At 42.1% G+C, this 260276-nt stretch overlaps 2 protein-coding genes and 1 long non-coding RNA gene across 3 annotated transcripts; all 3 read left to right on the top strand.

The window, feature by feature from the left end:
- The first annotated feature begins 30100 nt into the window (after nucleotides 1-30100).
- Nucleotides 30101-195361, top strand: ITGAV (integrin subunit alpha V). Its single transcript, XM_033945921.1, has 30 exons — nucleotides 30101-30462; nucleotides 63431-63558; nucleotides 86317-86408; nucleotides 91615-91732; nucleotides 96274-96335; nucleotides 97938-97983; nucleotides 101558-101683; nucleotides 111581-111625; nucleotides 112280-112323; nucleotides 118293-118349; nucleotides 127634-127686; nucleotides 130293-130498; nucleotides 133317-133508; nucleotides 135170-135215; nucleotides 139931-140038; nucleotides 143063-143121; nucleotides 145848-146002; nucleotides 148394-148531; nucleotides 152038-152105; nucleotides 155759-155906; nucleotides 159785-159877; nucleotides 160949-161028; nucleotides 161550-161630; nucleotides 166299-166404; nucleotides 167677-167835; nucleotides 173061-173174; nucleotides 178367-178480; nucleotides 178599-178706; nucleotides 188868-188990; nucleotides 194446-195361. Exons 1-30 carry the CDS (start codon nucleotides 30314-30316, stop codon nucleotides 194539-194541), a joined length of 3114 nt encoding a protein of 1037 aa, XP_033801812.1. The 5' UTR covers nucleotides 30101-30313; the 3' UTR covers nucleotides 194542-195361.
- Nucleotides 195362-200723: 5362 nt separating this feature from the next.
- On the top strand, nucleotides 200724-203529 carry LOC117361569. Its single transcript, XR_004539690.1, has 2 exons — nucleotides 200724-202307; nucleotides 202956-203529. It is a non-coding gene; the product is annotated as an uncharacterized LOC117361569 (long non-coding RNA).
- A 14145-nt stretch (nucleotides 203530-217674) lies between these two features.
- On the top strand, nucleotides 217675-253011 carry FAM171B (family with sequence similarity 171 member B). Its single transcript, XM_033947196.1, has 8 exons — nucleotides 217675-218124; nucleotides 232175-232408; nucleotides 234739-234831; nucleotides 238456-238614; nucleotides 241260-241430; nucleotides 243723-243839; nucleotides 247098-247221; nucleotides 249644-253011. Exons 1-8 carry the CDS (start codon nucleotides 217800-217802, stop codon nucleotides 250953-250955), a joined length of 2535 nt encoding a protein of 844 aa, XP_033803087.1. The 5' UTR covers nucleotides 217675-217799; the 3' UTR covers nucleotides 250956-253011.
- The last annotated feature ends 7265 nt before the right edge of the window (nucleotides 253012-260276 follow it).

Below are 260276 nucleotides of genomic sequence, written 5' to 3'. Positions count from 1 at the left end.
GGCTTCTTTTTTTTTTTTAATGGCACAAATGTTGTGCGTGTTACACACGCACAATCTGCCCCATTAAAACGACCCCCCACAAATCGGCACCGTTCCCTCCCCACGGAAGCAAAAATGGCAGGAGGGATGCCTACTCCCTTCTTCCTGGCTGAATACTCCCGTGCCATGCCCCCACCCGGTCCTGGACCCCTGTGCCACCAACACCCCCAAACCATCCCCTACTCTTCCCCCCTTTTTTCTGGAAAAAAAAGGCAGGAGGAATGTGCCACTGGATGCTTCCACTATCCCCCCCTCTCCACACACACATATACACTCCCTTAACCCCTCCTTACCTTGGTAAACATTAGGAGCTGGAAGGAAAACGGCGGGTCTTCCCCTATCTGGTGCACCATTTGATGCACGGGGAGGAGCCTAAGGCCCTGATTGGCTGAGATGCCTAAGGCCCCTCCCATTGAAAAAAAAAAACAGGCAGACCTGTCATTTTTTTATAATCGCTAAAACCCCATTTAAAAAATTTTTTTTACTGCATCAATCACTTGACTGTTTTTTTGCGTGGGATTTTAGCTAATTTGCATGGCTGAATTGGGAAAATAGTCAATCGAGGGGAAAAACACGTGGTGGGCCATTTTGTGAGTCGGGTCTTTAATAGCAATCATCGCTAAAGCTGTGAAAACAGGTTTAGCAGCAATCACTGACTTAAGTGAATCTAGCCCTTACCTTTTCCTGGCATATATGTGGTTCCTGAAGTTGCTTTAGGAACGGAGTTCTTTAGTTAATACTTTATTTGTGCTGGACACTAGCAGTATTTCAGTGGGTCCAATTTTTTGTGTTTTTTTGGATGTCTGTCTATCTACAATACTAGTAGCTAATCTAGTAATGAATTTGCCTACCTAGGTGGAATGAATGAATTAAGGATTATTGTAGAAATCATCTCTAGTTTCCATTTTTAGTGTGAACACAAATTGCATTGTATCTAGATTAAATGTGCCTTCTCTATTGAATAGAAGCAAGTGCAAAAACAGTTAAAAGGCTTGATAACACTAAGGCCTTCTTTATTAACATATCCATGTTAACAGCAGCATTTACAAGTGTAGATTGCATATGTAAATGATGACTTTAGAAAAACGCTTTTTACACATGGAGATCACATCACATAGAAATTTCAAGGGGGTGGTGGGAGGTGAGGTTTTGACATGCCTTAGAATAAAAATCTACACGTGTATTCCTCATTTTTACAAAGGGCATGCACATTCATGGGAGCATATCCCTGTAAGGTTTTACTAGCTCAGAGCCACACACAGAGTTTAGTAATGTGCTAGTTTTGGCTAGGGCTTCACCTGAGGAACTAAAGTAATTTTCATTAATTAATTATTCATTTCCTTTAAAAATAAAAATTACAACCGCCCTACTTAATTGGCAGTATTTACATCTAGACTGAAGCAAATACATGGGAAAAGTGGCTCAATTTAATACATGGAAGTTGCAAAATTGCTGCTTCCATTTATAAGTGCCAGCACTTCCATGTGGAAGCTACTGAGCTAGAGCTGATAATTTTTTTCAGCATTTATTTGTAAAATGGCTATTCTCACTGTGTGTGCAGCCAAATCTATGCACTTCTTTAGGTGTTTTAGAAAAGTATCCGTGCTGGCAGGATTCCAAAAAGTAGATTCCATGCTGCTTGCCTTTAGGGATAAGAAGTGAATTTCCCTAAATCTGCATTGATAATGGTTTATGGTCATTTCCTGTAGGATCCTGTCCAAACTTTTTTCTTTTTGTTTTTTTTAAATCCAGCTTGATAGCTGCCCCACCAACAATAAATTTTCAGAGTTTAATTATACATTGAGTGAACTTGTAGACTTCTTTTATAAAATTAGCTTCTTAGCATTTAGTGTGTGCTAATACTGTTAGTATGTGCTAAGCTAAATTTGAATACCTTAGGCAATGGAGGTAACTTGTCCATGGTCACAAGGGGCAGCAGTGAGGTAAGAAAGATTTAGACCCTGGCTGCTTCGATTCCTAGCCTGCTGTCCTAGCTAAACTTGCGCTTGAAAACACCGGCATATAATATTTATAAACCATTTTAGTTGTACCCTAGAAAGGCAATGTATCCAAATCCCTTGCCCATTACCTAAGGGTTATGGGTAAGGGATTTGGATACACTGCCTTTTGGAGGTTCAACCAAAGTGGTTTACTTATTTGCTTCAAGCGCAAGTTTAGCTAGAGCAGCAGTCTAGGAATCGGGGCATATAAAGGGTTCCTCATATAGCACTTGTTTCATTCCTAGAAAGAGATTACAGCCTAGGAGCAAAATGATTTTAACACTCGTATTGTGTCTTTAAGGCGGTTATGAAAATGAGTTAGTATTATTTTGGTTCATATCAATGATTACTGGCTTCCTCACCTATTGTACTGGACATATATTAACTTGTAAGTGATTGAAGCTACACTTCTCCCTCTGTATTCGCGGCATTAGGGGAATATCAAGAGCGCGAATACCGAAAAACCGTGAATAACTTTTCATGTGTTATTTACATTTTTTTAATTAAAAACCATAGCGAATAAGGAGAAATCACGAATAACAAAAAATTGCTGGGAATCGGCGATTTTCTCTGTGCATTACTGGGAATCAACTGTGCATGTTGGGAATCAGTGATTTCTCTGTGCAGTGCTGGGAAACAGAGGTTGCCCTGTGCAGTGCTTGGAGTCAGCGATTTTATCTTTAAATGCTGGGAATCGTTGATAATCAGTGATATTCTCTGTGCAATTTGGGATCAGTGATTTTCTTTGTAAAAGTTGTAAATCGGCGATTTCAGTGATGTAATTGGGGGGGGGAGCCAGCATACTGAAAACTGCGAATAATCGAAACCGCGAATGACGAAACAGTGAATACGGAGGGAGAAGTGTAGAATGATAACTCTTGGTAAATTGTATGTGTTTGTGTTGTCTTTGGTCTTGATTCATTCTGCTTTCCCTCTATGAGCAGGATTTAGTGTACAGTGTTGCTTTACTGCAGTATATTTCAGCACTCTATTTAGGTGCAATGTTCTGTAGACATGGGCATCTCAGAAATTAATTTGTATCAAGAGGACAATAGACACCAATAGCCAGCTGTACTGAAGGGGTTTTTTTTCCCCCCATTTAGAATCTGATTCACTTCTCGCTCATTCTGGGCCGTTGGGGAAAATGCATAATACTGAGGATCTGAATGAGTTCATTCTATCCACCACACAGATTTTTAGAATCTCAAGTCAGTGACAAATTTGTCTGTGAAGCTGACTATATGACTATTTCTGAACAAATGTTTTGGCTAGTGCTTAGTAACTTACCTATTATTGAACAGGAACAAACTAGTTTCCTCAGTGTGTATTCCTGGTTTCTTGCTGGCCAGTGCACTCCTAGATGAAATAGTTGGAGAAACTAAGGCAATAACACCAGCGTTGGTGCAAAGGTACTAGATGCCCTGGGCAAACTTTCAACCCTGAGCCCCCTGTTAATTTCCTGTTTCCTAGCACCTCCAGGATATTGTTACTCTCAATGCTCCTAGTCTTACTAACATCAGCCCTTCCAAAATAATCCAAAAAGAATGTGATTAGACATCAATCAGGCAATATTTAATCTCATCTCTATGCAGTTTTAAAACCTCTCCTGCCCACTTAAACCCCCATCTTTTTAAAGATTAAACTTTGTCCTCACTATGTACAGTTATGTAATAAACAAGCTATTAGACAGCTTCTCACACTCCTGCAGGTGAAAGTGTACACAGGTGATTTTCTGAGTTTGTATAGCTGGTAGATTATATTCTTTGCTTTGACTGTACCTCTCTGTTGTCCCCAAAATATCTGCCACCCTAGGCAACCATCTAGCCTGCCTGTTGGTTAAGTCAGCCCTGAATAAAATATTCTAAAGTGCTTTCTCTCTCAAATCCCATTGATTTCTTGTGTACCTTCATTCACACCTGACATTACTTTTTAACTGTCTGTGATGCAGCAGAAATTGTAACATCTGGATATGTTACAGTCCTAGCTTTTCCTATCATTTTAGCACTCAACATAATTCCTACAAAATGGTGCAAATGTGATGTTTACACCAGTTATTTTGCAGTTTTCTCTATGATAAAGCAACAGAAAGGGGCAGTGTTTGGAAAAGATGAATAAGATGAGGAGGGAAAATAACAAAAAAATTATTAAAATACCTCATGGGGATGACTAACACAAGTAACAAGCATCTCTCTCTCTTGTAAAGAAGTCCTAGCTCATAAGATGAGGTACATAGACCAAGGGCTCTTTTTACGAAGTTGCACTAGCAGTATTAGCAAACGCTACAATGCCACACGCGCTAGACGCTAACACCTCAGAGCTGGCGTTAGTATTTTCCGTGTAGCGCGGGGTTAGCGCACGCAGCATTGTAGCGTGCGCTAAAAACGTGCACTTTCGTAAAAGGAGCCCCAAGTCACTCTTTGCCATAGCTCCAATTGCAGCAAACTACTTTCCTGATGGTATATAGTGCCATTCTTCACAGTGATTTGCACTGGGACAGATCAGCTGCTTTTGCTGTGGTGTTCGGACTCCCTGTGGCATGTGGTGTCATTTCTAATTGTAGCATTATCTTTTTTTTTTTTTTTTTCATTACTTTATTTATCATTATTCGTTACAATTAAATAACAAATATTCATGAATGTCAACAGCATTTCATTCAGCATATAAAATGCATTAAATAAGTACTGTATAAAGAAATTGGTCATCACTGATCTAGTTCCCAATCTAGGAAATAAATTCATTTATATATTACCATCATTGACAGACATAATTTGTGGCTTACTTTACTATGTCACACAACATCCTCCTAAACTAAAAAAAAAAAAAAACCTTAAACTTTCAACAAAGGTTTATCCTTAATAAAGTCCTCCAACTGGGCTGGGTCAAAAAACACATATTTGTCACTTCCATACGAGATAAGGCACTTACATGAAAATTTTAAAAAGAAGGTGGCTCCAATCGCCAAAACCTTCGGCTTTAGCAGTAGGAACTGACTCCTTTTAAATTGAGTCTGTCTAGAGACATCAGGAAAAATTGTTACCCGTTGGCCACAAAACAGGGCATGCTTTTTCACAAAGTATAGCTTTAGAATAGCCTCTTTCTCTAACTGTCTTGAAGGCCACCAGGAGTGTTGCCCGTTTATCTATCATGTCTTTAGAAGATTCAAGAAACTGTGATACATTCAAACTATCAGGTGAAACTATTTTATCCATTTCACCTTCTACTAGGCATTATCTCTTAAGCAAAATACAACAAAAATAGTAAAGGAACCAGCACTATAAAGAGATAGATACAAAACCCATGCATGCACATAACTCAGTGGTCCTTGACAGCCTGGACCTCCAACTAAAGAGAGAGAGGCAATAGTGATTGGAGGTTCAGACTCTAGGAATGCTCCACAAAGGAAACACACACATGCAGTCTTAGAGTCGGGAGGAGGCGCTAGCAAGGGCTAGCTCCGAGTCCCTATTTATTATGCTTCTAAACATCATAGTAACTCCCTCGTTTACACATCTCATGATTGGTGGGTACAAAGGTACATGGTTTTACATTGGTGGATACAAAGATAGGTACATGCTTTTACCTCGTGATTACCCTCCCTTTACCTCGTGCTTTTACCTCATGATCATTCTCCAACTCAGCACTTAGACAAGGGCCTGATTAACACGTGGACAGGGCCTAAGTCTTTGCACATCCTCAAGGCCTGTCAGCTGATGTCCTTTCCTAATAAGGACTGCTCAAATAAGATAAGCATGTGACAGTCCAAAGATTATAATGCATAATCCTTAAGCTATCTTAAATAGTCTTAAGCTCAGGGCCTGCACGTAGGCAGAGTCTGATTGCTGCCCATTTAAGGGTAAACTTGTGTCAGGTTAATATGTGACAAGAGTCATGTGACAAGATGCTAGTATTTTCCTTTACTTAGAAGTGCTACATGGCAAGAAGGGAATGGGGATAATTCATAATTCTTTCCCAGGGGCTCATAATTCTTTCCCAGGGGCGGTAAAATTAGTGTGCCGATTTTGCCCTGTTTCAGAATGGTAGAATGGCGTCCTTACATCAGACTCTGTGGCACTGCTGTATGTCATGTGCCTGAGCACTGTTTTTGCATTTCCCCTTGAACATGCACATGGCCTCAGGAAATCTAGAGAGCAGTCAGGCTCTACCATGGCACTCCACTCAAAGTGGAAAGCCAAAGAGCAATATTGATATCTCACATTCATTCTGCAGTCGTATTCACCTGTACCGGTATGGGTTTCATTCGGGGTATCGTAGGGAATTTGTTTTAGCATCAGTACTTACTAATTTTTGTAGGATTCTGGATGTGGATGACCTGGTTCTTGAAGTGCCTTTAGATTTAACATCTGCTTCTGATTTGCAATTTATGGGGCTTTGTTTCACTCATTTATGTCTGATTGCAGTTTTTCGGTTGTGTCTAAATAATGCTTTGCACTACAGGGATCTTTTCTCTCCCTAGTATTGTTTAATGTTTTTATTAGCCCTTTGCTTTCTGTTGTTCAGAATTTCAGTATTGGAGTGTATTGCTATGCTGATTTATATTCTTGTGACTAGGGTTTCTTGTATGACTTTGGATGTATCAGCATTGCAGCATTTTATGGTCACTGTTTGGTTGTGTGTGAATCGATGGATGCTGAATGTAGATAAAACTGTTTGTTGGATATATGGCGCCAGACTTCATCCATCATTAATACCAGTTTTGTTGGGTATGGCTAGGATACTGGTCGATAGATTTTTACTGACACACAGTTACAATTTGGTGTACAAATTGCTAATCTGATGAAGAAAGGCTTTTTTGTTTTGCATACTTTTGTTTAGCATATTTTGACTGTTTCTAACTACACACCTTGATACATGCATTTTTATGGGAGCATGAATTGCACGGGGTTGCCTTCATAGTTTGTTACAAACTATGCAAAATATAGCAATTATGTTTTTGGCTAATTCATGTAAATATGATCATGTTTATTCTGTTGTATGTAAGATTTCATTGCTGCTCAAGAACCACATTCAGTCTAATATGTTGGTACTGATCTATAAATTGATGCATGGGATTGACCCTTTTTATCTTACTTCATCGCTAAGGTCATACCTACCAAATAGAGCTTTGCGTTCTGCCTCTCAATGAAGGTTGGTAATTCCAGTGTTGTCTGATGCTCATAAGGCTGTTACCTGGACTAGAGCAGGGGTTTTTTTTTTTGTTGTTTTTTTAGGGGGGTTGCTCCTATTCTTTGGAACAACCTTCAAGTGACCTAAAGGATGTTTAATCATTGCATAGTTTTACAAAGTAGCTAAAACCTCAGTTTTTGTCTGTTTGGGTTTTTTTTTGGGGGGGGGAGAGAGGGTTTAATGGCATTTGTATATTAGTTTGTATTACAATGGGGGGGGTTTGTGTGTAGGTCTATGCTATTATTTTATGGCATTCCTTTCTTGTTGTATTTATATTTTATCTTTGTAAATCGCTGTGATATTTTTTGAAATGCTATAGAAAAATCTTAAAGATCAATAATAATATGGGAACATGAGAGCTATAATGCTACAAGGAACTCATCTCAAAGGAAAGAGAGCCATGGCAAGTAAGTGTAGCCTAGGAGTCATGGAGAAGAGAAGGATAAGAGCAGAGGGAGCCTTTTACTAAGCTGCATTAAGCAGCTAGCACAGGGTTTTATCATATGTTAAATGTTAGCATGAATCCACACTAACTGCTATTGCAAGTTAAAAAGCAGCCACCATGGAAAAACCATTTGCTAGCTGCTTAACATAGGTAGAGGTGGTTCATGGTGTGAGAGGGGCAGAGCAGAAGAGTAACAGCTAGTATACAGGTTAGTACCACACAACAGCTGCCATGACTGCTGATAACATAAGTGCACTTAATGCCACTTCAAGAGGTATCATTAAGTGCAGCTTTCTTACCAACAGTTCAGTGGTTAACTGTCCAGTTCTGTTAGGTTGCTGTGACAGCTATTCCACTCTTCCATTCCTCCATGATCTAATCCCCCCTTTTGCAAACCCCTTTCTGATCCAGTCCTCCCTTTGAAACTCCCCCCTGCAGCCCTTCCTGCCCAAACTCTTAAGTTAATATGTAGCCCCATCTTCTTAAGAAAGTCCTTCTTTCTCGTACAAACTGATCCTCTCCCCAATCCCTTGAGCAAGCCCAGGACTTACCTGGTAGTAATCCATAGTGGTTTAGGAATACAAACTGGAAGCAATCCACTTCCACTCCTGCCTGTCTAGCTCTGGCTGCAAAATGTGCCAGTGACCACTACCAGTAGATTCACAGTACTACCACTAGGGATCAGCATTCCATACAGGGCACATTGCCATTATAGGGCAAGCTGACCCCTAGCAGTAGTATTATTAGACTACCGCTAGGAGTAATCTCTGCTATTTTGCAGCTGGAACCAGACAGGGTGATGGCAAAAGGGGGCTACTCATGCTCTGTACCCCTATATCACCATGGATTACCCAGATTAGTCCTCAGGTGGGTGGAGAATAGGGTTTGTGTGGAGTGGATGGGCTTTCATGAGGGGGCAGACCTACAGGTTAACTTAGAGTTTGAGTGGGAGGGTCTCAGGGGAATTGGATGAAGTACAGGGATTTCAAAGTGAATATCAGATTGGGTAGAGAATTTGGAGCAACTGATAGGGATATTTCATGGGGAAGAGGGCGATCAGCTCAGGTGAGGACTGGATCAAAAAGGTGTACCAATATAGCAGTATTTTGATGTATTTATGGAGCTAGCACCATGTTATATGCAAATGGTGTGAGTACACCTGTATTATCTAGCATTGCATGTAATATAATGCTCATGTACTTCCTGCAGTAAATAAATTCAGGGCAGAGGCTGGGTACGTCACCTGCATTTACAGCTGGCTAAGTCATTGTAATAACTGCATGCTTTTGTTTTCAACGAATCTACCTTGGAGGAGTGGAAGGAAGGGAAGAGAGACATGTATCCCTGGGGAGGAGGGGTGGGTAAAAGAAAAGTGCCTTGGTTGAGTTCAGAGGTGTGGTGAATGCTAAAGCTACCACAAATGTTTGATGGTATCTGCAGGTATCATTATGTTGCTGAATTTAAGGCTGACTTTGGCAGAAAAGTGTTTTTTTTGTAGAGAAGAACTTAGCTTGAGGTTTCTTTACATACTAGAAGCTTTTTCACATCCTTTTATTGCTTTCTAATAAAGTAAAACGCTTGGTTAATTTAAAAAGTGGTGCAAGAATTTTGGAATTAGAGAAAGCTTTGTTTGTTGGCTGAACTTTATCTTTCTGAATATGATCATTGAAGACTTTAAAATGCCTTAAAGGTAACTTCCAAGAGTACTTCCATCAAAACAACAATGCTTTACCAGCAGAAAACTCTGACAAAAGAAATAATACCGCAAGTCTCAAACTCCACCTCTCACTAAAGCCAACTACCCCAAACAAATAACCTTACCCATTTCTCACTCTTTTTGAAAATGACCAATTTTTTTTTGGTTTGTTTTTTTGTAAGCTCTTGTAATACATCTTGGATAATTCTTTTGTAATCCGCCTTAAACTGCAAGGTAATGGCGGAATAGAAATCCCTAATGTAATATAATGTAAATAAGGCCCAGATGCAATAAAGCTGGCGCTAAACCTGTTTTGACAGCTTTAGTAACGATCGCATTTGCCGGCCTGATGCACAAAAAGGCTCACCGTGTGTTTTTCCTCTCAATCACCCATTTTCTGATCCGGCCATGCAAATTAGCTAAAACCCCATGCAAAACTAGCCAAGTGATTGATGCACTAACATTTCTTGGCTATGCACACACACAAAAAAAAACAAAACAAAGGTTGATGCTGTTTTTAGAAAGCCAGAGCATTCTTCATCAACAATGCTTGTCTGGCCACATTTAAACTCAGCAGACCATACTTTCACCATTGAAAATGCGTCTAACTCAGATTTAATTTTGGTAGGTGATTTTTCCCTTCAAATGAAGGAATTTTATCATTGTATAATACTCAATTTGTCCTTTTTTTTTTTTAAAATAAAATGGAGCAGTTCACTTTAAAAGGCTGACACAATAAAACTAGATGTCAGACTGACTTAATAATCTAGACATAGACATTTGTCAACACCATCTGTCGGACAGCTATAAAATTTTGATGCTAATCTTGATTTTTCTTGATCAGGCAGCAAACTGAAGATTGACCCTCTTACTTTAATCACTAGGTTACTCTTTCCCTTCATATCATGCTATGAATTCTACGATGCTATTTAAGCTGTACAGTATTTACCGTAGACGTCAGCTAAAACTATCTGAAAACTTTCAACTGAAACTGCATCTGAAATCAAAATGAAAACGGAAAACTTACAATCACAGTATTAAAAAAAAAAGGACAACCCAAAAAACAAAGAATATAAAGAGTAGCCCCCTCCCTCCCTCCTCCCCCAAACACCAGGACTAATTAACAATCTCTGGTGGTCTATTTATGTAGTTAGGGCAGGACTGATGCCTCAGTCGCAGCTACCATTTTGAGTAGAGCCAGAATAGACAGGAGTGGGGCTATCTCCCACCCCAACTGTACCCTAGACCAGTGTTTCTCAACTTCTTCAAGCCAAGTACCCCCTAAGCCTAATAAATACCAACTGAGTGCCCACCCCAAGCTCCGCCTCTGACTCCACCCCCATAATCATAGTACTAATTGTAATGCAAGTTCTTCGATCCATTTTTCAAATGCACACAATATAATCTTCTTAATACATAATGGTAACCACAAAATTTTTAAAAAACCCACAAAGCACACTGTATGCAGAGAAAATGTTAATTATCATTTACTAGTGTTTGAGCCCGTTACATTAACAGGTGCTATAATATATGTCTTGTCTTTCTTTCTCCCTGCCCCTGTCTCTTTCTTCCTTTCTTTTTTTGTCTTGCTTCCTCCCGCTGTCTGTCTCTCTTCCTGGCCCGCTGTCTGTCGCTGTCTTTCTGTCTGTCTGTCTCTCTCCCTGGCCCGCTGTCTGTCTGTCTTTCTCTCTGTCTCTCTCCCTGGCCCGCTGTCTGTCTGTCTTTCTCTCTGTCTCTCTCCCTGGCCCGCTGTCTGTCTTTCTATCTGTCTCTCTCCCTGGCTCACTGTCTCTCTCCCTGCCCGCTGTCAGTCTTTCGGTCTGTCTCTCTCCCTGGCCCCCTCTCTGTCTTTCTCTCTCCATGGCCCCCTGTCTTTCTGTGTGTCTGTCTTTCGTTCTCATGCGCTGAGACACTTCAGCTCCAGCCCCCGTCTCCCAACTACCCTTAAATCACTCCTTTTGCCTCCTCCCCAGCCTGAACAACCAACCACAGTCCGGATGCTGAACATCGGTATGCCTGATTCCATTAATTTTGTGCTCTCCTTGGTCCTGTTAGACGGAGTGAGGGCGGGATGGGGGAGTCGCCGCCGTGGTCACCGCCTCTGTGCGTCTATGCTTAAGGTTCCTTTCGCATGCGCAGTAGAAGGAGCCAGCGTTGCCGAGGGAGGGCAATGGGGAAACCACCGCTGGCTCCTACTGCGCATATGTGACACGGAAGCAAGGATCACGGAGGCACAGGGATCACAGAGTTTGAAGTGCGCATGCGCGCTAAGGGTTTTATTATGATAGATATTTGGGGGGAGGGGTGTTCCAAAGAGATCAAGGCAGATGACTTTAAAATATGCAATCAGTAACAACTATAGAAAAATAGACAAATATAGAGCAAAATATAGTCAGCAGATATAAATTCATAAAACTGACACATTTTGATCACTAAATTGAAAATAAAATTATTTTTCCTACCTTTGTTGTCTGGTGATTTCATGACTCTCTGCTTGCTTTTCCTTCTGACTGTGCATCCAATATTTATTTCTGCCTTCTGTACGCTTCCTCTCCTCAGAACCCTCTTCCCTTCCCCAACCAACATCTCTCTCTCCCTCTCTCCGTGTCCATCTGTCTTGAGAGATCCAGGCATCTCTCCCATCTATTCCCCATGTATCTCTATCTCGCACCTCTCTCTCTATGCCCAATTTTCCTTTCCTCCTTTCCCCATGTGCACTATTTTCCTTTCCTCCTTTCCCCATGTGCACTATCTCTCTCACACTCATGCCTATCGATTCTCCCTTTCTATTCCCTCCCTTCTGTGTCCAAAGTTCATGCCCCTTCCCTTCTTTCTGTGTCGAGTTTGTGACCCCTCCCTCTCCCTGCCTTCCATCTTTGTCCCAAAATTAAGTGTCTCAATGGTGGCATGAGGAATTGCGCACTCCTGCCATGGACATTGGAAAAGGGGGGCTTTGGGGGTTCCAGCAGGATGGAATGGGCATCTTTCCTGCTGAGGGATGTCTCAGAAGGTGGCAGCAGGAGAGAGTGGGCACTGCTCCTGCTGTGGACATTGGGAGGGGGGGGGCTTCGGAGGTTCCGGCAGGAGGGAGTGGGCATCCCTCCTGTCAGCCAGCTTTGCGAGGGGAGACGGGTTCCCTGCCACAGCAACTAAACTGATCACCACATGGTGATTCCCTTAAGGCAATCAGCTCAGCGACAACACGATTTTCTAACCGGTGCTGTGACATGAACGCTGGTTAGGTGAGGTTTAGACGCCTGTGTGCGATTCTCAAAAGCCACTTAGGTGGCTGCTGAGACTGGGCGTCCTATACAGAATCCGGCCCTTTCAGCCTATTTTATAAAGAAATGAAGGCACTTTGTTTTCATTGTAGAATATTAGTATAAGGGGTTGAAAATTTGCCCTTGGTTTAGGTGTGTGTGATCACTTACACCAACCTTAGAGCTGATGTACATATGCATACCTAGTTTGTTCACTCCTTCCAAAAATACTAGGACTATGAAACTACTAAGTAGTAGATTTCAAACAAACTGGAGAAAATATTTTTTCACACAACATGTAATTAAATTCTGGAATTTGTTGCCGGAGAATGTGGTGAAATAGCTTAGCGGGGTTTAAAAAAAGCATGGATAATTTCCTAAAAGAAAAGTCCATAGACCATTATTGAAATGGCTTGGGGAAATCCACTGCTTAGTCCTAGGATAAGCAGCATAAAATCCATATAACTGCTTGGGATCTAGCTAGGTACTTGGGACCTGGGTTGGCCACTGTTGGAAACAGGATATGGGCTTGATGGACCTTCAATCTGTCCCAGTACGGCAATTCTTATATTCTTATGTTAAAAAAAAAACATGGCTAGATTATAATATTTTATAATATACATGTTTAATTATGTGCCTGCCCACACTCTGGCTAAACTCTCCAACTAAAGTCAACCCTTGTGAATGCCAGTCAGTGCTAACTTGCAAAGTATATGCCATCACATCTTGGTGCATACCAATACAGTAGAATACCACTTAGCTGGAAAAGTTATATGCACATGTAAGGGTACACACACACATGTAAATGACTAGAATACTGAGCTTTAACACATTCTTGCGTTCTAAATTTAGGTGGCTATTTTTGTTTGTTTTATTGTAAACTGCCTAGATCAGTGATTCCTAACATGTGGTATGTATAATCCAGGGGGCACATGAACCCACTATCAAGGTGTAAAAGGAGCCAAGCAGCCCTCCTGACTTATGCCTCCAAGCCAGCACCATCTCTCCCATTCAGTTCTCTCACCGTCCTGAATCGCTGCTGATAGTGGCAGCCCACTGATTCCTACAAGCACACTTGTGGCCTTTGGTTAGGCGAGCCTGCCTGTAGGTTTTGGGCTGCCGGTAGTGACTGCGATCCAGGATGGTGCGAGGACTGGATTGGAGAGAGGGTGCTGCCTTGAGGGCAAAGTCAGGAGGACTGCTCGGCAGTGATCGGTTGGGGGATAGAAAGGGGTGTTGCTGGACCAGAGAGAGTGGCTACTAGACCAAGGGGGCGATGAGAGAAAAATGTGCTGCTAGATTGGGAGTGGGAAAGCAGGAAGTACTGTGCTGCTGGCCCTGGGGATAGAAGAAGGAGGGATACTGCTGACCCTGAGGGCAGTATGAGAGGGAAAGGTGCTTCTAGAATTAGAGAAGAGAGAGAGAGGTGCTGATGGATTTGTTTGGGGAGGTGAGAGGGAAAGGTGCTATTGGGTCTGGGGATAGGAGAGAGGAATGGTGCTGCTGGACTTGGAAGGAGAGGTGCTTCTGGATCTGGGAGGGGTGATAGGGGGATTGCTGCTGGACCTGGGAAGGAGAGTGAGAGGTGCTTTTGGACCAAAGGGGACGAGAAGGAGAGGGGCTGCTGGACCTGGGGGATGGAGAAGGAAAGATGCTGCTGAACTGGAAAAGGGGGGGGGGGAGACATACTAGATCATGAGGCAGTGGAGAAGGAGAGAGACTGGATACGGGGACGGGGAGGGAGAGACACTGGATTACAGAAGAAAGCAAGGAATAGAGAGGAAAGATATTAGCTCCAGTGTGGGGGCCGAAGAGAGAGGAAGGGGCATGGAGGGAGCACAGGGACAATACTGATCACAGGGAGAGAGATAGAGACTGAGGGCAGATTCAGGATATGTGGAGGAAAGGAATGAGGACACAGTGGGGAGATGCTGGACAGGATAGATAGACACAGAAAAAAGATGGATGGTGGGCATGGAGAAAGAAGAAATATCAAATGGACAGGAGACCTTGCAAGGAGAGGGGATAATAGAGAAAAGCTGAAGAGACACTGGAATGAAAGATAAATACGCATACAACAAAGGTAGAAAAATAATTTTATTCTAAATTTATTAAATGGAATATTTCAACCTTTATGATACTTGTATTTATCCTACGTAAGAAGTACCCGCCTACTTTACAGCTATGTACGGTAGGTAGGCAGTCTGAAAATCCCCCGGCTGATCTGTAAATTTCTGAAAAAAGAATTGGAGCTTCTCTGTGATTCAGAAACCAAGAGTGAAAATAACTTGACATTTAGCATACCCCCTGCAGATAAAAATATTATTTTGGCTAACAGCTTAGTAATCAAGCAGGTTTCAGCTTGCAGTTTATTCCTTTCTCTTTCTGATGGAAAGACATCTAGTTTAATATCACCAACTTCTTCCAACCTGACAGCATGAACTTTAAAGCATTTCTGAACAGACATTTAGAAATCCTGGTTTGACAAAGCAGACTATTGAATTGTCTGACAAATAACTGCTAGGCAGCAGTGATGCAGAAAATCACAGCCTTTTGCTTTTATGGAACAGGCATTGCTGTCTCTTCCATCAGTCGTTTAATTTATTCATTAGGTCATGCAGGCACTTTTTGTAGTACATAATAATTAACAGCCAAGCTTGACTCTAAAGCCCTTCACTCCCTCTGCCCCTCCCATGCAAAGGAAATCATACCATTTATGGGCACATAATCGCATTCCCTGGAACAGACTAGACGATTAGGGCTGACTTGTGGTACATTTAAATCTCAGACAAGACAGACTGACTGTACCATTTCCGGTACTCAGAATGACTAAACTCGGGAGATTTGAGACAAGCAGTGAGCAGTGACATAACCAACATCGTCACTTTGTACAAACAAAACTTGTGTGGTTAAAAAGAGGTACTTAAAGTGGAAAACAGCTATAATCTGCCATATCATAGGACTAGAATCCAAACAGGAAGAAGAAGTGTCTAGTGGTTAGAGAAAATGCTTTGGGAGTTCAAGTCAAGCTTTATTATTTATTTTATTTTTAATCACACTTATACCCTACTGTATGTATGCTTATATCTTGGCTGCTTACAATGAAAACAACCACAGTATCCATACAGAAAACAGACACCAAGGGTCTAATTCTATATATGTCAGCTAAATATTTGGGCCCATATTCTCAAAACGGCATAGGAATCATCTGGTGCCTGAAAAAAATGACGCTGGTGGCATGTCACTCAAGCTATGGCGCTGATCTGAGAATTGTGGTCTGTGTCAAAGATGGGTACTGGAAATGTAGGCCTGTAAAACCTACATTTTCAGTGCCTATTTTCAATGTAGAATCACGCTTAGTGGTGCCGAACATCAACCCCACCCATAACCATGGCTCTCTTGATGTTCGGCACCGGTAAGTATCTGCAGAAGTGATTCAGGCGCCTTTTTTTGTTTTGTAGGCACCTCCTGGCGCCTACATTTTTTTTTTTTCCTTAATTGGTGTTTAGTGCCGTGGTCAGTTACCACACCGTTAATGGCCAAATAAAACACAGGTGCCATTTGGGTGCCTTCCAGGTCTTGGTGCCTAGTTCAGTGCTAAGTACGATTCTATAAAAGTTATGCACACTTTATTGCATCATGCTTAGTGACATCTAAGCGCCACCATGCATCGTAACTTTTAGATGCACCCATTTAGGCCAGGTTTTTCCTTGGCCAGTACCTAAGTTGTGTGCACATTGACACATAAGTGAAAAACTTGCACTTAACTTAAAAAAAAAAAACACTCACGATCCACCCCCTAAGGATGCCCACTTTTAGATACAACCATGAGATAGGACACACAACACTTTGTGCTATGCACCTACTAAATTGCATAAATTGAAAGTTAACTACAATTAGTGTCAATTATGAGTTAAATTGTTAATTATTGGCATTGATTAGGCCTATTAATTAAGTTGTGCACGTGCATTGGCTACATGCACTAATGTACGCTCAAACCTTTGGCACCATATACAGAATTTGAAGGCGAGTTCCCTCGTCTTGGATTAGTAGAAGTATGTCTTTATAAATTAAATCATTATACAGACAGTGCTGACTCCCATAAATATTTAGCACTAAACCACAATAAATGAGACTTCAGTAAACACCTACGATGGATATGCACATAGATAGTTACTTCAATAACGGGCATCGCCACAGGTGGACCTGGTCTGGCCTAGGCCCTCCACTTTTGATTCAGGACCAGGCAGCAGACCAGACCCATCATTCTGTAGCTGACAGAGATCCCCAAGCCCCACCAGCTGAAGAAATCTGGAAGCATGGCAATCGGCTAAGGTACAATTGTCAGTAGTTATAGTGCTGCCACTGATAGTCATAGCTGATCAGGGTATTTCTGGATTTCTTCATCTGATGGGGCTTGGATTTCCACAGAGTGTTTTTGGTTTTCTCTGGATTTTCTTCTTTGTGGATATTTTGGGGTCAATTCCTTTTGTTTTTTGCTTGGATTTCCACACCAACTACGGTAATTCTAATTTTAATTTAGGGGATGGTGGGAGCTGGATAAGAGAGGGAAAAGGAAATAGGAGGCAGAGGAGTTGGTTTACTGGTGCCCACCATTTTTACCATTGGCTCTTACCCCTCCCCCACCAAAAAAAAAAAGGTTCTAGCTACAGTACTATCTAGGATAAAGTACTATCTAGGGCAGTGTTTTTCAGCCTTTTCAAACCAAGTAACCCCTAAGCCTAACAAATACCAACCAAGTACCCCGCCCAAACTCCGCCCCAGACCTGCCCAAACTCCACCCCTGACTCCATTTGTGGGCCGGCAGCATGCAATCGCTGCACATGCCTGGCCCTTCCTTGCCCGGAGTAGAAGTCTGCACGGGAACGGGGATTGCGGGGGTCCCATGGGAATCCCCCAAACCCACGGGACTCCCACGGGGACCCTCCTCTGGCCCACGGGGACCCCCCTCTAGCCAAAGGGACTCCCACGGGGATGGAAGGCTTTGGAAGCAGGGTTCGTCCATATAATATAATGGACACGTCAGCCTTAGTAAAAGAGGGGGTTTATAAGTTAATTACCTGAACAGAAAACAAAAAAAGGGTTCCACCAAAGAGATTCCACAAGGAAAACAGCAGCGCAAACACAAAAGAAACTGGAATTGATGATTCTGTCAGAAGTAATTGCTGCTTTTTATGGGGATGGAGGTAATTCCTTGTGGGGACGGAGAGGATCCTGACGGGGACGGAGAAGATCCTGGCGGGAATGGGTGGGGACGGAGAGGATCCTTGTAGGGATGGGTGGGATTTCTGTCCCCACGCAACTCTCTAGCCTGGAGTTATGGCAGGGGATAATTGAATGGAGCTGACGGGGGACGAGTGTCAGGGAGGAATCGGTGGGGCAGGCAGGGAGAGAGTCCGGGCAGCACTCACCCCACATCCCCCCTAGGGTACACATACCGCAGGTTGAGATACACTGATCTAGGGTATGACATAGAAAAGCTGTCACTCTGTCAGAATTTCATTTATGTTTTAGGTGATTATTTTAGCTAATTGGCTTAGTAATCACACAGGCTAGCTTTCAGTAATCTATCATCTTTAGGCACTTTTTGGGTCAGTACTTAGACTTGGCAGTCAGAGGGAGATACTGAAGAGCTTGCTGTGCAAGTAAATCTTACTTGCAAGGTAGCTTGGCCACTGATGCACAGAAGGGTTCTCTGGGGCTTATATCAATTGAGATAGCAACCACTGAGAGCTATATGCAAATGCATTGCAAGGAGCTAATTAGTATTAAAACAATCACTCCTTGCAATGCACATGCAATCATGCATACAATGTCATCGAGTTGCATCTGCACATGCTCAGAGGCCCTCCTGATGTGGTCCTGAGCTTGGGGAAGAAAGATGAGGTTTGTGTGGGCAGGGCTGGGGCAGAACTGAATGATGCCACATGAATCTGAATTGACTACCCAGTCATTAGTAGTGGTATAGAAGCTTCCAATAAACAAGTCCTTTTTTAATTTTGTATGAAGAAATCTGGTAACCCTGATTCTTCAACATAACATTTCTGAAACTGATTTGATAATGCTTTTTGGATGACATGTGACAGGGTGTTTTTAAAAGAATATCGAAGTCACAATAGGGGATATCCAAGTAAGAAAGTGTCAGATGGACAGCCATGTACTGGAAACATGTTCAGCATAAACACCTATTTTACAAATGGAAATGTCCAAATTTTGAATAGAGGGGGAAACAAGAGAAATGGATATCTGTATAGCAGACTTCTTTGAAAATGGCTACAATAACATCTGTGCAGATCAGGTGATTAGCCTGCTGGTTAGTGAAGGAGCCCAGGAATTGAGAGCCCTCCAGGAACAGAAAAATACCTACTGTACTTGATAGCCTTCAGGCTTGCAGGCATATTATATATTTAGATAAAGTCTGTATTTTTCTCTTTTGGGAGGGATCATAATAATAATAAAAAGAAGTTAAATAGGGATTGGACCCTTGATTAGAGAATGACAAGGTGGTTGTTACCCGCGGCTAGCCGCGGGTAACTCACCGAAATGGGAAGAGAAAATTAGTGGTCGCTGCGGGGACGGGGACAAGGCCATTCACCGTCCCGTGGAGCGGTGAATGGTCTCGTCTTCGCAGTGAAGCCAGCACGGATCCAGCATCCCCACCTGATCGCCGCATCCCACATCCTGCCATCTCCCTCCCTCCACCTCACCTTAGGTGCTTGCCGAATCCGAGTTTAATTCTTCTCCCAGCCAGCACGCTTTCAATAAGTCGCGCGTGCGCAGCTGTTTGAATTGTTGAATCTCCTCTGACGCAACCGGAAACAGGAAATTTGGTCAGAGGAGAAGATTCAACAGCTCAAGCAGCCGTGCATGTGGCTTATCGAAAAAGTGTGGCTGGGAGAAGAATTAAAGTCAGACTCGGCAGGCACCTAAGGTGAGGTGGTGGGAGGGAGATGGCAGGACACGGCGATCAGGCAGGAGGGTGCTTCTGGACCACGCAATCCGTGATCGTGCATGTTTCCTCACATTAGAAAGGAGGGAGTGGACAGTAGTCATGGAGACGGGGCGGGCACAGTGAATGCGGGGACGGGGTGGGGACAGTGGTTGCGGTTACGGTGATGGGGCGGGGACAGTGGTCGCGGGGATGGGGCGGGGACAGGGATGGTGGTTGCAGGGACGGGGCGGTGACGGGGACAAATTTTTTCCCCATGTCATTCTCTACCCTTGATCCCTTGCCTTACTAAAAGCTAAAAAAAACTAAAACTTAGTTTTATAGTCCGAGTCATCAACCAAGAGGAGCTCGACTCAGTTTACAATAATGTAAAACATAATACATAAATTTGACAAGAAAAAGTAGACAGAAATAATTAATTTCCAAAATGTTTAGCAAACAAAAAAGTTTTCAAAACTTTCTAGAATAAAGCAAAAGCACCTAACCTTCTTAATGTAAGCGGTAAAGCATTCCAGAATTTGGTTAATTTAAAAGCAAAAGAATGACTAAATCTCTTAAAGGTTCTGTTTTTAAAACTGAGAGAGGAAAATGTAAGTTTTAATTTTTGAGAACTTCTGGCAAGATGAGATCTATGAACATTCCAGTCTAAAGGAATCAAAGGAGCGAAAAAACCAAATAGGATCTTAAATGCAATACAAATGCACTTAAATTGAATTCTGAGATACACTAGAAGCCAGTCCACTAGGCTACTCCTCAGTCTTATTGTTCTGTTAAGAATACTCAAAATACCTGAAGCTATTATCGACCCTACTGTCCCCTTCCCATTTAATTTTGAAGGGACAAGGAGGGGAGCACTGGGGGGGCTAAGGAACTGTTTATGCATTAATCCTTCCAGTGGACAGCTGCTCCATCAGTGCACCTTTCTATATCCTGCATGTTCCTAAAACAAATCCAAATAAGGCTATTCTTTTTATTTTATTTATTTCAGTTTTATATCCCGTCCTACCCAGAAGCTCAGAACGGGTCACAGTAGTACATTCACAGTGTTTTGAGTACATTCTATATTTTTGGGTAGAAATGATATGATCATAATGTTTTAGAGGTACGTGGTTAATCATGCGTATACAGTATACTGTTGGGAGGGGAGAAGACAGGGCATTTATAGTATAAGGGAAAAGCATTGGGTATATACATCAACTGTTGAAGGGGAGGGTGGAATGAGCACACACTCGTGTCTGGGAGCATTAGGTTTGAAGCAAGGATACTCAGTCAGTAGCAGTGGTAGCCATGGTATTTAATCCTGATTGGATTTACGCCATATATTATTAGAAGAAAAAGGGTCTACGGATAGTCCACATTTGCCTTACAATTTCAAATGCAATGTAATGCCCAAAAGATTTTCTTTAACCAATTACAACCCCATTTTTGGATGTATATCCTTTTAAAACACTAAGGGCCTGTTTTAGAAAACCACGCGAGTGGTTGCTGTGCGGTAACGAAGCCCCGAAGCCCATAGAGATTTAAAGGGCTTTGGGGCTGTTGCGGCTTTGTAAAACAGGCCCTAAGAACATATACATTCATTTATTGTTTCCCAAGTGATTTACGTCATGTCATGTACTCGGTCAATAGCATTGAGGCCAGGTCTATGAGAGGGAATGTCTGTAATTGGACTATTGACATGAGGAGGATAGAAGGCATTTGTAGCGATCAGCACCTTGTTACTGGTTGTGTGCTGTTAGAGTGTCGTTATGGTTTATTCCCTAAGATTTCAGTGCAGGAGTGCCGTGGTTTGGGAACAAGATGGTTTTTACTGCTTTTCGGAAAGGTAGTAGTATACATGATGTTTCTTCCTCTTCGGTATTCACTATTAGACAGCCAGAGTTCAGGCCCTCCCTGAATTCATTCTGGAATGTTAGCCCAAGTCTAGGTGCAAAATCAGAATTTGGATGTTTCAAGCATATGGAAGGAAGGTATGGCTCACTGGCAAAGCTGCTGCCTCTGCGCTAAGAGGTTGTCAGATCAAATCACAGTGCTGCTCCTTGTGACCCTGGACAAGTCACTTAATCCTCCAGTGCCCACCACTTTCAATGTCAGCTTTGAAATGCCAAAAGCCACAAAAAGGCGTTATACAAGTCCTCTTGAAATGTCCATATGTTTGGACCTTAACCTTTGTTGTCTTGTAACTTTTCTGAACAAGACAACTGGAACAAACCAATCTGTCCACTAAAACAGTTCTACACGATTTAAGAAGTAAATTTAATAAACTGAGATTATGACTAACTCTGGCATGGCATGCTTAGAATAAACTTATTTGGAAGTAGAGAATGACACAGGAACTCAATTTCTCCATCCTGTCCCTGCAAGTTTTGTTGCTACCCCTGCCCTATTCCTGTAAGCTCAGCTTTAACTGTACAAACCTCAAACACTTATGATTTTAAAGTGTTTGAGGCTTGTGCAGATGAGGACAGAGCTTGCAGAATGGGGCAGGGACAGGAAAAGAATTGGAGCAGGAGCAGAAAATGAGTTCTCACAGGGACGGGGAAAAATTTGTCCCCTTGTCATTCTCTATTTAGAAGCATTAACCAGGAGAGAAGATATACTACACTGTAACCAAGAAAGACAATGACAAGCAATATAACATGGAAGGTGTACAGAAAAAGCTCATGCTTTTCCTTGCATGTAACAATATTTGTGAGTTAAAACATAGAACCGAAACAATGCTACAGCACATACACACAGAAGCACAGAAGAAAGGAATTAAACCATAGCACATATAAGCACAAGAGGTGAATACAGCAACATGCCATATGATCACCATAAGAAGAAACACTTGCAGACATAGTAGGTACCATGAGAGATAGCAGACATATAGAGAAGAGTACTTAATGGTGGGATCTGTTCTACGGTAATCTACCCCTGCATGTTCCAGAATCCGCCCTTACCTTACTCCAACCACTGGACTCAAAGGAACTGTCTTATTTGATTTGAGTTTTGTATGGTCGTACAAAAATAATATGGTGCTAGCTTTGGGTCAACTGTTGCCATTGTGAAATATGACAAGTTAGGGTAGGGCTTACTTTGGATCACTCCTGCTTTTGGGGGTGGGGGTTGAGAATCAGAGAGAGTCTAGGTTGGTATGAGAAAGGGGGAAAGAGCATGGATATTTTTTATTTTAGTGTTGGAGAGGGCAGGTTTTTTTTTTTCTTACAATATTTTATAGTACACTATTTTAAAATACCACATAATGAACAACAACAACAAAAAAAAAAACACTTCACCACCAAGGGCTCCTTTTATCAAGGCGCGGTACGGGGGTTAACGCGGTACGGGGGTTAGCGCGTCGGACATTTCATCACGCGGCAGCCTAAAATCCTAATGCCTCGTCAGTGGAGGTGTTGGGTACTAGCGCGGCAGGCGGTTTAACGCATGGTATTCTACGCGTTAAACTGCTACTGCGCCTTTGTAAAAGGACCCCCAAGGATAGAAAATGTAAATGAAACAAAAAATCTTCCCCCCTCTTATTTCAGTAAGTCAGGGTTGTGGTTGCAACTCTATTAATTTGGCATGACAAAATATTCAAATCAAAATATATTTTGTGGCATTATGAGTCTCCTCATGTAGCAATAAATATCCGAGATTTCAAAATACTCCATGTGCTAGAGGAAAATCCCACCTAGTAAAATCAGCACTGATAAAAATATATATACTGTATATATATATATATATATATATATATACTAGTCGTTAAGCCCGTTACATTAACGGGTGCTAGAATATATGTCTGTCTATCTTTTTCTTTCTGTCTCTCTCCTCCTCCATTTCCCTGTGTAGCGCTGTCTGTGCTTTCTTCCTCACTGCACTCTCCAGCTGTAACATTACTGCCTCGGTTTTTCTCCCTGCTCCTGATCCTGTGTTTCCTTGTAGGTGTCTTCCCTTTTTTTTTTTTTTTTATTCCTTCTTCAGTCTCAGTTCTTTATGTGAACATTCCCTTCCTCAGTCTCTCCAACTGCAGCTCTCTTGCCCTCTAAGCCCCTGCTGTGCATGTCGCTCCTGATCCCCTTTCACTGACCCTTGTGACTGCATAATTTTTGTTATGCTCACTAATGCCCCGAACTCTTGCTCACAGTGATCGTGGTCTCTTTGCCACCTTGGGGTCTGTGAGTGTGGGGCCGTTTTCTTATTTCCTAATGGGCAGCTGTTTTGCAGGCTAGTGGGTGTGAGTGGCCGGAATCGCAAGCAATGTTCAATGTTCTTTTTCCGACCATTACAATTGGGGCTTTGACTCCCTTAGTTCTGTCCGAAGTTATTTTTAAGTTCTAAGTCGCGGCAGCGGCTTCTCTCACGATCCCTGCCTGCATCGGAAGCCTTCTCCGATGCAGGTGGGGCTCGTGAGAGGAGCCGCCACCGCAGCTTAGAACTTAAAAATGACTTCGGTCAGCACAGTGTGGTGGTCTCTGATCAGATCCTGTTTGGTCTGCCACTGCCTGGAGGAGCTGAAGAGCAGGGAGGCCCGCGTACAGATTCTCTGCCGGCCACTGTCACAGCTAGGTGCGCAAGCGCACTCCTGCGGCCACAGACCATGGAAGCATGCAGTTCAGAGTGCGCATGCGCGGCTAGGGTTTTATTATATAGATATATAATTATAAGTCACCAGTGCCTAGACTGTTGATGTTCTTGTGTTTCTCCAGTGTAAAGACATAACCATAGTTTGGAAATGCAGTTGTCCTGACATGTTTGGAAAGCACACTGTACGGTTTTATTAACCTACAATATTAAGTATTTAAATTGTGGAAGCACTTATGTAATACTGATTGTGAAAGAGTTCCAGACCAGAATTTTCTCCAAAAGATATCATTATGTTTAAGATCTTTCCTTTACATTGTAAGTGAAATGACTTCATTCCAAGAAATCCAGCTGTGGTTCAAAAAACTAAATAAAAAAAAACAGCAATGTGGCAGAGAAAAACAGTACATGCAAAGCCAGTGAAACCACAGTATAGAGATCACAACGCAAGCAAATGACCTGTTAAGCAAATTTCACAGCCAGCACTTACAGTGACTGAAATTCAACCTACAATTTTCAGATCTAAAAAGAGTGTGCTGGTCTGCCAAATCAACAGTTTTCTGCCCTAAGAATGAGCTAGCTATATTCTCTAATTCCTATATTTCTTATCACATTCCTCCCTCTTTACTTTCAGAAAATAATCTCTACTGCCAACCCCTTTTTTTTTTTCTTTTGAAGATTAAAGCTTTATTAAACTCATCTGCTTGATAACTAAATCAGAGGTCAAAATAACAAAAAGCCGTTACAGATAATAATAAACAAATCTTCAGCTCTCCCTCCAGATTAGTGGTTTTACTACTCGCAAATTCGATTATTTGCAATTTTTTTCAGGCTGTCCGAACCTCCCCGGACTACTTTTGGCAGGCTGCTAGACCTTACGTGGTGGTCTAGCAGTGATGCGTGGCAGGAGCGATCTTCCTATGCTCTTGCCCCGTGCAGAGCTGTCATCAAAATGGCTGCTGCGAGTTCCCGTTGTAGTCTCGTTGCAGCATATCTATAATAATAAAACCCTAAGCGCACATGCACACTCTTACCAGCATGTTCCCTGATCTGTAGGTCTGTGGCTGGCAACAGTGCATATGCGCGCTTGCAAAGTTCCCTCTGTCGCAAACCCCATACTCCACGGCCGAAGTCGATGCAGGCAGCATACTTCACAGCCGAAGTTGACATACTCCACGGCCGAAGTTTACGAAGGCGGGGATCGAGATAGGAGCCGCGGTGGCAAATTTAAACAACCGAAGTTGACAGCTCTCACTCAGGTCAGGAGCGAGCAGCTTTTCAAACCCCCCCCAGCACCGCCGCCGCTGCACCTTTTCAAACCCTCCCTCCCCAGCACTGCCGCCATCGTTGGTACCTTTTTTTAACAGCCTGGTGGTCCAGCGGTATCCCTTCCTCGCTAGACCGCTCTCGCTCAGGTCAAGAGCGAGAATGTGAGCTAGCTTATGTGCTCCTGCTTCGGCCCGCTGCTTGCTCCTCACATCCATACTCCTAATCTGAGTAAGAGAGCCGTCTAGCGAGGACAAGAGAGATTTTAAAAGGTACGGGGTATTTTTTTTTTTAATTCCCTTGACGGTTGTTGGTTGGTTTTTGTTATTTTTCTGTGCCAGACCGCGTGAAGGGAAGGGGGAGGGGGGTTGAGGGAAATGCTGCTGCTGCACAGGGACCTGGAGGGGAAGGGAAATACTGCTGCTGTTGCTGCACAGGGAAGTGGGGTGGGAGGAGGGAAATGCTGCTGCACAGGGAAATGGAGGGGGAAGGAATGCTACATAGGAGGCAGGGAGAGAGACAGATAGAAAGAAAGACAGACAGACAATGGGATGGAGGGAGACAGAAAGAAAGGAAGAAAGACACAGGGGCAGGAAGAGGGACAGAAAGACAGACAGAGAAAGGGGGCCAGGGAGAGAGAAATACAGCAGGAGGTAGACAGACAGAAAGAAAGACATATAATCTAGCACCCGTTAATGTAACGGGCTTAAAGACTAGTTCATCAATAAAGTGGTTATTTTGAACATTCTGCACTCACGAGTCCCTCATTGTGTACTTTGACTTCCCCCTCATACAGGGCTGGTGTTAGACATTAAGGAGGAGAGCCTTTCTTCTCCCTGCCCCTCCCCCAGTTTTCCCATTCACCATTACTACCACACATAAAACAACTTTAAATGACTTCTTTATGCACAAAACTTCATCAAATACAGAACAATGGATCACAAATTAGAAATGTGAATACCAAAAGTAAGCTGGGAACCCCAAAAGTTAAACTGGGAAGTACTCCATTTTGTACTGAACACAATCAGTGGTATAACTATGAGATAGATGTGGGCATCCCACTTTGAGCTTAGCCCCCCTCAAAATGAACATCTCCCTTGCTGTAGCTGGTAGGGATTCCCAAACCTCACCAGCTGACCATCTCCTCCCCTTCTTCAGGTCCAGCAATCAGAACTTTCTAATTTCTGCAGCTGTTGCTGCTTCCCCCTCCCCCCTCCACTCTACAGCATCTGCATGGCTTTCATGCATGCATGAAAACCAAACATGCGTGGTTGGGGGGGGGGGCAACAGTGGCAGCTCAGGTTTATATTTTGAATTCAGGTGGGGAGAAAATTTGGTGTCTGTCCCCCCCTCCAAATCAGCTGTCTTGCTACGCTACTGAATTTAATACAAAAACACTTGTGATGCACATATCCCAAAGCTAACATATTTCAGTTAATACATGCAGAATAAAACACTTTTTTCTACCTTGTTGTCTGGAAATTTTGGGCCAGATTCTGTATAGGATGCCCAGCCTCAGAAGCCGCCTAAGCGGCTTTTGAGAATCACACATCTAGCATTCTCCCTCTATTAAACAAGCCCAACAACAATAAAGCAAAAATAAACTAACATACTCGTGTATTTCCTCAAGATAGATCAAAAACACAGTGATTTACATAGGAGATGCAGCACTTATGCACACCACTGTACAGTATGTCCTACCCCAGTCATTCTCATTACCCTCAGTCTCAATCAGCTTCTAATTCCATGTTCCCAATTGAGCCAGGCCAGCCTGGGCCAGTACCACAAAAGCAACTCCCCCACTTCAATTTTCCTGCTCCTGAAAGGCTGGACCCAAATGCTGCAGCTCCACCAGCCCGCTCTAAGATAGCAGAATGAAGAGAGGTGGAATGTCTTCCCATGGGACTCCAGAAGAAGTCGTGGGCTGGGAGCTGGAGGCAAACGGAGGCTCTGGGCTGAAAGCTGGGTGTAAGAGGCATTGTCCATACCATTAGGGCAGCACTGGCCATAAATGCTGGATTGTAGAGCACACATCTGAGTCCTCCATGCTATTATGTTGAACCAGCTGATAGAATCCCCAAAAAGAGCAGCAATTAGGAGAGATGAAAGAAAACACAGTTCCTTCAGAACCTGGCATGCTTTTTCTCCTTGTCACAAGTGACTGCACCAGTGGGTGGGTCTTAAAGCTGTCTGTGCTGCTGTGCTGAACCAGCTGATAGAATGATAAATTTCACCAGTTGTTGGAAACATTGATTTCCAAAGATTTGCTAATACTGTATAATATAAATTTTATTATTTTGTGGTGCACTGGTTGTTACCTGGTTGATTTTTTTTTTTTTTTGTGATCTGCATTGAGCTTGTGAGATAATTGTGGAATATAAATTCCAGGATTAGATTAGATCAGGGGTAGGGAACTCCGGTCCTCGAGAGCCGTATTCCAGTCAGGTTTTCAGGATTTCCCCAATGAATATGCATTGAAAGCAATGCATGCAAAGAGATCGCATGCATATTCATTGAGGAAATCCTGAAAACCCAACTGGAATACGGCTCTCGAGTTCCGGAGTTCCCTACCCCTGGATTAGATTATGGGAAAGATTCCTTTGTTAAGAGTCTTTGTATGGAATAAGATCCCTGAATGGAGAAGAAACTGTGAATTATTGTGCAGGAGGGAAAAGGTTTATGCAACAACCAGGAAATTGCTTTTGAAGAGACTATCCAGTCGATATTCTGTCCACTGAACATTGTGGGCAGAATTAGCCCAAGATATTCAAAGCTGGACCATGTTCAGGCACCAGCCTTGCATATCAAGGGGTAATTCACTATATGCTATGTGAGCCATAAGCTCTTATGTTGGTTCCAGTTGAATATTGGCTGGGACTTGCATAAGGTTATCTGGCCAGATCTTGACTTGCTCCCCCATGATTCCAGTTCTGCCTTCTAACCTCCTGGAACATCCAGCCAAGCCAAGATTCCCTTCCACCCCCTGGAGGAACATGAACTCTCCCTTCTGATTGCCCTCCCTCCCACTGGAAGAACTTTGAGCACTCCCACTGGATCACCTCTTCCTCCCTCCCCCCCCAGGACATCTTGACACCACCCAGGGTTACTGTGGGCCTATCTGTCCGATTCCTGGTGGTCTAGCTGAAAAAAGGAGAACCCAGTATTCAGTGTTCGCTCACATAGCTACACAACCAAATTTAGGACTGCTATTATGCATACACTCCTATTTGGTCACTTAGCTATGGAGCAGCAGCACCAAATTTGCTGACACCTGCTTGATTGCCAGCTCTTCCCCTAGAATGCCCCTCTCTTGCCCACTTTAAAATGGCTAGTCACAGCTGATATTCAATGACTGTTTGGTTAAATGCCACTGAATATTGGCGGCTGGCCTGCAGAGTGCAATTTGGTCCATAGCCTTTCCTGCCTATTTAAATCATCTTCAATTTCAATTAGTTTGAATTTATTATGCAGCATGGAATAGGTTTGCCCAGAAACCAGGAAACCCTCCCCTTCCAATATTTATTAAAAGGGATCCAAGGCATATAAATGATATAAGATGCCTGCTCTACATTCTGTATAACCTCAGGACAGAATGACAACCCTATAGCAGTAGATATGTTGAATGATTTTTTTTTTTCCAGCACAGTAAGTCTCAGAGAATCTGTGGTTAAAAAAATAAAAGAAGGGTGTGCATGAGTGCAGAGCAAGAGAACAGGAATAAAAAAGATGCAAAAGCAGGATCCTCCAGATCCTGTACATTCCACCTTAAATCAGGTCCTTGCATTGGCTGATCTGGAGGATCTGGCTTTCGAGACGCTGCAAGAGATATCCCTGATTCTCCCAGTGGAAAGTATAAGATCTGGAGTATCTGGCTTTTAATCAGTCCAACCATCTTTCCATGACTTTATCTATGCTGCATGTCAAGAGGTTCTTGACATACATTGATATAGGCAATATGAAAATTCAATTAAAAAAGTACAATAATAAAAAATACAGTGATAAAAGTCCAAACGGACCCTACACGGTCCGTGTTTCGGCGAACACACCTTCCTCAGGGGTCCAATGGTTTGCAAACTCACATATAAAGAATTGGACTGAAAACAGTCTATTGTCTTTAAACCTGCCTCAGGTGCCCCTCAGATGAGGAAGGCGTGTTCGCCGAAACACGGACTGTGTAGGGTCCAGTTGGACTTTTATCACTGTATTTTTTATCATTGTACTTTTTAAATTTAATTTTCATGCTTTTATATGTTAGTGTATAATAAATTATCTTCAGAACATCTGTAGCCACAGCTTTTTGTTTTCATCGGTGGACTGTTTACTTTTCACTGTAGATCATTGGGCTTCCCCATTTTTCTTTGATATGGCAATAAAATTACAATTAAAATGAACCTATATTGTTATTAAGGAAGATTAATAACGTTTAGGTAGCTAATAAATAAAAGAATCCCATTAGAATACTATGTATTTGATTGCAAATCCATACAAAGGGTCACACATCTTTTCTTCAAGGGCGTCAACTTATGCTTCTGGGTCATTAGGAACCTGGTCTATGAAATCCAAGGCAATAGATGCCCTAGAAGTATTTTTAGGGTTGGTTTTTTTGGGGGGTGGGGGGGTCTAGGTATATATTAGATCTCCCTCTCTTCCCTCCCCCGATCCGGCACACACGAGTGGGAAGCTTAAATGCTTTTGGACACGGGGGAAGCGTAAAGGCCCCTATCCAGTTCTGCTGCTTGCGCTCGCCCGCCTACGCTCCTTCTCTTTCCACGCCCCGTGCCGGGGAGGATTTGCGGAAGTTTGCCGCTGCCCGCCTGTCTCTGGGATGCTTCGGCTCCCTCTCACTTCCTGCTGCCACCAGGCTGTTCTGAGCCCCGGCACCGGGGGGACATGGCTACGGCTCGGCCTCTCGGGCTGCTTTTGCTCCTCGCCGGCTGCGGCGCCTTCAATCTGGACGCGGAGAGCCCGGCGGTGCACTCGGGCTCCCCGGGCAGCTACTTCGGCTTCGCCGTGGACTTCTTCGTTCCCGATCACTCCTCGTAAGTGTCTTCCCCGCTGCCCGATTGAGTCATAGGGGCAGCCGAAATCTTTGTGACCCCCCCCTCCCCCTTTAATGCAATCGCTTCTTCCTGAACGTATACCTTTCGGATTGCTGCAAGCTGGTGGCTCCAGCGAGTTCTATGGGGGAAAAAAAGTTTTAACTTTGTGGACTGAAACCCTGGACACCCTCTACCCACTTCTCTAATCTGCCTGTAAAGTAGCTGATCACTTTTTTTTATAGTTCAATCAGTTTTATAGGAAAATAAAGTCCAACAACAGAGTGCTCCCGAAAAAAAGAGCACAAAGAACAAGGAAAACACTTGCTGTATATCAATCGGGCGTCCTTGGTTAATCCCCCTCTTCCTACTTCACTTTCACTCTTCCGTGGCAATGTTTATGGCAAGCCGGTTTAGAGTTGGTTGTGCCTGTTGCGAAGATTCTTTTTTTTTTAAATTTTTCTTTTTCTTGCAAAATGATTCTCATTTATGAGTTTTAGAGACATGTGGTGAATGTGTTTCTTGTTTTGTGGGTTTGTCAGTGGCATGTGAGGAGTATGTGGTTTTGTTTATATAGTAGAGCATTCTAGTGGCCATATTGGTTTTGGGTGAAAACTGAAGTTTTTTTTGTAGGTTCTGATCCCTTTTTCTTAGGACCGTATATAAATTAGCCATAAAAGTACTAGATGAGTATTCAGGGGATGTGTTCTTGCAAACTCACATTTGTCTTCTCTGAATAAGAACTGGCCACAGCCCAGTACTCTCCTTGTTCAGATCTGTAGCAAACTCTTTTGAGTGTGTCCAGGGAAGGGTAATTATTGATGGGTTTAACATCCCCAATAATTTTGAAAAGTTAGCTCCTGTGAGTAGCAAGAATTATGATGTATTAGAAATAGCATATATTTGCGTAGAACGATTAGTTCATAAATCATATTTATTAGAAGTAGAAGTATGAGTTTCATAGTATGCCAAAGCCATAGGTTCATTTATCCTCATGTCCTGTTTCCAATAGTGGTCAGAGTCCTTGGTAGAATCCCCAAAAGTAGCAAGATTCCATGTTACTTAACCCCAGTGATAAGCAGTGACTTTCTCCGGGTCTACTTTAATAATGGTTTATGGAGTTTTTCCTCCAGGAATATGACTAAACTTTTTTTTTTTTTTAAATTCCAGCTGCACTAACTTCTTTTAACACATTTCTGATAACGAGCTCCAGAGTTTAACTATTTATTGAGTGAAAAAGTATTTTTGACTGTTTGTTTTAAATGTGTTACTATGTAACTTTTACTATGTAACTTAATGGAGTGTTTCCTAGTCTTTGTCCTTTTGCAAAGAATAAGCAGTCAACCTGGTCTACTCCACCTAGAATTTTATAGACCAATATCATATCCCTCAACCCCCTCCTCCCCCCCCCAAAAAAAACACACTTTTTAGCCTTTCCTCATATGATAGTCATCCCAAAAGAAAAAAGGATGTCTACCATTTGTTAATATGAATATATATATTTTTTCTTTCCATGTAGTTTACTGTCTTTGTTTTACTTGTCATTCTATATGACTCTTGTTTAGTATGAGCAGGAGTGTTACTTCAGATGTTGATGAGAGGGAGGTGGAGAAGCAGTGATATCCGTCTGGAATGTGCCTGAAGGGAGAGATACAGGGACAAATAAATTTGTAGCCCTAGAAAGGAAGGAGGCACATGGGAATAAATAAAAGAGGCAGCAAGAACAAGATAGTGGACCAGAACAGTTGGGAGCACCTGTCTCAAGAAATGACATTACATCATCCAGGGTGATCTTTAAGATCAGAGAGTACAATATCTTTGTCTGTAGATGATATAAAGCAAGTAAAAAAATGCTAGGACAAGAGCCACCAGGGATAAAATTATGGAACAATTCAGTTGGTCAATACAGGGTATTAAAATATTTTTGAAGACATCTCTTTTTTTCTGAAGCATTTTAAGAAGGGGAGGAGTATTTTAATAGTGAATTATGAATATATGACTGTATTTTGGTTTTGTTTTTTTAAAAAACAACAACTGCAGTCTTTTAAAGAGGTTTTGCAGCAATATTAAAAAAATGGAATAAAGTATGAATATACAATTAAATTTTGTTTTTAAATGTGTTTTGAATTGTTGTAATATTTGTTTGTACAGTAAAACTTTAGTTTACAAGCATAATTCGTTCTGAAAAAACGCTCAGTTAGAACAGTCACTACACTCTTGCAGTGTCAGAGAGAAGAACCATCGGCTCAGTTGTGACGCGTGTATACTGTATGTGCTTGTATTGCAAGACATTGCTTGAATATCAAGTTAAAATTTAATAAAATGTTTTGCTTGTCTTGCAAAAAACTTGTAAACTAAGTTACTTGCAATCCAAGGTTTTACTGTATTTTGTAAACTGCTCAGGTATAAGCAGGTTAAAAGTTTTTAAATAAATATGAGGGATGTTCAATAATATATCTACATGAGAATGAAAGAAAGTAACAAGTCTGTGCATGTTGTGGCATGTCACAAGGTTGCTCATACATACTGTGTTTCCCTGAAAATAAGACAGTGTCTTATATTAATTTTGGGCCCAAAAAACGTACTAGGTCTTATTTTTTTCCATGTACAATGATCATCTCTCCCTTCCTCTTCTCCACCCCAATTCTTCCTCTTTCCTTTCTCTCCCCCACATGTGCAGCATCTTTTCTCCCCTCTCACCCATCCCCTTGTGCCTTCCCTCTGCAGTATCTTTCAATCCTTCCCTCCCTCCCATTCCCCTGTGCAGCAGAACCATTGTACTGTGCACAGCATATTTCTATATATCCCTTCCATCTCTTGTACAGCAGAACCCTTGCCCTGCTTCTATCCCTCCCTTTCGTGCAGCTGCAGCAGAACCCTTGAGCAGCCCACCTCCGCTGCACAATTGTACCCCCGCTGACCATCCCATCCTTCCATCTCTCCCTCCCATCCGAACTCCACCGACCACGAGACCTACATACCTCCCTCCACAAAGCAGCATTGGCAGCACTCTAAACAGGCTGCTTCGCGGCCTTCTCCCGCCGGGGTCTTCAGTGTACCGCGTTGCTGATGACATAATCAGTGATGTGGCAGAGGGAATGCCCTGGCGGGAGAAGGCCATGAAGCAGCTTACTTAGAGTGCTGCTGCTCTGTGGAGAGAGGTAGTAGGTCTCGCAGTTGGAGGGTCAGTGGGGTTGGATGGGAGGGAGAGATGGAAGAGTCAGCAGGGGTTCAGCTGCGTGGTGGAGGCAGGAAGAGGGAGGCGGGGGAAAGTGCTGCTGCCAGCGAATCCAGAGACTAGGGCTAATTTTTGGGATAGGGCTTATATTAAGACCTACCCCGAAAATCACGTTTGGGCTTATTTTTGGGGAAACACGGTAGTTGCAGCTCACTGCGAGTCTATCTGTCCAAGAGACAGGATGTCAGAAGAGTCCTCATGCGAATCGAATAAGAAACTGCTAGATTTGGAGCACCATTCAGTGATAAAATTTCTCACAAAAGAAAGGAAAAAGCCAAAGGCTATCCATGAACACATCACGGCAATTTATGGTGAGTCTGCCCATCTTCCTACAAAGTAAAATTTTGAAGCAGGCAGTTTAAGTGGAGTAGAGACTTCATTGAATATGATCTCAAACTGGATGGCCTGTGGAAGCAACTTCCACAGAAATGTACAAGAAAGTCGTGGATTTAATTTTGTCTGACAGATGAATTAAAGTTTCCCAAATAACTGAAGAAATGGACATCTTGGAAAATAATTCATGAAAAGTTGGGCATGTCCAAGGTTAGTGCAAGATGGGTTCCAAGAATGCTGCCACCATGTCAGAAAGCCCCCAGGATCCAGTGCTGTCAGGAGATGTTCCTTGAAGACCAAGTGATTCTTTTCATCGTTTAGTGGCAGGAGATGACATTTGGGTCTATCACAGAGATCCTGAGTTCAAAATGGAGTCAATGCAATGGAAACACAGTCATCTACCACCCCAAAAAAAGTTCAAGATGGAAAAATGTGCAGGCAAAGTCAAAACAACTGTTTTCCGGGATGATGAAGGACTTTTGCCTCTGGAATTCATGCCACCACAAGATAACCATAACCGAGGAGAGTTACGCCAACACAATAATTGCTTTGTAGTAGTCAATCAAGGGGACAAGACAAGGAAAACTCACAGCAGGCATGCTGCTTCTTCATGACAATGTCACAACAATCATAGGCTGGCATCCGAGAATGTGGGTTTCAGCAGCTGAACCATCCACCTGGCTCCCAAGGATTATTTCCTGTTCTGAGTTTTGAAGAAATTTCTCTGTGGACAGCAGTTTTGAAGTGATGAAGATGTCAAGGAAGCTGTGACCAGTGGTGTAATAAGGGGGGAGGGGAGTTCTGCCCCGGGCGCCATTTTGGTGGCGGCACCAGTACCTCTTCTCTTCTCTGACCCATGTGCGTGCCCCCGCCTTCCAATCTCCCCAACCCTTCCCTCAAAATCCTGGTCTAGTGGGCTTGGGGGGGGGGGGGGTCGGATCAGACTTCACTCCCAGCTCAATAACCCTCAACACCCCTCCCCCGTACCTTTCATCAAAAATCAGGCAGGAGGGATACCCACTCCCTCCTGCCTTGAAGTGCCGCATTTTCATAATGTAAGCCCTCCCCCCTTCCGTTGCATCCTAGATGCACTGGAAAGGGCCTAAGGTCCTGATTGTATCAGGCACCTAAGGCCCCTTCCTTATGCAGTGTTCTCCCCAGGGCCTTTCAGCCGGGCGCTCCGCCCAGCTAATTTAGATGAGCGCCCGGCTGTAATCTCGATGGCAATCCTGCTGCTGCTGCTGCCTTCTGCTCAACATTAAAAAAAAAAAAAAAACCTTCTCACCGGTTTGGAGATTTACCGGGCTGACTCGGCATAGCTTGAATCGCAGGAGCCTGACTTTTTTTTTTTTTTTTTAGTTTTTAACGCCAGCAAGCGACTTGAACCCATGCTCCGGGGAATGTGAATGTGAATGTGAATGCCGCTTCTCTCCAAAACCGGAAGTCACGTCCCGAGGGGGGAAGAGAAGGGAAGTCGGCATACACACGCCCCGGAGCATGGGTTCGCTATAGGAGACAGGTCAGCTTACAACTTGCTCTTGATTGCTTCGGGCTTTCCTCACTGCCGGGTCCTGCGGCAGTGTTCCCTCTAAGGTGAGCGCATGAGCGATCGCTCACTATTTTCAGTGGCGTCGCTCATGCTTCTTCTGGTGTCGCTCACTCGAGCGGAGGTGAGAGGAAGCGGCGGCGGTGGCGGTCTGCCTTGCTCGCCTAAGATGCAGCAGTGGCGACTCCTTTCATGATCCCCGCAATCAGTGGCGTATTAAGTGGGGGGCGGTCCGCCCCTTGGTCTCATTGGTGTAACGCCGGCCCTGCAGCTCCGGACTTCCCCACACCTGCCCCCCCCTTCGGATCGCTATTATTTTAAATGTTATAGCGGCGGCGCTGTATCCATCAGTGGAGACGTCTAACCTCGGCCTGCCCCGGAACTCTTACTGCAACAGTGACTTCCTGTTCCTGCCTAGACGGGCGGCTGCTGTAGTGCTGTAGTAAGAGTTCCGGGGCAGGCCGAGGTTAGACGTCTCCACTGATGGATACAGCTCCGTGGCTATAACATTTTAAATAATAGCGATCCGAAGGGGGGGGGGGGGGAGAAGGTGCGGGGAAGTCCGGAGCTGCAGGGCCGACGTTAGAGGGAGTAAGAGTTGATGGTGCCGCAGGGTCCCGCGGGGGGGGGGGGGAGGGGGGGAAGGAAGGAAGAAGAGGAACCGAAGCATGGCAATTGTGGGGAAGTCCAGAGCTGCAGGGAAGAGTGTTGCGGTACCCAGCTGGAGGGAGAAGGAAGATGAGGGAGGGAATGAAAGGAGATGCCAGGGCTTGGAGGGTAGGAGGAGGTATGCCAGACTAAGGGAAAAGGAAGGGGGAGATGTGAGAGCATGGAGGGGGAGCGAAAGATGGAAGAAAAGGAAAGGAGAGAGATGCCAGAGAATCAGGGAAGGGGAGATACCAGACTATGGGGTGCAAAAGAAAGAAAGGAGAAGAGAGAGATGCCAGAGCATAGGGGATGCGGTGGTGACAGAGAGAAAAAAATGGAGAGGTGGCAGAGTTGACTGGCTTTGGGGGTGGGCAAAATCTGGAAGGCAGTGGGGGGACATAAGAAGGAGGCACTGGGGGCACAAAGGACATGGGAAGGAGGCACTGGGGGCACTATGGACACGGGAAGGAGGCACTGGGGGCACTAAGGACATGGGAAGGAAGGAGGGAGGGAATAGAAAGGGACAATTGTTGGGCCTGAGTGCAGAAAGAAAGAAAGGATACACAGTCAATTAATAGATGTCCCCTTTTGATGAAAAAAATAAATGGTCACGTTACCACTGACTTAATTTCTCTTCAGCAGAGTCAGCATCCGCGCTAAGGTGCAGGAAGGTCCCGCGATGACTCGTCTGCTGGCTCTGCTCTGGAAGAAGTAAGTTACGTCGGAGGGGGTGGACCCGGCAGACGCAGTCATTGCGGGACTTTGCCGCAACTCCCTGCATCTGCCGGGTCCACCCCCTCCAACGTAACTTACTTCTTCCAGAGCAGAGCCAGTAGATGAGTCATCGCGGGCCCTTCCAGCATGCGGCTGCTGAGTCCGCTCTAGAGCAAGTACATCAGAGTGGGGTGGATTGGCAGCAGGCAGCTACAATCATCGCGGGACCTTGCTGCATGAAGGGAGCGAAAGGAGCAGGACTGCTGGAATGGAAAAGTGGTGGAGGGAAAGAAAGGGGGCAGGGTGGTATGGAAGGGTGGTGCTGGTGGAATTGATCTACAGAGAAAGGGGAGAGACATAAGGGGGAAGATGCTGATTGAAGGGTGGATGGAGGGAGAAAGGGCAGACATTGGATGGTAGTGGGGAGCCTATGCTGGATGGAAGTGCAGATGGGAGAGATAAGGGAGCAAATGCCAGAAGGAAATGGGAGGAGAGAAAGAGGGGAGCAGATGCTGGATGATAAGTGGACAGAGAGAGGAGAAGGTACTAGATGGAAGGGTTGGAGAAAGAGGGTACATGATGGAAGGAGGGGATAAATAAAAGGAGGATTGTGGATAAATAAAAGGATTGTGGATAAATAAAAGGATCTGATTGTGGATATCCAAAAGTTTGGAAGGAAAGAGGAGGTTCTGCTGTTGGGAGATTTCAACCTGCCGGATGCGGACTGGAATGTTCCGTCTGCGGAATCGGAAAGAAGTAGGGAGATTGTGGATGCCTTTCAAGAGGCTCTGCTCAGACAAATGGTGACGGAACCCACAAGGGAAAAAGCGATATTGGATCTGGTCCTCACAAATGGAGAGAGTATCTCTAATGTTCGAGTGGGTGCTCACCTGGGTAGTAGCGATCATCAAACGGCTTGGTTTGATATAACGGCTAAAGTGGAGAGCGGCCGCACGATACTTAAAGTCCTAGATTTCAAACGTACGGACTTTAATGCAATGGGAAAGTACCTGAAGAAAGAGCTGTTAGGATGGGAAGACATAAGAGAAGTGGAAAGACAGTGGTCTAAGCTGAAAGGAGCGATAAAAATGGCTACGGACCTTTATGTGAAGAAAATCAATAAAAACAAGAGAAAAAAGGAAGCCGATATGGTTCTCCAACCTAGTGGCTGAGAAAATAAAGGCGAAAGAGTTGGCGTTCATGAAATATAAAAAAACCCAAGAAGAGGAGAGCAGAAAGGACTACAGGGTGAAACTGAAAGAAGCCAAGAGAGAGATACGTTTGGCGAAGGCACAGGCGGAAGAACAAATGGCTAAAAATGTAAAAAAGGGAGATAAAAATTTTTTCAGATATATTAGTGAAAGGAGGAAGATAAAAAATGGAATTGCTAGGCTGAAAGATGCTGGGAACAAATATGTGGAGAGTGATGAGGAGAAAGCAAATGTGCTAAACAAATACTTCTGTTCTGTGTTCACAGAAGAAAATCCTAGAGAAGGACCGAGATTGTCTGGCAAAGTTACACGAGAAAATGGAGTAGATTCTGCGCCGTTCACGGAGGAGGGTGTTTATGAGCAACTTGAAAAACTGAAGGTGGACAAAGCGATGGGACCAGACGGGATCCATCCCAGGATACTAAGGGAGCTCAGAGAGGTTCTGGCGAGTCCTATTAAAGACTTGTTCAACAAATCTCTGGAGACGGGAGTGATTCCTGGGGATTGGAGGAGAGCGGATGTGGTCCCTATTCATAAAAGTGGTCACAAGGATGAAGCAGGAAACTACAGGCCGGTGAGCCTCACTTCAGTTGTTGGAAAAATAATGGAAGTGTTGCTGAAAGAAAGGATAGTGTATTTCCTTGAATCTAATGGGTTACAGGATCCGAGGCAACATGGCTTTACAAAAGGTAAATCGTGCCAAACGAACCTGATTGAATTTTTTGATTGGGTGACCAGAGAGCTGGATCGAGGACATATGCTAGATGTAATTTACTTGGATTTCAGCAAAGTCTTTGATACAGTTCCTCATAGGAGGCTGTTAAACAAACTTGAAGGGCTGAAGTTAGGACCCAAAGTGGTGAACTGGGTCAGAAACTGGCTGTCGGACAGATGCCAGAGGGTGGTGGTTAATGGAAGTCGCTCGAAGGAAGGAAAGGTGACTAGTGGAGTCCCTCAGGGTTCGGTGCTGGGGCCAATCCTGTTCAATATGTGTGTAAGTGACATTGCTGAAGGGTTAGAAGGAAAAGTGTGCCTTTTTGCAGATGATACCAAGATTTGTAACAGAGTAGACACCGAAGAGGGAGTGGAAAATATGAAAAAGGATTTGCAAAAGTTAGAGGAATGGTCTAATGCCTGGCAACTAAAATTCAATGCAAAGAAATGCAGAGTAATGCATTTGGGGATTAATAATAGGATGAACTGTATATGCTGGGAGGAGAGAAGCTGATATGCATGGACGGGGAGAGGGACCTTGGGGTGATAGTGTCCGAAGATCTAAAGGCGAAAAAACAGTATGACAAGGCAGTGGCTGCTGCCAGAAGGATTCTGGGCTGTATAAAGAGAGGCGTAGTCAGTAGAAGGAAGAAGGTGTTGATGCCCCTGTACAGGTCATTGGTGAGGCCCCACTTGGAGTATTGTGTTCAGTTTTGGAGACCGTATCTGGCGAAAGATGTAAGAAGACTTGAGGCGGTCCAGAGGAGGGCGACGGAAATGATAGGAGGCTTGCGCCAGAAGACGTATGAGGAGAGACTGGAAGCCCTGAATATGTATACCCTAGAGGAAAGGAGAGACAGAGGAGATATGATTCAGACGTTCAAATACTTAAAGGGTATTAACGTAGAACAAAATCTTTTCCAGAGAAAGGAAAATGGTAAAACCAGAGGACATAATTTGAGGTTGAGGGGTGGTAGATTCAGGGGCAGTGTTAGGAAGTTTACTTTACGGAGAGGGTGGTGGATGCCTGGAATGCGCTCCCGAGAGAGGTGGTGGAGAGTAAAACTGTGACTGAGTTCAAAGAAGCGTGGGATGAACACAGAAGATTTAGAATCAGAAAATAATATTAAATATTAAACTAGGCCAGTTACTGGGCAGACTTGTACGGTCTGTGTCTGTGTATGGCCGTTTGGTGGAGGATGGGCAGGGGAGGGCTTCAATGGCTGGGAGGGTGTAGATGGGCTGGAGTAAGTCTTAACAGAGATTTCAGCAGTTGGAACCCAAGCATAGTACCGGGTAAAGCTTTGGATTCTCGCCCAGAAATAGCTAAGAAGAAAAAAAAAAAAAATTTTTAAATTAAATCAGGTTGGGCAGACTGGATGGACCATTCGGGTCTTTATCTGCCGTCATCTACTATGTTACTATGTTACATGATGGGGAGAAAAGGATTGAGTTAGGGAAACACTGGAGGGGTGAGGGAAAGAGGTTGCAAGCTTTAGGTAGACAGTAAAAAAGGACATTGATGAGAGGGTAGTAAGAACATAATCTAGACAGATGCAGAAAATAAATTGAAAAGGGAAATGAGGGAAAAAAGGGAAAGGGATTGCAGAGGAGAGGTGTGGGAGAGGGAAGGCGAGGAGAGAGATGCCAGACCAATGGGGGTGAAAGGAGAGATGGAAGGGGGAGGCATACAGTTTCTGGAAGGGGCATAGAAGGAGAGAAGATGCCATATAGGGGAAGAGAGACGGCAGACAGTGGATGGAAGGAAGAGAGTTACAAGAAGATGAGGAAAGCAGAAACCACAGAAGACAAAGGTAGAAAAAAATTTATATTTATTTATTGCTTTAGGAGACATGTGTCACTGTTTCTGTGAAGCATTGTATGCAGAGTCCAGCTTCTTGCTGGTTCAATTTAACCTTTGTCTATGTATTTTTATTTTATCCCCCCTTTTACAAAACTGTGAAGCGTTTTTTAGCACCAGCCGTGGTGGTAGCAGCTCTGATGCTCAGAATTTTATGAGCATCAGAGCTGTTACCTCCGTAGCTAAAATCCACACTACAGTTTTGTAAAAGAGGGAGGGGTTAGTTTGTGATTACATATTCCATACTAGGCGAAGGTGTGTTCTGTGTGTTCGAAAGACATAGTTTTCTGTTAGGATTGACGGTGTAGGATTGATCTGTGCTGGTCTGGCTTGTTTAGTTTTACAATGGGTGTATTGATGTACTGTTCACTGCAATATGTAAGATGCTGCCTTTTCCTAGGTACTCATGTGTGACGTGTGACTTGTTACTAAAAATCATGTTTTTCGTACAGATGGGGGGGAGGGGTGTGCCAAAAAATGATGGGCCCCGGGTGTTACATATGCTAGGTACACCACTGCATTATGTAAAGATACCAGAAAGCTGGTGAAGCAAAAACTTTAAGTAAATTGTTATTCTTCTAAGTTTTGAGTATTTAACCCTCCCACAATCTCATGGGCACTCGTTTCAAGTTTATTGAGATTTTGATTTAAACGCAATATCAAATATTTTCAATGTGTATAACAAAAATAAATTTTGGGAAATAAATAAAACCATAGGAGGAGCGTGTGGCGCAGAGGTTGGAGCTACAGCCTCAGCACCCTGGGGTTGTGGGTTCAAACCCCGCGCTGCTCCTTGTGACCCTGGGCAAGTCACTTAGTCCTCCGTAGCCCCAGGTACGTTAGATAGATTGTGAGCCCACCGGGACAGATAGGGCAAATGCTTGAGTACCTGATTGTAAAAACCGCTTAGATAATCTTGATAGGCGGTGTATAAAAACCTAATAAACTTGAAACTTGAAACTTGATTTGAACAATAAACATACAAACATATCCATAGATGATTAAAAATACATAAGGAGTACAAGGATAAACTACATTTGTTTAAAAATGCGTCCTCCGTGCCTGCTCATAAATTTGTGGAATATGTAACTTGTCGCTCATGCATATTTTTTTTTGCACACACCTCATCAATCCTTAGAGGGAACATTGGTCCTGCCTACTTTCTGTTTCCGTGAAGGCAGGACCCGGCAATGAGGAAGGCTCGAAGCAAGCGAGAGCAGCGAGTTGTAAGCTTCCCTCCGTTGCTGACTTATGGAAGTTAGGTCTGCGATAGAAGGAAGCTTACAACTTGCCTTAGTCCAGCCCTGCACAACATGCTGCCCAAAACGGATCTCACTGCCGATATGGCTCTCACTCCGCTCTCCTTTGAAGATCAGCTCAGGAGGCAAGATTTAGCCCGAGATCAGATGAACATTAAAGGGCATCTGAGCAGATTGAGGAGAACATGTCCTGTTTTTCCATGCCTAAAAATACTACCTTGTCTAATGTAATCTCTGATCAGATCCTTAAGAGCGATGCAACTATGTATGCTGGACAGTCTCCTCCAGTAAACAGAGCTTTAAAGCCTGCAGCCATACAGAACCAGATGGTCAAAGGGCTCCAAAGTGTAGTATTGCCAAGGGATCTGTCTCACAAGTTTCTGCTGCTGGCAGATGTAAACACAGCACAAGAAATAGAGACTTGTGGCATTCTGTGTGGAAAGCTGATGCATAATGAATTTACTATTACCCATGTAATAGTGCCAAAGCAGTCTGCTGGACCAGACTACAGTACAGTGATATGGAGAATGTGGAAGAATTATTCAGTGTTCAAGATCAATATGATCTCCTCACAGAAGAAAGACGGAGAGAAAGAGAGAAGCCTGGGCCAAAGGGGAAAGACAGGAGGCAGATACTGGAGAGGGGGGAGAGAAGGGAAGGAGATAGAGATAGAGATGTCAGACCATGGGGTGGAGTGGGAAGGAAGGAAGGAAGGAAAGGAGAAGAGAGAGATACCAGAGCATAGGGGAAGGGTGGAGACAAAAAAATGGAGAGGGGTTGAAGCTGAAATAAATCATGTACAAAGGAGAGAAAGGGCACAGGATATAGAGTTTATTGAAGGGACATAGAAAGAGGGAAGATACCATATGGAACAGAGAGAGGGCAGACACTGGATGGAAAATGCAGAAAGGGTGGACAGTGGATGCAAGGGGCAGAGATAGGGTGGACAGTAGATGGAAGGGGTGTAGAGAGAGAGGGCAGAGGCAGGGTGGAAGAGGCAAAAAGAGAGGACAGATGTTGCATGGAAGGGAGCGAGGACAAATGCTAAATAGAAAGAAGAGAGTGAAGAGAAGATGACTAAAGCAGAAACGACAAAAGGTAGAAAAAAAATATTTTTGTTGCTTTACGTAGAATCAAGTAGTATTGTAACTGTATTGATTAAAATTTATCAATAGGAAATGGAAATAAGGCAATTTGGGGGGGGGGGGGGAATAAACCCCTTTCCTCAGGTCAGGACAGGATACCATAACAGCTGTATACTGTACTGTCTTGAAGAAAGATTTGGCCTCTGAAAGCTAATTGAAAAATGGATTAGTCCAATAAAATGGTATTTTCATATTTCTCATTATTTTATTTCTATTTGTTAATTTGTAAAGTGGTAACTGTTATGTAGAAGTTTTTTTCAAATTTACATCTACTGTCTTTATATTTTGCACAGTATTAGGGGACATGTGTCACTGTTTCTATGGTGTTGCATTGTATGCAGAGTCTGGTTTCTTTGTTCAGTTTAACTTTTGTCTACATATTTCTATTTTTAGTTTGTGATTATTCCATATTGGGCGAGGTTGTATCTGTGTTCTGTGTGTATGAAAAGGACATGGTTTTCTGTTAGCATCGACTACGGGATCAATTGACTGTGTAGGATATGGTTTGTTTAGTTTTACAATGCGTGTGTTGGTGCTATCGTGCTCACTGCAGTGTTTAAGATGCTGCCTTTTCCTAGATGCACCCTTATTGTGTGACTCATGGATTATTACTAAAAAATATCTTTTTTTATATAGAGGAGGGTTTGTTAAAAAAATGATTAGCACTGGCTGTCATATATACTAGGTACACCACTGGATTTAATGACCCTATTCTAACTTTACTGTTGACATAGGTGTTGTCCCCCCAACACACAGACACACCCATTATAAAGAATTAAATTAAAGTTGTATTATCATCAAGCAGCTTTCAAATGACATTATAAGCAAATAAAAATAAAATATTTTTTATACATTGCTAATTATTACCTGCATCTTTACCTATACTGTTTTGCCCTAGCTCTTACTTTGCAGTATAGCAAAATAAAAAAGAAGCAGATAAAGATCAATCACACAAGTGCCCTTCAAGGCTCAGTAACACCTCTGCATAAATTATGTGGAAGAGGTCTGGAAGTGGGGATAGCATCTATTTCATATCCTCAGTGAGACCTCAGGAAGGAACCTAGTGATCAAAACATTATTAGAGGTGTTGTACAGCCATTTCTTGTATGACTGGATGAGCTATATTTATCTTTTTTTTTTTAGTTGTTTAAATTCATGCAGAAATAAATGGTTAGATTGAACCTAATGACTTCATTAACGCATTTCCCTTTTTTAAACCTCTATACTATTTGAAAGAGGGTGAATATCTAATTATTCACTTCTAGAATTGGATACTTCTTAAATTTAGTAAAGTGTCAAACCTTAAAAAAGGAAGTCATATCGAGCATTGGAAAATAATAATAATTAACTAATAAAAATAGTATACATTTAATTTTCCCCACTACTAAATTTCCCCACCCCGCCCACCCGGCTACTTTTTCATGCCACCCGGCTGGAAAAAATTTCTGGGGAGAACACTGCTTATGGGAGAGGTCTTAAGGCTTCTCCTAGTCACTAGGACCTAGTGCATCACTGGCATACCCTTGCTATGCCACTGGCTGTGAAGTCCTGGTCTTAAGGGCAAACAGAAGAATTCTTTTAAAATTGGTTAAAGTCACTACATTAAAAGTGGATGAAAGGTATGGATCTATCAGGGGACTCTTTTGAAGAATTAAAAAAAAAAAAAAATTAAACTCGCAAATACTGAGGTAGGTATTGGGACTTAGTGGAGGTGGTCAGACATGGTGGCAACAGCATAGAACAGTAAATGATGAGAGGAAGGCAGTTGCCCAGAGGGATGGTGGGAGAAGGAAGAAAGAACAGGGATAGTGAGCAACAGCAGAAGGGAAGCAGTTGTGGGTGATGGTGGTTTTACCATTAGGTAGTTTGTACTATTTGCCACAGAACTTTGTCCATGGTTGTGTTTGCTTTGACTATAGATTCACAGGGTCCTTTGCCCCTCACCCATCTTATATTCAAGCCTGCTCCCATCTCCTATTCAAATCCAGGCTAAAAGCCCACTTAACTCTCCATTGCAACTGCTTTGATTGTAGCCAAGGAAAGGAAGTATATCAAGTTTTCAAGTTTATTTAAATTATTTGATTTACTCGCATACTCCAAATCTAATGCGATTTATATAAGTTAAGAGTTAGGTTAAAATAAAAAACAAACAAACATAACAATTAATACTAATTACAATAATACATCCCCTTTTAAGAACATAAGAATAGTCTTACTGGGTCAGACCAAAGGTTCATCAAGTCCAGTAGCTCGTTCTTATAGCGGCCAATCCAGATCACTAGTACCTGGCCAAAACCCAAAGAGTAGTAACATTCCATGCTGCCGATCCAGGGCAAGAAGTGGCTTCCCCATGTCTTTCTCAATAGCAGACTGTGGATTCCAGGAAATTGTCCAAATCTTTCTTAAAACCAGCAACACTATCCACTATTACCACAACCTCTGGTAACATGTTCCAGAGCTTAATTATTCTCTGAGTGAAAAAATATTTCCTCCTATTGGTTTTAAAATTATTTCCCTGTAACTTCGAGTGTCCCCTAGTCCAGTGATTCCCAACCCTGTCCTGGTGGAACACCAGGCCAATCGGGTTTTCAGGCTAGCCCTAATGAATATGCATGAGATAGATTTGCATATGATGGAAGTGATAGGCATGCAAATTTGCTTCATGCATATTCATTAGGGCTAGCCTGAAAACCCAATTGGCCTGGTGTTCCTCCAGGACAGGGTTGGGAATCACTGCCCTAGTCTTTGTAATATTTGATGGAGTGAAAAATTGATCCACTTGTACTCATTCTACTCAACTCAGGATTTTGTAGACTTCAATCATGTCTCCCCTCAGCCATCTCTTTTCCAAACTGAAGAGCCTAACCTTTTTAGTCTTTCCTCATATCCTTTACCCTTCACATTTGAGGCTGCTTTTAGCGCTTAACCCCACTCACCTGTTCAGTACCTATGGTTTTTTTTTTTATCATTCTGATAATCAATGAGACCCTCCTCATACTCTTGTTTGTCCTTTTTCTCTGCCTTGAATAGATTGCAAGCTCTGTCAAGCAGGGAATGTCTCTTCTGTGTTAGTAGTACTGTGGAAATAAGTAGTAGTAATATTTAATAATAATAATAATTGCAGTTTATATACCACAGGACCGTGAAGTTCTATGCGGTTTACAATAATTAAAAATGCTACAAATTGTTACAAAAACTAGTATCTAACAGCTTCAGAGATCGGTTATTGTGGGAAAGATAGTGCAAATCAGCTACCTAAGTACTTCAGGAACAGATATGTTTTTAGGTGTCTCCTGAATTCCCCATAAGTATTAGCAAGCATAAGTAATTGTTCCAGATCTTTACCCCATAATGCTGTCCGATATGAGAAAAAATGTTGATGATGTCTTTTAAATTCACATCCTCTAACTGGTGGAGAAACAAAATTCAAGTGTGAGCTTCTCTTATGTCTATTGGTTGGGAAAGAGAAAAGATCAGTTATATATTTAGGGGCTAAACCGAATAATACCTTAAAGCAAAAACATCCAAACTTAAACACGTGCCTCCATCGGCAACCAATGCAGGAGTCGGTAGGAAGGAGTTACATGATCGAACTTCTTCAACCCAAAAATCAGCCTGGCTCAGTGTAAGGGATTGTACTAAAATTCTAAATGATGAAGCATCAAAATATGCTCTAATGGACCAAATTAAGCTTCGGTCTAAATTCAGTCATCCATTGTTCCATCAAATTTAGTACTTCTGTTGCCATAGGAGTAACTTCAGAGAGAGAGGTTACGAATGGGTTAATGATCGTAAAGTCATCTGCGTAACTAAATAATTTTATCCCCTGTTGGGTCAATTGCGCATCTAATGATGACATGTAAACATTGAAAAGCAATAGGGATAATGGTGACCCCTGCGCCAGATGGATTACTCCAGGTATCAGAGAGATTTTAATTAAAATGTACCTGATAGGTACGGGACATAAGGAAACCTCGGAACCAGTCTAACACCTCTCATCTGATACCAATTGCATCTAAGCATTGTAACAATTTCCCATAGTCCACTAAGTCAAAGGCAGAACTCATATCAAATTGCATAATCAGGGCATTAAGGCCCTTACTAAACAAGAAATGTAAATTATCCAAAATGGCCGCAATTACTGTCTCGGTGCTAAACAGAGGTCTGAAACCAGATTTAGTTTCATGTAAAAGAGAGAACTGATCAAGATATTCTATCAGTTGGGTATGTACCAATCCTTCCATGATTTTTACAAAAAAATGGAATGGATGCTACTGGTCTTTAGTTGGTTACTAATGCTAACGATTCTTTATAATTTTGGGGGGTTATTATAATGCGACCATTATTAGTGAGGAATTTTCCATTTTATCTGTCGAATAATTCAACAAAGTTAGTTTAAAATCTAATGGAGCTGTTTTCATAATTTCTGGGGGACAGGAGTCCAAAACGCAGTATGATTTAGTGTACTTGTTATATAATTTGATATAATTATTCTAGTCTAAATCTTGAAAGGAATTCCAAATCATATCCTATGGTATTTCATTTCCTTGTATGCTAACTATTTGATGTTCCTATATGTCATTTGTCGAGCAGTTATTTCTTAAGTTTTTAATTTTTGAATCAAAATGCTGTGCTAGATCATTTGCTGAAGGTAGCTTAATATTTTGCACAAATTGAGTGTAGCGTGTGGTGTCGAATAAATTCGTAAACAAGTTGAACGGTTCTTTTGTATTGATTCCTTTTGAGTTAGTATTGGATGAGTAAAATGATTTACGTTTTTCTTTTGTCAATTGTTTGTAAGCGTAATTTGCTATTTGGGCTAAGTATTGCTGCATTGTGCTCAGTGGGAGGAATGACCTTTTTAAGGGCAGAGCCATTTTTTCACAGAAATTCCAGGTTTGGGATCTGCTGAAAGAGCATTTACTCTTTCCTGGCAATATTCCCTGTTCACAAATGTTTTTTGGGTGCTTCATGCTTCCCTTGCCATTTCCTGGTAGGGCAGATGTTTTAGCATCCCACATGAAGCCTCCCTGTGTTGCATGAACTTTTTCATTGTGTACTTAGCCTAACTATCACAGACTGTCTGCATAGGAATTTATAATATAAATTCTCCCGTTCTATAGTCTTATGCTCAGTGTGCGCAGGTTACAGAATAGTACCAGCTAATTGCCTAACTAGGTGTGAATTAACACTAACAACCTATAATTGACGATTATTGGCCCTAATTTGCTGTAACCTGCGTATCTATCCTGCCATGTTAACATTGAAATTCAATAGCATGTACTTGCAAGGAGAGGGAGGGGGTATGGGTGGGGCAGGGACATGCCCGACACTTATGTACCAAGCTTTAAGAATACTTTCAATTATTCACGTAAATACTACATTTGGGTTCCAGGATTTACATCTTCCTTAGAGCTAGCATAAGTGTTTGGGCCTAAAGTTACACGCATAACCGAGAACTTGTGCTGGCATCTGTAATGGCAATTAAGCGCTCAATTACTGTTATAGAAGTCTTACTTAGCGCACACATGTTAACAGGAGAATTCTATATATGGTGCTGGACATTAAGTTCTAGATCCATGAAAATTCTCAGTGCAGAAGAGCGTTCCAACAGAGGCAAGGTACCGAAACAGGGCAGAAATGTCATTTATACAGTAGGGCCTAAGTGTTTCTATGTTGATCTGCAAAGGGAGCATGGCTGTGTGAGGGACATAGATAGGTCAGGGGCATTTCTTTAAAATGCATGCAGTGTTACAGAATAGTAAAGATCTGCATCCAACTTGTGTGCTGGCATTTACACCTAATACCAGTTGGTGTAACGCCTTGGCGCAAAGTCGAGTCCCCAATCCCGGAAAGTCCCTTACGGAATACTTTGCAGTGCTGATTTCTGTGTGTGTGTGTGAAATTTTAAGCACCATTTAATTAATCCAGCCCTAAGTGCTTAACTTTAGGCAACCTATGCAGAGTTACTCCCAAAAAGTATTTTGCATGATTATTATATGGTAAGTGATACCCCTGTGTGTAATATTTCAGTAGAAGCAAGTTTTAGAGTTGGCATGCTTGATGAACTTCTGACCTAAAATATCAGAAACTATTAGAAAAGGTTGGAAGGGTCTTGTTAGTGGCATAGGGCGTTGGTTTCCAAGCCTGTTCTCTGAGACTCATAGCTGGCTCAGGTTTCAGGATACTCACAATTTGCTTCTCCTGTCTTCATGATATACAAACATGTATCATTAGGACATGTCCTGCTACCAGAGTGGCAGAATTTAGGGGATTACGGCACAACTCTGGCACCTCATTAGGCTTGCTACTGCCACCCACCCACTTCTGCTTGTGCCGGTCATAAACTCAAAGAAGAGTGAGTGCTGCATGGTCCTTGTAAGCACTGCCCTGACATTATAGGAACTGCACAGTTTTTAGTCTTCTTTAAACTTGAGGTGACCTGGAAGAAGATATGGGGGAGTGATATGGAAGGAAAGATGGCCAATATTGCACATGGGATGGGAGTAGTGAAAGGGAGATGAGATGCTGGTCAACTAGAGGAGAGGTAGAAAGAATGAAGTGATACTGGCCACTGAGGGGTGTGGTGGTGGGTGGAGAAGGGAAGAAAATGTATTCTAATCAGACATTTCTAACCTTCTTAATCCTAAAAAGATTCAAAGTGGTAAACAATATGTCTTATATCTACACAGTAAAACAGTAGCTTAACAGATCTAATACAAAATGCACTAGTTTATCCTAGCTGATTTATAGTCAAATATTTACTAACTGGGTAAGTTTTCAGTCTTGGTGGCCCTTCCTCCTCCCAGTGTATCTTGGGATGCACTGGGAAGGGCCTAAGGCCCTGATTAGCTCTGGTGCCTAAGGCCCCTTTCAGTGCATCCCAAGATACACCAGAAGAGATGACCCTATCGGCAGGAGGAAGTGGGCATTCCTCCTGCCAACTTTTTCATGCAAATGTACAGGGGTATGGGGGATATTGGGGTGTGTGTGTGTGGGGGGGGGGGGAAGGTGAGGTGTCAAGCTCAGCAGGAAGAGTGCTATCTTTGGAGAGGGGTAGGGGTTGTTGGTTTTTTTTAAATGGCTAATTATTCCAAAACAAGAGCACTTGATAAAAGAAGGAACTTTCTAATGTTCATTTGAAGAGAATCTTGTTTAAATGATGGATATCCTAGTTCCAATTGATGCAGTTTTCAATGGAATTTTAATCCAGATAAAGTATGAATTAGTTGAGTTTTTCAACTTCTTCAAGCCAAGTACCCCCTAAGTCTAACAAATATCAACTGAGTACCCCCACCCAAGCTCCGCCCCAGACCTTCCCAAGCTCTGCCCCTGACCCCACCCCCATAATAGTACTAATTGCACTAAATAGTACTAAAAACACGCAGTACGCAGAGAAAATGTTAATTATCATTTGTATTTGGGGCTTTTTTTTTTTCAAAGAGGTCAGGTAAATGACTTTAAAATATGCAATGTCACCTCAGTAACAACTATAGAAAAATAGGTAAATATAGTTCAAAATATAGGCAGCAGATATCAATTCTCAAAACTGACACATTTTGATTTTATTTGAAAATAAAATCTGATGATTTCATTAGTCTCTGGTTGCACTTCCTTCTGACTGTGCATCCAAATTTTTTTTCTTTCTGCCTCCTGCACACTTCATCTCTCCTGACCTCATTCCCTTCCCCAACCAATATCTCTTTCTGTCCCTCCATGAGTCCAACTTTTCTTCCTCTCTCCTCCACCCCCATTGACAACATCTCTCTCTTTCTCTTTCTCTCCTTCCTTCTCTCTCTCTCCTTCTCTCCCTTGCTGCCAAAGGAGTGGAGAAAAAGAGAGAGATCTAGGGTGCATCTCTCCCTCTTCTTCTACTGCTACATCCAACATTTTTCCCTCCTTTCCACCAGTCCAACATTTCTCTCTGCCTCCTGCATGCTTCCTCTCCTCCATTCATCATTCCCTCCCCTAACCAACATCTCTCTCTCTCCCTCTCTCCATGAGTCCAACTCTTTACTCTCTGCTCTCTCCCCTTCCCCTGAGTGTGACATTTTGCCTTCCCTCCTTCTGCCCTCCCCATCCATCTCTCCCTCCCTCTCTCCATGAATCCAACACTTTCTACCTCCTACACGCTTTCTCTTTCTCCTTGTCCCTTCCCTCAAGTGTGACATCCCTCCTTCCCATCCCCAGTCCATCTCTCCCCAACGCCACTCACAACATGTTCTCTCTCCAAGCTCAATTTCTCCCTCTCCTCCAAACCATGTCCATGTCTCCTTCTCTCATCACTCTCACTCATCCTGCAATAATTTTCCTTATTTCCTTTCTCCCAACCCCATAAGAATGTAAGATGTGCCGCTGCTGGGTCAGACCAGTGGCCCATCGTGCCCAGCAGTATGCTCACACGGTGGCCCTTAGGTCAAAGACCAGTGCCCTATTTGAGTCTAGCCTTACTTGTGTATGTTCCAGTAGGAACTTATCCAACCTTGTCTTGAATCCCCTATAACAGCTTCCGGAAGAGTTTTCCAGATTTCTCCCACTCTCTGGGTGAAGAAGAACTTCCTTACTTTTGTACGTTAGATAGGTTGTGAGCCCACCGGGACAGATAGGGAAAATGCTTGAGTACCTGATTGTAAAACCGCTTAGATAACCTTGATAGGCGGTATATAAAATCCTAATAAAACTTAAACTTAAAACTTTCTCTTCTAACTTCCGTGAGTGCCCTCTCGTTCTCTTCACATTGGAGAGGGTGAAAAATCTCTCTTTACTAAGTCAATTTCCTTCAATATCTTGAATGTTTCGATCATGTCCTCTCTGTCTTCTCTTTTCAAGGGAGAAGAGGCCCAGTTTCTCCAGCCTCTTATTGTACGGCAACTCCCCCAGTCCCTTAACCATTTTTGTTGCTCTTCTCTGGATCCTATCGAGTAGTACTATGTCCTTTTTCATGCATTGGGACCAGTGTTGGATGCAGTATTCCAGGTGGGGGCGTACCATGGCCCAGTATAACGGCATGATAACCTTTTCAGATCTGTTTGTGATCCCCTTCTTAATCATTCCTAGCATTCTGTTTACCCTTTTCGCCGCCGCCGCACATTGTGCGGATGGTTTTATTGATTTGTCTACAAGTACTCCCAAGTCTCTTTCCTGGGGGCTCTTTCTGAGTATAGCACCGGACATCCTGTATTCGTGCATATGATTTTTATTTACCAACATGCATCACCTTGCACTTATCCACGTTGAACCTCATTTGCCATTTCGCGGCCCATTCCTCAAGCGTATTTATATCTCTTTGTGAGTCTTAGCAATCCTTCTGTGTCCTCACTACTCGCAACTAATATGCTTTCTCCCCATGCACCATCTCACCCTCCCCTCCAGCACCTTTCTTTTCCCTCCCCTTCTTCTTCAAGTCTAGCAACACCTTTTCCCTTCCCCTCCCCTTCCGCCATGTCCAGCAGCACTACTCCCCATGTCCAGCAGTGCCCCTTCTCCCAGCCCTTTCCCATGTCCAGCAGTACCTCTTCTCCCTGTCCAGCAGTACCTCTCCTCTCCCTGGCAGCAGCTCACTGTGTGTTTTTAACTTCCCCACACAGCTACTGCTAATATTAGTTTGCTAGACCGGCCTGTCTTCGATGATGCAAATTTTGCTGCTGCTAGCGAGAGGAGAGGTTCTGCTGAGCCGGCGAATCTATCAGGCAGCGTCAGGGCCTTTGCTGGGCCAGCCCGCCTCCGATGTTGCATTAATACAAGATTTATGTTCATTTAGGTGTATTTTTATCGATCTGGTAATTTGACCAATATAGATTAACTGGCAGGGATATAAAATTGCATAATAACAAAAGATGAGTTACAGTTGGTATTCCCTTGAGCCTTTAAAGAATAATGAGAGGAAGGTAACTTCCATTCCTATCCTTCAATAGTCAGGCCATTGCCATTAGCAAAAGCCACATTTCTGATGCCATAATACTTTCAAAATATGCCTGTGCTGTTCAAAAATTATTATTTTTTTTTTTTTTAAATGTATTTTTATTGAATGAACCAATCACGAGAGGTACAATCAGCAACCAAGCCAAAAAAGAATAACACCATAGATACAGTAATCAGGTAAACTATACAGCTCAAAAATTATTTTAATATCTACACTTCGTTCTGATATTAAAATAATTTTTGAACAGCACTAGCATATTTTGAAAGTATAATGTGTTATAGGGAATTCTAAATATCACATAATACTACAAAAATGATTAATTTTGAACACCAGTAAAAGCAAAGATACAAGACTGATATGCGATTTGATGCTGCTTTTTTAGACGGCCACCACCAATGGCACTGTTTTGAGAATCTGGCCCTTATTAAGTGCAACTATTTCCCTGACTTATAAACTATGGGATTGATATTTAAAATGATTTATCTGGCCAGAAATGGCTCTTGGCCAATTAAACGCCTGTTTGGGGATAACCTCCAATTTTTAGCAGCATTTAACCAATTAGTACCGCTAAAAATAACTGATTAGCACCATGCTGAAAACCAGCTATTTTGAGGGCATTTCGGGGTTGTCTGGTTAAGTGCCAATATTCAGTATTTAATTAATTCAATTTTCTATACTGTTCTCCCAGGGAACTCAGAATGGTTTACATGAATTTATTCAGGTACTTGAGGATTTATCCTCTCTGTCCCAGCGGACTCTAATGTACCTGGGGTAGTGAGGGGATTAGGTGATTTGCCCAGGGACACAAGGAGCAATTTGGGTTTGAACCCAACAACCTCAAGGTACTGAGGCTGTAGTTTTAACCACTGCACCACACATGCCCCACAAGCGGCCAGATTAACCACATAAATAGGACTGTATGAAAGTCAGTTCTATCTTTATGCAATTCCCCATAGCCAGCTAAGTGCTGAATGTTGCATTTACCCAGCACTGCATTAGCCAGCTCCGGATACCTGGAAATTCAAAGCTGGTGCCTAGATATGGCCTGACACTGAATTTCTGGGTTTAATACTGACGGTGGCCAGCAAAACCCTGGCCGAGTATGAGGTCCTATAAGTGCAATTCTATCAATAGATACCTCCAATAGGATGGCCGGAGGCTGCAAAGTAGGAGTCCATGCTCTAGAGAAACTTAGCTGCTTAGGTTCTGTTAGACATTGGTTCCTAATCTTTTGAATCAGAGCCCACTTTTTCAGTGAATGATTCGATGGCACCCCCCTCGGGTAAACTATATTGTACATATTATATATTGAAAAACAAGGACAAATTTTTAAAATTATTTTATTAGAAGATAACAATATTGATGTGTTGCTCACAGTATGATTAAAAAAATGAATATACAGTGGTGCCTCGCATAACGGACGCCTCGCACAGCGAACGCTGCGCACAACGAACTTTATGTCTTGATTCGTACAACGAACTTCGTTTCACACAACGAAGTCGCCCGAGCTGCATCCTTCCGCGCAGGCACTGCGCTTAACTGCCCTCTCTCCGCCTGGCTCCCTCTTGCCCCCCCCCCCGACTCCCCGACACGATCGGGGCAAGAGGGAGCCCAAGCCCTCTTGCCCCCCCCCCGACTCCCCGACACGATCGGGGCAAGAGGGAGCCCAAGCCCTCTTGCCCCCCCGACTCCCCGACACGATCGGGGCAAGAGGGAGCTCAAGCCCTCTTGCCCCCCCGACTCCCCGACACGATCGGGGCAAGAGGGAGCCCAAGCCCTCTTGCCCCCCCGACTCCCCGACACGATCGGGGCAAGAGGGAGCTCAAGCCCTCTTGCCCCCCCCGACTCCCCGACACGATCGGGGCAAGAGGGAGCCCAAGCCCTCTTGCCCCCCCGACTCCCCGACACGATCGGGCCAGGAGGGAGCCCAAGTCCTCCTGGCCACGGCGACCCCCTAACCCACCCTGCACTACATTACGGGCAGGAGGGATCCCAGGCCCTCCTGCCCTCGACGCAAACCCCCCTCCCCCCAACGACCGCCCCCCCCAAGAACCTCCGACCGCCCCCCAGCCGACCCGCGACCCCCCTGGCCGACCCCCACGACACCCCCAACCCCCTTCCCCGTACCTTTCTGTAGTTGGCCGGACAGACGGGAGCCAAACCCGCCTGTCCGGCAGGCAGCCAACGACGGAATGAGGCCGGATTGGCCCATCCGTCCCAAAGCTCCGCCTACTGGTGGGGCCTAAGGCGCCTGGGCCAATCAGAATAGGCCCGGGAGCCTTAGGTCCCTCCTGGGGGCGGGGCCTGAGGCACATGGGCCCAACCCGACCATGTGCCTCAGGCCCTGCCCCCAGGAGGGACCTAAGGCTCCCGGGCCTATTCTGATTGGCCCAGGCGCCTTAGGCCCCACCAGTAGGCGGAGCTTTGGGACGGATGGGCCAATCCGGCCTCATTCCGTCGTTGGCTGCCTGCCGGACAGGCGGGTTTGGCTCCCGTCTGTCCGGCCAACTACAGAAAGGTACGGGGAAGGGGGTTGGGGGTGTCGTGGGGGTCGGCCAGGGGGGTCGCGGGTCGGCTGGGGGGGCGGTCGGAGGTTCTTGGGGGGGGCGGTCGTTGGGGGGAGGGGGGGTTTGCGTCGAGGGCAGGAGGGCCTGGGATCCCTCCTGCCCGTAATGTAGTGCAGGGTGGGGTTAGGGGGTCGCCGTGGCCAGGAGGACTTGGGCTCCCTCCTGGCCCGATATTGTCGGGGAGTTGGGGAATCGGCGGGGCAAGAGGGCTTGGGCTCCCTCTTGCCCCGATCGTGTCGGGGAGTCGGGGGGGCAAGAGGGCTTGGGCTCCCTCTTGCCCCGATCGTGTCGGGGAGTCGGGGGGCAAGAGGGCTTGGGCTCCCTCTTGCCCCGATCGTGTCGGGGAGTCGGGGGGGGGGGCAAGAGGGCTTGGGCTCCCTCTTGCCCCGATCGTGTCGGGGAGTCGGGGGGGCAAGAGGGCTTGGGCTCCCTCTTGCCCCGATCGTGTCGGGGAGTCGGGGGGGCAAGAGGGCTTGGGCTCCCTCTTGCCCCGATCGTGTCGGGGAGTCGGGGGGGCAAGAGGGCTTGGGCTCCCTCTTGCCCCGATCGTGTCGGGGAGTCGGGGGGGCAAGAGGGCTTGCGCTCCCTCTTGCCCCGATCGTGTCGGGGGTGCCAAGGACCACACGGAGTCACCCACCGTACCACCCGATTCGGGTAAGCGCAGGTATCGGTGGGTGGCTTATTTGCGGGGGGGTGCCTTATTTTACATTTTTTTCTAAAAAGGGGGGGCTGTCTTATTTGATGGCCCTGCCTTATCATCGGGGAAACACGGTAGAAAAAAAAAAAATGAACAGTTAAGTCCCAGTTTTTGCCGCTGAGACTCTGCCCTCTCTCACTGTAAAATTAGACTCTACTTAGTCTGTCTTTAAATTTAAAAAATGTGTGTTGTTTTAAAAAACAATTATGTTTTTAGATGTATCTAAATAAAAATAATAACCAAAAATTCATCTTTTTTTATGTCATCTTAGCATATTTTATGCTGCAGAACGAATTATTTTTTTTTACATGTATTCCTATGGGAAAACGCGTTTCACATAACGAACGTTTCACATAACAAACTTGCTCCTGGAACCAATTAAGTTCGTTGTGTGAGGCACCACTGTAATATTATTAGTGAGAGAGCTGAGCTTGATGTGATGAAACTGCCATCCAGCATCTGCTACTTCCTCTCTCTCCACTTCCCTTCAACATCTGTTACCCTTCCCCCTTTTCCCTCCACTTTCCTTCAGCACCACTCAATCTCTTCCCCTCATCAGACCACCTTCCTCCCTTCCCCTCACCTTCGCGGGTGCTCTTCATAGTTTTCTCTTTCTGAGGTGTCCAGACACGGCAACGTTCTCACCAAGTCCTGCGCGACTGCCCCAAAGCTTCTCCTCTGACACACTTCTTGTTTCCGCCTGGGTGGCCTCCGTCAGAGGAGAAGTTTTGGGGCAGTCGCGCGGGACTTGGTGAGAATGTTGCCGTGGAGGCAAAAAGTTGAAGTGTCAAAAGTTGAAGAATCAAAACAAAGACAGCAGTGCTGCCATCAGTGGCCATTGGATTTGCCAATTGCTCAAGGGGGTGGTGGTTGGTTCTCAACGCCCCTTCAATATGACTTGGACACAAAATGTCCCCCTTAGACTTCTCAGCGCCCAACGGTGGGCGGTCGCGCCCCTGTTGGTAACCACTGTGTTAGAGCATACTAGTGTAACTGGCTATCAATGACCCAATTTTGATGCTTGCACTTAAGCCATCCACAGAGCTGCTGTAAGTGTGTGTGCCTAAGTACGGCAGGGTTGTGCATTACTTGAATATTCTGTAAGATATGTTCATAAGTGGGAGCCCAGCTTATGTCTTGCACATAATCTGCCCCTGTGTACACCCCCTGTGCAAATGCATGCTGTGTAAGTTAAGCGGGTAAGCCCAGCATAGCATTAAAGCACCATAATAGCATTTACTCATTTAAGTTCACATCTATGTGGTTAAATACAATGGGCCCGATCTTCTACCGCTGGCGATAAACCCAGAAATTTAGTGCCTGGTCACGTCCAGATACAGGTTTTGAATTTCCAGGTTTCCAGAGCCAGCTGTGAATTAATGCATATCCATAGGGCTGACATTTATGCGATCCCATTTATGTGTTAACCTGGCCAGTTGAGCTGTGAATAGCAGCACTTAACCAGCCAAGTGCTGATTCTGCTCCCACAATGTCTTCAAAATAGCCAATTCTGTGCTAACCGATCATTTTCAGCAGTACTAATCAATTAATTGAAAATGAGAAGTTAGCCCCGAACAGGCAATTTAGCTGGCCAGTTAAGTTGCATTGGAAATCAACCCTCTATTATTCTAAACATCTATATATCTCTATCTATCTATCCACACACCCTAATTGTATAAAAAGCGCTGAAAATTTGGGCTCATGCAATTTAATTGAATAAAAAACTAATTAGCACCAATAATTGGCATTTTACCAAGCAATTATTGACACTAATTAGCAGGGCTGTGGAGTTGAGGAGTCTGAGTTGGAGGAAATTTTGGGTACCTGGAGTCGGAGTCAGAAGTACAAAAAACTGAGGAGTCGGAACATTTATCTACCGACTCCATTTTTGAACTTGGCATACCAATCACGAGCGATTCTTTCAGCTATAGCACCCACTATATACACAGCACAAATGTTGCGAGCAGCTTCTGCGGCCTTAGAACCTTGATTAAAAGCAAAAAGAAGGTGGTGTCGAAAATGCTCATTTCTCTCAACTTGACATTCCATTTTAACGATCTGAAAATTAACCAGTGCTGTGGAGTCGGAATCGGAGTCGAGGAGTCGGAGGAAATTTCGTGTACTTGGAGTTGGAGTCGGAGTCTGAAGTACAAAAAACTGAGGAGTCGGAACATTTATCTACCGACTCCACAGCCCTGCTAATTAGAGTTAATTACAAGTTATGCATGTAAATTTAGGTGCTACTCAAAAAAGGAGGCATGGAAATGGCAGGGTTATGGGAGGATTGGAGGCATTCCTTTAAGTCAGGGGTCTCAAAGTCCCTCCTTGAGGGCCGCAATCCAGTCGGGTTTCAAGATTTCCCCAATGAATATGCATTTCTATGTGCATGCAGTGCTTTCAATGCATGTTAATTGGGGAAATCCTAAAAACCCGACTGGATTGCGGCCCTCAAGGAGAGACTTTGAGATCCCTGCTTTAAGTTGCATGGGCATCTGTGTCTAAATTTAGTCATGAGTATTTGCACCGTGGGTTTTTTCTTTGATTCAAATAGCTGTGCCTAATATTAGGTGTGGTTCCTGGACATAAGCGCCAGCCTGGGCTAAGCCACGCCTAGCTTTAAGCATGGCTTATAGAATAGTGTTTTTTTGGGGGGAGCTATATATAGAATTTCCCCCATAATGCTTGGTAAATTTGACCACCTAGGTCAGGGATCTCAAAGTCCCTCCTTGAGGGCCGCAATCCAGTCGGGTTTTCAGGATTTCCCCAATGAATATGCATTGAAAGCAGTGCATGCACATAGATATCATGCATATTCATTGGGGAAATCCTGAAAACCCTACTGGATTGCGGCCCTCAAAGAGGGACTTTGAGAACCCAGACCTAAGTTATATAGTTGCCCTTCATAATTCTTTCTTTAACTTTGTTTTATTTGTAAGCACTCATTGCGTGTTTACCTGTGTAACTGAGTCTGTCTGGTGTCATGTCCTCCTCCCCCCCCCCTTAGCTTTGCTCTCCATAAATTACTCCCACCTCTGTGGCCTCATTAAGTTTACATTTAAGGAATGTATTTGTACAGTCCTCGTTGAGGAATGTGCATCCAGCTCACAGTTCCTTGCTCTTTCTGAGTGAGGATTTCCCAGTTCTTGGCAGGGAGTGTTTTTGGTTTGGTTTTACACATGGAAATGCAATTTAAGGGCCTCTGGTTTTGAGGGAGAACCTTTGGCTTACATTCTTGTGTTCTTTGTCCATTGTGATGGCTTTTAAATGACCAGTTTAAGAAGTGTGCAAAGAATCTGCAATGTGAATGAGATTTCTAGATGAAACTGACCATTGCACTGCCCCCTTCTAGAAACAATTAAATACTTACAGACTTGTTTTAAATTTATTTTAAAACAAAGGAATTGGGTAGTGAATGTTATTTCATACTGTCTGCTGTAAAGCCATTGCATACAGGGCTAGGGTTAGAAATGCAGGTGTCTAGGACAGAAACTAGGAAGGGGGGGGCCCAAAAAAACTCATCTGCAGGCTATACCTCCTTCCACATGAGGTAGGATTGGGGCTCTTATGGCCACTCCCCCCCCCTCTAACATCTCGAGCCCAGATTACATAAAAGGGGCTTTGCAGCAGATAATTCTATTGTCATATGCTAAGCATTAAAATATGCTCTCTGTAACACTTTAAAGACTCAAGGATTCTCCTCATGAAATAGGTTCTAATTGTAAGTATTTGAATTTGGATGTATACCTAAACATTTTGAAGTCGCTTTTCAAAGGGTTTTGACATCTGACATTGAAAATGAACTTTGGTTGACCTCTAAATGGTTAATCTAGCCCAGTATCCTGTTTCCAACAGCAATTCGAGTCACAAGTATCTGTCAGAAACCCAAATAGTAGCAATGTTCAAGACTACCAATCCCAGAGCAAGCAGTGGCTTCCCCATGTCTGTCTCAATAGCAAACTATGGACTTTTCCTCCAGGAACTTGTCCAATTGTTTTTTTAAACCCAGCTACACTAAACATTGTTACTACATCTTCTGGCAATGAGCTCCAGTGGTGAGACCTTAGCTAGAACTTCAACAGAACGAGATTTGGGAGTGATCATCAGCGCAGACATGAAAACTGCTGATCATGTGGAGAAGGCTTCATCTAAGGCAAGACAGTTGTTAGGTTGCATCCGCAGGAGTTTCGTCAGCCGGAAGCCGGAAGTCATAATGCCATTATACAGAACCATGGTGAGGCCTCATTTGGAATACTGTGTGCAATTCTGGAGGCCACACTACCGAAAAGATGTGCTGAGAGTAGAGTCGGTGCAACGGATGGCCACCAGGATGGTCTCGGGGCTCAAGGATCTATCGTACGAGGAAAGGCTGAAAAATTTGCGGCTGTACTCACTCAAGGAACGTAGGGAGAGAGGAGACATGATTGAGACGATTAAGTATATTACCGGCCATATCGAGATGGAAGAAGAGATTCTCTTTCTCAAAGGACCCTCAGCCACAAGAGGGCATCCGCTCAAACTCAGGAGTGGGAAATTTCATGGCGACACCAGGAAATATTTCTTCACCGAGAGAGTGGTTGATCGAGGCAAACAGCGTGCAAGAATTTAAGAGCAAATGGGATGCCCATGTGGGATCCCTTAGAGGGTTAAGCCAAGGTAACCTGTCACCAGGATAGTAGACTTGGGGGTGGGTCAGTAGAGTGGGCAGACCTGATGGGCTATGGTCCTTATCTGCCGTCATCTTCTATGTTTCTAAGTGAAAAAAATATTTTCTCCTATTTGCATATTGAAAAAATTATGTGACCTCTGATGAAGGCTTGAGCTGAAACACAATCATGTAAGGTTGTGTTGTTTGATATATTGTTTGGTGTAATGGTTTGATATACAGGTGGTTGCTAGGCCTTTGGGTCTTGCTATTGTAATTCTCTGGTCTGCAGTCAGAAATGCATCAAACTTCCTGAAATAGTGATACTTCAAGATTGGTAAAAAGCATCCTAGTAAGAGGCCTGAAATCTGCTTCTCAGTAGCAAGTGACTGCAGTGGTGTGGGTGTGCTTAGATTAAGGATTATGGAGCTGGGGCAAAATTATTGCCATACAATGTAAATTGATCACATAAAGATTGAGTTTCTGTAAACTACTTAATGCTGAAATAGCACATCAGTAAAGGCAACCCCAAGTATGGTTTAAAAATAAAAAAATTTTTATATTCCGCATATCCTACAATTCTAAGTGGACTCCAAATTATTCGGGTACTCAAGCATTTTCCCTAACTGTCCTGGTGGGCTACCACTCTATCTAAAGGATTCTGGGCTGTATAAAGAGAGGCGTAGTCAGTAGAAGGAAGAAGGTGTTGATGCCCCTGTACAGGTCATTGGTGAGGCCCCACTTGGAGTATTGTGTTCAGTTTTGGAGACCGTATCTGGCGAAAGACGTAAGAAGACTTGAGGCGGTCCAGAGGAGGCGACGAAAATGATAGGAGGCTTGCGCCAGAAGACGTATGAGGAGAGACTGGAAGCCCTGAATATGTATACCCTAGAGGAAAGGAGAGACAGGGGAGATATGATTCAGACGTTCAAATACTTAAAGGGTATTAACGTAGAACAAAATCTTTTCCAGAGAAAGGAAAATGGTAAAACCAGAGGACATAATTTGAGGTTGAGGGGTGGTAGATTCAGGGGCAATGTTAGGAAATTCTACTTTACGGAGAGGGTGGTGGATGCCTGGAATGCGCTCCCGAGAGAGGTGGTGGAGAGTAAAACTGTGACTGAGTTCAAAGAAGCGTGGGATGAACACAGAAGATTTAGAATCAGAAAATAATATTAAAGATTGAACTAGGCCAGTTACTGTGCAGACTTGTACGGTCTGTGTCTGTGCATGGCCGTTTGGAGGAGGATGGGCAGGGGAGGACTTCAATGGCTGGGAGGGTGTAGATGGGCTGGAGTAAGTCTTAACAGAGATTTCGGCAGTTGGAACCCAAGCACAGTACCGGGTAAAGCTTTGGATTCTCGCCCAGAAATAGCTAAGAAGAAAAAAAAATAAAATAATAATTTAAATTGAATCAGGTTGGGCAGACTGGATGGACCATTCGGGTCTTTATCTGCCGTCATCTACTATGTTACTATGTTACTAAAGTACCTGGGACAATGAGGATTAAGGGCTCCTTTTACTAAGCTGCGCTAGCAGTTTTAGCGCGCTTAAAGCTAACGCCTCCATTGAGCTGGCATTAGGTTTTCCACATAGCGTGGGGGTTAGCAAGCGCTAATCTGCAGCATGCGCTAAAAACGCTACCACAGCTTAGTAAAAGGAGCCCTAAGTGACTTGCCCAGGGTCACAACCTCAGGATGCCAAGACTGTAGCTCTAACCACTCCACCACACACATGTATGTATTTATTTAAAACACTTCTAACCCGCCTAAAACTACGCGGGTTTCAAAAAAACATACCAGATTACATAAAGACATAACAGACAAGTTCATAATCCTTTTTACAATCATTCATTCTTCAATTACTGCTGCTCAACCACTAACACTAAAAACTTCCATAAAAAGAGCAGCTTTTAATAATATCTTTAGTCAGCCTCAGTTGTCCAATCGGATTGTTCCACAAGTTTGCCACTGCTCTAGTATTAGCATATCTCACTTCTTGTATCCCCACCAGTAGATTGACTCATTAGCATTTCTGACTCTAAAAGATACAAAACATTTGACAAATACTATGGAACCTTGTCTTGTGATGGGCATGAAAAACCAAAACTAACACCTTGTATACAATCCGAAATTATCAGATAACCAATGTAATATTCGTAGCAATGGGGTGGTATGTTCAAATCTACTACAGCCACAAATCAAGCATGCTGCTGCATTTTGTACACAGCTATGGGCTTATGACTCAGTTCTTACTAGAAGTCAAAACAACCTTTTAAATATATTTCTATCTTTTTTCCATGCTTCTGATTGGCCACTTAAATTATGAGCATCATATCAATGTTTCAACAAGATCCATTCTTGAGAACCAGCGCTCGTTATCTTCTAGAAATTAAACTGTGTCTTGCCATGGTCTGTGTGAGGTCAAAAAAAGTCACTGTCCTCTTCATCTATAATTTTTTTTTCATTTAATAGGATATTTTTGCTGGTAGGAGCCCCCAAAGCAAACACTTCCCAGGTGGGCATTGTGGAAGGAGGCCAAGTGCTCAAGTGCGGCTGGAGGCAAAATGAAAATTGTCAGCCAATTATTTTTGACTCAAAAGGTAAGGTACCTGATATGTTTTAATGGTGGATGCTATCCATGTACTCCGAATGGAATTGAAATATGTGCACTTTCATATTTTCACGGGAAATGGTTGGAGCAAGAGAAGTGGTAAGAGGGTGTGTTGTAGAATGTCATGTGACTAATGAGGTAAGCTGGCTCACCTTGCAGGTAGTGATGTAATTTGCTTTTGAGATATTTAATAAATAGTGTTTTAAAAAATAAAAATACAGAGACTTTTTGAATATCCTTCGTATAATACTCTAGTTGTTTAATTTGGAATTTGGAAAACAAGAAAATTCACCCCAAAAATTCCACAGAAAACAGGAGAATCCAAGCACAAAGGATGGAAACTGTGGGATCGATGATCTTGATACTGAAATCAGTTTATTTAAAAGTCAATACACTAAAAATCTTCTCAATAAATGGTGTAGTTCAATAAAATAATCCAATAACAGTGTTGTGGTATGGACCTGACATGGTCCGTGTTTCAGTCACGAAGACCTTCCTCTGGGGTCCTTTTGGAAGTAACCACAAAATATGGTATGCTGAAAATCATTCAAAATACTGTGTATGCGAGAGCATAGTGCTGCCTATCCTAGCAGTACAGGCGGTTGATCACAAACAACAACTTAGCTTGAACACCGTGCTGTCCTGAAGCATACGAGGTCATCCATCAAAATGAACATCAATTCAGGGCACTCAGAGCCATAAACCCAGCAGGGCAGACTCTGTTTCACTAGGGTTTTGTTCTTCTCTAAATCCACCATCAGTACACGATCACAAAGCATATCCTTCAGTGTAAAAACACTGTAGAACAATGGCATTGGGACTGTACATACCCCTGAAATGGGCAGAACCTCAACATGCAATTTATATACAGTACAAGATGCATTGAAAGTTTGACTAACAATTCATCTTAAATTTTCAGGAGCATTCAGTTCCAGCTTTTTAGAAACCTTTCCTGAAATGTACATTAAAAAAAAAAATATAGATATAGATATATAGCTATAGATATATATATATAAGTGAAATCAAGATGGCATCCTCTGGAAAGGATATGACTGAAGTAGCTCCATGAATTTCCTTGTTATGGGAAAAAATGAAAGGGTAGGATCAGGGATTTTCCCTCCAAGTCCCAATAAGCCTTATCTTATCACCAAATAACACTGCAAGAGCTTTTAGCCTTAGGAGCCATTTCTTTGTGGGGTACTTCTATTGGATCACTAGAAATGGTGCTCCCAGGAGAGCTAGAAACAATCCTTAGCACTGCTCTGGATTCTCTTCCCCCTGCAATGGCGTTGCTGGACTGGGAGCAGCAGTCGGAGGCATTACAAGTAAGCACTGGCAGCCCGAATGCAGGAGGGGACTCTTGGATGCCTAGGAAAATGCCAGTTCTTTCATCGGTAGAAGGAGAGAAAGCTTTGTCACCCACACCAGCTAATGAAGTTGGAGTATTGCTATACCTGAAAACTTAGAGATAGCACGGAAGCCTAACTGCATTGGATTATCTTCAATGTGGTTAATACACAGTAAGGGCCAGATTCTGTAAGTCTGTGGCCACCTTAAAAGTGGCCACTAATTCCTGTCAGTCATTTGAGGGCACCGGTTACAGAATCGTGCCTATTCAATCAAGATAGGCGGCTGAAATGTAGGCCTGGAAAACCCTGGCCTACATTGCAGCTGCTTATCTTTACCGCTAGATCACAGCAGCTGATCGCGGCAGGGGAATTCCTCCCTTCATGCTAAACAACCCTAACACAGCTAGAATTCTTATAAACTGTCCAAACAGAAAAGCTGTGAACTTATTAGGGAAAACAAATTTGCAGCATATAACACATAAGAACATAAGACTTGCCTCTGTCGGGTCAGACCGGAGGTCCATCGTGCCCGGCAGTCCGCTCACGCGGCGGCCCCTCAGGTCCAGGACCTGATAGTGCTCCTACCCTAAAACTCACATACACTTTTCGATTTTGTCCTGTAGAGTAACCTATCTATACCCTGCAATCCCCTTCGCTTCCAGGAAGTCATCCAGTCCCTTTTTAAAACCCAGTATTGTACTCTGTCCTATTAACTCCTTTGGAAGCGTGTTCCAGGTGTCCACCACCCTCTGAGTGAAGAAAAACTTCCTTGCATTCGTTTTGAATCCATCCCCTCTCAGTTTTTCCGAGTGACCTCTTGTTTTTGTTGTCCCTGCTAGTCTGAAGAATCTGTCCCTCTCCACCCTCTCTATGCCTCTCATGATTTTATATGTCTGTATCATGTCTCCTCTCAGTCTCCGCTTTTCCAGGGTAAAGAGACCCAGTTTGTTTAACCTTTCGGCATATGAAAGGTTCTCCATTCCTTTTATCATCCTAGTTGCTCTCCTCTGGACCCTCTCAAGTATCACCATGTCTTTCTTAAGGTACGGTGACCAGTATTGGACACAGTATTCCAGATGTGGTCGCACCATTGCTCGATACAATGGCAGGATAACCTCCTTCGTTCTGGTAGTGATACCTTTTTTGATAATGCCCAGCATTCTGTTCGCTTTCTTTGAGGCCGCTGCACATTGCGCCGCTGGCTTCATAGTAAAAGGAGGAAAAGCCTCAGAACCCTGTTAGGGAAGAACCCTCCTCTAACTAGAGAGGGTAAAGTGATGTACCATAATCGGCATAAAAACCTCCTAATGCCAATGCTAGGACTAGCACTGTCGATAATCTGTGCAGAATGTTCAGAGGGCTGCAGCATAGGAAACAACGTGAATGCCAAAGATTGTACTGAAATGTAGTCAAATTGTATTGAAATGTAGTCAAACGGATGTAAATGAGGACATTTGCTATTCCCTCCAATGCTCAAAAGAACAGTTCACAAACAAACCCTGCCCTTACCGTCAGAAAAACTAATGCCAGCTCAGAACTGTTATTGGGGAATTTGAAGAGAGGATTTCTAATATTTTTGAGCTTAAAATCTGCCAGTCTTGATTTATTTCAGAATCAGAAAGAAGCCTGCACAAGCCTCTAATGCTAGGAGTGAAAAAACAAATATTTGAGGATCCAAGCAAACCTGAAAGTGAAAACCCACATTAGCACCTGTTTTCTGTACTTAAATGTAAGCATTTCAAATGAAAAACAAATGAAAAGCTTCTATTTAAAGGCGCAAAAGTGCAGCGCCGATGTGTGCTTCACTTCCTGGTTTGCCTGGGCATGCACACAGGTGTTCTGCTTACTACACACCACTTCTGCGAATGAAGCAGACATGCTTCTCCCCCTTACTTTAGGTCTCGCAGTGCGCATACCATTTGCATACAATTAACATTGAAGAGCTAAGTTTTGGCACGGTTCCTGCGTTATAGGTTGGGCATTATTTCCTATATTGTGGGAGTTCTGTGCATTGACCCATCAAAGGTTTTGAAACTACGAAGCCTTGCCCCATTTAGTACGTAGAACCCTGAATTGTTAAGGTACTCCTGAGATACTCTTTCCAGACAATTACTGCTCTTTCAATGTCAATTGTTCAATATTTAGATGGCTGTGGCATGGTAGTATGTAGAATGTCCTGTGTGCCTGGAAGGACCCCTCCTTCTTAAATAGTACTTTCTGGTAGAACTCTGTATGTCTTGTCTTATTGCCAAATGTGAGGCTGTAGCAGCCAAAAGACTGTGTCATGTATTAGACAGTAAAGAAATGTGGTCTTTGCTTGACTCTTGTGTCAACTCCTGTGATTCCTGGCTGTTGTTGGGTATGTGGTTTTTGTTTGTTTTGGGTTTTTTTGTCGAATGTAAAAAAAAACCTACCTTGAATTAAAAAAATAAAAAGATACTGCTGAGAGGAAAGTCACACACATTTTAATGTAGTGATTTTATAAATTGACGATATAAATAAAGCACTACAGAAAAGTTGCACTTAACGTAGCACTAATTGTTTTGTTTGAATGATGTTATTTGACTGTGTCTTAGTTTGAACATTTTAATACTAAAATGTTGGTAACATCAACATAGCTTATGATAATTAAATGTTGCTTAAGTAAGTATACACTGAAATTTAAAGTGGCTTTTGAGAAAATGGCAAAAATACTTGAGTTGAGGGGTTACATTTTTTTGCCTCACCCTGTAGATAATAATAATAATAATAATAACTTTATTTTTTCTATACCGCCATAATCTTGCGACTTCTAGGCGGTTCACAATGAAAAATAGCTGCACAGTCAGCGAATTACAGTGTACAAATAGAGAAGAGGTCAGATGTGCTTATTTGTTTTTAATATGATTTTACGGTATATATATATATATAAATACGGTATAAATACGGTATATATATATAAATACGGTATAATATATAAAATTTTATTTTATATATTATACACAGCCTTGATACTACCAACGAATGGCAATATAAAAAATAATGCTAAATAAATAAATATTATTTTATAAATGCATGCACATTATTTACTTATAACTTTAGGTGCACCTGAAAGAATTGTCCTTTCAGTTTCTGTTGCATTTGAAATTCATATACCAGGAGCTATGGCTATATAGATACTAGGTTCTTGGCAGGGACTGTCCAAGCAAGCTGCGAAAATATCTCTAAAAATAAATGCAGTAAGATATGTTTTTCTTAGATGTATGATGTTAATGTTCCAAAGAGACCACCCTTTTCTTTTTAATCAGTGGTGTCATTGTTTCCCATCTGTATCCACCCACTGCAGCTGCAGGATTTTACTTTCCATTTTTACCCTTTTTGCTTTCTTTGAAGTGTAAATATGTGGTAGGTGCACAGATGTGGAAAAAAGATACATGAAAGAGATGGTGCAAGTTCTCCTTGAATACAAAAGTGGTTGCATGGCACCGATTCAGGGTTTGGAGACTGCCTGGCTGGCATTCTCTTGGTTTCCCTGAAATGCTGTGCACAGGTTGTTCTGTTCCTGCTTCTTTGCTTCCCTGTCTTTGAAGGAATTCCATTGCTTTTCCTCTTCTGAGATTGTGCATTTCTCTGTTTGTTGAAGGGCAGTAAAGCAAATTCAAATAAATATAAACTAGAGGCTTCAAGCTGTTAACCATGTCTTCAGAAACAAAGGGATATAGCAATAACCGCGTACCTCCCCCCTTCCCGCCCCCCAGATGTCAGGAGCAGAATAATAAAGGGGCACCAGCTGAAGTCATATTTACAAGAAGCCTGAGTTGTTTTTATTGCTGCCTTTCTAGAAATCAGCTTGTCTATGGGAAGTGTTATGAAAGGCTTAATCTGAGCCCATTGCATAGCATGTTGTTTTAAACATCTGATATTACTACTGTGACCAGGAATGGGGTGCAGCCCAGTGAAGTTAGGAGTGTACAAATAGACTCTCCTTCTAAAGGAAAAGCATTGGTTACCTGTAAATCATAGAATTACATATAAAATAGCACTACTTACACGCAAAATTTTAACGAATAAAGCTCCTGAATTCTTATTAAGGCTTCTAATCCCTTATATTACTACAAAATCCTTAAGATCGGAAGAGAAATCTCTCCTCTTAGTCCCTTCACTGAGACTCATTTATTCAAGGAGAGACACGATCTTTTCCGTCCCGGCCCTTCAAATCTGGAATTCTCTCCCAATCAATATAAGGGAAGAAAAATTACTTGTAAGTTTAAAAGTCTCCTGAAAAGCTGGCTTTTTAAGGACGCTTTTAACCGAGTTCTGCAAATTTTATATATTCAGGATTTATGTTAGAATGCTGATAGGTGAAAATTGAGCAGGTATCCTATTCCCCTATTGTTTCATCACCTTGCCCTTTTTATTTGTTTATACATTGTATTTAAACCTTTATTTATTATTTTTTACCTTATGTGGTTGGTTGGTTGGTATAGTTGTTTTAACCGTCTGGTTTGATTAATATGTTTTTCGTTTTTTACTCCAATTTTATTATTTGTAAATCGCATTGAATTACGATTTTGCAATCAAATCAAATTTTTATTAAACTTGAAACTTGAAATTATGAGAGATAAGAAGTGAGGCAGGACACACATGTTATAGGGACAATACAGTCTTTGCCTTTAGAGCCTAGTAAAAGGAGCAGAGGTTCCTGCTGAACAACAGAAGAATCCCTGTTGTAAACTAAAGGAGGCAGACTGGAGTACTACATGTAACCCAGCCCTGTCTGAAGATTTGCTTAGGTGACAGTCTAGTCAGGGCACTAGAGCAAGAGAGTGACCTGGTACACATCAACAGGATTTAACATACCTCCAGGAGTCCAGAAATGCAGCACCACACATGTCAGTTCTCCACATTCTCTAGCAATGAAGCAGTCCATACCACTGTATATGTTCTGAATCACTGTGTTTAACGTGCAGGTTTCTAGAGTCAAAGCAACTGGGACTATGTCAGCAGAGGCAGCATTACTGTAACCCCTGGATTCTATATACATTAGGTCACCCAAAGCTGGGTGCTAGAATTTAGATTCACATGTAGCTTGGTTGATTAGTGGGCGATAACAAGCACTGATTAGGCACTGAATTAGTGTTAACAAGCACGTAATTGGAGTTGCACATGGATCTTCTCTGTGCACTAGTCTTTAATATGGCGCCTGACTTTTCCCATGCACAACCCAAAAGAGGGTGTGGGCAGCAACCATATGAGAATAAGCTTCCCAAATCCTAGAGGAATCAAATACAGAACTATTCACTCTACAACCTTTCCTTACCTGGCAGCAAAATGATAGAATCTTTTACCAACATGATTAAGAAACACCCCCCTCCTACCACAACTTTCATAAAGGCCTAAAAACCTAAAGGGCTCATAATCGAAAGAGAAAAACCTCCAAAAACCGGTCTAAGTCGGCACTTGGCCGAACATTTCCCAAATACGTCCAAGTGCCGATAATAAAAACGGGTTTTGGACGTATTTCTAAATGACCTAGGCCTACACTGAATGACCAAAGCTAAACGGGGCGCTTTGGGAGGAGTGTTGAGGATGGGAGTTGGGCAGGACGTGGGCTGGCATAGACTTAGTCATACAGCATGTATAACCGAAAGTTATACAGCCCACGATCGACGGAACTTGGACGTTGTGACTTAGACCATGTAAAGCATGGTCTAAGTCACAAAAATCCACCTAAAGTTACCAGATAAGCACTGCAAACACATAAAACAGACCCCTCACACACTACCCCAGTGATCACCGACCGCCCCCCCATAAAAATATTAATCACACCTTTAAAATTCAGCCTCCAGACCATCATCATCTGGCCGCCAAGCATAGGAAAGTCGTTCAGCACAGAGACGGCTTAAGCCCTCTTGGGGGTGGGTTAGGGACCCATAGAGAGGAGGACCCATGCCCATAAGCCCCTGTAATCACTTCATTGAAATTGAAACATGTACACTCCCCTATACACCCCCAAAACCCTTTTTTACTGGCATATAAGTTGTTCCTGCAGCCATAAGGGCTATTAGGGTGGTAAATAAGTGGGTCTGGGGGATTCTGGAGGTGGTTTGGGGGGCTCATCATGACCTATAAGGGAGCTGTAGTGAGGAGAAGACATGGCACCCTTTTTGTGAAGTTCACAGCAGTGCCCTGTAAGGTGCCATGTCTGGGTGTTCAGTCCATCACTTTGCAGACCCCTGCCACGTCCAACAGGGCTTGTTCTAGCTGTTTTTGACTTGGACAAAAAGTTGAACGGAAATGTGGTATAAAGATGGACGATTTAGCGGCTTGGACGATCAGATCGGCATGATCTGATTTTCGAAACAAAAAAAATTTTGGATGTATTTTTCAAAAATGTGTCTTAGGCTGTTTTTTACTTTGGACGATTTGCGACTTAAACTCAAACGGACTTAGACGTCCCTTTTGATTATGCCCCTCTAAATTGTTTGGAAAATATCTTTCTCCCCTTCACAAACGGGCTACAACCAACAGAAACCAAACAAGGCGCAAACCACCTCTCCCATCTCGAAAGATATCCATATCTACATCTATATATCCACATCCACCATCCCATAGGAAAGTGATACTCATACCAGAACCTATAATGTCAAAATTACAACAATTTTCTCTCCAAACCATTTACCATAATTGTATGCCAACATGAACATAAATCAAGATATCTATGTCATGAACTCTAATGAAATAACGTAAATCCTGGACACAGCCAGGCTCTTCTAAATTGTAAATCATATTGAACTCCTTCTGGGGCATATTAGCGATCCATAAATACTAATGCAATGTAATATTGAACCCAGGACTGATCTGTGAGACACTTTGCTGTGTTTGCCTTTCTTTCTTTAGCATGAACTTTGTATACTACCACCATCTGGCATCTATCCCCCAACCAATTCTGAATCTGGTTCACCACTTTGGAACTTCCCCTCAGGCTTCTCAGTAGTGATGTGGTGAGGAAAGCTGGTGCCTGGGATGGAGGCACCATTTGCCCCCTCCCCCCTTCCCTTCAACTTGTTATTCCATGTTACCCAGGCATTGCTGTGCCCCTCCCCCACACCAGACCTCTTCAAATCTCACCATCAGCAAGCTGGCTCTCCTACCTGCTGCTTGTGCTGGCTGAGCCTTCTTTCTGAGGCCATTTTGTGGTCCCACGAACAGGAAATGAGATCAGAAAGAAGGATAACATAACATAAACATAAAATTTCTATACCACAATACCATTAAATTCTATTCAGTTTACAAAATAGAATAAAAAAAACCTGTACATATACAGCTGAATGTGATACATTAATTTCTTAATAATCTTGTAAACAAATACGTTTCAAATTGTCTCCTAAAAAAAGCGAGAGGTCGCTATTAGAGAATTCAAATCTTTATGCCATATTGCAGCTTGAAACGACGGAAGATGTTGATATTTTTTATATTGCCAACCTTTGAGTGAAGGAAAGGTAAATACAGCATGTGTGAGTCGAGAGTGCTTTGAATTTACAAATGTGAACGAATCCACAAGATACCTTTATAACAAATACAACACTGACGCAACCAGTGGTTAGGAAACCCTGCTCGCTTCTGGCAAAGATTTGACGAGGTAGAGAGCAGTGTATTTAAGAGACCCCTCCCATCACCTGGGGGGAGGGGAGAGATGCAGGCATTCCGACCAAGTCGGCCCCCCTTATCATGCTACTGCTTCTCAGTTTATTTAGGAGACTCCTATGCAGGACAATTATCAAAGGCTTTGCTGAAATTTTAGGCATAACAAAGACAAGAAGATACAACAGATCTGCAGTAAAAAAAAAAAAACAAATGATAAATCACGGACAAAAAAAAGGACTGCAGACAAGTGTACAAGGTGCAGGCAAAATTTATTATAAACTAATAAACAAATTGTTGCATATAAATAAACCACTTATAGCAATTTGGGACCCGACACGGTCCGTGTTTCAATCAACACTGTCTTCCTCAGGGGGTCCCATATAAAGGTGGTAACAAATGAATGCAAAAAATATGCCTGATCTGTATATGGTGTAATATACAAACCTCTTTCAGTGGATCCCTGTCTAGGCTGTATCCTCATGTCTGTGGAACTAGCAAATCTGAAAGCAAACATACACACCCTCTCTTCTGCAAATGCTATGTTATCTATTCTTTCCAGGTCATCAGTGGTCTTTCTCAAATTCTTTTCTGTTCAGAAAACATTGCGTAGTATTTTTGCTAAACTTCCAAACCTCCAAACTTTTATTAGTGTTGGCTACCATTAAGACATGTTATTGTACTGTTAAGTCCAGTTATCTTAAAAAGTTGATACTTTTCCTTGGAGAAATCAATTTGGAATTTGATTGTGGGATTGGATGTAGATATGCATAAAGTTCTGTTCGCTTTCATTCCAAATGATGAGGCTATCTGCTCAGGCATGAAACATGGTAAGTGAATAAATGCATGGCAGATGCAGGCATGCCTTCATCAGTTACCACACAGGTTTTCCACTTGCTGCTTAAGTTTTGCATTTAAGGTGTGGTAAGTGCAAATTATTGCCCTACTTTAGTAAACATTCCTCCAAAGCATGTATAAATATTCATGGAGGTTAACTTGAAAACTCAACTGGCTGGCTGTGTCTCTAGGATCAGGCTGAGTAACAAGCCTAAACCAGGGGTAGGCAATTCCGGTTCTCGAGAGCCACAGGCAGGTCTGGTTTTCAGCATATCCACAATAAATATGCATGAGATAGATATGCATCTCAAGGAGGCAGTGCATGCAAATCTATATCATACATATTCATTGTGGATATCCTGAAAACCTGACCTGCCTGGGGCTCTCGAGGACCAGAATTGCCTATCCCTGGCCTAGTCTATGAACATTTATGCTTACAGTCTTCCAGCTATTTCTCTTTACCTTGTCTAATATTAGTTTAAGCTGTGCTTGGTTGTTACTTTTATTTCTTTTTAATGCCATTTTACCTTATTTTAATGAATTGATTAAAGTCCTTTTTACTTTTTTTATGTTTGGACCAATCACATTTAGGAGAACAAATGGGACAGGAGTTCTAAAATCTCAAAAATGAAAATGTTTAACATTTTTACAGTTCACAGTATTCTATTACGGTAACTTATTTTTAAATGCCTCAGGGTATCATTACGTTATCTCTGATCGCTAAACAGTTATTGAATCATCTTATGCTCTGAGTGGTTGTCAAAGAAATGAGTAAATTAACTATTTATCTATACCACATGTCCAGATATATGGAGATATGCATGCTCATAGGTTTCCTGTTTCAAGTATTGTCATTGTCTGCAGACTTCATCTTCTGCACAGTTTTGGACTTTGAGAGCATTACTGTATGTGGATTCCTCCTCTAGTGGCAATTGCAGTGAAATATCAGACAGCTGAGTTATCTTGTGCTAAATAATCACATCTTTCATGGGTGGAAAACTCTTGAAAACTCTGATGCTGGCCAAAACTTAGGAGCCAGAGCAAAATTTTTTCTTTGTAAATTTTTGCTGCTGTTTTGCTCACGTTTTATGTTACAGCATCTGTGTTTTGGCCCCTTTCCCATCTTTTTCTACTTTTTCCCCCCTTATTTATTATCGTTGCTTTTTTTTATGCTTGTGTTTTTGGAAATTTTTTGTCTGTTTTTCTTTTGTCATGTTTCTTTGTCACACACATTCATCCCCTTCCCCCAGCTTCTCTTCATTGTTCTACACAAAAATCAAAAGAGGTAATTCTATAATTTGATGCTAAGATGTAGGTGTCGCAGTAGGGAAATCTTAGCACCAATTCTATAATAGCACTTAGGCACACCTAGGCCATGAAAAAATACTAGCTCAAAGATGCATTGGCCTGCCAAAATATAGGTCTGCCTACTTATGACAAGTCAATGGCTGATGTAAGTTAGCATGCCTAAATGCACCATGCGATGTGTGCAACTGATTATATTCCTTAATTTGCACCTATCACTTGGTGACATGATCATGGCACACCCATACTCTATTTATGTTAAGCTCCTTTTTTCAGATACCATATATCAGGGGTGTCCACACTTTCTTGGCTTGCGAGCTATGTTTAAAATGACCAAGTTAAAATGATCTACCAACAATAAAATAAAAAAAAAAAAACACAAAGCACACTGTACGCAGAGAAAATGTCAATTATCATTTATATTCAGGTTTTTTTTTTCAAAGAGGTCAAGGCAGATGACTTTAAAATATGCAATGTCTCCTTTGCTATTTGCTATTGTTCTGGAACCCTTGCTATTGGCTATTCAACAGGCAGAGGAGATACAGGGTATTCCATTTGCAGGTCAGGAATATAAGATCTCTGCTTATGCAGATGATATTTTGCTTCATTTGAGGAATCCCGAATCTACCATCCCACATTTACTAGATTTAGAAAATTTTCAGTAAATCTGAAGTTCTTCCATTAAACATACACTGTCCAAAAGGATTATTTGACACATTCCCTTTTCTTTGGAAGGAAGAGGGTATAAAATATTTAGGTATTTGGATTCAGAAAACGTTGGAAGAGACTATGAAAGTAAATGAAAAATCCTTATTGATAAAGGTCTCAGAATTGTGTGAGTAATGGAACCCACTTCATTTGTCTTGGTGGGGGAGAATCCAAACAGTTAAGATTTTGCCTGTGGTTTGCTACCAAATGGGTATGTTGCCAGTTTATTTTCAGGGGTCTTTTTACAAGAAGCTGAAAACCATTCTTACCAAATTTATTTGGCTAGGTAATTACAGCGGGTGGGGTAAATTTCCCAAACTTTTATAGATATCATCAGGCCTATATACTGTGTCAGGGTATGTATTGGGTCCTTCCTGAGCTCATGGAACATCTTTCTGATTGGCTGCACTTAGAGTGGCAAATTATGTCCCCATTATGGCTGTCTCATGTGTTGAGTATCAAGTTACCTAGTTATGTTAAGGACAATCCACTGACGATCGGGCCAGCTCCTACACGGAGCTCTGCTGTGGCCCTCGCTCCACATCCACCGGAGATCGGGCCGGCTCCTGCATGGAGCTCTGCTGCGGCCCCCCTCCACATCCACCGACGATCGGGCCGGCTCCTGCACAGAGCTTTACTGCGGCTTCCTTCCCCCTTCAGGGTGTGCGAGCTTGCTCTTCCCCTCCCGTCTAGCCGGGAGCATTCAAATTTGGAGGAGGGAACGGCGCTTAGCCGTTCAGCATACCGGCTAAGGCGCACGGCAAAGGCATGTGCCTTAGCGTGCGCCTTTGCAAAGCGACTGAGTGGAGCATAACCAAACTTCCTTGCTCTACAGCTCCTCACCTCCTGTGGCCTGGCACATCCAAACAACAGGCGAAAGATACTACTCCGCTGCCACCTCCTCCCCTCAGCTACTCAGGTACTGCTACGGAGAACTTCTACACACCTCCACAAGTTCTTCTCAACAACCTGTGCCTGCTTGAGAGATCTCTACTTCTGCCCTGAAAGACCCCCGCAGGCCCACGGACTGGAATAAATCTGATAAGTATTTGCATGACTACTCCAGCAAAACCATTAGCATGACTTTTCCACATAATGTATCTGCATGATTACTCCGGACAATTCCTAACCTATTCTTTGCATGATTCAATCTACTAGCTTTACTTCTCTTAAGCCTTTCAGTCTCTTTGACCACTTTATATTAGATGACTCTCTTAACTAATTATCTGATTTGGGTCCTTATGGTCTATTGCAGGGGTGCCCAATAGGTCGATTGTGATCGACCGGTAGATCGCCAAGGCAAAGTGAGTCGATCGCGGAGCCCATCTCTCAAGAGAACGTGAACTCTCAGGCCTTGAGCATGTGCACATGCTCAAAGCCCAGCACAGGAGGCAGATCTTCGGGCACCGGCAGGACATGCTGGTGCCGGTGCCGGTGCGGAGGCTACACTGAAGTAACAAGAGGGTTCGGGTGGGTTGGGGGACCTCAGGTCGCGGAGGGGGGGTGCCTGATGGCAGCGGGGGGGGGGGGGGCCGGGTCGCGGGGGGGAGGGTGCCGGTTAGCTGGGGGGGGAGCGCTCGCAAATCGAGGCATGCTCGGTTTCTGAGGTGCCGATTTTGCGAATGTTTTGCTTGTCTTGCAAAACACTCGCAAACCGGTGCACTCGTAAACCGAGGTACCACTGTACTTGTATCCTGACCTCTTATGTATGGTCTTCTATTTAATTCCTGTTAACCGCATCGAACTTCACAGTGTATTGTGGTATACAAATACAATTTTATGTTATGTTCCATTTATGTGGGATTAAGCAAAGGAAATGAGAAACGCCTGCAATTGATTAAAAATGCTGCAGCCAAACTAATTTTTGGAAAGAAAAAGTTTGATCACATGCCACCTCTGTTGAGGAAAAGGACAAGAGTCCCACCCTATAGGGGGCAGTGACGACAAAAGGGCCTAGACTGTTGCCTAGGGAGGGTGAATGGAAAGGGAGATAGGGAGGGGGGAGGGGAAACCCAGGGTAGAGAGAAATAGGATCGGGGGGGAGCAATGAGGATCAGGGACGTAGGCACGAGGGGTGGGGGAACGAGGGGAGGCAACCTGAACTGAAGCAGGAGCTGCAGTTCGGCCCTCGCCATGGGAGCATTGCGGCGTTTTCCCCTGCGCTCTGCCAACCACGGCCTAGTTACTCTGCCAGCTCACCTAATGTTTTGTTCCCGAGGCGGGATGGTGGTTTCCTGGGGGCAAAGGACCTCGGTTGCGGTATACTGGACGCGGCATTAATTAGCTTTCTGCGCTCTCCCACTGGTGGCCTGGTTGTCCTGCCTGCCCTACCCTCCCCCCCCCCATATGCTCACCATGCAGTGTGGCGGTTCTTCCCTCCGAGAGGAAGAGAAATGTGCTTGTATAGCCTTTAAAATTTTACATACTGTTCCTTTGATGTCTTTATCTCTAAACACCATGAGATCTTCGAGCATGAGAGCAACTCGTATGTATAAACTCTCTTTTCCATCATTTAAGGGGAATCGAGTCCATTAGTAAAATTTCACACTGCTTTCCATACTTACTAACTGCGATATGGAGTGGACTACCTCCTCAAATTAAATTGTGTTTGTTTCCTTCAGATCTTTCGTAAAACCTTAAAAAACACTATGTTTCATTGCTTTTTAGGTTATAGCTCCAATGAATGTTAGTGGATCTTTCAGTTTACATAATTAGATCACCAAGAATCGAGCTCCTATTTTTAGGCGATGATTTGATATATAAGACTAAGAATTAGATTAGATTATGTTACGTTACAGTGCATTCTGTTAGCACAGCATATTCTCACCAAAGCTTTGTACTGTGCTTCTGCCTTGAAAACACATGTAGGAACATGTTATGTCTGAGAACGAGTCACGGATTGCATACCTCCAGGCACACATACCTTTAGTTTTACTGGCACAGCAGACGGTTTACTCTATAAATCCACAGGATTCCAGAGTAGAGACAGTGCTTCTCAGGACTCTTAGGGCTCCTTTTACGAAGGCGCGGTAGCGGTTTAATGCACGTAATACTGCGCACTAAACCGCCGGCCGCATTAGCAGCTACCGCATCCTCATGAGCAGGCAATAGTTTTTAGGCCAGCGCGGGGGTTTAGTGTGTGATGAAAAGTCACAAGCGTTAAACCCGCTAGCTCGGCTTTGTAAAAGGAGCCCTTAATGTAGTGATTTACTAAAGTCCAACGATCGCTGCTAACCAGTCCGATTCACTAAACGGCCCAGTGCGTGTTTTTCTCCTTGTAGCGCCCATTTTCCGATCCGGCCATGCAAATTAGTAAAACCCCATGCAAAATAGCCAAGCGATTGATTCACTTACATTGCTTGGCTATTTAGTATCAGGTTTTACCGATCCTAAAACCCGATTGCTGTAGACCTGTCGGTGACTGTGTTACCGTGATATGGAAGAGGTCAGACCTAGAATTCCATCTTACCCGCTATCAGCTATATAGAAAGAATGTGGGTAACACGATGTTTATGAAGGACTTTATGTGCCATAACTTTAAGAATTTCTTGGAAGTGCTAAAAAATAGGTACTGCTTTAATTCTATTTCACACAATTTCTAGCAGAGCTTATCAAAAAGATCATTTTATATCAATTAAATAGAGTTTTCATCTAAAAAATCTATATAAATATCTATATAAATTTCTCACTTGGGATTGGAGATGAGCATATCATAACATGTTGGATGATCAGATCATAGGACCTCCTATGATCTATATATCATTCCAGGTCCGCATCCTGAATTTGATATTGTAATCATTATGCTCTAACCCTATTTTGTGTGTTGTGTATACAGAACCCCCTTTTTTGTTTCATTCAATGAAATATATCAAACAACCATGATGTTGTTTAAAAATTCCTTTTGGAAAGAAGGCAACACTTATCCAGGTCTGCCTGGTTTTTGGGTGGGGTTTTTTTCCCATTTTTTTCAATGGCACAGATATTTTGCTTGTATTACACATGCAAAATATCTGCCCCATAAAAAAAAAAGTCCCCCATCATTTCCAACGGCCTTGCCCTGATGGTCCTCGACAATCGTGCACCCCCCCCACGACAAATGCAGCGAACGGTGTTGGTGGAGGGGGGTATTAATGTGGGGGGGGGTCCAGAGGGGGCGTCCTCTGGCAGGAGGGGTTGGTCACCCTCCTACCAGCAATCAGGGATGTTGGGTGGTTGGCCTTCCGGCAGAAGGGGTTGGGCAGTCTCCTCCTGGCGATAGGGGGTGTTGGGTGGGCGGCCTTTCGGCAGAAGGGGTTGGACACTCTCCTGACGGCGATCAGAGGGGGGGACAGGCAGCTGCAGCCGCTATACTTATCACGGCAGGGAGATTCCTTGCCGCGATAAATATAGTAGTCGCGTCTTCTTACAATGTAGGCCAGCATTTTCCTGGCTTACATTGTAAGCTTCTCTCCCTCTACTAGGGAGATACGTAGGGCCGCTTAGGTTTGCCTAAGACCCTTAGGCAAGCTTAGGCGGTCTTGGGAGCCTCCCTAGGCTCCCGGAGGCGCCTTCAATATAGGCAGCCTGCCTGGGGAGCATTTTTTTTTTTTTTTTAAACATGCGTCCCGATTGGCTGATTAGACAGCTGTAGGATGCCTACAGCTGCCTAAAATCGGGACGCACTTTGCAGAATCCGGGCCTTCCTGCCCAGTATAGGAGATATCTTTGGACATCCCATTAGCCTGGACTGTTTTGGCAAGATCAGAGATCATTGAGTCCTGTCAAAACAGTCCAGGATCTCACCCTAGGTAGTACACCCCCCTCCCCCCAAAATATAAAGTAAAATGAAAAAGCATACATGCTAGGAATTATCATAAAAGGGATGGTAAATAAGACTAAGAATGCTATAATGCTTCTGTATCGCTATTTGGTGTGACATCAGCTTGAGTATCATGTTCAATTCTTGTTGCCTTATCTCAAAAAAGATATAGCAGAAATAGAAAAGGTTCAAAAAAGAGTGACCAGGGTGATAAAGGGGAGAGAACTCCTCTCTTTTGAGGAAAGACTAAAGAGGTGAAAGTTCTTTAGCTTGGAAAAGAGACGGCTGAAGGGGAATATAATTGAAATCTGCAAAATCTTGAGTGGTGTAGAATGGGTACAAGTGGATCAAATTTATTTATTTATTTATTTTACTCCATCAAAAATGATAAAGACTAGGGGACACTCAATGAAGTTACAGAGGAATACTTATAAAACCAATAGGAGGAAATATTTTTTCACTCAGAGAATAGTTAGCTGGAACGCATTGCCAGAGGATGTGGTAACAGTGGTTAACGTAGCTGGTTTTAAAAAAAAAGGTTTGAATAAGTTCCTGGAGGAAAAGTCCATAGTCTGCTATTGAAACAGACATGGGGGAAGCCACTGCTTGTCCTGGGATCAGTAGCATAGAATATTGCTACTATTTGGGTTTCTGCCAGGATTGGTCTGACCCAGTATGGCTATTCGTATGTTCTTATGTATGCATCATTTACAGTACAGGCAGAAACATTGATCCTGCAGAGGAGAAGGTTTGTAGTACACTTAGGCCATTAAAAAATGAAATAATAAAGAGAAGAATTATATTATTTTGCTACAGAAAGAGGAAACTGCCTCAGCATATGTAGGGAGCAAGAATAGTTTTATAATGTCTCCGCTTGATGAAGATAGAGCGTAACTCATTGGTCTGGTCTGATTTGATAGGGCTTACAGAGAGAGAAATTTCAGGTAAGCACGATAATGTATAATGACTTGGAATACCCCTCCCCTCCCCCTTTCCTTTTCCACCTGGATTTGTGAGCCCCTCCTGGCAGTAAACTTGACTTGCAGAAATTCCCTTCCTCTTTTGTGTAACTATTCACGTCTCTATAAATAATGATCAGTTGCTGCTGCAGCTGAAATAGGAGATTTTCATAGGGTTTGGAATGTAACTGTGTAATTGTTAAGTCTCTTTAGAGGGGAACATATGCTAGCTGCTTTATTGCTGTTCTTACAGTGTGACCAAGAAGTAGCAAACCAAGCAAAAAAGTCCGGACTGCTAGAATAATAGTTTCACAGAGTAGCACTGACTCACTGTAGACCTTTCTGGTTTTTCTGGCAAAGATCCTTTTGGATGTGTCTGTTATCAGGAGCTGGGAAAATTACTTTTGGATTACAGGATCAGTTTCGGCTTTTAGTGTTTTAGCTTCTTTCTAGTGTCCTGATTTGCTCAGAAGCCAAAGAATTTTATTGTGTGGGTGGAGATGGCTGGAAACAGAGGTTTCATCATTGTTTTCTTTGTTAATCAGCAGACAGAGCCGTACAATATTAAGATTTTCAGTGGAACAGGGACTATAATAAATGCTGACAATTTGTAGTTGATACTGGTTTTGGGGTTTTTAATTATTGATTTAACTGTATACTAGCTAAAAAAAAAAAACCAGAAACCAGTATCAACTACAAATTGTCAGCATTTATTTCTAGAAAAAAAAATGCAACGTAATGGATGTAGCAGGGTCTCCTAAAATTTCCTTTTCAAATTGGGTAGGGTAAATTACCAATCCCCTGCACAAAGTCGATCAAAGTCTGTTGCCCGAGGTAATGGAGGGAGGAGGCTTTGTGACTTGGTCAATAAAAAAAAGGTGTTAATTTAGTGATGTAAGTGCAAAGTATACAACCATACGTGAGTCCAAAAACAAGGAGGTGTTGCTCAAGCTTGCCCTCTATTCAGAGAGTTTAAGACAGGAAAAGGGGAGGAGGAGGAGGACTCCAAGAGAAGGGCTTACATTAGAGCTGGCTAGTTTTCTGCCAGAAGAAGTGGTCCCCTCTGCTGGTGAGACCTATGGTTGAGAAAGAGCAGAAGGATTTGCTGCCTTCCACAGCAGTTTTACTATGTGTGGCATGGGGGTCAAGGAAAGATGACAAGTCCAGAAGTGAGGGGGTTTTCATTATTTTGGAGCTGGAGTTGGAGTTAACCCTTTCAGGACCATAAGGATCGTAGGCCAATTTTTGTGGTTTTGACGACATTTTTATGGTAAAAAGGGCTTGCAGATGCCAAAAAATTGATTTGTTTTGTGAAATATCATTATTTTTTTTAAAAAAAATCACACTTCTGGCTTATGGACAGTGTGGCAAGTGAATCTTCTCGTCAATCTGGCAACGACGCTAATGAATGAATGTCGGAACCAGTTTGTTTACATAAAGGCAGTATCATATGGAATCCGTACATATCAAATTTAGAACTGTAGACTATCCCAATCAAAATTTATAGGATTTTAAAGTTATGGGACAAATATGTCCCTTGGTCCTGAAAGGGCTACGAGATCTAGAAGCCTGTTTGACTAGAAACCCACTAGTTAGCCAAGAAGAGGGCCAGAAATGTTCTGCTCATTAGTGAAGTACAGTCCAGTGTCAAGGAGATGGAAATGGTCTACTTGTACAGCAGCAAAAAGAAACCAACAAGAACTGCAGTGAGAGTACAACGCAAAACAAAATTGCAGGAAATGTACAAGGTGCAGGAGTTTTATTCAATTAAAAAATGTCATAAAATCAACAATAGAAACAATGAATAAAAAATAAAATTATTCAAAAAATTGGTTCTTGCTATACAGCATGTCGGACCTGACACGGGTCGTGTTTCGAAAAACACTTCTTCTTCAGGGGTCCAGAACATTCATAGCATGGATATACAAGAACCATATGGATGAAAATGCATAAACAGGGGCACAGGCGGATAAGCTCTCCTGTGAATAATGCTGTTCAAGAAAACGCCCAAAACACAGACTGTGTCGGCGCCGACATGCTATATAACAAGAACCAATTTTTTGATTAATTTTATTTTTTATTCATTGTTTTTATTGTTGATTTTATGACATATATTTTTTATTGAATAAAACTCCTGCACCGTGTACATTTTCTGTTTCTACAACAGTTCATGCTGGAGTCTGAAATCGGTTTGCAAACTCATTGGAATGCACAGGTTGTATGTATCCTTTACTATACTTATTGTAGTTCTCCCTATTTCCCTTATGTATTGGTACGTAAATTCCGTTTGTGTTGGTTTTAGTTAATAATTAAGTCCCCGTTTTTAATTGTAAATCGCTTTGAATTAATGATATTGCGATACATCAAAATTTTAATAAAACTTGAAACCATGCTATAGCTGCATTTTCAACACAGCAGAGCCTTTCATGCATAGAACAATAAAACAAAGCTGCTTTTGTTTCAGAAAAAGAAAATCATTTGTTTTCCAGACCAATTGCTTCCATACCACTCTTTGTAAAGATCATGGAGGGGATGGTACACTCCCAATTAATGGAATATCTAGACCAGTTCTCACTCCTTCATGAGACTCAATCCGGCTTTAGACCGCTTTTCAGCACAGAAACGGTAATTGCGGCCATCTTAGATTACTTGCACCTATTTTTAAGCAAAGGCCTCAGTGCCCTGATCATGCAATTCGACATGAGCTCTGCCTTTGACCTTGTAGACCATGCGAAATTGCTACAGTGTCTAGATGCTATTGGCATCAGAGGCAAAGTGCTAAACTGGTTTCATGGTTTCCTTTCGTCCCGAACCTATCAGGTTCGCTTCAACAATGATCTCTCCAACACCTGGAGCAACCCATCCAGCGTTCCGCAAGGGTCCCCACTATCCCCTCTGCTTTTCAATATCTACATGACCTCACTGAGCGTTCAATTAACCCAGCTGGGGATAAAATTATTCAGTTACGCTGATGACTTCACAATTATTATCCCATTTGCCAACTCCATCTCGGAAACAATTCCAAAAGCATCAGAAGCCATAAACTTGATGGAACATTGGATGACAGACTTCAAACTCAAGCTCAGTACTGAGAAGACAAAATTCTTTGTCGCTTCACCGCGCCCTCTTGACACCAAAACCCCACTAGACATCAACAAACATAACTACCCCATACAGCCCACCATTAAAATACTGGGTGTAACTCTGGACCAATGCCTCACTATGAAAGATCAGGTGGACTCCCTAATCAAAAAGAGTTTTTTCACCCTCTGGAAACTTAAATCCATTAAAGCATACTTTGATAACTCTGCCTTCAGAATCTTGGTACAATCCCTCGTATTAAGTCAACTCGACTACTGTAACATCGCCTACTTAGCAATCCCCCAAAAGAATATGCGACGATTACAACTAATGCAAAACACTGCGGTCAGACTAATCTTCGGTCTAAAGAAGTTCGATCACGTGACGCCATACTTCAAACAGCTACACTGGCTGCCGATGGAAGCTCGTGTAAAGTTTAAGTTCGCCTGCCTCTGTTTTAAAGTTTTCTACGGTCTAACCCCTAAATACATCACTGACCTATTCTCCTCAGCCAACAAACACAAGAGAAGCTCCCACTCACACTTCGTTTCTCCCCCGGTTAGAGGATGCAAACTAAATAAACACCATGAGCATCTTCTCTCACATCAGGCTGCTCTATGGGGTAAAGACCTAGAACAACTCCTATTGCCCACCACTTATGAGGTATTCAGGAAACGCCTCAAAACTCACCTATTCCTGCAATACCTAGACAGCTGACCCACTTCCCTCCTTCCCCTCTCTTGCCCTTTCTCCCCATTGTTCCCACATCCCTTAAGTTAACTCAACTTGTACGTCACTAATCTTCTGTAAACCGCATAGAACTTAACGGTATTGCGGTATATAAACTGTTATTATTATTATTATATTACTATTTCCAAATAGCAAGCAGTCAGGCAGAAATGCACCTCTGCTGTGTTTGTACTGGGTGATGCCTATTTACTTTACTGGGCGCATTTGCTGGAGTTTGGACGGCTTTCTTTTCCCTTTTAGGAAACTATCGTGAGATTTAAACTTCCTGCTTTTGTATTAGATGTGCCATGAACTGGAAGTCATTGTATGTACAGTGTATTTAGTGTGGAAGAGGTACTTCCTAATATCAGTGTATTTGCTGTAGTTAATAACACTGAGGGTTGATAATTCAGAATGATTTAACTGAACAGAAGCCTCTCCTTCCTGGTTAAATCACAGTGAGGGCCGTCCACAGATTTTCAATGGCACTTGACTGAACAGTCTCGCTGAAAATCTGGTGTCACTTCTGTGGCACTCACTGGATAGTTCCAGGGTGGTCCAGGGACAGAATTGAAGAAGAGTTGGGAGTTACATGGGCAAGGGTAATATTTGGTACTGGTAACCGTGTAGATAACAGGGCATATGCGACTGCACAAAGGCAATGCTGCGTGGGCACAGTAGTGTGGCTGCCATGTTAGTCTCCTTTAAAGGTAATAAATAGTTACGACATATGGTGTCCCCAGTGGGGTCAGGCAGAAACACCTTTGATCTCATCTCCACTATTATGTAGGTTCTTAACCTCAATCTGAAGGTTAGAAAGTGGCCAACCTTGGCTCTTAAATCAGATCCTTCTCTTACATCTTAACCATGAGCAGGCCAATTAGCGATTCTGCAGTTTATTCAGCCTTTATCTGAAGGGAAACCCAAGATGTTTGTGTTTCTGCTCTGTATGAGTGCGCCAGAAATGGGTGTGTGTGCTCACACCCACTCCCTGTAACTTCCCTTTTAACCTTAGCCTGAGCAAAATTTGGACATTCTCAGATGTGGTGTTAAAGCAATTCTATCATTAAAAAAAAAAAAAGAAAGAAACAAAGAGGTTGAATAACAGGAAACAGGAATGATTCCTAATGCACTTGTATGACAAAGTAATAGTACTGTAAATGAAATATAAAAAACAACCCTCCCCCCATCAACACCACAAAAGAGAGGCAGATGCCAGGAAGACTAAAATCAGGGTACATCCCCCTCCCCCCGCAAAAATATTCTATAATACCTGCCTTGTAAGAGAAACTGTTTATAGTTTTGTAAATCGGTGTGCCTTGCTTTCTAATTGAGTTTTCTTTTTTGCTTTCTTTCAGGTGACAGATACTTTGAACCAAACGATCCAATAGAGTTTAAGTCTCATCAGTGGTTTGGAGCTTCGGTGAGGTCCCAAAATGACAAGATTCTGGTATGTCATGTGTACCACACTGCTTTAGAGAAGTCTGCAGCAGTTTTTCACAGCACTGTAGTAACAAGTCAATATTCAAAAGGATTTAAGGGTAGATTCATGAAAGGATGCCAAAATTGTGCAAAGCATAAGAACATAAGAATTACCGCTGCCGGGTCAGACCAGAGGTCCATCGTGCCCAGCAGTCTGCTCCTGCAGTGGCTCTTAGGTCAAAGACCAGTGCCCTAACTGAGTCTAGCCTTACCTGCGTACGTTCTGGTTCAGCAGGAACTTGTCTAACTTTGTCTTGAATCCCTGGAGGGTGTTTTCCCCTATAACAGCCCCCGGAAGAGCATTCCAGTTTTCCACCACTCTGGGTGAAGAAGAACTTCCTTACGTTTGTACGGAATCTATCCCCTTTTAACTTTAGAGAGTGCCCTCTCGTGAGTGCTAAGCAGGTATTCTATAATGGCAAAAATAGACACCAAAGTTATTACAAAATACTAGTGAAAATTAGTATGTTAACGCCAGACACAAGTCCCATGTCAAAAGGCAGGTGTAAATGTTTGCACCTAAATACTGTCCATTGCGAGCATAATTGCCAGTATTCTATAAACTTACCCCCAAATTCTGCATATAGCGCCTAAAGTTTTGCACAAACATTAGTGCACACAGCCAGTGTACGCACACAACTTAATTGATCAATTAGCCTAATCAGCACCAATAATTAGCAAGTCACACCTCATAATTGATGCCAACTGGGCCTAACTAAAAGTTAAGCACACAACTCGGAAAGCGCACTTCTATAAAAAGTATCCACCAGTTGCAGTGCACAAATTTGAAAAGAGGGCGGACTGGGGTGTTCTGAAAAGTTAGGTGCATTGATATAGAATACAACTGATTTGTGCATAACTTAGGCACAGGCATTTAGGCCTGGTTTTAGCTGGCCTCAATGCCTGTGCCTTATGTGTCACACGCTGACGGTAAGCACAATTCTATACAAGGTACATGGCACCTTGTGGAACTGCATTAAACACAGTTCTAGTTGCCATTGAGTTTTTTTAGGTGCCATATATAAACTATGGCCCTTAGTGCATAAGTGTCTGATATGCCCCTGACCTAACCACACTCCTGTGTTACTGCTTTCCTTTGCAGTTATGTGCCATAGATTTTAGGTGCTGTTTATAGAAAAGGCCTAACTGAGGTTAAGTGCATAACTGCAAATTGGTTCTAATTAACACCACTTAAGGGTCATTATTGAAAATGTATAAATATTTATCAAACTTTACCACACATTTACATGGATACTTAAGTTGAAATTTGGCACTCAAATCTAATAATTGTTGACAAAACCCCCAGAAATTTCCTTCTTCTATCACATTTAACCAGCTACTGGCATGGGATATCCAAATCTTGAATGGCTGCTGGAAGTACCAGAAGCACAGCCAGATTTTGATATCGGAGGGAGCAAACCTTTTGTAAAATAAGCACCGGTGAAAGACTGAAAGATCAATTTGCATAGGCACCATTTCATTTAAAATCCATTTGGAGGAGTGACTACTCCCCTTGTGCCCCTCTCCCCCCCCCCCAGTTACACCTCTGTCCAATACTGGATAGCTGTTTGGGGAGGTTAGGACTGCCAGGGGAGATATGTTAGAGACGTTTAAATACCTACGTAATGTAAATGTGCATGAGTCGAGTCTCTTTCATTTGAAAGGAAACTCTGCAATGAGAGGGCATAGGATGAAGTTAAGAGGTGATAGGTTCCGGAGTAATCTGAATAAATATTTTTTTACAGAAAGGGTGGTAGATGCATGGAACAGTCTCCCAGAAGAGGTGGTGGAGACAGAGACTGTACTGAATTTGAAAGGGCCTGGGATAGGCACGTGGGATCTCTTGGAACGAGAAAGAGATAATGGTTACTGCGGATGAGCAGACTAGATGGGCCATTTGACCTTTACCTGCCATCATGTTTCTATGTTTCTATTTATTTGGCCCTATTTCTCGGGTAGTTATCTAGTCACTGGCATAGGATACCAATGGTATCGGGTAACTACTGGCACCACCTTTTTTTCTGCTCAGCATTAAATTGATATTACTGAGGCAGTTGGACATGATTTTCAGCAACACTTTATGGATAAGTGCCACTGAATATCATGTCAAAACCAGGCAGGTGATACTTCTGCCCGGTTAACTTCCTGCTGAAGGCCTCTGTATATCTTGCTTCATAACTTTAGTGAAAAATGCTGCACATGATCTGGGGGATGAGAGAGAGAGAAATGTTGCCAATAAAGGTGGAGGAGAGAGGAAGAAAAGTTGGACTTATGGAGGGACAGAGAGAGAGAGAGAGAGATGTTGGTTGGGGGAGGGAATGGGGTCCGAAAGCATGCAGGAGGCAGACAGGAAGAAATATTGGAAATGCAACCAGAGACTCATGAAATCACCAGACAACAAAGGTAGGAAATATAACTTTATTTTCAATTTAGTGATCAAAATGTGCCAGTTTTGTGAATTTGTCTGCTGTCTATATGTTGCTCTATATTTGTCTATTTTTCTATAGTTGTTACCGTTTGCATATTTTAAAGTCATCTGCCTTGACCTCTTTGGAAGAAAACCCCAGAATATAAATGATAATTAACATTTTTTGTGTGTATATTGTGCTTTGTGGGTTGTTGTTTTATTAATCTTTAATAAATTTTCAATGCTTATACAAAGTGCATAAAATTATACATTCATTAATAATCAGAATCAGCACTTACAAACAATCAATAACAGTACAAAATGAATTCCCCCCCTCCCTTCCAGTACATCCAATCAAAGAATAAAACAAAAGAGATATCCCCCCTCCCATACACCCCCTTCCCTGGATATGCATGCAAATCAACAGGAAATTAGAGGTAAAAAACAATTATACTGAAGTAACAAAAGTTGTTAATGGACTAATCTGAATAAATTATTATGTCCTAACATGTCAGAGTTTATTTTCTCATACTTATAACATAAACATAAATTCACCCACCAAAAGGTAAAACTAAGCCGATCCCAATTTTTCCAATTTTGAGTAACCATTTGCATGGCAATCCCGGTCATAATGATGAAAAGCCAGCTTTTATACCAGTCCAATGGGGGTTTAGTATGCAACAAAGTCCCACAAATAACTATATCATAGGTTAATGAAATCGATGATTCTAGTATGTTATTAATATCTCCAAAAATTGAGTATCAAAGAACAATAAAACAACAAATGATCCAGTGTTGCTTTGTGTTTTTTTACTTTTGTGGTTACCATTATGTATTAATAAGATTATGTATATGAAAAATGGATGGAAGAAATTGCATTATAATTAGTGCTATTGTGGGGGTAGAGTCTGGGGTGGAGCTTGGGCAGGGGTACTCAGTTGGTATATGTTAGGGGGTACTTGGCTTGAAAAGGTTGAGAAACACTGGCCTAGGGCATATAAGGAGCATTAGGAGGGGTCAGGAACATTGTGTGATCATACCAAACGGTCAATGCCAATCACTCCTCTATCCCCCAGGTGCTTCTAGTTTTCCTTTTCTATCTATTAAAGCACAACACTCACCCTATGTTATACATACATTTCTAAAACATATGACCAGATCCCTCCAACTTTTCCTAGTCATCTCTGGGTCCTTCCTGGTCATCCCTTGTTCCTCCCTCACACTCATTGGCCCTCTGAGTTTTCAGGCAGCTTGTGGGACTATGGCTGGTCCCTTACTCCCCAGCCTCTTGGGTCCCCACAGGACCTAGACACTCTTCACTGGTCCTTCCGCCGGTTTTCAAGCCTAAGCCCCTCCTGGATTCCACTGCTCTACCGGGCCCTCTGGCTACTCCTCCTTCCAGACCCATTTCCAGTCACTCTTTTCCCCCAACTCATCCACTGAGGACTCTCCGAGTTCCTCAATCATCTTTTCCCGATCTCATACCCTGGGGACTCCTTCCAGTCGCTCAGTCTTCAATTGCCCTGAGGACTCTCCCAGTCTCTCAGGCACTCTCTGTGAGGACTTTCCCAGTTGTTCCCTCTCTTGGTCATACACACAACTCCACCAGACCCCCTACTAGTTGTCAAGCTTGAACCTCCCTTGGACTCCAAACTCTACCAGGCAGGCTGGTTTATCAGGCTTACCAAGGGTTAGGCTGAAGCCAGCATTCCTCCCCTTAAGGGTTACATGGCTCCTGAAGGAGCTTCTGTTCTTCCTAGCTCTCTCTGCTGGAGCTGGTCTTTTCAGCACCTTACTGCACTCAGAGTGAGTGGACAGCTCCCAGGTGTCTTTGCAAACTCTCCATGCAAATTAGAACCTTCTTTCTGCTGCTCAGACTCCCTCTGATGCTCAGTGACTGAGGCAATCAGATGATCCCCCTTTGCTCCTGCGCTATTACTGTAGGCTGGCCTTGAGCAAGCGTAAAGATGCAACATTAAGTGAAAAGTATTGAATTCTACTAGGAATGACTTATTTAAGCACTTTACATGAGTTTTGCATGCTCATTGTTTTATCATATAATCACAGTTTTCCAATGCTCAAAAGCTTTCGGCATCAGAGACTAAGACCCGCACAGAAAAACTTTGAGTAGACTACTGCGCTAAAGTATAATGCCAGTATCAGCGTCCCCCCCCCAAAAAAAAAAAAAAAAAAAAGACTGCTGTTGGCTGAATACGTGCCCCATACCATAACATGGTAAATGACAACACAGATCTGCAAGGTGTGTCCAGGCTATCCAACAATTTGACAGCAGCATAACCTAATCATACAATGTTATGATTGGTCAATATATAAAGCAATGTGCCATTATATCTACCATGCTTAATTAGAGCTACACAGAATACTTGAAATCCGCTAATGTTTGGATTCTTTTCCAGGATTATTATAAATAAATAAATAATCCTGGCCTATAAAAATCTCAGTTCAATGCTGTATTTTCACTTATTTGAAACTGCCATTAAAGCACTAGTCTCGCAAATAAACTACTTTATCCAAGCCTCCACTGACTCGCCCATTTTAGAGTTGGCTTCTGCAAGATACTACAATGTGCAGGGAATATCCTCAGGCAATGAACAGACCCCAGAGGTTTATTGCATGCTTTGTCCTTCATCATAATTGTAGGTGTCAACCTTGCCAATCAAAAATGGCAACTTAATTGACTTTGAATAACTCTAAGGAATCCCTTCTTCAATTTCCCAGCATGACACAATGTTGCATTTTTTTTCAGGCCTGTGCCCCATTGTATCACTGGAGGACAGAAGTTAGACAGGAGAGGGAACCTGTTGGAACATGCTTCCTGCAAAATGGAAACACGGTGGTTGAGTACGCCCCCTGCAGGTCAAGTAGTATGTATCTGGCTTTCTGTTTTATTACTAGAGGAGTGCATCCCAAACTTTATCCTATCGATCCCACAGCTAGCTGCATTGCATATTTGGTCCTTCAATTTATGAAAACATATTTCATGCGTATTAATTGTGAATATCTTGAACACCTGACTGATGTGGGTCAATAGATAGGTTTGGGTACCACTTTGAGAGAAAATAACATTTTTCTTTTCTTTACTCAAAATGAAATCTTGCAATGAGTGAATAACTTTTTAAAAGCCGATCACAACATGGCCAAACAAAACAAAAAAAAACCTTTCTTGCTCAAATGCTAAACAGTAAATACTGTATCACTGTGCTACTGGGCTAGCTACCTTAGGAAGCTTATCTCCCTGTAGCATTTATTTAACCTCTGCTGTGCCCATAAAATATTTTTCAGACTCTGACATCAGCATTTTGTTAGCATCAATGCAGTTTAAAGGTATTTGGAAACCGACCTATAGAATATTAGAAACCTAGCTTTCAGGAGGGCCAAACTTTGGTCTTTCTCATTTACTCAATTTGTACTTTTTAACTTATTCTGTTTTGAGGATGGATGGCACTGACAATGACTAATGTTACTGACCGAAGCAGATGTATTTGTTATTTACCTGATGATCTTGTAACTCATTGCATCCACACCTAGTGCTCTTATTTTCCTTTAAGGACCTCTATGGCCTTGTAAAAGAAATTAGCCTGTCATCTGGTGAGAGCACACCTTGTGCAGTGACAGAGGGATGTGCCAGACATCCTTTGCTTGAGCGTGTCACAGAGCACCTTTTTCCGTTTTGACCTCCCAAGCATATCCGGTGAGAACAAATGAGCTCTTTTAGAGCCCTGGGAACTGAAGAATGGACAGATTCTGGCAGCTGCACAGCCTCTGAATGTGTTGATCCTGTTGGAAAGAAAGAGGGCAATTTTAAAAGTAGTCCAGTGAAGATAACGCAACATTCTCACAGGAGGTAGCTAGATACCTGTATTCTGGTACTTTTGCAGACTGTATGTGACATGTACCATCATTTTAGTGAGCCTAATGAATATATAGTCAATCTGTGTTAGAACAAACAGCTCAAAATAGAATTCTACACAGAATCGGAACAAACCCTGCCCAAACTAAACCCGATTCTGTAATCGACGTCCATGTTGCAGATGCCAGTTACAGAATTGGGTTTGTTTAGACGCGGCCGCTATACTTAATCGCGGCAAGGGATCTCCCTGCCGTGATTAGTATAGCGGCTGCAGCTACGATCGCGGCAGGAGGGTGCCCAACCCCTCCTGCCCACAGAACCCACGATCACCGACAGGAAGGTGCTCAACCCTTCCTGCCAGTAGGCCCCGGCCCCCCAAAGATTGCCAGCAGGAGGGTACCCAACCCCTTCTGCCGGACCCCCAATGACCCCCCCATCAAAATGCCCCAGCCCCCCTCCCTGCCCCCCCAACAAACCCCCCCGGAACCCCCTCCCTTGGGCTTACCCGCAAGTTTGCCTCGTACCGTCTGACCATCAGGCTCGCCTATGTCCAAATGAGATGGGCCCGCCCCTCCCCTGCCCAACCCACAGGATCCTAGAGCTAGATTGGCCCAGGCGCCTAAGGCTCCTCCTATGGCGGGCACCCTCTTGCCGCGATCATCGGGGGGGGGGAGAGGGGAGACTGGTGGCTGCTATACTTATCAAAGCAGGGAGATCCCTTGCCGCGATTAAGTATAGCGGCCGCGTCTACTTACCATTGTAAGCATCTCCCGCTCTACTAGGGAGACGTGTAGGGCCACCTATGTTTGCTTAAGGCTACCGCCTAGCCTTAGGCGGGCTTGCGGGTCTCCCTAGGCTCCTGGAGGAGCTTTCAATATAGGCGACCTGCATGGGGAGCATTTTTTTTAGAGAACGTGCCTCACGATTGGCTGATTAGACAGCTGTAGGACACCTACAGCTGCCTACAATCGGGACGCACTTTGCAGAATCGGGGCCTAAGATTTCAGGTGTGCCATGACACACTGGGAAGGAGGAGAGGTGCTTGATCTGGCTGATTGCCTACAGGATGTGCCTCTTGCAGTGAGAAGCACATCCTGTAGGCAATTAGCCAGTGCCTCTCCTTCTCTTCACACCTCTTCCCAGGGTCTCTCTGCCCCCTACTGGTGGCTCAGGGCCCATCTGTAGGGCCTTCAGGTATGCAAGGATGTCGACGTGATGTCACGCATGCGTGTGATGTCATCATGGTGATGTTCACACACTTCTGGATGCTTCGAACCGCGGCCACTATGTTTAGTACACTGCAGCTCGACAAAGTTTGTGGGACACTGCTCTAAGTCATTAAATCATTTAGTCTCACCTAGGACACACCCAGCCTGGCAGATTTTCAGGATATCCAAAATAAAGAACATAAGATAAATCTGCATGCAGAACCTCCACTGTATTCAAATCTGTCTCATGCATATTTATGGTGGGTATCCTGAAAATCTGACTGGCTGGGTGTGTCTCAAGGACTGGGTTGAGAACGCCTGCTCTAAGCCAATGCAGCAGTGGGCCATCATGAAAGAAAAATTTTGGGATGCAGCATTGACTTTAAAAAAACCCTTTGGCCAGTATTTAGCTGGCATAGTCACTAGCTTAAGTTTAAATGTAACTCATACGTTCAGCTATGCTAGTCATTTACATTAAGTAATTGCAAGGAATATACTGTACATACTGGATACTGGTATGCATTTCATGGCTGAATATCACCAATAAACAACTAGTGGACAACCCAAAATATTATCAATGCTCTATTATGGATTGATAAGTGATTATGTTATGGACAAAGAGATCACCTTGACTTATAAAGATAAGTACCCAAGTTTGATTTTCTTAAAGTCACGAGTATGGAGATGTTTTGTTGGGATCTGTGCTTAAATTAAGAATAGTGCTTGTATTTATGCTGAAAGTTATTGAATGAGCCAATATGCACTATGATAGTCCTATCATTAAATAAATATTCTAATGACTAAAATATTAATAATTATAAACACGAGTTTATTGGATCTTAGTAAATGTGACAGAAGTAGTCTAACGGATCCACCCAGTCTGCCCAGTTATTCATGTCCACATTGCCAAAAATATATCCCAGCTGCCAACCATAGAGCATGATATGATAAGGTATGAAAGAGGTCTGTAAAATCCCGAGAGGACTTGAATAAATAAACATGAATTGATTGTTTGCTCTTTCAAAAGTACAAAGACTTGGGGGCACACCTTGAAGTAATACTCAGTACACAAGCACTGGAACTCATGGATCTAACTGGGTTTAGAAAAAGTTAGACTTGGGGAAAACCACTGCTTATCCTTGTTGGTAAGTAGCATGAAATCATACCACTTGTTGGATCCTGCTAGGTACTTGTGATCTGACTTGACTAACGGATGCTGAGGGCTCCTTTTACAAAGATGCGTTAGGGCCTTAACATGCGGAATAGCGCGCGCTAGCCGCTGTCACCTCCTCTTGGGCAGGCGGTAGTTTTTCGGGTAGCGCACACTAAAAACACTAGCGCTCCTTTGTAAAAGGAGCCCTAAGCTTGGTCTGACCCAGTGTAGCAATTCTATTGTACATATATAAGTGCCCGTAGGATATCATTCCTTATTCAAGAAAGCTTTATACCTTTTAGGCAACTGAGTCTACAAGATTCCTCTTCATTTATTGTTTTTATTTCTTCTTTATTATGTATATTTTAATCTAAAATGTTTGTATTCCACATATCTAAAAATCTATGTACCTAGCATTCTTTCTTCCTATTTTCAACCACAGTGTGTGTGTGAATAATCCAAACAACCACCACCCTATCATCTTTGATTGTTCCAGTCTGTATCCTGTCAACACCAACCTACCACACCAAACCAGTGAACACAAGGAAGTGTGCACCCTTGCTCTAGGGCCTTAAGCTATTACTAAACTTTTAGCCTGGCAGACAGAAGAACACCTCGCCTTGGGATGTAAGCAGACAGACAAAAAGGCAAGGGCAGTGTCTTTTCAACCAATGATTGAGTCTTTATTCAGAAACAAATAGTCCCAACAAGGATCCCTGTTTCAGTGTGTGGATAACGCCTTCTTCAGGGGACACTATCGAAAATATCTTGGCTAATGGCAGAGTACAAAACACACGTAATCAGAGAACGGCACTGCTGAAAAGTGTTGCCGTTCTCTGATTAAGTGTGTTTTGTACTCTGCCATTAGCCAAGATATTTTCGATAGTGTCCCCTGAAGAAGGCGTTATCCACACACTGAAACAGGGATCCTTGTTGGGACTATTTGTTTCTGAATAAAGATTCAATCATTGGTTGAAAAGACACCGCCCTTGCCTTTTTGTCTGTAAACTTTTAGCCTGCCAGGCAATCCCAGCTTCTCATGAATCTATTTAATTTTGTACAGTTGTATACCATTTAGGTTTTATGGATCGGTGTATATGAAAATAAAATAAAGCAGGAACCATTAATTCTGCTGTTACAGTTTGCTGTGTTATTTATTTTATTTTATTATATTTGTTTATTTTTCTGTTTAAGCAAGTCTTGATGCGGATGGACAAGGATTTTGCCAGGGAGGATTCAGCATTGACTTTACAAAGGTATACTATTTTCCTCAGTCTGGAAGAGACTTACACCAAAGTTACTATTTATTTATTTTATTTTTAAAATTTCTATACCGTTTTATTCCAAAATTGTTTACAATAAAATTACATGCATAAAATATTGAAACAGATCAGAACAAACAAAAGCAAAAGCAGAAAGATTCAATCCTTGCAATAGGTCAAATGCTCAAAGAAATGCATCAACAAATAATTGTGTTTTCAGCAGTTTCCTGAATGAACTCCTATCACCACATTTCCGAATTTGACCAAGGCCATTCCACAGTTTTACTCCTGCACATGAAAAGGTCATGGCATTAGTTTCCACATACTTGGGATTGGCCTTTGTTTTCAACAGTGCTGAGTTTTTAGAGTGCAATGATCTTGATGGTTAGTAACCAGATATGAGTCTTAAAAAATTCAGGAATCGTGCCATATAGAAATTGATACAATTATATATAGGGCTATACAATGACCGGAATCAAATATATTAATTTTAGCATCAGAATTTCCAGTACCTTACATATTTAATGATCAGAAATGACCATACTAAATATCACTTTAAGATGATAATGATCATCAGAGGGCTAGACCACCCCAATGGTTTCGTGTGAAACGGATCACAGAATCCGATCTTCATTGGATCAGTAGTGACTTAATTATATTTAAACTTTTTTTGGTAGAGGCGCTCCTTTAATAGTAGCTACTACATTAAAGCTAAGTATTATTAAGTTCAATATCAAATGGAGTATTAGCTTATGAAGTTATGAGAGAAAAAAAATAAGTAGAAAACGGAATGAAAAAAATATAAAAAGTTTAAATATAATTACAAAAAAAAGTTTAAATATAATTAAGTCACTATTGATCCAATGAAGATCGGATTTTGTGATCTGTTTCACACGAACCATTGGGGTGGTCTAGTCCTCAGGATCATTATCATCTTAAAGTGATATTTAGTATGGTCGTTTCTGATCATTAAATGTGTAAGGTACTGGAAGTTCTGATGCTGAAATTAATATATAGAAATTGATGACATAACATAATTGCTTTATATTGGATTCTAAGTACAACTGGTAGCCAATGCAGCTGTCAGAGTAATTTGCTCATATCTTGGCGTTCCGGTTATCAATCTGGCCGCAACGTTCTGGATCACCTGCAATGCCCTGCATCTGGATTTGTTGGAAACTTTTGAAGATGCGGGAGTGGATCCGTAGGGTGAATAATGTACCTGTTGCTTAATTATCGTATTTTAATTCTTGCTTTTAGTTGGCTTCAATTTTTTTTTTCTCTGTCTCTCTTGGAATAATTATAGACCGTCCTATGAATATTTTTTGCTCCTTTTCACACTGTATTTTAATTTATTGAATTGTGAACCACCTCGTGATATGCACAGGAAGAGAAGTATATTAAATCAAAATAAACCATAATGTACTTTATTCCTTTTGATATCTTTTGTGTGCAAATTCTGGCCTTCCCATATGAATTCTTGTTTCCTATATTTTTTGAGCCTGATTTTCAGAGTGGTTTAACTTGGTGTCTTAGGTGTCATTATTCTCTGTCGTACCTCTCTCATAATTTGTTAATCACTTTGTTCATTCACAGGCAGACCGAGTGCTTCTTGGAGGACCAGGCAGTTTTTACTGGCAAGGTAGTGTACGGGTGAACAATAAAAATAATGTGTGGGGAGATTTTGTAACAGGAAACCTAGGTTAAGTAGATTTGTTGTTCCTATTTTTTTACCTGTTTTATAAAGACAAATCTCTATGGGGGAAATTTTAGGTACTTAGCTTAATCAGTAAATTGGCTTCAATTAGCTAAATAGAAGATTATACCATTTATTATCTGATATTATTTTGCCACTGTAGCTGAAAAGAGTGTTAATTTAGTTTTGCAAAGTGCCTTTTTTGCAAACTCTAACGAAATATACTAAAATGACACTCTTTAAAATAATATCAGATTTAGGAAGTTGGTTGGACTCGGAACTTTTCAGCACCTCCTCATATGTCAGCCATGTGAATCTGTCATACAGGCTGGAAAATACAGGTGTTTTCACATCTTTGTTTGGTGGGAGGGGAGTCGGTGACCACTGGGGAGTAAAGGGGGGAGGGGGAGGTCATGCCTTAATTCCTCCATTGGCCATCTGGTCAGTTTGGACAACCTTTTTAGCATTTAGATGCTTTTGAAACAGGTCTAGTTCCTAACATCTAAAACAAACAACCCAGGACATTTTGTTAAAGGTTTGATTATGCCTGCCTGGCATCCAAGCCCTAAGCCCACCTCTAACCTCCCCCTCCCCCTTAAGATTTAGATGCACTGGAGACAAAACAACCAGAAAGATGTCTAGAAAGTCTGCTTTGAGAATGGCCAGTTTGACGTTTTGACTAGTAAGACGTCCAAGTGCTGGTTTATGTTGTCTTTTTGAAAATGAGCTCCATATTATATGGCAATTCCAGACCATCTTCCAATATATTTGTACAAATTTACATTTAAATATGTTGCTTAACTGAATTGCATGACCAACAGTTTTTAGAAAACTCAGGATTAGAATATTGTGATCTTAAAAGGAATCAAATGGGCTTTGTGGTGTAAGAAAACTAAACATTGTGTAGTTGAGCAAGATTTAGAAGCATGAAAGTAACATGCAAAAAGGACTTCTGTTTTGAGTATTACAATTTAAATAATCATCTCAAGTCTTTTTTTAATATTGTTAAATTGTTAGGCGTCAAATATTTGAGAAGATTATAAACCCTGGAAGCTGTATGGCCTATAAAAAAAAAAAAAAATTGATTGCACAATATCGTGAGAGACAGGCTGGAACTAGACAAAGAAGTTGGCTTTATGTGTTTACTTAATGCTGTTCTAAGTTGTAACCATTTGTAGAAATATGAATCATCGATAGAAAATCTGAGTTGAAATTCTGCAAAGGTTAACCAAGGGGATTTATCCTCACTCATCCCAGATGCCTAAGTTTTGCCAAGATTGCTAGTTAACTGGTTTTTTATTTATTTATATCTTAGGATTGTTCCATAGAGGAAGACAATAAGATGTTAACCGGAGTATTGTAATACTTTCGGCCTCTTTTACAAAGCCGCACGGCAACAGCCCCAAAGCCCTTTAAATATCTATGGGCTTCGGGGCCGTTAGTGCAGCACAACCGCTAGTGCGGCTTTGTAAAAAAGGCCGCTTATCTAAAGAGTCAAAAATTTAAAAAATATAGTTAAGTATATGATTGCCTTATACGTTATTTGGTAGTATTGTACCTATCAATCTGAACAGTGGGGAAAATGTGTACCAAAGCTGGTTCTAGTTGCCTCGTCTCAGAAACTCTTCAGTATTAGTACTGGAGAACCAGACAGATGGTTGCCTTGAAATAAATGCTCTGATATGAAATTAAGTCTGGAAAATTAACTCTTCCAGCCAGCTTAGGAGTTTTCAGTTTATTACGGTCAATTCTAGAAGGTTTGTAAGACCATAAAAATTTTACCCCAAAAGTCCCCGCTATTGAATGATAGAAGGTTTTCAGAAAGGTAAGGGAAACATGCTTAAATTTTTTTATTTTTGGGACACTCATCATTTTTAATAAGTCAAATCTTCCCCACCAAGACATGTGAAGAGGAGACCAGGTATTAAGAATGTCTTAACTTTGAGCGATTATATCCATATTAATTTTGGGCCCCTTTTACAAAGCTGCAGTAGTGATGCTGCCATGGTAAATGCACCAAAGCCCATAAGAATTGAATGGCTACCGTGGCTTTGTAAAAGGGGCCCTTTGGTAGATATAATAGATCTCTATCAAAATATATACTGGAAGAAGTGATCCAATTGTATTAGGGAGTATTGAAAGGAATACATAAATCATTTAAGAGCATTAGTTCTGGGTTTTTCCCTAATTACTTGAAAAAGTGAGGAAATTACATTACATTACATTACATTAGAGATTTCTATTTCACCATTGCCTTGTGGTTCAAGGCGGATTACAAAAGAATTACAAAAAACATATTACAAGAAGAAGATATCTGGTAATTTCTAGAGGAGATAAAGAGTAGATGAGGTTGCTTTGGGGAATCTGGAAGACACCCCATCAAATAATCAGAAAAAGTACATACCTACAGTGTGCAAATTGGATTGATGAATGTGAGTTATTGCTGGTCTTAATGAATGAGGTATTGCTGATTTTCATATATGAAGTAGATCCAAAGATTATTGTTATACGAGATGTGATCTGATTGTAATTGTCTATGTTTGTACTATGCATGTTTTCTGTAACTCGCTCAGAATTGCAAGATGTGCGAGTAAGAAATTTTTTAAATAAATAAAAGATGTGCGAGTAAGAAATTTTTTTAAATAAATAAAATTGCACACCTATAGTATATGTAGATAGTTGTTTAATGGATTAAAATATTGATCAGCCTCCAAAGTGGTGTCCAACTTTTCCAGTAGTTCTGGAAAATTCATTTTGAATATTTGGTCCGCTCAATTTTGTTTGGTTGAATGTACTGTGGAACTAAATTGGATGGGGTAACAGAAGACATGAGATTGCAGTCTCTGTGTGTGTCTCTATCCAATTACTTTCCAATTGGTTGTTACGGCCACACCAGATTTTCAGCACTTGTCAGTGGGAGGGAGGATGAATGTGGTCTCTGACAGGGGTCTTGCCCATAGAGTCAGCTTCTAAGAAACTTTAATTGTTACCAAATTTTTCATTTTATTTTTTTTCTTACTTTATGCTATCTACAACTTTTTCTTTTTTGCAATGTAGTTCTTTATCTATTGTATGTTTTTATTGATTATGTGAACCGGTCAAGGAAGGGCGCTATATTAAATAAAATAAACCAAAAATGACTAGAATTGAGAATATAAAAAGGGGGTTAGAAGTCTGAAGGGATACTGCACTGGGATATATTTTTAATAGAATCGGGATTGAAGAACTGATGAACTAATTAGTAACCCAGTAAGAGATTGGGTTCAGTTTGAATGAGGATGGTTGGGGTTGTTTTGATTTAGTAAGTTATTTCAATTATTATTATTTTAAGATATTAGGAAGAAATTGATCTTATATAATTGATTACTACTGTAAATGTTCTGGAGTGAATTATCAAATTGGAATACATGCAATTGCAAAAACTATGCGTGTCCTGGAGTGTAAGCTCCTTAAGGTATGGGTTGGAACGTCTTCTTGGTAGCACTTATTTAAAGATTGATGCAAATGTTTGATCTTGTAGGTCAATTAATTTCTGATCAAGTAGCTGAAATTGTGAACAGATATGACTCCACTCAATTCAGCATTAAATATTCTAACCAGTTAGCAACAAACTCAGCGAGTGCTACGTATGATGACAGCTACTTGGGTAAGTAATTTAAAACAAGTGCATTTCACAAATATTGCCAGTATTGTGTTTAACATATTATGCCTTCAAATAAACTGAATATTTTGCTAGAAGTTTTTTAAACAAGGTATGAACAAAGAGTTGAACATAAAAAATGTAATGAGCAGACAGCTGAAGTTCCATAGTTTAGAATAACTGGTGTTATAATTTTATTACAAGAAACCCACCTCCCATCTGCTGCCGCCACGAAATTTCAACTAAAGGGATACTCTGCTCATATATACTCCCCTGCGACTTATCAAAAGAAAAATGGTGTTTCAATCTTTCTTAAAGATAAACTCTCTCCCATTATTCATTCAATTAAAACAGACACAGAGGGAAGATGGTGTCTGGTACATGCTGCGTTGCACTCAATAGACTTTGTTCTTCTCAATATTTATGGCCCGGTTAAAGATCACCCGGATTTTTTTAGAGACATTCAACTAGCACTAATTGAATTCAGTTCTTGTTCTCTGATATTGGGTGGAGATTTTAACCAAATCCAAGACTTATATATTGACAGATCTTCTTCCTGTAAACCATCCAAGACCAAGTCTTTCACAGCTCTACAGGCCCTAAAAGATGCTTTCTCCCTTGTAGATCCTTGGCGACTACTTCACCCGAAAGGTAGAGAATATTCACATTTTTCACCACCGCATAATACATACTCGAGAATTGATTTCTTTCTTATATCCTCCTCTCTCATTCATGACCTTACTAATACTAGTATACATCCAATCTCCCTTACGGACCATGCTGCCATTTCTTTATATATTTCTATTTCGGCTCCACGTAATGAATCTCCTTCTTGGCGACTAAACAACGCCTTACTCTTGGATGAAGAAACTGTTGAAAAAATCAACTCATTTACATTAGAATTCTTCGAAAATAACTCTAAAGATCCTGAAGTTTGTCCTTCCATAATCTGGGAAGCTTATAAAGCAACCCTTAGAGGTGAATTGATCAAAATTGCCTCTTGGAAAAAAAAACAGTCCATGAAAAAAGAAAAAGAATTAGAAAACGCTATTAAAACATTAGAAATACAACATATGTCTAATCACTTACATGACCCAACTATTCTCCATCATATCCAAAAACTTAAATATGAATATAATACTTTAGTTTCATGCACAGCCAGACGAGATATCTTCATTTCCAATTCTGGTCATTATATGGGAGATAATCTTATGGGTCGTCCACTGGCCAGATACCTTAAAATTAAATCCAAAAGATTACATATCACATCTATCCAAAATTCATTAGGACAATTAGTCAAAACCAGATCTTCAATTTCTTCTCAATTTGAAAATTTTTATACTTCATTATATAAGTCTGAAGTTGTGGCTCCTGAATCAGATATAGACTCTTTTCTTTCCTCCTTATCTCACCCGACCATATCGGAGCCTGTTAAATTGGAACTAGATTCTCCGATAACCATAACAGAAATAGAAACTGCTATATCTTCCCTACCGACTGGAAAAGCCCCAGGTCCGGATGGTTTTACTAACGAATTTTATAAACTATTTCGAAACATCTTAGCTCCTCATCTCCTTACATACTATGATTTCCTCCACTCCTCTCCAGATAAACAATTTAATTTCACAGAAGCCACCATCGTTGTAATCCCTAAACCTGACAGAGACGCTACCTTGGTCAAAAACTTCCGTCCCATCTCTCTCCTTAACTTAGATTATAAAATAATGGCAAAGTTACTTGCATTAAGACTCACCAAAGTGATTCCACATCTTATACACAAAGACCAAACGGGATTTATTAAACAAAGATATATAGGAGATAACCTACGACTTTTTCACCACGTGAATGCACATGCTAAAACATTGACAGACCCAATAATAGGCCTAGCTATAGACGCTGAAAAAGCCTTTGATCGAGTGGAGTGGTCTTTTCTTTTCAGTGTCCTAAAATGGTATAACTTTGGATCATTTTTCACGAAATGGATAAAAACATTATATTATAGTCCTAATGCTCGTATTCTAATTAATAACTCTTTATCCAATAAATTTCCCCTTCACAGAGGCACTAGACAGGGCTGTCCTCTCTCACCACTATTGTTCAATTTAGTGTTGGAGCCTCTTCTCTCTGCTATTCGACAATGCCCGCTAATTAATGGTATTCCCTCCTCTGATCGAGACTTCAAACTAGCAGCATATGCTGATGATGTATTAATTTTTCTAAGGAACCCTCAATCTTCTCTCCCTCATCTTATACATATCATCAAACAATATTCTAGCTTCTCAGGATATTCTGTAAACTGGGAGAAATCAGAAATCTTTCCTCTGAACAATAACATTCTTCAATCAGACTTGGCTAATTTTCCATTCACATGGTCAAATGAAGCTGTGAAATATTTAGGGATTTTAATACACAAAGATCCAGTCTTTGCTCAAGATCTTAATATATCCAAAATCAAAAATTTAGTTCTTAACACTACATCTAGGTGGTCTCCACTTTATTTGTCTTGGTGGGGTAGAATATCATCCATCAAAATGACCCTAGCACCTCAAATTAATTACATCCTCTCAATGCTTCCTCTTTTATGCCAGAAATCATTTTTCCATTGGCTAAATAAGAAGCTATCTGAATTTATATGGAACAAGAAAAAACCCCGAATTGCTCTAGCCAAGCTGAAGGCCTCTAAAATTAATGGTGGTCTTAACTTTCCAGATTTCTACCACTACTATATTGCTTCATTAACTAAATATGGAGCTTACTGGGTCAATGACTCCTTCTCTCAAGACCCTCCTAATTGGTATGAAATGGAATGTTTTCTATGCAAACCTTTACACATCTCTTGCCTATTAACGATACCAATACCCAGACATTTGAGAAAATACTCTCTTTTGAATTCAACGCAGCATGCTCTCCATCATTTAGATAAAATAGCTGATATCTCAATTAGTGTTAGCCCATTCATGTCCCTTTGGAACAATCCCAATATCCAAAACCAAGGCAAATCCCTTTCATGGAAACGGTGGCAACGGACAGGTATATGGTTTGTTCATCAATTATATACTCTTAATAAACTAATCCCTTTTGATATACTTTGCTCCACATACCTACTAACATCCTCTGCTTATTCACAATGGATCATACTCAGTGAAATACTGTCTTCTGTACAGATACAATATGACTTCATATCTTCTAAAAATACTATTTACCATTGGTCTTTACGGTCTCTATCAAAAGGGAAAGCTATATCTTTTTTTTATAATATTTTAAGAGACCAATCCTTCACTTTCTCATATCATGCTATGAAACACTGGGATAATATAATAACCATTCCACTTTCTGACATTGACTGGGAACTCTTTTGGTCTTCAACAAATCGCCCACTTTTATCTTCTAGAGTTTCACAGTCAATGCTCTTTGTAATGTGGAATGCAATATGGACCCCATTTCGTATGTGGAAAGCCAAATTAAAACAAGATTCTATCTGCTGGAACTGTTTGAAAGAGGAAGGAACTCTTGATCATATGTTCTTCCATTGTACTCTGGTCCGTTCTTTTTGGTCCAAAATCTGGAATACCATACAATCTATCACCAACTGCTCAGAAGAGATTTCTATGGACATTATAATCCTTCGATCTCAACACCCCTGTTTCGCGCAATCAAATTGTCCTCCTAAACTTATTGATACCATGTTTGTGACTGCTCTCATGCATATTCTGAAAAATTGGAAATCATCTTCGTTATTAGATTATACTTTTTGGTGGAACTCTCTATGTATGTACCACAGATTTGAATCATATGCATATGAAAATAAAATTTCACTCCATAAATCCATGAATTGGAAAAACAAAAAATCACCCTGGTCATTTTTAGATTCATATGTACATTCTACTATGTAGACACTCCTGTCTTCTCCTCTCTTTAAAAATTATATATATATATATTTTTTTTTTTTTCTTTCTCTCTTCTTTTTTCCTCTCTCTTTCAATTTTTACTTTGTCCTATTTCACTTTCTATTGTCATACATCACCACAAACAAATCCAAAAACAACTCTGAGCTTTTCTTAATAATATGGGCCTTTATAATTAACTGTATATTAATGCAAAATGTTATACTACTTTTATGTATTTGAATTGCTCCTTGTATTTTTTAAAATACTGAATAAAATTTATTGAACTGAAAAAAAAAAAAAAAAAAGAATAACTGGTGTTGTTGAGGTCTACTACTAAAAAGATAAAGGGACTCAAGGGCATTTTTACTAAAGTCCAATAAGGTTTAGCAATTACTGTGCTTTAAGTACAAACTTAGAGTTCCAACATGATCCAGATTTGGCTGACAGGATTCATCCAGTCCTGGGTTTACTCCAGTGCATGCTGGGACTTGTAGTTCAGATTTTGTCATTGCATTCCATAAGAGAAGCAATTGCAAGTATTTGAATGCAGTGAGGTAAACCCAAGACTGGATCAACTCTGTCGGGTAAATCTGAATCTAGTTAGTAACCATATGCAAACTTAAGGCACAGCAGTTGCAAAGCCTTTGAAGTAGATGCAGGGGGCCTACCCAGTACCTGCCATGCATTTAATGCACAGGGCAGACACCTGCTGCATAGGGCTGTATTACATGTTCTGGTAGGTAGTCCAGGTACACCCACAAGCGACCTGCTTGTGCATGTAATGAAGGCCTTGGTGCTGCTTCAACTATACAAAAACTGAGAAAATCACAGCTGTGAATTAGTCTCCCCATCACTACCCATCATCTGATTGCCCCCTTCCCCTGCTCCCCATGCTTCCAAATATTAGTCTATGGTGAGGCCTCATTTAGAGTACTGTGTACAATTCTAGAGACTGTACCTTCAAAGAGATTTAAACAGGATGGAGTCAATCTAAGGGGTGGCTAATAAAATGTTTAGTGGTCTTTGTCATAAAGTGTATGGAGACTGACTTAAATATCTCAATATGCATTCTTTTGAAGAAAGGCAGGAGAAGGGAAATATGATAGATATTTAAATACCTTGGTGCCATAAATACACAGGATATGGGTCTCTTTCAGTTGAAAAGAAGCTCTTGAACCAATGGGCATAAGGTGAAAGGGGATAAGAGTAATCCAAGGAAATATTTCTTTATGGAGAGTGGTGGAGACGTAGAATGGCCTTCTGGAGAATGAGCAGTGGATGAGAAAAGGACAGTAGAGATCTAGTTCATTTGGATGAACAGACTGGATCGACCATCTGCCGTCAATATTTCTGTTTTCTGTGTTTTAACTTGCAATATAAAGGAGGTTAGCTTTCATAATCTACAAAAGATTGCAGAAAGAGGAAGGACAGATAGGCTAAAATATCTGGAAAAGTTGCAAATGGAAGAAAAAATAGCCAACATGGTAAAACGGGGAGACAAGATATTTTGTAGGTATAATAATGGTAGGAAGAAGTACAAAAGTGGCATTGTGAGACTCAAAAGTGAAAGGGAGAAATATGTAGAAGCTAATAATGATAAAGCTGAATTGCTTAACAAATATTTCTGTTCTGTGTTCACAGCTAAAATGCTGGGAGCAGGCTGCAGAAGACAAACACAAGTAGGGATGGAGGTGTGGGATACCCCAGGAGGTGTGGGAGAACCCAGGTACATTAGATAGATTTTGAGCCCGCCGGGACAGACAGTGAAAAATGCTTGAGTACCTGAATAAATTTGTGGAAATAGTTCTGGGCTTCCTTGGGAGAACGGTATAGAAAAATAAATAAAAAATAAAATCAATTTTCAGGAGATTGTGTTTGTGAGAAGCTATCTAAACTAAAGGTGGACAAACTAATGGGGCCAGATGGTGTACATCCGAGTGTACTGAAGGAACTTAGGGTTAGCAGCTGTGCTTGCTAACCTTTTCAATGCTTCTCTAGATTTGGGAGTGGTTCTGGAGGACTGGAGAAGGGTGGATGTGGTCCCTCTCCACAAAAGTGGAAGTAAGAAAGAAGTAAGGAATAAAAGGTCGGTATGTCCGACTTCTGTGGTAAGTAAATTAATAGAAACACTTTTAAAACAGAGAATAGTGATGGTTCTGGAATCCAGTGAATTACATGACCTGAGACAACATGGATTCACTAGAGGCAGGTCTTGTCAGAGATCTGATCAATTTCTTTGACAGGGGTGACCAAAGAATTGAATAGAGGGAGTGCACTAGATGTGGTGTATTTAGATTTTAGCAAAGCCTTTGATACTGTTCCACAAAGGCGTCTAATAAATAAACTGAGTGTCCTCAGGATGGACCCCAAAGTGATAGACTGGGTCAGGAATCGGTTGAGTGGAAAGTGACAGAGGATAGTGGTCAATGGAGATCACTCTGAGGAAAGGAATGTTACTACTGGTATGCCTCAAGGTTCGGTTCTTAGGCATGTTCTTTTTAACATTTTTGTAAGCAATATTGCTGATGGGCTGTCAGGTAAGATTTGCCTCTTTGTGGATGATACCAAAATCTGATGGTGTGAATAACACTAGGAAAGATATAGCAAAGTTTGAAGAATGGTCTGAAATTTGTCAGCTAAGATTTAATGCTAAGAAATGCAAGGTCATGCATTTGGGCTGCAAAAATCCGAGAGAATGGTACAGTTTTTTAGGGATGAAGAACTTTTGTTCATGAAAGAGGAGCAGGACTTGGGTATGGTAGTATGTGATGATCTAAAGCTGGCCAAACATGTCGAAAAGGCAACAGCAAAAGCAAGAGGAATGCTAAGGTGCATAGGGAGAGGAATGGCCAATAGGAAAAAAGAGATATTGATGCTCCTATATGGTGAAACCTCATTTAGAATATTGTGCACAATTCTGGAGACCGCACCTTCAAAAAGATATAAAGAGGAACAGGCTTTGACAATTGATAGCCATTTCTTTCTTTTTTTTTTTCTTTTCTTTATATTTATTCTGTAATCTCCCTTAGTCAGACCATGCCTCCTAGTTAGTGGTCTAAGGAAGACTTACTTAATTCTTATTGTTTGATTTCTTAGAAAAAATGATGGTCTGTGTTTCTGAAAGTGTTATTATTTGTATTATTTTTTTGCAAAATATAAATAAATATAAAACAAAAACCAAAGATATAAACAGGATGGAGTTGGTCCAGAAGAAGGCTACTAAAATGGTTGGTGATCTTTGTCATAAGATGTAAGGGGACAAACTTAAAGATCGCAGTATGTATACGTTGGAGGAAAGGCAGGAGAAGGGAGATACGATAGAGATGTTTAAATACCTACTTGGCATAAATGTACATAAGGCAAATCTTTCATTTGAAAGGAAGCTCTGGAATGAGAGGGCATAAGATGAAGTTAAGAGGTATTAGGCTCAGGAGTAATTTAAGGAAATACGTTTTTACAAAAAAGGTAGAGGTAGTGGGGATAAAGAATGTCTGATTTCAAGAAAGCGTGGGATATGCACTTGGGATTGCTTAGAGAAAGGAGGAGATAATGGATGCTGTGGATGGGCAGACTAGATGGGTCATTTGGCCTTTATCTGCCATCATGTTTCTATGTTTCTAGGAATATCTACTTCATGGTAACGCCCACTGGTTGCTTAAAGTAGTTTATTAAACAGGCCCCAAAGTAACTATTTAAAAATGAAATTATCAAGATTTGGGTGAGCTAGATGTGTGTGTTCTGGTATTAAGCAAAAGAAAACATGCATTTTGGGAAAAGTGGTTTAATAATGCAATGTGTTTAGGTGAATCAGATCAGATCAGTTTAAATCATGCACCTTCATGAGCTAATGAATGGGGCAAACATGGGAAATAGACTTTGAATGCCAAATACCTGAACTTGCTAGTAGGTTTCAGATAATCCCACAAAATATAGAATATCATATCATATATCCCATTTATGTATCACTATCCTCCACAAAAAGGACATGTGACTTACATTATCAAAATACACATCACAATATCAAATCAATATGCATTCCAAAAAATATAAATATGTTGAGCACTACCAACAATGATTTATTTTTTTATATATACCTTTCATCACTTTAAAATATGTGGTTGAGAGGTTTTTGATGTGAACAAGTGTTTATAATCTAAAATTCAAATTATGATCAATAGACTTTCCTGTTCTCAATCAGGTCAGCCAAAAATTCAAATTTATTGACCCACAGAGTGCCCTGTTCTCAATCAGGTCTGTGAATCCACTATATATCTATATAATAAAACCGTAGGTGGCGCATGCGCAGTCTTATCGGCGTGCTTCCATGATCCGTATGTCCGTGGCCGCCAAGACTGCAGCATGCCCCGCGCTTACTACGGCCCCACGCGCAGCTCAGTTCGGCACGGCGGTTTCCCCAGATAGGGGAAGCCGAAAAACTCAATCCCGCCTCATGGTCCTGCCGCCGCTCACGAATTCCCCCCCCCCCCCAATCCTCCTGCAACAGCCGCTACCGCTCCTGTTCAAAGCGGCCTGCTGAGGTTCGCGGCCGCTGTAACGAACCTCGCAGGCCGCTCTCCACATGGTAGCACGTTCCCTCTGACGCAATCGCGTCAGAGGGAACATGCTACTGAGTTGGAGAGCGGCCTGCGAGGTTCGTTACAGCGGCCGCGAACCTCAGCAGGCCGCTTTGAACAGGAGCGGTTGCGGGAGGGGGGGGAGTTTTAACAGGAGGAGTCGCTGAAAAAAACCTTCAGCCGCAGCAGGCCAGCACACGGGAAGGGAAGGGGGAGGGGCCGAACGGAGCAGGGCAGCTCAAGGTAAGAAGGGAATGGGGGGTGGGGGAAAATGTTTCTACTACTCAGCAGGGACCTGGAGGGGAAGGGAAAACCGCTGCTGCTTCTGCAAAGGAAAGTGGTGGTAGGGGAGAGAAGGGAATGGGGGGTGGGTGGGGGAAAATGCTGCTACTACTTCTCAGAGATCTGGAGGGGAAGGGAAATATCACAGCTGCTTCTGCAAAATAAAGTGGGGGGGGGAGAGAAGGGAATGGGGGGTGGGGGAAAATGCTGCTACTGCTTCAGCAAGGACCTGGAGGGAAAGAGAAATACCGCTGCTGCTTCTGCAAAGGAAAGTGGGGGGGGGAGAGAAGGGAATGGGGGGGTGGGTGGGGGAAATGCTGCTACTACTTCACAGGGATCTGGAGGGGAAGGGAAATAGCACTGCTTCTGCAAAGGAAAGTGGGGGGGGGAGAGAAGGGAATGGGGGGTGGGTGGGGGGAAATGCTGCTACTACTTCACAGGGATCTGGAGGGGAAGGGAAATAGCACTGCTGCTTCTGCAAAGGAAAGTGGGGGGGGGGGAGACACAGAAAGAAATACAGACAGACAAAGGAGGCTAGGGAGAGAGACAGACAGAAATAAAGACAGACAGGGGACCAGAGAGACACAGAAATAAAGACAGACAGGCAAAGGGTGCCAGGGAGAGAGAGAAAAAAATTGCAGGAGGGAGAAAGAAAGAAAGGAAGAAAGAAACAGGAGCAGGGAGAGAGACATAAAGAAAGAAAGACAGACAGCCATATATTCTAGCACCCGTTAATGTAACGGGCTTAAACACTAGTATATATATAAAGACACACTGCAGACCTCACAGCATACCCTGAAGATAGCCACAGCATGATGGCTGAAACATCAGTTCTTTCTACACAGATGCGGCAAGACCCGTAAACCTGCTACCGTCATGATGCCAGCCTCAGAAGCCTAAGAGAATGTAATTTGTAATGCTAATGAGTCAATGGAAACTGATATATAATTAAATCTGTTTCTCATGTAGTGTTGAAATTATGTGAACGTAGACATTCAATGCTTTTTCCTTAACTTTGTACGGGATAGTCTAAGAACGATCGGTGAAATCAATTGAAGCCATTCACCCACAGATGGGAGTGAAACAGCACTTAAAAAGTAACCCTATGGGCAGAGTTAATGCAGCTGTGTGGTAATTCACTTTTTATTTTTGCATTCTAGGATATTCTGTTACTGTTGGAGATTTCAACAGGGATGGTATAGAAGGTATGGCCCTCTATAAAATTTCAGGAGGTGATGTTGCTGAACATCTTCACATGTGAAGGTAGTAAAGCAGAAGACATCTTAAACATGAAGGCAAACTGCTTGGTGCTAAGGGAGCATTATGATTGCTTGAAAAGTAGGATGGATTTTGGTGTCAAGACACATATTCTGAAAACACACAGCTAATGGTCCTTGAGGATTCTGTGAAGCAGTTAGTAAGATCATATTTCATAACATAACACCATTTTCCATAGATTTTTATGTTTAGTTCATCCTTAATGTTGGTTCTCCTAAATGCTTTGGATGAGAGAAATTGAACTTACATAATTTAAAGACATTACTGGTGATAGACACCACCTTTTATTGGCTTTCTAGAACTGATGTGATCTGACACCTGTAGTGACAGTGTGTGTTTTTTTTGGTGAAGTAACTTAACATGTGATTTAACCAATAAACTGAACAAGATAACCTAAAAGACACAGAACAGTCTTATATGGGCAATTGGAAAACAACTTCTTTTTCATGCCTTATTTTCACTGTAGGGCAACTGCAGTTTTTTTATTAGTGGCTCTTTGTAAACCAGTAGACTACTTGTTCTGTTTAATGATATGAGTATTTATAGCATAATCTTTCTTTTTTCTCCCCCCCCCCCTCCAGACTTTGTCTCCGGTGTTCCCAGAGCAGCTAGAACTTTGGGCATGGTACAGTATATAAATAGACTATTTCACATGTCTTAGTTCTATGACAATGATAAATTGGCACAATTAATATATTAAAAATGGCTTATATAATAGTAAAAGGTCTTTGCTAATTTGACTAGCAATCAATCATACAACAATAGCATCCAAAAAGTCAAAATTGTAATTTATTACAACAGACCTCAGTGGTGCTGCCCAGGAATGACTGGGAATTTTTGCTTCTTAAATCTTCATCGGTCTCATGGGAATTTTAATATTTTATTAAATATAGGCTTTCTCGTGAATGTTAGAGGCATTCTATCGAAAAACTTAATTGGTTTTAAAGTAAATATTATTAGTACTTAGCTTTTCTTAAGTCAATCAGGGACTTCCAACATGTTTCGCCATCAGGTTTTTTTTTCAAGGAACTGTTCCCCTTACTTCAACAAATCGTCTTTGACATTATTGAAGTGAAGTTGAAGTGACGGTTTGGTTGAAGTAAGGGGACAGTTCCTTGAAAAGCCTGATGGCAAAACATGTTGGAAGTCCCTGGCTGACTTAAGAAAAGCTAAGTACTTACATAAGAATATAAGAATAGCCTTACTGGGTCAGACCAATGGTCCATCAGCCCAGTAGCCCATCCTCACGGTGGCCAATCCAGGTCACCAGCATCTGGCAAAAACCCAAATAGTAAGAAACATTCCATTCATACTGATCCGGAGCAAGCAGTGGCTTCCCCAGGTCTGTCTTAATAACAGATGGCCTTTTTCTCCAGGATATTGTCCAAACCTTTCTTAAAGCCAGCTACGTTAACTGCTCTTACGACAACCTCTGGCAAAGCGTTCCAGAGCTTAACTATTCTCTGAATTACAAAAATATTTCCTCCTATTGGTTTTGAAAGTATTTCCCTATAACATATAATATTTACTTAAAAACTGATTAAGCTTTTGGATAGAATGCCTCTAACATTCATGAGAGAGCCTATATTCGATAAAATATAAAAATTCCTATGAGACCCAATGAAGACAGGAGCAATATTCCCAATCAAATACAACATTCCCGTGTAGAACTGAAGACGGAATGGGATGATTAATCACGGCAGATGAGCACGGGGCATTTCATCGTAGGTGCACTGAAATGGCTGCGCTGAATCATCCTCTCCACACCGCCCTAAATCTTCCTCTGCATGGCACTGTCGGTGCCTCTTCTCCTCTCTGCCCCAGTGCCGTAGTCAGGGGAGTTGGGAGGGGGGGTATGGGCTGCCCCTCAGGTGCCATCTTGCTGGGGGTGTCAGTGCTGCTTCTCCTCTCCACTCACTCCCCCCTCCCCCGCCTACCTCTTGAAAGGTTTGTTAGCAAGAGCAGCAGCATCCACCATTTACTCGCACCGGCCTTAGCTCCCTTCTAATGCCATTTCCTAGTCGCAAGACCAGGACGTCACATCAGAGGGGAACTGAGGCTGGCATGAGCAGGAGGTGGAAGATGCTGATCGTGCCTGCAAACCTTTCAAGAGGTATGCAATGGTAGTGGGGAGTGGGGGGGAGGTTGCTTGAGTGGCAGAGAAGAGTAAGGGGGCATCCCTAATTTTGGGGTGTGTGTGGAGTCATCGCCTCTCCCCCAGACAAGGCCAGGCGCTGCTATGATACCCCTGAGTGGACAGTCGGGTGTAGGAGGATTCGTTGTGGTCAATTCAGCACTGAAATGATTGTTCTGAACTGGCTGCACTGAAACAGCTGTGATGAATCGTCCTAGACCCAGACTGCAGAGATCTGTTGTAATAAATTACGATTTTGAGTTTTTGGACACTGTTGTTGTATGATAAATTGATACCATAAATTAGGTGTCAAAAAAAGCTGTGCTTGGGGCCAAATTCTTAATCGGCACTTAGGAGTACCTAAGCTGTTATAGAATAGAGGCGTAAGGCAGTATTGGTTCACTAAATATAGACATGTCATCTCAATGGCAGGCATAAGTGGGCACACCTAACTGCACTATGCCACACACACAACTTATAATTTTCTTTAACCTGCACATGTCGGTAGTCAAAATGCTCATGACACGCCCATGCGGCACCCATGTTAGTACCCCCATGCAGTTGTGGAATAAAGCATATTTTATAGAATAATGCTTAGTGTTTGCATGGCGCCAGTATTGTATGTGTTATTGGCGCCTAACTTTAGGTGCACCTTATACAATTGCCCTTAGTCTTTTTCCCATCAATCAGCTTTTGAATAAGCGAGTATACCAACACACCTCCGGTTAATGTCTCAAAATCTCAGTTTTGTTTCTTTTTGGGCTGTTGAACGCGCAAGCCTGAGCGTGCTGTTTACCCATTCTGAGATGAGGGAATGAGTTGCTGAGGGTAGAGATGGAGACTTCTGGGACTAAGTGAAAGCTGGAGACGGGATATTGAGGCTGCTAGCGATGACTGAGACCAAAGAGGAGTTGCTCAGCAGATTTAGGGACAAATGATGCTGGTATGGGGACACTAAGGGGAGGGGTTGTCAAGGAAGGACTTACCCTCTTTTACGAAACTGTGCGGGGAGCCGCGCTGAATGGCCCGCGCTGCTTCCGACGCTCATAGGAACTCAGTGAGTACATAAGTACATAAGTACATAAGTAGTCGCCTCCGCCGGGGCAGACCAGAGGTCCATCCAGCCCAGCGGTCCGCTCACGCGGCGGCCCATCAGGCATATTGCCTGGTCAGCGGTCCCTGACTAATTTTATTGCCTACCTCTACAGTTATCTCTAAACCTTCCACTGCTCTTATCTGTACCCCTCAATCCCTTTGTCTTCCAGGAACCTATCCAGGTCATCCTTGAAACCCTGTACTGTGCTATTCCTTATCACGGCCTCCGGAAGGGTGTTCCATGTGTCCACCACCCTCTGTGTGAAAAAGTACTTCCTTGCGTTTGTTTTAAACCTGTCCCCCTTCAATTTCATCGAGTGACCCCTTGTTCTTGTGGTTTCTTTCAAATTGAAAAATCTGTCTTTGTCAACCTTTTCGATGCCCCTCAGGATCTTGAAGGTCTCTATCATATCTCCTCTGAGTCTCCGCTTTTCCAGGGAGAACAGCCCCAGCTTCTTCAGTCTGTCAGTGTATGTAAGGTTTTCCATACCCTTAATCAGTTTAGTTGCTCTTCTCTGGACTCCCTCAAGCATTGCCATGTCCTTTTTGAGGTATGGTGACCAGTACTGTACACAGTATTCCAGATGCGGGCGCACCATAGCCCGGTACAGTGGCAGGATGACTTCCTTCGTTCTGGTCGAGATACCCTTCTTAATGATACCTAACATTTGGTTTGCTTTCCTGGAGGCTGTGGCGCATTGTGCCGACGCCTTCAATGTCGTGTCTACCATCACTCCCAAGTCTCTTTCCAGATTACTGACCCCTAGCATTGATCCCCCCATTTTGTAAGTGAACATCGGGTTCCTTCTCCCTATATGCATGACCTTGCATTTCCCTACATTGAAGCTCATTTGCCACTTTTTCGCCCATTCTTCCAATGTCGTAAGATCCCTTTGGAGATTCTCGCAGTCAACCGTGGTTTCAACCTTGCTGAATAGTTTGGTGTCATCTGCAAATTTGATGACCTCGCATTTTGTTCCCGCCTCCAGGTCGTCAATGAATATGTTAAACAGGAGCGGTCCCAGCACCGATCCTTGAGGAACCCCGCTCGTGACCCCTTGCCAGTCCGAGTAATGGCCCTTTACACCAACCCTCTGCTTCCTGTCTGCCAGCCAGTTTTTGATCCATCGGTGGACCTCCCCGTGCACCCCATGGTTCCATAGCTTCCTGAGCAACCGCTCATGTGGTACCTTATCGAAGGCTTTCTGGAAGTCTAGGTAAATTATGTCTATGGGTTCTCCTTTGTCCACCTGGTTGTTTACCCCCTCAAAGAAGTACAACAGGTTTGTGAGGCACGACCTACCCTTGCAGAACCCATGCTGGCTCGACCTTAGCTGTCCATTTTTTTCGATATGGTCACAGATGCTGTCCTTAATCAGTGCCTCCATCATCTTTCCCGGGACCGATGTGAGGCTTACCGGCCTATAGTTTCCCGGGTCGCCCCTCGAACCCTTCTTGAAGATGGGCGTGACATTAGCTATTTTCCAGTCCTCCGGGATCTCTCCAGTTTTTAGGGATAGGTTGCATATTTGCTGAAGTGTCTCTGCTATTTCATTCCTTAATTCCTTGAGCACCCTTGGGTGAATGCTATCCGGACCTGGCGACTTGTCGCTCTTTAGCTTGTCTATCTGCCTGAGGACATCCTCCTGGCTCACCTCTAATTTGACCAGCTTGTTATCTTGATCTCCATTTTCTATTTCCTCTGGTTCCGGAATGTTGGATGTGTCCTCCCTCGTGAAGACCGACGTAAAGAAGTCATTTAACTTGTCAGCTATTTCTTTTTCCTCCCTCACTACTCCCTTTCTATCCCCATCATCCAAGGGCCCCACTTCCTCCCTCGCTGGTTGCTTCCCCTTTACGTACCTGAAGAATGATTTGAAATTTTTTGCCTCTCCCGCTAGTCTCTCTTCATATTCCCTCTTTGCTCTCCTAACCACTCGGTGGCACTCCTTCTGGCTTTCCTTGTGTTCCTTTTGGTTGGCCTGCGTTTGATCCTGTTTCCATTTTTTGAACGATGCTTTCTTGTTACTGATCGCCTTTTTTACAGCTGCCGTTATCCATGCTGGGTTCTTTATTCGATTTTTCTTGCACTCTTTTCTGAACCTGGGGACGTACAGGTTCTGTGCTTCGTGCACCGTACGCTTGAGCAGGGTCCAGGCGCTTTCTACGGACTCTACCTTCCTTGTGCTGCCGTTGAGTTTCTTCCCCACCATTTTCCTCATTGCATCATAATTCCCTTTTCTGAAGTTGAGCGCTGTTGTTGTGGTTCTTTTCACCCTGGATGATCCCAGTTCTAGTCTGCACTGGATCATGTTGTGATCGCTGTTTCCCAGTGGGTCTAATACCGCTACTTCCTTTGCAGGTCCCTCCAGTCCACTGAAGATTAGATCAAGAGTAGCTTCTCCTCGTGTAGGTTCCATGACCAGCTGTTCCAGGAAGCAGTCCCTCGTGGCTTCCAGGAATTTGGTCTCTCTCTCGCAACTTGAGTGCCCGATACTCCAGTCTATCCCAGGGTAGTTGAAGTCTCCCATCACCACCACACTTCCATTCTTGCATACCTGCCGCAGTTCCGTCTCCAGGTCCCGGTCGATTTCTTCCGATTGGCCAGGCGGACGATAGTATAGACCCAATTTGATGTCTGCTCCAGATCCTCCTGGTAGCTTAACCCATATTGATTCCAAGCCTTCCGACCTTACTGCTGTTTCCATTTTGGTTGAGGGTATGGAGTCTTTTATGTATAGCGCTATTCCTCCACCCTTCTTGTGTGTCCTGTCTCTCCTGTAAAGTTTGTACCCTGGTATGACCACATCCCATTTATTATCATCAGCCCACCACGTTTCTGTGATTCCAATTATGTCCAGGGCTTTTTGACTGGCTATAATTTCCAGCTCTCCCATTTTGGCCCTGAGGCTCCTCGCATTTGTGTAGAGGCAATATAGGTCCTGATTTGTCGTCCGCCCTGCTGTTTTCTTTCCATGGCTCGGCGCTCCCACCTGGCTTGCCTTTACTCGGTCATCCACCTCCCGTGGCGTGTCCGTTTTGCCCCCATCCAGTATCTCCTTTTTTGGATGGTCCTCTTGCTCCCATTTACGTTGAGCGTTGGGAGCAGCGCGGGCCATTCAGCGTGGCTCCCAGCGCTAGAAACTGCTATCACAGTTTCGTAAAAGGAGGTCTTAATAAACACACAAATACATAGACACAGACACATGATAGATAATACCTTTGGAAATTTTATGTATTCCCTGAATTATACATCTTTCTAAGCTTGACATAGAATGGATTATTGACAATATTTTGACATTTTCAAGCACTCGATTGTTTTGTTTTTTTTTTAAATTTATGATTGACATTTATTTTTGTTTCAGGTATCCATTTTTGATGGGAAAAATATGGCATCCTTATACAATTTCACGGGAGAGCAGGTATGGATGAAACAATTTGTGTTGGAGTAAAGTGGGCATGCTAATATACTACCACTACTACTATTTATTTTTTCTATAGCATTACCAGATGCACGCTGGTCTGGTAATTAAACACACGAGAGATGGTCCCTGATTGAAAGAGCTTATATTCTAATTATGACAGACACAGAGCAAAAAGGGTGAATCTATACATGCTGCTCAGGTAGGATATTACAAGGGGACTGCTGAGATGAATAGGGTAGGGGACCATAGAGGGAATGACGAACAGATATGGGTTCTTTACAAGATGGTAGGGTTAAGACTTAGGGCTCCTTTTACTAAGCTGTGCTAGCGGTTTTAGCGCGCACTGCATTGCCCCCCGCGCTAGACGCTAACGCCACCATTGAGCTGGCATTAGTTTTTGCCGCATAGCGTGGGGTTAGCACTCGCTAAAAACGCTAGCGCACCTTAGCAAAAGGAGCCCTTAAACACAGCTTCAAAAAAGTGGACTTTCAATCTGGATTTGAATACCGCCAGAGATGGAGCCTGATGTACCGAGCCAGGCAGGCCGTTTCAGGCATACGGCACAGAAAGGTGGAAGGGACACATTTAAGTGTTCGCAAAACACTCAGCGCTTATTCTAGTTTTAGTGCAAATTTGCTTAGAGCTGGGTTCAGTAAATGGCGTCCAGAATTTGGTACCGGAAAAATCTGCTTTTCGAGCGGATTTTTGCATCTCCAGCCCCGCTCCTTCCCCAATCCCGCCTTCCACACATTCCCCCGCTCCTTCCCCATGTTGATAAACTCTTCTTTAAAACCAAACCATTGCATCACAGTAAATAAAAAGGACCATTCAACGTGATCGAGAGCCTTTTCTGCGTCAAGTGCTATAGCTAGTAATGGTACCTCTGTTTTCTGTGTTTTGGCTATGACATGCGTGAAGATCCTGGTATTATTGCATGATCTATTCTGCATGAATCCATTTTGATCTTTATTCAATTATTTTTGTTAGGATGGTATTTCATGGCCAGTAATTTTGCAAACATTTTGGCATCGACATTTATTAATGATAAAGGCCTGTAGCTTTGCACCCTGGCTTAAGGAGTATAATGATCGTTGCTTCTGTAAATGACCCACATATTCCGCCTTATTCAAAAAATGAAGTAAAGAATTTTAGCAAAATCAGAATTAAAACTTCTTTGAAAGCGTGATAGAATTCTGTTGTCAAGCCGTCTGGTCCCGGTGATTTTCCATTCGCCATCGATTGTATAGTCACTTCTAGTTGGTTATAATTCAAAGGTTCTGTCAAAGGAGCATTATCTTCATCTGTGAGGATGGGATGCAGCAATTCAGACAAGAAAAGAACCATCAGAGAGCAATCCAGATTTTCAGATGAATATAATTCTTCATAGAATCACAGAAATTGGGTACAAATATCCTTGCCATTTATATGCATCGTGTCATTATTTTCTTTGATGACAGGAATCGATGTTTTTTCAGTTTTTAATTTCACATATTCTGCTAATTGGTGACTTTTAATTAGATTAGCATAGTAGTGCGCAGATTTCATGAATACCTTTTTAGCAGCAGAGTTACTAAGTAACAGATTATATTCAAATATTTGCAAGAGAGACCAACTTGAAACATCAGATGAGTTTGATTTCTGAATGGTCTCCACTTCTTTAATCTGTTTCTCTAAAGAGACCAAGGTCTCATTTTGCTGTTTCTTTTTTGTTTGCAGTGTATGCTATTATGTTGCCTCTTATATAGGCTTTAAAGACATCCCTTGTGGTAGCCCATGAGTATCTTCAGCCTTGTTGAATTCAAAAAATTCTAAGATTTTGTGATTTGTTTCCTAAATGAAATCCTCATCTGATAAGAGAAATTCATTGAATCTCCATAAACTTTTATTCCTTTTCGCACCTAAGGTATTAAAAGTGAGAAAGACTGGTGCATGGTCTAATACTGCAATTTCTCCTATATCGGAAGACTCCAGCTTAATTCTAACGGATAGCTTATGAGAAAAAAATCTATTCTGGAATATGAAGAATGCGGTGGGGAGTAATAGGTAAACTTTGTGTCCACTTGGTGTAACAGTCACCATGGATCAATCATTCTTAAGTTGTATAATAGTTCTTGTAGTCTTCGCCATGATTGAGTTTTTTTATAGGGCACTTTAGATTTCCTGCCAACATTCGGATTCAAGATCATGTTAAAATCACCTCTCACTACATAGTTATTGTTACCAGATGTTATTGTTACCACCCGCACCCCCACCCTGAAGGACCGCTCGCACCCCCACAGCCTCCTGACCCCCCCCTCATCAAGTAGAAGCTCCTACCGGTGTCCTGCTGCTTTCTCTTGGCGGTCCCGGCCCTTCTGTGAGCCCTGCGTCTGCGCTGCTTCGTCTTCCGGCGGGACCGCCGGAAGACGAAGCAGCGCAGACGCAGGGCTCACAGAAGGGCCGGGACCGCCAAGAGAAAGCAGCAGGACACCGGTAGGAGCTTCTACATGATGAGGGGGGGGGTCGGGAGGCTGTGGGGGTGCGGGTGGGAGTGCGTGCGAGCGGTCCTTCGGGGTGCGGGTGCGTGCGAGCGGTCCTTCGGGGTGGGGTGCGAGTGGTCCTGCGGGGGGGGGGGGGGTGAATCGGACGTCGGGGGGGGGAACTATGTAAAAAAAAATTTGTAAAACGCGCTCACGCGTATAACGCGCAAGGTTATGCACGGTTTGTAAAAAATACGGTAGTTGTTTTCTCTTTTTGGCTGACTCTTTGGCCAAATCCGGAACAAATATTAAGTTAAATAACTTAGCTTTTTGGCAGATTAGTCCCCTTTCCAAAGTTATTTAATTTATTGAATATAAATTAAGAAAAAAGCTATACATGAAAAGTTAATTGTGAAATAATGCTATATCGGGAATTATAAAGAATAATACTATAAAGAGTTAAATTACCCGGATGGAGATCTGAACTTCTTATGGTATTAGCATTACTGGTTTTGCATAAGAAAAGATATACAGCAAATTCAGCGCTATTGTAGTTGATGTTGGGTCTTTAATTCTACTCAGAAGAACAAAAGATTGAATTAAGGGGAGCTTCATGAACGGCCATGTGCAGTATAAAACATGACCCTCAGTTTCTGAAATAGCTAGCTGAACAAACCTTTGTGGATGCATGGAGTTCAGCTGGAAACAAGAATCATTTAATGACTGTTGTTACATTTTAATTCCTAGTAATCCTTAGAAAACCATGTAATTCTGATTGCAAAACCTAAATGCATACACCGAGTCACATTTTCAGTCTAACATACCAAGCCCTATAATCCTGCCAAATTACATTCTATCAAGCAAAACAGAAGAAGAAATTTGCCTCACAATACAACAATGCAAACAAACAAAAAGAGGCAAATGAGATGTATTAATAGAGGTCTGCACGGGAATGGGTGTCGCGGGAATCCTGCAGGTCCCTTGGGGGTCCCGCGGGAATCCCCCCTAACCCACGGGACTCCCACGGGGACCTCCCCTCTAGCCAACGAGACTCCCATGAGGATGGAAGGCTTTGGAATCAGGTTTGTCCATATAATATAATGAACACGTCAGCCTTAGTAAAAGAGGGGGTTTATAAGTTAATTACCTGAACAGAAAACAAAAAAAGGGTTCCACCAAAGAGATTCCACAAGGAAAACAGCAGCGCAACCACAAAAGAAACTGTGGAATTGATGATCCTGTCAGAAGTAATTGCTGCTTTTTTTGGGGACGGGCGGGGATGGAGGTAATTCCTTGCGGGGATGGGTGGGGACGGAGAAGATCCTGGCAGGGACGGGTGGGGACGGAGAGGATCATGGCGGGGATTTCTGTCCCCGTGCAACTTTCTAGTATGTAAGGTCTTCTAAAGTGTCCCTTTCATACAAAGATTGGTCCATTATTAAGACTAGTGACTTTCACAGAAAGACTTATCAATCATATGCTTTTATGTCTTTTTATTATTTACATTAATAAAGTAACTGTTGAGTTGATCCACGACATCTCATTTGCCTCTTTTTGTTTGTTTGCAAATTACATTCTAGGCATGATAACACTGTGACTTCCAGAGTGAACGAGAAGTCTCATGTTTGTTTAAAAGAAAACCCAGTATAAAAACATAAACATGTTTGAGTACTGGACATCTAAGTCATTACCAACAACTATTTATTTTATAGCTTGTTGTGTGTTATATTATAATATTTAATTGAGGGCTCCTTGATGAGACTGAGAAAGTATTAGATGAAACATATTGTGAACTTAAGAAACGAGTAGGGGGAAAAGATTACCCAGATTGTTTGAAGGTATTCCTGCATGCAGAATTAAAACTGTTCCCTCTAAGCCAGGGGTGTCAAAGTCCCTCCTGGAGGACCAAAATCCAGTTGGGTTTTCAGGATTTCCCAAATGAATATGTATGAGATCTATTAGCATACAATGAAAGCAGAGCATGCAAATAGATCTCATGCATATTCATTGGGAAAATCCTGAAAACCCGACTGGATTGCGGCCCTCCAGGAGGTACTTTGACACCCCTGCTCTAAGCTGAGCAGGACTCTTCTATCACCAATCCTGCCAGTAGGGGGTGTTATTTCACTGTCACATTTTCAATAATGAAGAACTTCAGGGAATCTGCTTAACCCTACTGAAAACATGATATTGAAACACCACCCCTGTTCACAGCAATTCAGTTGGATGGCTTCTCTCAGCTTAGAGGGAACGATGGTCAAGGGAGGCAACAATGTGCATAATTTTGATTTTAAAAAATGCATGTGTTTTAGCTGGGAAAAGTACCCACAGAAAAGCGAGAACTAAGGGCTCTTTTTAAGAAGCCACGGTAGTGGTTTTAACATGCGTGATGTTTAATCACGTGCTACCCCCGCGCTAGCTGAAAAACTACTGCCTGCTCAAAAGGAGGTGGTAGCGGCTAGCGCGTCCAGCAGTTTAGCACACGTATTACACACATTAAACTGCTATCGCGGCTTCGTAAAAGGAGCCCTAAGTTTTCTGGGTTCCGGTTTACTAGTGTAGGGATGGGACACAGCGAACACACACACAGGATACAAGTTGGGAAGGAGGCGTTGCCAGTGGCTAGCTCCATACCCCTTTTATTATGCTTCTATGCTATTGACATCATAGTAACTCCCTCGATTACATGTCTAATGATTGGTGGAAACAAAGTCACATGCATTTATATTGTATCACCCTCAACTCTGCGCGTAGGCAATGCCTGATTAACACGTTGAGAAACCCTGAGTCTCTGCAAGCATCCAAGGCCTGTCAGCTGATGTCCTTTCCAAATAAGGACTAGTTAAATTAAGATAAGGGCTAATTGGTGACAGATAAAGGGGGAGAGAAGGAATGATTCAGCATTTCTTTCACAGGGACCAGGAAATCAGTGTGCTGATCTCGCCCTGTTTCAGAATGGCATCCTCAGCGTCCCCTACATACTAGACCAGTGGTCTCAAACTCGCGGCCCGGGGGCCACATGCGGCCCGCCAGGTCCTATTTTGAGGCCCTCGGTATGTTTATCATAATCACAAAAGTCAAATAAAAGCGTTTCTTGATCATATGTCTCTTTAGCTATAAATTACAATATTATGATTAAGACTTAGCCAAAAGGAAAGATTTATAAACTATAAAGAGTTTTAGCTCATGCAAAATTGTCATTTCTTTAATAAGACATTAACTATTTTTTTCTGAGGCCCTCCAAGTACCTATAAATTGAAAATGTGGCCCTGCAAAGGGTTTGAGTCTGAGACCACTGGACTAGACGCATTTAAAAGAAGGTAACACCACCTATGAAATTTTTAGTGCAAACTCTGGGGATAAAAGGTGCCTTCAAGTTTGCACCAGAATGGAAAGTATAATTATTGGTGTCCATAATATGATAAAAAACAGAATTTTTGACATGTGTACCTTTTCCAAATAACACAAAAATTTGAAAGTTTAGTCTTGAAGGGAACAATTGAAACAAACTGAACATCTGAAAGAGTGTCGTCCATAAGAAAGAACCCATGTTCCTTTCAGTGTATATATACTCCCATACCCATGTGGAATCGTACATGGAACATTTCTGTGTTTTTATAATATTGGTGCTTTGTTTTTCTATAACTTTAAGTAGGATGATACAGACAACTCATGTTAAATAGATCTCTGGAATTGTGTTTTATGGTAAATTGTTCATGAATTAAAACAAGGAGATAGTTTTGGCCAGACTTACTAAAAAGTGCTACAATCTTAATTTATTGACTTATTTAATTTATTATGGAAGGGGTAATATTGAGCCCATAACAATAAGCACAGTGGAAGAGTAGCCTAATAGTGCAGTGGCCTAAGAACCAGAGTAACTGGGTTTGATTCTTGCTATTGTTCCTTGTGACCCCAGCCAAATCTTTTAACCCTTCATAGCCTGGATATGAAAAAAACCAAACAGACTGTGAGTCCACTAGGAACAGCAAAAGTATCTGTATATAACATGTAAACCATTTTTCCTCACTATAGGCTGAACTAACCTCGGATATTTGTGTGCACTGACTCAAAAGTTAACCATTTACCAGTCAATGTTTTTGGCCAGTACATAAATTTAAGATGGCTTTTTTTGCTCTCCTAACTTTATGCACTTCTTTAACCAGTTAGGAGACTAATATTAGGGAATGACATGGGGACAAATTTTTCCCTATCCCCGCAAGTTTTGTCGCTGTCCCTGCCCCATCCTTGTAAGCTCTGCCTTAACTACACAAGCCTCGAACACTTATGATTTTAAAGTGTTTGAGACTTGTGCAGATGAAGACAGAGCTTTCAGGAATGGGGCAGAGACAGGAAAAGAACTTGCCGGGATGGGACGGGAAAATGAGTTCCTGCGGGAATGGGGAAAAATTTGTCCCCGTGTCATTCTCTCCTAAATGTTGCCGCTAACCATCTAAGTGCTGGCTCTGCCCAAGCTCTGGCTCCAGACCACCCCTAACCAAGCTAGTTAGTGAATACCTATTAGTGGAGGTAGTCAGCAGTTCAGTGCCACTGAATATCAACAGCTGGCCAGCTCAGTGGGGTTTAACTGGGCATTAGCATCTCCTGTCCAGTTAAACCTTCATGAATATCAACCCCCCAAATTTCTATCCTGCACTTTTCACAGTCCAAGGCTATTTACCATAGATCTTGTTTTATGCATTGTATCCTGTGTACTAGTAATGTGCATTTTAGTACATGTAGCCCTTTGACTTAATAGAATTTGATATTTACAAAGTTTTAGGAGAGGGTCCTGACAACTTAAATTGCAAATCTGGATATCTCAGCACTATCCGGGCAGTGCAAATGCAGTCTGGTGACGGAGTCTGGGCAGAGCCAAAAGTTACTTACAGAGGTGATTTTTCAAACTTCTAACTGGGATATCACTGATAGCCAGATAAAGGCTGCTGCTGTCAGTGCTGCATATCTGGGTATAAAACAACCTATGGCAGCTGGCATTTAAAAGAAACCAGAAAGTAGGGACAAAAAGATGCTTCCGCTATTATACTATTGTCCCGTGATACTTCAATTTTGGAGATCCATTTGGGATCAGGTGACCAAAGTACTGGAAAATCCAGTGGCACTAACATACGACACTCTGCTATTTGGCACTTTAATGAGAGCTAAAAGTCAAATATCATCTCACAATAACAAACTTCTTTTTATTATGATAGGGGTTGCCATACAGCTTATTTTAAGGAATTGGAAAAACTGGGATAGATTGAACTATACCTTTTGGTGGGAGTCTCTGTCACGTTTTAAAATGGAACGTATTATGGCTTTTCAACGGGGGCATTCTAAGAAGTTTCTGGATATTTGGGAGCCATTGACAATATTTTGCAAAGAGTGATTGTTGAATTTGGCCTTTGATCAAGCATGTCCATGGTGGGTGGGTGGGGGGGAGGTTGCAAAATATTTTTAATTTGAGTGCAATTTTTGAATATGAAGATGGAGGGTGATATGTATTTGTCATGGATTACAATTTTGATTGAATTTAGGTGCTATTATAGTATAATATGATTGTATAATATTGTTGCACTTATTTTTGGCTTCAAAATGAATAAAGATATTTAAAACTATGTCAAATTTAAATATTTAAAAATATGTCAAAACTTCACTGGCTTCCGGTGATTTCTAGGATTCACTTTAAATGTACCTGCCTAATTTTCAAGATCCTACATGGCATTCTTCCTCCCCTAATCCCACTATCCTGGAATTCTTCGAGACCTGACACTACCAGATCCGCCCATATACTCAAACTTTCTTTCCTCTCGTTAAAAGGTGTCATGTATGCAGGCAAATTAGGGAAATCCCTTTTCTTCAAATTCACTGAGCTTTGGAATAACTTCCCTGCCCCGCTGCGGAACCTAGGCTCATTCCAATTATTCTGAAAGCATCTGAAAACCTGGCTTTTCTCCAAAACGTAAATCTATCTATTTAAAATGTAAAGCTAGCTATCCTCTTCTTAACCTCTAATTTCTTATTATGTCCTTCCCTCATTTATTGAATAACCTGTAAACCATGCAGAGCTCTATCTTTATGGAGATGATGCTGTATACAAACTTAAGGTTTAGTTTAGTTTAGTTCTCTTCCTCTCTCTTTTTTTCTCTCTCTTCCTCTTTTCTCTCTCTCTCTCTCTTCTTTTTCTTTCTCTCTCTCTTTTTCTTTTTCTCTCTCTCCTTTTTTTCTCTCTTTCGCTTTCTCATTCTCGTTAAAAGGTGTCATGTATGCAGGCAAATTAGGGAAATCCCTTTTCTTCAAATTCACTGAGCTTTGGAATAACTTCCCTGCCCCGCTGCGGAACCTAGGCTCATTCCAATTATTCTGAAAACCTGGCTTTTCTCCAAAACGTAAATCTATCTATTTAAAATGTAAAGCTAGCTATCCTCTTCTTAACCTCTAATTTCTTATTATGTCCTTCCCTCATTTATTGAATTACCTGTAAACCGTGTCGAGCTCTATCTTTATGGAGATGATGTGGTATACAAACTTAAGGTTTAGTTTAGTTTAGTTAAAAAAAAAAAAAGCTTCCATTCTGGAGATGAGGTCAAACATCAACTTTTATTCACAGTAATAAATGTAAACATAAACTCAAGGGGACCCAACACGGCCAGTGTTTTTGGTGACAAGGGAGCCTTCCTCAGGGGTCTAAAATAAATTAAAACCACATAGACCACTCTGGACTGAATATTACCCCTAAATCTTTAATTGTGTATATTGAAGAGCTAACTTAGATTTAATTGAAATATATATTTTTTTAAAATGTTCAATCCTTTTGCCTAGATGGCTGCGTATTTTGGATATTCAGTAGCGGCTACTGATATTAATGGAGATGGGTAAGTAGTTTATATTTATTTTCATTGACTGCATATACATTTCCTCATCTTGAATTCTGTTTTATGAAGTATTTTCCTTGTTTGTTTTGTATAGTGTAGCGCACTATAATAACCGCCGACTGAATATTGCCATATTGAATATATATTGTGAAATATAAAGCAGGGATCACCAGCCTTGCTCTTTAGGACCACAAATTGGTTAGGTTTACAGAAGGGTATTGTTCATCAAGGACCCTTGTGATTGATATTCAAAAGGTTTGACCAGCTTAATTTGGGAGTTTGCTTGGAAAAATGTGCTCTTTCAGTTATCTTCTACCTCTACCCCAAGTGATTGCCTAGAAATTTTTCAGACAAGTTGTACTTCACAAAGTTATCAAGACAGCTCTAGGGGCATTCCAAGAGCGGGATTAAACCTTAGCTATTCAATTCTGATACTCAGTGCTGGCCAGCCAAATCACAGGTCTAAAGTTAAATGGGCAATTTATTCATGGATTGTCAACAATTGCAAATATCCCTAGGGTCTAATGCCACTTTCATACCTTCCCCTGCTCTCCCTGTTTGATCATGAAATATTTCAACTGCCCCCAGAAGCCACAGATGCTCTTTCCTTCTTTGCATTCCAGGCCAATGTCTAACATTTCAAGTACCCGCCCTGGCCTAGTCTTCAGAACTGATACTCCTCCTCCCACCTTTAATTTGGCAGTCACTCTTTTTGTCTTCCACTTTCTTTGTAAGGGTTATTCAAAAAAAGTCAGCGGTCAGTGGAATTTATCTTCTTCTCCTGCCAACACTACTATGAAAAAGCCTCTTCCCCTTCCTATTTCAATTTTGACCATAAAAAGAATGGCAAAGGGATTCACAATTGGTCCTTTTATGTACAGAAGGTATACAAAGAATTCATCCCTCTGTCTTTAAGAGCAATAGCTCTTCTTGAAAGTTCATATAGTGCTAATGTGGCTTCTAGGAAGAAAGTGTGAATTATCTTAGATGTATTTGAAAATTGGAAGTATTGGATTAATATACGTGGAGGGGTGTTTTCGATAGGATGTCTAAGTCTGAGATTGGATATTTGGGGCAAGATGTCCACAAACCCAGTAGAAAAAAATGTCGATTTTCAAAACTGCCAGACATCTATCTTTTATTTTTGTAAATGACCTATGTAGACATTTTGGTCCTTAGGACGTCTACCTTTTTTGGCTATTTTCAAAAATAAAAACATTCAAGTGAAAAATGCACAAAAGCAAGTTTGGTAGGCATACCCAACTACCTTTTCTGATTGTGATATTGAGCCAATTAGGGCCTTAAGCCCCTCCCACTGCATCCCAAAATGCATTGGGAAGGGGAAGGCCCATCATTCTCAGCACAAGGCCCTTTAGGCAGAAGGAAGTGGGCTTCCCTTCAGCTGATTTTGCAATGGAAGGTACAAGGGTGTCGGGTGATGTGGGAGGTTGTGTTTCCTCATGTTGGGTGGTATTGAGTGATGTGTGTGTGAGGGGAGTTGTTGCCTGATGGGAGTGTTGGGTGATGGGTATGTGTGTATGTGTGTGTGGGGGGTGTTGCCTTAGCTATTGTTTGTTAATATAAGTCTGTTTATGAGATTTGTATGTGTTTCTTCTACATTTTAATTATTTTACCTTTGTATGCCACTTAGAAATTTGATAAGTAGGATATCAAATTTTAATAAACTTGATGTGGGGGGATGGGTGTTGCCTCATCTCCAGTGGTGTCGAGTGATATGGAGGGTGTTGCCTGATGTTGGGGTGTCAGGTGATGAGGGGTCCAGGGATATGGGGGGGGATTTTGTGGGGGGAGGGGATCCGGGAATGTCGGGGAGAGGGGTATAAGGCTTCAGCGAATCCTGGCAGGGGGAATCTCTATCAGCTGAGCCCGCAGGAATCCCCGAAACCGTCCCAGCTGATGGGGATTTCTCTGCCGTAATCAGCTGATGGCAAGCCCTCAATGTGTTGTTTTCCCCCCCATCTCTGGGGGGTGGGAGGGAATCGTGACCACTGGGGGAGTAAGGTAGGATCATGCCTTAAACCCTCCAGTGGTCATCTTGTCAGTTTGTTCACCTTTGAGGCACTTAGACCTGTTTTACTTTGGTCTAAGTCCTGGCATGTAAATTCCGCCTAGGATGTCCTGAAAAAGTTTTAATTATTGCTTCAGGACGTTCATTGAAGTTCAATGCTGTTTACAAAAAGTTAAATAATAACCGAAGAAGTAAAACATGGGGATCTAGTCAACCAGGAATTTTGAGAAAAGATAAGTTTTCAATTGTTTTCTAAAATGTACATAAGAATGGGTTGTAAATAACAAGTGTCAAAAAACTTTATCATAGAAGCCTGCCTGAAATGAGAGTGTGATCATATTTCTTACTTTTACAACTCCTTCCACACTTTGCCACAGAGATAGGGGAAAACACGGAAGCAGCTAGCAACAGATAGCACTGAAAGGCACTTTCAGATCCAACTTTTCCTCTGCTTTCAAGGTGCATGCACACGCTACCATCTTCTTTGACACCTGTCCCTCAACATAATCGACATTATACACCCTTCTACCCACACCCCAACACACGTATATTTGAAACTTTTATCCTTTCTACACAGTTTCATGGATGTGTTTATTGGAGCCCCTCTCTTTATGGATCGTGGCTCTGATGGAAAGCTGCAAGAGGTGGGTCAAGTCTCCATCTACCTCCAGCAAAGCTCGGGTGGTTTTCAAACCGTGACAAGGTTGAATGGGTTTCAGATCTTTGCAAGATTTGGAAGTTGCATAGCACCGCTTGGAGACTTGGACCAAGATGGCTTCAATGGTATGATGATATTTTCTGAATAACTGAGCACAAGATTATGTAAGGAGCACCATATTACCCAGGGGCTGACTCAAGAGTATCAAAGGTCCTACACTAACCTTCAGTTATGCCACTCTCCAGTCAAACTTTCAGCTGTATGCCACCTCCTTAGTCAAGCGTCAACTTTTTTTCTCCATCCCCCCTCCCACACCTACACACCAAACACATACACAGGTGGCCAACATTTTTCCATCTCCCCCTTTTCCTTTGAATCTTTCCTGCACAGTTAATCAGCTTCTCATCTCTCCCTTCCTTACTTCCCCACCTTGCATCCATCATCTCTCCCTTTTTCTGCTCACTGCCGGGCCTGCCACAGTCATATTCCTTTCTCTTTCTGGGCCTGCCAGAAGGTTAAAGAAGCATCAGTGTTTCATGAACCCTGTAAGTAGAGGCCTATGCTAACTTTATTCTGCCACCCTCTTGAGGCAAACTTGCTGTTAGAGGGCAGCAGGCAAAAATGGTGCCATGGCACAGTTGTGCTTAGGGGGCCTGCACAATGTTAATACTTCTTTACTCTTCAGGCCTGCCCATGAGGAGGTAGGAGGGGCAGCAGGAGCAGGCCTAGCAATGAGAAGGAAAGCAGGGGAAGAATGTGGCATGTGCCAGAGCCATTTAGTCTCTCCCAAATCTTGGATGGCTGCCTGGTCTGCCTAATGTCTGGGCCATCCCCAATCTTGCTCGTTGGTTTGATTCAAAAGATGGTAACATATCAGCGAAGAGTGTATGCTGCAATTGCCGTAAGAGAGCTATTTCTTTATCCTTTTCACGTAACAATATTATGATATGGTATTTTTATACTTATTAAATTATGAACTATATTTTAGGTATATCAAAATTTTGTTTATTTTACTTTCAAATTCTATAAATGGCACCCAAAGTTAGATGCACAATTAGGCATGTGGTTATAGAAAAGGGTCAGTTACACACAATTTGCTAATTAGTACTAAATTGGCTCTTAATTTATTATTAGGATTTATTTACCACCTTTTCCATGATATTCACCCAAGGTGATATACAGCAAGCATAATACAGACACAGGCATGAAAAATTACAACAGTAAAATATTCGAATAACACATTACAGCATAATATACTACTTACAACGTCCATATAATACACATTAAAACATCCCAGTAAAAAGTATTTTGGTGATGTCTCAATAATTGTCCTTAACAAGTGCTAATTGTCAAGAATTATGCACATTTTTGTTTTTTTAAGAGATTTTGTGTTTCTTGTCCTCTGGAGCATTATGATTTTTTAAATTGTAAGTTTGGTTAGGCTGTATTTTTTTTTTTTTTTTTAATTGTCCAATAACTGAAAGAATTACGCACATAACTGATCTATGCCACTATTCTATAAAGTGAGCACCTAATTTCTATGGCAATCAACTCCAAAGGGGGCGTGGACCTAGGGGAAGCATGGCCAGGTCAGGGGTGAGCCAAGCAATTAGCACAATTTTATAGAAAACTCACATTTATATGCCTAACAGCCAGTACTTGGGCATGAGCATTTTCATCCATCTTTGAGCTGGCATAAATTTCTCACACCTAAAGTTAGACACAAAAATATATACTTATACTAATATTCTAAAACAGTAGTTCCACGTGGAACTCCTGTTATAGAATTTATTCTTAGTGTGCATCATTCCAGCGCCTAAATTTTAGCGCCGTTTCTTAAATGTACCCCTTTCTGGAAATCTCATTATGACTCTCTTTTACTAAGCTGTGGTAGAGGTTTCTACCGTGCCCTGAAGTGCTAAATGCTCTGACACTCATAAAATTCCTATCAGCTTCAGAGCAGCATCGGAGCATTTAGCGTTCCGAGCCGCAGTAGAAACCTCTAACGCAGTGGTCTCAAACTCAAACCTTTTGCAGGGCCACATTTAGGATTTGTAGGTTCTTGGAGGGCCTCAGAAAAAAATAGTTAATGTCTTATTAAAGAAATGACTAAATCAAAATATTGGTGCTAGTGGGAAATCAATATTAAATACTCAAATTTACTCCACTATTTACTCCTCAGGATGCTGAAGAAGCAGATCAAGCAGCTCAAAAAGATGGTGGAGAAAAGTGGAATATCTTAAACCCTGAAGAAACGGTCTTAGACTGTGAAATGTTGGCTATAATTGAAATAACACTTGTTTCCTCACAACTAGAAGTAATAGCGAGTTCAGTCCTGCAGCTAGACTAGAATGTGGTAATGGGCACATTCTCTCCGGAAGTTTTTTTTGGCTGATGGTGTTGGTGGAGGAGGTTTGAGCATTCATGCCCTACCTAAAGAAAACCTGAGGCTTTTTCTTCTGTTGAGAGTGGGCTCTCTAAATTTAAATAGTGGAGTAAATTTGAGTATTTATTATTATTAAAGAGATGACAATTTTTCATGAGGTAAAACTCTTTATAGTTTATAAATCTTTCCTTTTGGCTAAGTTTTAATAATAATAATGTAATTTATAGCTAAAGAGACATATGATCTAGAAATTGTTTTATTTTACTTTTGTGATTATGATAAACATACCGAGGGCCTCAAAATAGTACCTGGTGGCCCCTGGGCCGTGAGTTTGAGACCACTGCTCTACCGGGTCTTAGTAAAAGATTGCCCATGTTTGTTGTAAGGTGGTATATTAAGTTTGAACTAAGTAAGTAAATAATTAAAATCTTTGGGAACAGAAGTTCAGAATGGGATAGGAATGTTTTAAATAGGGTGTACATGCTTGAAATTTTCTTCAGTAACTTATTTCATTGAAAAGGATTACCAGAACGACGACCTTTCACTTTTGTCCACAGATATTGCCATTGGTGCACCATATGGCGGAGATGATAAGAGAGGTCTTGTTTACATCTACAATGGAAGGAACACGGGTTTAAATTCTGCACCATCACAGACACTAGAAGGCCAATGGGCTTCCCAAGCCATGCCACCAAGCTTTGGATACTCACTTAAAGGAGCAACTGATGTGGACCAAAATGGATATCCAGGTGTGCTTACATATTTTATTAGATTGTGTATTTGAACATAAAAATAGCCTTATTGGGTGAGACCGATCATCCATCTAGTCTAGTATTCTGCTTTCAACAGTAGCCAATCCAGGTCACAAGTTCCTGGCAGACTTACAAATTGTAGCAAAATTCCATTTTACCAATTCCAGGGCAAGCAGTGGCTTCCCCCATGTCTACCTCAATAGCAGACTATGGACTTTTCCTCCAGGAACTTGTCCAACCTTTTTAAACCCAGAAGATACCCCATTAATCATATCCTCCAGCAACAAGTTCCGGAGCTTAACTATTCGTCAAGTGAAAAAATAGTTCCTCCTATTTGTTTTAAAATTGTTACCATTCATTCTCATTGAGTGTCCCCTAGTCTTTGTACTTTTTGAAAGAGTAAAAAATTGATTTATTTTTACCTGTTCTACACCATTCATGACTTTATTTATGAAGCTTTATGAACTGCTTTTATGAAAGATTCCCTCCGGACAGTGAATTGCATCCTCCAGATTATTCACTGATTGAAAAAGAAATGTGTTTTGTTGTGAACTGAAAAATAGATAACTTCCATTTACCATCTATGTGATAGAATGGAAACAAGAAATGGAATTGAATGAGCTGAGAGGTGTTAACAATTTCCAGCTGTATTATAATATATAGATTGTTGTATTGGATGATGGGCTGTGAATTGATTATAGCATGTATTTGAAGTCTTCTAAGGTTAAACTCCCTGGCAAACATTTTGCACAATGTAGGTGTCTCTGACCATATGATTTATTTATCTATACCTATCTATCTATCTATCTATTTTATATTTAAATCTATATCTATAGTGATATCTCTTGTCTATTTATATTTTAAGACTTGAAATAATATATTTGATAATTATATTTACTTATTTGTGTATATCCCATTGTAACTGATATAATGATTTTCTTGGTTTGGCTCAGTTAGTCTTTTGTAATTCATATTAACTGTTTTATGTAATGCATATAATTTAATATTGGGCCCAATACTTAAAATGATTTAAGTGCCAGGAGAGGCTTCTGCCCACTTAAATTGTGCTCACTCAGCTGACCACAGTATTCAGCGATACTTAACTGGGCGGTGTTGCAGAGAGCTGCACAGGAACGGGGTTTTTGGGAATCCTGCAAAATCCATGGGGATCTCACAGGATTCTCCCTAGGGTCCACTAGGATCCCCTCATGGTCGCAGGGATGGAGGCACCTTTTGCAGGGCTCCTATGGGTGTGTTACCTGTCTTTAAGACATCCAAGCAGTCTTCCCTCTTCCTGCCTTCCAACTGCACTTTTTCACAAAGCCATGATCAGCGGGTCCTACATGCTGCCTGTGACTGACCCTGAAGCCTTCCCTCTAGCATCAGCAGGAAGGCTTCAGGGTCAGTCGCAGGCAGCATGTAGGACCCGCTGATCATGGCTTTGTGAAGAAGTGCAGTTGGAAGGCAGGAAGAGGGAGGACTGCTTAGATGTCTTGTAACACACCCTTAGGAGCTGTAGAAACCACTGCCAACAGCTTTGTAAAGAAGCAAGTGCCTTTATAGAGGAGGCATATAGGCATGATAGTACCTGACATTGATGTAAAGCCCTATAACATTTCTAATTTTCTGACATGTTATATTTCTCCATCTTTTTTTAGATTTGATTGTCGGTGTCTTTGGTGCCGACAAAGCTGTTTTATACAGGTATGTTTATTTCCGCAGCTCCCCTCTTTTTTTTTTTCTTTCTTTTAATGCCTTCTTTAATAAGCACAGCAAGTTACAGTAGTATTCTGCATTAATTGTTTGGCCTCTTGGAAGATAGCCATAACAACACCTTCCTGATCCCAAAACACTGTGGCCATGACTTTTCCTGCTGACTTTTTTGTCTTGAATGTCCTTGACCATGGAGAACCTGAGTGCCACCATTGCATGGAATATTGTTTTGTCTCAGGATCATAGTGGTGTAACCATGTTTCATCAACAGTAACTAGTCATTCCAAAAAGTTGGCAGCAGCTCGCTGAAAATGTTGCAAAACTAACTTGGAAGTGTCCACATGATGTCGTTTCTCATCAGCATTCAAGCATTTAAGCACCAACTTGGCTGACAGCTTCTGCATATCCATCTGCTCATGGATTATACACCCAACATGTTCTCTGGATATCTGTAACATTTCAGCAATAGTTTTAGCCGATATTCACCCATCTGCCAAAATAAAGTCATGGATATGGTCAACAATTTCAGGAGTTGACACTGTTTGAGGCCTCCCATATCTTGCTGCATCTTTGGTCTCAAAATCTCCACATTGAAAGTATGCACACCACTTCTTCACTGTGGAGTATGATGGGCATTTAACACTCAATGTTTGCATCATAACTCCAAAGGATATCCCTGAATATTTCTTCTGCAGGGAAAGGAACTTCATAATGGCTTGGAGCTCCAAACAGGTAGTCCCCGAGTTACAGATGCCCGACTTAAGTACGACTCGTACTTAAGAACGCGGTTGCAGCTTCATTTGATTTCACTGAGCAGTATTTCCAATAGCATAGACTCCTACACTTCTCCTGTAGCAGATTCAGGAATGATGCATGGACACATTAAGAACAGTGTGTGGTTGTACATGCTGTACCTTAGAGGGAACATTGGTAGGTACAGTTGGCCCTTTTGTCAGCTGGGAGCAGAGGTAAGAAGCAAGAATCTTAAAATCTGCAAGTTCAGAGTTACATACAAATCCGACTTAAGAACAGCTTTAAAAATGTTACTCGTTCTTAATCCAGGGACTGCCTGTACTTGAAAATTCCACACTTTTTGTTGACATGGTTCAATCAGTGATCTGAAGCAATGTCAAAATATAGCATTATGATCCTGCAAATTGGCACTTTGCAAAATAAAATAACACTCTCGTCAGCTATCGTGGCAAAATAATGCTTTGAATTTAGGAAGTTGGTTGAGCTGCAAACTTTTTAGCCCTCCTTTGTAGTCCAAGAAAATTCTGGCATAAATATGATTACATTACATTACATTACATTAATGATTTCTATTCCGCCATTACCTTGCGGTTCAAGGCGGATTACATCCAAACTAAAACAAGAATTACATTCAAAATTTGAAGGAATAGAATAAGCGATGACATAAAATTTTTAAGGTAATAAAAATGTCGGGTAAAAAAAGTTATCAACGGGAAGTAGAAGTTTTTAGGAAATAGGAATAGGGTGAATTAAGGGGTTTTAGATAATGTTTGGTAAATAGAAGAGTATTAGAGAGTATTAAGGGTATAGAGAGTGTTGGATGTTGGATTGGGATTGGTCATGCTGGATAGGTTTTATGTATTTTTTGAAGAGTATGGTTTTGGTATCTCTCTTGAAGGTTTTGTAGTTTGTAGTTGAAGATAACAGAGTGGTGATTTGTCTGTCCAGTTTAGATGCTTTGGAGGCTATAAGGTTGTCATAAAGTTTTTTTTTCGTTTTTGAATGATGGGTGGGAGAATAGTGAGTGGGTTCTTCTGTGTCTGGTTGAGGAGGATTGATTTAGTCGGTTATTCCAGTAAGTTGGGCTTTCTCCGTTGATAGCCTTGTAAAGTAAGCAGTAGAATTTGAAGTGCACTCTCGCTTCTATTGGATATCAGTACGAGTCATGATATGCCTCTGTGATATGGTCATATTTTTTTAGTGAATAGACAAGTCTTAGGGCTGTATTCTGTACTGTCTGCAATTGCTTCATCATGGTTGCGGGACATGGTAGCTATAGTATGTTGCAGTAGTCTAACATCCCAAGAATAAGAGATTGTACCAATAGTAGGAATTGCTTCTTTTCGAAGAATGTTCGGATTTTTCTTAGATTTCTCATGGTCATGAATGATGCCTTTATTATTTTGTTAATTTGGGGTTGCATGGTGCAGCCTCTATCAATTGTGATTCCAAGCAATTTTAGTGTAGGTTGTATTGGGTATGATAACGAATTTATAACAAGATTAGTTAATGTTGGAATTTTGTTGTTTTCTAATAGGATGAAATTTGTTTTGTCAGGGTTAAGTTTTAATTTGTGCTCTGTCATCGAAATTGCAACTGATTCGCGGGTTTTGTGTATTGTGCTTGTCATGATGGATTCTGGTTGGTCGAAAGGTAGGAGAATAGTGATGTCATCTGCGTAGCTGTATGAAATTATGCCAAGATTATCCAGGTAGTAGCTGAGGGAAGCTATGTGTATATTAAATAGTGTAGGTGATAGGGGTGATCCTTGGGGAACTTCGCAGGGGTTGGACCATGGTTCTGATTTTTCTTGCATTGTTTTGACTCTGCAAGTTCTTGATTGTAGGAATCTTTTGAACCATGTAAGTGCTTTGCCTGAGATTCCTATTGAGTTGAGAGTTTGTAGAAGCATGTCGTGGTCTACCAAGTCGAAGGCTGCATAAAGGTCTAGTTGTATCAGCAGGATTTTCTTGCCTGTACTGAGGTGGTGTCTTGCAGATTCCATTAATGTTCCTAGAAGTGTCTCCGTGCTGTATTTGGTTCTGAATCCTGATTGTGTGGGGTGGAGTATGTTGTGATTCTCTAGGTAAGAGGCTAATGTTTTTGCTACAAGACCTTCCATCAGTTTGATGTACAATGGGATTGAGGCAATGGATCTGTAATTGGATGGTTGGTCTGTTGCTCCTTTAGGGTCCTTTAATATCAGAGTTATTATGATTTTGCTGAGTTCTTGTGGGAAATAACCCTCTAGTAGTGATGAGTATATCCATTGAAGAAGCAGGGAGCGGAATAATGTGCTTGAAGTTTTCAGTAGGTATGGGGGGGCAATGGTTGAGGTCACAGGCTGCATGGCTATATTTATTGTAAAGATTGTTGAACTCTGCCCATTCTATAGTTGAGAAATGGACCAGGTTCTATCTGCTGCAACTGATTCTTGTTCTGTTGGTGGAAATGATGTCTCTATGTGTGAGGGTGTACTATTGAAAGAGGCTCTGATATTTGCAATTTTGTTTTTGATGTAAGTAATTAAAAGGGTGGCTGTAGGTGGGAGCTTATTTTTGTTCTCTATGTATGGTGTTGTGTTTGTGAGGACTTTTAGTAGCTGGAATAGCTTTTTTGAGTCTTGGGGACCATCTCCGATTTGCCTAAAAGTTAGGAAACCTAAGGCTGCTTAGCCTATGCTAAGAGTGGCTCTATAAAGTGTGCCTAAATTTTAGAGAATCACGCTTAGCGCTGTACTAGTCAGCACCCAATTTTTAGGCACCATATATAGAATTGGTCCCTAAGTGTCAAATTATATGTGCAAGAATTATGGGGTGTAGTTTTGGGGGCAAGGAAATTGCTCTGCATAATGTGGATTGGAGAATTTACTGAGGAATGATGCAAAAAAAGATTCTTGCTAGCATAATCAAAGACCCAATTTAAAAATGTTTTGAAAAAAAATGAGTTTATCGTGTGTGTCCTGATAGTTCCCCTCTGTTGTTGTTTTGCCATTGACTGTGCTACTCAGTATTGGCCCCGTTATATCCTTCTTGTCCTGTGCCCGAGTTTGAAAAGCATGGAATAAATTGAAGTTTTATAGAATTATCATTATGTTGTAAAAAGCATCATAATTGAAGTCATTACACTGTGTGTGGGTAGCTTACATATAAGAGGCCCTTTTATTAAGCTGTTTTAGGTGCTAATGCAGGTCTAATGCAACGTCTTAAAATGGCATACCACGGAAAGCACTACAAATGTTTAAAATAATTATTTTGATTGAGGGCATGTTGGGGCAGAGAATGAGAGTTCCTTTGCTAATCCGTTAACACATCTACATTGGTGTGTGCATGAGCCCTTGCTGCCTACAACATGGGTGACAGTAGGGGCACACACAGTAATTTTTTATGGCTGTACACTAATGGCAATATTAGCACATGGCCATTAATTTTAAAAAATAGAAAATTGGCCATTTTGCGACTGCAGCAAGAGTGTCCTTTACACAGGAAAAACCCTCATAAGGGCACACTAAGGCCATTTTTTTGCCATAGCTTAGTAAAAGACCCTTTCATAATGGACATGCATTAGCACCTAACACAGCTTAATAAAAGAGCCTCTTATATTTTGGCTTATATATGTAAGCTTCCCTATTTTAAATACATTAACTAGTGAGATGTATTGATTGGCCTACAAGTTTGGATACCCACACGCATGATCCTGTAAATTATTATCCTCTTTTCTGGCAACTATTTCAACAAATTTATTTTTCTTTGAGATTTGATTATTTAGATTTAATTACATTTTTAGATTTTATTACTCTTTTGTTCTTTCTTTGCAGTTCTTCTTTAACTTTCCTATTTTTATGGCGTCCTTTTCATTTCATGTTTTTATATTTTGTATACCGTGCTGTTGGCAAACCGAAGTGCGGTTAAAATTAATAATAAAAATTTTTTTCCCTTTTTATATTTCCTTAGAGCTAGACCAGTTATCACAGTAAATGCAGTTTTAGATGTTTCTCCAAATGTCCTAAACCCGGAAAATAAAACCTGTAAGCTTGACGATACCAGTGCTAAGGTTTCCTGGTAAGTATTATGCGTTCTTGATATATAATTCAATTTCGATGGAAAGGTTAAAATATGCAGTAATAGTCCCAGCGAAGAGCTTAGTTTTTCCCTTCTTGCACCATCATTTTGCTCTCTATTTGTCACTGTAAGGTCTGGGGACCAGTGACAGCTCCCATCCACTCTAGCTTGGTTACATGGCTCTCTAGCTCTTCCCCCAGTACATATTTTCTCCCCATTCCCCATCTTATCTAAACATTTGTAGAACAGCTTAACTCTCAGTAAATTTGCATAACTATGCCATTCTTCCAAGAACTTCTGAAGAAGTTTGGCAATGACTTGCACTCACCGAGGGCTACACAGTGCCACAAGAAAACAGAACAGGTCGTAAAACTAAAAAAGAGTTTGCTGTTGATAACCAACTAAACTGGCTACAAAAATGTTGAGTTGATTATTTATTGAAACAATATGCTGGTATAGTGATATGTACAAAAATTATCAACAGTAAAATAAACTATTGTCGGAAACTACTGTTAATGTGGATATGACTATCAGTCACTTTGAATCAATGATTAGTGGTTACTTGCCACATATGTTTTTAAAGTTGAAAAGTGGGGGACATCATTTGGTCACTACGCCCCCACTAACCATAAGTGTAAAAAAAAAAAAAATCACTCAAAACAATTTTTTGAAAACTTTTAGTGAATGTCAGCAAAAAATTTATACTCGTAAAAAATTATCTTATTATGAGGTAAAGGTACTTGTATACTTCCCTTTTGTGGCTTTGGCATTTCAAAGCTGACATTCAAAGCAGAGGGCACTTGAGGCTTAAATGATTTGCCCAGGGTCACAAGCAGCTCCAGGATTTGATCTTGCAACCTCTGGGTGCAGAGGCAGCAGCTCAACCAGTGAGCCACAGCCCTTCTTCCTGCAATAGTCCCAAATACTCTGGCTTCCTTTTCTGATTTCAGGTTCCTTCCCCCTCCATTGCTTCAGGTACAAACGTAGGGCTTCTTTTACTAAGCTGCCATTAGCACTACCGTATTTTCACTCATATACCGCGCACCCGTGTAAAACGTGCACATGGGTATAGCACGCGGGAAACTGTAATTTATGTAAAGAAATTTTTATATACCGTGCACACCCGTATACCACGCATGCTGCCCCGACCCTCCCGTCGCCACCCGACTCTCCTTTCGCCCGCCCCGACTCTCCTCTGGCCACCCCAACTCTCCTTTCGCCCGCCCCGACTCTCCTCTGGCCGCCCCGACTCTCCTCTCCCCCTTGAAGTCCTGTCCCCACCCTGAAAGCCTGAGGCCCCCCCTGATGTCTGATTCACCCCCCCCCCGCAGGACCGCTCACACCCCCACCATGAAGGACCGCTCGCACCCCCACAGCCTCCCCACCCACCCCCCATCATGGAGAAGCTCCTACCGTTGTCCTGCTGCTTCCTCTGCCGGCGGTCCCGGCCCTTCTGTGAGCCCTGCATCTGCTGCTTCCTCTTCCGGCGGTCCCGGCCCTTCTGTAAGCCCTGTGTCTGCGCTGCTTCCTCTTCCGGCGGTCCTGGCCCTTCTGTGAGCCCTGCGTCTGCGCTGCTTCCTCTTCTGGCGGTCCTGCCCTTTCTCTGACGTCAGAGAAAGGGCGGGACCGCCGGAAGAGGAAGCAGCGCAGATGCAAGGCTCACAGAAGGGCCGGGACCGCCAGAAGAGGAAGCAGCAGACGCAGGGCTCACAGAAGGGCCGGGACCGCCGGCAGAGGAAGCAGCAGGACAACGGTAGGAGCTTCTCCATGATGGGGGGGTGGGGAGGCTGTGGGGGTGCGAGCGGTCTTTCGGGGTGAATCGGACATTGGGGGGGGAGGAACTATGTAAAAAAAAAGTTGTAAAACGCGCTCATGCGTATAACGCGCATGATTATGCACGGTTTGTAAAATTGTGTATAACGCGCGCGTTATATGCGTGAAAATACGGTAATTCTGTGTTTAGCACAGCTTAAAAGGACTTACCAAGGGACAAATGTATTTGTGCAAACCACATGCAAAAAAAATATTAACGTTTTTCTGGAGGGGGGCTTGTCTGAGGGTAGAGACTGGGTGTTTCTGCGCTAATCAATTAGCGCATCTACATCACTGCATGCTGACAGATTTGTGTGGAACATTAATTTGAAAATTGGAAATCGGCCATTTTCCAGGAGCAGAAAAATGGCCTTAGAACATGGAAAAGACCTGCATAAGGCCAGCTTTACTACCACATCTTTATAAAATGAACCCTTAGATTGTGAACCCTTTGAGAGTCAAGGAAATACGTATTGGATCCAAATATAGCTGAGCTACTACTGAAAAGGAATACACTAAATCCAAACAATAAATAATTTATGTAAGGGGTTCCAGAAAGAGCCATGCTTTGTTACCCATGGATGAGGGGTATCATTGTTTGCGCTAGATAGAAGGGAAATTAAAAGGAACAGGGAATCTCCCTCCCCCAAAGGTAGTTGTGAATGAAGGCCTATGGTGCTATGATTTGACACCCAAAGGAGCAGGAGATCCTGAGCCCAAAATTGTTTTGGTTATGGGTTTGGCTAATGATTTTCGTGGACTACTATTTGCAAGACTCTTGAACCATAAGAGGCTCTGAAAGGCTGGCATCTAATCAACATTTATGTTGGCACACTAATTTCAACTCACAGCCGTAGAGAGATGCTTTTGCATTGGAGAACCTTTGTCTTGTTCTGAGCCTTGCCAATACCAGTCCCCCAAATTGTTACCCCTATTTATTGCCAAATGTTGCCAAAGTTGGGGAATTTTGTGAGATATAGAACTGAGGACTCTCATGACAGAATCTGATGTTGCTTAAGGATAAAGAAAACAGTTTGATGGTGTGGTCTTCTCTGCTAATTTCTATATCCTTGTCATTCGGTGCAAAGTGAGTCAGAAACATGGCGTAAACCAGAAGTTAAAATATGCTATAGGAAATCTTCATGGAGATATGTTTTCACTGAGTCGAGTAGTAGTGAATAAAATAGTCCTATTTCATGTATGTTTCAACAGTTTTACAGTGAAGTTCTGCCTAAAGGCTGATGGTAAAGGAAAGCTGCCAAACAATCTCAGTGAGTACAAGTTTATATAGCTCTTAACTTTTCACTGATCTGCATTTACCAGCTGAAAGCTATAGCTAAGATACCTGAAAAATTTATAGCAGTAAATGAAGTTTGTTTATGTGTAGAATAATTGTATAACTGGTCACCTATGTTGGGAGGCAAAGTAGATGCCTGTTTTAAGCCTACAGATACAGGAAGACCAATTTAGGTAGGTTGTGGAGAGGGGAATTAAGACATCCCGGATGGGACATGGAAAATTCTCTGTGTATTTTAAAAAGGCTCTGTCAAATGCATAGCATCTTGTAAAACACCTGCCAGGACATACAGGAGTGCATGTCTCACCACTTCTAGTGTGAGCAATGCTTTAAAAAAGTTGTAGGTAGGAAAATATATGTCCTGCTTTCGCCTGCATGAAAGCATCTGTTTCAAATCACATCCCCGAAGTCCTCCCAACTCTTCAAACAGTCCCAGCTTCCCTACCCCTACTTGATCACCAGCTCAACATCCAGAATTCCACACAACACCTCCAACATCAATTCCCTTATCTGAACAATCTCCAACATCCATACCACTCCATTACAAATCCCCCTCTCCCCAATTTCTCCTTCAAGCTCTTACAAGGATGCCTGCAAGTCTAATGGAAGGACTAGGGTTACCAGATTTTCCGGTGACCCGTCAAAAGCGTGCCAGACTTTGGTGCGCTGAGAATCCCACGGCGACATTTGCGCGCAGGACATGTGTGAACATAAGAAGTACCTCCGCTGGGTCAGACCAGAGGTCCATCATGCCCAGCAGTCCGCTCACGCGGGGGCCCAGCAGGTCCAGGACCTGTATAGTAACCCTCTATCTATAACCCTCTATCCCCTTTTCCTTCAGAAAATTGTCCAAATCCTTCTTGAACTCCAATACCTTACCTTGTCCTATCACGCCCTCTGGAAGCGCATTCCAGGTGTCCACCACCCGTTGGGTGAAGAAGAACTTCCTAGCATTGGTTCTGAATCTGTCCCCTCTTAATTTTTCCAAATGGCCTCTCGTTCTTGTAGTTTTCGAAAGTTTGAAGAATCTGTCCCTCTCCACTTTCTTCAACCCCTTCATGATCTTGTAAGTCTCTATCATGTCCCCTCTAAGTCTTCGCTTCTCCAGGGAAAAGAGCCCCAGTTTCTCCAATCTTTCAGCGTATGAAAGGTTTTCCATACCTTTTATCAAAAGTGTCGCTCTCTTCTGAACCCTCTCGAGTATCGCCATATCCATTAGCACTCTTGGGGGTGGGGGGGGGAGGAATCCCACACTACATTTAAAAGTTCTCACGCTCCCATTGGGGGGGTGTAGGGGGAACCCCCTCCACACACACACACTATACTGAAAACTCCCGAACAGCGAAAGGAGAATCGGGAGTTTTCAGTGTACTTGGAAAACAACCCCCCCCCCCAAACAGGAGCGCAAAGACTTGTAAATGTATTGGCGTGGTTCCCCCCACACCCCCACTCACAGTGCTAACGGGAAGATTTCATAGTGGCAGAAGTGGCGGCGCACATATGTCCTGCGTGAAAATGTTGCCACAGTATTGTCGGCGCGCCAAAGTCCGGAGTGCTTTTGACAGTGTATGGATTTTCCATGTGGTAAAAGAGGACGTGTGGCCCCACCCCGTTATGCTTCTTCAAACCCAGCCCCACACAAACCTCATTTCTTTGGGCCAGGGCTGGAGTGCATCTGCACATGCGCAGATGTGATGTCATCACGTTGCACCCATGTATGAGCAGATGCATTCCAGCCCCAATCTCACCAGCATTTCAAAACCCGGACAAAGTGCCAGGTTTTGAAAAGCCATCTGGACGTCTGTTAACCCTAGGAAGGACAATCCTCAGTCACTTTTGCTTATGGTGGAGCCTGTTTCAAAATCCACCTGTAAACTTGCAGTATTGCCACCAGGGGTCAGACAAAAGAGATGGCTGTGGAATTTTTGAGAATGTGGGAAAACTGATGAAAATTCCATTAGAAAACAGCCGACTAGAGTCTCACCAGGATATTAAGCAAGGTGTTTTAAGAAATCACGAGACAAGATTGACAGCACTCAGTAATTTGAACAGGCAGGAAAAGCACAGAGGTGCACTTGTCTTTATCAAACTGCTAACCCAAAAGCTCTTGTACAAAGTTACCCTGGTTCTGAGGTAGATGCAACTGTGTATTCCATTCTCATTATTGTAACAGGGATGGGCCTGTAGTTTATATTGTGTGGTACTGTGAAATGATAAGATTTCTTTGAGACTCACTTGGAAGTTGATCTAGGAGGGAATAAGAACATAATCATTGCCATACTAGGACAGATTGTAAGTCCATCAAAGTCCTGGATCTTGTTTCCAGCAGAAACCAGTCCAGCTAACAAGTACCTGGCAAGGTCCTAAAAGAGTAAAACAGATTTTATGTTGCTTATCCTAGAAATAAGCAATGGATTTTCACGTCCATCTTAATAATGGCTTAATTTCATAGCTGAAATGTTTTAACCTCTCAAATGCCAAAATAATTTTTGGTTAAGGTGGTTAATGAAACATCTTAATCACATTAGTGGTAGCTTTGTAAACTAGTATGGTTTGCTTATCAAAGTTAATACATAACTGCTTCTAGCTAACTTTTATGATTGCATTACAGAAGGTAGTTTTGAATAACCCAGAAACCTGAGGGGGATGTGAAGTTCTATGAACAATTTCATCTCTTAACCAAACATTTGGATTCTCTAGTGTTCCATGTGGAGCTGCTGTTGGATAAAGTGAAGCAAAAGGGGGCCATCAGGAGAGCTTTGTTTCTGCATAATAGACAGTCTGTCCACTCCAAAGACATGGCTATCATCAATGGGGGTGGCTTACGCTGTGAAGAACTTCAGGCCTTTTTGCGGGTAAGATCCTAGCTGTTCAATATTTTAAGGGAAGCAGCTGCAGAAGAACAAACCTGGACCTGCCCCCCAGGCCCGCCCAGTTATGCCCATCCCCACCCTGTAACGCCCTAATTCTGCCCACAGTCCCGCTCTAGCCCTGCCCCCCCCCCTGCTGCCTTCTCTTGTCAGGCAGGGAGGAAGTCCGCAGATGCCATGCAATGATATCACGTGCAACATCCGTGCATGTGCGCACTTCCTCTCTGCTCAACGCGATTTGAGGAGGCTTTTCAAAACCCGGACGGACCTCTGGACATGTCCTCAAGATTTTCTGGATATACCCCCATAGCAATATGTAAATTTGCTGGGAGCTGAGATGGCTAGGGAGAGAGGACACAAAATACATTCACTTAGGAGATAATGTGCTAGATTTCAGTGAACTTTATTGGACACAGCCTTTTGATAGAATATTATTAGGATTTATTTATTGCCTTTTTGAAGGCATTCACTCAAGGCGGTGTACAGCAAGAAAAAGTCATATATAAACAATAGACAAATTACAGCAGTAGAGATATTCAAATTGCAATACAATGTATGGCATGGTATGCTACATTACATTGTCGACATAAAGCATGATGAAGCATTTTAATAGACAGCATAGGATGTAAGCAAAGATGAAACAAATAGATAAGCTAGAATAACAGGAGTGAGAGAATAAGGGGACTAATGTCTTAAAAACCCATCTTTATGAAAAAGCATTTGCCCCTTCTTAACCTAAATATAGTGGAAGGATCTGGGAGCACAGTCATGCAGTACGAAGTTGTAAATGTTTAGGTCTCTTGTATAATTGTTTGTCTCTGTCCTATTTTAATGGAGTTCAATTTCTGTTTTTAATTTAATCAAACATCATGAACCGCCTTGATTTGCACTGCAACAAAGGTGGTATGTGAAGTCTAATAAACGATATGAGGTCAGAAAGGTACATGAAAATTATCTTAGCTAGGGTAGGAGTGGGTAAACATGGTCTGCTATATAATATGTGCAGCCAGTGATACTCCGTGTGTGTATGTCTGTGTGACTAGCAAGTTAGTTCTTCCATTAATGGCCTGTTTAAAGAGTAGTTTTCACCTGCTTTCTCAAGTAGAGAAAGTATTTTGTGTTAAACAATGAGAGCATTCTAGATTGACAGGGCTACTCCAGAGAAGGCTCACTGGCAGGTGTTATCCTTTGGAGAGGGTGTGGTTAGGGATACTCCTTGGGAGGACCTTAGTGACCTTGGATGAGTAGAGGGAGATCTTGTTCTTCAAATACTTTGAGCCATTTCCTTTAAGGGCCTTGAAAATCAGATAAAGTTTTTTAAATTTAACCCTGTATTGTACTGGTAGCCAGTGAACCCTCTATTATGTCTATATGTCTGAAGACCTGACATGGCCTTGTTTCAGCAATGTTCCTGTGGCATGGGTCTAGATAATCTACATATAGATATATAAACAGACCTAAATAACATTTATAATAAATACTTAAAACCATAAGGAAAACTGAACAGAAAATTATTAAAAGCAATATTAATGTTAAATAAAGTTAATATGAAATTAATGCATGAGACATCCAAGCAATAAGATCATGTCATGTTATAATCTGGGGGATGATCTGTTGAGTGACAATCCTTTATGTTCCCTCCCCCAGTTATTTCCACTCCCTGTGTATCTACATTTTATTGGATTATCATTGTTCAGTTTCAGACTTCTTGGTAGCAGTCTCAATAAGGATGAATGCTTAAAGACCTTTGAAGAGTGGCATAACAAGGGTGAGTGGTATCCGGGACAGTGGCGCCCCTCCCCACCCTCTTCTTTGCCCCTCCCCAATGCTCCTTGTCGATCCACCCTGCCACGCGCACACACCCCTTCCCCATACCTCTTTAATTTTTGTGGCGTGAGCAGCATCATGAACTTGCTGCCCAGGTCATTTTGGCTCTCCCTCTGACGTCACTTCCTATGCGCAGGACCCGGAAGTGACATCAGAGAGCTGACACCGATGCGGGGGCAGTAAGTTCATGACACTGCTTGCGCAGCAAAAATAAAAGAGGTACGAGGGAAGGGATGTGGGGTATGCATGTGGCATGAGGGGGGTCGGGAAGGAGCAGGGGAGGCGGAGAGAACCATACCAAGATGGCACCTGGGGTGGTCCACCCCCTGCCCTCCCTTACTATGCCACTGAGAGGGAGGAAGCAGGTTTAATCTTATAATAGGCCTCTATTAAATATACTTCCTTCTGCAACCAAGCAGAGAATCCAGAGGCTTCCAAATAGCATATTCTTTATCCAAGCCATGATAAAAAGACTAGCTTAACAAGGCATTAATATGAGATATTTCTGATGTTTTCAACTACTTTTGCACTAATTATTTTTCCTTCTAGGATGATTCGGAGTTCAGGGATAAGCTTACACCAGTTACCATTTTCATGGAGTACCAGCTGAATTATAAAACAGCAGAAGACTCAACTGGACTACAGCCTATCCTTAACCAGTTCACTCCCGCCAACATCAGCCGGCAGGTGAGAACTATAACCTCTACTTTTGAAAACTAGAAATAACTAGGGGGAATTTTAGAAGCAATGTGAGCATGGAACAGCTTCTTGCCAGGAAGTCAAGAGATCTCCTAAACATCCTGCTAGACAGTCAAACTCAGAAGTACTGTTCGAAATGCCGAGTTGCAACATGCTCTAGAATTGAATTTAATGAAGCAAGGCTACTGGTGAGGAGGGAGGAGAAAACTACTACTATTTATCACTACTATAGTGCTGAAAGGCATATGCAGCACTGTACATTTTGACATTTAATAGATAAGTCCCTGCTTGGAGGAGCTTACAGTCTAACTTGGACAGACAGACAGACATGACATAAAGGGTTGGGGATGCAGAACCTAACGTGAGAGGAGTATGGAGTTGAAAGCAGTCTTAAGGAAGTGAGCTTTCAACTTTTAATACTGCCAAAAAGGGAGCCCGCTGCAGGGGATTCAAGCAGTTTGTTCCAGGCATATGGCACAGCAAGATAGAAGGGACAGAGTCTGAAGTTGGCAGAGGAGGAAAAAGGCACAGCTAGGAGGGACTTACCAGTTGAGTGGAGATCGTGGTGGGTTGGGTGGTGGACATAGGGGGGAGATAAGTGAAGACAGATAGTGAGAGACAGCTGAATGAATGCATTTGTAGGTCAGTAAGAAGAGTTTGAATTGTATTTGGAAACGGATGGGAAGCCAATGACTTTAGATGAGGGGTAACGTGACTAGCAGCTCTCATGGAATGTGAATCTTGCAGCTGAATTCTGGACAGATTGAAGGGGAGAAAGATGGCTGAGTGGAAGACCTGAGAGTAACGAGTTGCAGTAATCTAAGTGCGAGATGATGATGGTGTGGATAAGGGTTTTGGTAGTGTGCTTGGAGAGGAAGGGTTGGATTTTGGTAATATTATAAAGGAAGAAGCGGCAGTGAAGGAGAGAAAGGAGTCAAAGATGATCCTGAGATTGCGAGCAGACAAGACAGGGAGGATGAGAGCATTTTCCACAAAGACAGAGAACAGGAGAAGCGGGGAGGTTGGTTTAAGCAGGAAGATGAGCAGCTCCGTTGAAGAACAGAAGACGCGGGGAGGTGGGTTTAAGCAGGAGGGGGCATGTGGGGTCCAGTGAGGGTTTTTTGAGGAGGGGTGTGACAAAGGCATGTTTGAAGGCATCAGGGACAATTGCAGTGGATAGGTTGAGGATGTAGGGATAGAAGGGATGACAGTGGGCAAGATAGCGCTGAGTAGGTGAATGGGAATCAGATCAGAGGAGCAGGTAGTGGGTTTGGAGGATGAAAGAAGTTGTCTAGTTTCCTCCTTGATGATTTCAAAGAAGGAGAAGAGGGTGGCAGGTGTTGAGGGGAGGTTAGCAGAAGGGACAGGTGTAGGGAAGGGAAGAGGCAGCCTGATTGAGAGCTCAAGGTGAATCTTCTGGATCTTATTGTAGAAGAACTCTGCCATAGTATGGGAAGAAACTGAAGGGGGTATAGGGGTGAGGGTACTTGGAGTAGGGATTTAATGTGATGAAAAGATGGCAAGGGTTGGAACGAAGAGAAGTGGTTAAGTGGGTATACAGTACTCTCATGATATTCGGGGGGGTTCCGTTCCAGGAACCCCCGTGAATCTTGAAAAACTGCAAATACGGTATTTCATGTTGGAGACTGGAGAGGGGCAGCGGGAGAGGCAGGAGAGAGCAGCCAGAGCGCCAGCGAGTGCAGGAAAACACTCGCTGTATGCTCCGACTGCCTCTTCCTGCACTAAGTCAGGCCTTACCAAACAGGAACTGCGTGTCAAAGCAGTGATTTCCTGCACTCGCCGGTGCTCCGACTGCTCTCCCGCTGTCCTTTCCTTGTCAGCGGTTTGCGGTCGGAAAATACCGCGAATGACCGGGACCACAATCGACCGGGGGAACACTATAGTATTCTTGTATGGCCAGTGAGATGACAGACTGGAATGATGTCAGCATAAATTTGAAGTGTATGAAGTCAGCGTGCATAGACTTTCCATTTCCTGTGTTGCAGATTTTAATGTAATTTGCAAACGAGCAAATATTTTTCGTTAACACTTTTGTCGTATTCATGAAAATACTGAACAGAACCATCACAAGATGCATCCCTGGGGCATACTTCAAATAAATTCTATCTTTGTAATAATCTCCATTTACAACTATTCTCTGTTGTGTATCCATCAGCTGGTTTCACATCCACTCAACCACTTTTATCACTTTGGATCCATTATTAAGCTGACCAGTTTGTTTTTGAGCCTTTCATGCAGAGCAGAATAAAATATTCACTGTCTTTTCAGGATATTGCAAGCAATAAGTAAGCTGGCAGAAAGGATGGAATTTGTCTTTTGAATTTTTCTTATGCGAGATAGACGTTAATTTCTTCTATTATGTTGTTTTATGGATTGTATAATCTGAAAAGTTAATTTAAAAAAAAAAAATTATTCTATTATATTATGAATATGATGGGGGTCATAATTATTTCCCAGACTCCACTCTAAACTCCATCAATGTTTTCCCCTATTTAATTTACTTGCATAAAAAAAAATCAATTGGTAGTAGCTTGTCTTTCTTTGATTATGATTATTTTGATATTGTTGCTAGTTTAATGTAGCTGAGAAAGTTTCATGGAATTAACATAAGGATTCTCTGTTTTAAGGAGTATTTGGTAGATGTAGGTTGTCCTACTAGTAATATTTTGCTGCTTTTTTTTAAATTGGAAGTTATAAATATTTTGCCAGGTACACTAGAGTATTACAGTTTATTCAATATTTTTACCCTTGACGTCAGAAAGAATATGTAGATTGTTGACCTTGATTTTCCTAGATCTCACATTTTTCTGGCACACGAATTCAGAGTTTGCACTGCTTATTTTGAATCTCTGCATTACCATTTTAAAGAGAACATGGAAGAGGCGATTTATAAAGTCGTTTTCTGGCCCCTTATATAATAGTAATCCCTGTTAAAGTGAACACTTTGGCATAATTTCATGTACTTTACTGGTAGGTGTGCACAGGGGCAGAGATTGGGAGGAGCATGCATGTATGTTCATAGATTATCCAAATCTGCAAATTTACTTAAAAATTATAGGTACATCTGTTAATGTTTGTGCTTGCATTGTATGTGTGATTTCTACCTCTTACAATATTTTATAAAAGCAAATAGTGCCTTCTTGTCTTTACAAAATTGTTTAAAAATAGGGGCTTGAAAACATGCCAACACTAGATGCCTTCTTTTAAAATTATCCTCGGAATGTGTTCAACCTATATAAGCTTTTCCTTGGATGCATTCAGAAATTAAAGGGAATACAAAAAGGGAACGAAAGGTCAGTCTTCAGGAGCCATATTCCAAGCCCATTACACCTCCAATTCCATTGACAAATTGTGTTAGGAGATTTTGGTATTCATTTTGGAACTAGTTAAGCAGTTGCAAAATATTTGTGGGAGATATGGAAAAGATCTTATGGTGAAAAAACTGGCTATGAACATTTTTTCCTTGTTACCAGGCTCATATTCTTTTGGACTGTGGTGAAGACAATATCTGTAAACCAAACCTGAAGGTTGCAGTAGACAGGTAAAGTAGACACTAGAGTATTATATTATTTAATGTGTAACAATAAATAAATTGTAGTGACAGTAAAACCAACAATTTATGAAAATGTCACTCACCAGCAGTGGACTCAATTTCTCAGATCTTACATTCTTTTCAATTAGCAGTGCAATACTGTGAATTTAAACAAAAACAAATCAAACAAAAGCACTTTAAATATACAAATATTTCTAAAACAAACATTTTCACTCCCCTTCCCCTTAACTAATGAAAATAGAACCACATGTATAATTTCAATAAATTAGATATAAAGAATAATAATTCTTTCCCATCTCTCTCCCTCCCACTCTGGATGTGTAAGGAGGTCATATAAAAAGAAAAGGTACATGACAGCTATTGTGACTCAATAAATGATGTCAATGGGCTCCACACCATTTTAAATGCACTACTATATCCTAAAATCTCAGTATTCATTCTTTCATATTTGTAGCTAGAACATAAGTTTGCCCACCAGAAAGTATAATTAAGTCGATCAGAACTCTTCCAATTGTGTGTTATCATCTGGATGGCTATTCCCGTCATTATTAAGAAAAAACGGCTTTTATTCTGTGGAGAGCCCTCCAAAACCTACTGTACCTACATTAAGATGACACCTGCAGGCATAAGGGTTATTGTTGTGGTGGTTACAGTATGTTTTGGGTCGGTTTTGGAGGGCTCATCATAGAATATAAGCAAGTTATAGGGACATCTGTACCTGTTACTTTTAATGTGACATTCGCTACAGTACTTTTATGCTCAGCTGTCTGAACAGTTTGCTAAGAATGCAGGCTGCCTGGAGGTCGGGAAAGATTGCTTTTCTGCATTTTTCATGTGGACGTCTTTATATTTGGGAATGGCCAAAAAAGATACATACCGTATATACTTGAATATAAGCCAAGATTTTGGGCCCCAAAAAATGGCCCAAATGTTAATAAAGATAAAAGATCATGGACTAAAAGGCATCTCAGTGGTGTACAAATAATTCTAAAATAACAGTAAAAGAAATAAATAAAAGAGATTAAAAAAATATATATATAATTAAAAATTAACAAATCAACATAACACAAACTTTAAGGATTATTTTTTATGGTGTGCCTAGTTCCTGTTGTTACTGCTCTTGATATTGTGACACTAGCGGCCTCTTTTACAAAGGTGCGCTAGCGGCTGCGCGGCGCTAACGGCCCCAAAGCCCATAGAGATTTAAAATGCTTCGGGGATGTTAACGTGCGGCAGCCGCTAATGCGGTTTTGTAAAAGAGGTCGTAGGAGAGTGTTTCATTGTCATTACAGATTTTATTAGGGCATAAAGTTTTGAAACAGTTGTCTCATTTGTCTAATCCTGATGGGTTGCCTGCCAGTGTTTGCAAAGCCCATTGCTGCATTCACCTAATTTTCATCTTAAAAGAATTGGAGTCTGAATACTTAATATTTTTGTGCTGGATGTTCTTCTTCCTCAGAGAGACTGTTCAACTCACAGAAGTCTCTTTAAATTTAAGAACAGTTTGCAAAATGACTTCTAACAGGATTAAAACACAACACAATCTTTCCAGATTTAATTCAGAACTGTATATTGCTTTTATGATTCCCCCTTAATTAAAACAGAAACCCCTAGATTCTGTATATGGTGACTAAAGCTGCGTGTGCAAAGTTGGCCATGAGGCCAAATTGTGTATGCAATTTGTTTAACAATCCAATCGTCACCGATAATTGGCCACTTAACAAGTAATTATTAGCATTAATTAGAATTTATGCATATAACTTTCTAAGCATATTCTATAAAGTGGTGCACGTAAACTCTAATGTGTGGATCTGAAAAAGAGTGTGGTCATGGGAGAGGCATGGATGGATTGTGGGCGCTCCTAAAACTTAAGTGTACTATTATAGAATGCTAGTCTTTAAGACCATTACATTAACGGGTGCTAGAACAGATGTGTGTGTCTGTCTTTCTTTCTCTCTCTCTCTCCTTGGCCGCTTTCTGTCTGTCTGTCTTTCTGTATCTCTCTTTCCTCGGCTGTCTACCACCACCCCTTGCCTGCTCCCCCTGTCCAGCAGTAGCCCTTCTCCCTTCGTTTTACCTCCCCCCCTATCCAGCTGTACCTCTTCACTGCTCCCCATGTCCAGCAGCAGCCCTTCTCCCTTCATGTTACCTCCCCCCCTGTCCAGCAGCACCTTTTCCCTGCTCCCCCTGTCCAGCAGCCCTTCTCCTGTTACCTCCCCCCTTGTCCAGCAGCACCTTTTCCCTACTCCCTCTGTCCAGCAGTAGGCCTCCCTTCCTGTTACCTCCCCCCCTGTCCAGCAGCACCTCTTCCTTGATTCCCCTGTCCAGCAGTAGGCCTTCCTTTCTGTTACCCCCCCTGTCCAGCAACACTTCTTCCTTGCTCCTCCTGTCCAGCAGTAGGCCTCCCTTCCTGTTACCTCCCCCCCTGTCCAGCAGCACCTCTTCCCTACTCCCCCTGTCCAGCAGCACCCCTTACCTGCTCCCCCTGTCCAGCATCCAGCTTCCTGGTCGTTCGTGTCTGCCCTCCTCTTCAAAGCAGCCAGTACTTTCCCTCTGATGCGATCCCGTGCGTCAGAGGGAACGTGCTACCGAGGTGCAGAGCGGCCTGCGAGGTTTGCTAAAGCCGGCCGCGAACCTCAGCAGGCTGCTTTTGAAGAGGAGCAGCGGCGGCAGCGGTTGGTGAGTGAGGGTGGGAGGGGGGAGTCGCCGGCGTGTTCCCTACTTCCGTGTTCAAAAATGGAATTCGGCATGGACCCAGAGACCACAGTGGCAGGGATCACGCCATCCTAAGGGTTTTATTATAGATGCCCAATCCAGGCAGAAATTAGGTGTGGGCATTTACATCAGGTTTAAGGTGGCATAAATGATTGCACTTATATTTTAGTCATGGGGCCGGCCACTATGCATATTCTATAAATTATGCCTAACTTTAGGTACAGTTTATAGACTAGTGATAAGCGTGGGGTTTTTTTTTTTCCATGCCAGTTTTTCCAGTGCCATACATAATGGTTGTAACTACTGTTGAAGAAAATCTACTACGTAGGTTAAAAACTTACAAAATAAATTTAAAACGCAATATAAAATAATGTATTAATAATCCACAAATTTAAGTTTCAGTCCCAAAATGAAACCTTCCATCATAGATATCTTACAGAAAAGATACAAGCATCTTCAATTGTTCTCTGATTTAGGAATTAGGAAGATTTCTAGTGCCCGAGTGATACTATTTAATTGTTTTAGTGTACCATTTTGGAGGCTCCTTGCTTGGGGTTACCAGATGTTCAGATTTCCCCAGACATGTTCTCCTTTTGTGGACATACCTGGGGGTCCGGACAGCTTTTCAAAAGTTGGCACTTTGTCCGTGTTTTGAAAAGCCTCCTCAAATTGGGTCGGGCAGGGAGGAAGTCCGTGCATGCGTGCGTGTGACGTCATCGCTTAGCATCTGCCCATGCGCGGACTTCTTCCATGCCTGACAAGAGCAGGGACGGGATTAGGGTGTTACAGGGTGGGGATGGGCAGGCCTGGGGGGCGGGTCTAGGGGGGTTCAGATTTTCTGATTGGAAAACCTGGCAACCCTATCCTTGCTGCCTGTTTAATATCCTTTCTTTCTGTGAGAAATAAAATAGTTATTTTGCATCCAGTGAACAGAAACGGATCTATATAGGAGATGACAGCCCTCTGACTCTGATTGTCACAGCACAGAACCAGGGAGAAGGGGCCTACGAAGCTGAACTGATTGTGGAAATTCCTCCTCAGGCAGACTTCATTGGGGATGTTCGCAACAGTGAGGTAGGACATGTAAATCAGGCCATTTTCAGGTGTTCAAATGGCTGTGGTGTGATTTGAGATGATTTCTCTTTGAATACAAATGTGATACTGAGGAAAAACATGTTAATGACATAATTTTAGCTTTAAAATAGGTATTTCAGTCAAAACTTAGGTGGCAGTGACTGTCTGCAAATATCCTGTACAATGTTTCTTGGCAGGTAAAATTAAGTGAAGCCCTCTGTTCTCCTCATGTCTTTCTTAGTAGTTTTCTTTGACAGTTAAATGGATAAACTTTCTGAATTATATGCTCTTGTTTGTTGTCTGATATTGTTCTGGGTCTGCAAAACAACTCCAGGCACACGGGGTTTCTGATTAAGTCCTGGCTGGTTAGAAGTGCAATGTATTAATGCTATAACGCGTACAAACCAAAAGATAAGCAGACCACACAGCAAAAGAAAATAGTCAGTTTATTCAACTAAACAGTGCCCGATGTGCCCATGTTTTACCCTGAAGGCTTTGTCAGGAGCAGAAAACTGTCAAACAAATGAAATATACTCAGATAAACAACTTAACAATAATAAAATCTTCATGCATAAAACATACATATTTCACATACACAATGAGTGCATGCAAAGATGGTTCTAGACCAAATCAGGAAAAACTGCAGACAATATGTACAAGATGCAGGCTGTGTTTATTATATCAAATATTAAGGGCTCCTTTTACTAAGGTGCGCTAGTGTTTTTAGCGCACGTACAAGAATAGCGCGCCAGCTGAAAAATTATCACCTGCTTAAAAGAAGGTGGTAGCGGCTAGCGTGCGCAGCATTTTACCGCGCACTAAAACTGTTAGCGCACCTTTATAAAAGGAGCCCTAAAAGCGCTCAATAATACCACATTTTTACAAACCAAGGGATCTGACACGGTCCTTGTTTCGGTAAACACGCCTTCCTCAGGGGTCCTAACAAATATGGATAAAAATAAAAATACCTAAGAATGTACAATTGATATACAATTATTGGACTTGTGGTGTGCTTAAGTGATAGAGTGATAATCTATATAATGATTCTTTACCACATTGTATAGATTATTACTTTATCACTTAAGCACACCACAAGTCCAATAATTGTATATCAATTGTACATTCTTAGGTATAGAAGAACACCAGATTCATCTGGTGTGATATAACATTAGCTGAGCTGATGTCACCAGCTGGTAATATTTATTGAATGATGGCGTGGGTAAAATGGGAGGGGGGACAGATAGTGAGGGGAATATATGAGGTGTTGTCAAGGGTCTGTAGAATAAGGATTGACAATTTTATAAGAGGAGGTAAGAAAGGGTTAATAGATAGAGCTTGTAAGAAAGAAAAATGATTAGGGAGGTTGCTAAGGTGATGGGGTGGAGCAGTCACTTGATTGGTTGGATGTTGTGGCACTCGAGTGAATTCTGTGAGGAAAGGGGAACAGTAGAGTAGTCTCTTCAGGAAAAGATTATCCCTCCCTCCCTCCCATTTGTGCTGATGTTATGTTTTGTGTCAGTGTTGTGGGGTGGGGTGGGGTGAGGGGTTTACATGTTATATGTCGACTTGAGTGGGTTTGGTGGAGCTTATGGGGTTGGGGGGGAGGTGGTCGCAGCTTTGGGTGGGGCGGAAAATGGGGTTTGGCCCAGTTGGATCTGGGAGATGAGCAGTTAATAAATAAATAAATGTGACACTCGTATGCGATACCGCTGCGAGGGGAAGCATGACCTTGCGTCACCGTGGATCATGTTTGGGGGGAGGGGAAGCATGACCTTGCGTCACCGTGGGTCATGTTTGGGGGGAGGGGAGGGGAAGCATGGCCTTGCGTCACCGTGGGCCGTTTGGGGGAATGTTATAAATTTAAAGACTTAACTGGAGCTAGTTTCGACACCGAATAGCTCCCTTGGGGTGTGTGAAATATGCATTGGGGGTTTGTTGGTTTTTGGACACAGATTGCATTGTAAGTGAAGATAATATTCAGATAGATAATAAAGCTGCGGCCAAATATTTATTCCAATAAAACTGAGTTGTTTGATTATTGATTGATGGTGATTAGCTTTCAGTTGCAGGTGATGGGAATGCGAATGCTAATGTTATTTTATTTTTATCTTTTATTTTTATTTAGACCAAATCAGTTCATACAAAACTCTACAAGTGCAGTGAAGGTGGACTGTATCAGATATAAAATAGTATAGAAAACATGAGTGGTAGAATATTCGGTCAAGAAAGGTGATGTAATAATTACCAGTGCTTAGTGTTCTCACAATTCAGTGCAGAAGTATGAGTATTTCATATAAAACAGCCATTGACAGCGAATCAAAAATTAAATGACCTAGAGGGAAAGAGAAAAACATTTGTCCCTCTAAAGATAACAAATACAGGTATGTCTACAAATTATAAACTTAGGCTAGTGAAGTCGTGCTTTTTTGAACATCATTTTGCACTGTTAGTTCAGATGTTAGTTACCTCAACTTGATTACTGTAATTCTTTATATTTGAACTTAACATCAAAACTGATCAAAAAATTGCAGTTGCTCCAGAATACTGCGGCTAGATTAATTTTTGGTCTAAAAAGTTATGAAAGTGTTGCAATTAGCATATAAGAATCTTCATTGGTTATCAGTTGAGAGGCAAATTAAGTTTAAACCAGATTGCATAGTTCATCGTATATTACAGACTGACTCGTCAGATAATCTAATTTTTCAAAAAAATTTTAATTTAAAAATTTTTCAATCATTACATTACAAATATAATGAACAAGGAAAAAAAGGAAGATATTACAATACATAAAGGAAAACACATCATTTCAATATTTTTTTTCAAGCCCATAACACTGGAGTGCCACATTGAAAATCCAGAAAGAAATAAAGGTAAACAAATGAATGAAATATGAGTCTAAAAACTTTGACACGCAGCTCCTGATTGGTGAGGCCTGACTTTAGTGCAGGAAGAGGTGGTCGGAGCATACCACGAGTGATTTCCTTCACCCCGCCGGCACTCCGGTTGCCCTCTCCTGCTGCTCACTCCTGTCTCCCCCGCTAAAAAACGTATTCGCGGTTTTTCAACTTTCACGGAGGTTTCTGGAATGGAACTCCCGTGAATATTGGGGGGAGTACTATATATGGCATATATATAAAATTAACTCCAAAAGAAAAGGAACCCTAATTTACAATAATTCATGATGAATAATAATATTAATCCATTCCAAATTATGAAAAATTTTGAATACATCATAAATAGCCCAGTTATGATATAAATAACTTATACCTTACATAAAATGCAAAGTAATAAAACAACTAGAACAGCATCAAAAGATAGACTTGAACCAGCCAACCTAAGACCTCTATGTTTGTATTCAACTGGCTGCTATAACCACTAGACTACTTTGACATATGGCAGGAGAGCTCATTCAAAAATGCAATGGCCCATGCCAAAGTCAGTCCACATTACAGTCTTTCTGGTACTTTGTTTTTCTCTCCACTTTAAACATGATTAAAACATCATCTGTTTTGTGGTTTGTTTGTTTTTTTTAATTTGTTCTACTCTTGCCTTTTTGCAAGGCTGATGTAGAGAGGGAGGATGCAGACAGGACAATTTTCCTGGATCCCCTAGCCTTTCTGAAGCTGAAAGAGATATAGCCAGCTGGTGGGCTTTGGGACCCTTCCAATTTTCTGTCCTTTGCCTTAACATGTTTGACATGAGCCCTGCCCTTTTGAACTGTATTTTGATTTAAGTATTTATAACTATCCTATCACATTGTGTTTGTACAAGATGATGGTGGCATGAAACCAGATCGAACTGCTTATGTAACTTAGATTAATGTAGTTGCTATTGTTCAGTGCTTTACAACCTCTCTTTTTTTTTTTCTCCTGTTGCAGTCTTTATCAAGATTGTCGTGTGCATTTAAAACAGAGAATCAAACCCGCCTGGTAGTCTGTGACCTTGGGAACCCTATGAAAGCTGGAACAAAAGTATTGTCTTCCTTGTAGCTTATGACTTCAATTTTCTTTTCTTTTTTTTTTTAAATCAAATTTCAAAAGAAATATACACTGCATAAACATATATAATGATAAAGAAATAACTTGCCTTCTACAGACCACAATTTTTGTCAGCAGTTTTCAAAGGGATTTCATTTAGATAACTTAGGAACCCTGCATATTTTAAGGGAATGCCCTGACCCACCCATGCCACTCCCATGGTTATGCTCCCTTTTCAGATCCATGCAAAAGGACATAGGACGAGATGCACTAATTAGCGATCGTCGTTAAACCTGTTTTCACAGCTTTAGCGACGATCGCTGTTACCGACCCAATGCACAAAACGGCCCACTATAAAAGGGGAGGGGGACCGCCTGGGCACAGTCTTCGCTGGGGTGCTGGTGCATCTCCTCCTCTCTGCTGCACCTCGTATCTCTTTAAAAGTTTGCCGGCATGAGCAGCATCTACCACTTGCTGCTCATGCCAACCTCAGCTCCCTTCTGATGACACTTCCTGGTCGTGGGACTAGGACATGATGTCAAAAGGGTGCGGAGGCTGGCGTGAACAGCATGTGGAAAATGCTGCTCGTACCAACAAATATATCAAGAGGTACGCAGGGGCTGGGAGTGCATGGCATGGTGGGGGAGGGGTGCATGGCACAGCAATACTGGGCGCCACCGCTCCTGGCGCCAACCTCCCTCGCTATGCCAATATGTGCACTGAAATTTAGTGGTTTAACCAACCAGGAGCCATTTCTAGCTGGTTAAATTGCTTTGAATATCGACCTCTTTGTTTTCATATAAATTAACTCTGTGAGAGAAGGTGAAAAGTATTTATTATTTTCGGAAGTGTTAGTTGATGAAAGAAGAGGTATATTTCTGCTTCTATGAACTCAGAAAGCTCATATACTCTATTTTGGGAGATCACATTCTAATTCACTGTGTCCCATGCTTTAGCTTTGCTGATAATTATACTAGCTTCCATATCCAGTATTATATTTTTAAAAGTCCTCCAGTACAGATTTGCTAAGTCTGTTTCATTGTGTTTCCTCCCTCTCTCCTTTAGCTTTTGGCAGGTCTTCGTTTTAGTGTCCATCAGCTATCCGAAATGGAAAATTCTGTGAAGTTTGATTTACATATCCGCAGGTACAAATGAGGCTTGCACTACTAACCCTTTACTGTCTGCAGATATCAACAATTTCCAGAGTATACAAGTATTTCCTGAAACATAATTTGAATACCTGGTAATACCTCAGGATTCATGTAGTGGTGGAACCAGAACCTGTGTTTCTTTTTTCTTATTATAAATATAATTGGCTTAATTTTATGAACATTGAATAATTCCAATGGAATTACATGTATTCTGTAAAGGTGGCAAGAAGGGAGCTGAAGGAAAAGGAATATTAAGATGGGGAAAGTTGTATAATATACAAAATATTTATAGTATTTTATGCAGTCATAGCTTAAACGTGTGTGTGTGTGTGTGTGTGTGTGTGTGTGTGTGTGTGTTTTGTTGGAAAAGCTTGCAAGATTAAGCAAGCTATTCTTTTCATAAATAAATGATACTGTATTTACAAGTTTCAGGTTATTACCAGTATCTTGCATAGGAAGTACTTAACTGTGATGCATTCATTAACTCTTGTTTACTTATACCTTCTCTGTTGCAGTTCTAATCTGTATGACAATGTGAGTCCAGTGGCATCTTACGAGGTTAATCTTGCTATTTTTGCAACTGTTGAGATTAGAGGGTGAGTGCTGATATTCCTTTCAAAATTAGGTATTTATGTACTGTTTGCTCTGAATGACTACATGAACAGGTTTTATACCCCCTCAGCCCTTTCTTCCATCTCTGAAGGCCAAGGAAATAATTACCAGACACAAAAATGTAGTTTAAACATCCAAGGCCTTGGGAGTTTTTGACATTCTACCAAATGGTAGAATACCAACCAAGAATCTCCCCGAATTACAAGTGACTGGCCATTTTATTGGGTTTATGACATCACTAAAGGAAATAATTAAACATATGTAGTTGGTACATCTTCCAATTGAATTGCAATTGTTTCATTAAAGTCCACTGATAAACTGCATATTCCAGCAATGTTCTATTGGTTAATTTCATGTCACATGGTTTCTCAATCATATTTCATTAGTAATTTTCGCTAGCAACAATAATGACTTAGTTATCACATGCTATTGGTTTCACCCCTGTCAGCAATAGAGGGAGTAACAAAATGTTCACTTAGGACACACTGACCCGCTAAGATTCATCTATTTCCCAATCTTACAGGAATCTGACAGGAAATAGCAACATGTTAGCAGTTATCACTGATAGCAGCTAAAAGGGACATATGTAGCTATCAGTAGCCACTAGTAAAAAACAAAGAAAGATCAACACAAACCTTTGATAGGTCTGGCTCAATATGTGTTAAGAATCTTCCTAAAATCATTTTGTTGGAAAAACCTACAAGATTAAGCATGTCATTCTTTTCATAAATAAATGATAAAATATTTATATGTTTCAGGTTTTTACCAAAGTCTTCCATAGGAAGTACTTAACTGTGATGCACAGTTTAGGAAGAGGGTGAGAGGGTTTCATTGATCAGTTAAAGAGTGCAAAAAAGGATAAGATTGCCTATAGACAGACTAGATAGCCTACTGAAGCTGTCTACCTAGGAGATTATAAAGAACTGCATTCAAAACAGTACAAGTGTGTATTTTTACCAATAGGAAAAGTGGGTAGTTTTCAGGTACCACACTCAAGTTCAAGTTTATTTGATGAATCGCTTATTTAGTTTTACTAAGCAAGGTACAAAATTGATAAAAATATAAACATATATTTAGACATACAATTTTAAATTTAGGAAAATTGGTTAGACAAATAGTCTTACAAACCAACTAATACAAAAGGTAAGAGGGAACAGAACTACAATTCAGTATTTTTAAGGTACAGAGGAGAACCATATATGGTGAAAACAATAAGGAGGGAAGAGTGCAATCAAAGAAGGAATCTAAGGTTAAAAGCATCTTTAATAAGAAAACTTTTTAAATTACTTTTAAAACGACTCAAGTCATTTTCCTCTCTTAAATGCTGAGGCATGGCGTTCCAAAGCTGCGGTGCCATCACTGAAAATATATCATGTCGTAGTGTTCAAATAACTTTCAAAGAAAGGACTACTATAAGCTTTTGATTAGTAGGCTGGAGAGAACGCAAAATGCTATAAGGGATGAGTAATTTATCAAAAGTAGAAATTTTGAAGGTAATACGATGGTTAATTGGAAGTCAATGAGATTTAGTCAGAAAAGGAGTTACATGATCATATTTTATTACCATTGTGGATGAGTTTAACGGCAGTATTCTGAATTATCTGAAGGCGCTTTTTTCTTTTTGTGTTATATTTATTAATAGAGAATTACAGTAGTCGAGTTTTGCAATGATTAAAGAATGGACTAATATATTTAACGATTTTGGTTCCAGAAACTTGGAAATTGAGCAAATCATTCGCAGCCTATAGAAGCAGAATTTAATAATACTACTTATGTGATCGTGGTAGGAAAGTTTGTTGTCGATGATGACTCCAAGTATTTTTAATGAAGTTACAAGATCCAAGTGAATATTATCCAGAGTAAAAGAGGCACTCAAGTTTATTCCCTTCTTCCATGGAAAGAGTAGAGATTTTGTTTTCTGTATGTTTAAGGCTAGCATGTTGGAATTTAGCCATTGTCTAACCCTCTCAAGCTTTTTATTAATCTCAAGTATCTCTTCTTTATTTTCCGGATTCAAAGGGTGTAAAAGTTGGATATCATCGGCGTATGTAAAGGTGGTGAAGCCGATAGACTGACAAAGACCTAAAAGGGGATAACAAAAAGATGTTGAACAATAATGGAGACAGAATGGAACCATGAGGAATTACATAATTAAGAGTATAGGGTTTGGAAGCAGTATCATTAAAGATACAGAAAGAAATACAGAAGATAACAATAATAAATATCCAAAATTATTCTCTCAAACTTGTTATATCATATTTTTCGCTCTATAAAACGCACCCACCTGTAGAGGAGGAAAAACCAAGAAAAAAAATTCTGAACCAAATGGTGTGCCCTGTACCCTGTCCCCCACCTCTGGTGGTCGGGACAGGGCACGTCTAGTGGTGGGCACGTCTAATGTTAGGCACGTGTAGTGGCAGCCCCAAGCCAGCCAGCTTCCCCCGTACCTTTTTAAATCCTCCCATCGTACCTTTTAAAATGCCCCCCGCACCATTTAAAATGCGCCCCATCCCCCCGTCGTACCTTTTAAAATGCATCTTATAGTCTGGTGGTCCAGTGGTGTATCGGCCAGCAGTAGCGTGCTTTCTGCACTCCTGCTTGGGCCTGCGCCACTTCTGAATGGCTGCTATTAGTTCTCGCAAGTTCCGTGAGAACTGTCAGCAGCCATTCAGAAGCAGAGCATTAATGCTTTATGTCCCCACATTTATATTAAAAACACTCACAAATGAAAATTGAAAAAAATCTCCAAATCTTATCAATACCTGATTCTGTCCCCATTCCACCTCCTCTTATCCTCCCCCCCCCTCCAAACACCTTCCCACTCCCAAAGTTTGCAACCATCTACTTAGGTAACTTATTCTCCCATAGCCCCCATGTGAAAAAACATCTAAATGTTTATAACTACTAATAACAGGAAGATATTTTTTTCTGGTTTAAAGAATGAGTGTGTTACCCGTCATGGTGGAGTCCTGAGCAATTTCACGACCAGACGCTGGAAGGGAAGTTTGTGAATCAGCAGCTCAGTGGACTTCTGGTAACGCCCGATTAAACGTAGGGCCTGTACCTGGCCTGTAACGATGTGGTTTCTTGACCCCTCCAGTAGAGGGAGCACTCTTCTTCACGGCTTTCGTGGCCAGTTGCTTCCTCGGTGCCTTACCACCAGTGGACTTAAGGGCAGTTTGCTTAGTACGAGCCATCTCCCTACAAGCTGCTCTCTCTCAGATCTCGCACGGTGGCTATAGAGAGCTTGAGCGGCTGGGGCGGTGTCTGTAAAGAGCGCGAGTGGCTGGGGATGCGATGGTGCCTCTGCTGCGGGCTGGCTAGCTGCAAACACAACTCGCGCCATATCTGTAGAGAGCGTGAGCGGCTGGGGACGCGACGGTGCCTCTGCTGCGGGCTAGCTGCAAACACAACTCGTGCCATATCTGTAGAGAGCATGAGCGGCTAGGGGCACGACGGTGCCTCTGCTGTGGGCTGGCTAGCTGCAAACACAATTTGCTTGGTAGCTGTAGAGAGCGCGAGCGGCTGGGGACGCGACGGTGCCTCTGCTGCGGGCTGGCTAGCCGCAAACACAATTTGCAGGGTCATTTTAAAAAGGCACGGGTGGTGGTAAAAATTGTATCTTCGCTGCATAAGACTCACCGACATTTCCATCCACTTTTGGGTGGAAAAAAATGTGTGTGTTATGGAGCGAAAAATATGGTACTTATGTTCAATGGAGGGGCTAATCATTTGAGACTATTAGCTCTTTTCAACCATCGAGGTGGAGAAAAATCCTCAAATCACATCCGACAGCATTACACTCACAGTGTTAGAAAAAGCTGTCTCCATTACTTTCACAGGCATAAAAAACCCCACCCCAACACTCTTGAAAAGTCTCAAAATGAAAAAAAAAAACCTTCTTCATATGCAAGAGTGACTTATCTGAATGCCGGAAGTCATACTTTTTAATACTCATCCCACGCTCATCCCCGACAAAGATATTTGGCTGCTTCAGGAGACTTATTATATCAACTCTGCCTCAACACTGCAAATAAATGGTGGCAAGGAATAGCAAAACGCTCTCACTACTTTTTCAAAAACCGATACCATTCTGTTCCGGCTCACTTCCTGCTCCATTTCTGGTTCAACCCTTTCATACTGAAAAAGAACATTATAAAATTTTATTCTTTTCTCATTTTTCAATAAAATGCATGACATTTCCTGTTGCTAGTTCAATCCATTTGGCCACACCATGTCAGTTGAAAAATCCAGCTTTGCTCCTTCTGATGCAGTAGTCGTTTAATATTGCCTCATCGCTGGGCATAGGATAAAGATAAGAGGTGACAGGCTCAGGAGTAATCTAAGGAAATACTTTTTACAGAAAGAATGGTAGATGTCTGGAATAGTATCCCAGTAGAGGTGGTAGAAACAATGACAGTGTCTGAATTCAAGAAAGCATGGGAGAGGTATGTGGGATCTCTTAGGGAAAGGAGGAGATAGTGGATGAGCAGACTGGATGGGCCATTTGGCCTTTATCTGCCTTCGTGTTTCTATATTTCTAGTGCTAGGAATATTATCTGGCATCTGTTTCTTTTTTAATGTTTTTCATACAGCTGCCCGACAGGCATATTTTTGCTATTTTTGTGATTTGTCTTTTTCCTTTTATACAGGAGATCAACTCCAAATGAGCTATTTCTTCCCATTGCAAACTGGCAACCTAAGGAGAATCCAGTTACAGAAGAAGATATAGGACCATTAGTTCAACTTGTCTATGAGGTCAGTGAACCCATTATTTACAAAGTCAAACCGTAGACTTCAGAGCATGCCCTGAAGAAAGCCACAGTATGGGGTTGTATCAATAGAAGTTTCGTCAGCCGAAAGCCTGAAGTCATAATGCCATTGTACAGGGCAATGGTGAGACCTCATCTGGAGTACTGTGTGCAATTCTGGAGGCCACATTACAGTAAAGATGTGCGCAGAATTGAATCAGTAGAGCGGACGGCCACCAGGATGATCTCGGGGCTCAAGGGTCTCTCGTACGAAGAGAGACTGAACTAATTGCAGCTCTACACTCTCGAGGAACGTAGGGAGAGGGGAGACATGATAGAAACATTTAAGTACCTCACGGGACGTGTCGAAGTGGAAGATTATATTTTCTTTCTCAAGGGACCCTCGGCCACAAGAGGGCACCCGCTCAAACTCAGGGGTGGAAAATTTCATGGCGACACCAGAAAGTATTTTCTTCACAGAGAGAGTGGTTGATCATTGGAACAAGCTTCCAGTGCAGGTGATCGAGGCAGACAGTGTGCCAGACTTTAAGAATAAATGGGATACCCACGAGGGTCAAGATAAGGAAATTGGGTCATTAGGGCATAGACAGGGGGTGGGTATGCAGAGTGGGCAGACTCGATGGGCTGTAGCCCTTTTCTGCCGTCATCTTCTATGTTTCTATGATGGCTGAAACGTTGGTTTCTACCCGACAAGACGCAGCGAGACCTGGAAACCTGCAACAAACAACTCTTCATTATACTGGAGCAGGGATTTGCAACCCAGTCTTGTGACATACCCAGTCAGTTTTCCAGGCTATCCACAATAAATATACTTGAGCTAAATTTCCTTGCACTGCTTTGCCAAACTATCTCATGCATTATGAATATCCTGAAAACCTTACTGACTGGGTGAGTCCTGAGGACTAGGTTGAGAACTTCTGTACTAGAATATTGTAACTCCCTGGGGAACACATCTTAAAGTTTATAATTAGAGTCTCTGGGAAATTCATTTAATATATGAAATTTTGATGTATGGAGAAAATTGTGGAACATAGAGATGTGCACAGGGCAAACATTTTTGGTTCATTTGAACCATGTTCTTCAATTTTAGAATTTTTTTTTTAGTAACACTTTTAAAACATGTTAGAAAATTTTAATATGTGCTAATCAACTTAAGATGCTTTATTTTGTCAATTAACGCACTAATGAATGAATATCTCTAGTGGAAATCTCTTTATATATTGAGGGATTGCTAAGTATCTTATTGTTTTCTCTCTAGCTGCAAAACAATGGTCCAAGTGGGTTCAGCAAGGCAATACTTAATATAGAGTGGCCTTACAAATATAATAACAACACCCTGCTGTACATAACTCAGTATGAAATTGATGGACCCATGAACTGCTCTTCAGACATGGCAATCAACACCTTAAATATTAAGGTAAACCATAGTTGCATACTTAAGAATTCACTCGTTTTCCTGTCTGCCTTTAAGACGTTCTGTACTCTACACATCCATTTCTGAAAGGTCATCTTTTCCAGTGATTACCTTTAAATATAATATTAAGAACAAATAAATATACTTAGGTAAACTGTGATAAATTTCACATTTAAGCATACACTTAGGGGTCCTTTTACTAAGGCGTGCTGATTTAGCACGTGCTAAATGCTAAGGCATCCATTTATTCTAAATTGGTTAGCGTGCGCTAAATCGGTTAACGAGCCTTAGTAAAATGACCCCTTAATGCTAAAATTACTGTGCAGCAAGTTTGTGGTGTAAATGCAGGAGCCTGGTCACAGTTTGTCCTGCATTTACTGCACAGGGCAGAAGGTTACCGCAGAGGAACTGCATTATATACAGTGCCTGATTAATGTAAGAACACTTGTTTAGTGTAGTGCACTACAAAGAAAAATGGGGAGACCCAATGATCCACAGTGAAAACAATCCACCGATGAAAACAAAACTGTGGATATAAATGTTCTGGAGAAGATGAGCAAATAAATAATGCTTCCACAGACTGGCAGAACATTCCAGCCCTGCCTGACCCCCCTCAAATTTGAACACCCCTTCACATGTCCCCACCCATCCACATAGGTCCTCCTGACCCCATTACTACACCCAGTCCTCCTTGCCATCATCCAGACTCTCCAATTTACATCCTGATCCCTGCCTCCTCCTGCATAAGTTCCCATGACCTGATAACTCCACAAATTCCTTGACTCCTGCACAAGTTCCCAACCCCCTTATATAGCATCCCACCCTATCACACAAGCCCCCTGACTTCTTGAACTCTAACATGAGTGCTCCTCACCTCTAATACCTCACCCCCTGTGGTTTACATCCCTACCCCACACTTCCCGGGACCTACCCAGGAATCTGGAAATACCATAATATAGGTGCAAGTGACAATGGCTCATCTCCACTGCCTTCCAGGTCAGCACCTCCTCCAAAATGGCGCCTGCCCCTAGTGATAGTCTTGTAGTGCTACTGTTAGAGATCATCCTTCTCTGGGCAGTAGCAGAAGACTGTTGCTACCAGTTGCTACTTTATAGCATTTCTAGATCCCTGAGAAATCTCAGGAAGAGGGTTAAGGAGAGAGTAGAGCACAGGGGTAGGACTTCTGATCAGATGCTTTTCAGGGACAGGGTTTAGACTATGGTATCCCTCATGAATATGGACACCAACTCCTCATTAGTAAATGGGATACCTGTATCCATTTATAGCTTCAATTACTAACCTCTAACTCCTCAGGGAAGCTATTATACTCAAGACTTAACAGTTTAACATTCAAATATTTCAGTATACTATTGGTTTACCACCTTGTTACAGAAAATACTTTTACAATCATTATAAATTTTAGAATTTTATAAAATATTTGTATAAATACAAGTTTAATAAAATATTTGAATGTTAAACTGTTAGTCTTGAGTATAATAGCTTCCCTCTGGAGTTAGAGGTCATGAATATGGACAAGATAGATTTATATATCATGGCATTACTATTTCTTGCATAGTCATTGTAATATCCTGAAAACCTGACTCATTTGTGGCCCTTGAGGACTGAACTTGTAGACTTTCATTTTAGAAGATCTGATATTATACCCTTGTGAGAATCCCTATGCTCAAATCAAGAGGTAGACTGGGATGCTTGTAAAAGTCTTTAGATGAGTTTGATTCAAATTTGATGTACTAGCTTTTTATATGACTGAATGTGTTGATATTTGTTCTTATTTTTGACATGACTGATTATACTGTAATTTATTCATGGAGCAGTGGCTTAGTAAAGGGTGGGGGGCCGCCCCCAAGTGCTGTCTTTGCTGGAGGCACCAATGCCTCGTTTCTTCTTTGCCACCCCCGTCCCTGGAGCTCTTTAAATGTTTGCTGATGCGAGCAGCATCTTCCACTTCCTGCTTGTGCTGTCCTCAGCTCTCTTCTGACATCACTTCCTGGTCGTAGGACCAGGAAGTGACATCAAAAGGAAGCCATGGCTGGCGTGAGCAGCAGGTGGAAAATGCTGCTTGCATTGCCAAACATGTCAAGAGGCTGGGGGGGCGCTCAAGTGGTGGGGAAGAGTGTTGGGGGGGCACGGCGTGGTGATGTCAGGTACCACCACCCCGGGCACCAACCTCTCTCACTATGCCACTGTCATGAAGTATGTATTATTTTGTTGTATTTCATGTATTATAATCCACTTCAAATCTCTTGGGGCTACAAATGGAATATACATTACTTTTAAAAATTTTGAGGTCTCAGGCTTGAGAGGTCCAATTTTTCTCTTCTGCATTCCTGAATCTTCATAGGTTTTTTTTTTAAATAAATCTTTATTAATTTTCCATACGAAAACAATGCATTGAATTATATATACAATTGACTTCAAGACAGCACTTACAATCGCTCAAAGAATACTATCCCACCCTATTCAAGAATCCATTTGGTCAATTAATACAATAAAATATATAATACCCCCCTCCCTCCCACCCACTCTCCCTGGATGTGCAAATCGAATAGGATAATCCAGCTAATCAGTGTTAACAAAATTTGTCAATGGACCTCATGTTAATTTAAATATCTTATTATTACACAAAATTTCTGCATTCATTTTTTCATATTTATAGCATAAACATAAAGAATTCCACCAAAAGGAGAAATTAAGTCTATCCCAATTTTTCCAGTTTTTAGTAACCATTTGCCTGTCTATCCCAGTCATTATGGCAAATAGTCTACTTTTATATCTATCTAATGGAGGTTTAGGTGACAACAATGTACCACAGATCGCCACCTCATAAGATAACGGAATCGAAGACTCCAAAATCAAATTAATTTGTCCCCATATTGATTTCCAAAAGATGAGTATCAAAGGACAATAAAACAGCAAATGATCCAGTGTCCCTATTTCAAGATGACAGTGCCAGCATCTATTAGATTTTGAACTGTCTAACTTCTGCAACCGAACTGGGGTCCAAAAAACTCTATGTAAAAGAAAAAAACAAGTTTGTCCCCGTCACTGCTCCATCCCCGTCCCACTATCTCCTTCACTGCCCCATCACCGCCATTCCCTTCACCTCACCATCACCGCCATCCCCTTCACCGCCCCGTCACCATCACTGCCATCCCATTCACTGCCCCGTCACCGTCCCCACAGGACCCATATAAGCCTCATTACTGCAATATTTAGCTTATGCCTTCCTTATAAATCAAAGTTCTGGCTGCTGAACTAGAGAAAGAGTTGTTCAGCTGGCAGGGCTTTGTTTATAAATTTTTATCAACACAACTAATATACTACTTTATCCTAAAGCAAAAAAAAAAAAAAGAAAAAGAAAAGAAATATAATTTTTTTTCTACCTCTGTTGTCTGGTTTCTGCTTTCCTCATCTTCTCATTCAATTCCTTCCATCCACTGTGTGTCTTCTTTCTGCGTCTTCCATTTGCGTCTCCCTTCACCCCCCCAAAAAAAAAAATTGGTCTGGCACCCATCTTCTTCCCTCCATTCCCCCATAGTCTGGCATCTCTCTTCTTTCCTTCCAGCGTCTTCTCCCCACTCTGTCTTCCACAGTTCCCTTCAGGGTCTGTTCCTCTCCACCCTCCTTTAATGTCTGTTCTATTCCTTTCTACCACCATACTTCCCTCCCTTCTTCACCATCTGTTCCTTTCTACCACCCTTCAGCTCCTCTCGTGTAGCCTATCTATCTACCTTCCTCCCTCCCTATTACTTTTGTGGTACGTTACAATGTAATTTGTGCAAGCCACTGGAGCCTGCGAGCTCAGTCCCAAACAATCTCACTTCTGTGTTCCTATTTTCCCCATTTCTAATATCTCCCCTATGTATCTGTCATTGCCCTCCCCCCCGTGTCCTTATACCATCTCCATGGCATGTATGTCCCCTTTATGTCTCTGTACCTATGCCCCCATGCACATAATTTCCCCTGTTTCTGTTACCTTCCTGTGTCCAGATTTCCCCTCTCTTCCTCTTCCACACCAATGTGTCTCTTCTCTTCAACCCTATCTAGCATTTTTCCCTCTTTCTTCCCCCCCCCCCCTGCTTCCAGCATCTGGCTCACCTGCCTGTCCTCCCCTTTCTTTCCTGCTGTGGGTTTCTTTCTCTCCCTCTTCATCCCCTTGGCCCAGAATCTCTTTCCCTTTCACTCCCTCCTTCCTAATGTGAGCCGGGGAAACGCGCGATTGCGTGGCCCAGCAGCCCCCTCCCGCCCAAATGCAGCGTTCCGGCATCTCCCTCCACCTCACCTTAGATGCCAAGTTTGCCGGCTTTCTTTTTCGCCCAGCCGCACGCTTTCAAAGAGCCGCGCATGCGCGGCTGCTTTGTTGTTCAATCTTCTCCTCTGACACAACCGGAAACAGGAAGTTGCAGTAGAGGAGAAGATTGATCAACTACAGCAGCCGCGCGTGTGCCTGGGCGAAAAAGAAAGCCGGCAAATTCTGCATATAAGGTGAGGTGACGGGAGGGAAATGGCGGAACGCTGCGATCGGGCAGGTGGGGCTGATGGACCGCGCGAACCGTGATTGCCTCACTGAAGAGACAAGACCATTCATCGCTCCACGAGGCGGTGAATGGCTTTGTCCCACAGAGACCACTATTTTTTCTTCCCCGTTTCGGCGGGTTACCCGCGGCTACTCACGGCTAGCCGGGGATAACAACCACCGTGTCATTCTCTACTGTACATCTCAACCTCCAAGACCAAATCCGTCGTCATTGATTGACAGAAATCTGCTGCTTTATCTCAATGCTCCAAATATCTTTTAGACTAGTTTTAGGCAGCCTGATGCCCTAGCAAATCTGTCTAGAAGCATAGGCCCAGCAAGCTATACTGATTATTTAAATTTCGCCAATCAGGGAACCCCTTATGAATGGCCTGCTTCAACTGCAATTACTTATATGCTTGAGACTTTGTAATACCGAATGATTGTTGCAGTTGTGAAAAATCAAGCGTTTTCTCATTTGATAACACATTATCTAAAGTACGTATACCTGCCTGCAGCCAATGCTTCCAGAGGATCTTAGACTTGCCAATTTGAATCTTGGAGTTCAACTATAAGGATCGACACGTGGATTGTTGTACTGATATAGATGTATATGATGAATTTTCATTTTAATGTGGGTAAATTGTGAATTCATTATTGGTACTGATAGAGCTTTTCTTAATGTACCTAGATGTCAACTCCCCAGGCAGAAGAAGCAAATGAAACTCTTCAATTCAACGACCGGAATCGCCACAACATTAATCGACGAGATGTGGCTGCCACCGAAGGCAATGCACAAACCTTAGTAAGTCTACCTGCAATTCTTGGTCCAAAGGCACATTCCATAGCATCCCTCAAAACCGGCACAGTTGGGTATTATGCACTCCTACCAGCAGATGGAGACTGAGACCTTCTGAGCTTCAACATAAGCTATAAGTGGGCTGTGCAGTCCCCTGGAAGTCAGTCTGTTCTCAGTCTTAGCAGATGGTAGCAATGTGTAGTCTATCCCTGTAGGCCTTTTGTGTTTTTTTTTCCGGTAATAGTTCAGGAGAAAAGGAAAAGTAAACCTCTCTTCTAATTTAATTTGGTCCTGGCTGCTAGACTAGGGATGAGACCCACAGGGGTCTCTTTCACCCTGAGGGTATCGCACTTGGTGGCCGGGTCCCTCCCCCTCCTGGTTCCCTGTCTTTGGGGTTCAAATTAAATTAAATTGAAAGTTTGAAGACCTCGGCTGTATTTCTCTGCCTGATAGCAGACAGTCAGCCTTGAGTGCCAGAGGAGTCTGCCCTAATTCAAGCACTATTTTGAAAAAAAAGAAGTAAGTTAAATTAAATAAATTAAGTGCAAGGACTTACACAATTTGCAGCTGAGCCAGAGAGAAAGAGAGGCTGTGTGCAACTTATTCCTTGCAGTGTGCCGGGGTTGGCTTTGTCTTTGCTGGTGCCTATGCTTCTCAGGACACACTTCTCTTGTCATTTTAGCAACACTCACTGTCCCCTGATGAAGGCATGGCCTTATGCCAAAACTTGGATCCTTGTTGGGACGTTACGATTTTAAATCATTTCAATAAATTTTGGTTATTAGGACATCTCTCTTGTCTTCTCTGTCGTATGTTATTCACTATAAGGCAAAGTCTTCTGTTTTGTGAGGATGAGTATACAGCATCAGAAGTGCTATGCCATGTATCAGCATCAGCCTGTAGATAACACCGGACATTGCTCCTTCTGTACTGGCCAGGACCCGCCAACCCTCCAAGCAGTGTCATCAGGATTGGGGCCGATGTTCCCATCAACTTCCTCGGGTAGTGAGTTGGCAGGCAGGCATGCTGAGGGACCACACATTTTGGTGGCAGCTCCAATTTCTGCACGAAGCACCGCCATTTTGAATTCCGCTTCTGTGTCTGAGATAGAGAATGACACAGTGGCTGTTACCCGCAGCTAGCGTCAGAAGAGAAGCTTCCGCCCACACAAGCACACTACTGCTTGCAGGCTCTGAAGGCTTTGAAGAAGTTACTCAAAATGTGCTGCAAAGGTAAAGGGGAGGGAGGAAGATAGATAGATAGATTCGGGTAGGTAGGAAGAAGGGAGGGGGCTGCACGAGGGGTGCCGAAGGGCAGTGAGATGGCAAGAGAGAAGGGTGGTGGAGGAAAGGAGCAGATGCTGAAGGGGGGGTGGAAAGGAATAGACGCTGAAAGGAAATGGGGAACAGATAGTGGAGAAAATACGCTGAAGGGAAATGGGGAAGACAGAGTGGAGAGAAGACGCTGAAAGGACATGGGGAAGACTGAGTGGGGAGAAGACGTTGAAAGGACAAGGGGGAGAAGACACTGAAGGGAAATGGGGAAGACAGAGTGGGCAGAAGACGCTGAAGGGAAATGGGGGATTGAGATTGGGAGAAGACACTGAAGGGAAATGGGGAAGAGAGAGTGGGGAGAAGACACTGAAGGGAAATGGGGAATAGAGAGTGGGGAGAAGAGACTGAAGGGAAATGGGGAAAAGAGAGTGGGGAGAACATGCTGAATGGAAATGGGGAAGAGAGAGTGGGGAGAAGATGCTGAAGGGAAATGGGGAAGAGAGAGTGGGGAGAAGATGCTGAAGGGAATGGGGAAGAGAGAGTGGGGAGAAGATGCTGGAAGGGAAGAAGACAGAGATGCCAGACTATGAGGGAGTGGAAAAATGAAGATGGGTGCCAGACCAATTAGGGGGGTGAAGGGAGCGGCACAGTAACAGAGCAAATGGAAGACGCAGAGAGAAGACAGACAGTGGATGGAAGGAATTGATTGAGATGAGGGAAGCAGAAACCAGACAACAAAGGTAGAAAAAAAAATTATATTTATTTATATTCTTTTTTTTTTGCTTTAGGATAAAGTAGGATAAAGTATTAGTTGTGTTTATAAAAAATTATAAACAAAGCCCTGCCAACTGAACATCTCTTTCTAGTTCAGCAGCCAGAACTTTGATTTATAAGGAAGGAATAAGCTAAATATTGCAGTACTGAGGCTTGTATGGATGCTGCGGGGATAGTAGTCGCGGGGATAGGGCAGTGGTTGGGGGGACAGGGCGTTGCGGGACAGTTGTTGCAGGGTCAGTGGTTGCGGGGACAGGGTGTTGACATGGACAAATTTTTTCCCCATGTCATTCTCTACTCTGAGACTGTACTGTGTTTGGATCTGATAAATTCTTGCTCCCTGCCTGAGAGTGGTCTGATGCTGCCAGGTGCTTCAGGGGTAGATTTTCCCTCTGATTTTGTCCTTGCCATATATAAGGCCTTTTGCCTGAAGAAGGCCGGTGAGCCTGCTACTCAGTCCTCGGAGGGAGGACTGTGGGAGACCTCACCCTTTTTGCCTCAGGGATGGAGGTGCATGGACTGAGGAGGAAGATCTCCTTGATGTGGAGGCTGAGGCAGATAGCAATTGGATGGTTGAGAATCTGAATCTTTTTAGTCACGTTTTTCCCGCTCAGGAGGAAGAATACATGGAAGATTCCTCCTGGGGAAGATACTTCACTAGTGAGGATCTTTCATCCGGAGGAAGTACAGGAGCAGGCATGCACATGTTTCTTCTATCTTGAAGTTTGAGGAGGCACCCAAGGACACACCCAAAGAGGCTGCCTGTATGGCTGACCCCCTTTTGAAAGGAATCCAGAAGTTTTTCTTGTTCTTCCCTATGCACCAGGACATTTGGGACATCATTCAGATGCATTGGAATGTTCTGGATGCTTCATTCCGTATTGCCCATGGTTCATCTGTACCCTATTCCTGACCAGGAAAAAGAGCCCTTGAAGCCGTCTAAGGTGGATACAGTTGTCTCTGCCATTACTAAGAAGAATACCATTCCAGTGAATGGTAGCATGGCTCTGAGAGATGCTCAAGACCACCGGATGGAGGCATTATTGAAACAGAGCTTTGATGTGACATAACTAGTGGTGTAGGCAGCCATTTATGGAGGTTTACTTGCTAAGGCCCTGTTACCTCTGGGCAGAACATGTGCTAGATAGAGACTCGATGAGGCTAGATGATTGGGATCTGGTTAACCAGGAAGTGGCTAAGGTTGAGATGGGCTCCTCCTTTCTGTTAGATGCCCTTTATGACCTGCTTGTGCTTCTTCTAAGTCTATGACTCTTAGTTTGGCTGTCCATTGGACATTGTGACTTCGGGGCTGGTCAGTGCATGCAACCTCTAAGTTTAAGCTTAGTAAATTTCCGTTTAAAGGTTCTCTTCCATTTGGGGAGAAGCTTGTTAAGCTAGTCAAGGGTCTGGGTGAAACTAAGGTCCCTCATCTTCCAGAAGATAGGCCTTGTTCTTCTGTCAGGAGTGCATCTGGTAGAGGTAGGTTTCATGAGTTTAGAAGGTAAAGGCTGGGTAAAGGGGGCGGCCCCCAGCGTAATAGATTCTTTCAGAGAATTCAATCCTTTCAGGGGGGATGCCCAGGAGGTCAAGATTTTGGCTCCTCTGCGGCTGCCTCAGGTTGGGCTTCCCAATGAAGGTGTCGGGGTCTGCCTTCTGATTTCTGTAGGTGCCAGATTAAGAAACTTCTATCAAGAGTGTACCCAGATTATCACAGGCCAGTGGGTACTCAAAGTGGTTCGGGATGGCTATGCTCTGGAGTTTGCCTGCCCCTTGGCAGATGTCTTTGTGGAATTTCCCTGTCAGGCTCGCTAGACCAGGGCGGTCTGAGAAACTCTTCAGAGGCTATTAGCTTTGAGAGTGGTGGTCCAGGTTCCTCAGGGAGAGTGAGGATTGGTATGGTATTCCATCTATTTTGTGGTCCCCTAAAGGGAAGGCTTCTTCAGTCTATTCTGGACTTGAAAGGAGTAAATTGAGTACTGTGGGTTCCTTCCTTCTACATGGAGACAGTACAGTCCATTATTGTGGTGGTTCAACCTGGAGAATTTCTCACATCCCTAGATCTGATGGAGGCCTACCTTCATATTCCCATTTATCAGGCTCATCAGAGATTCCTTTGCTTTGCTGTTTTAGGATTCCTTTGCTTTGCTGTTTTGTGCACTCACTTTTGACCTCACTACAGCTCCCCATACTTTTTCCAAGGTGATGGTGGTGGTGGCAATGGCTCTGAAGAAGGAAGGTATTTTGATGCACTCTTATCTGGATGACTGGCTCATTTGCCCGGCTCAGCTCCTCCTTCTTGATCACTTCTTTCCCCCCTCTCTTCTACTCTCCTCCTTCTTCATCTGCCAAACTCGGCTAATTATGTTGTAAACCTGATATATTGTTGTAAATCTGTATGTCAATGCGGATCCTAACCTAATTGATGTAAACCACCTAGAACTCGTTGGGTATGGCGGTATATAAGAATAAAATTATTATTATTATTATTATTTGAGTGAAGTTATACCAGAAAGCATCAGGCCCACAAACAGAATGGCACCAGTTCTGCAGTCATTCTCACCAAAAGTCAGATTCATCCATCTCAAACTCTTGAATACCTACCTGGGAATGCTTTTTGACATCAGGATAAGCCGGGTGTTTCTGCCGCTAGCCAGAATCCAGAAGCTGCAGGTGAGGTCCTTGCTGAGGTCACGGAATCCTCAGGCCAGAGAGTATTTGCAGGCTCTAGGCTAAGTGGCCACATCTCTGGAGGTGGTGAAGTGGGCCAGAGCTCACATGAGGCCTCTACAGTTTGATTTGCTCTCCAGATGATCCCTACATTCACAGGAGTTGGAGGACAACTTACCTGTCATGAACCTGGCTCATCACAGTCTGTGATGGTGGTTGCAGGAGACAAGTTGTGTGCAATGGAGACTCTACTTCTGCAAATGCAGTTCATATCCATATTCATTGTGGATATCCTGTGGGGTCTCCAGGATAGGTTTGAGAAATTGCGACTTAGGCAGTATGATTGATAAGATACAATCCTACTGGAATCATAACAATGAGGGTCTTTAGATAGCTAGAACCTTTTGCTAACAAATTTTACTCTTAATATATGATGTAAACTAAGTCAGTTTTGTATAGCTGAGATTTTCTTTTTGCTTCCAGGGCTGTGGAATGGCTGAGTGTTTGAAAATAACCTGTCAGGTTGGGCGGCTGGACAGGGGGAAACGGGCAATCCTATATGTAAGGTCACGACTCTGGACTCAGACATTCATGAATGTGAGTATGCACAGTGGCCATTGCTTCCTCCTTTACAGGTCTGTCTCCATTTTAAGAAAGATTGTGTATTTTTAAGCTTTAGTAGTAAAGTGATATTTTTTTATTATATTTGACACAGAGCGAAAACCAGAATCGTTCATATTCTCTCAAATCCTCAGCTTCGTTCAGCGTTATAGAATTTCCCTATAAGAACTTTCAGCCTGTGGACATCAGCGATTCCACTGAGGTAAGTAGGAAGGTGCACTGGACCTGATCATCCTTTCTGTCTCCCTCCTATACAAGGAATTTTTCATGCTGTCCAAGAGGATTTTCAAAGACTTAGGTCTAGATGCACAAAACTGTCCGATCTTGTACTGATAATCACTAAACCAGTTTGCCAACCCAATGCTGAAAACGGCTCACCGCATAGTTTTCCATGTGGTCGTACATTTTCTGATTCTGGCATGCAAATTAGGTCATTAATATTAAAACAAGCCATCCAATCAATGGCCTAATATTGCATGCCATAATCGGACTGGTACTACTGACCCAAAAAAACAGGCAGGTCTGCTTGTTTTTTTTTCTATGGGCACAGATGTATGTGTGTATGTCCTATAAAAAACATATGCCATGCCAGCCCCCTGACAACCCCCACCAGAACCAAAATAGAGGTAGGAGGGATGCTCAGTCCCTCCTGCCACCAAGAAAATCCCCTGCGCTGAGCTTAACTCCCCCCCTTCTTTCAGAAAAATCAGCAGGAGGGATGCCCTTCCTGCTGCCACCAACCCCTGTCCCAAACCACACACCCCCTTGCCAGGACCCCCCCTCCCCATGAACCAACCCATCCTCTTTCCCACTCCCTTTCCTAAAAATAAAATCAACAGGAGGGATGTCCATTCCTTCCTACCACTGGATGCCTCCCTGGCCCCCCCACACTCCCCAAACCACCCACATATCTTTTTAAGAAGTAGACAGCAGGAGGGATGCTAAGTCCCTCCTGCTCACAGGCCCGCCATTCCAAAATGGCAGACCTTTCCCTTTCCAGTGCATCCTGGGATGCATGGAAAGGGGCCTAAGACCCTGATTGACTTGGACACTTAAGATCTGGGCTTTAAGCTCCTCCATCTGTATCCCAGGGAGACCGTCATTTGGAGGGGGGGGGGGGGGCGCCTTGCTTTTTTAAAAAAATGGGGCAGATATTGTGCATGTGTAACGCACGCACATCTGTGCCATTGGAAATAAAGAAAAAGACCCAACAGCAAGATCGGGCCCCCCACCAGCATAGACAGCAAGATTGGGCCCCCCACCAACATAGACAGCAAGATTGGGCCCCCCACCAGCATAGACAGCAAGATCGGGCACCCACCGGCATAGACAGCAAGATCGGGCACCCACCGGCATAGACAGCAAGATCGGCAAAGGCAACTGCAAGCGTTGCTCAGCCCAAAGCTTCCTTCCCAGGCGGCAACAGGAAGCTGCGTCAGAGGGGAAGCTTTGGGCTGAGCAACGCTTGCAGTTCCCGTACGTTTGGATTCCAAAGCAGCGTTTGGATTCTGGGGCAAAAATTAATTTAAAAAAAAGTTTGGATTCCAAGTTGTTCGAGTTTTGGGGAATTCGGATTCCGAGGTACCACTGTACATATATTTAGAGGTAAATTCAATAAGTGGCGACCAAAGTTAGGTGCTGGGATGATCCGCGCTAAGCTAGTATTCTGTAAAGGGGGCGCTGCATGGAATGAGCTTTACAGAATACTAGCTGAATGCACATTTTATACCTTACTTTGGGCGCAACCATTAATGCCTGACTAAGGCCCTCTTCTGTCAAACTGTGCTAGCAGTTTTTAGCGCAGAGAGCCGCGCTGAATGGCCTGCGCTGCTCCCGACGCTCATAGGAACTCAATGAAAGTAGGGAGCAACGCAGTCCATTCAGTGCGGCTCCCCGCACTAAAAACTGCTAACACAGTTTGATAGAAGAGGACCTAAGGCTGGTGTATATGTTTGCGCTCAAATGCGGGTATCCTAGAACATTGTGCCTAATTACTGTGACACCCCTGATCTACCCATACCTTTCCCATGGCCACACCCCTTTTGAAGCTGCACATTATGGTTTTCAGGTTTTTATTGATTTAATATACTGCTAGATCACTATGTAGCAAATTTAAGCAGTTTACAATATATGAAATATAATTTCAAACTTTAGAAAAGAACTCCATGTTAAGAAAGATGAAAGCCCTTCCCGAAAGCCACCCAGCCATATCTAGCTCATTTTATAAAGTTTATCATAAAAAACAGTAGTAACTAATAGTCTTACAAGTAATAGTAGTCAGTACAAATTCAATAGAATCAAGGTGTAAAGTCATTGCCTTAAAATTTACCATTAAAAAGACAATATAATCAATATAATCAGTGCAATGCTTTCTATAAATTGCGTAGTACTGGGGAAACAGCAATGTGCATCCAATTCAGTCCCATAGGCCAGATGAAACAAATAGACTTTTAAGCCCTTTTTAAAATGTAGCAATGACCCTCGTGAACAGTTGGCTGAGGAGCGGGGCCAGTTTATTGTGGTTGGTTTATGAGGCAGTTTATGAGCAGGCAGTAGCGGATCTTTGGCGCCCTCTTGTTGCTAGGATGAAGTATAAAGTGCTGGTCCCAGGTGCCCCAGCCTTTGGCTTTAGGATGCGCAGCATTGCAGCCCACTCCGCCGTGCTTATCCGCAGGCTAGTATTGCACCTTGAGTATCCAAGTTGCATAGTTCCACAAGTAAGTGTTGGGTCCATTGTATTATATTGAGGGATGCTACTAGAACCACCTCTTCTTTATCCAATCCACCCCTAAGTTCACTTATTAATTCTATTATTGTCTCTGTACTCTGCCCCTTTCTAAATGCTGACTATCTTGAATGTAACATCATATTTTCAGATACAAACTCCACCAATTGTTTTGCAACCACTCTTTCCGCAAATTAGATATTGGCCTAGGGTGCTCAAGTTTTAATGGATCTACATCTAATTTCTTTAAAACTAAGTTTGCAACTGAATGCTTCCATTGTTGGGTCACAGCAAGAGGAATAACTTTGTTCATTTTATCATGGCAGATGAGTTCAAGTTCAAGTTTCTTTATTTTTGATATACCATTTTATCAAGCAAAAAACGGTTAACAATAAAATAAAATTATAAAAATAGAAAGTCTTTATTTTTGATATACCGTTTTATCAAGCAAAAAACGGTTAACAATAAAATAAAATTATAAAAATAGAAAGTCTTAAATGAGATAAAGTAAAATCATATCTGTGGCTAAAAACGAAAAAGGGGAACATTTATGCATTGACATACATGAGACGAGAGGGTGAATAGGGGAAGGAAAGTTTGTAAATACATCGAGAGAGAAAATAAAAATAAAAGGAGGTAAATGGGAAAGGGGAAGATGTGCCTGTGAAAGTATACCAGAGGTGTGTGATTGAATTTTGTGTTAAACTGGGAAAGAGCAGTAATGAAACTCTTGAAATGTTACAGCAAGCATATAGTGGTGAAACGATTAGCCATCCTGCATACTCTCAAAGTCACGTCTTCCTTTTCTGCCATGATGAAACATACAAAGTTGTTTGACCCAACTCTTGCTGTGACTCTTGCTATGACCCAACCAAGAAAACTACAGTAGTCCAACTTCAGATTCAGAAATGTCAGTGTATGAGCTTTACAAGAACCAGCACAGCGTTGCCATATCTACTTCTTGGAAAGAAAAACATAGGCAATCTCATTACTATTCAAATAGCCTTCGTGTACTGCTTGAAAAAAATAAGGGGGGAAGTCTTCATGTAGCCTGACGGGCACTTCTATGGTTGAATGCTCTGATCTTTCTAACTTCTCAAATTGTGATTGTTGTATATAGTTTCAGCAACTGAGGGATTCTCTAAGCAGCTGTCTGAACATATGTAAATGAAGATAATTTACTTTTATAAAGCAGAGGAAGGTTACAAAAAAAATGTCTAAATGCTTCCAGTTAGCAAGTTGAACTATCAGAAACATAAAACTGTTGGAGTCCAAGAGAAATTTATTATCCCAATTTCTCAAAATAAACTGTATGGCAACTCCCGACACGATGAGAAGTAATCTATTGTTATATGGAGTTATTGGACCGAGAGAAATTTCTAATAGAGCTGGCCAGAAACTATTCATATTTACAACACTGAGGGGCAGATTCTCAAAACTAAAATCTGCTTTTAATGTGCTTGCTAAACCAGTTCCAGCCCGTTTAGCATGCATGTATTTTAGCGGCAGATTATCAGACTGGTTTACCGAGGTCTTTTCCGAGTTTTCTAGCAGTCTCTGATACTGCCACACAAATGTAGTACAATATCATTAATATTAAAATGATCACTATGAGCGATTCTCTATAATCGTTGAGTGATTCTCTAACCTCGTGCCACATTTATAGTCAAAATTTGCAGACTGGTCTTACTTTCTGAGCAGTGCCTGAGCACTGAATGGCTCAGGCACTGACAGAAAAGTATGGTTTGACAACTCAGACCCCCCCCACGCAAATTAAAATAAAAAAACAAAACAAATTGAAGATCGGCAGGAGAGATGCCCACTCTCTTCTGCTGCATCACACAATCACCCACTGCTACCCCCATCTCAGCCAGTCAGAGCTGTAGGCTCCTCCCCAGTGCATCCCAGGATGCACTGGGGATGGGAAGGCCTGTCATTTTGAAGATGCGGGTCTGCTGGCCAGAGGGGATCCCTCTGGCCAGCCATCAAAAGCAAGGTAAGGGAGAGGGGCGGGGTCATTGTAGGAACACGGGCATGTCGGGGAGAGGGGGGTTGCGTGTTGGCGGGAGAGTGGGCATCTTTTCCACTGCTGGGGGGGAGGGAAGGGAGTGTCAGATGGGGGTTGCTTGATGTTGGCAGCGGGAGTAGGCATCTCTCCCGCTGTTGGGGGGGAGGTTGTCGGGTGGGAGATTGCTTGATGTCAATGGCTTGATTTGTTGTTTTGTTTTTATTTTATTTTTTGTATTTATTCTGCGCATGTGCCCATCACTATCATCAGCAATGGGCACTGCAAATTTTATGAACCTTCGCTACTCTCTAACAGCCTCATTTGCATGAGCATTTTTTGAAGAATGACTCGCTTTTTTTAAATCGCTACAATAAAAGCTGCGACAGCGACCCATCTGTTTTTAATGCAAATTTTTGAGAATCTAGCCCTGAATTGACAATCACTGTGATCATCAACCTGCTGCAAAGTTTAGCTGATGTTGGAGTAGGTGTGGTCAGTGTATCATTGTTTACACAGCAGTGATCTGCATGGAGGAGTGGTCAGAATGACATTTCTTTTATGACCTCATCACAAAAGTCATCATCTGAAGCATGCAAAAGGAAATCTTGATGAGCTTGAAACCTTTTGAACAAAATTCTATAAATGAATGATATGAAAACAGAACTGATCAGCTACAAGCACACAAAGATACATTTGGAGAAAAAAGAGTAAAGCATTTGAAGAAAACAATACCTTGGAAACAATTAAGCACTGGGGTGGATCTATCATGCTTTGGGGTTCTGGAGCAGCCAGTGGCACAGGATCCGTTGTTGCGCAGGTGAAGTAAGAATGGATTCAGTTAAATATCAACATATCCCAGAAACTAATGACCCACAAATCCGTGAAGAAATTGAAGCTGAAAAGAAATGATATATTTCTGTAGTGATCGAAAACATACCTCAGAATCAACCACAAAGTACTTACAGCAAAGAAGATGAAGGGTTTCGAACGGTCTTCAAAAACCCTACTACTACTATTTATTATTTCTTTAGCGCTGAAAGGCGTATGCAGCGCTGTACATTTTAACATACAATAGACAGCCCCTGCTCAGAAGAGCTTACAATCTAATTTAGACAGGACATTATCTGTGGTATTAGTGCTTTTTGAACATTTCTCACCTTGCATGCAGATAGGAATATGTACACAATTCCACAATGCACATGCTTTTATCTGCATTTTCTTCGAGACAATTCTTGGATTAGGATTAGGCTGAGAAATGCAGCAATAACATATAGCTTTCCATTTTTAAAACAGCAAGCATTGCTTTGCCAGACAAGTGTTTGTAGGTTCTTTTTTCTCTTTTTCTCTAGCAGTTTTCAAAAGGAAAGTAGATGTTTGTTTTATCTTGGAGAACTGATGCTATATCTATGACACATAAGTACATAAAGCATCAGATCTGTGTGTGCCTAACAGCAGGTATAATAGTATATTCCATTATGTTCCCTGAGTTAATTTTAAAAAAGGGAAAGTAAATTCACACTTTCCCTTTTTAAAACTTGTATTACATGTTCAGTGGTGCGCTGACAAATGTAAAAACAACAGGCTCTTGAAAAATTTAAAAAGTGATGTACCCAGATTACTGGTACACCCAGAGAGTTGCCGCCCGTCCCTTACCATGCTCAGGTAAGAAACCCGGGGAACCGGCCACTGCCACTTCCTCTCTGCCTGCTCCCTCATCGGCCCCAAGACATGACTTATCTGGCAGCAACATACACATTTCAGGTGACATCTACTTCCATCACCATCTCAAGTGAAGCCCAGTAGAAGAGGAAGGTGCACAGGGCGAGTGGAGAGAGCAGTTGGAAATGATGAGAGCACCACCTGAAGGCCTCCGGCTGGCACTTAAAGATTCACTGCGTCTAGTATGGATCCTGGCTATATTTAAAAACTGTCTCTCGGGCAGCACACCACTGCTTATGTATATTCTTGCTACACAAACTTAAGTGACAGCAATAATTTGTTAAATCGCAAGAGGATTGTGAAAAATTGCAAGAGGACCTTGGGAGGCTGGGTGTCAAAATGGCTGATGTCGTTTAATGTGAACAAATGCAAAGTGATGCATATGGGAAAGAGGAACCCAAAATATAGTTACTTGATGCAGGGCTCCACATTAGGAGCCACTGCTTAGGAAAAGGATCTAGGTGTCATTATTAAGGATATGTTGAAACCCTCAACTCAGTGTACGGAGGTGGATAAAAAAAACAAATAGAATGTTAGGAATTAACAAGAATGGAGAACAAAGATGAAAATGTTATAATGCCTTTGTATCGCTCTGTGGTGTGACCGCACCTCGAATACTGTGTGCAATTCTGATCACCACATTTAAAAATAGATATAGCAGAATTAGAAAAGGTACAGAGAAGGGTGACAAAAATTATAAAAGGGATGGGATGACTTCCCAATGAGGAAAAGTTAAAGCTGCTAGGGCTCTTCAGCCTGGAAAAGAGATGGTTCAAGGGAGATATGGTAGAGATCTATAAAATACTGAATGGAGTAGAACAGGTAGATGTGAATCACTTGTTTAGTCTTTCCAAAAATACTAGGACTAGGGGGCATGCGATGAAACTACTAAGTAGTAGATTTAAAACAACATGGAGAAAATATTTCTTCACTCAGCGTGTAATTAAACTCTGCAATTCATTGCTAGAGAATGTTGTGATAGCAGTTAGCTTAGCAGGGGTTTAGATAATTTCCTAAAAGAAAAGTCTATAAGCTATTTTTAAGATGGTTTGGGGAAATTCACTGCTTATTTCTAGGATAAGCAGCATAAGATCTGTTTTACTCCTGAGGATCAACCCAGGTCCTTGTGACCTGGTTGGCCACTGTTAGAAACAGGATACTGGACTCGATAGACCTTTGGTCTTTCCCAGTATGCCAACTCTTTATGTTCTTATAATTCTAAGCAATCTTCTTAAACTGTTGCTTCCAGAAAAGCCTTCAGCTTGAAAGAGAATTTGAACTTAAAGGAAATAGGCCAGGTTGACTTTTCCAAATGTGCTATATCCAATCTTCTTTTCATATGTTGTATTAGTGAGTATCATGAGGTCAATCATTCATAGTGGAGTATGTATGAATGGATGTATGATTTAAAGCTTGCTTGTGTTTCTGAATTGATTGGATTTGCGCTCTATCCCTGTTCATAACAGGGACGATTAATGATGTTGTTTAGACATGTCTATGTTATATGTGGTAATCGCAAGGAAACAAGATTTTATGTATGTGATATGGAAACCGCATAGTTGTATGCGGTATATAAATTAATAAATAAATAATTATCTGGGAATTTAAGTAACAAGAAAATTTGTTAGAATGCTTTTTATTTTATTGTATTTATATACCACTTATAGCCTAAGTGGTTTACATTCAGGTACTCAAGTATTTCTCCCAATCTGTCCCTGTGAGCTCACAATCTGACTAACATACCTGGGGCAATGGAGTGACTTTCCCAGGGTCACAAGGAACAGCCCTGAGCTTGAACCTGCAACCTCAGGGTGCTGAATCCAAGTTTAAATTTTGCATAAAACGTTTAATCCAGCAGTGAACGTGACCATTTTCTGTTTAGAAAATGGCCATTTCTGAGATGTTTGTCCTCAGTTCGTCTGTCTTTTTGATCTATTTATGAAGAAAAAAAATATGTCCAAATGAAAAGCACACAAAAAGCAGTCATTGGGATGTAGAAGGAACCAGCATTTTTAGCAGACTGACCACACAGATATACCAGCAGAACAGTGAACACCACAAAAAAGATCCCAGGTACCTTCTCCCTTTATTTAAATTCATCACATTCTTATAGTCCAAACATTTAAACCTGTTGTACTTCTTATATGTCAAATTACTCTCCATTGTGTATGTTCACTTGTAGACCGTTCTGAGCTACTGGGAGGACGGGATAGAAATCTAAATAAATAAATAAAGCCCTTGTGCTGTATGGTGAGCCCTCCAAAACTCACTCAAAACTATTATACCAAATAGCCCTTATGCCTGCAGGTGTCACCTGTATGTTGATAGAGTAGGTCTTGGGTGGGGTTTGGAGGGCTCACGCTTTCCACCACAAGTGTACTAGTTACAGGGGTATGGGCCTGGGTCCCCTTCTGCAGTCCACACACCAGCCACTAGGCTGCTCCAGAGACCTGCTTGCTGCTCTAATAGGATTGACCATAACATCTGAAGCTATAATATAGGCTGGTATGTACTATTTCATTCTTTGGGGGTGGGATGAGATCATTGATCACTGGGGGAATAAGGAGAGGCCACGCCTTCATGCCTCCAGTAATCATCTTGACAGTTTGGCCCCCTTTTTGGCACTTACTCATTATTGAAATGTGTCTAGCATCCAATGTCCAAGTTTTGCCCTGGATGTTTTCAGTAATGTTCCATTATTGCAGAAAAAAAAAATTCAAATCATAAGTACATCCTAATCCCACCCAAAACATGCCCTCTTGAGATTTATACATACTGCAGACAAACAGCATAGAAAACCATCTAAAAATGTATTTTGAAAATGGCAATTTGGATGTTTTAACAAACAAAACATCCAAATGCCACTTTATGCCATTTTTTGGGGACATTTTTCTCTTTTGAAAATGAGCCCCATAGTGATATTAGAAATATAAGAAGAGAGTTGTACAATGAAGGATTCTAATGCATGTTTAGCGATGACAACAGTTAGTACTCCATAGCCCTCTACCACTTTATTCAAACTGGACAGCTATCATCAAACTTTAAGAAGGTAATTTTAGAGCATCTAGACCAGACATGGGTAACTCCAGTCCTCGAGGACCAGAATACAATCGGGTTTTCAGGATTTCCCCAATGAATATGCATTGAAAGCAGTGCTTGCAAATAGATCTCATGCATATTCATTGGGGAAATCTTGAAAACCCAACTGGATTCCGGCCCTCAAGGACTGGAGTTGCCCACTCCTGATCTAGATTTTTAAAGAGCAGCATTTGCATATCTAAATTGCATAAACATACAATTAGTAATTTTAGGGAGATAATTAAGGTGAGGGACAAATTATGCTTTTACCACAGGAGTGACTGATCTGCAGTAGCTCAGTGCCAAAGCCTCACAAGTAGCATTTTTTTTTTCATCGTGGGAGCTTCAGGCAACAAAATTAGCCCAATGCTTCCAGACACTTCTTGAAGGGCCTGGCACAGTGATAGGGAGCTCCTTTTCATAACCGCCTTTCCCAAAGCCCCCCCCCCCAGCCAACCTCCCCACCCCTGTTCTGACACCTGCACCCAGAAGGTCCCCCAACTCAGCCTCCCAAATTATAACCTTCCCACTCGGAAGGCCTCCCAATCAGATAATGCCCACCTTATCCTCCCATAGGCCCCAGACCTACTTTGGAATTTCCTGAGGTCTAGTGGGGGCTGGGCAGGAGCTCCTGTCCTATCAGATGTCCAGTTCAAAATGATGTTTCTTGTCCCCTAGCAGTAGGTTGTTTCTTTGTCCAAGTGATAATTAGATTCCTTTATTCATGCAAGCAAAAATGTTGTTGTGTGGTATTATATTCATGAGTGCAAGCAAAATGCAAGTTAGAGATTCTGGCTATTATCTTTTAACACCTTCTATATTTGTTTTTGTAGGTATCTACCAATGTGTTATGGGTTACTACAGGTCCTAACTTGCCTGTACCTATCTGGGTTATCATTTTAGCTGTTCTCGCAGGCTTATTGCTTTTATCACTTATGGTCTTCGTGATGTACAAGGTAAGGATAATTACCTTGTCTGAGTCAAATAATTGTATGTGTATTTTGGAGGGCAATTTTATAAGCTGTTTCTAAAGATAAAACAATATTTTATACACAAAAATAAGTTTTGTATAATTTCTTGGGCTCTATGTGGATAAAAGTGTAAAATAGCAGCCATTCATTGCATCTTCTTACCGGACATGAGTACAGTCAGCCCTCCATATCTGCGGGCTCTGCATTAGCAGATTCAACCAACTGTGGACCTGACTGCAGCTCGCAGACTGCAGAGTAACTTGGCAGCCAGTCTTCAGTGCTGCAGCAACAGCAGTAGTCATACTCAAAAGCTGCCTATGGCTTGTACCAGGCCTTTCCCTCTGCCCTGTCCTGCCCAGAAAATTGTGCCAGAAGGGACAGGGTGGGTCAGGGGAAAAACCCAGTTCAGGCTGCAGACAGCCTTTGAATATGGCTGCTGCTGTTGCAGCAGGGCCAATGACTGGCCGCAAGGGTTCACCGGTGCAGGGGACCTTAGAAAGAGAGCAAACTGCTGTCCAGCCCATGAGGGTGAGAGAGATGCCAAACCATGCAGGGGGGGAAGAGAAGAGGGAGGGAATTAACAGAACTTCAGCATCCAAGGATTTTGGTATCTACGAGGGTCCTGGAACCAATCCCCTGTGGATACAGAGTGCTGATTGAATAGGCATTCCTGAGGAAGGAGTTGGGTTAGAATTTGGACTTATGTACACATGCTATACAAAATACATGCAGATGCATGTAAAATCTCCCAGTACATCTGCAAGAGACTGAGAACAGGTATAATCATCTGTGAGAGTTATCTGGAAAGAAAGGGGGGGAGGGGAGATACACCTAAGTTCCATTTATAAAATAGATTTGTGCAAAAAAATGAGAACAAATCTGAACCCAACAAAATACTACATACAATACAAAAAACAAATGGGTCAAACAACTTCACACATAATTACATTGAAAAAATTCCTTCATATATTTTTGATTGTTGTTTAATTAATGTAATCTACCATATATACTCGACTATAAGTCAATCAATCTCATGTATAAGTCGAGGGTACTTGTGGGACTAAAAATGGCCTAAATTGGTGTGACCTATATATGAGTCGAGGCCACACACAGCCAAATTTGACCCCGTCCCTCAAACACACGAACAGTTCAGTCTCCCTACCTCATTCACACCTCACCCCAGCCAGAATATCCTTCTCCCTTCTTCACTGGCTCCACACACCACACAGATCCAGCATTCCCTCTTTCCGCCTCCTCATGTACATAGTCCCAGCATGCCCTCTCTGCTGACACCCCACACACACAGCTACTATATATTTTTTTCTCTCTGCTGCCCCTTCGTAGCATTTTTTTCACTGCCACAGGTTCTCAGATAGCTTGCACTATTCCGTTGTTCAAACTGACATGACCACATATGGGGTGGGGTTATTATTATTATTGTTAAATTCCACCCTGCTTCTTCAGGATTACTAATCTAATCCAGTATTTCTGAGTTTCAGTATGCCTAAATAGGTTCAAGGTAACTTACAATATAAGGTATTACAGATGCATATGCTACATTATATTATACTAGTTTGAGGAGGACTGAGTTATGAATGGAGTAACGGGGAAGGGAGGATTGAGGTTCCATAACTGAGTTGGGTATAGAATTTAGTGACACTAGGTATTTCGAGTTAGTTGTCTATAGTGTGTATGCTTTCAAAGAAGTGTTTTTAATTTTTTTTTTCTTCTGAATCTGTTGTAGAATGTTTCCATCCTAATGTCAGTTCTCCCTTCTCTTTAAGAGTATTTTTTTCTCCCTTTTCAGACCACTTTTCCCTTTTTTTCACCCCTCATCATCTCTTTCTCCCTCTTCTCCCTCCCCACCAGCCTTTGCCAGCGCAGCACTCCCATCTGACACTGCCTGAAAGAAATCACAAACATACTTTTTTTTGTTTTGAACTTTGAAGTAATTGATGTAAATAAATTGATGTAAATAAAAATAATAATTGTTATAGTAAGTGCCAGCATTTGATGTTTCTTTTTTGATTTTTTAACTTACTTATGGATAGATTACTTTAGCTTTATAAAGCCTGTCGGCAAAGTAAAGAGAGATCACAGCAGGACTCTGTCCAAGCTCTTGGCATCTGATACTTATTATTCCAGAGGGATCCTATCAGAAGCAACCTCTGGGACAGCAGGAAAAAATGATAACAATAATAAATTCAAGCCTCTCCAACTGAGATACAAACAGTGTGGCGATTCGTGTTCACCATGATTGATCTGGAGGGAAACGCAGATCAGGTGGTGCTTCCAAAAAAAAAAGTGTTGCTCCATGGCGAAACTAAATGTTGCTGAATAGCTGCAATCTACCGGTGTGGAAAAAGTTGCAAATTGCAGCGATTTCATCCTTATGCTGCTCAAGGCTGGTGTTGACTGCAGATCCCCTCAAGTTTCTTAATACTGCCCCTAGTTAGATTTGGTGAATCTTTCAACCTAATAGAAAATTTTAAAATGTGAATGAGGGAGATTGAGATGCTGAACTGTGGCTGGCAGAGTGAGGGAAGTGAAGGAGAGATTCTGGGTCATGCTGCTGACGGATGCAGGGGGGATTAAATTTCATAGCAATAGGGGGATTAAATACCCATAGCAACATAGAAACATGATGGCAGATAAAAGCCAAATGTCCCTTCCAGTCTGCCCATCCGCTGCATCTACTGTCTCCTCCTCTCCCTAAGAGATCCCACATGCCTATCCCGTGCTTTCTTGAATTCAGAGACCATCTTTGTCTCCACCACCTTCTCTGGGAGACTATTCCATGCATCTACCATCCTTTCTGTAAAAAAGGTATTTCCTTAGATTACTTCATTGGGAGACTATTCCATGTATCTACCATCCTTTCTGTAAAAAAGGTATTTCCTTAGATTACTTCTGAGCCTATCACCTCTTAACGTCATTCTATGCCCTTGCACTCTGGATTTCCTTTCAACTGAAAGAGACTCATCTCATACGTACTTATGCCAGATATGTATTTAGACATCTCTATCATATCTCTCGCCTTCCACCTTTCTTCCAAAGTATACATATTGAGATCTTTAAGTCTGTCCCGTCCGCCTTATGACATAGACCAACCATTTTAGTTGACTTCCTCTGGATTGACTTCATCCTGTTTATATCTTTTTGAAAGTGTGATCTCCAGAATTGTACACAATATTCTAAATGAGGTATCATCAGAGTCTTATACAGGGGATCAATACCTTCTTTTTTCTACTGGCCATTCCTCTCCCTATGCACCCAAGCATCTTTCTAGCTTTCACCATCACCTTTTCAACCTGTTTGGCCACCTTAAGATCATCACATACTATCACACCCAAGTTCTGCTCCTCTTTCAAGCACAAAAGTTCTCCCTAAACTGTACCATTCCCTTAGGTTTTTGCAGCCCATATGCATGAATTTGCATTTCTTAGTATTATAATAATAATAATAACTTTATTCTTCTATACCGCCACAATCTTGCGACTTCTAGGCGGTTTACAATCAAGAGTGCTGAAATACAATAAGTAGATATTCAGAGGAAAAACAGAGATCAGAGCATTAAATCTTAACTGCCATAGATAAAACTTGTTTAATGCGTTTTGAAGCACACATTTCTGGACTTATAATCAAGTACAGTGGTGCCTCGCATAACGAACGCCTCACACAACGAACGCTGCACACAACGAACTTCATGTCTTGATTCACACAACGAACTTCGTTTCACACAACGAACTTCACACAACGAACTTCGTTTCACACAACGAACTTCGTTTCACACAACGAACTTCGTTTCACACAATGAAGTCGCCCGAGCTGCCGATGTATTGCATCCTTCCGCGCAGGCACTGCAGGCAGTCGTTAGTCACTGCGCTTAACTGCTCTCTCTCACTGTATACAGTCGTCCTTTTAAGATAAACTCAATATTTTTTATATATCATGGCTTCTAAAAAAAGCAGGAAGGTGATTTCTGTTGAAATGAAACGGGAAATAATTAGAAGGAGTGAATGTGGGGTAAAACAGTGTGACCTCGTCAAAGAGTTTGGCCTCAGCAAGACCACCATTTTCACCATTTTGACAAATTTATCTTTTTTTATGTCATCTTAGCATATTTTATGCTGCAGAACGAATTATTTTTTTTAACATGTATTGTTATGGGAAAACGCGTTTCACATAACGAACTTTTCGCATAACAAACTTGCTCCTGGAACGAATTAAGTTCGTTGTGTGAGGCACCACTGTATATATGGTATGTACATTTTTCTTAGCATTTTCCTATCTAATTTAATAATGGAGGAAAAGGGCCTCAGACACTCTCAATAACAGTATTTCACAGTGTCTCCTAGGTATTTCATATGTTTGTCATTCACAGATCCAGAAAAAGCTCCATCATTTATTCATGCTTTGAAGTTTTATCAGAGGTAGTTTCACAAGAATTTATTACAGCTCCTTACTTTTGAAACTACAGCCAAGTGCAACCAACTCACTTCTTAATGTTTTCCATTTCAAATGCTGCCTTACAGCAATAAAAATACCAATAATTGAAAAATTATAAATTGCTTCAAGGAGGTTTTTCTGGAGTTGTGAATGACAAGCATGTGACACCCCTAAGAAACACTATGAAACAGTGTTATTGAAGGTGTTTGAGGTCCTTCTCCTCATTATTAAATATGTAGTACTAATGCAAGGCTGCTATGAGAGGTTTGGCAACCACTTTCTGAAGGCAGCCACAAGAGGCAGGAGTGAGCGGATGTCACTCCTGCTTCCATCACTCCCCACTGGATTAACAGGGATATCAGGTAGGCCTAGGAAGCCTACCGAGACTGGGAAGGAGGAGGTCAGGGGGAGATTTCAAGTGGTCATTCCAAGGGAGGAAAAGCTTTGTGACTCTTATGGACTGGTAGGAGGGGAAAGGAAGGGGCTGCATCAGAGGGTAGGAGTGAGATGGGGGGTCTTAACCAAAAAAGGCTATGCAGGTCCTAGATGATATTCTCTGTGAGACCCGCATAGCTAGTCAGTCTAGGTTAAGACAAATATACTGGCACTGAATATTACTGACCCACATATCCGCCAGCTCCTCCCCAGTGCCGCTGCTTGTCCACTATGGGTGATCAGAGACAATATTCAGAAGCACTGCCAAGTTTAGCGCCACAGTTGACAGTTGGGTAGGTCAAAGCGATTTAAGTAGGCTAGAGTCCTCTCCTGCCCACTTAAATCACTCTGAATATTAGGTCCTTTATGTTAATGAATCTACAGTAGATGAAACACTTCCTATTAATATTAGAGTAGACGATGCCAATATAAGCATAATTTCCAATGCTTTCATTCATCAAACGTTAGCATACAAAGAACCTCTGTACATGAAGACAATATAATGAATGTCTTCGGACATGATCCAGATAATTTATTTTTTGTATCCATGTTTTAGTTTGGCTTCTTTAAACGTGTGCGACCACCACAAGAAGAACAGGAGAGAGAACAACTCCAGCCCCATGAAAATGGTGAAGGAGTGACTGAAGCATGACTTTCATAACCTCTTTCAAGGCACTGGAGACCTACTGATGCCTCCTTCAAGGTGGCTTCCTGATCACCCATAACCCTCCAGGACGGCACTGCTGCTACTTTTATAAACCGTGGGAATAGCCTTAAGAATATTGGCAATATATTTTGTCCCTTTATGTGTGGGTTTGGGGACAGATCCAATGCACTGACTTTTATAGCTAACCTACATTTTAAGAGACCATGACTTTTCTAATACACTTCAGTCTGGTATAACCAGCAATACAGAAAGTTGCTAATGTTCTGCATTAAGAAAGCTTTTGTTGTTTGATGATTTTAAGATTTTTTTCTTAATCTAGGACTTTTAATGCACCCAGTCTCTAAATCTTGTATTCAGACTATCATGCTTGTTGATTATTATATGTGCTATACTATGGTTTATATTTTTATAACTGTTTTGAAATTTTTTTGTGTCATTTCAACCTAAATAGCAAAATATCTGTCTAACTGACAAACCCCATTTAGATTTAAGATTATTTCTTGCCTTTTCCAAATCTGAGCTCAAAGTTATCTCCTTGCCCAAATTGGCTTATACTGTAAATAGTACCTGAGACAATGGGGGAGGAAGTGACTGGGCCAAAGCCACTAAAAGTAGCAGTGGGAGGAGTAGGATTTGAACCCTGACTCTCCTAGTTTGTAACCCACTTCTGTAACCATTAATCTGCGCCTCCATTCCATGCTGATTTAGCCCTTTTCCACTGTATAAAGGAAACATCCTCCATGTCAACCTACTCATCCTGTTGTACATTTAAGAAGTAATTATTTAATATAGAAGGCTGTACACATTTGCTTTTTCTTATTGTACTTTTTTTTCTACCTTTGCTTTAGTTAAAACCTGCCTCTGCATTCTAGTTTTTCCTCTCTTTTTAGAGGTTTGGCACAAATGGGCCCTGTTGTGAAAAGATTCCCCATCCACTAAGGCACTGGGCACTGTACCTGTTTTTCTTGATAGCAATCAGCCAGATCTTGAAGAACTGCATTGATAAGTTATCTTCTTTGTAACGAAAAGCAGTTATTAGTCAGCTACACTTGGTGGGGGGGGGGGGGGGGGTGTGTGTGGAGGATAATTCTCAAAAAGTCTTTCAAAGTTAAGCACCTAAAGTGTGTGTGTTAAGTGTGAATTCTATAATAGCAGTTACACTGATGATTACTGTTATAGAACAGTAATATAAGTCCACAATTACACGCCTAACTATAGGCGCAAACCCTGATGCTAAACCAATGGTTCTTGCCTAACTGCTGTCAGTTAAACACGTGACTGCCAATATTTTATAACCTGAGCTTTGGCATGCCAATAGTTTCATAAGTCCTTTTTATTACTTGCAACATTCAGCATTTCATGTTCATCAGACATGATAAAACAAAAGTACGATCCAAAAGATCTGTAGTAAAGAGTCAAATGACGAAAACAAAGGAAAAACTTCATATGTGATGTACAAGGCACAAAGTCTTTTATTGGTAAAGATATAATGAACCAATCCAAATAATGATTCTCATATGTGAAGAGACAGGACCCGACACAGTCCGTGTTTCGGAAAACACTTCTTCCTCGAGGGTTCCGGGATGTTATGACTCAGTATAGTACACTCAGTATGTCTTTAATGCTTCAGTAGCAAGTTGAGTTGAGTTATAACTAAATATATAATTAGGGCTTCTATTAAGGTTTTGTAAATTATGGATTTAGTTATTTATTTTCCAGTTAATTATGGGCACTTTGAGGGTACAAAATATAGAGGTGTTTTTGCATCATAGGTACTAATGCTTTTTCAGTTGAATCAAATATGTACATTTGAGAAGCGTAACATAGAAACATAGAAATAGACGGCAGATAAGGGCCAAGGCCCATCAAGTCTGCCCACCCCAGTGATCCTCACTATCTATCTTTGCGGATAGATCCCACATGTCTATCCCATCTGGCCTTAAAATCCGCCACACTGGTGGCCTCAATAACCCGAAGTGGAAGACTATTCCAGCGATCAACCACCCTTTCAGTGAAGAAGAACTTCCTAGTGTCACTGTGCAGTTTCCCGCCCCTGATTTTCCACGAATGCCCCCTTGTTGCCGCGGGACCCTTGAAGAAGAAGATGTCTTCTTCCACCTTGATGCGGCCCGTGAGATATTTGAATGTCTCGATCATGTCTCCCCTCTCTCGACGCTCCTCGAGTGAGTAGAGCTGCAAATTCCCCAACCGCTCCTCGTACGGGAGCTCCCTGAGTCCCGAGACCATCCTGGTGGCCATTCTCTGGACCGACTCCAGTCTCAGCACATCCTTGCGGTAATGCGGCCTCCAGAATTGCACACAGTACTCCAGGTGCGGTCTCACCATGGATCTATATAGTGGCATAATGACTTCAGGTTTACGGCTGATGAAACTCCTGCGTATGCAACCTATGATTTGCCTTGCTTTGGATGAAGCTTGCTCCACTTGGTTTGCCGACTTCATGTCTTCCCTGACAATCACTCCCAAGTCTCTTTCTGCTACAGTTCTTGTCAGGATCTCGCCATTTAGGGTGTAGATCTTGCATGGATTCTGGCTTCCCAGGTGCATGACTTTGCATTTTTTGGCATTGAAACTGAGTTGCCAGGACCTAGACCAGTGCTCCAGCAGAAGTAAGTCATGCACCATATCGTCTGTCATTGCTTTTTTGTCTGTTGTGCTTTTGCTCACTACATTGCACAGTTTGGCATCATCGGCAAACAATGTTATTTTACCTCGAAGCCCTTCTGTCAGGTCTCTTATATAGATGTTGAACAAGATCGGGCCTAGGACGGAGCCCTGTGGCACTCCACTTATCACCTCCGACATCTCGGAGGGAGTGCCATTCACCATCACCCTCTGAAGCCTACCTCCAAGCCAGTTCCCAACCCATTTTGTTAAAGTGTCGCCCAAACCTAAAGAACTCATCTTATTCAGCAACCTGCGGTGTGGCACGCTATCAAATGCTTTGCTGAAATCCAGATAGACGATGTCCAGGGACTCACCAACATCCAGCTTCCTCGTCACCCAGTCAAAGAAGCCGATCAGGTTGGATTGGCACGATCTCCCTTTAGTAAATCCATGTTGGCGGGGATCCCGCAGATTCTCCTCGTCCATGATCCTATCCATTTGGTGTTTGATTAGGGTTTCCATTAGTTTGCTCACTATTGAAGTGAGACTCACTGGTCTGTAGTTTGCCATATCCACCCTGGAGCCTTTCTTGTGTAGTGGAATGACGTTAGCCGTCTTCCAGTCCATCGGGACGTTACCTGTACTAAGGGAGAGATTAAAGAGCGCGGATAGTGGTTCCGCCAAGACATCTCCCAACTCCCTGAGTACCCTAGGGTGTAGGTTGTCAGGCCCCATTGCCTTGTAGACCTTGATTTTTGACAGCTCGCAGTAGACGCTGCTGGGTGTAAATTTGAAATTACTAAACGGGTCTACTGATTTAATCCTTGTATGTGGTTGAGGGCCGATTCCCGGCACCTCGCGGGTGAAGACTGAACAGAAGTATTCATTTAACAGTTGGGCCTTTTCCGAGTCCGTCTCCACATGGTCTCCGTCTGGTTTTCTGAGTCGTACTATCCCGCCTGAGTTCTTTTTCCTGTCACTAATATACCTGAAGAAGGATTTATCTCCCTTCTGGATATTCTTTGCTAGAGACTCCTCCATGCGGAATTTGGCCTCTCTAACTGCCGCTTTGACGGCTCTTGATTTGGTCAGATAATCTACTCTGGAGTCCTGTGTCCCTGATTGTTTGTAAGAGATGAATGCTTTTTTCTTCTCTTTGATGAGGTCTGAGATCTCCATAGAGAACCACTGTGGCTTGTTGTTCCTACTTCGTTTGCTTACTGATTTAACATAGCGGTTTGTTGCTTCCTGTATGGTGGTTTTCAAAGTTGACCACATTTCTTCCACGCTGTCGGTATCTGCTTGGGTTTGTAGCGCCTGGTGAACGAAGTCTCCCATGTCCTGGAAATTTGTGTCCTTGAACTTGAGAACCTTGGTCAATGTGGTAGATTTCGTGAAACCTTTCCTGAGATTGAACCAAATCATATTGTGGTCACTGGAGGCCAAAGTTTCACCCACCGAGACCTCTGTGATACTTTCTCCGTTGGTAAGTACCAGGTCCAAAATTGCCTGATCCCTTGTTGGCTCAATTACCAGTTGCCTGAGTCCTGCTCCATTCAAAGAGTTTAATAGCTTCCTGCTGCTGCCGGAAGCAGAGGAAAGCGTGACCCAATCCACATCGGGCATGTTGAAGTCACCTACCAATACTGTGTCCCCCCGCAAGGTGATATTCTCTATATCTCCGATTAATTCCAAATCTAGGTCTTCTTGATGTTTTGGGGGTCTGTATACCACGCCAAGATATAGGCATTTGTCCTTCCCTCTGGCCAAATTTACCCAAAGGGATTCCCCAGTGTACTGTACATCTGTGATTCTGGTGACCTTAATGTCATCTTTAGTATATAACGCTACCCCACCTCCCATTTTGCCCTCCCTGTCCCGACGAAGCAAGTTGTAACCTGGTATGACCATGTCCCACGCGTGGGAGTCTGTGAGCCAGGTCTCAGATATCGCCACCACATCCAGGTCGGCATTCCTCATTGTAGGAGCACTATACACAATTATCAGGCTCCTCCAACATATTCAAAGGATGGTCTCTGAGGAGTTATAACAATAAAGGAATGTGGAAATGTTCTTGCCTGAAGCAAACTCAACATAACTTTATATATGGACATCTGGAACATGTCCCGGGTACGAGGGGCCGCTGAAAAGTTCTCAGCCCAACCAAGATAAGAATGATGTGGAGCCATGAAACTTACAAGTTATTCCACACTTTCTTGACACTTTTCAATTCAGTGAGGCAAATGCATCTAGTAAATGGGCACAAGAATAGGGAAACCAAGCCATTGTGACATCACCAATGAGGCTGGCTCTTAGGCATTGGTGGAATGAGGCATTATGACATCACAATACAAAGAGCAGCTGAAACGTTCTCAGCCCATCCAAGAAGAGAATGATGTGGAGCCATGAAACTTACAAGTTATTCCACACTTTTCTTGACACTTTTCGTTTCATTTCATAGAAAAGAAAAGTGTGGAATAACTTGTAAGTTTCATGGCTCCACATCATTCTTATTTTGGTTGGGAACTTTTCAGCAGCCCCTCATATGCAAAGCATTGCCTCTGCTTTATTACTAATTACATTTCAAGCAGACACATAATAAAAAAGTGAGGTAATAAATGCTAATTAATTAAAGAGACTAACATGCTCTTCTTGCCTGTGTGTCTTACTGTGTGTCTTTTCCATTGCCAAGGATTTGCTGTGTTTGTCCTGTTCTGTGTTAGCATTTTTGGTTCTACTACATCAGTGAAGAAGCTGTTCATGCCCCTACACAATTTCTGTGAAAAAATGCTTCTTAAGCTATTCCCCTGTAGCTTCTCACCATAAGTTCTTGTTCTAGAACTTTCCTTCCACTAAAAAACATTATATGCATTATTTATACCATGGAGTTACTTGAATGGACATCTTGTTTAGACTACAAGATTCTGTCATGTTCTGTGGCTGAATTTTCTAAATCTGGCTGAACTTGTATTCATGGTTAGTGCATTTTTTTGTTAGGTCAATCATGATTAATTGTTGACTTGTATTATTAAACTGTCAAGTATAATGTATTTAACTGTCTGCAGTATTAGCCAGGTATCAGGATGGCCAATCTACTTCTCTGTTGGACTGGTAAAAGTTGAAGCATAATGAGTGAGTGAATGAGGAGTCTGAGTCTAGTATACTGTTGGTCTTGTCATTAAATTCATCCTTTTGAATCATAGTCCCAGCTGCTTGTAGTTGACCTCATTCTAGTATGTTTTCTATGTAAATCGGTAATGCCCACATTGCGTAAATTTGTCATAAGATGCAAGAAACTTCCTTAAACTTGTAAAATTAATATCTGCTTAGAAGGGATTCATGTCATAAGAACATAAGAATAGCCTTACTGGGTCAGACCAAGGTCCATCAACCCAGTAGCCCGTACCTGGCAAAAACCCAAAAAATAGCAACAGTCCATGCTACTGATCCAGGGCAAGCAGTGGCTTGCCCCATGTCTTTCTCAATAACAGTCTATGGACTTTTCCTTCAGGAAATTGTCCAACCCTGTCTTAAAACCAGCTATGCAATCTGCTCTTACCACAGCCTCTGGTAATACGTTCCAGAGCTTAACTAGTCTTTGAGTGAAAAATATTTCCTCCTATTGGTTTTAAAAGTATTTCCCTGTAACTTCGAGTGTCCCCTGGTCACCAGTGTTGTTTGTCCACAGGACTAAATATATAATTGGCATTTATTAAAGACAGGTTTATCTGTCATTATTTTGTACAAGCAGAAGTTCCTAATTCTTACCACTAATGTGTGATTATTATTATTATTATTTTTCTTTTTTCCAGTCACTATAGAAAGACTTATTCCTCCCTATGATCAATGAAAGCATAATTCACTTCTAAATATCTCTTCTCCTGTTGGGGTCAGTACTGTTCCCACTCCCCTTCTTTGGACTTCATGACCTAAACTGTACATTTGAGACTGAAAGTGATTGATGGATAGTTGTAAGAGAAAGTACAAAAGGTGGGGATGGTCAGTCATTGAAAACAACTTGGAAAGCAATGACAGTGCTATCATTTTGGCCCCTATTTACTAACACTGAGCATGCAATAACTGTGTTATTGTGTTTTATTTGTCGTGGATCCCATTGTATAAATGAACTTTTTGGCAGATAACGTATGATAATGCCATTATCGTGATTGTTGTGGCTTTCATGGTCATGCCAACTTGGAGTAATGTTTCAGCCATCATTCTCTGATTGGTTCTCTGATTGGTTGGTGTTTGGGGCTGTTTTGTTGGAGCTTTTTTTTTTTTTTTTTGATTTGGAAAGCAGGAAAGCTAGTTGATATAATTTAAATTAAGGAAGGTGAGAAAATCCATTGGTTACAAATTTTAATGTTGATGGGAAAATTGAGGTGGGAAAGTTTATTGGTTGCATATTTAATGAGAACAATTCCATTATCTTCCGATAAGCATTAGTAAATAGAGACATTCGTGCTTCTAATATGAAACAATATACACAAAAGGTTTTGCTCTGTTTGTGTTTTAGCAAATGTTAAATGCTGTCAGTGCTTGCTAAAATGATTTAGCATGTATATAGGGACAAATTCTGCAAATGGTACCTACATTGGCAGCCGCCTAAAAAAAAAAAAATGCCACCGATTGCATGTCAGTCACGCTACAGTGTCATTTGCAGAAGCATTAAACACAGGCAGTGGTAATATAGGCCAGCGCTTTGAAGGGCCTACATTCCCAGTGCCTATGTTTCATGTGAATCGCTTCTACAAAGGCGCCAAGCGGTGCCTAAGGTCATTTCCAGCGTAAACCATGCCTACTTTGACCTTAGGCGCCTCTGTAGACACAATTACGGTGGCCCTTTTTTGGAGTCACCTATGAGCACCTACATTTTTAAAAATAACATTTTAATTGGGTTTAAACGATGCGGTCAATTACCGTGCCGATTAACACCATTTAAAACAATTTAAGTTAGACGGTGGTAGGGCACCCAGCCGCTATCTAACTTAACGGCACCATTTAGAAAATTTGGGCCATAATGTAGAAATGAAATCTTAAAAAAAAAAAAATTACTGACATAGGTCAGCTTTTTAGCCAGGCTTGCCTTCCCGTCAGGTTTGCCATCTTCCCAATGAGACCACGTTACTCCTCTCTTAAAGGAAGCTCATTGGCTTCCTATCTCCTACCGTATTACTTACAAAATCATCCTTCTCACTTTCAAAATCAAACTTTTACATCAACCAACTTTTCTTGACAAGCTTCTTATACCTCAAAGTTCCCCGCGCACATTGAGATCTTCAGACCAAAAACTCCTTTTTATACCGTCCCTAAAAGACTTTTATTATACTCGTAAAACCAATTTCGCTGTTACCGCCCCAACATTGTGGAACTCACTGCCACAACATCTCCGTGATGAACAACAACTTGCTAAATTTAAGACAAATTTAAAGACATTCTTATTTCGGGACGCATTTAACCAAACCTAAAAAAATCCTCTTTTTCTTTCATTAGGCAAGTATCCATTATTCATTACTTCAACGCTCCCCCCTCCTCATGTTCATCCCCTCCCCACTCTCTCCATTTCTTCTATACAATGTAACTTTTTCCTTTCCCCCACAATTTCCTCACATTCCAGTATGTCAAGTCTTTGTCATTTATGTTTAATTTAAGATATTTCCATTCACATTCTACTACTATTAATTCTTTTTTTAATCTGATTGTTAACCGGCCAGACAATTGTTTGATGGTCGGGATATTAAAAACCAATAAACTTGGAAACTTGAGACCAGTAATTCTGGAGCTTCCTGCTTTTGCCTTATTAACATCAGTAAAACAGTTTTAAAGTTTTTACATGTTTGAAAATAGAAGTACATATATTTTCCTAGGGATGATCTAATACTGTTTAGGGAAACCTGCATTTATTACTGAATTGTTCTTTCATATAGCACTATTGTAAAATGATTTTCAGCAATAATATTAATAAGCTTAATCGAAGCAGCAACTTTGTGCAAAACAGCTTACAGTACATTTGATTGTAGCAGATATTTTTAAAATTTAAATTATATGAAATTTGGAAATAGATGCAGTTGAAAGTGGTTTGATCACCCATATTGGGTAAATGGTGCCAAAATTCTATTTTCTGCGATATTCTGTATCTATGTGCTGGGGACTTAAGTTCTAGGACTTTTCAGGTTATTTCTGTGTAATGCAATTTCAATGGAGTTTTCTTCAAAGCATTACATTTAAGGTGACTTCACAATGACGGAAATAACCTCAGCTTCACATGTGTTTCAATAAAATGCTTAAAGCTTGAATATCATGATCCTAAATCCATCCAGATACCATAGAAATAAATTTAAACTTGGTAGAACTGACGCCTAAATACATATGTTTGTTATTCTAATTTGAGACATGCTAGTCCGCTTTCACATGTGGAAATAAGAACCAGTAGCCAGACTGTAGGTGATATTTTTTCTACTTGACTCAATTCATATGTGATTAATTTTAGATATCTAGTCAAATCAAAATGAGCAAATTATGCACCTTTGATGCAGGAGGTTGTTTGGCTGGATTAACCAAATAACAAATACTTTAATATCTCACTGCCAGTGATTGAGGGCCTTTGTCTAGAAGTGTTTCTTTCCTTAGACTTCCTCTAATGGTGGTGTAGGGTAAATTACTGAAGTTGATTAATACTGTTTGCAGAAATGTTTTTCTGAACACATTTGAGATGCAAACACTACATCCCGTGGGCCTTAATTAATGTTACCACTATTTCCAATGTGTATTATCATAATCCTACTTCTCTATACTAGGATTTTGTTGGTTCTAGTTTATTTTGTTGGCCATTATTGCATATTAGAATGTCACAGATTCTGATTTATCTGATGGAACCACTAAGTCTGAGGAACAAAGGTTGTGTTTAGCTCATGTTTTCTAAGCTTGTATTCTAATAAATGTTACATGTATTTTATAAAACCATTATTGACCAGAGCAAACCATGAATGCTGTTTGTAAAGATGAATGTTTTATGATCTTTAGAGCTTTGAAATAAAATACCTCTAGATTAAAAAAAAGGTAGATTGTTTTTTTTTTAATTAAATAAATTTCTGTATTCAAATTTGTCAGAAATATAGAAATTTTCAACAAATCTGCAATATATATATATATATATATATATATATATATATATATATATATATATATATATATATATATATATATATATATATACACATACATACAAAGACATGCAGAGCCAGGAAAAGTGGGACCACAGCTTTTCAACTTCCTTCACACCCTGTATTGAAAACATAAATGGCAGCTTTGTGGGTACTTAGGTAAAATTCTTTATTGTTTCAGGGGATTGGGTGGGGGGCTTGTAGAGAGTTGATTTGATACTTGGGTTCTTAATGTAGTTCCCTATGAGCGCACTCATTATGGCCATTGTGCTAACACTCATGTCGTGCTATTGTGCAGTTGGGGTGAGGATGAGGGCCAAAACAAAGTGATTAAAGCTCTTATTACTCATTGGATTCTTAAGTCAGAGCCTACTTCCTCCAACAGTACCCACCCCTGGCATGATCATAAGTTGCCCCATCTCAAAGTAAGATTGGCAGGTCCCCTCCCACCGTCTCCCAGTTGAAGACCACACTTGCCTTGTGTTGCCTATAGCTCCATTTCAGATCACAACTCTTACCAGCAAGAAGTAGAAACATTTTGGAGATCCTGTAAAAATGCCAGGGGGTGTCAAATAGGGGGAGTTAGTTGACTTCAGTGGCTCGATTTTGTTTTATTTTATTAATTTATATGTGTTTATTCTGCACATGTACAAGTTGCTATCACCAGCGATGGGCACATGCAAATTTAGCAAAAATAGAAAAAAGATAAAAGAAATAAAAAGAATAAAATTAAAATATACAAATAAGTTTAAGAGATTGGAGATTCAGCAAAATAAATTTTAATCTGGTGCTAAGTACAACTGTCGTTTTATAAATCACAAATACCGAAAAAGGATCAACAAAACCCATTTCCCCTCACAATATCCCCTCTACTATCAGGAAAACTGAATGCTACGTCAAAAATTCATCTTAACAGAATACTTCAGTCACACACACAGAACACAAATGCCAAATACATAACTGACCAAAAATGATAAACATAAATTAAACCAAAATCCCAAAAAGCCACACCTTCCATATAGTACAACACCAAAGAAATAAAAAGATTAATTTTTATCCAATACTGTGCAAAATATAAAGATCTCATATGCTAAGGATGGTGTCAGGTCAAGGAGTGCAATTAGAGCAACTGCCCCATGGCTAGAGAAAGCCCTAAGTCTGTTGGAAGCTGAAGATAGCACAGGCTAGTAATGGGTTTTATCCCAGGACAAGCAGGCAGCATATTCTTGACTGATGGGTGACGGCACCGACGGAGCCCCGGTACGGACAATTTTAGAGTGATTGCACTCTAAGAACTTGGAAAGTTCTAGTAGGCCGCACCGCGCACGCGCGAGTGCCTTCCCGCCTGACAGAGGCGCGTGGTCCCCAGTTTCTTAGTTTCCGCGGAGCTAAGAAGACGCACTTTCAACGGCTGTTGAAAATTTTTTCTCAAATGCCTTCCCGCTCGTGTAAACCTTTTCGGAATTATTTCCCTTCTTTTTCTTTTTCTTATTTTCTAAAAAAAAAAATAAAAAAGTATTTTCTTTTCTTTTTTTCTTCTTTTTTCGGGTTCGCCCCGGCGGGGCCTGCTGCCATCATCGAGGCCTCGGCCTTCGATTTGGCAGAAGCCGTTTTTACGTTCATGCCCCCCAACCCGGTTTTAAGAAGTGCCAGCGGTGCGCAAGGCTCATTTCCCTCACCGACCCGCACAACTGATGCTTACAGTGCCTGGGTCCTGACCATCGGGCGTCCACCTGCACCCGCTGTGCCACTCTAAAAAAGAGAACTTTAAAAAACTGCCAGATTCAACAGCGGCTTTTATTTGGTACCGAGATGTTAAGATTCGGCGGCACCGGCCCCGACGCAGTCGGCACCTACCTCATCGAAGCCGCGTCGGCGTCCCATCCCTCAGGTAAGCCGGCTAAGAAGCCTTCCCCGCTGGAGCGCCCTCCGGTCTCAGTGGCAGCGAGCCCAATCCTGCCGACCTTGAGGTGCCCACGGAAGCGCTCCGCTCCGATTGAGGTGAGCCCCTCGACCTCGGGTTCCTCTTCGGAGTGTAGAGCGGCACCAAAGGTACCGCAGAAGAAAAAAGCGGTACCGGTGCCTTCGCTGGACGAGCGAATTGCCGCCGTCCTGCAAGTGCAGCTCAAGGAGCAATTACAACAGCTCCTTCCTGCTCTTTTGACTCCGAGCCTTCCAGTCCCGGTCCGGTCTGAGCCACCGGTACCGGCAGTGGAGCAATCTCTTTTATCGGTATCCACTTTGTCGGTACCGGTACATACGTCTTCATCAGCATCCATGCCGATCTTAGCGCCGGAACCGAGGTCCTTACACCAGGCCGTACAAACTTCGACACCGGCACACCCTATAACATCTCCCGGTACCGTTTCACAGAGATCTGGTAAGTCGACTCACAAAACTCGACACCTGGAACCCTCCACACCGGAGTCACGGGACCGCAGCTTTCAAGTGAGGGACCCTGATCTGTGGGGTGATTCAGAGGAACCTTTCCTCTCTGAGGGAGAGTGTTCGTCAGGGGACGAGGATCCTTCTGGTTTAGATCCGTCCTCCAAACCTGATGCAACTTCTTTCACCTCTTTTCTCAAAGAGATGTGTGACTCTCTCTCTATTCCCTTGGAGGCTGAATCTAAAAAATCCAAGGCATTTCTCGATGCACTGGACTTTGACCAGCCTCCAAGGGAATTCCTAAAATTACCTCTCCATGATATTTTGCGAGAAACTTTCTACAAAAATCTAGAGACGCCCTTGACCATTCCAGGAGCTCCTCGAAAACTAGACTCCTTATATAAGGTCATACCTATTCCAGGTTTTGACAAACCGCAACTCCCTCACGAATCTTTATTGGTGGAATCCACTTTAAAGAAATCTACGGGGGCTAGTGTGTACGCCTCTGTCCCTCCTGGCAGAGAAGGTAAAGCCATGGATAAGTTTGGCAAGAGGTTATACAGAATGCGATGCTTGATAATAGATCAGGGAACTATGCTTTCCATTTTTCTTTCTACCTTAAGCATCTCATTCAAACTTTGTCATCTTTTAAAAATACCTCCCTGACCGTAAAAGATCTGCCTTTCGCCAAACTTCTTTATCGCTCTTACAACTTCGTAAGTTCATGGTCAGATCGATCTATGACACCTTTGAGCTGACCTCTCGGGCCACGGCTATGTCGGTGGCCATGCGTCGACTGGCCTGGCTCAGAGTTTCAGAACTTGATGTCAATCATCAGGATCGACTGGCTAATGCACCTTGCCTGGGGGATGAGCTGTTTGGAGAATCCATGGACTCCACTACCCAAAAGCTCTCAGCTCATGAGACTAGGTGGGATACTCTCCTCAAAACAAAAAAGAAAACCCCACCTACCAGGCCCTTTCGTCAGCAATCGGCATACCAACGTCGATTTGTGGCTCGTCCTTTGCCACCGGCACCTCAACAACCCAGGCGTCAGAGGCAACAGCAGAGGCAAAACAATAGACCGTCACAGCAGCAGCAACAGGTGAAGCCTCCTCCTCCACAAAAATCCTCACAACCCTTTTGACTTGGTTCTCCAGGACATAGCCAGTATCCCTCCATCTGCCCATCTTCCGCTGCCTATAGGAGGACGCCTTACTCATTTTATAAGCCGTTGGGAAACCATCACTTCGGATCAGTGGGTCCTCAACATCATCCGCCACGGCTACTCTCTCAACTTTCAGACTCTTCCTGCCCAAAGTCTACCTAAAGAGTCTGCTTTGAACACTCCTCAGTCTTCCCTCCTTCTTCAAGAGGTTCAATCCCTCCTCCTTCTGAACGCCATAGAGGAAGTTCCTCTAGATCAAAAGGGGCAGGGATTCTACTCCCGTTATTTTCTAGTTCCCAAAAAAACAGGAGATCTCAGACCCATTTTAGATCTTCGCGATCTCAACAAATGTTTGGTCAAAGAAAAATTCAGAATGCTTTCTCTGGCCACTCTTTACCCTCTTCTCAATCAAGGCGACTGGCTATGTTCCGTCGATCTCAAAGAAGCATACACTCATATACCGGTCAATCTGGCCTCCAGACAGTACCTACGCTTCATGATCAATCGTTGTCATTACCAGTACAAGGTGCTACCCTTCGGTCTTGCCTCCTCTCCAAGAGTGTTCACTAAATGTCTGATTGTGGTGGCTGCCTTTCTACGTTCCCACCACCTTCAGGTGTTTCCTTACCTGGACGATTGGTTGATAAAGACCAATTCATCTCAGACAGTACTCCTGGCCACCAACCAAACCATCCTGTTTCTACAACTTTTGGGTTTGAGATCAATCTACCCAAGTCTCATCTCATTCCCACTCAGAGACTTCAATTCATTGGAGCGGTGCTGGACACAGTCCTCATGAGAGCGTTCCTGCCGTCCAACCGTCTTCAAACTCTTCAGTCTCTATGTCAGCAGGTGCTTCCACAACATTCCATCTCTGCCAAGCAAATGATGATACTCTTGGGTCACATGGCCTCCACAGTTCATGTCACACCCTTCGCACATCTTCACCTGTGCACTCCTCAATGGACCCTAGCTACCCAGTGGTCCCAAGCGATGGATTCCTGCTCACGACACATATCTGTGACATTGTCTCTTCGTCAGTCTCTACAATGGTGGTTGATATCCTCAAATCTCTCCAGAGGTCTTCTGTTCCATCTACCTCCTCATCATCTTATCATCACCACTGACGCCTCCCCTTACGCCTGGGGAGCTCATTTGAACGAATTCCAAACTCAAGGACTTTGGACAGCCCAGGAAATGAAGCATCACATCAATGTCCTGGAACTCAGAGCGATGTTTTATGCCCTCAAGGCCTTCCAATATCTTCTCTTTCCTCAAGTCCTCTTACTGTGCACAGACAATCAAGTTGCGATGTACTACATCAACAAGCAGGGTGGGACAGGCTCTCGCCTCTTGTGCCAGGAAGCTCAGAAGATTTGGGCTTGGGCCATAGATCACCATCTATTCCTGAAAGCTATCTACATTCAGGGAGAACAGAATTCCTTGGCGGACAAGCTCAGCAGAATTCTCCAGCCTCACGAGTGGACACTCGACCATTTCGCTCTACAATCCATCTTCGCTCAGTGGGGCACTCCTCAGATAGACCTCTTTGCAGCTCCTCACAATCACCAGCTGCCCCTATTCTGCTCCAGACTCTCCTCTCCTCACCGTCTGGCAGCGGATGCATTTCTCCTCGACTGGTCCAATCTGTTCCTGTACGCTTTCCCTCCTCTGCCTCTCATGTTAAGGACTTTGTTCAAGCTCAAGAGGGAACGAGCCACCATGATTCTGATTGCTCCACGGTGGCCCAGGCAACATTGGTTCTCCCTTCTACTTCAACTCAGTTCCAGGGAACCTTTTCTTCTTCCACTGTTTCCTTCTCTGCTTACACAGCATCAGGAGACCCTTCTACATCCCAACCTCCAGTCTCTGCACCTGACAGCTTGGTATCTCTCGGGTTGACTTCTCATGATACTCTTTTGTCTCAGCCCATTCGTTCCATTCTAGATGCCTCCAGGAAACCAGCCACTCTGCAATGTTACCATCAGAAGTGGACACGATTTTCTTCCTGGTGTCTTCTTCATCGTCTTGATCCCACTTCCCTGGCAGTGGAGACATTGTTGGATTATCTGCTTTTTTTGTCTGACTCGGGCCTTAAGTCTACTTCCATCAGAGTCCACCTCAGTGCTATTGCTGCTTTTCATGAGCCGGTTCATGGAAAACTTCTCTCAGCTCATCCCTTGGTGTCCAGGTTCATGCGGGGTCTTTTCAATGTGAAACCACCTCTTAAAGCCCTTCCTGTAATCTGGGATCTCAATGTGGTTCTTTCTGCCTTAATGAAGCCTCCATTTGAACCTTTGGCTACCACTCCTTTCTAAATCTAAATCTAAATCTAAATCTAAATCTTGGGTTTATATACCGCATCATCTCCACAGGTGGGGCTCGACACGGTTTACATGGATAGGAAGCAACGGAACTCCAGTGGGTTTATAAAAGAAAGTAAGAGAGAGGTTAGGTGTGATAATAATAGGGAGGGGACGGGTTACGTTTTGGAGAAGAGCCAAGTCTTCAGAAGCTTACGGAATGGTAGAAGGGGGCTCAAGTTACGGAGAGGGGAAGGGAGACTATTCCAGAGCTGAGCGATTCTGAAGTGGAGGGAGACCCGAGTTTACCGATGAGGGAGATACCCTTTGAGGAGGGGATGGATAGTTTTAATTTTTGCGTGGGTCTGGTGGAGAATGGATTTGAGGAATTCCAGGATAGAGGAATAAGAGGTGGAAGGATGCCGTGGAGCATCTTGAAGGTTAGGCAGGCACATTTAAAATGGACCCTGGAGATGACAGGAAGCCAGTGTAGCTTGGACAGGAGTGGAGAGGCATGGTCAAATTTGCTTTTTGAGAAGATGAGTTTGGCCGCGGTGTTCTGGATTAGTTGGAGTCTATGGAGGCTTTTCTTTGTTAAGCTAAGGTAGATGGAATTGCAATAGTCCAATCTGGAGAGGATGATGGACTGTACGAGTACGGCAAAGTGTTTTTGGTGGAAGCAGGACCTCACTTTCAAGTTTCTCACTTGGAAAGTACTTTTCCTTATTGCTCTTACCTCTGCCAGGAGGGTCAGTGAGCTACATGCACTAGTTGCAGATCCACCTTTTACGGTCTTTCATCATGACAAGGTGGTTCTGCGTACACATCCAAAGTTTCTCCCTAAGGTTGTCTCTGAATTCCATCTCAACCAATCCATTGTTCTGCCTGTCTTCTTTCCGAAACCTCACTCTCATTCTGGTGAACAGGCTCTGCATACTTTGGACTGTAAGAGGGCTCTAGCTTACTATCTAGAGCGTACTAAACCCCACAGATCAGCTCCCCAACTCTTTCTGTCCTTTGATTCGAATAAATTGGGACGTCCTATTTCTAAACGTACGTTGTCTAATTGGCTGGCAGCGTGTATTTCATTCTGTTATGCTCAGACCGGACTGACACTGGAAGGTTCTGTCACGGCTCATAGAGTTCGAGCTATGGCAGCATCTGTAGCTTTCCTCTGTTCCACTCCTATTGAGGAAATCTGCAAAGCTGCTACTTGGTCCTCAGTTCATACTTTTACATCTCACTATTGTCTGGATGCATTCTCCAGACGGGATGGACACTTCGGCCAATCTGTTTTGCAAAATTTGTTTTCCTAATGGCCAACCTTCCCTCCATCCCTCTTTTTTTGTTAGCTTAGAGGTCACCCATCAGTCAAGAATATCTGCCTGCTGTCCCTGGATAACACCTGTTACGGTAAGTAACTGTGCTTTTTGGTCTTCTCCCAAATTTTTGCCCTGGGCCCTACCCATGTCTAACACCAGCACTATTTATCAACTCTGTTCTTCTTCCGAAAAACTAAATAATTCCTTATTAACAAAAGTTTGAGCCATCCTCTTCAAACCAATAATTCAATAAATAAAAGGTACCAAATAAACTAATTCAGTTGGGTTTTGAAGACAGAATAGTATAATGATAATTTGTAATGGGATATCAGAATGACTTCTCAAGCATAAATGTAAGCTTGTCAGGTCTGTCACTCCTCATTCATCCCTCGTTATTTTAGTTTTCTTATTTTCTTGTTTTTAGCATATTTTCTTTATCAATAAATATATAAATATTTTTTTATAAATATTTTTAAATCACTTAGCTTGTGGTAATGTTAATTCATGCTTCCAGCACATTTCCATTGCATTTAACAAATGCTCCCCATTCGCCAACGCGTTTCGCCATTCTTTATCAATGCTGGGGATACTATAAAATGAACATAAAAAATTCCATCAATATTTTATTTTACTTCATTAATCCATACTGTCATATTATTCAAAAGATTATTACCCAAGTTTTTACCTGAATGTTTTTTACCTTACTGTCTACCGTGCCGAAGGGCCGCAAAGATGGCCACGGCGTTCTCACTCCCTGCTGAAATATCCTATTTCCCTGACATCATATCCGGAGCACAGGGTCTGTAGCAACCCCCCCAGGGATTAATCTACCACGTCTCCCAGGGACTAAACTACAACCATAGAGTTTGATTACAAATCAACCTGGGCTAGCCAGTCTGTCGTTTCATTAACCCCTTAAAAATGGAATGCTCTTTTATGACAGCAGCAGGCTATCTTTCAATAGGGCAGGGATGTCAAAGTCCCTCCTCAAGGGCCGCAATCCAGTCGGGTTTTCAGGATTTACCCAATGACTATGCATGAGATCTATTTGCATGCACTGCTTTCATTGCTGCCAAAAGATCTCCTGAAAACCCCGACTGGATTATGGCCCCCAAGGAGGGACTTTGACACCCCTGCAGTAAGGAATCCCCATGCTCTTTCACCCATCTCTGTAAAGTCCCGCCCCCTATGATGCAGTGCTTTTCTTCTATGGGTGGGATTAGCAGAGAAGGACCAATGATGTCAGCATAAGGGGAGGAGACTTCCTGCAGAATGAAAGAAAATGAGTCAAAATGGTGCAAGTAACAGACCTAAATGGTAGGCAAGATAGTGGAAGCTGCTGCAGGGAGTGATTGTGGTGGACTGAAAGAGGCATAAAATACAATCGATATGGTCCAGAAAGAAGCAAAATCAATAGACAAAGTGAAGTAAAGTGAGGGGGGGGGGGCAGTGGAAGGAAACATCCATATTCTTTATTCCTTTCCTATCAAAAGCAGAGGACCTGCCAGGATCCTGAAGGACGTGCAGAATCTTGCAGGATCCTGCAATTCTGACCCAAGGAAGGGCTGTATCCCCCTGGATTCAACACCCTTCACCACCTTTAAGGCAGGAAACATCCATTCCCTGCACTCCGTCTCCATCAAAAGCACCAGACTTTCCAGGATCTTGCAGAATGTGTCAGGATCCTGCAATTCTGACCTCAGGTATCTCCCTGGATTCAGCACCCTTCATAATCTATAAGGCAAGAAACATCTATTCCCTGCACTCCTTCCCCATCAGAAACACAGGATCCTGCAGGATGTGTTAGGATGTACCAGGATCCTGAAATTCTGACCCCAGGAAGGGCTGTATCCCCCTGGATTTAATACCCTTCATCACCTATAAGGCAGGAAATATCCATTCCCTGCACTCCTTCCCTATCTAAAGCAAACTATATGCAGGATGTGTTAGGATATACCAGGATCCTGTAATCCTGCCCCCAGGAAGGGTTGAATCCCCCTGGATTCAGCACCCTTCATCACATATAAGGCAGGAAATATCCATCCCCTGCACTCCTTCCCCATCAAAAGCACAGGACTTACCAGGATCCTCCTGCAGGATGTGTCAGGATCCTGCAATTCTGCCCCCAGGAAGGGCTGTATCCCGCTGGATTCATCACCCTTCACCACCTATAAGGCAGGAAATATCCATTCCCTACACTCCTTCCCTATCAAAAGCACAGGATCCTGCAGGATGTGTCAGGATCCTATAATTTTGACCCCAGGAAGCGCTGTATCTATCTGGATTCAATATCATTCACCACCTCCTATAAGGCAGGAAAAATCCATTCCCTGCACTCCTTCCTATCAAAAGCACAGGATATGCAGGATCATGCAGGATGTACCAAGATCCTGTAATTCTGACCCCCAGAAAGGGTTCTATCCCCCTGGATTCAGCACCATTCACCAACTATAAGGCAGGAAACATCCATTCCCTGTACTCCTTCCCCATCAAAAGCACAGGATCCTGTAGGATGAGTCAGGATCCTGCAATTCTGACCCCAGTAAGGGTTGTATCCCCCTGGATTCAGCACCCTTCACTACCTATAAGGCTTCTGATGGGGAAGGAGTGCAGGCAATGGATGTTTCTTACCTTATAGGTGCTGAATCCAGGGGCATACAACCCTTACTGGGGTCAGAATTGCAGATTCCTGCTGGATCCTGGATATCCTGCAGGATTCTGCAAATCCTTCAGGATCCTGGCAGGTCTTCTGCTTTTGATAGGGGAATGCACGGAATGGATGTTTCCTCACTTAAAGGTTGTGAAAGATGCAGAATCCAGGTGTATACAGCCATTTTTGGAGTCAGAATTGCAGGAGCCTGGGAGATCCAGTGCTTTTGATGGGGAAGGAGTACAGAATATGGATGTTACCTGCCACTGTCCCCCCCTCACTTTACTTTGTCTACTATTTATTTTGCTTTGTTCTGGAACATATTGATTGTATTTTATGCCTCTTTCAGCCTCCCACAATCACTCCCTGCAGCAGCTTCCAGTATCTTGCCTACCATTTAGGTCTGTTACTTGCACCAACTGTTTTGACTAATTTTCTGTCATTCTGCAGAATTCCCCTCCCCTTATGTTGACATTATTGGTCCTTCTCTGCTAATCCCACCCACAGAAGAAAAGTACTGCATCATAGGGGGCGGTATTTTACCGAGATGGGTGAAAGAGCATGGGGATTCCCTACTTAAAGATAGCTTGCTGCTGTCATAAAAGAGCATTCCATTCTTAATGTGGTCTGCCCTAGATCCTGAGAATCCTGGAAATCCTGGTTTTACCCAGACACCACAGGGATAAATATAATTCTGATGCACAGGGCATACGAGTGGGCTAACTCCTTTAACTGGGAGCTGTGCAGATGGCATCATCTAAAATTTCTTCAGTTCCTCCTCCTTCCTTGGTAGGCTGTACTGATTCTCTTCAGTTTTTCCTTCTGCAAGTTAAGGTGTCTTTCTGATCTGCTCAGAGTATGTATTTTATTTAGAGAGCAAAAAAATAACTAAGACACATGAGGAATAGGCGTCAGACACGGAGCCATTGTGCTAGCACCTAATACCACAGATACATGTGTAATTTATAACCGTCTAAGTTACACAGGTGTGTCTATATGTAACTTGTGAGTGTAAGTTATACATGTAAGTTACATGCACAATTTACATGTGTAAGTTACACATGTAATCAACATGTATAACTTGCACATGTAAGTTACACATGTTACATGTGTAAGTTACACACACCTTATGTCTAAGTCACACATGTAACTTACACGTGTAACATACACGCACAAGTTACATCTGTAACTTATAGACTTACTTAGATGTGTAGCTTATAGATGGTTATAAATTACACATGTATCTGTGGTATTTAGGTTCTAACACACTGGCTCTGTGTCTGATGCCTAACATTTAAGCACGTATTTTGCCCTTCATGTGTCTTAGTTATCTTTTGCTCTCTGATAATAGTTATTTTGAGTCTCAAGACAACTTTTTTTTTTAAATAATCTTTTAGTTTAGAACCTCATTCCTGACCTGGACTGAGTTATTGAGTACTGGTGAAGTGTGGATTCATTTATCAAGTTCTGAACAGACATACTTGTCTGAGACAGTAAGGTGAGTAATTACATTGACAGGGAGGGGTGTCAGGATTCGTATGCCCTGTTACCAGAAAGATTATTGAGGTAAGAACCTAATCTTCCCTTCTGATGCACAGGGCATACGAGTCCTGATGAATGGGAGGTATCAAGGTAGTCCCTTGAATCTAGGCCGAGACAGATGAACCTGCCCTTAGTACTGAGGACACAAAAAGCAGTGTCCTTTTAAGCTGCTCCCTCCACTTTATAAAACCTTGTAAATGTATGAAGTGTGGACCATGAAGCCGCCCTACAAATCTCCTTGGGCCTCCGCCCATATAGAAGCCTTTCTTCTCGTGAAATGTGCTCTCTAAGCCCCAGAATCTACCAAAATATTGATTTTGAGAACTCCCCTCCCCCCCCCCCCCCGATTCTCTCATAGGCTAAAAAAACCTGTAATGTATTTCCCCACATATAGGCCACAAAAAATGCCTATACAAGTTTTAAAACTGGTAGATAAAGCGCCCCATTGTATTAGCCGCAGCTTATCTACCAGTAACTGGGCGGCCTATCCAGTTTTTAAGCCCCTCACTTACTCCCTCACTGGATGAACTGGAATTGCTGCTCCTCAAATTGCAGCTAGCGGTGCAGGGCCGGAGAGATCTTTTCAATCTCCAGCCTGGCCCCGCACTGCTTCCTTCGTGCCTTTGCCATCGGGACTCACGAGACTCATGAGTTCCACGAGAACTGACAGTAAAGGCATGCAGGAAGCAGCAGGGGGCTGGGCTGGAGATCGAAAAGATCTCTCCTGCCCTGCAGCATTGGCCATGATTTGAGGAGAAATGATTCCAGTTCGTCCAGTGAGGAGGTAAGGGGGGGAGATGATTTTTAAAAACTGTATAGGTTGCCCCATTTTTACAAGCCGCACTCACTGTACCGGCTTGCAAAACCCATAAATAGGCTGCGGCCTATATATGGGGAAATGTGGTTCTCACTGTACTGTAGTGGTGCTTACTGCCTACTTCAGCTCACACTGCAGCTAGAATCTAGAGAAAACCACAACCTCAATCAAGCATATGAAGGGGTCTACAACACTGTAATCTTTGCACTGCCATTTCGACTGAAGTCAGACTGAGACCTCGGATCTCCACAGATCCTCTTGTTGCAACGGGGAAGGGAACATCATGCTAAAGCCTGTCCCAGACAGCCATGAGCCAAATAGTCTGTGCTCAAGCGCCTAATCAATCAGGGGCAAGCCTAGCTTCCAGGGGAATGGACCCCAAGCTCCACAAATGCAAATGTAGGCTGGCTAAACAGGTTCCCTGAAGGGTTGCCCTGTTCGCTGTAGATTGCTGCTGAGTTTGTGTCTTTTTTCCCAGGCAAAGATGCCCTAGAGCACCAAAAGCATCCAGATTCGGATTAAAACCCCCGAAAATAATAAAATACTTACTCTGAGCAAATCAGAAAGTCATCTTAACATTGCAGAAGGAAAAACTGAAGGAAGGAAGGAGGAGGAACTGAAGAAATTGTAGAAGATGCCTTATGCACAGCTCCAGGAGAAAGGAGTTAACCCACTGGTATGCTCTGTGCACGGTGTACCAGAATTATATTTATCCCTGTGGACAGGTATGTCTGTGTGTTTGTTTCTACTGCATGTTTGCACAAGTGGTGGAAATCCTGGTTTCATGTTCCATGTATTTCTGAATTATTTTCATAGGAAAAAAAACCCCCGCACAAGCTCAGCGACCTCTTGGGATGCCACTTTTTTTTTTTTTTTTGGAGGGGGGGGGAGGTTGAAGATGATCTGGTAGCTCAGGGTAAAGATCTGCTTTATCTGGGCTTAGGGCTGCACGATAAACGAGATTACCATTCCCTGCACTAACGACATAAAGGTAGAAGCGCGCCCGCTCCCCTCGCTTGCTCGCTGTGTCGCGGGAAGCCGTAGCTCAGCCGCCTCGCCGCGCAGGGAATGGGCGGAATAATCAGGGCTATGACGTCATCGTCCCCGCCCCGCCCCCTCATGATTGACGTTTCGGCCCCTGCTGTCACCCGTCGCGCTGCTGCTCTGCCCAGGGGTGAGCATGGTGCGGAGTGGGCACTGAGCTGCGCCCCGCTGCCCCTCTCCCTCCCGCACAATATGCATCCCTCCTGCTCTCGCCTTTCGCCATGGCGGGTGCTGTGGGGTGCTTTCGCCTCTTTTCTCTGCTCCTGGGCGCCGCGTTGCTGAGCGCCTGGGCTCCGGCTGCTGCTATGGGGACGGGCCCTGGAAATGTCAGCCTCGCCGAGCAGCCCCAACAGCGGCTGCGCTGGGGTCCTGAGCCCCAGCAGCAGCCGCGTCGGGGAACCGACCAACGACCGCAGCAGCGAGAGGGAGCTGATCGCCAGCAACGACCGCCTGATTCCCAACAGCAGCTGCAGGGAGCCGCTCTCCAACCAGATCAGCATCAGCAACAACGCCATCAGCGGAGGCAGTTGGCCACGGCAGCCTCAGGTACTGGACTGCACAGATCAGCAGCCTTCTAACCCCCCCCCCCTGGGGGAAACAGGAGGCCAAGGGAAGGCGGAATTTTCTCGAAATCCAAGATTTTAAACAAATTGGTGGTGGCGGTGGGGGTGAAAAGGGAGTGTTTTGGCAAATGATGGTGGGGGAGGGGGGGAGGAGCAGCTTTTGGAAGTGACTGTGTGCTTTATTTTTAAGGGCTCGTGCATAGGTTGTTGAGAAGTTGCTCTCTTGTTAGATGCTGATTGATGGGAATTATTTGCAAAAGAGTTTGTTAAAATGAATCTGGAGCTAAAAACTAGGTCACAGGCTGGGATGCTGGCGTACTGTGTTTTTTTTTTTTTTTCTATTTGGTATTCAGATTTATGGGCTGTGCTGAAATGGGATTTCTGTAGGCTTTAGGGGATTAACATGGAATTGAACTGCATATCTATCAGTGTAGGAGGTGCAAGAGATTAATGAATCAAGTACAGATTCTTATTGTCGGGGCTTTACAAGGGGTGGGCAAGCAGGGTGACCACCCTGGGTGCCAATCTGGGGGAAGGGGATGCAGTGTGCTTTGTGAATCTGTCAGCATTTGAATCCATAAGGGAGGGGGCACATAAAGTAATCCTTGCCCCCAACTGCCATTTTATCCAGTGATGCCCTATACTTTGCGGATAAATCTTGTTTCAAATTATTGTCTAGCCCAGGGGTGTCCAAACTTTTGGCTTCCCTGGGCTGCATTGGCCAAAAAAAGTTTTTCTGGGGCAGCGCAAACGCTGCAGCAAGACAGAGGAGGGAGCAGGCAAGACGGTAAACACCCGGGGGCACTGCATCGCCCTCAACTGGGGCCGCACAAAATACTTCACGGGGGCCGCAGGTTGGATACCCCTGGTCTAAATGTTCACCGTAGGGTTCAGATTTAAAAGAGTTATCTAACCAAAACCAGATTGTTAGCCCAGTAAATCTAACTGGTTAAAAATTTGGACCTTCTAACTCTCCAAACTTGTGCAGGTGGAATTAAAGTCGCACAAACTTAACTGGACAATAAGGGCCTGATTCTCCAAAGTGCGTCCCGATTTTAGGCAGCTGTAGGCGTCCTACAGCTGTCTAATCAGCCAATCGGGATGCACGTTTTTAAAAAAATGCTCCCCAGGCAGGCTGCCTATATTGAAGGCGCCTCCGGGAGCCTAGGGAGACCCGCAAGACGCCTAAGCTCGCCTAAAGGCCTTAGGCGAACCTAGGTGGCCCTACATAGGTCTCCCTACGTAGGCTGGGCACCTGGGCCAATCAGGCCTTAGGATTAGTGGGGATGGGCGGACCCGCTATGCCTAAGGCCTGATTGCTCCAGGCTTCTAGAGCCTGGGCCAATCAGGCCTTAGATTTAGCGGGGATGGGCCGGGAAGGGGCGGGCCTGTCGGCTGGACGGCAGCAAGACCCATCCAGCCGACCAACATGTTTTGGGGGTGGGTGGGGGGGTCGTCGGGCTTTCCGGCAGGAGGACTGGGCATCCTCCTGCCCGCAATTACCAGTTTGGGAGGGAGGGGGGTTCCAGGGGGGTTCTGGCAGGAGGACTGGGCATCCTCCTGTCGGCGATGGGACAGGCGACCGCGGCCGCTATACTTATGGCAGCAGGGAGATCCCTTGCTGCCATAAGTATAGCGGCCGCGTCTAATTTAACCCGATTCTCTAACCGGCGTCTGTACCATGGACGCCGGTTACAGAATCGGGGTTTAGTGTAGGAACGATTCTGTATAGGACACCTCTCCTGGGCGTCCTACACAGAATCAGGGCCTAAAGGACTATACTGGATGCATTCTCAGGGCAGGTGTTTACATAATTTAATTGGTTTGTGCTATATTCAGAGCTATTTGACTAAATTTTCCATAGCATTCTGGTCTTCCCAAATCATCATGTTCAGGTTTGAGCAGGTAGATTGTGTTGGCTATGCAACCAAATATCCAGCTAAAGGTAACTGGATAAATTAACCTTCTTCGCAGATTGTGAATACCAGCTCATATTAACACAGTAGTTAAGAGCTGAAGTAGACTAGTTGGCCTATCCAGGCTGCCCAGTGATTCCCTCCTAGGGTATAATTAGCAGCTGCAATATACCGTACCTTTGGCAGCGTTTTTCCTTATTTAAGACATTTCAGCTTCTTCTATTTATGATTTTCACTTTACCTCCCCCTCCCATTTTCAACTAGAAGGTTCCCAGAACAGTCCAAAAGGCCATGAACAAGGCTGTCACATGAACACTGAGCATCTCTTGTCTCTGTGGCCTTTCTGGATGCCATTCTGCCACTACCAGTTTACCACACCAATATGGTCAACACATGTGTAGCCTGCCAGACAAACCCAGCTATCTATATACACTGTGTTTAAAACCCTCTCCCCCCACCCAAATTATATAAAAATTGTTTTCTGCATAACTCTGTCAAAACTTGACCAATTTCAATAAAATGGGGGATATATCATCCTGAACAAATTAGCAATAAGCCTACATTCACCCCAGCCATCTCACCTTCGCTTCCTGGTTCTTCAGCTGCTGTGATGTTTTCTTCATTGCAAGTTGATCAGGCTCTGTCACTTTTGTACTCATGATCAGTTGAGCCCATGTCTCACAATTTCTTCAAAACATATTCTAGGCTTACCCTTTTCCACTTCTTTTCTGGAAACTCTTCCTCCAGTTCATGAGAACCCTTTGTCCAGATACAAATTTATAATAAAGAACAAAATCCTTCTGACATAAAATAATAGCATCCAAATAGCACTTAAATGTAGTCACCAAGTTATAGAATGAGGTGGCTCTTTCAGGTGAGGGAGGGGAAAGATTTGGGGACATGATAATATGGCATCTATTTATCTCTATATAAAATAACACGGCCATAAAATTCCTGGCATCCTTCTGTCTGTCAGCATTTTTCTGGTTCAGACTGCAGGAACACGGGTGAAGGAGTTCTCAGCTGCAGAAAGTGCATGTTTTGCAAAGATGTACTGAAGAGGTAGGGCCACATATCTTCTATTGGTTTTTTTGATGGGTTGCTGCTAGTTAATGTGTATTATTTCTTTATGTGAGGGTTACAAGGCATGGCACTTATCCCAAGAGGTTACAGAAATATTTATTTCTCCCAGTCCTCTCCTCTCTCTCACTCATAATATGCACTGTAGCTTCCAGGAATAGGTTCTGAGTGGACGGGATCAAAGCCCAGGTATAACTTCACACTTTGCCTCAGAATACTAGATGCACAAAACACGGTCGTTAAGACCATGTGAATCGCCGTTGGCTGATTTTTTGGCCAACTCTGGAATAGTGATTGATTGATGGTCCAACAAACCTTCATGCAAATTATTTGCATGGAGGTTCATGGTAATCCCCGGTGGTAATTCCCGTATGATCAGTCGCTGTGAAAGCGACTAACACATTGTAGAGTCGGTTTGGGGAAACGCTAACAGCTGAGTGGCAGGGGAAACTCCAAAGCTGTTGGGGCTTTTTTCTTTTCTTTTTTTAATGGCACAGATATTGTGTGTGTGTGTGTGTGTTACACATGCACAATATCTGCCCCATTAAAAAAAATGCCATGTCGCCGACCCCCGCCAAGATGACAGCCCTCCTCGACAAACCAGCACCAGGACCCCCCCCCCCCGCACCAGCAAAAATTGGCAGGAGGGATTCCCATTCCATCCTGCCATGGTGACCCCCCCACCAATGAAAATTGGTAGGAGGGATGCTCACTCCCTCCTGCCACTGGATGCCCCCCTGCACCAGGTACCCACCCAAAACCATCCCCTCCCCTTCCCAAAAAAAATTGACAGAAGGAATGTCCACTCTCTCCTGCCACCAGATGCCCCCCCCAGCCAATCACCTTAGGCTCCTACCTCTGTAGCAATGCTCTCAACTTCTGAACAGGTAAGGGAAGGTTTGGGGGTGAGGTAGGCTTGGGGAGCATCCGGTTGCAGTGAAGAGTAGGCATCCCTTCTGCTGGTTGTTTTGGGAAGGAGCGGGGATGGTTTGAGGAGCTGGCATGGGGGGCATCCCTCCTGCCAATTTTTGCTGGCTTGGGGGAGGTGGTTCACTGTGGCAGAAGGGAGTGGTCATCCCTCCTGTCTCTTTTAGTACTGGGGTCATGGGGGGGGGGGGCCAGCAGGGCATGCCAGGCCTTTTTTTGTGTGGGCACGACATCTGTTCTCATAGAAAAAAAAAAGGGAAAAAAACCCCCATGCAGACCTGTCAGTAACACAGTTACCGACAAATACCTGTCGGCTTTTCAGGGTTGGGTTTTCCGATCCAATTCTGGCATACAAAGTTAGGGCATCTGTCATATGGCTGGTTTTAATATTAATGACCTCATCTGCATGCCAGAATTGGAGAATGAGCGATCATAAGGAAAACCACGCGGTGAGCCGTTTGTGCATTGGGTCAGCAGAAACGATCAGTTGCTAAACCGGTCAAACCGGTTTAGTGACGATCGTTAGACGATCGGAGATTTTTATGCATCTAGCCCTCAGATACTTTTAAGGGGTGCTTCAACTAAACTTTACTGAATACCTATGCAAAACATAAATTGCTTTCTCCTAGCTTTTCTGTCTAAAGGTCATGCAGTCTTGGTTAATTGTTGTTCTAGTAAATAACGCAGCGTACGTACAGCTTCTTCATCTGTCCTTTACACTTTTCTCCTTGTAGTTTTATGGTTTCCTGGGTACTGGATAAACCTAATCCCCATGAAGGGCTTCTCCCCTCCACTGCCGGATCCTCTTCTAAACACACATACTTTTTTCCTGAAGAGATTTTCTGACTCTACCTTCTTTTTTTCAAGTGCAGAGTTGGTGCCATCTTTACTCTTATAGCCCAGGCTTTTAAGTTTTATGTCTATTTTGGCCATGAGGCAGAAGACTGAGTAAAACCTCATGAAGGGCAATAACTTAAAATCTTAAGAGAGGCTTCTCATAAGATTAAAAGAAAAGGGTCAAAGACAGAGCATTAAGTCTGCAGCTAATTCACACCACATTATAAGGTTCTGTTTGTATAGGGTTAGGCAGAGCCATCACAGTTTTCCCAGCAGAGGATGCTGTTACAAAATGGTTTGTGCCAACTCACTACACTAATGTGGTATCTGGTATGGTCCTGTTGCCAGGAGCATACCAAGCTGGTGAAGGTCTCAAATGCATTCTAACCCTCCTATTACTGTAATTTGGTCCATTGACTCTCAAACCTATTGGAAAGGGGGGAGGGGGGCACCATTCAAGTTTTCAGGATATCCCTAATGAGTATGCATGAATTAGATTTGCATGTAGTTCTTTTGCATATATGTCATGCATATTCATTAAGGGTATCCTGAAAGTTTTGCTTGTGCTCCCTCAGGACAGGATTAACAATGAATGAGTTGTCCAATTTAGATGGTCCAATTTAGATGGTCTCTGGTATCATTGTTTCCCAATCTTTTCTGTTCCAAAGAGAAAACATGAATACAAATTTTACATGGCATAGTTCTTTCTCTAACTGATAAATATTTATAACATATCACATTTTTAACACATCATGGATTCACTAGAGGCAGGTCTTGTCAGAAAAATCTGATCAATTTCATCGACTGGGTGACCAGAGAATTGGGTAGAGGGAGAGCACAAGATACAGCACAGGTGTCTAATAACTAAACTGAGTGTCCTTGGCATGGGCTTCTAAGAGAAGAACTGTGTCAGGAATTGTTTGAGTGGAAGGTGACAGAGTGTAGTGATCAATAGAGATCACTCTGAGGAAAGGGATGTAACCAGTGGTGTGCCTCAAGGTTCATTTCCTGGGCCTGTTCTTTTTAACATTTTTGTAAGTGATATTGCTGAAGGACTGACTGGTAAGATTTGCCTCTTTGTGAATGATACCAAAATCTGCAATAGAATAGACATCCCTGACGGTGTGGAAAACATGAGGAAGGACCTAGAGAAACTTGAAGAATGGTCTGACATTTGGCAGCTAAGATTTACCCCCTATTTTATGAAGCCGCGCAACAACGGCCCCAAAGCCCTTTAAATCTCTATGGGCTTAGGGGCTGTTACTGCAGCGCGGCTTCGTAAAACAGGCCCTTAATGCTAAGAAATGCAAGATCATTTATTTAGGCTGAAAAAACAAAGGGAATGGTACAGTTTAGGGGTGAAGAACTTTTGTGCACGAAAGAGATGCAGGTCTTGGGTGTGATAGGATGTGATGATCTTAAGGTGGCCAAACAGGTTGAAAAGGTGACAGCGAAAGCTAGAAGGATGCTTGAGTGCATAGGGAGAGGAATGTAGGGAAAAGGAGGTATTGATGTCCCTATATAAGACTATGGTGAGACCTCATTTAGAATATTGTATACAATTCTGGAGACCACATCTTCAAAAAGATATAAACAGGATTGAGTTGGTCTAGAAGAAGGCAATTACACAAAATGGTGGTGGTCTACATCATAAGGCTTATGGGGACAGACCTCGTTATGTATACTTTGGAAAAAAAAGTGGGAGAGGTGAGATATGATAGAGATGTTTAAATATACCCATGTGGCATAAATACACATGAGGCGAGTCTCTTTCAAGTGAAAGGAAACTCCAGAGTGAGAGGGCATAGAATGAGGTTAAGAGGATCAGCAGTAATTTAAGGAAATACTCTTTTTGTTGACCAAGTTTGATAAAAACATAGAAACATGATGGCAGATAAAGGCCAAATGGCCCATTCAGTCTGCTCATCTGCAACATTCACAATCTCCTCTCCCTAAGAGATCCCACATGCCTGACCCACACTTTCATGAATTCAGACACAGTCTTTGTTTCTACCACCTCTACTTGGAGACTATTCCATGCATTTACCACCATTTTTGTAAAAAGGTATTTCCTTAGCTTACTCCTAAGCCTATCACCTCTTAACTTTATTCTATGCCCTCTCATTCCAGAGCTTCCTTTCAAATGAAAGAGACTTGCCTTATGAGCATTTATGCCACTTAGGTATTTAAATATCTCTATCATTTCTCTGCTCATCTGCCAAAGTATACATATTGAGATCTTTAAGTCTGTCCCCATACGCCTTATGACGAAGACCATTTTAGTTGCCTTCCTCTGGACCATCTCCATCCTGTTTATATCTTTTTGAAGTTACGGTATTTACGTTACATTAGAGATTTCTATTCCACCATTACCTTGCAGTTCAAGGCGGATTATAAAAGAGTAATAGATGGAGGGTTACAATAGAAGATCTCTGGTTATGTTATAGAGAGGGTAAAAAGAGAGTCAGGTTGATTTGGGGGTCAGGAAGAAGATGGGGGAAGAAAGGTACTTGTGATGATTAAGACTTTGTCAGGGATTTCTTGAAGAGTATAGTCTTTATTTCTTTTCTGAACGTCTTGTAGTCTGGGGTTGTTATCAATAGATAGGAGATTTGGTTGTCTAGTTTTGCTGCTTGGGTGGCTTGGAGGCCGTCATATAGTTTTTCCATTTAACTTCTTTGATTGGAGGATGTGTGAATGGGGTGTGAGTTTTCCTATGCCTGGTTGAGGTAGTTTGGATGAGGCGGTTTATGTAGGTTGGGCTGTCTCCGTTTATAGTTTTGAATAGAATACAGTAGAATTTAAATAGTATTCTTTCTGGAATTGGAAGCCAGTGTGAGTTGAGGTACGCCTCTCTAATGAGGTTGTGTTTCCTCAGTGAGTATACGAGCCTCAGAGCTGTGTTTTGAATTGTTTTATCATTGTTGCAGAGCATGGGAGACCGAGGATGTTGCAATAGTCTAGCAGACCTAAGATTAGGGATTGTACTATAAGATGGAATTTGTCCTCTCCTTAGGCACCCTAACATCCTTCTAGCTTCTGCTGCCACCTTTTCAACCTGTTTGGCTGCTTTAAGATTATCACATACTATCACACCCAAGTCTGTCTTCTCTTTTGTGCACAAAAGTTCTTCATCCCCTAAACCAGTGGTTCCCAACCCTGTCCTGGATAAGAGAGATTTGCATATAATGGAGGTGACAGGCGTGCGGATCTGCCCCGTGCATATTCATTAGGGCTATCCTGAAAACCTGATTGGCTGGTGGTCCTCCAGGACAGGGTTGAGAACCACTGATATAAACTGTACCATTCCCTAACTATGACAGAAATGGAGAAGTCAGCCTAGCACCTAAATAAGGTTACAACAATAAAGGAGGAGCTATGGAAGGAAAGTGTGTATTCTTTAAAATAAAAACCAACCTGCTCTGTCTGTTTGAAGTCCCATTACAGAGTGGTGCCATATATTTTAGATTTTTATGGAAAACATCAATGGCCACTTTTGAACATAATTCATCATGACTTGTTAAGATTAAAAATAAATGGAAAAAAAAATCCAGACTGTGTGTCAGCAGTTGATTCCCATTCCCAATACTATATACAACTCTGACTCATCCTGACAAGATCTGATGCAACAATTAGCTGATACTGTGTAAGCTGAGGATGGTTGCAAAGGACAAACATATCACACTTATATCTAGAGCAGTAATTCATACATCATTGCACCATATTAGGGGTCTAGGCGCAATCTAGAAAAACATTTGAGTTGCTGAGGAAAATATTATCCTGGAAATTCCTATACATAAACAAAGGGCTGATTTTGAAGTTGGCACTTTGTAAAGGTCTGTGTGGTAGGATAAAAAATTGTATTCTTTCCATTCGTTTGTCTCTGACTTAGATTTTATTTTAATTGTTCTTCAAGAGCAAGAGTCAGTAGTCAGAATTATAACAGAACGACATTTGGCTGACAGAACACTGTAATGCTTTCCGTTTTTTAAAAAAAAATCAAACAATGATAGTATCTATTTCAGGGGTGTCCAACCTGCGGCCCCATGAAGTATTTTATGTGGCCCCGGTCGAAGGTGATGCAGTGTTTTCCTCTGCTGCCCCCGGTTGTTTACTGTCTTGCCGGCTCCCTCCTCTCTCTTGCTGCAGCGTTTGTGCAGCCCTCAGGAACATTTTTTTCAGCCAGTGCAGCCCAGGGAAGCCAAAAGGTTGGACACCCCGATCTTTTTGAACATAAGGGTATTACAGCCATTAATAAGTATAAACATTACAAGAAATACTAAATCAGTTTCTAATGAATGCAGATAAAGAAACTCTAAGGGCTCCTTTTACTAAGGTACGCTAGCGTTTTTAGCGTGCGCCACATTGCCGTGCGCGCTAACCTCACGCTACGCACCAAAACCTAACGCCAGCTCAATGGTGGCGTTAGCATCTAGAGCTCACGGGAATGCAGCCTGCGCTAAGCGCGCGCTAAAATCGCTAGCACAGCTTAGTAAAAGGAGCCCTAAATGTGTCGCAATATGGTTGAGATGAGTGCTAAAAAAAATTTTTATGTAAGCTATAAATGAAGCCTGGACTTGGCAGAGAATGAAGGTAGAGAGAAAAGGGGCCGTCCCTGTTTATACACCTATATAGAAAACAGAGTAAAATGAAGGCAGATAAAGACCACATGGCCTATCTTAGTGGTTCTTAAACCTGTCCTAGGGGGCCCCTCAGCCAGTTGGGTTTTCAAGATATTCCAAATAAATATGCATGAGGCAAATTTGCATGCCTGTTACCTCTATTATATGCAAATCTGCCTCATGCATATTCATTAAATATACACTTAGGACATTATATATAAAAAGCTTCCACAATACCAAAGTTGTAAGTCTTACCATAAAAACAGAAGAAGCTAAGTTCTCTAATTAATTAATCAAGTCTATTTATTCAATCTTTCCCACTGTTACCATAAATATATTTTTATATTTTATAAATATGCTTATTCCCTACTCTTACAAAACATACAACATTTCATTATACAACATCAAATTGCTGCTTAGAAAACCTGGACCATCAGTCCCTCAATGTCCAATCTTTCCAAGTCCAGTCTTTAAAAGTATTGCTGTTAATCTCGTGCTACATGGACTTAACTCCTGTGATGATCATAAAATTGTGTCACTTTGAATTCATCTTTGATGACAAAATAATATTCACCAAGGCCTGGTTTGGTAAAATCATGCCAGGAGTCTCGTCCTATTACTTTTTTAGAAAATTATGAAAGACACAACTATTCGATAAATTTGTAACTTAAGCTTATGCTTTTATTATTCTTATGTACTGTTTACATTTTCTATGAAACTGATGTATTTCTTATGAATTGTTTATCTGCTGAATGTTGAGCATTATTTGTTGTGAACCGCCTTGAACCATTCATGGTCTGGCGGTATATAAGAATAAATTATTATTATTATTGTGCACCTCACACAACACACGCACAACAGCTATGCTGCCTGAAAAGTTTGGCCCTGATTTGTCAAATGGGAAGGGGGGGCATTCCCATTAATGCATCACAAGGAAAGCTCTTTAGAATACTAATTTTTTTATTTTAAATTCAGATACAGACTGTAATCTTTTATGTTTTGTTATTTTGTATTATCTAGTGAACTATTATGGGTCCTGGGTTCAGGCCTATGAGACAGTGGGAAGTAAGATGAGACAAGAGCTAGTTGGTGCATAAAAGTATATTTTACAGGGATAAGTTTTTATAAATATAGAGTATAAATTAGATTTAGAGCTGCTTCTGAGTGTGTATGTCCTGCCTGAATGAATGAGAGCAGAGCAGAAAGAGCATGTGCCCTGCTTGAATGAATGATGTGTGTGCGTTTATGAATGGTGGCTTTATAGATGTGGCAAGGCAGAAAGGAAGGAGCAAGAAAAGAATGAGCAAGAGAAGAGATCAAGGTGCTGCAGCCTGTCTTTATAGATTTTAGTTTGTTCCTTTGTCACAATTTGGTATCTGTTTAAAACAATGAGGGCTAGATGCACTAAAGAGGATTGGTAAGACCGTGTGGGTCTGCTCTGATTTGATTTGTCCAAGATGGAATGTAAGAACTCAGAGTGGGGGATTAACCCCTACCAGAACTCTTGTGGTATCTATCATTGCACCATGACTGATTTCAAACCAGGATAAATAACAATATGCAAGATTGTATGCAGGTTCTCTGAGGAAGCCAGTAAGGCGAAACGCGTCAGGACCCAGCCAAACTAACGCTAGCAGCAATCTTCAGCTAAGTTACTTAACCTTTGAACCATTCATACATTATAAGCAATTTGAAAGTGTGCAAATTACAAAGTATCACTTATTTTATTCAATGTTTCAAAACAACTTTTCACAGCAGTCATGGTGCAATGATAGATACCACAAGAGTTCTGGTAGGGGTTAATCCCCCACTCTGAGTTCTTACATTCCATCTTGGATTCTGAGCACCGTTGAAAGTGGAAAGTATTTTTTGAACTGGTTCCTCTATCTGTTTATTTGTGATTCCGTTTTTTTGAACTAGGCTTTTTTGACCTAACCCAGTCGTTTATATTGCTGATTTGATTTGTGACATACAACAAATGTGCTGCAGTTTAAGAAGGGATTAAAGACTGTATTGTTTGTGCGGACTTATAAATCTGAATAGGCTCTTTTAGCTGTTTATCCTTCCTTTGTTACAGATCATAGTTTTTTAGTATAGAGGGGTGATGTTTGGGGGGAAAGTTTGTGGCTTTGGGATTTGGTGTTTTAGGTTTTATGTTTTACTGCATTGTTCTGTTTTTGTTTGTTTTGTGATTTTATTATGTATGTTATTTTGTAATCCACATAGAATTGTTAGATATGCGGAATATAAATGTCGAAATAAATAAATAAGCAATTTAGCGTGTGCTAAGCCCCAAATTCTGAAAATGGCACCTACATTGGCACCGCTAAGGGCTCTAATTGCAGCTGCTTAGCGTATTCCTAAATTCTGGATCCACGCCTAACTTTTCATTTTTAATTGGCTTAAATAGCATAGTAATTGGCCATGCTGGTTTCCAGCAAGTTAAAAAAAAAATAATTAATTAAGCAATGTCAGAATTTGACGCCAAACTGTTAGGATGCCTAGAAATGCCTAAGTGGAGGTACCCTCCCATACCTAGTGGAGAATAGGTGTGGTTGAGTTAGGTATCGTTAAATGTCCGACATAGGTGCCGCCAAATTAGGCGAGTGAAAAGCTGACCTAATGGAGCAGCATCTATGTCTAGGACACCTAGCAATGCCTATATCTGCTTAGATGTTGTTAGACATGATTCTGTAAATGACCTCTAGTGGTGGATTGACAACCATGCCGAGTGGTGCCTACAAGGTTTATAGAATTTGACCCTAACTGCATTAGTACATACTAAACACTAAGATACCCATAGGATTATAATGGGTGTCTTAGCATTTAGCGCATGATAATTGATAGTATGTAATAATGTGGTTAGCACGTGCTAAATTTCTTAGCACCCATTAATGAATTCTCCCCTTACTGTAAAAGGAGGAGTATTATTTCTGTTAGCGCACCTCTCTCTTACCAGACTCTTGCATGGCTTATAATATATGAAAGGTAGCATTTAATTTAAAAATAATTTTCTACTTCCTCAGTTCTATAAGAGCACTCACAGAACAAACCTATTTAATTACCCCTCCCTGAAATTTTACCAATACAAAAAGTTTTTAGAGAGAATGTTATCTTTCCAGGCAGCTAGGCTGAACACTTGGCTTGGAAAACCCATACTTGAGGCCACTACATACACAGGCTTTAGAAAATCCCTAAAAACTCGATTGTTTAACAAATTCTAAATGCCCAACCTCCTCTTCCTTGCTACGGCACTCCTCTCTACCTCGCCTCCCCAATTCTAGATTTGAGACTAACTTTTACCCTCTCTCCCCTTGCATAACACATCCTGACAAAATGTATCTTTATTGTAAACCACTTGTATCCCATGTACTGACAAAATGTATCTTTATTGTAAACCGTTTGTATCCCATGTACTGTAAAAATGTATCTTTACTGTAAACCGCTTTGAACTTCACGGTATAGTGGTATATAAGAAATAAATTATTATTATTATTATAAATTATTGCTATACAATAAAGGCCAAATTCTATAAACAGTATTCTGACTGTAGGCGGTGGTAGGCATCCTAATGCTGTCTAACCAGCCAATCGGGATGCACATTAAAAAAAAAAAAAAACCTCCCTGAGGCAGGTCGCCTATACTGTAGGCGTTTTCGTGAGCCTAGGGAAACGCCTAAGGCCGCTTAAGCTCGCCCAAGGCTAGGTGTGGTTTCACCGAGAAGTGGCCTTAGGCATCTCCCTAGGGCCACGATAGGCACCTGAAATGTAGGCCAGCAAAACGCTCCTTGCAGCGATCAGTTTAACGGCTGCAGCAGAGAACCTGTCCCCCTGCAAACTCGGCAGGCAGGAGGAATGCCCACTCCCTCCTGCTAGAACCCCTGAAGCCCCTCCCCACCAAATGTCTGCGGCAGAAGTTCCCAATTCCTCCTGCTGCAACGGCAAACCCTGTCGACATAGTCCTAGAGCCTCTCCTTGATGCACCAGGAAGGAGAAGGTCCGCCATTCTGTGGAGGCGGGCCTATTGGCCGAAGGGAGGAAAATCCCTCTGGCCGGCCTGTGAGAAATAGGTATAAGGTGGGCTTGTGGCTTGTGGGTGTTGGATCGGGGGCATGTCTTCAGGGAGGTTCTGGCCGGAGAGAGTGTACATCCCTCCTGCTAGTGATTTTTTTATTGTGGGGGGTGGGCTTCTGGCAGGAGGGAGTGGGAATCTCTCTTACTGGTGATCTTCGAGGGGAAGTGCTGACAGGAGGGTCTGGACATTTCTCCTGTTGGCTGACTTCGCAGCTTGGGGGGGTTCCTGCCCTGGGTGCTCAGCTGATTGCGGCAGGGATATTCAACTCAGTGACAACACAATTCTCTAACAGGTGCCTGTGACATGGACGACAGTTAGAGAATTGGGATGGTTAGGTATCTGTCCATCAGGACAGATGCAATTCTATATAGGATGCTCTTATGTGATTCTCAAAAGCTGCTTAGGTAACTGCTGAGACTGGGCGTCCTATACAGAATCAGGCCCCAAATCTACATCTTTGCAATTCTACTTAATTAGCTTTAAATGTACTAACATGCTGTTCTAAACTTCATTTTTGCTCTGAATTGCGGCCAAGATTGATTGAAATCAAGTCCATTTTCTTGTTTTCTTTTTGTAGTATCTATGTTTACACTGAAAGTTCAAGTAAATGACATCATCAGCCATCAATACTTGCACCAGGCGGTAGTCGAGGTATTTGTAAACTACACCAAGACCAACTCTACAGTTACAGGAAATAACGGAGCAGTGATAATCAAAGTCCCATACAAGCTGGGTCTAAGTCTGACAATTATATCCTATAAAGATGGCTACATGTTGACACCCCTTCCTTGGAAGACTACAAAGATGCCAAGTAAGTACAGTCAATCTTCTTAAAAATCTCATGATCTCAATATTTCATTGCATAACTTATTTTTCTTACTCTTTGGGTGTGTATTAGTGAACCAGAGTTGACAACTCTCAAGGGCATCCATGATTGAATACAAATCAAATACAAACTGTAGATTAGAGAATGACACGGGGAAAAAATTTGTCCCCGTCCCCACCCCCGCGACTACCGCCCCCGTCCCCGCAACCACTGTCCCCATCCCCGCGACCACTGTCCCCGCCCCATCCCTGTCCCTGTGACCACTGTCTCCACAGCAGCCATTCAAGCCTGAGAAAGGAAACTAGTAAAACTAGAGGACATAGTTTGAGGTTGAGGGCAATGTTAGGAAATTCTACTTTACGGAGAGGTGGATGGCCTGGAATGTGCTCCCGAGAGAGGTGGTGGAGAGGAAAACAGTGACTGAATTCAAAGAAGCGTGGGATGAACACAGAGGATCTAGAATCAAAAAATAATATTAAATATTGTACTAAGGCCAGTATTGGGAAGACTTGCACGGTCTGTGTCTGAATATTGCCGTTTGGGGAAGGATGGGCTGGAGAGGGCTTCAATGGCTGGGAGAGTGTAGATGGACTGGAGTAGGTTTTGACAGAGATTTTGGCAGTTGGAACCCAAGCACAGTACCGGGTAGAGCTTTGGATTCTTGCCCAGAAATAGCTAAGAATAAAATTTTTAAAAAAATTTAAATTGAATCAGGTTGGACAGACTGGATGGACCATTCAGGTCTTTATCTTCCATCATCTACTATGTTACTATGTTACTGCAATATTTAGTTTATTCCTTCCTTATAAATCAAAGTTCTGGCTGCTGAACTAGAGAAAGAGATTTTCAGCTGGCAGGGCTTTATTTATAAATTTTTATCAACACAACTAATATACTACTTTATCCTAAAGCAAAAAATAAAATAAAATAAATATAATTTTTTTTTCTACCTTTGTTGTCTGGTTTCTGCTTTCCTCATCTTCTCTTCATTCATTTCCTTCCATTCACTGTCTGTTCCATATGCTCTGTTACTGCGCCTCTCCCTTCCATCTCTCCCTCCACCCACCCCCCTATTGGTCTGGCACCCATCTTCTTCCCTCCGCTCCCCCAGTCTAGAATCTCTCTCTTCCCCATTTCTCTTCAGCGTCTGTTCCTCTCCACCCCACCTTTCCCAGTTCCCTTCAATGTCTGTTTCTCCCTACCCCGCCTTCCCTAGTTCCCTTCAGCATCTGTTCCTCTCCACCCCACCTTCCCAAGTTCCCTTCAGCATCTGTTCCTCTCCACCCCACCTTCCCCAGTTCCCTTCAGCGTCTGTTCCTCCATACCCCACCTTCCCCAGTTCCCTTCAGCGTCTGTTCCTCTCCACCTCACCTTCCCCAGGTCCCTTCAGTGTCTGTTCTTCTCCACCCCACCTTTCCTCCCTTTCTCTCTCCCTAACACAGGCAATTTCTAAATTTGCTTCCTATGAGCAGCCAGAGAATTGAAATCGCGTGTGGCTGCAGGAAAGGTAATCTCTGATGCAACTTCCAGTTGTGTCAGAGATGGCCTTTATGGTAGCCACACACGATTTCAATGCTCCGGCTGCTCATAGGAAGCAAATTTAGAGAAATTTCCTACCATGAAGGTAAGGGGCAGGGAGGGAGATGCTCAGGTGGTTGCGATCAGGCTGCGGCAGTGGCGGCGATTGGGCGGCAGCGATCAGTAAGGAGGGAGGGAGATGCTTGGGTGGTGATGGTGATCAGCCCATGGCTGCGGTGGCGGCTATCAGTAAGGAGGGAGGGAGCGCGATTGGTGACCATGCGCATTCCCTCCCTTAACTGTGGAGACAAGGCCATTCACCGCTCCACAGGGTGGTGAATGGCCTTGTCCCCATAGCCGCGTTGAACACTGTTTTCCCCCCCACCAATCTTTCGGCAGGTTACCCACGGTCACCCTTGACTTACCGCGGGTAACAGCCACCGTGTCATTCTCTACTGTATATCTTAAAGAAAATAATTTTTTTCTGCAGGATTTTCTTGTATTTTGGTGTGTAGACAAATTCAGAAAGAACTAGTTGCGACCCACAAAAGTTTTTGAAGTAATGTACTGGAAGTACAATATTAGCATATTTTACTTTTGTTTTCATAATTCACATTTTTATGGAGAGACAGCCTACTTTCTTAGAAATTTCATCTATAAGAAAGTGCAGTCTAGTACAGTAATATAGTAGAGGTCATCAAATTGTACATAGAAATTGCTATGACCTATGCTGAGTGCTTTTCAGCATCTTTGTTCTTATAGGATTATAATGATATCTGTTTTGTTAAACTTTGCAGTTTTTTCAGCAGTGACTCTCTCACTGTTGCCACAAAGCCAAGCAAATATATGGCTCTTTGAGGATACTGTCATAATTACTGGAAGACTAACTGGTAGGTACAGATTCTTATTGACCTGAAGCTATCCTTCATCAGTGTTTGATATAGTTGAATGTAGAGAATGGGGACTGAGGATTGGGCACTTCATAAATCAAAATCAAAAGAGTTAGGAGGCAATTCGATAAATTGGCATGAAGATGTATGTGCCAGTTTGTGCCACAATGGGGTATGCTTAACACCAATTCTGTAATGGCTTCGAGCGCACCTAAGTCATTATAGAATGCTAGTGTAAAGCTGCTTTACAAAGATGCCAAGTAAGTACAGTCAATCTTCTTAAAAATCTCATGATCTCAATATTTCATTGCTAAGTTAGCTGTGCTGACTTATTTCATACCAATAGCTGGTACAAGTTGCCATGCCTAAGTGTGCATACAATTAATAGTATTATATAAGTTGAGTGTGTTACATGCCCATGCTTCACACACATGTATATCCTTGCAATTGTGCTCTGAGTGACCTATGCAAGTTGATTACAGAATAGTGCCTAGCTCTTACACATGTAACACACGTAACTTACATAAGAGCATGAAAATAGTCATACTGGGTAAAATCAATAGTCTGTCTAGCCCATTATTCTGTTTCCACAATTGCCAATGCAGGTCACAAGTATCTGGCAGAAATTCAAATAATAATAGCATTCTATGTTACTAATCCCAGGGCAAGCAGTGGCTTTTCCCAGGTCTGTCTCAATAGCAGACTATGAAGTTTTCCTCCAGGAACTTGTCCAAACCTTTTTTTAAACCCAGCTGTGCTAACCACTGTTACCACATCCTCTGGCAATGCGTTCCAGAGCTTAACTATTTTTTGAGTGAAAAAATATTTCCTTTATTTGTTTTAAAGGTAGTTCCATGGAACTTCATTGAGTATCACCTAGTCTTCATAATTTTTGAAAGAGTAAAAAATTGATTCACTTTTACCTGTTCTACACTACTCAGGATTTTGTAGACCTCAATCATATCTCCCCTCAGCCATCTCCTTTTTCAAGCTGAAAAGCCCTAATCTTTTCTGCCTTTGCTCAAATGAAAGGAGTTCCATCCTCTTTATCATTTTGGTCGCTCTTCTTTGAACCTTATCTTTTTTGAGATAAGGTGACTAGAATTAAACACAATACTCAAGGTGAAGTCACACCATGAAACAATAGAGAGGCATTATAATATTCTTTGTCTTATTTGCCTTTTCATGTTTGCTTTTTTTTGGCCACTGCTGCACATTGGGCAAAAGGTTTCAGTGTATTGTCTACAATGACACCTTGATCTTTTCCATGGTCGCTGACTCCTAAGTTGGGCCCTAGCATCTAGTAATTATAATTTGGATTATTCTTCCTAATGTGCATCATTTTCATTTGTTCACATTAAATTTCATATACCATTTGGATGCCCAGTCTTCCAATTTTCTAAGGTCTTCCTACAATTTTTCACAATCATGTGTTTTGAATAATTTTGTGTCATCTGCAAATTTTATCACCACACTTGTTCCAGTTTTCAGATCATTTATACGAGTAAATATATTAAATAGCACCGGTCCCAGTAAAGATCCCTGCAACACTCCACTATTTACCCTCCTCCATTGAGCAAAATGGCCATTTAATCCTACCCTCTGTTTTCTGTCCAGTAACCAGTTCCTAATCCACAACAGAACATTGCTTCCTGTCCCATGACTCTTTAATTTTCTCAGGAGTCTCTCATGAACAACTTTGTCGAAAGCTTTCTGAAAATCTATATCAACCGGCTCACCTTTATCCACATGTTTATTCACACCTTCAAAGAAATGAAGCAAGTTGGTGAGGCAAGACTTCCCTTGGCTGAACCCATGCTGACTCTGACCCATTAAATCACGTTGTCTACATAATCCATAATTTTATTCTTTATAATTGCTTCCAGCAATCACACACAGAAGTTCTAGTATTCTGTAACATTCATGCACCAGCTTATAGAACTGCTGTTTTAGAAATAGTTCCTGTACATTACCAGAATCCTAGGCATTCACTTTTACTGTACAGCCTTGTATGCAGTTTAATGTATCATAAGAATAGGAATAGAGAATTTCATAATGCTTCTGTATCACTTCATGATGAGACTGCAACTTGTGTGTAATTCTGGTCACTGCATTTCAAGATGTAGTCGAATTTCAAAAGGTACAAAGAAGGGTGACCAAAATGATTGAAGGTATGGAACAATTCTCGTATCAGGAATGGCTAAAGAGATTAGGGCTCTTCAGCTTGGAGAAGAGACAGCTAGAGGAGATATGGCAGAGGTTTATAACACCCGACTGGAGTGGAATGAGTAACTATGAATCAATTTTTTAGCAAAGAATAAAAAGATTTGTGAACACTTCATGGAGTTATATACTGTAGCAGCACATTTAAAATAAATTGGAGACAATATTTTTTCACTCAGCTTCTGTTTTCTGTCCTGTGTGGAGCAGTGGTTAAAGCTACAACTTGTGCTGCTCCTTGTGACTCTGGGGAAGTCACTTAATCTCCACTTTGCCCCAGGTACATTAGACAAATTCTGAGCCAAGTGTGACAGACAGGGAAAAATGCTTGAGTACCTAAATAAATTTATGTGAACCATTCTGAGCTCCCTGGGGAGAACGGTATAGAAAATTGAATAAATAAATATACTTATAGTTAATCTCTGGAACACATTGCCGGAGCACGTTATAAAAATAATTAACATAGCTGATTTGAAGAAAGGTTTGGGTGAATTCCTGGAGGAAAAGTCCATTTATCATTATTAAGATAGACCTGGGAAAAGCCATTGCCTATCCCTAATATTGAGGAGCATGGAATCTTGCTACTTTTTGAGATTCTGCCAGGTACATATGACTCAGACTGGCGATTGTTAGAAAAGGATTCGAGGCTAGATGAACCCTTTGTTTGACCTACTGATAGTATGGAAATTCTTATGTTTTTAAAAGATGTTTGTCGAAGCTACTTAAATTTAAATTGTGAAACTGTGAGTCCTTGCAGGATGGTGTTCTTTGTAGTATATGTTTCAGCTAAGAAAGGGCTTCAGTTTTAACTGGTTAGCTAGTTGGGTGTTATCCATTTGAACTTAATTAGCAAGTAAATTATAAGGAGGTTTTTTTTTTTTAGAGAGTTGCGCGGGGACAGAAATCCCACCCGTCCCCGCGAGGAATCCCTCCGTCCCCGCCTGACCCTATAAACTTCAGAAATAGTTAATTAAAGGCTTTGGTGGAGACCCATTTACAAATAAGCAAAGATACTTTATTAATTTGGAAATATTAATTGGGAAGAATACATGGGTTTCTACCAGAACCTCTAATGTAAATATAAAATAGAAATACTCAGCTGATGAGAGGACCCCCAAGCTTTCAGCTGAGGACTTCCTTTGCAGTTGGCCGGGGGTCCCTTTTGCCAAGCTTTTCAGGCAGCAGTAGCGTCCCTGAGTCACAGATGCTGGCACCTCAGTGGCTCATGGATGAGGAGAAAGCCAAGGGATCCTGACAGCTGTTTTGTGATGTCACTTCCTCAAGGGGTAGGGATATTTGTACAAATATTCATGCTGGAACACTTGAAGGATATAGTAACTTCTGTAGAGATGGTTTTAAATCTAAATGCTGAATTACTTATGAAAAATATTGCTTTCATTTCAGATGCCAAATATCAGCCCAGGATACAGTTTCCTAAAAGTTTTATAAATCTTCCTGGCAATCACAATATTGCAAACGTGACTGCATATCTCACAGTGCCACAACAGGTTTTGAAAGTGGACAGTTTTCTTTATACAACAGGAGTTCTTCTTAACAAATCAGGTAGGTCTAATTTCCTAACATGTGAAGGTTTTGTTGAATTTAAATAGGGTTACCAGATTTTTTGCTCAAAAAAAAAAAGAGGATGCATGGCCTTGCCCCATTCAGCCCTGGCCCTGCCTCATTCTGCCCCTCAACCCTGACCCCACACAAACCTGGTCTCCTCCGAGCTGCGTCTGGAGGGCATCTGTGCAAGCGCAGGCGTGACACTTTGACATCATGCATATGCACGCATGCATGTGACATCACCGCGTCACATGTATACATGCTCTCCAGACGTAGCCCCGATCTCAGTGTTTTTCAAAACCCGGACAAAGTGAAAAGTGTCCGGACATCTGGACAGTCCTCTAAAAAGGTAATTCTAAATTTAAGAAAATGTGTATGCTGTAGCACCAAGTTTGTACAGAAGTACTCTGATACCAGGCAGAGGGGTATTTCAGTTGTATGTTTATAAAAAGTCACTGTTGGTACTTTGCACTGAAGGATCTTTGCACTAACATGGGCTGCTCACACTTTTTTGGCTTGCGAGCTACTTTTAAAATGACCAAGTCAAAATGATCTACCAACAATAAAAATTTTTTAAAAAGCACAAAGCATACTGTATGCAGAGAAAATGTTAATTATCATTTATATTCAGGTTTTTTTTCAAAGAGGTCAAGACAGATGACTCTAAAATATGCAATGTCACCTCAGTAACAACTGTACAAAAAAATAGACAAATATACCCCTTCCCCTTTTACTAAACTGTGATAGCGGTTTTTAGCGCAGGGAGCTGCGCTGAATGCCCCGCGCTGCTCAGGACGCTCATAGGCTCCCTGCGCTTGTCAAGTTCACAAGAAGCTGCGGTGGAAACTAAAGCCCGGATTCTATAAACGGCACCTAAATCGGCCAGCGTCTAAAAAATTGGTGCCACTCATGTCAATCACACTTCGACGCCATTTACATAATCACGGCTAGCAGCACCTGTGTAACCTGTGTAACCTGTGAAATGTAGGCGAGGGTTGTGAAAGCCTACATTTCAGCCACCTCAGTTTTTGGAGAATCACGCTTAGCGGCAGATCATAAGTCACGCTTTGCCCATAAAAACAACCACTTAGGCGTTAGGCACTGCTAAGTGCCATGTGATAGGCACCTATTTTTTATAGAATTGGATAGGCGCCTATCACACAATTACATAATTTTTTTTTTTTCAGTTATTGAACCTATGAAAGATATTTTGCCAATTAAGTTAGGCACCTTTTATAGAATTTTGGCCTAAACATAGTTTTTCTGGTTCTCAGGCCACTGCACTAATCATAAGAACTTAAGAATAGCCTTACTGGGTCAGAGCAATGGTCCATCGAGCCCAGTAGTCCATTCTTATGGTGGCCAATCCAGGTCACTAGTACCTGGCCACAACCCAAGGTGTAGCAATATTTCATGTTACCAATACAGGGCAATCAGTGGCTTCTCCCATGTCTTTCTCAATAACAGACATGGACTTTTCCTCCAGGAACTTGTCCAAACATTTCTTAAAACCAGCTACACTATCTGCTCTTACCACATCCTCTGGCAACGCGTTCCAGAGCTTAACTATTTTGTGAGTGAAAAAAATTTTCTCCTATTGGTTTTAAAAGTATTTCCCTGTAACTTCATCGAGTGTCCCCTTGTCTTTCTAATTTTTAATGGAGTGAAGAATCAATCCACTTGTACCCATTCTGCTCCACTCAGAATTTTGTAGACTTCAATCATATCTCTCCTCAGCATTCTCTTTTCCAAGCTGAAGAGCCCTAACCATTTTAGTCTTTCCTCATACGAGAGGAGTTCCACCCACTTTACCATCTTGGTCGCTCTTCTTTGAACCTTTTCTAGCACCACTATATCTTTCTTGAGATAAGGAGACCAGAATTGAACGCAATACTCCAAATGAGGGTCATTATAACATTCTTAGTCTTGTTAACCGTCCCTTTTTCAATAATTCCCAGCATCCTGTTTGCTTTTTTGGCCGCCGCCGCACATTGGGTGGAAGGTTTCATTGTATTGTCTACAATGATACCCAGATCCTTTTCTTGGGCGCTAACCCCCAAGGTGGACCCTAGCATCCAGTAACTGTGATTCAATTTATTCTTCCCACTATTAGTTTAGTTCATTAATGTGCATTAGAGTAGTAGTGAATATTGGTAACTCTAGCCCTTAGCATGCTCGCTATGTTTGTTTTAACATGCACTCAGAATAGCAAGAATACCAAACCAGTCCAAGAAGATATTAGCATATATGCACATGTAAATGTTGGAATGTCAGATGCAAATTAGGCTTTTGTAAAGAATGCACTGAATAGCATGGTTTGCTGTACTTCATCTGCCAATATTCAGACTGGTGCCTGGTTATCTCAACAGCTAAAGTTAGGACAGCCTTTTTGCTGTCCTAACTTTAGCTGCTTACTTAACTGGTGAACAGTGTGAATATCACCACTAACCAGTTAAGTATTGGTTTCTCCCAACTCCACCCATGGACCGCCCAGCACTGCCTGGACAGCACAGGGGTGGTCATGGTTTGGCAGAGCTAACTATACATTCTGTATAGTTTATTGTCTAACTGCCTAATCAATTAAGAAATATGTGAATGCTTTGAAATTATGTAAAATAATGAAAAATTACTTTCTTGTACAGGTTTCAAAAGTATTGAATTGACACCTGTTGCTGCAGTGTGTGTAAACATGCTTTCTGCTGGCAAAGAATTGAAAATAAATGGACTAATTGAAATAACGCTACCACTACCAGCTCTAGTTTCCATGAATGCTGGAGATGCTGTTCCTGCTTGGACGTTTGATATGAAAACTGGTATGTTATACACTAGGGCAGCATTTCCTAAGCACTGGTCTGCGGTGAGACCTGGTCTAATGTTCCATTGATAGGATGTGCAATTTGACTGAATTGACTTTATGCCTGATGAAATCTTTCTGCCCAATATTCAGCCCTATTTAACTGGCCAGGAATACTCCTGGCTGTTTAAATAGCATTTAATAAGAACATAAGAACTGCCATACTGGGACAGACCGAAGGTCCATCAAGCCCGTTATCCTGTTTCCAAGTTCCAACAGTGGCCAACCCAGGTCTGAAGTACCTAGCTAGATCCCAGGTAATAAGAACATAAGAACTGCCATCTCTGGATCAGACCTTCGGTCCATCAAGTCCAGCAATCCGCACATGCGGAGGCCCAGCCAGTTGTACACCTCTCTATGCCTCTCGTAAGGAGATGTGCATCTAGTTTGCTTTTAAATTCTAGAATGGTGGATTCCGCAATAACCTCCTCTGGGAGAGCATTCCGGGTGTCCACCACTCGTTGCGTGAAGCAGAACTTCCTGATATTTGTCCTGGACTTGTCCCCCCTTAGCTTCAGTCCATGTCCTCTTGTCCGTGTCACATTGGACATTGTAAATAATTTTTTTTCCTGCTCTATTTTGTCGATTCCTTTCAGTATTTTGAAAGTCTTGATCATATCTCCTCGCAGTCTCCTTTTCTCAAGGGAGAACAATCCCAGTCTTTTAAGTCGTTCCTCGTATTCCAAGTTCTCCATACCTTTTATTAGCTTCGTTGCTCGTCTCTGCATCCTTGCCAGCAGTTTTATGTCCTTCTTTAGGTTGGGAGACCAATGTTGGACACAGTATTCCAAGTGTGGTCTGACCATTATAACTTTTCCGATCTACTCGTGATTCCTTTCTTTATCATGCCTAACATTCTATTTGCTTTCTTTGCCGCTGCCGCACATTGTGCCAATGGTTTCAGGGTCCTATCAGTACACCCAGGTCCTTTTCTTGTTTGCTCTTACCCAGAGTTGCACCTGACATTTTATGCTGCTTATCCTAAGAATAAGCTGTGGATTGCTCCAAGCCATCTCAATAATGGCCTCTCGACTTCTCTTTTAATTACTTATCCAAAACTTTTTTAAACCCCACTGTGCTAACTGATTTCACCACATTCTCCGGAAATGAATTCCAGAGTTTAATTACACATTGTGTGAAGAAATATTGTCTTTGGTTTATTTTAAATCTACTACTTAGTAGCTTCATTATATGCCCCCTCGTCCTAGTATTTTTGGAAAGAATAAACAAGCATTTCACATCTACCCTTTACACTCCGCTCAGTATTTTATAAACCTCTATCATATCATCCCTGAGCTGTCTCTTCTCCGAGCTGAAGAGCCCTAGTCGCTTTAGCCTTTTCTGATAGGGAAGTCGTCCCATCCCTTTTATCATTTTAAGTGCCCTTCTCTGTACTTTTTCTAATTCCGCTATATCTTTTTTGAGATACAGCAAACAGAACTGCACACAGTATTCGAGGTGCAGCCATACCAAAGGCATTATATAGTAACATTTTCATCTTTGTTTTCCGTTCCTTTCCTGATAATTCCTAACATTCTATTTCTTTCTTAGTCACCGCAACACATTTAGTTGAGGGTTTTAACATATCCTCAACAATGACACCTAGATCCTTTTCCTGGGCAGTGACTCCTAACAAAGAACCTTGCATCACGTAGCTATAGTTTGGAAGATAGCCGGTTATCTCTGTTGAATATTTGCGGTTAGCCACTAGCCACTGGCTGCCTATGTCGTGAAACTTAGCCAGCTACTACTACTACCACTACTTATCATTTCTATAGTGCTACCAGTGCTGTACATTCAACATGCAAGAGATGGTCCCTGCTCGATCATAAAAACTGAGATAAGTCATAAGCCTTTAGTATATATGTAAAAGCATTTGACTAGTAGCACTTTAAGGCACTTTTTAAGCACTTTGAAACTATTGCACTTTAAACATTGAAATCCGATTAGGATAAAAAAGTGGGCCAGTGAAGAGAGAGCTCGTTAAGCTTATTGCCATGATAAACATTTGAGCGATGAGTGGTGTTTCTGAGGTCTGAAGATTCAGTAAAGTTATAAAATGTATAGCTATTAAGAGTGGTTGAATCATATATTACAACACTTAGAATAAGAGGTATTTAGGAGCTATATGCGTTTCTAAGTTAGAGTACTATTGAAGAAATAACCATATTATTGAGAATCTACAATAACCCCCCCCCACATACACACACAATTTTGACTTTTGAATATGTATCTCTTACATTTGTTTTAGGTGCATGGGTAAATCGTGGTATGGGAAAGGTAAAACGAGAAGACAACCATTTAGTATGGACATATGTTGCAGAACACTTGGGCTATTGGATAGCTGCTCCTCTCTCTGGACCGGAAGGTATTACATATGCTAAAACGCTTAGCGCACCTTAGTAAAACAGGGGGTATGTGTTGGAGCTATATTTTCTCTACAATTTTTCTTGACCTATTTCATTTTATTGCTGTTACACCGGACTCACAGGGACTGACTTTTCTCCCTTCCATTCTTCCAAGAACATATCCAGAGCTTTTCTAGGATTAGGTACAGTATATGATATCCAATCTTAGCTCATTATGAGGCATTTATAAATCTGCTTATCCTGGTGGAATATCAGTTTTGAAACCTGCCTCGCTACATGTTCCTAAAAGCATCTGTGTTGTTTCACAACATACATACTTTTATACACATTTAAAGGAGGAATTTCAGGAGTAGGGGAGGTTTGGGGTACAATCAGAAAATGACATCTGTAGATCATATTTTCCAAATTTAATTGTAGTTTTCTAGAAATGTTTTACCCATACAAAAAGGTGCACAAGTCTGCAGGTTTGTTGTATTCATGGAAACTATATACAAGCCTTTGACAATTAGATGCAGGTTAACAAACCTAGTAATAAACTCGATAACATACCCCATTCAACCCACACTAAAACTTCATGGAGTTCTGATCGACAGAGGCTGTACCATGCAACCACAAATCAACAAAGTAATAAAAACATCATTCGTGACTATGAGAAACCTAAGACAAATCTGAAAATTCTTCGACAGGAAACAATTCCAACTTTTGGTACAATCTCTTATCCTTGGACTAATTGACTACTGCAACATACTATACCTCCCCTGCCCAGCAACCATGATAAAGCAATTACAAACAATACAAACAATACAAAATACAAAATACTCATCTACTCATTGAAATAATATGATCACATCACAGAAGCATACCACGACTCACACTGGCTCCCAATACAAGCAAGAATACACTTCAAATTATACTGCCTACTATACAAAGCTATTAATGGAGAAAGCCCAACCTACTGGAACAACCAACTATCCAAATCCACCTCAACCAGGCACAGGAGAACCCACTCACTATTCACACACCTACCAACAAAAAATGTCAAAAGAGGAAAACTTTATGACAACCAAAGCAGCTAAACTAGACAGACAAATCACCAATCTGTTATCTACGACCACAAACTACAAAACCTTCAAAAAAAGAAACTAAAACCCTACTCTTCAAAAAACACATAAAACCTGTTTAACACGACTAGTTCCTTCCCTAACTCCAACTACCTCACACTCCACCCATATCTAATCTAAAATGTTTCCAATTACCCAACATGTTACTCCTTAAGTTCTCGACAATTCTTATGTAATTCTTAAGTTCTCAACAATTCTTATGTAATTCTTATGTAAGGCTTAACGACAATTCTCATGTAATGTTAGAATTCTTGTAACCTTCTGACAACTCTTGTGTAATCCGCCTTGAACCGCAAGGTAATGGCGGAATAGAAATTCACTAATGTAACGTAATGTTTTTTACTCATAGATTTTGCGCCTAGCTGGGCTTTTTGTAAATTGTGCCCTGCAATCTGTATCTGTTGCTTAGTGGGAAACTGTACTATAGCAAATGTCTTAATTAATGTGGTGAAGGCCTATGTGTGCTATTGGTGACAAGATATAGTGAACAATTAGAGTGTGGACTAAATTCTATATATGATGCTGAAAAATCAGTGCTGAAAAAAATGTGTGCTAAGCACTATTCTTTAAGCACACTGCTGTAAAATCCTGTGCCTAACTTAGCTGCAGGTCAGGCATATTCTGTAACAGTGCGTGTAAATCATTGAAACACCCATGCCCCTTCCATAGCTAACCAAGAAAGCAAGTGGACAATTGGTCCACAAGGTCCATAAGGGCCAGAGCAACAAGAAACAAATGACAGACCAAGCCATAAGAGTTGATCCAAAAACCTTTAATTAACAACAGTTGCAGGAGGGGGTAAAACACAAAGTCCGACTTAGCTAAGTTTCTCCCTGCTTAGGCTGCTTCAGGGGCTATAAAACCAAACTGGTGTCAGGAAAAACATGCACCAGATATGATCCAAATCCTCTCTCTCCCTCACAGTATACACTGTTGCTGCTTATACTCATGAAGCAGCCCAAGTACGGTGAAACTTAGCTAAGTCGGACTTTGTGTTTTATCCCTCCTGCAATTGTTGCTAACTAAAGGTGTTTGGATCAACTTTTGTGACTCAGTCTGCCATTTGTTTTTTTGTCTCCCATGGCCATGCTACCTTTCTGGATCTGCACACTAGAATTTACGTGCATCTCTATATAGAATACACCTTAAAAGATGTGCATGTGAATTTTAATTATTGCCAATTATTGCTGATAATTGATACGCCCAGTTATCCACACTAATTGGCTCATTATTCCATCAAGTTGTGGGCGCAAATTAGGCATGCACCCAAATTTGCATACTAAACTCAAAGTGCCATTTATAGAATCTGGGGGTATAAGCATAATTCTACAATGGGGTATCTAGAGTTATGCGCCCTTTGCATACATATAGGGAAACCGGCACTTACGAATATGCACGAAAGTGGCAGCAAAACACACCTAAGCATTATACTGTAAAGGTGTACCATGCGCTCAAAAATTGGCACCAAGTTCTGTTCTATAAAGGGTACTCTGAATTGAGTGCTGTTTATAGAGTAGCATTTAAAGTTGATTCTCACACCTAAAGTTGAGCGCCAGTATTTTCACCAGTTGAAACTTCATATATATGCTGGCACCCAACTCATACAAAAGCACAGCACAGGAGATGACAACCAATGGAATTTGGATGGAAACACTTTATTCAATATCGCAGTATGACTCAACACAAGTCGTATTTCGGCCAAAGGCCTGCATCAGGAGTCAAAGGCTTGCAAATGTTCCAAGATGTTCCAAGTCATTTTAATTTCCAGAACCAACTGGTATTTTGGTCTCTAATGATCTGGAAGGCAAAGGAGAGAAAATACTAGTTTTAAAGTAAGAAGGGAGAGGTTTTGAGGTTCGATGATTAAAATATGAAACCTGTGAGTCTTGGCTAAGAGTCTTGAGCCAAGATTCACAGGTTTCATATTTTAATCATCGAACCTCTATCAACGTCCAAGCTGGTCTCCAAGATCCTCAACCACCCTTTATAAACACTCTATGGTTTAGATTGTGGCTTGTTCCTTTTTTGATCCCATGTACCATCTTCAAGTTAAACCAGTATGATCAAATATGCCTCACATATCAATTTCTGAAAAACGAATCCAATCCTGTGTATGTTTGCTTTGGCCAATTTTAGGATTCACTGGTAATGCAGCTTCCAAGGACATCGGAGCCTATCATACAGTGTTTCTTACAGCCATATTAGGAGGCACTGTTGTCATTATTGTGGGATTTTTTGGCGTTCTACTTTGTTACTGCAGGTAAGGGAAATTGCTACTTGTACCATTTTCAATGGGTCATTGTTTTAACAAGAGACTTTACCCACTATATAAACAGTACATTCATATTTCATGGAAATCTACTTATTCATAGAAAAAAAGTTTTAGTCCATTTTGTGTAGGTGCCTTTTTACTAAGCTGTGTTACTGTGGCCTGTGCTAAAAAGGCAGCCAGTGCGGTAAAAATCCTGTGTTAGCTGCCTAACACAGGAGTGGGTGGGATCTGGGCATGACATGGGCTGGCTATAACAGCTAGCATGCAATCAGTGACATGCTCTAGTTGTCACGGCTACCGATAGTGCAATCAAACTTACCACCACCTCAACAAGGAGGGCAGCAAGTGTGCTTATTCTGTGTTCAGTCTGGTAGTGAAGCACACTGGCAAAGGAGCTGTAGTTGTACTCTTCCTCCCCATCTTCCAATACCACCCAATCCCTACCCTGCACTCCCTGATACAAAGTTTAAATCCTCCCAGCACACCCAATGCCAAATTAGTTCCCTACCAACCACCCATTCCCCTGACACACAAACCCCACTCCTTCCTGTAAACCTCTAAGCATAATCCTCTAAGCATAATCCCACTCCCTCTGGTCAACCATCCCCCTACCCTCTATTACCCAGAGGACTTACCCTGTGGGGTCCTTTCCAGTGCCTAGTGCTCCCAGGCAGTAGCAAACCTCCACTGCTTCCCATTTAGGCACCAGAATGAGAAATGGTGCTGATGACCACTCACAGTACTATTGCTAGAGATCATCGTTCCACATAGGGGTCCCCTTCCATATATGGGACATTATATGGGGACTCCTAGTGGTAGTACCATGAAACTAGTGCCAACAGTCATCAGTGCCATTTTAAATTGCAATGCTTACCTGGGCAGCAGTGAAGGGGGATTTTGCTGCCTAGGACTACTGTACACTAATGAGGATCCCCCCCCTCCACACACACACAAGGTGAGTCCCGGGAGCATGTGGATCGAGGGTGGGGTTTTGCTGGCAAGGGTTGAGGTTTTACAGGAGGGGCAAGGTTTATTTGTCAGGAGGCTGGGTTGTGGTAGGGGAGTGTTAAACTTTACATCAGGGGTGCTAGGGGGATTTAAATTTTATATTGGATGGTGGAGGATATAGATCGCGTATTATCGGGGAGATTAGGGGAAGGGATGTGGAAGGGGGAAGAGCACCATCAGACCAGAATTGTTCAGTTACCTATTTACAGCTGGTCTTCCACTGTATTACATGCAAGTTTAGGTAGCTCAACCCTATCTGCATCTGTCTGTAATATAGTGCCCTGCAGTGTAGTAAACATCTGCCCTGTGCAGTAAATGCAGAGCAGATGTTGAACCTCTATTTCCCATAAAGGCTTTGCAGTTACCGGATATTGATTTTTTTGTGTTAATGTGTGGTCTATGAATACTGTTATGAGGTTTTTTTTTCCCCCCCCAGAGGTACGCTCATACCTTTATTTAAGGATGGCCCTGCACCACATTACATGCAGTGGCAGGTAGCACATTTCCTCCAGTGCTATCTGCCGCTGAATGTTGTGCAGTACTGTGCAGTGTGGTAAGCTTCTGTTCTGAGTGATAAATGCAGAAAAAATGCTGGACCTGCCCCCTGCTTTTACCACAAAGGCTTATTTATTTATTTAAAAAATTTCTTCCCTGCTTATCATCTAAGCGGGTTACGGTAGAAAACATACATATTCAGGACATACTCAAACATATTATAATATATGCATCCTATCCTGTTTTTCCAAATATAATCGCTAAAACTAGCACAATGCTAATAAAAATGTTCATCCTATATGAATTATAAAATGCAGTGTTCTGCAGAGCTAATAAAAAGCTTTGACAAACAAAAAAATGTTTTCACTTGCTTCTTAAATGACAATTTCTCTCTACATAATCTTAAACACCCTGTCAAAGTGGTCCACAGATGTGGAGCAACCACAGAAATAGATGTTGCTCATGTTCTCCTATAATGTTATTCGCCTAGTGCATCAATCGATAACTTTCTTTGCAAATTGTGATCTCAAATTTTGAGACGGTATATACTGTTTCAAAAGCTGTCTCAGGTACAAAGGAGTCTCCCCTTAAATCACCTGATGAACAATTGTCAAAATTTTGTTTTCAGTCCTCGATTGAATTGGTAACCAGTTTATTTAGTTTATTTCATCTGATATACTGTCATGAGGTAGCTGACTTGGATAGGTCCTGGCAGTCATGTTAGTGAAGCTAACATGGGTATTTTAATACTCACTAGTTATATATAAATTCAACAGTATACACTAATTTGAGGTAAGGTCTACAAATATTGGACTTGTAAGCTTAACAGTTTTCAAAAAACTTGTTGAAATTATTTTGGACTTTTTCTGAAACAATATTTATTGTGATGTTTGTTTTTTTGCAACAGAGATAAATGTGGCCAGTCAAAGAAGAGGGAAAAGAATACCACTAAAATAGAAATCTTGAAAAAGGACCAAACAACGTCAACCACCCATATAAATCACATTGCCTCAAAGCTAGAGGAAACGTCACTCACTGCTAAGATCTCTTCCTATAGTCCTCAAAGAGAGATATCTTCAAAAAGTGAACTAGAGGACAGAAAATTAATTGCAAAAGCTAAAGAGAAGTTGAACACCTATTGTGAAGATTTTTCGTTTCGATTACCTAATCAAAATGGTCATTCTGCTCTCCCAGTAGAATTTATGAACGGAACCAGACATTCACCACAAACAAAACACATTAACAGCAATGTTTCACAGTCTCATGAACAAAACAAAAGATATCTTGCAGTGAATGAGGATATGTATGGTCTTTCTCATCTCTCGGAACAGTTTATGCATATTTATAGTTCACCAATAGCCATTCTTCAAACCTCTGACCTTTTCCACTCCCCAGAGCAGTTAGCAGTATGCAAATCAGCTACCTTGCCAAGAAAGGGACAAATAGTCTATAGCCCACTGGTTGAGTCCATAAGTCGTGACAGCTATACACAGACATTGCCGAAAATGCCACTTCACTCTCATCTACAACCTACAGCCAATAGAGAACAGAATGTTTCTCTTGAAGGTCCACCAAACTTGTCATCACAATCTTCAGACTGGAGTCACTACACAAACAGTTTATTAGAGTCTGTTTCTGTGCCTGGGACGCTGAATGAAGCAGTGGTAATGACACCATTTTCAAGTGAACTCCAAGGCATTTCAGAGCAGACCCTTTTAGAACTTTCTAAAGGGAATTCATCAGCACATCCTAGAGCATGGTTTGTTTCGCTAGAAGGGAAGCCTATCAGTCAGGTCAGGCACTCTTATATAGACTTGAAAAAGAGAAAGAAAAAAGACAGTAATGACACAAGCCTAGACTCTGGAGTAGATATGAATGAGCATCAAGGCCGAAAGTTGGAAAGGGAGAAAACGTTTATGAAGAGCATGCCTCATTCTAAAATTATGTATTTAGAAGATTTGGATCTGAGTAGCAGTGAAAGTGGGACCACCGCTTGTACACCTGAGGATCCATCATTAAGACACATTCTAGATGGAGGGAATGAACAAATAATGGAAGAGCATATTGAAGAAGCTCCTAGAACAAACAGCAAAATGGAAGTTTATGAGCCTAGTAGCTCCCCAAGTAAAACAAATGGAAAACATGTCCTAGAGAAAAGAGAGAGCAAAAAAAATGTCTGGCAAAGGAGAGAAGAGCGGCCACTCATGTCCTTGAATTAGGGCCACCTGTGTAGGATTCTCTTGCCTTCTAGACGGATGCCTAGGCTTTTTTTTTCTAATTTGCTTCTTATTGATGTGTAATGCAGTTCAATAATGATCAAAAGAAATCAATGAAAACTTGAATATTTCCAAAAAAAATCTGACAAAATTGTGTTTCCTAAAGCATTGGCACCTGCTCAGTTTCAGTCAAATTTTAAATAGACAGTAAAGTTCTTGTCCAATTAAATAATCCAACCAGATCTTTCACTCTCATCTCTCTCAGAATTAGTAGGAAAAAAATATTAAGAATGATTTTGGTGGTCAGAAGTTCACATTCAGATTTTCATTTTCTGAGCGAGCAGTCGTATTGACTGAACAGTAAGTTTGAGGAGAAAAATCATGAGGTAATATGTAGAACTCAGAGAAAGTGAGAGAGAAAGAAATTTGACAAATCCAGGTCAAGACTGATGATAAAAAATAATGTCCTAAAATGAAAAAAAATAAATAAATAGGGAAATAATGGTTCTGGGATGAAAAACATTTTGAATGTTTTATGAATGTCTCTCAGAAGCGTGCAGCTGCTTGAATATGTGAACAAAGGATTAAACGTTCATAGAATAATTACTGTATTGACATCAAGGCGAGTAGAGTAATGGAACCCACCTATGTTATTGTTTCACAAAGGTTATTTTGAGGGGGTTTCTGTTTTTCTATCATTTAGAATAGAGAGCTGATATTTAAATTTATAGAGCTCTATACGCCCTATCATTGATATACTTCAAGGATATATAAATCTGTAGCTGATAGCATTTTTGGTATGTCGGGAGGGAGAATGAAGAGATGGGAAGTGACATTTGTGGTATGATGGGAGGAAGAATGGAGAAGTGAGAATAGTGATCATAAGTGATCAATAGTGCCATAAAAAACAGAATTGGGACACCTGTAAGCCTGCAATATTCCATGCATATTTGATCATATTATAATGGGATTTTCTCATAGCATCTGAATTTCTAAAGGTTTTTTTTTTTCATCATGTTGTGTGTAAGGAGATAAAAAGCTTAGTAAATCAGGTCCTAATATGTGCCCATTACAAATAATACTTTATAAAATAAATGCCAAAATAGAGCAATAATTTTTTTTTTTTTTTTTTACAATTGTCCTAGATGTGGAATACAAATTACCAAGAGTCCTAAAAGCACACACGGTCTGGGAATGGTAAAGCTGCTGCACTGTGAATGTAAAATTCTCACACAAATAATCCATTTAGTGTATGGAATATACAAGAATATTAGCATAGGTCCCTTTGTCAGGTCTGTGTTATATCATCAGAGCAGTATATAACTGTTTGAAACCCTGTCTCTCTTTTTTAGGTAATCTGTAATTATGGCTTTTTTTTACCATGAGTGCAGAAATTCTGTTGTAAATTCGCAAGAAGCTTTTGTTAAAGCAGCATCTTCATGATACATCACCAGGGTGAAACACTGTATAAGCACAACACTTAAAGAATGACCTCTGAAGAGAAATGGACCAACAATGAGAAGGGGTATAAGAAACCAGAGAGCTGCTTGCTTATCAGACATGTCGCTTTGAACAAAACTAATATTGTAATGTAAATACAGTATATTGTATAAAACTGCTCAAAATACCAGACTGACCCTTGAAGAAACATGTGGAAAGGCATTTTCGATAGTGCGTCTGAATCCTACTTTGGACATTTCCTGCAAAACATCAAAAAGTCAGGGTGGGGGAATGTACATTTTTGAAACTGCTAGACATCCAATTTTTTTTTTTTTTTAATATGACCTATTTGAATGTCTTGGCCTTCAGGACGTCCAAACTTAGGACACCTAACCTTTTATGTCATTTTTGACCACAAAAACTTCCAAATTCAAAACATCCAAATCCAGGCTATTTGAATATGGAAGGGCCAGCATTGCAATGGATATGCCAACAGAGCATGGGGCACCTTAGAGGGCACTGTTGTGAACTTCACATAAAGGGTGCCAGATGTACATCTCACAATAACCCCCTTATAGTTTATGGTGATCCCTCCCAAACTCCCCCCAAACCTACTAGACCCACTTGTCTACCACCCTAATAGCCCTTATGGCTGTAGGTTGCACCTATATGGCACTATAGTAGGGTTTTGGTGGCCTCACACTTTCTACCATAAATGTAGTGGTTAGAGTGGCTTATGGCCCTGGGTCCTCCTCTCTGTGGTTCACTAGCCCACTCCTCCAGGTTACTTTTGACACCTGTGTGCTGCTCTACTAGGCTTTCCCATTCCAGGTGCTGATGATCTAGGGCCAGGAATGTACTGTTTCATTCAGATTTTTGGGGTTGGGAGGAGGTCAGTACTTAATCCCTCCAGTGGTCTCCTGGTCAGTTTGGGTTCCTTTTTGGCACTTAGATGCTTTTAAAACAGATCTAGCTCCAGATGTATAAGTTCTGTCCTGGATGTCTTAGGAAATGTTCGATTATTGCCACAAGACGTCCAAGTGCTAAGCACGCCCATAACACACCTCCAGCATACCCCCTTGAACTTTGGACGCACAACAGCTAAGAAACCTAGCAAGACGTCAAGAAAATCGGCTTTAAAAATTGACACTTAGACGTTCTGGTGAGAAAAACATTCAAGTGCCAATTTATGACATGTTTGGATGTCTTACCCCCTCCCCCCTTTTACTAAACTGCGATAGCGGTTTTTAGTGCAGGGAGCTGCACTGAATGCTCCCTGCTGCTCCTGATGCTCTTAGAGTTCCTATGAGCGTCGGGAGCAGCGCTAAAAACTGCTATCACAGTTTAGTAGAAGGAATGGGGGGGCATTTTTGCCTCCATAAAACCTGTGTTTCTCTCTAATTTTGAGTGCACAGAAATAAAAGAAATGATGGCAGAAGACCATACGGCCTATCCGGTCTCTGCATCTACTCCATCAACTAAGCTCTATAATCCTTCCCTCTTCCTCAGAGATCCTCTGTACTGTCCCATGATCTCTTGAATTCAGGTACCAACTCCAGTGGAAGGCATCTCGCACTGCTTTTTTTTGTCCTTTCCATGCAGCAGGAGATGTATCTGAACATTGTTGTTTTCCATAGGTTCCTCTCTGGTATGACCCATCTCTTATTCTTTAATTTTCTTATAAAATAAACCCAAAAATGTAAGAAATGAAATAGTTTTCAGCAGCAAGAAAAGTCAGAAATAACGAGAAATAAGAAAGAGAAATAAAAGAGATTTTCAGTACTCTTTTGTTAAAGGGCAGAACTAGTTGAGATTTGAATGTGCTTTTTGACAGGTGAATTGTTGATTCATGCAAGTAATCTAGTAGAGAATATGCTGGTTTTCTTCAGTGTTCTGCAGTCTCTCGATAGGCGAACTACTGGAGGAGAAATATTTGAATATGCTGTGTAAAATAAGAATTGTTGATTCATGCACTTGTAGTCTGCAGGGTGAGGCAAAATAAGTAACCCCCCTAGAGTTTTGTGCTGTTTTCTCAGCAACCACTTGGAATTTCTACATGGAATAGTACAGCTTTATTTGTTGTTACTATCTACATTTATGTGCTGAGTAGAATGAGATTATCTTTAAAAATGATGTTACATACTTTTTTGCATGACTACCTAGAATTTTCACATGTTCAAAAGTGTTTGCACTATAAAGCTCGTACTTTCTATGAACAACCTAATATACAATTCAAATTGACCCAAGACCTCAAACAACCCGAGGCACTCCTAGTGTAATTTTTCGGGCCCTAGCTGGCGTTAGATGTTCATCATCGGTCTTATCTTGAATATATTATTCAATAACCGTCAAAATTTTTTTTAAATCAATCTTAATGTGGTGAGCTACTAAGGTCTCCTTTTACTAAGCTGCACTAGCGGTTTTAGCGCGCTATAATACACCGCAGGTTAGGTGCTAATGCCTCCATAGAGCTGACGTTATTTTTTCCGCATAGCGTGGGGGTTAGCGCATGCTAAAAACACTACCATAGCTTAGTAAAAGGAGCCCTTAAATTTAAGAAGAACCCTTATCTTTCAGCCCGACGGCTACCCAGCCGTTTCACTGCTTTCATCAGGGACTACCGTAATACTCTTCAAAATATCACCTCTGCCTTTTCTAGGCTTTAGAGGTGGGACTTTTAATACGCTCTCCTCACACCACACGGGTTGCTTTACCTTTAGATTTTGTGTTTCACCCTTAAATGTGATACCTTGAATGAGTATGATACTTATTCACGTTTTCCTTTTTCTTCTTTGCTGATTTAGCAAACCTGTGCTAGATTTTTGAGAAGTGACTAGAGCAGATAGCATGCCACAAGAACATGTCATTCACTGCTACACAACCACCCATCCATTTCCTGTAATTACTGAAAGACATTCATTTTCTTTGTAAGAAAATCATTTTACCTGAAAGAGCGATAGCTTTCTAAGCATGTTTTAGACTCCCTGTTGAAAAAAATAATTCTGTACAGTGACGTCGGTCTCAAAACGGTTTGTGAAATCATTATTCTATTCTGATGAAGTAGGAAGAAATTCTTCAGATAACTGTTGGATTCACTGTAGACCACATTTATTTGTATTAGTATAATGCATATTACAATCACACTCCTTTGTATAATGTATTGGATTTTTTACAGCTCTGTACAGTAGTTGAGGGTGGGGAGGGGAGCTTGGAACGGTGCTCTCTTTTTTTAATGTACAATAAAGCACAAAACTCACCAAATGCTGAGAACAAGCACATCATAGCTTTGGCAATCATTTTAAACAGTGGCTCCTTGTGAAAATTTTTTCCACTTCCAGATATACAAAGTACCTGTTAAGAGGGGCCATTGAAAAGTTCTCAGCCCAACCAAGAAGTGAATGATGTGGAGCCATGAAACTTACAAATTATTCCATACTTTTCTTGACATTTTTTGTTTCATTTCATATCATTTAAATGAAAAGTGTGAAATAGCTTATAAGTTTCATGGCTGCACATCATTTTCTTCTTGGTTGGGCTAAGAACTCTTCAGTGGCCCTTGATACTCTCTACTTATAAGGAAAATAAATTCATACATGTCTTTCATATTTTTAATCAAAGATATTTTTTATTTTGCAATGTATTTAAAACTAGGAATTATAACTCTTTAATTGTGAAATGTTAAAAACTAAGTTCATGCACTATAATAAAAAGGTATAAAGTGCAAGTTTTCATAATGCTTTCTTGTTTTGCTCCCAGAAGAAATTTTCCAGTCAATATTCACTCAGCATTGGTTAGTGTTTCTTTAAATGCTGACGTTTGCAGGCTAACTCAGATCCAAATATTCAATGTGAGGCCTTATCTAAGTACTGACAAAGATTATATGGGTGGTTGGTGACATCTGGAATCTATGCAAGTATGACTGATACTCAGTGCCTTACCTGCATAGATATCTGGGCTTTGTTAGCCATCTGGACTCGTATGAAATAACTGCAGGCCCTGAATAATTCATATCTCCGCCCAACTCCACCTAGACTCCAACCCCCAGATCACCCTGCCCAGCACTAATCGGAGAGTGTTGCAGTGGTCATGTTTGCCAGCATAAGCAACATCTTCCACATGCTGGTCACGCCAGCCTTAGCTCCCTTCTGACATCACATCCTGCTTACTAAGATCCATATTCTATAAACAGTGTCCAGACTGTAAATGGCGGTATGCGTCCTACTGCTGTCTAACCAGCCAAGAGGGATGCATGTTTAAAAAAAACAACTTGAGGCATGCTGCCTACACTGTAGGCATCTGTCACAGGTGTAGGGAGGAGCCTAGGTACACTCAAGCATGCCCAAGGCTGGGTGTGGGTGTGATTTTGCCTGGAAGTGGCTTTAGGCGAGCTTAAGCGGCCCTAGGCATCTCCCTAGGACCAGAATAGGCACCTGAAATGTACGCCAGCAAAATGCTGGCCTACATTTCAAATAGACATGGCCGCTAAATTGATCACAGCAAAGGAAATCTCCCTGCCGCGATCAGCTGAGCGGTCGTGGCAGAGAACTCCCAAACCCCTCTATAAGTCGGCCTGCAGGAGGGATGCCCCATGAGAGTGGCTTTAGGTATCTGACCAATTGGAGTCATGCCACTCCCAGTGTATCCCAGAATGCATTGGGAAGGAGGCCTAAGACTCAGGTTGGCCCAGGTGCCTAAAGCCCCTCCTAAGGGAAGGTCCTTAGGTGCCTAGGCCAATCATGGCCTTTGGCCCCTCCCCAGTGCATCCCAGGATGCATCAGGAAGGGGAAGACCCGTCATTTTGAAGAGGTGGGCCTGCTGGCCGGAGGGAGTAGACATCCGTCCAGCCTGTCTTCTTGTTAAAGGTCCAGGGAGTTTCTGGGTGGGCTTTGGAGGCTAGGGGTTTGAGGGAGAGGTGCCGGCAGGAGGGAGTGGGCATCCCTCCTGCTGGGGATTGTTTAGGGTTTGAGACAGGAGGGATTGGGCATCCCTCCTGCTGCAGACAGTGTGTGTGTGTGGTTCCCTGCCACTGTCATTCAGCTGATCGAGGCAGGGAGATTCCCTTGCCGTGATCAGCTCAGTGGCAACGTCATTCTCTAAATCGCATCTGTGACATGGATGCCAGTTAGAGAATCGGGGTCAGATGCGATTCTATATAGGATGCCCGTGTGCGATTCTCAAAAGCCTCTTAGGTGGCTGCTGAGACCGGGTATCCTATACAGAATCAGGCCCTAAGTGATCCCATGTTAGGAGTGGAGTGGTGTAGTTAGAGCAGCTGTCTCAGCACCCGAGGTGTGAGTTCAATTCTCACTGGAGCTCTTTGTGATTCTGGGTAAGTCACGTAACAATTCGTTGCCCCTGGTGCAAAATAAGCATCTGTCTGAAATATGTAAACTGGTTTTATTATAACCACACAATATCAAGTTCCATCCCCTTTAACCCTGCATTATCAAGTTAGCATGCACTAATCCTAAAGCATTAACTGGATAAGTTGGTAATGCCTACTCTTTACCCATAAAAACAGGGTGAAGGGCAGATGCAGTTCAACCAAAACAGCCTACCATAAATTATTAAATGTGGATGGGACGCCCTCAGTCTCACAGCTTGCAGTGGGAACGCGTCCCTAATGCACCAGCTGTCACAGTCATACACCCATTTTCAATCCGGACTCACCACTCTCCGGCTGGTTACTTGAGAGCATTTTGATTACACAGTTGGTTCCTGAGGAAGGGGGGTTTTCCCTCGAAATGGAGCCCCGTTGGATGGGTTCATTCAATGCTGGTTATCTTTACTTCAGACTTCCACGGAGAAGCTAAGTACTTTATATATTTTTTGACCTGCTTGTGATTGTGTTGGCCCGGCTGATTTTGGACGCTATTGCACCTTCAGATGGGAGGCAGAGACAAACCAATTCACAGCATTTATGTGATTATTTTTTATATTTTTTTTCACTTTTAGCACACGTGCACTAGTTCAAACACATGGGCAGCCCAGGGATGTTTCACAGATAATACCCTTCTGGGTGTATGACTGTGACAGCTGGTGCATTAGGGATGTGTATCCCACTGCAAGCTGTGAGACTGAGGTTGTCCCATCCACATTTAATAATTTATGGTAGGCTGTTTTGGTTGAACTGCCTCTGCCCTTCACCCATTTTTTTTGGGTCAGGGGAGACTTCTTGTTTTTGCCTTTTTGCAGTACTCCTCTTCTTGGGTTTTTTTCTATAGTATTCTTTACCCATGACACACCCAATCATGTAGCTAGGGAGGTTAGTGCCTGGCATCGCCATGCTGTGTGCCCTCATTTCTTCCCTGCACTCACATTAACCAATAATAAACACAACAACTTAGTGGCAAAACAAGGGATACAGGTTGTTTGCAAATCAGGATTAGATCCAACAATTTCATATACATTCAACAAACAACTCAACAGCTTAATATGGCTTAAGTGTACCCCCACTTGGAGCTATTTGATGTCGAACTAGCTCCCAACAAATTATCTATGATGCCAACAATCCCTATATCACAGTGGGACCCATGGTATCTCAGAGTCCTACCTCTATCCATAGCGGTTTTGCACATGAGCAGACCATGCTATCATAGAAACATAGAAACATAGAAATAGACGGCAGATAAGGGCCCACGGCCCATCTAGTCTGCCCACCTTAATGTCCCTCCCCTACCTTTGCCCTGTGAAGAGATCCCATGTGCCGATCCCATTTGGCCTTAAAATCAGGCACGCTGCTGGCCTCAATCACCTGTAGTGGAAGACTATTCCAGCGATCAACCACTCTTTCAGTGAAAAAGAATTTCCTGGTGTCACCTCGTAGTTTCCCGCCCCTGATTTTCAACGGATGCCCTCTTGTTGTCGTGGGACCCTTGAAAAAGAAGATATCTTCCTCCGCCTCGATGCGGCCCGTAAGATACTTGAACGTCTCGATCATGTCCCCCCTCTCTCTGCGCTCCTCGAGCGAGTATAGCTGTAATTTGTCAAGCCGTTTTTCGTATGGTAGATCCTTGAGTCCCGAGACCATCCTCACTCTTCTCAAATTTAGCCACAGTGAGACAATAAATTTCATCAATATCTGCCTTTTCTCCGCCCCAGCAAAAAGCTGTAATCAACCCCAAACCCTCAACAAACCACCTATGTCATGCCCAACAACAGCCCCCCAACCACAAACACAACGGGCCAGATGGATAGGAATTCTTATTTCTATAAACAACCCAACCACCCAACTCCCACTTGCTCCTTTACCTGCCTCAACAACACTTCACCCGCCAAAATCTCCTCAGATAAATAACCAATCACACCATTCACTCATCCAATTAAATCTCAGCTACCATTCAACCAATCCGTATCCCCCATACACAAAACCCCCCAAACAACCCAGCTTCCATAGCATCCCAATACCAACATTCACTTTAATAGGCACCCACTTTTTAAATATCCCAAATCCCACTCTCAAGACAACAATTTTATTATAATAAATTAAAGTCACTCAGACGGCTACGGTCACTGTTACATGGCCACTGTTACACTTTAATTGACACTTAATACCTCATAATTGGATTTAATTGAAAGTTAGATGCCTAACTTGAAACCACAATTATATAAAAATTAGATGTCTAGGCCAAAGTGCATATGGGATACTGTCATTCGTGCCTTTGGATGTATATTTTAAAATACTAATAAAGATGATTGAACTTAAAAAAAAAAAAAAAGTAGGCATGGTTAGGGAGAATATTGTGAGCATGTTTTCAAGTTAGGTGCTTGTTTTTGAATTAGGTGTCTAGGCGCCTAATTTAGGTGAGGAAAACTCTGGGATAAAATGAGTAAGTCTAAAGTTAGGATTAATTTATTTTAGTTATTTATATACTGCCTATTAAT

This window comes from Geotrypetes seraphini, chromosome 5 (genome assembly GCF_902459505.1).
Source record: "Geotrypetes seraphini chromosome 5, aGeoSer1.1, whole genome shotgun sequence".
NCBI lineage: Eukaryota > Metazoa > Chordata > Amphibia > Gymnophiona > Dermophiidae > Geotrypetes > Geotrypetes seraphini.
Note: the sequence above shows the minus strand (reverse complement) of the source record. Positions and strands in the feature narration are given on the sequence as shown.

Coding starts and splice junctions, on each gene's coding strand:
- ITGAV (XM_033945921.1), top strand. CDS start 30,314: ATGGCTACGGCTCGGCCTCTCGGGCTGCTTTTGCTCCTCGCCGGCTGC. Junction 146,003..148,393: donor AACTTCAGGCCTTTTTGCGG/GTAAGATCCTAG, acceptor TTTTCCTTCTAG/GATGATTCGGAGTTCAGGGA. Junction 155,907..159,784: donor GGGATGTTCGCAACAGTGAG/GTAGGACATGTA, acceptor CTCCTGTTGCAG/TCTTTATCAAGATTGTCGTG.
- FAM171B (XM_033947196.1), top strand. CDS start 217,800: ATGGCGGGTGCTGTGGGGTGCTTTCGCCTCTTTTCTCTGCTCCTGGGC. Junction 238,615..241,259: donor AGTTCTTCTTAACAAATCAG/GTAGGTCTAATT, acceptor TTTCTTGTACAG/GTTTCAAAAGTATTGAATTG. Junction 243,840..247,097: donor TCCTCTCTCTGGACCGGAAG/GTATTACATATG, acceptor GGCCAATTTTAG/GATTCACTGGTAATGCAGCT.